The sequence below is a fragment of the Marmota flaviventris genome, chromosome 12 (genome assembly GCF_047511675.1).
Source record: "Marmota flaviventris isolate mMarFla1 chromosome 12, mMarFla1.hap1, whole genome shotgun sequence".
Classification (NCBI taxonomy): Eukaryota; Metazoa; Chordata; class Mammalia; order Rodentia; family Sciuridae; genus Marmota; species Marmota flaviventris.
In genome coordinates this window covers 42571525-42808304 of record NC_092509.1, presented here as the reverse complement: position 1 = coordinate 42808304, position 236780 = coordinate 42571525, and the positions used below count along the sequence as shown (strand labels likewise).

Genomic DNA, 236780 nt, shown 5'->3' with positions numbered 1-236780 from the left:
TGCATTTGGAATTACAAAAATATTGAAACTTCAATTATTGGGTATATATCATCACAAGAGTTATTCAATTTGTTTCATACCCTGCAAAGGATGGTGCAAATGCAAAAGCACCCATGTTTTATAGACCACGTACAGTGGACGCACACTAACCTTCCAGGGCCTCTAATATCAGGTAATGATAAGATTGATAAATTGGTTGATGATTGTCAACAATCAGCATGTATGACTGTGCACAAGCTTCACATTCTTTGCCTTATAAAAATGCATCTAGCTTACATAAAAAAATTAATATTACTAGAGAACAAGCTCAACAAATTGTACATCACTGCCCCCATTGTTATACACACTCCATCTTTACCATCTGGAGTAAATCCCCATGGATTAAAACCAAATCAATTATGGCAAATGGATATAACTCACATTTCTCAATTTGGCAAACAATGTTATGTACATATAATTGTAGATACTTATTCTAGATTTATCTTTGGTATAGCCTGTAGAAAAGAAAATACTCAACATGTTATTTCTCATTGTTTAGCTGCCTTTGCAGTATTAGGATGTCCTTTACAGATTAAAACTGATAATGCACCAGCTTATGTAAGCTCTTCTTTTCAACAACTTTGCCAAGAGTTTCATATTGACCATAAAACAGATATTTCTTATAATCCAAGGTCAAGCCATTGTAGAATGTATCTATTAAGCTCATGTATCTATTAAGCTACAATACAAAAACTAAAAGGGGGAGATAAGATTAGAACTCCCCCAAAAAAACCGCAATCATGCTCTGTTTATTTTAAATTTTTAAAATTGTGACTCAGAAGGTCACATTGCAGCCGAGCAACACATGTCTTCCACAGCAACAGGCTTTTTAGGCCAAGTTTTGTAAAAAGACTTATAGACTGGTCATTGGAAAGGACAAGATTCAGTGGTTATGTGGGGCAGAGGTCATGCTTGTATTTTCTCAGAAGGTGCTTTTCATCCTATTTGGGTACCTGAATGTGCCATCAAGCATGGAGGACAGAGAACCAGGATTCAAATGACTGAAGATCGACCCAGAAAAGCCTTTCCTCAAAAAGAAGAAATCTCGAAGGAAGAGAAGAAAAATGATGGCCCCAAGAAGCTGGATGAGGAAGCTACCTTCATGGAAGGACCTGAAGAAATTGACACTGAATCAAGACAGGCATAAATTATCCTCAGTTTCAGATTTTTATCAGAAATCTTATAGGACAGATGGCAATGTGTTGATATTTTCAAAGGGTTAGAAGAAAAAGAATGTCAACCAAAAAATCTTGTATCCAGTAAAGTGTCTTTCAAAAGTGAAGAGAAATTAATATATTTCCAAACAAAGAAAAGATGAGAGAATGTATTACCACTAGACATATCTGCAGGAAATGCTAAACTGAATCCTTCAAGCTGAAATTAAAGCCACTAAACTATATATTCAGAGCTGTATGAAGAAATAAAGATTTCAGTAAAAGTAAACACATGAAAAATTATAAAAGTGAGCATTATTGTAACCTTAGATTTTTGTTGTTTTGGGGAGGTACCATGGAGGCACTGGATTGCTGAGCCACATCCCCAGTCATATTGTGTATATTTTTCTTTTTATTTTAATTTATGTATTTGTTCTAATTAGTTACACATGAAAACAGAATGTTCTTTGACTCATTATACATAAATGGAGCACAATTTTTGACTTCTCAGGTTGCACCCAAAGAAGGGTCACACCATTCATGCAATCATACATGTACCTTGGACAATGATGCCTGTCTCATTTCACCATCTTGCCTACCCCCATGCACCTTTCCCCCTCCTTTTTGCCCCATCCAAAGTTTCTCCACTCATCCCATGGATTAGCATCCACTTATCAGAGAATACATTCGGCCTTTGGGTTTGGAGATTGGCTTATTTCACTTAGCATGATATTCTCCAGCTCCATCCATTTACCTGCAAATGCCATAATTTTATTCTCTTTCATTGCTGAGTAATATTCCATTGTGTATATATACCACATTTTCTTTATCCGTTCATCTATTGAAGATAGATTGGTTTCATATCTATCTAGGTTGGTTTCACAGTTGGGCTATTGTGAATTGTGCTGCTATGGACATTGATGTGGCTGCATCACTGTAGTATGCTGTTTTTAAGTCCTTTGGATATAGACCAAGGAGTGGGATAGCTGGTTCCAGTGGTGGTCCTATTCCAAGTTTTCTAAGGAATCTCCATAAACACTTTCTAGATTGGCTGCACCGATTTGCAGTCCCACCAACAATGTATGAGTGTCCGGGTTTTTAGCCCCCATCTCCTCCTGACCAGCGGGAGAAGCGGGAAAAGCACACCCCAACCAAGACAAGCCAAGAAAGGTAAAGGTCGACTGGCCGCCCACACCCAGCCCTCCCTCCCTGGAGGACAATCAGACATGCCAGGGAGAACAGTCAAAGAAGGATCTCGTTTAATAAGGAAGTACACACAGCTTATATACTGCACAGGAGCCAATCAGAATAAAGCAAGTTCACGTGTACACCCATCCCATAGTCTGTAAGGGAAGGCACAAGCTGTCCATGAGGGCGGAAGAGTCCTGGACCTATCCTGAGGTGGTCCGCCTCCTCTGTCACCTCCCACAGCACCGCCTCCTGGCTGATCGCCAGGAGCTGTCTCAGCCACATGTGCAGCCTCAAGACCAGGAAGCAGGCAGCCACGCCCTACATACGAGTGTGCCTTTCCCTGCCACATCCTCACCAACACTTACTGTTGTTGGTATTCTTGATAACTGCCATTCTAACTGGAGTGAGACGAAATCTTAGAGTAGTTTTGATTTGCGTTTCTCTAATTTCTAGAGATATTGAATATTTTTCATATATTTATTTAATTTCTGAGAAACATATTTTGTATTTTTATTTAGAGACAGAGTCTCACTAAGTTGCTTAGTGTCTCTCAGTTGCTGAGGCTGGCTTTCAACATGCCACCCTCCTGTCTCTACCTCTCAAGCCACTGGGATTACAGGGAAGCATCACCACACCAGGCCAGTTTTTTGTTTGTTTGTTTGTTTGTTGTTGTTTTTAGTATTTTTAAAATTTTATTTATTTATTCTAATTTGGTACACATGATAGCAGAATGTATTTCAATTCATAGTACATATATAGAGCACAATTCTTTATTTCTCTGGTTGTACACAAAGTGAAGTCACATCATTTGTGTCTTCATACATGTACTTAGAATAATAGTGTCCATCTTAGTCCACCATCTTTACTACCCCCACACACCCCCATCTCCCTCTCCTTTACCCTATCCAAAATACCTCCATTCCTCCCATGTTGTGCCCCCACCCTCATTATGGATCAGCATCCACATATCAGAGAAAATATTTGACTTTTGATTTTGGGGGATTGGCTTACTTTGCTTAGCATGATACTTTCCAACTTCATTCATTTACCTGCAAATGCCATGATTTTGTTCTCTTTTATTGCTGAGTAATATTCCATTGTGTATATATACCAGATTTTCTTTATCTGTTCATCTACTGAAAGGCATCTAGGTTGGTTCCACAATTCAGCTCTTGTGAATTGTGCTGCTATAAACATTGATGTGGCTGCATTACTGTAGTATGCTGTTTTTAAGTCCTTTGTGTATAAACCGAAGAGTGGGATAGCTGAGTAAAATGGTTGTACCATTCCAAGTTTTTCAAGGAATCTGTCTTGTTTCCATTTTTAGAGGGAATGCTTTCAACCTTTCTCCATTTAGAATGATGTTGGCTTGGGGCTTAGCAGATATAGCCTTTATGATGTTGAGATATGTTCCTGTTAACCCTAGTTTTTCTTTTTTTTTTATTGGTTGTTCAAAACATTACAAAGCTCATGACATATCATCTTTCATACATTTGATTCAAGTGGGTTATGAACTCCCATTTTTACCCCAAATACAAATTGCAGAATCACATCGTTTACACATTCACATTTTTACATAATGCCATATTAGTGACTGTTGTATTCTGCTACCTTTCCTATCCCCTACTATCCCCCCTCCGCTCCCCTCCCATCTTCCCTCTCTACCTCATCTGCTGTTGTTCAGTTCTTTCCCTTGTTCCCGCCCCTTTCCCCTCACATCCTCTTATATGTAATTTTGTGTAACATTGAGGATCTCCTTCCATTTCCATATAATTTCCCTTCTCTCTCCCTTTCCCTCCCACCACTCGTCTCCATTTAATGTTAATCTTTTCCTCATGCTCTTCCTCCCTGCTCTGTTCTTAGTTGCTCTCCTTATATCAAAGAAGACATTTGGCATTTCTTTTTTAAGGATTGGCTAGCTTCACTTAGCATAATCTGCTCTAATGCCATCCATTTCCATGCAAATTCCATGATTTTGTCATTTTTTAGTGCTGCGTAATACTCCATTGTGTATAAATGCCACATTTTTTTTATCCATTCATCTATTGAAGGGCATCTAGGTTGGTTCCACAGTCTAGCTATTGTGAATTGTACTGCTATGATCATTGATGTGGCAGTATCCCTATAAAACGCTCTTTTAAGGTCCTGAGGGAATAGTCCGAGAAGGGCGATAGCTGGGTCAAATGGTGGTTCCATTCCCAGCTTTCCCAGGAATCTCCATACTGCTTTCCATATTGGCTGCACCAATTTGCAGTCCCACCAGCAATGAACAAGTGTACCCTTTTCCCCACATCCTCACCAGCACTTATTGTTGTTTGTCTTCATAATGGCTGCCAATCTTACTGGAGTGAGATGGTATCTTAGGGTGGTTTTGATTTGCATTTCTCTGACTGCTAGAGATGTTGAGCATTTTTTCATGTACTTATTGATTGATTGTATGTCCTCCTCTAAGAAGTGTCTGTTCATGTCCTTGGCCCATTTGTTGATTGGGTTATTTGTTATCTTATTGTTTAATTTTTTGAGTTCTTTGTATATTCTGGATATTAGGGCTCTATCTGAAGTGTGAGGAGTAAAAATTTGTTCCCAGGATGTAGGTTCCCTATTTACCTCTCTTATTGTTTCTCTTGCTGAGAAAAAACTTTTTAGTTTAAGTAAGTCCCATTTGTTGATTCTTGTTATTAACTCTTGGGCTATGGGCGTCCTATTAAGGAATTTGGAGCCCGACCCCACAATATGTAGATCGGAGCCAACTTTTTCTTCTATCAGGTGCAGAGTCTCTGATTTGATATCAAGCTCTTTGATCCATTTTGAGTTAACTTTTTTGCATGGCGAGAAGTTTTGTTGCTGATATACAGGAATGCCTTTGATTTATGTGTGTTGATTTTATATCCTGCCACTTTGCTGAATTCATTTATTAGTTCTAGTAGTTTCTTTGTAGACCCTTTTGGATCTTCTAGGTATAGAATCATGTCTTCCGCAAATAGTGATAATTTAAGTTCTTCTTTTCCTATTTTTATGCCTTTAATTTCTTTTGTCTGTCTAATTGCTCTGGCTAGTATTTCAAGAACTAAATTGAATAGAAGTGGTGATAGAGGGCATCCCTGTCTTGTTACAGATTTTAGAGGGAATGCCTTCAGTTTTTCTCCATTTAGAATGATGCTAGCCTGAGGCTTAGCATATATAGCTTTTACAATGTTGAGGTAAGTTCCTGTTATCCCTAGTTTTTCTAGTGTTTTGAACATAAAGGGATGCTGTACTTTGTCGAATGCTTTTTTCTGCATCTATCGAGATGATCATATGGTTCTTATCTTTAAGTCTACTGATGTGGTGAATAACATTTTTTGATTTCCGTATATTGAACCAGCCTTGCATCCCAGGGACGAATCCTACTTGATCATGGTGCACAATTTTTTTGATATGCTTTTGTATTCGATTTGCCAGTATTTTATATAAGAATTTTGTGTCTAAGTTCATTAGAGATATTGGTCTGTAGTTTTCTTTCTTTGAAGTGTCTTTGTCTGGTTTCGGGATCAGGGTGATGTTGGCCTCATAGAATGAATTTGGAAAGCTCCTTCTTTTTCTATTTCTTGAAATAGCTTGAAAAGTATTGGTATTAATTCTTCTTTGAAGGTTTTGTAAAACTCCGCTGTATACCCATCCGGTCCAGGGCTTTTCTTGGTAGTCTTTTGATGGCTTCTTCTATTTCTTCCTTTGTTATTGGTCTGATTAAATTGTGTGTGTCTTCCTAACTCAATCTGGGCAGATCATATGACTTAAAAATTTATCGATATCTTCACTATCTTCTATTTTATTCAAATATAGAGTTTCAAAATACTTTCTAATTATCTTCTGTATTTCTGTAGTGTCTGTTGTGATATTGCCTTTTTCATCCCATATGTTAGTAATTTGAGTTCTCTCTCTTCTTCTCTTCGTTAGCATGGCTAAGGGTCTGTCGATCTTATTTATTTTTTCAAAGAACCAACTTTTAGTTTTATCAATTTTTTCAATGGTTTTTTTGTTTCAATTTCGTTGATTTCCGCTCTGATTTTAATTATTTCTTGTCTTCTACTACATTTGCTGTTGTTTTGCTCTTCCTTTTCTAGGGTTTTGAGATGTAGTGTGAGTTCATTTATTTGTTGATTTTTTCTTTTTTTGAAGAATGAACTCAAGGAAATGAATTTCCCTCTTAAAACTGCTTTCATTGTGTCCCATAGATTCCGGTATGTTGTGTCTGTATTATCATTTATCTCTAAGAATTTTTTGATTTCCTCCTTTGTGTCTTCTGTAACCCATTGATCATTCAGTAACATATTGTTCATTTTCCAGGTGATGCAGGATTTTTCCTTCCTTTTTTTATCATTGATTTCCAGTTTCATTCCATTATGATCAGATATGGTGCATGGTATTATCTCCACACCTTTATATTTACTAAGAGTTGCCCTATGGCATAATGTATGATCTATCTTTGAGTAAGATCCATGTGCTGCTGAGAAGAACGTGTATCCACTTGATGATGGTTGATATATTCTATATATGTCGGTTAAGTCTAGGTTATTGATTGTGTTATTGAGTTCTATAGTTTCTTTATTCAGCTTTTGTCTCGAGGATCTGTCTAATGGTGAGAGCGGTGTGTTGAAGTCACCCATAATTATTGTGTTGTGGTCTATTTGACTCTTGAACTTGAGGAGAGTTTGTTTTATGAACGTTGCAGCTCCATTGTTTGGTGCATACAAATTGATAATTGTTATGTCTTGTTGGTGGATGGTTCCTTTTAATAGTATATAGTGTCCTTCTTTATCCCTTTTGATTAACTTAGGTTTGAAGTTGATTTTATTTGATATGAGTATGGCCACTCCTGCTTGCTTCCGAGGGCCATGTGAGTGGTATGATTTTTCCCAACTTTTCACCTTCAGCCTGTGTATGTCTTTTCCTATCATATGAGTCTCCTGAAGGCAGCATATTGTTGGATTTGTTTTTTTTTTAATCCATGTTACTAGCCTATGTCTCTTGATTGGTGAATTTAAGCCATTAACATTTAAGGTTACAATTGAAATATGGTTTGTACTTCCAGTCATGTTTATTTATTTATTTATTTTAGTTTGGCTAGTTTTTCCTCTTTGGTTATTTTTCTCCCCCTTTACTGAGATACCTCCCACTGTTAGTTTTGGGTGCTATTTTTCAATTACTCTTCTTGTAGTATTTTGCTCAAAATTCCTTGCAGTGCTGGTTTTCTGGCCGGGAATTCTTTTAGCTTTTGTTTATCGTGAAATATTTTAATTTCATTGTCAAATCTGAAGCTTAATTTTGCTGGATACAGTATTCTTGGTTGGATTCCATTATTTTTCAGCGTTTGAAATACGTTGTTCCAGGATCTTCTCGCTTTCAAAGTCTATGATGAAAAATCATCCGTTAACCTAATTGGTTTACCCCTGAATGTAATCTGCCTCCTTTCTCTTGTAGCTTTTAATATTCTCTCCTTGTTCTGTATGTTGGATATCTTCATAATTATGTGTCTTGGAGTTGATCTATTACGATTTTGAATGTTTGGGGTCCTGTAAGCTTCCAGGATTTGGCAATCCATTCCATCTTTCATATCTGGGAAGTTTTCTAGGATTATTTCATTTAATAGGTTGTCCATTCCTTTGGTTTGGACCTCTATACCTTCTTCTATCCCAATGACTCTCAAGTTTGGTTTTTTTATGACATCCCATATCTCTTGGATAGATTGCTCGTGAGTTTTAAGCATCCTTTCTGTGTTAACTATATTCTTTTCAAGTTGATAAACTTTGTCTTCATTATCTGATGTTCTGACTTCTACTTGATATAGTCTATTTGTATTATTCTCGTTTGAGTTTTTAATTTGGTTTATGGTTTCCTGCATTTCTAGGATTACTGTTTGATTTTTTTAAAAAATCTCTATCTCCTGTTAGAACTCTTTCTTTGCCATTTGAATTTGTTTATTTATTTTGTTTTCAAAATATACTTTCAATGCTTGGACTTTCTGTCTCATGTCTTCTCTAATATTCCGTTCCATCTGAGTTAGGTATGCCTTGAGTTCTTTCTCTGTCCATTTTTCTGATGCCTCTAGGTCCTCCTGTAGATTTAAGTTGTCCTGCATTGTTTGTAATCCTTTTTTCCCTTGTTTTTTCATGTTGTTCACGTTACTTTCCAGCTCTGTTTGACTGCTGTGTTTTTGCTTCCTCCTATAAATTTGTTTTGGTTTTGTATATCTCTGTTGTCTCTCCTTTGTGGTGGGAGACTATGCCTAGAAATGTTGGGCTTTATTGTACTTTAAAGCTGATTCATTCAATTCATAAAAGGCTTCCTGATTCTGTATGCATATAGTGATTTGTTGTTTGTTCTTAGGACTTTATGTTTAGGTTAGGTGCTATGATGGTATAAGGGTTAGTATGTCTTGGCTACTTTAGAAGATTGCTCTACTGAAGGGGGATACTAACAGGCGATTGGCTCAGGGTGTTGGGAGTAGCTAGGTATTTAGGACCCCTATAGACAGCCTCGAAACATTCACCTATTTGCATTTAGACAATTATACGTAATGGAAGACGTAATGCTTGGGATGAAAGTTGGGGGGTAGGGGAAGGAAGGTGCTCTTAAAAAGAAAGAAGGAGAGAGAGATAGATAGAATAGAGGAGAATGGAAAGAACAATAAAACTTGAAAAGGGAAAGAAAGAAAGAAGGAAAAGGGGAGAGAAAAAAAATAAAATAAAAAATAAAATTAGGTCTTAGAGATCCATTTTCTTCTCTTCCAGTAGGCGGAGCTGTGCCCTCCGAGCCGAGCTTCTGCCCTCTATGTGTCAACAGCAATCCCTGTAAGGTGGCTCCTGGGAGTCTCTCAATCCTGTTAGTCCAGAGCCGTTTCACTTCTCCGGCCCCTCCCCCCCTTCCTCCTGCCAGCCAGCCAGGTCCTGCTCACCGGAGGCGGTTCCCCAAGGATCTGGTTACACTTTCAGCCCCACTGCGTGCCCTATTTCCCGAACGACTGAGCACTCTCTCTGTCATTCATCTAAGCCCCAGTGCTGTGGAGCTGTGATCTGGGAGCCAACAGTTTAATTTTTCCGGACCCCTTTGGTGGGCACGCCCTCGGAAACTGGCAGCTAAGAACTTGGGTGTCATCGCTGGTGGTAAGGGGAGTTGGGGATCGAGAATCCCCTCTGCTTCCCTCAGCCCCTACAGTCACGACCACTCCACTGGCGGTAGGAGGAGTTGGGGGTCAGGAGTGCCCTCTGTTTCCCTCCGCCCCTACCATCACGCCCTCTCCGTTGGCAGTTGGGGGAGTTGGGGGTGGGGAGTCTTCTCTGCTTCCCTCCACCCCTACAGTCACGCCCACGTCACTGGCGGTAGGGGGAGTTGGGGGTCGGGAGTCCCTTGGCCCTTACAGTCACGCCCACGGAGAGATTTTTGAAGTTTCCCGGTTGTTTGTATCTGGTGGGGGTGGGAGTCACACACCTGCTAAAGTGGATTCTGCTGGGAAGGAATCTCGTCGGCCGAACTCTGGTGACGTCACCTCTCTGCTATGGCGGGCCCCAGGCTCCTTGCAGAAGTGTCCGAAGGGAGGGGTGGGACTGGCTTGTCTCTGGTCTGACCCAATCTCTGGTTTTAGTTCCCGGTTCGCTATTTCATAAAGGCTTGGTTAGAGTCCCTTTGCGGTGCCTGCTGGGCCGCGCCTCAGAGGCCGTTAGCTGAGCCGTGCGGGCGGGGGCCGTTCGCTGAGCTATCCCTAGTTTTTCTAGTGTTTTGAACATGAAGGGGCACTGTATTTTGGTAAATGATTTTTCTATGTCTATTGAGATGATTATATGATTCTTATCTTTGAGTTTATTGATGTGATGAATTACATAAATTGATTTCTGTATGTTGAACTAAACGTGCATCCCTAGATGAATCCCACTTGATCATAGTACACTAATCTTTTTGATATGTTTTTGTATTTGATTTGCCAGAATTTTATTGAGAATTTTTGCATCTATGTTCATTAGAGATATTGGTCTTCTTTCTTTGATGTGTCTTTGCCTAGTTTTTGGAATCAGGGTCATATTGGCCTCATAGAATGAGTTTGGAAGTGCTCCCTCTTTTTCTCTTTCCTGAAATAAATTGAAGAGTTTAGATATTAGTTCTTCTTTAAAGGTCTTGTAGAACTCAGCTGTGTATCCATCTGGTCCTGGGCTTTTCTTGGTTGGTAGGCTTCTGGTGACGTGTTCTATTTCATTGCTTGAAATTGATCTGTTTATATTGTGTATATCATGTGGATTCAATTTGGGCAAATCATATGACTCTAGAAATTTGTTGATGCCTTCATATTCCCTATTTTATTGGAGTACTGTTGGGGTTTAAGTGAGCAGAGTTTAGCTCCCTCAGGCCTGACTTTTTACAAGAGCTGTGGCTGTGATTTAGGTCAGCTGAGGCAAACCTCAGCTAGGAGGAGGAAACGTTCTCTTCCCCTTATCGCAAGGCACAAGTTCTGCATGGTTTGGCCAAGAGGAAGAAGCTTCCTGCATACTTATCCTGGGAACAGTACATTCTAAAGAAACAAATGCATCCTCAGGGGACTAGATAATGTCTACAAAGAACTTTAGGCGGGTACTTATCAAACAAACAGGAACAATCTGAATCTAGCTCTGTGTATCCGCTGAGGCATGATATTTGGGCAATGTGGGTAAAGTGTTATTGAAGAATTGCTTGCTTTGTTAGAAGAAGTGTATAAAAGGAACTTGCAAATAAACTTCAGCATGCAGTTGCGATTGCTGCCTTGGCTCTGCATCCCCTGTGTCCTGGTTATTTCGCGACCCTTACCCAGGGACCCAAACGCTCTAGACGTTCACAGAGTACAAGTTTTCAAAATTATTTCTAATTTCTTCTATATTTCTGTAGTGTCTGTTGTGATATTTCCTTTTTCAGCATGTATATTAGTAATTTGAGCTTTCTCCTTCTCTTTGTTAGCATGGCTAAGAGTGTTAATTTTATTTATTTATTTGAAAAACCAACTTTGTGTTTTGTCAATTTTTTCAATTGTTTCTTTTGTTTCAGTTTCATTGATTTCAGCTCTGATATTAATTATTTCCTGTCTTCTATTGCTTTTGGTATTGATTTGTTCTTCTTTTCTAGGGCTTTAAGATGTAGTGTTAGGTCATTTATTTGTTGATTTTTTCTTCTTTTAAAGAACAAACCACATGCAATGAACTTTCCTCTTAGTGCTTCTTTCATAGTGTCCCAGATATTTTGATATGTTGTATCTGTGTTCTCATTCACCTCTAAGAATTTTTTTAATCTCCTCCTTGATGTCTTTTGCAACCCATTGTTCATTCAGTAGCATATTATTTAATCTCCAGGTGTTGGAGTAGATTCTATTTTTTTTAAGAGACAGGGAGAGAGAGAGAGAGAGAGAGAGAGAGAGAGAGAATTTTTAATATTTATTTTTTAGTTTTTGGTGGACACAACATCTTTATTTTTTTATTTTTATGTGGTGCTGAGGATTGAACCCAGTGCCCCGTGCACACCAGGCAAGCGCGCTACCGCTTGAGACACATCCCCAGCCCGTAGCTTCTATTTTTTGTTTTATCATTGATTTCTAATTTCATTCCATTATGATCTGATAGAATGTTAGGTAGTGTCTCTACTTTTTTGTATTTGCTAAGAGTTTCTTTGTGGCATAATATATGGTCTATTTTATAGAAGGATCCATGTGCTGCTGAGAAGAAAGTGTATTCACTTGTTGAAGGATAAAATATTCTATATATGTCAGTTAAATTTAAGTTATTTGTTGTGTTATTGTGTTCTGTAGGTTTTTATTGTTTAGTTTTTGTTTGTAAGATATAGCCAGTGGTAAAAGGGGTGTATTAAAGTCACCCAGTATTACTTTGTTGTGGTCTTTTTGACTCTTGAAATTGAGAAGAGTTTGATGAATGTAGATGCTCCATTGTTTGGAACATATGTATTTATAATTGTTATGTCTTGTTTACTGTTCCCTTAAGCAGTATGAAATGTCTTTCTTTGTCCCGTTTGATTAACTTTGGCTTGAAATCTATTTTATTTGCTTTGAGGTTGGCAACCCCTGGTTGCTTACAGAGTCCATGTGAGTGGTATGATATTTCTGAACTTTTCACCTTCAGTCTGTGGATGTCTTTTCCTATGAGTTGAGTCTCTTGAAGGCAGCATGTTGTTGGGTCTTTTTAAAAAATTTAATCTTCCAGTCTATGTCTTTTGATTGATGAGTTTAGGCCATTAATATGCAGGGTTTTTATTAAGACATGATTTGTGTTTCCAGTCATTTGTGTTTTTTGCAGTATTTAACTTGACTTGGTTTCTCCTTTGATTATTTTTTCTTTTAGTGTAACACCTCCCTCTGCTGATTTTCATTGTTGTTTTTTATTTCCTCCTTATTGAATATTTTACTGAGGGTATCTAGGTCCTGTGTGTGGGCAGCGACCAGGGGTCCTGCATGGGAACCACTGTCAGGGGTCCTCTAATAACTCACAGAGAAACAGCATTCCCAATGCTTGAATCCCAGGTCATAGAGTGACACAGATTGCTGCCTCCCTCTAGCTTGCCATCTTAGATCTCCCTGTTTCTAATTCTATTTTTTACTTTATACATGATTTAGGAGACTGATACATGAAAATGTGTTGTTTTATGTTTTTGAACACAAGATATAAAGCTGACACTGGTAACTGAAAAAGAATGAAGATGGAGATATATAGGAGCAGAATTTTATTATGTTATTGAAGGTAAGCTAGTATATATTCAAATTAAAATGTATAAAATTAGGATGTTAATAAAATTTCCATGGTAATGACAAAGAGCATAGCTATAGAGTAGAAACAAAAGGAAATGAGAAATATCAAATAAACATAAAAAATACAGTAAGTCAGGAAATAAAGGACATAAAACTGTAAGAAATATAGAGTAAACAAATAGCAAAATAGCAGAAATAAGTCTATGTAACAGTAATGACTTTAAACTATGTATATAATATAAATTTATAATATATAAATATGTAAAAATTGTATATACTCATTATCACATATATAATAAACACATAATATTTTATATAAGTATAATGTCATATTACATATAATAGATCTATACATACAATAGATCTATACATACATAAATATATGCAGATATATTTATTTGTTTTTATGTATGAAGTATAATTATATTTTATGTTTATATATAAATACCAAAACTTGTCATAATTCCACAGTAATCAACACAATGTGGTACCAGCATATAGACAGACATGGACCAATGGACTGGGGTGAAAAGCTGAAAAATAAACCCATAACATACACAGTCAAATGATTGTCAACAAGGGTTCCAAAACCACTCAAAGGGGGAAAGATAGTCTTTTCAACAAATTGTGCTCAGAAAATTAGATATCCACATGCAAAAGAATGAAACTTGACATTTCTCTTTCACTATATATAAAAATGAACTCAAAATGTACCAAAGATATAAACATGAGAGCTAAAACTCTGAAACTCCTATGGAAAATATTCATTTTATTGGGTTTGTTAATGACTTCCTAGATGTGACACTAAATGTGAAAAATAGGTAAATTGGCTTCAACAAAATTTAAAACTTTTGTGTGTCAAATAAAACTATCAACAGAGTGACTATAAACATCCCACAGAAGGAGAAAATATTTGCAAATCTCAAATCTGCCTTGGGCATGAATATTCAGAATTTATAAAGATATTCTAAAACTTAACAACAAAAGCAAACAACCTGATTAAAAGGTGGATAAAGGATTTGAATAGACATTTCTCCAAAGAAAATATACGAACATCTAATAAGCATGTGAAATGATGCTCAGCACATATCATTAAGGAAGTTCATATAAAAACTACATTGATACGCATTTTATGCAAAACTACAACAATATGAATCTCACACCTAGTAGGATGATTATGATGAATTTTTTTAAAAAAGAAAATAATAAATGTTGACTAGGAAGCGGGGAAACTGAAACCCTTGTGCATTGCTACTGGGAATGTGCAATAGTATAGTCACTGTGTATGTTAGTCACATCTGACAAGAACAAATTAGAAAAGAAAGAATGATTTATTGTGGCTCATGTTTCAGATAATTCAGTCCATGGTTGGCTGGTTCCACTGTTTTAAGCCTAAGGTGAGGAAGTACATCATAGTGGAAGAGTATGGTGGAGAAATTTGTTCAACTCATGGCACTGGGAAGCAGAGAGAAAGTGAAGAAGGGAATGGAGAGAAGATAAACCATTCCAAGGCATACCCCCAGTAAGTTACTTCATACAACTTGTTCCCACCTCTCAGTATTCCATTCAGCTCTCAATGAATTAATCCATTGATGAGGTTAAAAACCCTCATGATCCAATCATTGCCCAATAGTCCTGCCTCTGTACACATGAAACTTTGGAGGACATTCCATGTCAAAATCACCCAAAAGACTCATGTCCATATTGTAATACTAAAAGCATAATCCATCTCCAAAATTCCCCATAATCTTAACAGTTTGGGCATTTCTTAAAAGTCAGACTCCAGTCTCCTTTGAGACACCAGGCAAACTGAGCTGTTGGTCCATAATAATCAAAAAGCAAACTACATAATTCCAAAATATAATGGCACAAAGTAAGCATTCCCAATCCAAAAAGGAAGAACAGGGGAATAGAAAGAAGGGATGAGACCAGTGCTAGACCAAGACCCAGCAGAGCAGACATTAAGTCTTGTAGCTCCATGTCTAGCATCTGGTATACAAGGTGGTAAAAGCGTGAGCTCCAAGGGGTTGGGGCAGCCCTGCCCCTATGTCCATGATGGTTGCAGCCCACATGGTCTCTATCAGGCTGGCTCTGCTCATTGCCTGAAGTTTGCCTTAACACGTATTCCACATTCTTGGCATATCTACATCCTGGGGACTCCATTGCATCTCACAGCTTCATACATTACCCTTGGGAAGCTTTCCACAGAGATTCTTATACTGGCACACAAACACACATTGCTTGGACTCCAAGGTCATCTTTTGAAATCCATTTTTTTTTTTTTTTGGTACCGGAGATTGAATGAACTCAGGGCACTCAACCACTGAACCACATCCCCAGCACCCCCTTTTTTTAAAAAAAAAATGTTTTTTAGTTGTAGATGGACAAAATACCTTTATTATTTTTATGTAGTGCTGAGGATGGAAACCAGTGTCTCACATGTGCTAGGCAAACACTCTACCACTGAGCTACAGCCTCAGCCCCTCCCCATCTCTCTTTTATATTTTATTTAGAGACAGGTTCTCACTGAGTTGCTTAGTGCCTTGCTGTGGCTGAGGCTGGCTTTGAACTCACCATCCTCCTGCCTCAGGCTCCAGAGCTTCTGGGATTACAGGCATGTGCCACTGTGACTAGCATCTTTTGGAATCTTGGTGGAAGCCTTCATGACACCATGACTCTAGCATTTTCATTCCTGCAAAACCAACACCATGTGAACAATGCCAAGGCTATAACACTGTGGTACATGTTATTCCTCAAAAAAGTCAAATCTAGAATTAACACCAATCCAGCATTCTACTTCCAGATATATGTTGAAAAAAAATTGAAAAGAGGACCTGGAACACTTTTCTAACAACAGTATTTACAGTAGCAAAAAGGTGAAAGCAACCCAAGTGTCCATTGACAGGTAAATGAATCAATAAAATTTGGTACAGACATATAACCGCAAATTATTAAATCTTAAAAAGGAAGAAAATTCTGACATGCTGTAATGTGGATGAATCTTGAAGACATGTCAAATGAAATAAAGTCACAAAGGGACAAATACTCTGACTCCACTTATTCAAAGAACCTGAAGTAGTCAAACTGATACATAATAGAAAGTAAAATGTCAAGTAGTCAGGGTCTAAGTGAAGAAGGCAATGATGAATTATTTTTTAGTGCGTAGAATTTCAGTCTCAGAACATGAAAAAAGTTCTGAAGATAGTCATGATACAAAATATTGTGAATGTATTCAGTGCCACTGAACTGTATACTTAAAATGCTTAAAGTAAATTTTATGTACATTTTAGCATAATAAAAAAACTCAGCTCTTTCATTATTTTCAATTATATTTTGGTATTTCATTTGTTGAGAGACATGAAAAAATCAAATAAGGATAAGCTTTTAAACATTTTGAGAAGCAAAGATCTTAAGTTTGGAGAGTTTATAAATTTACTTAAGACTGTTGTTTTCCTCAGTCTTTCTGGTGCTGTTACCAAAACACCTAACAAGAACAATTAGAGGAGAAAAAGTTTATTTGGGGGCTCATGGTTTCAGAGGTCTCAGTCCATAGAGGCCAACTCCATTTCTTGGGGCCTGAGGTGAGGTAGAATAGCATGGCAGAAGAGTGTGGTGAAGGAGAGTGGCTCAGGACATTGAACCAGGAAGCAGAGAGAGAGAGAGAGAGAGAGCGCTCTCCTCACCAGGAATGAAATATATACCTGAAAGTCAGGCCCCCAGTGTCCTGTCTCCTCCAACCACACCCTACCTGCCTATAGTCACCACTCAGTTAATCCCTATCAGGAGATTAATGCACCGAGTAGGTTAAGGCTACCATAACCCAATCATTTCACTTCTAGAGTTTTGCAGTCTCACACATAAGCTTTTGGGGGATACCGCATATCTAAACCACAACAGATATAGAGAGCAATGTCACATTCATGGTAGGAGTATAACAAAAATTCACATTTGAGTTGCTTAATTTAGCAATTTATTATCTTGAATTTTAATTATGTATATTAGCATCAATAAACTGCTAATGTAAATTCTAATGCATCACTAAATTTTCTACTTATACTTTTATTTTAATATCAAGATATCACAAGGAATTGTAAATTGGAGTGACCATTATTTTTATATAGTCAAATAGATGAAACTAAATAACGAATGACTTTTACTCAAACAAATTATGAACATGTAAATGGTAGATCTTGTTTTTTGTTTTTTGTTTTTTTTTTTAACTGCAGGGACATTTAATTGAGTTAATTTTACTACTAATATTAAGGCATATTATCATCACCATTTTATTCAAGACCCCTGTTTTATTTTAGTTTTGTGTTATATTCATCAGTATGCTTCTAATTATATTGAATGTGCCCTTCTATAGGTATGATTTTTGAAATTTGTTTTATTTTATTTTTTTGTGATTCTTGTACATTTGTATCAATAATTTGGTTCTATACAGATTTTTTTTAAATTTTTCAACAACTGTATGATTTTAAATCCCTATTCTATAGTTGTAAGAGCTTCTAAGCCATTGCTTCTCATGATGTATGATAAATATTCTGATGCAGTAATGATCCAATTCAGTGCTGGTAGAAAAATTCATATATATATATATATATATATATATATATATATATATATATATATTGATTTTTCTCCATATCATCAGTATATATATATACTGTATATACACTTTTCCTGAGATTCTCTCAGATTCTTCTCTAAAACAGTTAATTTTCTCCTTTTATTATTAATTTTAATTGATAGAACATAATTTCATTTATTTACAGAATACAATGTGATGTCTTTGTGTATATATACAAAGTGGAATGATTCAACTAATCAATATATGCATCACTGCACAAACTTATCAGTTTCTGTGGTGGGACATTTGAAATTTACTCACTTAGCTATTTACAAATATACATTATTAACTATAGTCTTTGTTTCCAATAGATCTCAAACTTATTTCTCATGCCCAACTGAAATTTTGTACCCTTTGATTGTCCTTATTTACTCTCCCTACTCTCCCCATTATCCCCCAACCTCTGGTAACCATTATTCAACTCTCTAATTCTATGATTTCAACTATCTTAGAATCCACATGTGAGATCATAAGATATTTTTGTTTATGTGCCTGATTTACTTCATTTAGCATAATAACTTCCCCCAGTTCATCCAGGTTGTTTCAAATGACAATTTTTTTCTTTTTTTAATGCTGAATTGTATCATTATATGCAATAGTATTCCAATGTGTGTATATACCACACTTTTTTTTTTCCATTCATCTACTGATGCACACTTGGTTCCTTTGCTATTGTGAAGAATGCTATAATGAAAATAGAAGTAAGGATATGTTTTTGATATAAAGATTTTAATTCCTATAGATATTGTGTTAGCTTTTTGTCACTGTAACAAAAGTACATGATGAGAATGACTTAGAGGAGGTAAGAATGATTTGGGCACAGTTTAAGGATTTAATTCATCTGGCTCCATATTGCAGAGGGGAAACGAGATAAAGTAGAACATCATGGCAGAATAATATGGTGGAAGAAATCTGCTCAGCTCACACCATCTGGGAAGCAGAGCAGGTGGGCAGCAGAGAGAAGATAAGCTTTCCAGGGTATACCTCCAGTGATCTCCTTTTTTCACTAGGTCCCACCTCCCAGTAATTCATTCAACTATCAGAGAATTAATCTACCCATGAAGTCAGAGACTTCATGATCTAATTTCTTCCCCTAAACACCACTTCTAAGCCCATGAGACATTGGGGTATATTCCAGATCCAAACCATAACATGTATACCCAGAAGTGAGATTGTTGGATCATGGTAGTTCTTGCCGGAGTACGGCTGCAGCAAAATAACTGGGGGGTGACGAACGACTTGTGTAGATTGATACAGCAGGAGTAGGAGCCGTTTATTGCAGGACAGGAGCAGTATTTATACATTCCACACAGCTTATCTAATTAGCATAAACTAGATACATCAGTCAACCAATAAGAAATCTCCACACTTAATGGCTCGCTGGTGTTACTTCACAAACCACTCCCTCTGGCATTTTGCCAGGCGCCATCCAGACTTGTTTACAGACTCTAACAAGTTCTAATTTTATTTATTTATTTTTTGTGTGTGTGGTTTGGGTTTTGCAGTGCTGAGGATATCAAACCCAAGGCCTCATGCATGTTAGTCAAGTGTTTTACCACTGAGCTACACCCTCAGTCCTAATTTTAGTTTTTTGAGGATATTTTATACCATTTTCCACAATAACTTCACTAATGTACATCCCAACCAACAGTGTATGAATGCATGTTGATCATTTGAAATGTGTGGTTCTATACAAATTTTCCTTTTCCCTTCCTTGTCAACACTTGTTATCTTTCTATTGTACATAAAAAGATAAAACTCAATACTAAATGACTTATTCTCAAATGGATCCTGAATGCATACACTCTTGATCTTGTTTCTATTTAATTGCAGAAACCCTTAATTGAATTAATCATACTATTACTATATGGCATATTATTATTAGTTTATTTGAGACTTCTCTCTTGTTTGATTTAATTTTTTCATTATCATATTCATCAACATCATTCTTCCATTTTTCTTTTTTTATTAGTCTACTAATGATCCCACTTACCTTTATTAGTTTTAACTTGTATGGCAGTGCATGAATACCCTTGTCATTGACACTTAATATTATCTGGCTTTCTAATATTTCCTAATTGGATGTAAATAAAGTATAACTTATTATTTTAAATTTTATTTTTCTAATTGTGATTATTGTATTAAGAAAGAATTTATCTTCACATATTCTTATTCATTTTTAGCTACTTAGGCGTTTCCTTCTACTAAGAAAGGGTTTAGCTTGCTTTCTTTTTTGTATTAATTTTCATGGGTTCATTTTATATTCTAGATACTTGTTCCTGGTTGGCTTTGTAGGTTATATATATTTTCTCCTACTTGCTAATCGTGTCTGTCTTGTCTATTAAAAAAATCTTTATTTTGATATAGTGGAACACATCATTTTTTCTATTTATGATTTGGAATTTTGGGGTCCTCAAAAAGTCCCAAATATATCATTTACATTATTTACTATTAACTTTATACTTTGTCCTTTACATTGATATCTTTAATCCATAGGGATATTTTATGTGATATGCTATAGGGATCCAATTGATTTTTCTCCATATCATCAGCCATTTCTTTTCCAGCTCCATCTACTAAAGGAACCATTCTTTTCCACATTCACACAGCCACATCTATTATATGCTAAGTTCTCACAGAGTTGAGGCTGATTTGAAAGTGTCTGATTTGCTCCTTAAGTCTGTTCTTATACTATCATGTTATTATTTTTTTGTGTGTGGTTGTTTTGGGAAAGGTGGTCTTTCCAACCACCCCCACCCACCCACCAAATCTACACATAATATTGGGCTCTGAGCCTTAAAATGTTTCCTTTTTAAAGAGATAAAGAGCTCATAAAGCCTCAACAAGATGTACCACTGTGTGCAAAAATATCTTTCACCCTTTAAGACTCAATGAATACTACTTTGTTTGGCTTAAGCATATATATGTCAAGAGCCCTCAAGCATAGCCCCAGCTTTCAGAATTTCAGACTCCACAAAGAGTCTGAAGCACAAGTGTGGTGCAGTTAGGCAAATTGCTCTGCATTGGTTGCTGGGAGAGATCTGCTAGACCTGAGGGATGTTTTACACTATTAAAGCCAATCCCATTCTGTCCCTTTTCTATGTGAATAAAGGATTGTTTCATCTAAACTACTTTGTGTTCTCCTTGGCAACTGCAATATAATACCAAGATGCAACAAACAGAAATGTCCTATCCTGGAATTGGTAACTCATGCATAGTGTTCTGCTCAACATTTTAAAGTACGATTTGTATTATGCCTCATATCTAGTAAGCTCTTGCCACTTTGCTTCTTTTTGTAAAATTTTGCTGAATTTAGCTATTTATTATTCTTCTACATAAAATTCTTATAGGAATTGCATTAAATTCCTAGATTGATTTGGAGAGAGTGACATCTTTGCCATATTAGTCATTGCATCTATGAATGTTAAGATCTATTTTCATCCATTTGATTCTTCTTTTCAGTCTGAAAATGGAAAAAATACCTCTGTGAAGGTCTTCTGTATTCCTTGTTAGGTTCAAATCTAGTACTTAGTTTTTGTTGCTATTGATAATGGTCTGTTGGAGATCAGGAACTGGTCCTTATTCCACAGTGTGGAAGATTAAACACACAAGAAATTCTGAGGAAAATGTAGAAAGCGAGTTTTATTTAGGAAAGAGACAGACTTCTCTGAAGAGAAGGGGCCCCAAAGCTGGATGTCCATGGGAAGGAGTAGTTTTGTCTCTCTGATAGATTCCAGAATTCCCCATTTAATTATTGTCTTCTCTGTCTTCTCTATGTACGTTTCTGAGGGGAGGAAGGGGCAGGAGCACAGAGGTTAACCTCTAGCAACCCATTGTTCTTTATCTGATAACCAGTCCTCATCTTCTCAGTCCTGATCATTCATTACCTATACTGACCATCTGATCTTTACCCCCACTCCTTCACTTCCCTTTCTGATTAAGGGAACCCTTACTGCTGTAAGCGGAAGTGGGTGATGACCGCCCTGGCTGCTTCAGGCTGAGATGGGGCAACATAGGGCAAGAAGTTCAGCTTTCCCTTTAGGAATGTTTTAGGTTAGTCAAGGGGTTCATGGTAAAAGGCTAGTTTAGTAAAAACAGGTTGCAAAATCATCTAGGAGTTGAGTGCCCCATGAGAAAAGAAAGAAGACATGAGATTAATACAATTAATACAGTTCCACAAGATCCACATATACCAATGAATATTATGATCATGATAGAGACCAGCAATTTTTCCCACAAGGAGGTGCCAGAGAACCAAGAGCTAAAAATCTGTTCTCATGACAAGACTAGTGAGGACACAGCATTTATTTTGGAATGTAAACCTTTAAGGATTTTACTCACATTGTCAGAGTTGTCAAGTATATAAACACAACATTCAGTTCAGATAATGGCACAAGCACCACCTTGGGCTGCACTAATAACACCCAAGGCCATTGGGTTTTGTAAAAACAACCTTTCTCATGAGTGCTCTGTGTAAAGGAGAGAAATACATTCCTCAACCTCATGGAGAGCATTTAGAGTATAATTGATTAGGGACTCCATGTGTCATATTACATCTTGTAGGCCCATTTGTGGGAAAAACAATAAAACTAAATGATCATACTAATGAAAAACATCATTCACATCTATGTTTGAGATTGGGGAGATTTGATGGTTGTCCTATATTTTATGTCAACATCCCTTTCATCCAGGGTTCCCAATAGTACAACTTCCCATCCAGCCTAGGGGAAACTGTATTAGTTCCACATACTCATTGGTTCCCATTGACTGCTGGCCATCTAATTTCAGGTCCAAAAAACCTTTGGTCCCAAACCAGTCATTGGCCTGTAAAATCATGATGTGTTGGCATAGTGACTCTGGAATCCATCCTCATTCCCAAGAGGCATTAGGCCATCTGTCATACATGTGGTTACATTGTTCCTAAAAGACTGGGTATTTTTTTTATTTAGATGCCCCATGGTGGGTATAAGCCATATATTTGTTCCAAATCTTATCCTCTTATCTTTGACATTAACAATGGAAAGAGAGGAGTATCTGGGCTTAAATGTAGTTTAACAGCTGAAACATTTTGAAGATTGGCTTACTGTAGAGTGAAATTCTTTCCATGACCTGGCTGTGAGAAAATATCATTTATAGGCCATAATTTAACATCTGCATAAATAGCAGTTTTAAAGAGTGTATCTCTTTCTTCTGTTCTAACATTAAAGATTATCACTTTATTCAGTCATTCCCTTGTAAGGGAGATAACCGCCGAGGCAGCCCAGAAGTGCTGGAAAGGGGCAATGTTCTGCACATCCAGCAATTATCTCCCTGTAATCTAGTGGCATACTGCTGAGCCCAGTCTAGAAAAGAGTTGACTTCAGTGGACTTGTCTAAAATAATAAAGAAATAAAGAAAAGTTTACATATCACCATTGTCTCTGCAGAAGACATATTTTAGGTCTCCTAATGGGCTGCAGAGATTTAGGAAGAGAAATTTCTCTGGGAGTCAATCCGGGATGCCAAAGTTTTACCTGAGGGTGGTGGATCCAGTTCTCTTTTCCAAGCACTTTTACTGTAGAGGGTGTAGATAAAATCCCAGGGCGTAGATAAAACCACAGTGAATGTCCCTTCCAGATGGGGTCTAAATTTGGAGAATTTGAAGTATGGTCTTGACCATAATTAGATCCCCAGGCTCATACAAAGGTGGAGAAGTGAATATCTCAGAGATGGGATATCTACAGATTTCAGCATGAAATTTAGCCAGATTTGTGATATGAGTCACCACATCTGTGGTTTCCTGATCTTTGGATTAAGCCTTAGTGTTCCCAAGGTGTTTTTAATTCTGAGTACGGCTAAAGGGAACACTTTGGGTCACAGGTAGTGGGTTTCTTGAGTGAGTTTTCTCAGATGTGTCTTTAAGATATCATTAGCTTCTCTACCCTTCCCAAGGATTGGGGTCTCCATGCACACTGGAGATGATATGCCAAGGGCCATGGATACTCCCCAAGTAACAGCTGCCTTGAAAGCTACCCTGTTGTCACTCTGGAGGCTGTGAGGCAGTCCAAATTGGGGAACTATTTCCTGCAACAGCCTTTACTACCTCTCCTGCATGTTCAGTTTGGGAGGGGTAAGCCTCAGTCCATCCAGTAAAGATACCTACCATAATCCACAGGTATTGGAACCCACTGCTTTTATGCGTGGGGGTAAAATCAAGTTGCCAGTTCTCCTCAGGGAATTGTATTGACCTTTGTAGTCCTGGAAGCCTTTTGGTGAAGTTAAGTGGGTTATTTCTCTGGAATTCTCACAGGCTTTGATTATTCGATGGATCATTTGGGGCATTTTTTTTTCTCTCCAGTCTCTAGAGTTAATTAGAGAGTATTTTCCTTTCCAAAATGGAAAGATTGATATAAGGTATGTAAAATCTCTCATTAAGAGTTAGCAGGTAAGTAAAGTTTATTATTTTCCATCTGAATCCACCCAGAAGGTAACAGAATGCCTACCCTTTTCTAACCTGTTGTTACTTTTTAGTGTATTAAGGTTTTATCTCTGGGGGAGGTCCTGTCCATAGCAGAGGGGCTAAGGTCATTTTTGGCAGAACATTCCCATAGCCTCTCTGGCCTGCTGTTCTGCTCATTTTTGCCTTCTGTTATCTATTCCTTTTTGATATCCTGGGCAGTGGATTACTCCTACCTCTTTAGGTAAATGAACAGCTTCTAACAGGGTTTAGGATCTGTTGGTAGTTCTTTATAGAAATTCCCCCATCTGTTTGCAATCCTCTCTCTCTTCAAGTTGCTGCATGTGCACGCAGAATTAGGTAGACCTATTTAGAGTCAGTGTAAATATTGACTCCCTGCTGTTTTACCAGCTTGAGTGCTTTTGTTGAGCTATCAATGCTTCAAGCTGTGCAGTTGCACCTGGAGGCAAGGATTGTGCCTCTAAGGTGTCATGTAAAGTCACCATGGCTTATCCAGCTTTGCACTCTCCCTGCTCCATGAACAAGACTCCATCCATGTACAAGGTGAGGTCTGAATTAGACAGGGGAGGCTTTGAAGGTCCTCTCAGGCTGAGTAGTCTATAGCTAAGACTTGTTGTCAGTCAATTCAGGATTTCCCTCTAATGATTCTGAAAGGAGAATGGCTGGGTTTAAGTTAGAGCAAGTCCTTATTTGAGCAACTGGTCCTTCTAGAAGTAAAGCCTAGTATTTTAGAAAGCAAGTATCTGAAAGCCATAATCTCCCTTTAGTATTTAAAATCCCTGAGAGATCATGAGAGGTACAGACAATGAGATCCCTTCCTAGGGTGATTTTGATTGCCTCAGGGGCCAGTAAAACAACTGCAGGCATCATTTGAAAGTAATGGGGCTATCCCTGAAACACCTTGTCAAGCTCCTTGCTGAGATAGCTGCTGGCTCTTGAACTGGTTCATTCTTTTCTGTGACACTCTCATGACTATTCCTCTTCTTTCAGTGACAACAGGTTAAATTCTTGCTCTGTAGGCAAGATGAGAGGAAGGTCTTGAAGTAAGGCCCCTTTTAATGCTTTAAAGGTTTTAACACTCTCTGGTTCCCATATTAGGGTAATTGTTCATTATGTAGAGTTTCCTTAAGGAAGCTTTAAAGAGGCTTAACTAATTCCCCATACCCAAGGACCCCAAACCTGCCATATCCAGTTATTCCTAGGAAGCCTCTGAGTTGTCTTATGGTTTGGAATAGAGGGTATCACCTTATGTGGGTTGTCCTCTCTTCTCCTAGCTTGATTACCTGAGACAGCTGGAATCCTAAACATTAAACCTGTTGTTGACATAATTGAGCTTTCCTTTTTGAAACCTTATATCTGCTATGAGCTAAGAAATTTAGGAGTTATGTAATGACCTCCTGGTACTCTTCCTGGGTTGTGGCACACAGGAGGATGTCATCTACATATTGATGAAAAACCAAAGATGACCTTTCTTTGAATCTGTTAAGTCCTTGGCTAGGGCTTGTCCAAACAGATGGGGAAAATCTCTAAGTCCTTGAGGCAACACTTCCCAGGTTAATTGAGATCCACTATCAAATTCCTTGAAAGCAAATAGTATTGTGATTGAGAGTCTATGGGTATACAGAAAAAGGCATCCTTTCAATCTAATACAATAAGCCAACCTGCAGAAGTTGGGATCTCAGATAATAGAGTATATGGATTAGGAACCACAGGATGGAGGGGAATGACTGCTTCATTAATTATTCTAGAGGTCTTGAACTAGATGCCATTCCCTTTTTGGCTTTTGAACTCCTAAAATGGGTGTATTACATGAGCTGTTGCAGGGCACTAGAAGTCCCTGCCTTTTGAGGTTTTGAGTGATATCCAATAAGCCCATTTTTGCTTCTGGGTGCAGGGGTTATTGTCTCTGATGTGGAAAAACAAAGGGATCCTTTAAGACTATTTTTACGATGACTGTACTTTTTGCTCACCCAATCTTGCTGTCAGTGACCCAAACATCAAGGTTTATATCACATTCTGATAGAGGTAGACATAGTGGTCCCAGGGGTCCTAGATTCATCATGATGGAAGCCTGAGGCTTTGAAAGGAAATCTTTCCCCATAGGTAGAGCACTTGGACTATAAGAAATGCATGAGAAAACATCATTCTATCCCACTCACAACTCAGTAGGGGGAGTGAAGTTCCTGAATAGATCATCCAGACACACCCCTTGCACCATCATAGTATTAGAGGAAAGGGTTCCAGGTAAAAGATGAGTACTGAAAAGCTAGCACCAGTGTCCAGGAAGTAACTGACCTCTTGGGATTCATGTGTGGTGACAGGAGTTACAGGAGCCATTAGAGTCAACCCCTGGCCCTGTCAGTCCTGTGTGGGGAAATCTAGCCGCCCTGAAAGCCTACACACCTAAGGACATTCATTCCTCAAGTGATTGCCACAGCATATAGGACAGGGCCCTGGAAATAACCATTTGGCCTATGGGCATTCCTCTTGGTATTGTTTCTCATTCCCATAATGGAAGCAAGTCCTTTTGTGACTTAAGGTCCACTCCATTTCTCCCCTTTCTTACCTGGGAAACTTACTCTTTGCAGGGCCATAATCAATGTTTCAGCCTTCTTTTTGTCTCTATGTTCATTTTCCTTCTTTCCTCCTGATCTTTGTTATAAAAGATGAAAGTTTCAAGTCAGAAGATGTCATCTAAGGACTGATCAGGGCCATATGCCAAGTTTTGTAACTTCCTTCCAATGTCTGGGACCAACTGAGTGATAAATTTATCTTTTAAAATTAAGTGGCCCTCTGTGGGCTCAGGATCCATGGTGATGTGTTTTCTCAATGCCTCTCTGACTTTCTCCAGAAAGACAATCGGATTTTCCTGAAGGCCTTATTATGTCTCAGACAGCTTGGAATAATTAATAAGTTTTTGTCTGGATCATCTGAGGCACTCAAGGATTAATGTCTGGAAATGTCTAATTTTTCAGTTTTCCTGTTCATCATTTGGATCCTTTTCAGCATCAGGTCTAGGAACCAGTTGTGCTCCAGATGGATAATTAGGTTTGCTTCTAGTTTGTGCTGCTGGGGCCTTACTGAGATGTAGGTCACCCCCCAAATGTTCAGCCTCATTGGTGGTTAAAGTCTGGTTAAGCAACAGCATAATATCTTGCCAGGTGAGATCAAATACCTGACATAAGTTACGAAACACTATGATATGTATTTAAATCCTCTGAAAACCTCCTTAAATCTCTTTATCTGTCTTAAGTCTTGGAGGGAGAAAAGGGTATGTACTTTAATTGGTCTGAATTCTCCTCCTGGCAGAGGGGCTTTTGGTGGGTGAAAGAAGAAGGTGGAAATTCCTGGGGTCTTTTTAGTTTTTCTCCCTCAGTAAATGATTCTTTAAGGCCTTCTCCTGTTGTGGTAGTGACCACAGAGTCTAATCAGCATTGTTGGCATAATTTGGTGTTTTCCCTACAAGCAAAGAAAGCATGAACATAGGGAACTTCAGACCATTTCCCTTCCCTTTTCTGAAACACACTAGGCTGTAAAATAGTATTAAAGTTCATACTTCCCCGTGGCATTCAAGATTCCCCATCAGAGAGTTTGTACTGAGGCCAGGCCTGGCATCAGAAGAAAGTGAGATGCTTTTTCTCAAGAAAAATTTAGGGATGAAATTTATCCCAACTTTTCAGTATGGTTTGGCATAGAGGGTATCACTTTATGGGCAGGCCAGTGGTGAACCTGGCATAACTGTTACTCCCACCTATGTAAGAGAAAACAGAATTCTGGTGCTCACACCAGAGAAACCACCCGCTCTGCTAGGGACATCTCCCTTATGAGTTTTTGATGGCCAGCAAACCCATTTATCACTTTTATGTCCTGCTGTATTTATTGCAGCATTAGCAGTAAGGATGTGAGCGTCTTTGCTGGCCACGTGTCAAAGACTCAGTGGCCCTTACTGGTTTCCCCCCGCCACTATGAAAACTTCCAGATGTGATGACCCATGATAAAGAAATGACCTATGATAGGATGCATTCCTCTGCTCAGTGCATCTATATGATTATGGAGTCTGGTCTGTAAAAAAGTTGCCACTCACGTAGACTGGAGAGCCAGAGTCGCCAAGGGTGAAAGTTGGAATAAAGATATTATGCTTAAAATCACTGTAGGTCAAAGGAATCTCCCGAGAGCAAGGAGGACATCTAGTGGTTGTTGAATGCTTAGTGTCCTGTTTCTGGAGTCATCTAAGGAAAAAGTGAATTGAAAGGGTATTGGCCCTGTGATCTTGGGAGTGTCGAGAGGAGATTGTAATTGGGAGGCTTCATCATCTAGAGGGTGATGGGTTAAAATATGTCTTCCAAGATCTCTGAAAAATAGGAAAGTATAGGTATAAATCTCCCATCTGCAGCCAAAGAAGCTAATGAGACACACAAAGCACAAAAACAACAATGGGGACAATCTCTATAGGCTTGTGATGGCTCAATGTAAGAACCCAGGACTTTCTTATGAACCATTCCATGTAAAATGTCCCTCTCTCAATTTCTGGAGTCTCACTGGTGAGGGAAGGAGAGTGCTCATGAGAAGCAAGTGTGGAAGAGTGTGGTCAGCTCATACAGAAGTGTATGTTTTACTGGGGTGTTTACTCAGCACCACTTAATTGCTTGGTCACTACAGGATACCCAGAGGGCTGTTGGGAGATGGAATCAGACAGAGATCTGAGATCCCCTGAGGAGTAGCTTTAGACAGGACCTCACAACTGTTCCCTAATTTTGCCCAAATCCTCACATCCAAAGGCAGGCCAGGATCAGGGGCCACTGTCTACTAGTGCCAGACATGCTCCAAGCCAGAATAGGAAAGTAGGAAATAACCTTTGCAGAGCCCAATATGTCTGCCATGCAGGGCAGGTGATTAGGAACCCAAAAAATTTTGAAATTTTTCACCCGAGATTTAAGATTGACAGCCTTCACTGAGCATGTTTAAATGACAGGTGCCCTAAACTGTCATCCAGAAAGAGAAAGAGACAGAAAAACACACAGAAAGATGTAAGGTATTGTGAAAGAGCTTATCTCCATGACCATCCTGGGTGAGCCTCCAGCTGATATAGGTCCATTGGACTACCACTCAGTAGTCCATTCAAATCATTAATCTATTAAGTGGATTAATTCTCTTCTCTTCTTTCAGTCTAGCTTTCAGTCCATTGGAGATCAGGAACTGGTCCTTGTTCACCAGTGTTGAAGATGAAACACCCAAGAAATATTGAGCAAGCATACAAATAAACTTTTATTTAAGAAAGGAACAGAGACAGAACTCTCTGAAGAGAAGGGGCCCCAAAGTTGGATGTCCATGGGCAGGAATGGTCTTGTCTCTCCTATAAATCCCAGACCCTCCTTTTAATTATTGTCTTCTCTTTCTTCTCCATGTATGTGTTAGGGCAGGAAGGAGCAGGAGAACAGAGGTTAGTCATTAGCAATGCATTGTTCTTTCTTTGACAACCAGGCAGGCCTCATCCTCTCATTCATTACCTACACTGAGTACTTGATCTTCTCCCTCTATCTCACTGACTGGTATTTTTTCCTAGTGAGTTATTGCTGGCTATGAAATTTTTTTGATATTATTAGTAGAGATTTATCTGGCAATCTTCTGAACTATCTTCCTGATCTTAGTAGTTTTTCTGTGTAGATATCAACATGTCATTTCTTTTACAAATCTTTTATCTATGTTGCCTCATTGGTTCTCCATTTTATAAAAGTACTAGTAATTAAAGAGGTCATCTTTGTCTTGCTCCCAAAAGTAAATCAAACCAGTCTAATTTTTTTCTATTGAATAGATATTATCTTTATATCTATGAAAGATGGGCTTTTAAAGTAAAGGATATCATGATATAGTCTTATTTTTCTTTTATGAGATATCATTGACAAATTAAGATTATATTTAAGGTGTACAATATGATGTTTTAATTTGCATATATACAAAACACACTGTGTGGTATCTTTGGTTGCTGGATGAAATTCTTAATAGATGTCTGTCATGTGGTCTAGGGTACAATTTAATTCTGCTATTCTTTGTTGATTTTCTGTCTGGATCACTAATCCATTAATTGAAAATGTTGTGTTAAAGTCATCTACTGTTTTTATATTGGTTTCTATCTCCCCCTTTTGTATCATTAATATTTGGGTGCATGTATGTTTGTAACTGTTATTTCCTTTTGTTGAAATGATCCCTGTATCATTATATAATTACGTTCCTCGTTGATTTTTACTGCTTTTAATTTAAAGTCTAATTTATCTAATAAAACATGGCTACTCATGTTTTATTTTGGATTCCATTTGCATGGAATATATTAATTATTCAATCTCTTCACTTTAGTCCATATGTGTCCTTACAGTTTAAATGTTAAGGAAGTTTACATATATATTCAAAACGTACTGGGCTGTAGTTTTCTTTTCTGTGTTGTTGTTTATAGAGTTGGGTTTTGTTGTTGTTGGTGGTGGTGGTGGTTTGTTTGGTTTTGGTTTTGGTTTTGGTACTGGGGATTGAGCGCAGGGGTGCTTAACCTCTGAGCCGCATCCCCAACCCTTTATACATATTTGCTTGAAGACAGGATCTCACTGAGTTGCTTAGGGCCTCCATAAGTTACTGAAGCCGGCTTCTAACTCACCATCCTCCTACTCCAACCTCCCACAGATGTGCACCACCTTGTGCCTGGCTTTTATAGAGTTTTTGCATCCAGATAATGCTGGCCTCTAAGAATTAGTTACAAAGTGCTCCTCCCATTTCTATTTTTTTTTTCTTGGAGCAGTTTGAGAAGTATTAAGATTACTTCTAAAAATATTTAAAAATATTCATCAAATGAAGCCATTCTGGTCCTGCACTTTTCTTTCTTTGAGAGGTTTTAATTACTGATTTAATCTCAACGTTATAGGTGAAAGAATGAACAAGGCTCGGCGTCGGAGAAAATGCCCGTTTATTGAGGAACAGCTCTGCATATTTATAAAGCCGGAGGTAGTTTGACAGTTATGACAGTTTAACAGTTTAAAGGTTTGAGGTTGGCATGGGGTGCTTTCTGATTGGTGGGTAAGGATCATGTGAGCCAGCAGGGCTAGTCTGATTGGTGGGTAAGGATCATGTGAGCCAGCAGGGCTAGTCTGATTGGTGGGTAAGGATCATGTGAGCCAGCAGGGCTCACCATTGGATGGCTCTTCTCTGCGGATGGGGAAGTTAGTCTTTGGAGCTGGGGTGACTCCCAACAATAGGTGTGTTCAGATTTAACATTTATTTCTGAATCATTTGATGTAATAGGTGTGTTCCTAAGAATTTTTCCATTTCATCTAAGTTTTCTAATTTTTTATCATAGAAATATTCATATTATCCTTTAAAAAATCTTTTTAGTAACTTTAGGTATAACATCCCATCATGTTTTTTTCTCCTCTTCTTTCAGTCTAGCTAATGGTTTTGTTAACCTTTACAAAGTATAAACTTTGGTTTTTTTGAATCTCTATTGTTTTTCAATTCTCAATCTTTGCTCCAATTTTTATTATTCCTCTCCTTCTGCTAGATTAGGGTTTATTTTATTTTTTCTTTTTTCATTTCTCAAAGTATAGTTAAGTGATTGGCCTGAGGTAGTTCCTATCTGATACAGGGGTGGATACCTATAAACTTCTCTCTGAGCACTGCCTTTGCTAAATCACATACATTTTAGAATGTTATTTTTTAAATTTTCATTAGTCTTCAAGTACTTTCTAATTTCATTTGTGATTTCTTCTTTGGCCCATTGGTTGTTTAGAAGTATGCTCTTCAATCTCCAGATATTTGTAAATTTTACAGATTTCCTTCTGCTATTGATTTCTAGCATTATTCTATTGTGGTTGGAAAACATACTTTGCCTCATTTCATTATGGAATTTTGCTTTGTGATCTCACATGTTTTCTTGATAATGTTCCATGTGTACTTGAAAAGAATGTGTATCCATCAGCTTTTCATCACTGTGACCAAAATACCTGACAGAACAACTTAGAGGACAAAAAGTTTATTTGGACCTCACAGTTTCAGAGATTCAGTCCATGATCAGTCAACCAGTTTCACTGCTCTAAGTGCAAGATGAGGTGGGGTATCATGGCATAAGGCATACGACAGAGGAAAGCTGCTCAAGTTATGGCAGCCAGCAAGCAAAAGAGAGAGACAGATAGGGTGAGGAGCCAGAGACAAAATATAAACCCCAAGGGCACAACCCCAGTGATCTACTTACTTCAGCCACGCCAACCTGCCTATAGTTCCACCCAGTAGTCCATTCAAATCATTAATCCATCAAATGGATTAATCCTCTGATTATAGCTCTCAGTCATTTCAGCTCTGAGCATTCCTGTATTAACACATGAGCTTTTGGGGGGACACACTGTATCAAAACCATAACAATCTATAGAGGAGTCTTCTCCATATTACCTCTGTTTTGTATAGGGTATTGCTTACCTTCTCCATTTCATCATTGATCTTCTGTTTAAATGTTCTAGTCAGTATTGAAAGTAGGGTAATGCATTCCCCCACCATTAACATAGAACTTTCTTTTCTTCTTTCAATCCTGTCAGTGGTCGTTTCACATATTCTGGGGCTTTATTTTTGGGTGTATATATATATTTATAATTATTATATCTTCTGATGCTTCACTGAATACATGATGGCATTCTTTGTCTCTTGTAACAGTGTTTTACTTAAAGTCTAATTTGTCCCGTGTTAATATTGTCATCCTGCTCTCTTTTGGTTGCTATTGGTATGGCATATTTTTCTGTCCTTTAACTCTCACCTATTTACATCTTTAGATCTAAAGTGATTCTCTTGTAGACGAGCACAGTTTGTTATAAATTATGCTTTTGTTTTGTTTTTATTCATTCTGGAAATCTTTGCCTTTGGATTGGGAAGTTTAATCCACTGACATTTTAAGCATTACTGATAAGCAAAATAGAAGAGAAATCAGTGGAGTCGAGGGAGATGTTTCAGAAGAAGGATAGGAAAAGGGAAGAACAAAGGAGCAAATGTGACCTCACTTTCCAATGTACATACATGAATATACCACAGTGAGTCTCATATTTATGTACTCCACAGGTGCTAATTTTAAAAACACTATATGTAAATAGCAAAAAATGTCAGTGACGTAAAGGGAAGGATGAGGAGGGATGAGAGGAGGGAAAGGGGAAGACCTAGGGACTGAATTAAATTATATTCCATGCTTTTATCATTATGTCAAAATGAACCCTAATAGTAAATTAAAAAGAGTAAAAAATAAAATTCTAAAAGTATTACTAATAAGGACTCCTGTCATTCCCTTCATTACTGCCTTCGTTTGTGTTTAGTTGACTTTTTAATGAAACATTTTGGTTCCCCTTTCATTTCTCTTTGGGCATTGTGTGTGTGTGTGTGTGTGTGTGTCTATGTGTGTGTTTTGTGTGTGTGTTTATAACATATATAATGGGCATTACATTTAACATTAAATTATTAACAATCTAAATTGATGTTATTAACAATATAAATGATAATGTAACTTAAATAGTATACAAAATCTCTACTCCAATGCTTCTGTCCCTCCCCCACATTTGTTACTATCACAGATTATACTGTTATACCTGCATGCCCAATAATAAAGGTGTATAATTTTTTTATGCAATAGCCTTCTAAATAATGTGGGTAATAAAAGTGGAGTTACAACCTCAAAACAAAATAATATTGGTGTTTATAGCCCATATATTTACCCTTATCAGATGGCAACCGAGAATCCCTTGTACATGATGAGTTACTTCTCTCCTGCTGCTTTTCAGAAGCTTTCTTTGTCTTGTGGTTGGTTATAAAGGGTCTGTATTTGGATATCTTTTGAGTTTATCCTATTTGGAGTTTGTTGACTTTTTTGATATTTTGATATCCATAGATTTGAGAGGCAGTGAGGTGTAGGTTCTTTGTCACAGATCAGAAGAACGAAACCCAACAGCAATGGAGGCTAAGGTTAGAGTAACTGGTTTTTGTTTGTTTATTTTTTGGTTTGTTTTGTATAAGAGAGAGTAAATGGATTTCCCACAAGGGAGAGGATCCTAAGTGGATTGTTGCTGAGTTGCTGTGTCTAGGAGTTTATATGGTATTGAGGGGGGTGACCTTTATTGACTATTGACTCATGACTTTTAGGGAGGGGAGTTTCTACATCCACAATGAGACACGGGTAACCATGTGCCCCTGTCCAATCAGGATGTTGCTCATGTGCTGTTCAGGTGGTTGATCAGGTGCTGCTCTCTGGTCCCTCAGATACTTTGCACATGGAATTGTTGCAATCCAGCCAGACCCTCCCTGTCAGTCATATTTCTAACTCTTGCTTTCATATGCATGTCCTTCATCAAATTTGGTTTGTCTTTTTAACCATTATTTCTTCAAATATAATTTCCCTTCTATGAATCCTATAATGTGTATGTTTATCTGCCTGATAGTGATCCTCAGATCTCTTTGATTCTATTTCTCTTCAATCTTTTCTTCTTTCTGCTTCATAGACTCAATAATTTCAATTGCGGTAGCTTCAGGTTCAGTGATCCTTTCTTCTGCCTGCTCAGATGTGCTACTAGGTCCTTCTACTGAATTTTTAATTTTTTCTAGAATTTTTTCTATAATCCCTGTTCATTTGACATAATCTTTAGTTAATAGATCATTTTCCTTTAGCCATTTGAGTATATTTAAGACAGTTATGAGGTTTTTTTCTTTTTGTTTGTTTTGGTGGGATACTGGGTATTGAACCCAGGGGTGTTCTACTATTACTGTAGAAATCAGAATCCGGTCCATGGTCCATGGACTCGAAGAATGAACAATGGATACGGCAAAGATAAGCAAGAAAGAGAGCTTTAATAGAGGAGATTAAGGTTCAAATGAGTAAGAAAGCTCTCAACGGAGAATATGAGAGGGGCAAGAGTGCCACCAGGGTCTCTTGACATCCCTTCTTTTAAAGGCACCTGAGGGGAAGTTGACTGACCCTCTTATAACCAACCAGTCCTTGAGAGTTCGTCAGGTGTGAGCTACGTAGCCATTCTTTTTGTTAAGAATAGAATCTTTTGACCCATTTGGGAAATAGATGCTGTTGTTTGACATGCTGGGATACATCCAATGGTGAAGCATACCTCCAACAGGGGTCCTGACATCTGTCCTCTTATGGACCCTCACCATTTCCCCTCCTCTGCCTGTTTCTCCTACCTCACCACCACTGAGCTACATTCCCCAAGCCCCTCACACCCACCTTTCTTTGAGGCAGGGTCTTGCTAAATTTCCAAGGTTGGCCCTGAACTTGTGGTTTTCCTGCCCCAGCCTCCGGAATTGCTAGGATTACAGCATGTGTTACCACAACTGGTAAGATGATTGTTTTAAAGCCTTCAAAGTTTTACCTTCCTTAGGAAGATTTCTGTCAATTTGTTATTCCTCTAAGTGAACCATACTTTCTATTTCCTTCTGTGCCCTATGATTTGTTGTTGTTGTTGGAAACAACTTGAAAAGATGACGTAACACTAAAAGTCCTATTCTTCCTTTCCCCAAAATTTCCCAGGATTGTTTTTCCTTTTTAATTGTTGAACTCTAATTCCATTTGCTTAGTTACTTTCCCAGATAGTTTCTGTAAATATTGCACTCCTTATTGTGTATGATTACTGAAGTGTGTATGATGCTTTTGGAGACATTTTCTTGATTGTCAAAAGAGTTTTAAAACATCAGCTTTAGTTTTTGCTGATTCTCTCTGCTAGTGTACTCCTTGAACACTTACCCAGGCTTGCACTGAGTCTAGGCATCAACCTGAGATAAAAGCTTAGGGTCTTTTCAGGTCTTTACTGAGCATGCATCTTGCCTTGGGCATAAATGTAGTTTTCTACAGTCCCTTATTTACATGGGCACCTCTGAGTGTCCCAATTCCCTAAAGAAAACTCCACTGATTTTGCTTCTGGACTTCAGGCAGTCCTGCGTATGTCATTGTTTACCAAGCTTGTCATTAGTTCATCTGTAAGATCTTTCCTTTTCCTTTCTTTCCCACCCCACCCCTACCCTTTCTTCTTTTCCTCTTCTTAGTCAAGAGTTCTGAATCAGGTGAAATGGAGATGAGTATCTCCTCAGAGGCAGCCCTTGGAGCATTAGAACACATATACACAGTACTTTGCAAATTTGTCCTTGCTCCCTATGAACCAGGGACCAGGATCCCCACTAAGAATGGGCTGTTCTCTTCAAGAATGTCAGAGTTGGGGAGGAAGTGAAGCACAAGTGAGGAAAAATGTCATGAGGCTTTCCTGCCATTTTTAAATCGCCTGTTCTTGATCCAGTATCTGCATGGCTGCTGTGCTTCCTGGGTTTCTGATAAAAGCTGGTTCTGACACTTCCTGCTTGTTTTTTGTTGGTTCTATGGGGACAAAACCTCAGAGCTATGTATTCCATTATTTTGCTTGAATTTTATGTTGATCATTTGCTTGCCTTTCTTTATAGCTTCACCATTTAAAATACATGTATTTAAACAATATATCACTTGTTTTGCCTGATTCTAAAGATTATGAAATATCATTCTTCTATGACTGGATTCTTGTGTTCAATTTTGTTTCTGAAATTGACCTACTATACCTCAATTACAATTCTACTGTGGGTAGCCATTTAACTGGTTTGGGTATTTTGCTCTTTTTAATGCTACAATGAATCCTTCTGTACATGTAGATTTTTGGTGCACATTTATAACTATATATCACTACCCAAGAATAGATCTGTTAGGATATTCACGTTTATACATAATGAGGAAGTGTCAAAATATTTTCTCAAAGTGACTTTTCACCTATGTTTAAAATACTTACTTCCATATGAACCTGTGTTTGTAATCTTATTCCATTGGTAGGATTTGTCTGTTTCTCCTATGCCATTATCATATTATCATTTTTAGTTACTGTTCTTGTATTATAAAACAATTTTTGATACAAAAATTGCTCCTATCTCTTAGTTTGCCTTCAGAAATATCATGGATATTCTTAGTCATTTTTTCAACTGTTTAACTCAAGCATCAGAAATTTAATTTCAAATGTCCATTGGTAATTACTTTTTCTTTACCTTTTTTTTTTTAAATTTTGTTTGGTTTTGGGTATTGGGAATTGAACCTAAGGGCATTTAACCACTGATTCACCCATCCCCAGCCTTTTTTATTTTAAGACAGGATCTCACTAGGTTGCTTAGGGTCTCGCTAAGTTGCTGAGGCTGACTTTGAACTTGCAATCCTCCTGCCTCAGCCTCCCAAGCTGCTGGGATTACAGGTGTGCGCCACTGTATGCCTCAGGTTGTTAATTTCTAAAGTTCTATTTTGTTCTTTCCCCAAACTATTTAGTTGCTTTTTATCACATATTTTCTTCCTCCTATTTTAAAACTTAGCAAGTGGTAAGATTATGGCAATACTTATTTTTATAATATTGTTTAGAATGATTATTCATTGAATATGAACTCTAATAAGGTCTTTTTCTCCTCCTTTTTAGGAAAATATAGATAAGGAATAAACAAAAGGTAAGTCATCCACAGTTTTGTCTCCCTGAAGAAATCATGTAATCATTTCTTTTTAATTCATTCAGAATCCTGAATTGTTTATTCTGTTTGTCATCTTTTATTTGTATAACTAATTTTTATAATGTGATATTCTTTAGCTAAATTCCTAAATTTTACAGAACTTGAAGGGACAGAGTATAGTTATATACATAAAGTTAAAGTAATTATTACTTTTCTGGATAAAATCTAGACCTTGACATAGTTTACCAATTTATGTAAACACTGTTTGTTATAATATTCTAACACATGTAGCTTCTGTAACAAATATAGATTCTCAGGTTTATAAACAAACAGTCCTTAGAACATGTATATCAAATCTTCCAATTAAACTGAGACACAAAATTGATTTTGCCATACAAAATAAGATTTAACCTAATCACCATGGTAAATGTTGTGTAAAGATTTAGTAGTAGTTTCCTGATCTATCTAGCTAGAAGATGTAATGACTAGCTAAATATTTTCTTCTCCAAGCAAGTGCTTGGGTAAATTACCTCCTTTTTTTTTTTTTTTAATGTTTCTTATTCTTGCCTGCTCTGTTACAATTTCACACCAGGGCTAAGTGAAACAACCTGGGGTTTATAATTTTGTTTCTATACTACATATATTTTTAATAGGGTCATCCTACCCTTACAAAAACAGGTTCATGCAATATTTATTAATTTGTAACTTTTTTTCCTAACCAAGTATTTTAAACATCTTTCCAGTTACAATACAGACTTCATAAAATTGGTCACACAGTATTCCATTTAACACCTAACTTCCTGTTGCCATATTACCACCGACTTAATGGCTTACAACACAAGTTTATTAACTTCCAGTGTCACAGGTCAGACATCAGCCAGTTGAGCTGAATCTCACCTGCCAAACTGTTGGGACAAAGACGTTCCTTTCTGAAGGCTTCAGGAGACAATCTATTTCTGTTCTCTTTCAGGTTGCTAGCAAATTTTTTCTTGTGTTTAGAGAGCTGTTCTCATCTTTTAGAGGTTACCTGTATTCACTGGCTTATGTGTTACTTTCTCCATCTCTACAGTCAACAACTGGGTGGGGAGAGGGATTGTCAGTTTCCTCTCATGCTTTGATGCACTGACTGACTCCAGTGCCTTCTTTTTCTGCTCTTAAGAACCAATCCAATTTCATCAGGCCTACTTAGGTAATCCCTACCTAAGGTCAGCCAATTCGCAATCTTAATTCTCTCAGGCAACATAATACAGCATATTCACAAGTGCGACACTCGATCATGGATAATGAAACCTTGCTGACTCTAATATATTGCTCTGTTGTTTCATGAATTAATGATGATTAAATATTTGTTGTTTCTAATCATTTGGTATTACAAAGACTTGTAATACAGTTAGATGCATCTCACATCTATTTTTAAATGGTTACCACTACATTCACTTTTTCCCCTGCTTTATCAAGGTATTATTGTTAAATAAAAATTATTGATATTCAAGGTGTACAATGACTTGACACCCACATGTATAATGGTTACCACAACAAAGTAATTAACATATTCTCTCCACAGTTCCCACTGGGCGTGTGTGTATGCTGCGTGCTATGTACATGTGATAAGGACGCTTAAGATCTGATTTTAGTAAACATAGTCACCATGCTATACATTAGATCCCCAGAACTTATTGATCATTAACTAACATTTCATCATTTCTTCCACCCATGATCTTTGGCCCCCACCCTCTATGCTTTCACAGTAATTCCTTTGAGTTCAACTTTTTTTGGATTCCAAATAGAAGTGAGATCATACAGTGATGTCGTTCTGTATCTGGTTCATTTCACTTAATATAATGTCCTCCAAGTTCATCTGTTTTCCTTTTAATGGCTACATAATATTGCATTACACATACGCATTCTTTAATTTTTTTCTAATTATTTATATATGACAGTAGAATGCAAAACATCATACATAAATGGAATATAACTTATCATTCTTCTGGTTGTACATGATATAGAATCACACTGGTCGTGTAGTCACATATGCACATAGGCTAATAATACCCAATTCATTCAACTACCCTTCCTACCCCCACACCCCCTCCCCTCTTTTCATTCCCTTCTGCCTAATCCAAAGTACCTCTATTCTTCCCTTGCCCCCTCTCTATTATTGTGAATTAGCATCCGCATGTCAGAGAAAACATCTGGCCTTTGTTTTTGGGGGATTGGCTTATATCATTTAGCATGATATTATCCAGCTCCATCCATTTACCAGCAAATGCCATAATTTCATTCTTCTTTAAGGCTGACTAATATTTCATTGTGTATGTATACCACATTTTCTTTATCCATTCATATGTTGGAGGGCATCTAGGTTGGTTCCATAGTTTGGCTATTGTGAATTGAGCTGCTATAAACATTGATCTCACTGTGTGACTCTAGTATGTTAATTTTAAATCCTTTGAGTATAAACTTAGGAGTGAGATGACTGGGTCAAATGGTGGTTCTATTTCAAGTTTTCTGAGGAATCTCCATACTACTTTCTATAATGGTGACACCAATTTGCAGTCCCATCAGCAATGTATGAGTGTGCCTTTTCCCCCCACATCCTCACCATTTGTTGCTTGTATTCTTGATGATTGCCATTCTGACTGGAGTGAGATGGAATTTCAGTATAGTTTTGATTTGCATTTCTTTGATTGCAAATATTTTTCAAATATTTGTTGATTGTATTTCTTCTTCTGTGAAGTGTCTGTTCAGGTCCTCAGCCATTTAATTTTTTTTTTTTTTTGGTGTTGAATTTTTTGAGTTCTTTATGTATCCTAGAGATTAATACTCTGAAGTTCATGTGGTAAAGATTTTCTCCGATTCTGTAGGCTCCCTCTTCATGATATTGATTATTTTCTTGGCTGAGAAGGAGGTTTTTAGTTTGAATTCATCCCATTTATTCATTCTTGATTTTACTTCTTGTGCATTGGGAGTCTTGTTAAGGAAACCAACGTGGTGAAGATTTGGGCCTACTTTTTCTTCTATTAGGCACAGGGTCTCTGTTCTAGTGCCTAAGCCTTTGATCCACTTTGAATTGAGTTTCTTGCAGAGTAAGAGATGGGAGTTTAACTTTATTTCGCTACATATGAATTTCCAGTTTTCCCAGAACCATTTGTTGAACAGGCTATCTTTTCTCCAATAAATGTTTTTGGCGCCTTTAGAATGAGATTACTGTATTTTTGTGGGTCTGTCTCTGTGTCTTCTATTCTGTACCACACTGGTCTACATGTCTATTTTAGTGCCAGTACCATGGTGTTTTTGTTACTATGGCTCTGTAGTATAGTTTAAGGTCTGTTATAGTTATGTTTCCTGCTTCACTCTTCTTGCTAAGGATTGCTTTGGCTATTCTGGGTCACTTATTTTTCCAAATGAATTTCATGATTTCTTTTTTCTGGTTCTATGAACAATGTCATTGGGATTTTAGTAGGAATTGCAGTAAATCTGTTTACAGCTTTTGGTAGTATGGCCGTTTTGACAATGTAAATTCTGCCTATCCATGAGCATGGGAGATCTTTCCATCTTCTAAGGTCTGCTTTAATTTCTTTCTTTAGTGTTGTGTAGTTTTCATTGTAGAGGTCTTTCATTTCTTTTGTTAAATTGATTCCCAAGTATTTTATCTTTTTCGAGGCTACTGTGATTGAGATAGTTTTCCTTATTTTTCTTTCACTGGATTCATCACTGATGAATGTGTTTGATTTATGAGTGTTGATTTTATATCATGCTACTATGCAGAATTCATTTATTAGTTCTATAAGTTTTCTGGTGGAATTTTTTGTATCTTCTAAATATAGAATTATGTCATCAGCAGATAGTGACAGTTCTTCTATTTGTATCCTATTTGTATCCCTTTTATTTCTTTCTAATTGTTCTGGCTAGAATTTCAAGGATGATGTTGAATAGAAGTGAAAGAGAACATCCTTGTTCCAGTTTTTAGAGGGAATGCTTTCAAGTTTTCTCCATTTAGAATGAGGTTGACCTTGGATTTAGCATATATAGCTTTCACAGTGTTGAATTATGTTCCTATTATCCCTAGTTTTTCTAATGTTTTGTACATGACGGGGTGCTGTATTTTGTGAAATGCTTTTTCTGCACCTATTGAGATGATTATATGATTCTTGTCTTTAAGTGAATTGGTGCAATGAAGTATGTTTATTGGTTTCCATATGTTGAACCAATCTTGTATCCCTGGGATGAATCCCAATTGACTGTGGTACACTATCTTTTCAATATGCTTTTGTATGTGATTTGACAAGAATTTTATTGAGAATTTTAGCATCTATGTTCATCAGGGATATTCATCTGCAGTTTTCTTTCCTTGATGTGTCTTTGTCTGACTTAGGTATCAGGGTGATACTAACCTCATAAAATAAGTTTGGAAGGGTTCCCTCCTTTTCTATTTCATGGAATAATTTGAGGAGTATTGGTCTTAATTCTTCCTTGAAAGTCTTATAGAACTCAGTCAAGAATCTGTCTGGTCCTGGGCTTTTCTTGATTGGTAGGCTTTTGATGGCTTCTCCAGTTTCACTGCTTGAAATTGATCTGTTTAAATTTTCTTTATCTAGTCATTTACTGATGAACACTTAGGCTGCTTCCATTCTTTGGCTATGATGAGTATTAATACTAATTTCATTCCCTTGGATATATATCCAGAAGCAGACTGTTATATCATACAATAATTATATTTTTAATGTTAGGTACAGAATGAATATAAGAATAAGATATACAATCAATACCTACAGAATTGCCTGGGGTCCAACAGCCTCTTGCCTTGTGTAGGTGGCATCTTAATTTTTTTACTTTTAAATATATTTGGAGAACTTGAATAAAAGAAACTGCATATGATTAAAGCATACACTTTTATAGCACTATGTATATTCACTTAAAGTGACATTTTTTTTTAATATCTGTTTTTTCAAGTGAAGTTGGACACAATACCTTTATTTTATTTATTTATTTTTATGTGGTATTGAGGATAGAACCTAGGGCTTCGCACATGCTAGGCAAGTGCTCAACCACTAAGCCACAACCCCAGCCCCTAAAGTGACATATTTTACCTACTCATTTTTCATAGACCTACATGGAAACATAGAACTATGCAATCAGCATGTTTAAATTGTTAAAGACTTATGTGTCACATTAGCTTTTCCATTACTGTGACTAAAAGGCACAGATACATATTTTGGGCAAATATTTCTCTCATTCTGCAGGTTTACAAGTCTTTTGACATGTCTTTGATACACAAAAGCTTATATCATTACTCCTGTTTTTGTTGTCATGTCTACAAACCTTCTGCCAAATCCACAGCATGAAGATATATTTTCTTCAAAAAATCTTATTGTTTTAGCTCTTATATTTAGGTCTTTGCTCCATTTTTAATTAGTTGTTATATTACAGTGAGAGCTAGGGATTCAACTTCATTTTTTAATTGTTTTTAATGGGTGAATTCCAGTTATCCAGCACTGCATACATAATCAAGTGGCCAGAGATGTATGGGTTAGATTACTCTTGAGTTGTATAAGAGAAAGGGAAAACAGAAATGGTAACTATAGCATGTTTGTTTCTGACAGGGATGATCCAGAAGAGGGGGAAATTGATGACACAAGAGAGAACTGAACTGCCTCCCTGAGCAGGTAAGAGGGGAGGGCACCTAGAATCCAAGTGCAGGACAGAGTTCCATCTACAGGAACTGGCAGCAAGGCAGAGTATATCACTGATAGGTAAATATGGTGGGAAAAAGCAGATCCATCTATTCAACAAGCACTCTGTGCTAGACATTGTTCTTAGGACATAATGGTGAATGAAAACACACAGGTTCCTATCCCAATAGAGCTATCAAATCTAAGGATAAAACAAAGTTCAAATACAAAGAATGTGTGCAAGTCTTAAGGATCTGAAAGTCAGACTCGAATGGGGGTGTTTAAAAATTTGATCAAGTTTACATTTAAAATGCTGCCTAGGGGCCAGTCAGCTGGCAATTGGAGGAGACCTGAATACCGATCTCTGTCTCATGAATAGTTTTAGTCATTAAGCAACACTAATATTATCAATGTGTGAAAACATGTTGCCTTTTACCCATAAAACTGAATACAACTGTTTTCTATAAACTTACAATAAAGTTGTAAAGAAGTAATGCATTAAATTATGAAATTGAAATCTTTTGAATAGCAATTTTATACAAATAAATTAACTTAGTTTTTGTTATGTCACTACGTTTTAGAATTAGGCCTAATAAGACCATAAACCCAGAATATGTAGAAAGTCAAATAAAATTAAATGAATGAAGAGTGACTTTTTGTTAACTTTATGTCCTTAAAATTTTCATAGAATTTTAAGTCTGGGGATTTAACTGAGTTATATTTGCTGCATGCCTTTTCCTGGCATTTTTGCACCCCATCAGTTCAGATGAGATACTACCCTCACAGTGGTAGAGCCTTATTTCATCCAGTTTGGATATGTATTCCCACTTTTCACTCAAAAGCTACTTTTAACAATCCTTGAATTTTTAGAAGAATTCTGAGGCATGAGATATGTTTGATGAACAGGATAATTTTTTTTCATGGATCTTAGGAATTTGTAAAAATGTATGATTTTCCTCACCTCAAAGATACTTTAGTCAAAACTAGAAAACACATCTAAATGAAATATTTTTTTTAAAATCAATTAATAATGATGCATGGGTAGAAACCTATAACACAATCTTTCCCCCCTAAATCATTCTGACATCTGTTGTATGCTCAAGAAAGAAATACATATTTCTTTTAATAAACACAAGTTTTTAGTTTAGTTTGTTTGTACTAGGGATTGAACCCAGGAACATTTTATCACTGAGCTACATTCCCTGTCCTTTTATTTTTTTATTTTGAAACAAAGCCTCAGCAAGATGCTGAAGCTGGCCTCAAACTTGCAATCCTTATGCCTCAGCCTCCTGAGTCTCTGGGATTAGGCATCAGCCACTGTGCCTGGCTTTCACACAAGTATTTTTTATGAATATATACTTTTACATAAAAATAAACCAAGACCAAAATAATAAATAAAAATTTCCCTTGTTTATCTTATGATTATGATCCCATCTCTAAAATTAAAATTAGAGAATTTCCAGTTTCTAGTAACAGCTCTAAGATGATGTTCATAAAGATCTCCCAATACAGGGAGACAAGGATCTAAGTCTATATTTCACCCCACTCCCCCAAAAAAGAACTGCTTTCGTTTCTCAAGTGGAATACCAACAAACCAGGAATGCTTTTCCTCAACTTCTTTAATTGAGAAAAATTTTGTGCACACAAACTAATAAGGTAGATCAATATAGCACCAAAACATACAATTTAAGTATTTTAGGCATTTTTATTTAATAAATAACTTCAGTAAATAGCATTGTAAAAAGTGAACTGTTAAAATTAAAAGGCACTTAAAACAAGAATGTGACTAGTATGAAACAAAGAGGAGCAATGCAAGCAGTGAGAAGTAAATACACAGTGGTCTGTTAGGACACCAACCGAAAGTAAGACTTGTTCAAAGTGACTGCTGTCGCGAAAACCACAGTACAACATCACACAATCATGAAAAAGGCAAATTTACAGCTAAAACTTTAAAGAAAACGTATTGATTAAAAAAAAAAAAAAAAAAGTTTTACCCCCAAATTGCAAACAAATACACTAAAAGATTAGAAGAGGTGATAAAAAGCACCAGGAATTAAACAAAATAAAAATAACAAAATAAAATAAACTCAATCCAAAAGGTCCCCATTCAGCATATACTATGTAAATCATGGCCTTTAAGTAAATAGTGCTAAATCAAGGCCTCTTCAGCAGAAAATTTCCCAGCACTTTTATAGAAGGCTTGAATTTATAAAGGCATAAAAGTTACCAAGATTAAGTAACTCTTAAAATGGCACACAGGTTTTAAAGCTATTTGTTTTTCCTTCCTAACTCTGAATTTTCCCCATGGCCTTTGGAGATCAACTGTTCAAAACTGTTTCACACCAGAAACTCTCAACATACTTGTCTTTCAGATATGTCATCAGTCATGTCTAACAGGCAAACAGCAAAATAAGATTTAAAAACAATCCTAAACTAGCTAGCAGGACATTTCCTTTGGATTCTGTATAACTGAAAACTGACATATCTATAAAGCTAAATATCAGTTTTAATACGTGATTAACAAAAATTCTAATCATGCTCCTTACTTTATGCCCTTTCAATCACCCCAGGAATACCGCTTAATCCAATGAGAGCTTGATTTCAATAGTCCAGGAAGAAAAGGTCAAAAAAGGCACAATGTGACCTTAGCTGACAAGGATACTGATCCTGTCTCAAGTCTTTTGTCAGTCCCTGGCATGGATTATAACATTATTTTAAAAATAATAAAAAAATTAAAATTATACATATTGTACATTTTCAAAACCTGCACATGAATAAAACCATGGCAATAGTGCCCTAAAGCTACCTTACTGTGACTATGAAAATTGCTACTTTGTATTCAGTGTTGTGAAATTTGCACAGGTAATACTCATTTTCCCTCGTATTTTGGATTGACCACAGTTGTCACGGCACTCTTATAAATAGGATTTTCACCCTAAAAAGAAGAGAAGAAAAAAGTGAGTAAAATTATCACTTTGCTAAAACTAGATAGTATTATTTTATAAAACAAGATTAAGAGTTAAAGTCATCTTAAAAAGTAATTTCTGTTTTATTTGTTCAGCTATCACAATTTTTTAGAAGGCATTATTAATAATTGCTTCTAAAGATGAAAAATGAAACTGCTGTGCAAGTCTAATGATATCTCTGTTATCTGGCATAATTCCTTTCCTGAGTCCTTCCTCTGTTGGAGGGTTGAGTTAACAATGTCCTCCATACCAGAAACTATACTGCTATCATGGTGGATTCTCTCCTTTGAACAAGTTTTTAATGCCCACGTCATAGAAGAATTAACTCTGACTCTTATACCCTTATTATACACAGAAAGTGCTTATCAAAATGGTATTCCTTGGCTTCTTCACTGTTTGATGAGTTCCTTCTACAAAAGTTAATGACTGAGGGCTTGTGACTCAGTGGTAGAGTGTCTCCTAAGCAGGAAGCCCTGGGTTCAACCCCCAGCACTACCAAAAAAACAACAAAACAAAACAAAACGAAAAAAAAGCAAGTTATTGATTTAGAGGTCTGAATAAGGATGTTGGTGTCACTGAGGGTACTCCTCCAAGTCACATTGCCAATTTGCTTAAAATGTTAATTATCATTCTTCATGAAATTTTTATTTTGGTGACGTTTTACTACAGTACTATACATTAGTAAAAAATACTGCAAGTCCAGCAAGAGACTCCAAGCTATAAATATAAGAGATCTTTCAAGATCCAAAAATATACTGACAATGATGTTTTAAGCAAAAAAATAGCATACAACCAAGTTTCTGCCCTCCAGGGGTTATAGTTTTGTGAATGACAGTTAAGAAAAATATCACACTCTGATACAGTACAAAATAGAATTATGTATGTAATATGGGAATAGTATTAGAAAAGAGTTAACTTTATCTGTGATTAGGACTCCTTTCATAGTGAAATCAACTACAAATAAATTACTGAAAAATAAACAAATACATGCAAAGTCAAGGTACAGGGAAACAATGGCAAATATACACAGAAACACATATATAATTCAAAAGTTTTAAGTATGAGTGTGGGGTGGCATAGAACAGGAGACAAGACAAAAGGAGAGCATTCAGAGGCTGGGTTCTGTGACTTCAAATAAACTACTGTGATTTCAGCTCAGCAAGTAGCATAAATGCCAATTAGAACAAGACCTTACACCTTAGCCCTCACCTAATACTCCTTAAAATGCAACTTAATTAGTTATTTCCCAATCAAGATCCCTCAGGAAAATATGACCTGTAGTCTAGAATCATACAAAATCTCAAATTCTACTATCTAATCCAATCCCAACTGGAGATTATACATTATTATACTGACATCAAAGGAGATATTTCGAATAGGGGTCAGGGAACAGGATTCTAGCAACTATCTTCTTAGGAAGTTTTAGAGTACAAACAAGTTAGACTTATTATTTCCATCCGTCCATCTGCATGTGAGGCTAGTACTGCCTTTTTTTTTTTTTAAGTCGTGATGATAAATTACCATTCACTTAGGTTTTTATAAAAACAATAAATTAGACATAACTAATATTTTTATTTTAGAATTATAAGAACAAAAAAAATTTTAAAAAACCTATTATTAATTAATCCAAAGCATAATTTATATGGAGGAACTTACCTTTGGAGAAAAGTTTGCTTTGCTGTATGTACAAACATTTTTATTATACTATTTCAAAGCCCATCCAAACAAAAATTTAACATGCAAGGTTAGAGGTAAAATTAAATTCACTATCTGTATTAGGCATCAATTTAAATGGAGGTGAACTAAAGTAATTCAGATTAGTGTCCATCATTCAGAATGCAACCCCGCCTTGCAAAAAATCAAAGCTTATTTTATAACTAGAGAACAGGGCTATATTCTGAAATAAGGTCATCTGTACTCAGTTAAAAACTCTTCCTTGTTCTCTGGAATGGCAGTGGGGCTGCAAAATCCTTTCCATAATACATTAGGCATGCAGTGCATAACTATGTGAGATACGGAATCCACATTTAAATCTGCAAAACAGCAGAGGAAGCTAAACTAATTTTTTAACCCACTTTAATGGTTATAAGTTGATAACTTAATGGTTTTTTCCTAATGCTCCAACATGGTAGTCATGCTAAAATAATTACAGTGCCTGCTAATAATGTAAATTAGTTGACCTGTAAACCTCTGTCCCATACCAGAAAAGTGTGTTACAATCTATGATTTGTTTTAATTTCTCAATGCTTATTTAATAATTTCTATTATGAATTTCTACTTTAATTTTTTTTATAGAAAACACCTCAGGATATTCTCTAGCTATAAATTTGCCTGGAATTCACCAGTACATACAGAAATTTTTATCAAACATTCACTTCTTACATTATGTGAAATGCTAATTTTGGTTAAAACGTTGAACATTACAGCTAAGAAATTAAGTAAACAATAAAACATTAGGTATAAATAAAAATTATATGTTGCTAATTTATTTTGAGGTAAAATTAAACATTTATAGTAAGGGTGAAAATTTCATCTTACTAATACAAGTAGAAATTGTTTCTCAATGTGATTAAAAAAACACATGAAATGGTCAATATATGACTTTTTTGAACTATAAATTAAAAAAAAAAAAGTATCATGTCTCAGACTAACACAAAAATGTACCAATTTTCCCACATATGAATTTGACTATAATTTTCTGCAAACAAAATTAAATTTAAATATAATTTGCTTAGGAAAAAATCCCCAAAATCCAACAAGTCATGATCCCTAGTATTATTGAAGTTCCAACATGCCAGAAAAATAGTTAAACATTGGTAATGTGACCTAGGGTTCAATTCCCAGTACCAAAAAATATATATATATATATATATATTCTCAACAGAGCAAATAAGCTATAGTGAATGGATTCCATGTAACTAAATAATTTTCCTATTACTTTTGCCATAGCACAGAGTTACCCTGATTTACAATCATCACAAAGCTATAATTCTTTATAGTGATCTACCTCTTCCTAATCAGATAACATAGTTTTCCGTAGATAAGTGGCTGCTAACCAGTACCACATAGAGGACTAGAACTAGGACCTGGAGTCCAGCTACCCGGGTTTGGATCTCAGTTCTCCCATTAACTTGTGAACTTGGTCAAGTTACCTAACCCTTCTATGCCCCAGTTTCCTCATGTGTGAAACAGACATAAAAATAGTTCCTACTGTTTTCACTAGTAAATAAATATAGAGTAAGTATTGAAAAGTGTGTCTGAGACATAAGGATTATCATGTATTTTCTATTATTACTAAAATTATTACCAACACCATCATTACCTATACAACAAAGTAGGAAGTGAGAAAAACTAAATTCTTCCAGGCTGTATTACATTCAACTGGTGAAAAAAGCATTCTGAATTATCAGGAGAATTTGGTTCTAAACTCAATTAACTTTTTTATTAGAGAGTTTTAGGGCTTACACAATTATATTAAATAAGGCTGGAAGCATTTCATAAAAATCCATATATGAACAGTCTGTATAAAGAAGAATTCTACCCACTGCTGATATAAGAGAAAATGATAAAAAAACAGAACAAACCAAAAAACCATGTCATCTATAAAACATAAACTCACCAAAACAAGTCCCCCAGGTATGGAGAACAGGATAAGTCTTATTACAACTGTAAATTTTTCAATAGTTTTTATTTAAAAACGTAAAAAGATTTTTCTAAAATATTTGTTATAAAAATATTCAATCTTAGTATTGAATGTTAGAAATTTTGACTTATTTAATAACTAAAGAGAAATACACATACATAATCTTATGACTCTTATTGGAATTTCAAGTTATGATCAAAACCCAAAGAATCTCAAAATATTTCTGGACTCAATAATGGTACTGTAGATGTAAACCACATAAAAAAATTATTCCATTTTATCTTGATCTTCCTATTTTATAATTTGGACTTTACATTCAATTTTCACTACTCAACCCTAAAAGTTACACACAGTAATTTGTTATTTCAAGATAAAACCACCAAAGGCATACGACTATAATGAAGATCATTTGCCAAGAACCACCACCCCAATTAATAGATATTACCCATCCCTTACTACAAATATGAGAAATTGAATCTCTGTGTGGTGAAGTGACTCAGTGCTCTTCTACTTACTAAGTGGAAGAGCTGGGATTGAACCTAGGTCCATCTGATTGGAAAGAACATTTTCTTTTCACTATGACATAGTCATTGCTTCTGTACCATACAGTTTATTTTAAAATCCTTCTAAATGATGTTAACACACAAAATGAAAAGCCAGAAGATAGCCATATAAAAAAGCCAGAATTAAAAAGAATAGCAATGGTGAAAAAGGACACACGGTGCAGTAAAAAAAATAAATAAATAAAAATTAAAAAAATAAATAAAAAATAAATGTTCACATGCAAAGACAGAAAGTGAAAGGAAATACGAACGGCAACTTAGAGACCAGCTTTACGTCCATAGTTTGGATTCTTGAAATTATTAATAGGACTCTTGTAAATCGGATTTTCTTGCTAAAGTAAAAGAAATAGTTTCTAATGACTTCACCAGAAAATGACACTACAAAAGAGAATTTTTACTATTTCTACCCCTCTGAAATTCATATTTTTTAAAAAAAGCAAATTGTAGTAAAATGCAAATGACTAAAATTCATTTATAATTTAAAAATACTTAAGATTGTCATTACCTTCTTGTGTAAAAAGAGGAATATATGAGGGCTGATCATTTAGCCACCCCACCCTCTGATTCTTTATCCAAAAGCACTAAATGTTAAGCAAAAATTTTCAGTCATCTGTAGTTTTTAAATTTTCTCATGAAGCAAGGTCTATCGAGATTTACTTTATATAAATTATACTTTTTTCAGGCAGAGTTCCATGAGTTTTCAAATGCATAAACACCTATAATCAAGATCATCCCAAAATGATCTGGTCAACCTTTCCCTCAACTCTAACCGCCAGCAATTACTATTATGATCTCTGCCCCTATAAATGTGTCTTTTCCAGAATGTCATATAAACAGAATCGATATTGATAGTCTTTTGAATCTGGCTGCTCTCTGCTTCATGTTCTTTGTTTAAAAAAGAGGGTGGTGGTAGACAGGCACAGTGGCACACACCTATAATCCCAGTAACTTGGGAGGCTGAGGCAGAAAGACTGCAAATTTGAGGCCAGCAACAGCAACTTAGGGATGGCCTATCTCAAAATGAAAAACAAAAAGGGCAGGGGATATAGTTCAATGATACAGTGCCCCTGGGTTCAATTCCCAGTACCACAAAAAGAGACAGTGTATGAATGGTTCCACTGAATAGCTTACTGCACAGACAGCATTATTGAGGATTCTGTTTTTCATTAGACAAAGCAAAAGAGCAAACTTAGGATCAAAACTATTAAAGAACTAAAAATACTGGCCTCTGTAATTAAAACATATTATTATAATGTTTTGTTTCAAAGGGACATATTTACAATACCTTCTGTTTTTCACTAAATGTAAATCCTCTCTGAATAATGAACTTTTGGGAAAATGAAATATTTAAAGAAGACTTTAATAATCAGTCTTTCAGTTAATAAAATAGTGTTACATTTATTTTACTTTTTAGATGTTTTACAACTTACCGTGTCCCACTTGGCATTCATTTTCTCCTTTTCGAATTTAGCAAATTCCCTTCTGTCATGAATTATCATTAAAAGCTTCCAAATCAGCAGTAATGCAAGGCCAATGAGAACAATTCCAGCAACCACACCAGCTACAATTGGAATGATGTCTGGACCAGTGGGACAGTCTGGAAAATCAGAAGGTTAATAATGAGCATACAGGGACTAAAATGTTCAAATTCCAATCATGACCACAAAGAGCTGGGCAGTATCTTATAAAGTAAATAGGACTAAAAACCCAAGATGCCGAGCACAGTGGCTTACACTTATAATTGCAGCAGCTTGGGAGGCTGAGGCAGAAGGATCGCGAGTTCAAAGCCAGCCTCAGCAAAAGTGAGGCTCTACACAACTCAGTGAGACTGTATCTAAATAAAATACAAACCAGGGCTGGGGATGTGGCTCAGTGATCAAGTGTCCCTGAGTTCAATCTTCTGTACCCAGTCCCCAGCAAAAAAGCCAAGGTAAGTGAATGGATGCTATCCCCCAAAAGCTTAAAAAAAAAAAAAAAAAAGACAAAACAGGTAGTTTATAAGGTACGACATGATTAATAATCAAAGGTCATGTATTTTTCAACACATATGTTCATTTCTATAAGAAATTGAAATTTTTTTAAAAATCACTTATAATAACATCAAAAATCATCAAAAACTTACATATAACTCTAATAAAATATGTGCAAGATTTGTACATTAAAATTACTAAATAATGATAAAAGAATCAGAGAAGACCTGACTACATTAAGAGATATTCCATGTTCATGAATTAGAAGATCTAATACTGCCAAGATGTTAATTCTCCCCCATTTGATCTATAAACTCAGTGCAATTTCATCAAAATTCTGGCAAGATTTTTATAGGTATCACTCAGCAAGCTAATTCTAAAAGTTACATGGAAGGCAGAAAAATAGATTTGGCTTAAAAATAGACAGACCAATGGAACAGGATAGAGGGCCTAAAAGTAAACCCACACATCTATGCCAAGTCATTTTTGACAAAGATGTTAAAAACATACACTGCAGAAAGGAAAGTCTTTTCAAAAAATTGTTCTGGAAAAAACTGAATGAATATCCACATGCAGAAGAATGAAGCTAGACCCCTATATTTGACCAGTGACAAAAATCACCTTAAAATGGGTTAAAGACTTAAATGTAAGATCTCAAAGTGAAACTTCTTGAAGAAAACAGAAGGGAAATGCTTCTGGACATTAGAATGGGCAAAGATTTTTATTCCAAAAGCACAGGAAACAGAAGCAAAAACTGACAAATAAGACTATATCAAACTTCTGCACAGGAAAGGAGACAATCTTTAACATTCAGAGACAATCTAGAGAATGGAAAAAGAATGTTTGCAAATTATACACCTGACAAGGAATCAATATCCAGAACATAAAAGCAACTGAAAAAATAAATAGCAAAAAAGACACACACCAATTTAAAAATGAGCAATAGATCTAAACAGACATTTCTCAATAGAAGACATAAAAATGGCACAACAAGTATATGAAAAAATGTTTAATATCACCAGTCATCACAGTAATACAAATCAAACCACAACAGGATTATCATTCCAATCCAGTAAGGACAGCTACTATTAAAAGATACAAAGTGCTGGCAAGGATATGGAAAAATGACAACCCTTGAACCTGTTGGTAGGAATTTAAATTAGTACAATAATTATGGAAAACAATATGGAGGTTTCTCAAAAATTAAAGACAGAACTACTAACAACCATTCCAACAACATTCCAACAACCCCATTCTTCAGTAAATACTCAAAGGAAATAAAATCAGTAAGGTAAAGATATCTGCACTCTCATTTTTATTGCAGCACTATTCACAACAGTCAAGAAATGGAAACAACCTAAATATCTATCAATAGATGAGTGCATAAAGAAAGTGTGATACATATGCACAAACAGAATACTATTCAGCCATGAAGAAGAATGAAATTTTGTCATTTGCAACAATATAAATGGAAGTTAAGTTTATTATGTTAAATCAAATAAGCCATGTACAGAAATACACGTATCACACTGTTACAGGGTTTGGGCCTTCCAGGAAATTGAGATAGCACGAACACACCCCCAACCCCGCCACTAAACCCCGAATTCTTGCCATCAAGTCAGAAAGGTTTCAGACATGTCACTCAGACTAACAGCCATGAGTTTAGTTTTTTAAAGGGACAGGAAAAGGAAAAGGAAAAGGAAACACTCTTAAGGAAGAGAGTGCTTCCTCTCAGAGAGGAAAGGGAGAGTTGCCTCTCCTGCACGCCAGTTTTATTGGGAATCCCAGAGAAGGTCCCATAGTCCCACCCAGGTCTACCTCTAGACTTTTGACTAATAGCAGGACGACTTCAGACCTTCAATTCCCCACTGCCAAGACAACTCTAGGTCACTTTGGACCATGCTGATGGGTTCTAATTGTATTCTTTTTTTTTTTTTTTAACATCATTCCTTTTTTCTTTTCCTTCTTTTTCTAATAATATTCTTAACCATAAATTCTTACAGATTTTTTGGTAAAGAGGAATTATCCTTATCCCTGAGTTTCAGGATTTGGTCTGTGAAAAAGGGCCACAAAAGTCTCCCCCTTCAGAGTTACTTGGGTTTCTTTTATTGACATTTCAGGCCTGCATTTCTCCTGAAGGAAATAGAGGAATGTGACATATCCTGTCCACTTAAGTCAGTCATGGATGCAGGTAAATTGATTCTTAAAAAAGAAAGCATGTAGGGGTCAGCACAGTGGGCCCATTTAATAGAAATTCCCTTAACCTGTGTTCCCATCATTTGCATCTGTCTGTGCCCTATTAACATGATCTCACACATATGTAAAAATCTAAAAAAGTTGAGATCATCAAAGTGGAGAGTAGAATGTGTATTAACTTACAGTGTAGTAAGAACAAGAAGTTTTGGTATACTATCGCACAGCTACAGACAACAATGACCTGTGTTTTTCAAAAAGCTACAAGAACATATATTCAAAGTTTACACTATAAAGAAATGATAAATATTTGAGTAGATATGTTGAACTGAATTTAAACATTACAAAATGAATATATGTACCCCAAACATTCCATGTTTACCCCACTTAAAGACATTTTTATATTTTATGTATCAGTTAAGAAATGAATTTAAATGGAAAAAAAGAGACTAATCATAAAGCTATGAGACAGTCTAGTACAGCTAAAGGACCGACACATAGATTAATGGAAGAGAATAGAGAAGAGAGTCAGAAACCCACCTACACACATTAAGTTCACCAAATTTTCAACATAACTGGAGAAAGGACAATCTTCAACAAAAGATGCAGGACCTAGACAATCATTCAAAAAGCTGTCTCTTACTCTATATACTAAAATTAACTGAAAATGGGTTATAGGCCTTCATGTAAAACCATAAGTTATCAAATATCTAGAAGAAATCACAGGAGAAAACCCTTTAAAATCTTGGGTTATGCAAAAGAATTCTTAGATACAATAGTAAAATCAAGGTCAATAAAAGAAAACATGGGGGCCAGAGTTGTGACTCAGTGGTAGAGTGCTTGCCTGGCATGTGCAAGATGCTGGGTTCAATCCCCAGCACCACATAAAAATAAACAAATGAAATAAAGGTATTGTGTCCATCTACAACCAAAAAAAAAAAATTTTTTTTTTAAAAATTAAAAACTTGGTAAACTGTATTTTGTCAAAACTTCCAGGGCTAAGAGTAGTAGAGTAGCTTGCCTAGTGAGTTTGAGTTCTATCCTCCAAAATACACAAAATAAATAAAACTTCTGATATCCAAAAGACAATGCTAAGAAAATGAGAAGACAAGAAGGTAGACTAGGAAACAAAATCTGCCAAACACCCCACCTGATAATATAAAATAGCACTGAAACTAAAGAGTTTGGCAGTTTCCTATAAAGTTAAACATGTTTATCGTATCTTCCAAAATATGTTCACACAAAAACCTGTATACTGCTGTAGAATATTCCAAAGAATCTACCAAAAAGGCTACAAGAAAAACAAAGATTAAAAAAAAAAAAAAAAAAAAAAGCTTCATCTTCTGAGAAGGTGAGCAAGTTCAACACTTAATAATATATTTTAACAAATTATATTTCACACTATCCAAGGTTCAGTCAAGCTCAAATTTAAATATCACCTGTGACAACATTCTTACTGAGTACCTCCTGTCAGGCATGGTTCCACATTCTGATTATTGCCATTTCATCTTTAAACACTCCCCTCAGAAAACTTAAAACTTGACTTCTCTTCTCCTTATTTCTTAGTTAAATTTTAAAATTTGCGAAAAGGAAAATTTCCCAATTGAACCTGAAATAATAGAGCTGCTGAAGGCTGTTTCTGGGTCTTAGGAAACCTTACAACAGGCCTGAAAAGTAAGGGATAAAAGAAAATGAAAAGAATTTTTGACATTAAGAGATTTTTTACCTGGAGTCTCCACAACATGAACAATGGCTTCGTTGTTACCATTCACTGAATATGTGAAGTAGAACCAGCAGTCATCAACATCCTTCTCCTTACAGTGGGACAGGGGATCAACCTGTACTGGCTGGGGTAATTTGTCCCGACTTTCTACCTTGGTCAGGTTGAAATGTGAACATTCTTGTGCACATCTGTCTTTCTTTTCTCCTTTGTTGAATGCTCTGCACTGAACACATTCTCTGTTTAAAATATAAATTGTTAAATTTAAAATGTAGTATTAAGATAAATTTTCCTTAAAGATTATTTTCTGTGTCCAAATTCAACCAAAAATAATGAAGAAGGATTTGAATGGTAAATTAATAAAAGAAATGCTAGTTTCAAGCAGCTATGACCCCACTGCTGTCAGTGGCTAACCCTAGCACCACCTCTGGCTCTCCAAGTCCCAGTTGAAGGAGAACAGAGTAGGAAAGAAACGTGTATTACGTGGCTTATAAAAAGCCAATTGCTAGCAAACCTATCAGCAAACCAAGTAGTGGCTAAGCACCCAGGAAGCAACTGGTTATAAAAGTTGCTTGCAGGATTGTACCCATTACTGTAGGAGTGAAGAAAACTCACTGTTAGAGGCCAGGCACTATCAGAAGCCCACTGTACTGATTCAAAAACTTCCCACTTCCTGTGACTGGTGAGAGAAATTGTTCAGGACTTCAAAACAGATCTGGGGCTTTGCAGGAGGCAAGTGAGGCCTATCTGGTTAGCCTTTTTACAACGATATCAAGTTGTGTGCTATTCATGTCAAATATGTAACAATTATGCCAAAAGACATCCATCTAGCACGTGGCATACATGGAAAACGTGCTTAAAAATACACTTAAGATGAGAAGCATTTCATTATCAAAATGACCAAATATTTTCTCTTCTCCCTGTTGTTGGTAGTAATGAATGTAAGACTTTTCACCCCATGGGGTCAAAAAGTAACCAAGTATATGCCTGTGAGTGGAAAACTAAGGGACAGAAATCAAGTAATTACAAGTTTTCTCATTGTCATTCATGTATGGATTTTTAATATAAATGCAGGGATGTAAAGCATTAATGCAGTTCAAAATGTTTCAATGAACAAATGTTAGCAGTTCAATTTTATAACAATTATAAATAACCCAAACAGACTTTGCTGAACAATGCCAGCATCTGGTATTTTAAAACAAGTAATTTCTTACTGATGGTCAAAAACAGATGTTAGTTAAAAACAAAACAAAAAAAAAGTTTTGTCAAATTCTATACTTTAAATATGTCAAGTTTTTGTATGTCAGTTATATCTCATTAAAGCTATTTTTTATAAAACTCATCAAATTAAAAAAATGCTAGCTTTCCAAATCAATTATAATTTCATAAGAGTTTAAGTTGAAATACAGGTAATAAAGTTAACCCTATCACATAATGTGTGTGTGTGTGTGTGTGTGTATACACACACACCTTAATTTAAACAATTTACTACTATTATTATAAGAATCCTGCAAAAGAAAAAAACTTTAATTTTACAGAGTTAACAAACAGTAATTGGACTCAGGAGTATAGCTTAGAGGTAGAGCACGTGCCTAGCACACACAAGGCTATAGTTTCACTCCCAGAAACAGAACAACAAAAAGATAGTAATGCTAATTTAACAAAGGTAACCACACAAATTCAATTATAGAATAAATTCAGATCAAAGTAATAATGCAGCTCTCATGTGACATACACTTCAATATCATGCAATACACACTGCCTATTAAGAAAGAATCTTTAAGAAAAAAGTTGGTTTCTTTGCAGTCAACATTTCATTTATAACATATTGGCACCTGTTATAGTTCTATGGATAATGACAATACATATTTATATCAGCAGAAAGTAAATGTTAACTATATCAAGAATTAGAAAATACTTACTTATGCTCAGCACAGACGCCAAGGCAGGTCTGACATGTCTCACAAGTTTGCCCTTGAAACTTTGGATCTGTACATTTACAGACACCACACTCACAGATGCCCCGGCCATTGCAGATCTGTCCATTTACGGCCATACATGGCGCAGTATCCAAAGAACAGTCACACGCACTGCCAGTGTAGTTGGGGTAGCATTCACACACACGACACCTGCAAACACCATTGCCTGCAATTAAAAATATCATTTCTCAAAATAGTGGTAAAAATACAAAACCACAGCATTTATTTAAAAATAAGCAGAGAACAAAGTGTATCTAAGTGATGGACTGACCCTGAATGCCACCCTTTTCTAATTACTGAACATGTAAAGTCCTAAGATGTTTTACCATGTTGGAGGGGTCATATTTTATAACTATTTTAGGTGCTTTTCTCACCTCCACAAATTAAGCCATTGGATCTATCACAGTTGAAATTATCACACTCGCAGAATTTGCCAGAATAAATTTCATTTGTATTATCCCTCTTCCTACAAACACACTGTCCACAGACGCACTCTCCATTGTTACTACAGATTTCTGAACTGTTTTCTTTCCTGCAGTATGCATCCATGTCCTCACTGTTAACTTCATCTGTACTACATTCACAATGTCTACCAACACGTCCCTCGTTGCACCTGAAGAAGAGTTCAAAATTGCAATCAGAATAAAAATAACTTGAAATAACAATTCACGAGAGAGAAAACAAAACTATGAACAAGCCTTTCAAACTACCAATATATCAGGTGAGAATACATTATGCAAAGAATTTTCAAGGTAAACTTTTTGGTTAAATGAGATTTTATTAAAAATAGATCTTCATGACTCAAGCAGGAAATGTACAACATGAAAATAAAACTATAACATTCACATTGTTATTTAGAACAGGCAATTAATTGATGGTAAGCCATGCACAGTGGTGCACATCTATAATCCCAGCAACTTAGAGGGCTTAGGTAGGAGGATCACAAATTTGAGGCCAGTTTGGGCAACTTAGCAAGACCCTATCTTAAAATTAAAAATAAAAAAGGGTGGGATCTATTTTAATAGTAGAGCATCTCTGGGTTCAATCTCCAGTACTGAAGGAAAAAAAGAAAATTGATGGTGAATTATAGCCATGTATTTTCCTCATGACCAATAACTCTTCTAAGCATAGTCATCTAAGGCTGACATTTAAATCAAAATATCTTATTCTCCTGTTCTTTTAAGGAGAAAGGTATCCTCAGTACATTCAGCTTTATATTTAAATTTAAAAAGGTAACCACATTATGAAAATGTTTATATAATTTAAGTTGGTAGATTCTGTATTCTAAAAATATCATTTTCTGGGTAAACATCCTTCAATGCCCCCTAATCTTCCTTCTTAGATAAAAAATCACCATTATCAGTTTGGTATGTTTTTCTAAAAGATATTTTACGTAGGCTTTTTTTGCTCTAGAAAAGTGCAAATGCTATCATAAGAGAAAAATCCAAATACTACCTTAACAGTGTATTGGGTAACTTCTTGCAGAGCTATGAAAGCATTCATTTTAGCACTTCGATTTAGTAGTAACTTATGAGTACTCTTCAAAAACCAGCACAAAAGGCCATCAAAATGATCCTTTAGTTATGAACAGTGGTTGGAACAAATAATTCATTTTTGTTCCAAACAGAGATTTTCTATGGTATCCCAAAATACAGCCTGCCTATAACTTTCTAAATCCATATAACTATCACTCGACAACTCCCAGCTTACCTACAAGCTCCACACTCAAATGTTCCATTTCCTTCATGACACTTTGGACTTTCAGGGATGCCTTCACTTTGGCATTCACATTTACAGATGAACTCAAGAATAATCTCCACTTCCTCAGTGAAGCCCAGAGGCTTAATTTTAATGGTCTCAGATTTCTTATTTGGACATTTATTTGCAGTTATGCTAATTTCAAATTGAACCTTGAGGGAAGAAAAACTAGATTAAGTTAGCAAATTAGCAATGAATATCACAAGTATTTAAAAAAATCACTGATTTGATTCCTCTCAAATTAGAAAGTAAATTTGCTTTTCTATAAACAAGTAATTTTTTTCTTTTATATAGAAAACATTTTTAGAAAATACCTCATCTCCAATGGAAATATTAGAACATTTTCGCCCATTTTCCCCAGTTCCATTCACTCCGTTCTTGCAATAGGATTTGTAATTTATTGTTACTCCTTCTGGCAACTTGCTGTTTTCCAAAATGACTTCTGAGGAAAGGGACTAAAAGAAAGATGAAGTATAAATAGGGAAGTCAAATAAAATGCTAGTTGAATGCATATAAGATGAATTGTTAAAAAGAAAAAAAAAAATCTTTTTTTTTTTTTTTTTGGTATTGGGGATTGAACCCAGGAACACTTAACCACTGAGCCACATTCCCTAGCCTCTTGCATTTTATTTAGAGACAGGGTCTCACTGAGTTGCTTTAGGGCCTCACTAAGTACTGAGGCTGACTTTGGACTGACAATCCTCCTCCCTCAACCTCCTGATTACAGATGCACGCCACCATGCCCAGCTAAAAATGTCATTTCAGTAAAGTATTTTGAAACCAAATCCAAATGACTAGAAAACATAGAACCTAGAGAAACAGGTTCTAATTAATAAAGGGTCCAATCTTCAAACTAATATACACAATTGAAAAGGGCATTTGTTTTAATTTTTCAGTTAAAATATTAATGATCATACAGCACAGTGGCAGAGTGCTTGCCTAGCATGTGTGAGATCCTGAGGTCCTGAGGTGAATTCAAGTCAATCTTTATTTAAAATATCAGCTCTAAGAGCAAATGAAGGAGGTTGCAGTGGCAAGCTACCTCCTGCTCATATCACTACTAAACTAGGAACTAGGAAAATGTTCTGTTTAGACAGAGAGAGACCAACTATGGGGAAGACACAGAATGACTAGAATCTTGAAAATCTGCAAAAACTTTCTCAGATAGTTCTTTCCAAAACATTTGGGAATACCCATTGCACAATGTAAAAAATATCTAAAATTCAACCTACCAGAGGGTTATGGAGGAATATGTGGAATTAAATGCAATGCACAATATTACAAAGTATTATAAAAGCCTTCAGATTATTTTAAATGATTACTAACAAATGCTCAGTAGTGAACTAAGATCTAAAAGGGAAAAACAATTTGTCTTTAGTATCAACTCCCAAGTGAGGCAAGAACAATCCTATAAATCTTTTTAAGCAAGTCACATATATATTTACATTTTTATGTATTTTATGTCATGTGTGCATATATATAGCTGTATATATAAATGTGTGAGTGTGTGTACCTATTGAAAATAGAAAAATATATCCTCTGAATATATGAGACAAGAGGAGAAATGGTAATAAAATTTTCCAGCACAGTTCATCAAAATAGATGAATCTATAAAGGATACTTTGGGGAAGAAAAAGATTAGGGACAACCTGTAAATTTAAATGTGAGTTACACTTGCTCACCAACACATACATCTACTGCTTAATGACATACAAACATATACTCAAAAATTTCCCCACATGCCTTTATCATATTTTTTCTTGACTTAGGCCATGTTCTGATACGATAATATAAAAATTTTCTTTCAGATATAGAATATAAATTTTTTTGTTGACTTACTGGCTTGCTAAATTGTTCATAAAGGAAGTTTTACTTTCTTTGAGCCAAGTATTCTCAGTAGGATTTTGTTCAAATTTAATCTACTTAATGTACTCACATTGTAAGCATCAATGATCAACTGTATCACATTGCTAGAATTTGCAGACAATGTCCCAACTGCTGACTTAGGGATCAAATTTTTCAGTTCCTGAAATTAAGAAATAAAACAGGTAAAATACAAATATTATTCATTTAAACAATTAGAGTCCATTGAGCAAGTAACAGTTATCTTTAAATATCAGTTCCCTACAAGAATGGAATCCTAATTAGAATGTTATATTTCACCTATGTAAAATATGTCAGAATACACTCTACTGTCATGTGTATCTAAAAAAATTAAATGAAGAAATATTAGTTCCCTACAAATGTCGTAAACAATTTTAGGAATCAAACTTGAGGAAAACTTGTTTCATAATATGTAATTAAAAATTAATATAAATCTCTGTAAAATTAGTCCACCTATCAGTGGACTAGTCCACACATTTCAATTCAAATATAATTTTGCCTCTAATGATTAAACAAATGAAAGAGAAAAAAGTCTAGAACTTTTTTCTATCTCACACATATTTACCTTGTAAACGGGCTGAAATTCTTCAGTCACTGCAAAAATCGTCTGAATATTATTTTCACTGAGTTTCTGGACAAGGTGAGCAATAGAGGGATAATCCTAAGAAATTAATAACAAAATTTAATATTCCAATATGTTCCATTTTTTAATACTTTTTGAAAATAATAATTATTTGCATATATAACTGCTTACACAAAAGTACTTTCAAATAAGAGTATCAAATGCATATAATTGCTGAGGTGGGTTATATGTAAATGTGGGTTTCTAATCTTCATTCTACTTTTTGTTTATATAAGAATTTTCATATTAGGGCTGGGGTTGTGGCTCAGTGGTAGAGCACTCGCCTAGTGTATGGAGGCACTAGGTTCAATCTTCAGCACCACATAAAAAAATTAACAAAATAAAGATATTGTGTTAATCTACAACTAAATTTTTTTTTAATTTTCATATTAAAATGTCTTAAATAGTAAGATAATCTATGTTCATTAACTATAAGGACAATTAAATAAAAGATTCTATCATCTATCACTTAAGATCAAGAGTCACCAACATTTAAATTTCTTTTGAATCTTGAGTAATTTACCCATCTTTATTTTCAATAAAGACAATTTGCCTGTTTTTAAAAATCATATAAAGGAAGAAAATGAAAGTAAAGCTAGCTGGGCTAGTGATACACGCCTATAATCCCAGCTACTCGGGAAGCTGAGGCAGGAGGATCAATTGAAGTTTAATGTCAGGCTAGGCAACTTAGCAAGATCCTGTTGTCTCAACATAAAATATAAAAAGGAGGGCTGGGGATGTGGCTCAAGTGGTAGCGCGCTCGCCTGGCATGCGTGCAGCCCGGGTTCGATCCTCAGCACCACATACAAACAAAGATGTTGTGTCTGCCGAAAACTAAATAAATAAATAAATATTTTAAAAAAAAAAAAAAAAGGAATGGGAATGTAGCTCAGTGATAAATTATTTTGGAACAATATTAATTTTGCTACCATAAGTTGTTGGCAAATGAGAGGAGATGGGTATGGATTCAGACAAGAGTCCAAGTAGTCTCTTATGTCTCCTTTTACCCAATGAGGTCCTTGCCTACATGCAAGGAAGTAAACACAGCACTACATCTTCACCAACAGCAACACTAGTTTGCCTGGACACCAGGGTAGGACCCATACTTACCTAAAAAACACTATTCCAAAGGCTGAAAAACCCACAAGCCAGTCACCCACAATACTGAACACTATAAACACTAAAACTCAACATAAATTCATTCACCTTGTAAAAACTTGAGCACTTACATAATAATGGCTCATTGTGTACACATTATTTTCTAGGTGACATTGTCCATCATTTGGTAAAACAATGCCACCAAGTTTCCCATCTCCAGCAAAGTGAAATCCAGCATCCGTGGAAAATACCAGTAGCCGTGTAACATTCCTCCAGCCAATTGATGACTTAAATAAATGAAAATAAAAGGATTTCAATTTTAAAACGCTACTCACAATAATTTGACATAAATCTTTATTTGACACAGACTACCACTGTACTTTTAACCTCATTCTGTATCTTTCTCTTTCAACAATGATAATTATCTTGCTGATAAACACAGAGAGACCACTGAATGATGGTTATCCACTCCACAGCTATTTCTTGCTAGATGTCCACATACCTCAGCTCATTTTAAAAAGTATTTAAAATGAGCTGAGGTATGTGGACATGTAGCAGGGATTACTGTACAGCAGCATGCACAGTGCGCCTGCCTTGTAATAGGAGCTTGGTGAATATTTATGAGTGATAAGTGTTCCAGCCTATACCTTCTTTTATGCTACCGCTGTGTCTTGTTCCCATCCATCCTCCATCCACTCTTGCCCCATCTTGAGTACCATATACTTCTTAATCAGCCCTCCACATGAGGCCTTCCTTTTTTATTAGAGAAAAATTTATCCAATTGCTGTTTAATTCTACTCATCTTAACTCACAGATCAATACTATTTATTTGTTCATTTATTTTATTCTGTACCTAGTCAACAAAGAATTTAAAGTAGCAGTAAAGTAACATTCGATTTCATAATTGTGTCTAAATTTAAATTAACTCAATATAACTGTTTATACCCTTCAAGTCTAAACTCCTTGTCTAAAGGAATTAAGTTTATTAATGTTAACAATCTTTTAAAAAGTAGAATGTTGTCTTTTTCACCTCTAGAGAAGTAGAGCATGACAAACACAGAAAGATAGCCATCATGACAATGAATGCTGATTGGTTTTATCCCTCTGGTTAAGAGGTGGATAAAGGCAGCCCAAAGAATACTGTTCCTATAACAATTGAAAATAAATAGCCAGAATGAAAAGAGGTAGCAGGCCAGATACTATCTGGAAACTACTTTCTTCAGCTTTAAAAACTTGAGACCAATCTTAATTTATAAACACTCTAGTGAGAAGTCAAAATTACCAAGACAGTAGTTAATATTTGCTGAGTGCATACTGGTACATTAAATGGATTACTGCACTAGAATTTCATAGCCCCACGAGTATACTATTATTATCCTTTCAAAAGAAAACAGCTATGTGCAGTGGTATGTTGCTGTAATCCCAGAGATTCGGGAGGCTGAGGCGGGAGGATTGCAAGTTTGAAGATAGCCTGGGCTACCTTAGCAAGACCCTGTCTCAAAATAAAAATGTAAAAAAGAGCTGGGGATATAGCTCAGTTCTACAGTGCCTACCTACCATGTACAAGTTCAATCCCCAGTCCTGAAAAGAGAAAGGGGGGAAAGGGAGAAAGAAAGAAGGAAACAATCCTAGAGAGGCTAAGTAAATTGCCTAGGATGGAGAGGATAGGAAAATTCCTAACTATTGCACTAATTACCATGTTGTTTCACTTATTATCTTGAATATCCATTAGCACCTTAGCAAGGGAGAAAAAATGAGACAATAGTAGGTCCTCCAGACAAACTTGTATTTACAAAGTTTTCTACTTTCAGCCTCGACTCTATCATTAAAAGTTTACTGCAGGGGCTGGGGTTGTGGTTCAGCTAAGCACAACATAAAAATAAATAAATAAAACAAAGGTATCGTGCCCAACTACAATGAAAAAATACATATTAAAAAAAAGGTTTATTGCAAAATACTAGGCTGGTACATGGGTCACAAAATGCTAATCACTGGCCAATTAGAGATGAAGTTGCTACTACTTATAACCCTGCCACTAAAACCATAAATGTAGCTTATAATCTAAAGCTTTAAAAGTTCTTTCCTTTTGAATTACCAAGACACAGAAGAAATAATTGTCTTTCAAAGACAATGAGTGGAAGACAATTGACCAGAGAAAATGATATGAAATGCTATTCCCTCTGAGCATGTTCAGGATTTTTGGTGAAGCCTCAGATAACATTAATTCCATCTCCAGTAGAAAGTCTGAAAGTCGAGACAACTGAGCCTCTTCCAAAAATGCTGGTGGGACTGCAAATTGGTGCGGCCAATTTGGAAAGCAGTATGGAGATTCCTGGGAAAGCTGGGAATGGAACCACCATTTGACCCAGCTATTCCCCTTCTTGGACTATTCCCTAAAGACCTTAAAAGAGCGTACTATAGGGATACTGCTGCTGTTCATAGCAGCACAATTCACAATAGCTAGACTGTGGAACCAACCTAGATGCCCTTCAATAGATGAATGGATAAAAAACAATGTGGCATTTATACACAATGGAGTATTACTCTGCACTAAAAAATGACAAAATCATGGAATTTGCAGGGAAATGGATGGCATTAGAGCAGATTATGCTAAGTGAAGCTAGCCAATCCCTAAAAAACAAATGCCAAATGTCTTCTTTGATATAAGGAGAGAGAACTAAGAACAGAGCAGGGAGGAAGAGAATGAGAAGATTTACATTAAACAGGGACAAGAGGTGGGAGGGAAAGGGAGAGAGAAGGGAAACTGCATTGAAATGGAAGGAGACCCTCATTGTTATACAAAATTACATATAAGAGGAAGTGAGGGGAAAGGGAAAAAAAAAAGGGGGAGAAATGAATTACAGGAGATGGGGTAGAGAGAGAAGATGGGAGGGGAGGGGAGGGGAGGGGGGATAGTAGAGGATAGGAAAGGCAACAGAACACAACAGACACTAGTATGGCAATATGTAAAAAAGTGGATGTGTAACCAATGTGATTCTGCAATCTGTATATGGGGTAAAAATGGAAGTTCATAATCCACTTGAATCAAATGTATGAAATATGATATGTCAAGAACTATGTAATAATGTTTTGAACAACTAATAATAAAAATTTTTAAAAAATGCAGAACTTCAATTAATGGTCAGAATTCTAGCTTTTAAAACTCTGTATGCCTGTTTTTAAACAGAGACATAATGATTAAACATGATTTCCCTCCTCCTGCAGTTGGAGGTAATTTAAGAGATTACTGCCTGTACTTCTCTGGAGTAATTTAATGACATGGTAATTAAGGTAATTTTTGATGTTACACTAAAATGCACACAAGTAATACAAATGATATCCCCTTGTAGAAAATAAATGCACTTACTCCACAAACTGCAACTTGCATGATTGCATCAAAACCACCTTCTGGAGAATCCAAATTTCCAGATATACGCTGTTTACCCACAAGTTCGTTAAATATTTCCCCTTTATCAGTAAGACTGAGTACATTTTTGTAGCTAAATGGACTGGTACAGTTCTGTTCACTTGTGCAAGGGTTCCTGAGCTTCGCTGGTGTTGTACTAATGTAAGGCATCACAGTTTTCTCCACAAATGAGCCAAATCCTGGGAGAAAAAAAATGCACATGTACATAGATCGATGCAGAGATACAGATAAGCTTGTATTTTTTCCAAAAGTCAACTATGTTATCACATATAGGTTTCTATGAAATGAATATATGTGAGCCCCACCCCCAAAATTCACATGTTGAAAACCTAATCCCCAATGTAATTAATGTTAGAAACTAAAGCCTTTGGGAGGTGATTAAATTATGAAGGTGGGGCCTGCATGACTGGGATTAGTAGTCTCATAAAAAGTGACCCCAGAGGGGCTGGGGTTGTGGCTCAGCAGTAGAGCACTCGCACATGCAACACCCTGGGTTTGATCCTCAGCACCACATAAAAATAAATAAATAAAATTAAGGTATTGTGTTCAACCATAACTAAAAAATAAATATTAAAAAAAAAAGAGTCCCCAGAGAGAAGATACAGCTAGAAGGACCATCTGTGAACCAAATGGTGGATCCTCGCCAGACACAGAATCTGATTTGATGTTGAATTCTCACTCTGTAACTGTGAGAAAAAAAGTTCTGTTGTTTATAAGCTACTCGGTTTACAGCATTTTGTTACAGCAGCCCAAGAGACTAAGATATAAGTGTACCCACTTTGAAAATAACTCAGATTCATTTTCTTAGTGTACCAGCTCTCAATAACAGCATGATAGAAGGAATATTCTAGATTTTGGACCACCTCACAAAAGACTAACTTGGTAAAAGCTTCCAATCTCCATGGTCAATTATTTTTACTGAATGAAAGTATATTTTAACCAAGCGCTATTTTTTTTAATGTGTCCACACAGAGTTAATTTTTGAGAGGCATTTTTAGCCTCAAGAAGATAGTCAAGTCTTTCCAATCTTCTGTTTCTAAACTTCTGCTGGACGAGTGGTGAAATGTGGCAGGAAGAAAGAGGTTCACTTGGGGATACACTGAGATCACTATAATATGAAATCCAGGTATAAAATGAAATTAGGACATGACATACAAGCAAGTGTGCTTACACTAGTTGGTAATGAAATAGAACCTGGGGTACTCAACACGTCTATAAAATGAATCAACAGATGAATGGATAAATTCCTGTGAAAACAAGCATAGATTTCACTACCTATAAGGAATAATCTGTGTCAAATTACATAGTATCATAAAATAACAGAGGAATGAGAAAGCAGAAAGAGCATTAGATGTACGTCAAGAATATCAGTTTCCTCTCAGAAAGAAAAAGCTACAAACTGGCAAATTTATCTCACAAGAATGTTATAAAGAATAAAGGAGGAAAACTGGCTGGGGTGGTGGCGCGCACCTGTTATCCCAGTGGCTCAGGAAGCTGAGGCAGGAAGATGGAAAGTTCAAAGCCAGCGTCACCAAAAAGCCAGGCACTAAGCAACTCAGAGAGACCCTGTCTCTAAATAAACAGAGTTGGGGATGTGGCTCATCGGTCAAGTGCCCCTGAGTTCAATCCCCAGTACCATCACCACTACCCCTGCCCCCCAAAAAAACAAAAGAATAAAAGAGGAAAACAAAAGGACTTTGACAAGTGTCAAGACTTATACATATGAAAATTATTAATTTTCCCAATAGTCCTACCAATTCGGAAGTCTGAAGTAATCCTCCTCATTTCATTCATCAGATCTGTTCCAAGACTTTTTACATTCTCCAAATCATCTTTCATTGAGTAAGAGAGGTCCATGAGGTAATAAAGATCAATGGGATAGTCTTCAGCTCTCTTGAATTTTAATGTAAACATCTGTGGCTCTCCTGATTAAAAAGAGATTAGAAAATGAAATTAGCTCACCAATAATCCAAAGCAAATAAGCTGGGTGCAATGGTACACACTTGTAATCCCAATGGCTGGGAGACTGAGGTAGGAGGATCACAAGTTCAAAGCCAGCCTCAGAAATTTAGCAACACCCTGAGAAACTTAGCATGACCCTGTCTCAAAATAAAAATAAAAAAAGGGCTGGGAATGTGACTCAGTGGTTAAGAGCCCCTGGATCCCTGGGTTAAATCCCCGGTACCAAAAAAGCAAATGGAAAAAAAAAAAAAAACCAAATAAATCTGACTTACATGGTAAACATAATAAAATGAAATATATTAAGTATATACTTTTCACAAAACCTGAGAATTCTATAAGTAACTCAATGTGTACTGTACTAAATTTTGTTCAACAAATACTTAAAACACCTGATCTTAGAGAAACAAAAATGAAAAAGACAACATTCCCAAAAATTGACTGTCAGCAACACAATCAATCTTTCTGGATCTGGAATGTCCCCCAATGGTTCATGTGTTAGGTCTCTGGGGGGCGTGCCCTTTAAGGGGGTCAGTGGGATCCTGTTCCGCCTTGCCACAGGCCCAGAGTAACAGGACCACTCAACCATGGACTGAAATCTCCAAATCTAAGAACCCAAATAAACCCTTTTTCCTTATAAGCTAATTATCCCCAGTAGTTGTTATAGTAATAAAAAGCCAACTAACACAAGTTTTTAATTATGAGAGAAAAAACAAACAAAATAACATCTATTAGACTGAGGAGGACAAAGCAGGGTACAACTAACATTTGGAGACTGAAGCTGTAAGTGACAAATCTCTGTATAATAGGATGTCACTATATGTTGAGTAAATAATATGATTTTTACTTCAGAAAACGTGGCAAAAAAAGAGTTTTAAAAAGAAATTATACAAAGATTCCAGGTAAGAAACTATAGAAAAATTCAAGAGAAATGAAGCTCTGAACAATGAGGAAGGAGAAGAGGAGAGAAACACACAACATGATAAATGTATTCACTCAGAAAATATAGGGGCTGGAGACGTAGCTCAGAGATAACACACTTGTCTAGCACTTGCCATACCCTGGGTTTGATCCTTAGCACCTAAAATACACGCACACACACACACTCTCAGACACTACAGGAGAAAAATAAAGGTTTGGATGAAAACTTACTGGTTTTTATTATGTTGATTTTTCTGTATGAAATGGTACAGAGCTGTTGTTTCAGCATATGAATGGTTTTAAAGCCATGGAGGAAAAACAAATTTTAAGAGAACTTCAGAGAGAGAAAAAAATAAGACACAAAAAGGGACTAGAAAGCAATGATGAGATGAGAACAACAAGAAGTTACATCACAAAAGCTAAGGGCTAAGCATCCCAAGAGGTTCAAAGCATCACTTAGTGCAGAAAGGCTTAAAAGTAACAATAATAAATAAATTAGATAAATATATAAATGAATGACTCTGACAAGGATCCCTGAAGGTTCAAGGTGATAATGGCACTTTACAGACCAGGTGTGGAAGTTGAGGCCTGACTGTACAGGTTGGAGAGCCGAAAGAAAAGGGTCATGGGACAGGAATGTGTACCATTCTTTCTAAAAGGATAGAAATGAGAAAGGATATGAAGAATGCTTGCTGTTTCTTTGTTTTTAATTGTGGGATTGCAATGCTAAATAAATACAAAGGAAATTGTTAAAATCTGATTTTATATTATGAAATTATAGTGGAGGATGGACATAATTATTTTTAAAATTCATTTAGTCTATGTAATACCTTCTGAATATTTAACAAAACTTGCTACTAACATTAGACATTTAATAATATTAAGTATACACACACACACACACACAATGCACATATATTTTTTAACATTGCAAAAAAAAAAAAAAAAAAATCCTAAACTTAAGCCTATTCCACATCTTGGAGTGCCAGTTCACATGTAAAAAGGAGCCTTCCACAGAACTAATTAAGAGGCTTGTATAAAGATGGTGTCAAAAACTCGAGTAGAAGGTTGAAGGTGTATCTCAGTGGTCTTGGGTTCCATTCTCAGCACCATAAAAACAAACAAAATACCCAAGTAAAAAGGAAGGTATTCATAGAGTTAGATTCTATACCTGATCGCAATTGCAAAACCAACTGCTGTGGCTGGATCTGAGTAATATCTTCTGGCTGGAGCTTCTCTGCTGTTCCTTTGCTCCGGTTCGTTACATTTTTATTTTTCTTTATAGTTTTGGAGCCTCTGGGATTTTCTATGTCATCTGGATGGCAACCCTTCTTTTTTAAGGCTTCTAAATCATCACATCGTGCAGAAGTAGGCATTCCTTCTTGTAAAAATGTCTAAATGATACATAAAATACTAGTATAAATAAGCAAACTTTTTTACATAATATAATTGCAAACACACAAATTACAAAAAATAAATGATACCCAACACATTTCATTTTGGGCTTTTACAACAAAAAGCTCCCTTTGTCTAAACCACAAGTCCTCTTGTTTAAAAATAGTAAAATCAATTCTAAGAAAGTAATAAATTTCCCAGTACTTATTTCAGTGTATTATTTTAAATAGTAAACTTCAAATTCAAATCAAATCAAACCACATTTCTTTCAGTGAAATCACTTATTCAGTATGGTTGACAACTACTAATCATGTATAAATCCAAATATCAAACAGTAGTTATGTCCAGAGCTCAAAGGCTAAATTATCTAAGGAATAGTTTGGCTAGAATAATCCTCAACTACATATAAACTATGGCCTTTATGAAATGGATGTTGATGATAATAGCAGCTACTATTTATTTAGAACCATCAAAGAAACACTACTACAGGTCATCAATTCTAATTGAAGCTACAGATAAAGGGGGCAATATCCTCATTTTCCAGAGAAGAAAGCAAAGAGGTGCAGTTAAGTAAGCCTTGCCTAAGATAAACTCACAGCACTCTTTATTCCACTGTTTCCAAGTTAATACCAGCTTACCATTTTAAAAACGGTAACAGAAAAGAACCATAAGAAATAGTTTGATATAAAACAAAAACCTCTCTTTGATATGGTCAAATCATCTGACATGCTTGACATTTGACCAGTTAAGCCTACAGTTAGGCACTTGCAATTTGAGTCCAAATGCCTAGGTAAAGACATAATCAATAATCCTTTGACTTTATTATTATTTATTCATTATTTGAATAAATTATATAACCTCAAAATAACCTCTCCTTACTTCCTATTCTTACATATTCATTTATTTACTCAATGAAATTTGTAGGCTTTCTAGAAGGCATCATGTTAGGTAAGGTATAGAGATTTTTCTTTTTTTTTATTTTTCAGTTTTCGGTGGACACAACATTTTTATTTTATTTTTATGTGGTGCTAAGGATCGAACCCAGCGCCCCACGCATGCCAGGTGAGCGCGCTACCACTTGAGCCACATCCCCAGCCCGGTATAGAGATTTCTAAGATTAATCTATACCTCCCCACTGAAACAAGGGAAAAAAATCTACAATAGTCAAACTAAATAGGTAGATATTTTTCTGGAAAGTTATCCAATAGAAACAAAGAAATGAGAAATTAATTTTAACACTTATTACATGTTTATATAAAATAATTATTTCAACACTGATTTTTTTATACTGTCTTCAAATCTGTACTTGAGACTTAGAGCAACTAATCTGTGCCACCCACATCACAAGTGCTCAAGTGGCTACTGTACTTAACAGCACAGTTCTAGACCATCACACACTGTTCAATAAACACTGACTTAAGTGAAAATTCATATCTAGTACTTCACTAGGACACAGCATTGGGCAGTACTCAATAATCAGAGAGTAAATGGAAAGGACATGTGCAACTTTACTTACTGAATTTGTGCACCACCCACAATTTGGCCCAGCTTGTATACATTCTCCACATGATTTGGCATTTGCTTTCAGACATCTATTTTTATCTGTCCAGAAAAGGAAAGAAAGCCAATTTATATGAAGTTTCAGAGAAAAAAAAAAAAATGAAAAATCAGATTATAATGACAAATGATACAATTTATACGTATGTTAAATATGAAAACTCTAAACTAGTTACCAAACTAAAAGAGAACTACCCACAAAAAACTATGCATGTTGGCAATGGAAGCCATATAAGAACACAGCTATGAGCAAGGAGTGCTGGCCTATGCCTGTAACCCCAGCGGCTCCGGAAGGTGAAGCAGAAGGATTACAAATTCAAAGCTGGCTTTAGCAATTTAGTGAGGCTCTCAGCGATTTAGCGAGACTCTGTCTCAAAATAAAAAGGGCTGAGTATATGGCTCAGTGGTTGGTTAAGTATCACTGATCTCAATCCCTGGTACCAAAAAAAAAAAAAAAAAAGCCCAAAACAGAGAACACAGTTATCTTTCTTGTATTTTATACCAAAAACTAAGTACTATTAATCCAACTATACATTTATCATTTTTTTCAGAGGTATAATTTCAGAATCTATTCATTTGGATGGTATTAAACAAAATGAGTTTTCTTACAAATGGGTAAAGTATTATTACTTCTTTTCATGTGATTCAGGATATCACACCTATACTCCCACAAATGTCTTAGTAATTTGCATTTTTAGTATGTTAAATAAGTGAAAAATCCACACTTATCCAATCCAAAATCCCATGAATTTTTAGGCTCTGTATTCAAAATAAGTCTTAAATATTTCTTATTCCACCTAAGAACTCACATGCCTTTCATGTGGCAAACACAAATAAGAACTGCATTCACTGTAACTTTTCTTATTATAAACCTAATACTCTATATAGAAAATTGGAAAACACATGAAAGCATAACAAAAATAATCATTCACAATGTGCTCACTGAGCGATAAAGCACATTTTTTTGTATATTTCTTTGTAGTCTTTTTTTTCTGTACAGACATATAAAGAAATAGCAAACAAGCACATACAGACATTATTTTAAAGCAATTGACAATACATTTCATAATACAGTTTTATATACTGCTTTTTAAACATTATTCTCAGTGTTTTATTCATGTTGTTAGAAATACTTCAAAAATGTGGCTTTCAATGACTATATAATATTTTATTATATGAATATAATCTAGGTAGTGTTGGGCAAAAGGAGACAATTTCCAAGCACGTGTGTGCACAGCTCACAATAGCTTGCTCACACACACAAACACTCCAAATGCACACACACATGCCCATGTACACTGTTGAGGGCCACAGCCGAGTAAGGATGGAGCATGGCATTTTGCCAGAAGGAATGGTTAAGATGTGATGCCATCAAGCCATTGAGATGATGATGATTAAGTTAAGCTGTGTATTCAGTTGTATATAGACCTTTGCTGTCCAGCAATAGGGCAGCTCCTGCAGCCTTGGGCGCCCGCTACTTTGGAGTTCCAGTTGAGTTCTCGAGGAGTTCCGAGAGAGTGGGCGCAGAGCCCGGTGGAGGATGAGAGTGTTCCTGGGAGGTGCAGGTGGAGTGCTGGTGGAGTTTGGGCAATAAAGAGTTCCTGTTTGAACTTACAAGTGCCTCGTGGCGGCTCGGTTATTTTGTGCTCAGCCAGACTGCGGCAGTACACATGCACTTTGATGACCATTCTTACATATAAACCTCAGTACAGACCTAATAACTTTCTTATAACAAATGTCCAAAAAAAGGGCTAGCAAGTTGAAGAGTAAATTAACATCTCTGAGATCCGCAATACACACTAATTTTTGCACAGAAGTAATACACTAATTTCTATTCCACCATGCAACACATACATATTATTTTGCCACACTCCAATTACACTAAGTACTTAAATATCAAAAACTTTTATTCATTTAAGAAGTATACATTAGAATATTAATTCAATTGTCAGTTATTTAATGGATCACATTTGTTGTTTGTATTTACTGATCATTTCTTTTTGTGAATTTTCTGTTAGGTCTTTTTGCAAGTTTTTCTATTATCATGTTCATGATCTTTAGTGGCTTTCCATAAATATTAAAGAAGCTAAGCCTTTGTTTAGTTTTTCATTTATGGTGTTCTAACATACAGATATTGGAATAATGATTTTTAATAATTCAAATTTATCAAGTTTTTTTTTAAAGGAGTTTTCCTTCACTTTTACATATAGTAAGTCTTTCCGATCCTGAGAGCAAATAATTCTAATTGTTCTATTCAATGTACTTTTTTGAGATGTGGAGAATAGATTTGGTATCTACTATTCCAGATGTGGACACACCATGCTTCACAGGATTAAATGTATCTTAGCTTTAGTTTCACTGCTCTTCTAGATGATGCCAACATTTTGGAAAACTTTTTCATCCAAGGGTAAGAACATTATTTAGAAAGTTAACATTTTTTTAGGTAATAATGGGCAGTTCTTAAGCCACCATTCTATAGATTTACTTTATTTCTTTCTGAATATATTACATGATTTTGCCTTCTCTCTGCTCAAACACTTTATACTTTCAAAAGATTTTTGTGTCATCTATCCTGCTCCTCTATCATTTCAGCATTTCACTAGTCAACCTGCCTATCAGGCAGCAGGTTAGAGGCAAGCCTGACCATGAAGGAACTGCAGGCCCTTGGAAGGACACGGCTCTTCACTCATGATGAGATGTGACCACTGCAGGGCTTTTAAAAGGAGCAGCGTGATCTGACTCAGGTTTTCCAAGGATCCAATTAATCAAAGAGTGGCATAAGATAAAAAGATAATTAGAAAACCTTTTTTTTTTTTACCTGTTTGACCAAACACGCAGCAAATTGAACTGATCAGTCCAATCCAGAAAACCAGTTGTAAATTCATCTGAAATATAAAAAATGTGTAATGTTATATTAAGAAAATGATAAAAAATATATTAAACATAACAGGTGCCACGCTCCTTATCTTTGGTTGATTTTATAAACAAAATACCTGTCAAATCATTCCTCTAATCCTCTCCACATCCCCATCATTTTTCTCCACTAACTAGCTATCTCACTTTTTACTTATACTACTCAAATAACTTGCACAGCAGATCCCCATAATTCATTCTTCTCTAAATAAATGTTTTTTTAAATATTTATTTTTTAGTCATAGGTGGACACAATATCTTTATTTTATTTTTATGTGGTGCTGAGGATCGAACCCAGTGCCTCACGCATGGTAGGGAAGTGCTCTACCTCTGAGCCACAATCCCAGCCCTAAATAAATGTTTTTTTGGTTTTTTTTTTTAATATTTATTTTTTAGTTTTCGGCGGACACAACGTCTTTGTTTTGTATGTGGTGCTGAGGATCGAACCCGGGCCGCACACATGCCAGGCGAGCGCGCTACCGCTTGAGCCACATCCCCAGCCCATAAATAAATGTTTTAACATTGAACTAACAGTGCTCTAAAAAAGAAGAATAACAACATCAAGTACTCCCCAACGCCAGAAAACTATGAAAATTCTTTCTTTGTCCCATATAATTTCCATCTCCACGGTCTCCTGTGTCTCTCAGGAGCAAAAACATGCACATCCAGATGCCTCAGTTACCTGACTACTATACATCAGTTTCAATGAGCTTTTCAAAACCTGTTCTAGTCATCCCTCTTCATCAACTCTTCAATAGTCCTCATTTCTCCTCAGGTAAAAACCAATATCGTGTAAAGGCCCTAACTCAATTTTCACTTTGTTTCCTCTTACTTTTTCTCTTTGTTAAGAAAAAAAAAATGCATGGAATTAGTAAAATATTCAGTTTAATTCCCTACACTTTCTAGATCTACAAACTAGACTTTAAAAAAAAAGAGAGAGAGAGAGAGAGTAAAAAGACCCAGGAAGAAAGAGTCTTGAGTGTCTTTTAAAATTCCTACAGAAAAAAATCAGGTAACATTCGGTATATTAAATAGACTACCTCACCATCCAATCATTAGCTATATAACTATTTTCTCTGAATCAAAGTTTTCAGAGTTTCACAATCTATACCTTACCAGATGCTCAAAGATGGCTACAGTTGAAGGTTCCTAAACCTTTCTACCCTTTAAATACTTACTAGACCAGCACCCAGTCTAATAGTTATACATAAGTATCTGCCCCGCCACAAGAATATCAAAAAAAGCAAATGTATACCCGCCAAAAAAGTTTAGCTTTACTAGTTATCAACATTCTCTCTCTCTCTCTCACTCTCACACACACACACACACACACACACACACACACACTATAAGGAGAACTAGTGAGGGGGGAAAAAAGTTTTTTTTTTTTTGTCCCCCCAAAACCTACTGCAGATAGCTGTAAGAAAGTGGTAGCTCTGTAAATTGCTGTACTTTTGAGGAAAAAATGCAAAATGTGTAAAAAATGTGTCATAAAATGTGTAAAAATAAAAAAGCATAAAAAATATTTCTCCCAACTTAGTAAATCAGCTACTGGGGAGTTCATCCTATGGTGAATAAATAATTTAAAATATGAAGAGAAATCACCAGAGAGATAAAAGATGATACACGTGCAGATGTGTTCAGTATAGTACTCTAGTACATTTATACTAGGCAAAATGGAAACATTGGTGAACTCTAATTGCATCAAATTTTTTGAACTATTAGACAATCATAAAAATAATAACATGCTGCAATATTAGAAGGTTTACAGGATGCTGTGTGCGAAGTATGTACCAATATCAAAGGAATGCAAAATACCAGTACCTAAACATATAAGAGAAACCAAAGAGATCTGGAATGACAAAGAATTATATGCATAATATAAAGGTAATGGGGATTTTGTTTTTCTAAACTCTTACAGTTTTTTCTTCTCTTCTTTTTGCTCTCTTATTAAAAACACAGATAAACTGTGTGAAATTTTTTTATTAGCAAATTTCCTTGGATAAGAAAAAGTTCATTGAATTCCACATTAACACTGAAGAGAAATTTTAAAGAACCCTCACCTTCAAGGGCCTACATTTCATGATGTTAGTCTGATAGTTCAGACAGGGCTCTAAGCTCTAGTCAGAGCACCTCTAGGATACTTGCACTCAATGTTGGCATCACAGAAACTGCAGATAAGAACAACTTGTGTAGTCACGTACTTCACAAGTGGGCTCAGATCAGAAAGTTCTGTTATATCTTAAGTTGGCAGTTATGCTTACATGCAACTACATCCAAGTGACTGACAAAACCTAAGCATCACAATTCATCTTTTAGAACCTGCCTAAAAGCTTAATGTGTAGTAAATCCATAGTCTATAATGCTAAACAATTCAAATAATGTAATCAATTCCAAAGCCAAAATGAAAATAATGTGGAACATGAAGATTTCTGAGGAAATGCATCACTGTGGTAAAGAGTATGTGGGCAGTTTCTATAAAAAGTTGGAACAAATATTTGTCCCATATAAAGATTATATATATATATATATATATATATTTATTCAGACTACTTTAAGGACCACTGGAGAGTTTTGAGAAATCTTTCAAAATATTATATAATTCAGAGAATAATACTGAGATAAAACTATTAGGTAACATAAAATGTTTCTTAATATTCTGAGGCTACATCCCTTTAGAATATTGCTTTATCTGTCATAGTTCCTTTCCTTCTAAGAACCTTGACAAGTCAAACAACAACTCACCACAACCCTGACACTGCTGAAAGAGCTCCAAGCCCAAAAGCAGGCAAAAATGTGGCTCAAGGCCCCAGTGGTTAAAAAAAAAAAAAAGCTGAGAGAAAAAGGATGATGGCTGCAAACAGTTTGAGGACAAATGTCAACTCTCCTGACTATTCAGCACACTGGCAGAAACAGAGAGGAGCTGACACTGGCTGTTGGTGTCTGTAAAAGGCAAGGTCAGGCTTTCAGGGAAATGAAGAAGCAAAAGAAGATGACAGCAATTAAGAATAAAGATCTATGAGGACAAAGAAGAGGATAGTGAATAAGAAAATGGCCAGGCTGTAGTGAGCCACACCTGTAATCTCAGTGACTCAGGAGGTTGAAGAAGGAGGATCACCAAATTCGAGGTCGATCTCAGCAACTTAGCAAGGCCTAAGAAACTCAGTAAGATACTGTCTCAAAATAAAAAATTAAAAGGGCTGTGGCTATAGCTCAGTAGTAAAGTGTTCTTGGTTCAATCCCCAGTACCCAACCCCTACATACACACAAAAAGAATATGTGCTATGAGGACAATTAGAAGAACTTATAATTAGGAGAGGCCACGGGGGAAGCAAGCAGTAGAGCATTTTATGTAAAGAGCCACAGCCTCCCCTTACAAATCCTAACAGTCTTCAGAAGGTACTGGGAAATCCTCTTGTATGTGTGTGGAGAAATGGAAAGAAGACACACCAAGCATCTTATATTTCAAAACCTGTTAACGGAGCACTTCCCATAGTAGCTTGGGAACAACCCCATGAGACTCACCTGGATACCCTCCCCAAGCCAAAAACCATAACCTTTGTGGAGCAGGACCTGTTCACCAGGTGATTCTTATGTTCAGAAAAGGTACTAAAATATTTCCTACCGATGGCTTTCCACACAAGACAGCCTGTTAGGAGACAACAGGAAAAAATGCCATTGAGACATTGTCCTCATTCTATTTGGGTCTCTTTTTCATAGTCAAAGGTCTAAACTTCTTGTCTACATTGGTCCCCATTTCCTAATCATTTCCCCTCTCCTCAACCTACTACAACTGATGTATACTCCCTCCCATGCGTATGAAACTCACCATATAAAAGAACTCTTTCTTGGCCTCATCTACCTGAATCCCTTCATTCATAAATTCTTGACTGGCTATAACATGTAAGGTACCCTTAATCTATTTTCTTGGTTTCTACTTGTTATTCCACTCTGCGTCACTAGAGGTCACTTCTCAGGTTTTGTGCTATATCTGGAAATAAAAATATTGCTGCCTCAAGGAACTTTGAGTTGAGTTCAAAGACAAAAATACAAATAATTACAGTATGATGTGATGATTTCTGTAATGAAGATAGGACACAGCACATTGAGGATACTGAAATCCCAACAGGTGTGAAGGCTTCACAAAGAGGCAGGATTTCAGACAGAATTAAAGGCACTTACGAGGCAAGAAGGAAGAGAGATGATATTCCAAGCCAAAATCTGTGCATGCACAGAGTGGGTCCTAAAGAGATTATAGCAACTCCTTTCTAATCTGATTGCCAAAAGTACATGTTTGGGTGTCCCATCCCCAAGTTAGAATTTTTTTCTCTCTTCTTTTTCTGGAAAAAAAGACAAGGAAAAAAATTATGTGTTTCGTAGTTATCATTTTTTTGCCATAAGCACAAATTATATTATTTTAAAACACTAAAAAGGACAAAAAGAATCTTGAAGTGCTTAAATCACTCCAAGACTTAAAACACAAGTTAGAAACAGCAGAAATGGAGAGCAGGCAGGCAGATGGAGCTATATGACTGAGAGCTTTAAATGCTCTCTATGCTGAAAGAGTTTAGATTCTATTGTACAAATAGTAGGGAAACTAAAAAAAAACCGGGGCAGGATAGCAACATAACTGCATATACATGGTAGGAAATTAGCATGAAAAAGGATGGGTGGAAGATAGACGCTAGAAGATAGGCCTAGCAGTTACTGCAAAGGTTTTGCATAGGAGGTGAATTCAGACAACAGTAGTAAATGAAATGACAAGGGAGTGACCAGAGGTAGCTAGCTACGTGGCTCTAATAATTTGCTTGAATAAAGAAGGGGGCAAAAGAAAGAAATCTAGAATAAACAATAGTCTAATTTATGGTGTTCTGTTTTTCTCTGTCATAGTTAAAAACTTGCATTTTTAGGGTTGGGGATATAGCTCAGCTGGTAGAGTGCTTGCCTCACATGCACAAGGCCCTGGGTTCAATCCTCAGCACCAAAAAAAACCAAAAAACAAAAAACAAAAAAACCTTGCATTTTAAATAAAGAACACAGGAAAAGGGAATGGAGATAGGGAAGAAAATGACGCGTTTTTTTCTTGAGAAATGTGGAATGTGAAATGTCTGCTTGTAGTCTAGGGAAAATACCCCCAAGGAGGTGAAGACACCTCCTGAGAGGAAAAGATACATGGCTCAGGATCTCTGGAGATAGGTCAAAGTTAGAAATACAGACATTGGAAGTGTCATTACTGAGGTGGTAACTGAAATTAGGAAAATGAGAGAAATTTTGTGAAGAATGCTCAGGAAGAAAGGAGAGCTGGTGGCAGACTTGAAGGGTGAAAACACGGGAATGAGGGAAGAAAAGGAGCCAGACATCCAGACCCAAGGAAGTATAATACCCTGAATACAGGAGCAGTACATTTTTTCCAAGGTGGAGAAGAGTTCACTCAGGACAACTGCTGGGAGAAAAGGATGTGGGGCTGAAAAAGAACCAGGTGAAGAAAATTAGAAAGACACAATAGACCTAGAGAGCAATGCTGAGGGCCTCGCAGGTATTGCACATCCTAACTTACAAAAGTACATTTATAAAACTCATCTCACTTGTACCTATCTTTAATATTTGTCTTCCCTGATGAAGTCACAGCTCCAAGAGAACATGGCCTCAGTGTGTCTTATTCACAGCTCTAGCACTTAGAATTACTTGGCACAAAGTCAATGCTCAAATTTTTTTACTGAACTATATAAAATTATATATTTGTTTTCTAATATCACTCAGGAAGTAAGGAAAGAATAATTCTTCTGAATTAGTTAATGTGCCAGCCCTTTCTAAATAAAAAGAGTTACTGTAGATACGCTAGTGATAATAATTTTCAAATTTTTAAGCCATCTTAAAGCTAGCTGTAAAAGTGTCTCATGCTTATGGTTCTTAGACATTATGAAGCCAAAACTGATTAACAAATAAAAACAACACTAAAACAATAATTAGTTCTAAGGTAGCCAACCAGATAATACAGAGGTTTATTATTATTATCTACCAAAACAAAAACATGAATTTTTGAATATTCTCTAGAAATGTTCAAATCTCTGAGAATACCTCCATGGGTCCTAAAACACTGAATCTGAAATCAGTGAATTATCTCACCAGTTTGCAGGGCAAGCACAGGAGGAAGAAAAGGGGACAAAGAAATAGTGGTGCTATCAAAAGTCACATCTTCTCTCTGTTATCTGGGTGCTAACACACAAGAGGAGAAGAGGGGAAGAATAGAAGTTCAGTGGATTAGACAAAGGGGATTGAAGGGAAGGGGGGATGGGAATACGAAAGTCAAATGAATTGGACATAATTTTCCTACATACTTATATGAATACACCATCACTGTAACTCCACATCATGTACAACCACAGAATGGGATCCTAATTAGAATAAGTTATACTCCATGTATGTCAAAATACGCTCTCATGAATATCTAAAAACGTTCCACTCTCATGAATATCTAAAAACAACAAATAAAAAAGAAATAGTGGTGCTGACAACAAAGAGGAAAAAGTTAAAGGACTAGAAATGACAATGGGAAGGTAACACTGAGGGAATCACTAAAAAACAAGTGGAAAGTGAGCCAGCTAGAGTTTAAGTCCCAAGTGTTCAAGTCTGCAAACATAATAACCATTCAGGTAGTATTTTGAAGTTATCCTAAGTGGCATATCTTATGCTCATTTTTTTATAGGTGCTCCACATCTGGAATAACTGGACATTTCAGAGAAAGGAAGTCTTAGGTGAAAAGTCTTAACTTAAAGTACATATATCAGCGATTGTTTCGAAAACAGGGCCTGAAACAAGGACTGCGTACAGGCAGTTTAATCTGGAAGGTGACTCCAGGGAAAGAGGTACTTTGAAGAGAAGAACTAAGACAAAGAAAAGGTCAATATAAAGATGCTTAATTTATCACAGTGGATACCTGGGAACTTGATCATGCATAAAGACCCGGGGAGGGTCAACAGGAAGAAGTAAATTCATCACCTCCAGTCCCCACAGGTGAAAAAGCTGTCCATACTCCCCACATTTCCCAGAACTGCAGCTCATGTGCCCAGAGGATTGCCATCCACTTCTCACAGGGACAGACAAGAGGCCCGGGGGAGAAAAGCAAGACTGGGGCAAGATGAAGTCAGCCAGAAATGAGTCATAGGACTATTCCCAGTAGCAGAGGCTGGAACCAGAGGGGAGGTAAGAAGATGTGAGAAGAGCAGGACAGGTTCCTAATATAGTGAATGAAGGCCAATGGAGTTGAAAGAATTAAAAATAAAATAAAATAATTGTTAGAATAGTGAGAAGTTTTATCAGCACGAATTCTTGAGGATCCTAATGATGGCAAGAATTGGGAAGGAAAGAATGAATAAGGCGATGATTCAAATGTAGCCATACATACATATATTAAAACAAATATAAAGATGTATGGAACTCGCACTCATCTTCTGTGAATGTGTACCATTGACTTGCCTGAAGAACTGTCATCACCTAAAAGTCGTTTTATGCCCTCTGTAGCACAATGTTTTAATAGTTAACAAGAGAAGAAACAAAATAAAGACAAAGATTTCCTGAGGTACCAAAAAACATAACAAAACAGGAAATTTCAGAAGACCAGGCAATGTGTTGTACCAACCATTGCATAATGATGGACAGCACAGAAATGAGTGTATGGATCTGAAACCAGGATGCACAGCCTCAAAGGTGGTGCTGGTACTAGCACATGATCTAATCTGTATCTCAGTTTCCTCATCTCTAAAATAGGGACAGTAGTATTTACTTTATAGGGGTTCCTAAGTCTAAATAAGTTGATACATATAAAACAATATCTGGCATATCATAAGTACTAGGTGTTACTTGTTACAATTATTAAGAAACATTACAGCAAGAGCTCCAAAACAACTAGGTTAAATGAAGTAACTATGTTTGAACATTTTGCTTTTTTCAACTGAAATTATACAAAACTTTGGATGGATCCACTTTTGGGAAGACATAATACAGAAAGACAGTGAAAGGGTTAGAAATAAAGCCACTACAAAAAGATAAACTGATGTCAATTATAACCATTCAGTTACTCATTTTGAACCTGATGACTTCAGTATCAAAAACTAAGTATTATGCTATTCTTAGGTACCACATTCTTCAGTGGGATTATTCTATTTAATATGCTTTCTCACTTAACAATTTGTATGTAAAACAATAAAAGCAACAAAGTCTAAGTAAGTGTTTAATATTAAACAAAACAGTTATTTCTGAAAGCTAATATCACAGACCATCTTTTAAAAAAGATCAAATACAGAAATAAGGAAGAATAACTAAAGATTGATAGATCATGGGAGAGCAAACTTAGCAGAGTCTAAAAGAAAGAAGGAAATCACCCTTGAAAAGACATTTTACTAGTAGAAGCCTGAATCAGAATTCTGTGGCATATTACTCAGACAAATCTATTAGCCTGCCTGGGCTGAGAGCAGTGGAGCATGCCTGTAATCCCAGTGACTCAGAGGCTGAGGCAGGAGGATCACAAGTTTGATGCCAGACTCTGCAACTCAGTGAGACCCTGTCTCAAAATCAAAAATTTAAAAAGGTCAGTGAATACAGCCCAGTAGGAGAGACTTACTTCCTGGGTTCAACTCCCAGCAAGTAAAAAAAATTACTGGCCTGATTTCATTCAGGGACTACTCCCCATTGTGGACTACAGAAAAAAGGAAGATTTATTTGGCACTGAGAGGGTCACATTAGGCATTAAATGATTTAAGGTGATTTATAACAAAAGATATTTCATTTACTTTAAAAAAATAGATTTATATTTCAACACAATGACTAGAACAATAATGATAAAAATAATAGCATATAACTATCTCCTCCAAAGAACTGTATGAGATAGAGAACGATATCATCTTTGTTTTACATTTTACAGATGAGGAAATCAATGCAGAAAAGTAAAAAAAAAAAAAAAAAATTCACAGAATTTTTTCAGAATCAAAAGTTTCAAGAATTGAAACTTGACACCTGAAATCAGAAATTGTAACTCAAAGCCGACTTTGTGCTTCACTAAAGTGTTATTTTTTTGAAGGCCTACTTCATCACTATTTTAAAAGAAAAAACACTGAGTGTTAGAACTGACTCAGAGCATAGAAATGGAACAGGCTTATAATGTTCTATGAGTTTGTTCGCTGGGCATTCAAACTGAGAAGGCCAACAAAAGTTATTTTAATTGCCACATTTCGCAAGTATAGACACAGGACTTGTGTCTTGCTCATACAAAAAAAGCATTTCATGCTAGGATCATTTTTTATCACATTTAGTTTTATCTAAGGAGTCATAATTCATTCCTTGAGCAGTAAATGTTCTTAAGAATATTCTACAAATAAGCTCATTTTCATGGTACAATTGTTCATATACAACTTATACACATAGCCTCACAGTAATTTTATGCAATATTTTTAGTGTGTCTGAAAATGACTGTCATCTGTGACATGAGTTCAGTTGTAGAATTTTCCATTTGTGCCATGCTGGTGCTCAAAAAATTTAGAATTTTGGAGCATTTCAGAATTTTAGATTAGAGATGCTCAATCTACACTATCTTTGAAGGAACATTACACTTCAGAGAAAAATTAATTTTTTACAAAAAGTAGTAAGTTGTGTTTATTTCAGTTTTAAAATAAGCCAACTCTCATAAAAGCAAACTCATATAAAAAAAAGAAGTATATACCAGATTTCTTCCTATCTTTGTACAAGGGCACATTTGTATTCACTACAATTACATCCAAGCCAACAAACATTTATTACATACCTACTATGTGCCAGACATGTAAGTGACAGAACTATGATATGAACCCAGGCCTTATTTTGAAAGCCCAAGCTTTCGATGTAATTAGGTATCTAATGCAAAAAGCTAAATGTTCTCATCATTCAAATATTCCCCTTTTGTCATCATACCATTTTAAAATCTTTTCACCTTAATGGTGGTGAAGATCTGATACCTCTATCAAGGTATACTTTAAATCTCTTCTGTCTGGCAGGAAGAGGTGTGGTGGTGACTATAAAGGTGTTTATGGACCAAATAATATTCAAGAATTAATGATTAATACAATTTAGTAAAAGAATGGAGAAGAAAAGTAAATAGAAGGGGTTAGAAAAGAGAAGAGGATAAATAATCTAAGACAAAAATGTAAGTAACATTTAATTTGAAGTGTTTTCTCCAATCCCCTATGGATAAAAACAAAAATAGTCTGAACTAGAAAACATCCTAAATTTCACTACTCAGCAGAAAAATGGCATTTTAAGGCACCTGAAGCCCTTTTTTTTCCCTAATGATAATGAGGCTACTAACTTCCAATAACAACGTTTGATTGTTCCAAAGAGACAAGTTCAGAAAACAATTGAAAACAGCTTACAACATGGTCAGACATACTTTAAGACAAGAATAAAGATAAACTTCATCACTAACAACTACTCTACTCACCATCTCCAGGAATATGAGGATACAGATCAATCATCATCACTACACAGAATAAAAGGGCAAAGGAACTATGCAGAATGGACATACTTCAGGTTAGGGGGAATTAAAAAAATTGTAAAAGATAAATGTCTTGGGGAAGGGAGGAGGTAAAGGCTGGGATGATAGCACCTAAGAAAAACTTCTACAGACAAAAAGTGAAAGTAAGTGAAGAATCTTCTATGAAAATATAATAAAATATAGATGAACTCATTATACTCATCAAGGAATTCAGAAAATCCCAAGTAAATCTTACAATGATTAAAAATAGTAAGGCTTGGGGCTGGGGATATAGCTCAGTTGGTAGAGTGCTTGCCTTGCATGCACAAGGCTCTGGGTTCAATCCCCAGCACCACCATCACCACCACTCCCTAAAAAGTAAGACTTTCTGGGGAATATAGCTCAGTGCTGAAGCTCCTGGTTAGCATGCTGGAGGTCCTGGGTTCAAGACCCAGTATCATAAAACAATAAGACTTCAAAACTAGAAGAAAAGTATAGAGAGATAAAGAAGGATTAATTTAGATTGGACTCCTTCAGAACTGACAAATGTTGAGAAACAGAATTAACATAACAAGAAAAATCATACAGAACTCAAATTAATAATTCAAGCCGATCAGATAACAGAGGTGGATGGACTTGGAAGGCTGAGAGAGAAGGATCACAATTTCAAAGCCAGCTTTAGCAATTGAGTAAGGCCCTAAGCAACTAACCAAGATCCTGTCTCTAAATAAAATGTAAAAACAAGCTAGGGATGTGGCTCAGTGGTTAAGCGCCCCAGGGTTCAATCCCCAGTAACCCCACCCCACCCCCCCAAAAAAAATCCAAAAGGAGGTGGGGTACAAAATAAATCCAAAGACTGCAGATGGATAGACTTAAAAGGTCCAAAGTGTGTGTGTGTGTGTGTGTGGGGGGGGGGGGGGGACACTGTAAGCAAACTGTTAAACCATAATAGGAAGGGCTAATCCAAACTGATTACCATGAAAAATTGTCTGAACTTAATTCTTCTGAGTTAGCAACTTAGGGGTAAGAAAACTTGCTTTGGGGAAATTTACAAAGGTAACTATGAATAGAGGAAGGAAAAGCTAACCATTCTGATTAATCAAAAGTATTTTTGCACTACATAATTTTAGTTAAGGAGAATCTTAAAACTATGTTCCCCAAATGCATAACTTTATCCACTTTTTAAATAGATTATTCTAAAATTCTTCCTTGGTCACATTAATTTTGACTACATATTTTGTCTTATCTCCCAGCATGGAACAAGCAGAGCACTGGGCATATTTTAAATATATAAATGTTTTAAAACCAAACTAAAACAGGGAAAAATCAATTTTTCATTTTACTAGCTGGGAATAACATCTACTTCAGAATTGTTGGCAAAATAAAATATAATCATAAATATAAAAACTCTTGCCAAAAATTATCTTTATAGTTATAATTTACTAGATTACTGATTTTCTTTTTGTTGCCTGCAGTCATTCACTGTGGTCGTGAGCTTCTAAAATAAGATTCTGAGTGACTATTTAATAACTGTCAATTTCTTTGGGGGGTCGGGGAGGCGCTGTGGACTGAATCCAGGGCCTTGTACATGGTAACCTTTACAGTCTACCAGATTAGAACCTATCCCATGCAACCCATGCTTCTTTAATTAAAAAAAAAAAAAAAATCACTATTGTATTTTTGTTACATTTTCCTGACATAACATTATAATATAACATAAAATATACTAAATGTGCTTTCTCAAACTAAAGTCTTCTTCCCCAATAACCAAACAAGACCATACCACTTCCTTGTTAAGAGAAGCAATGAAATAATGTGATATGAATCACACATGAATCATAAAATACTGGATGTAGAGGGAAAGCTAATAAATCATTAATAAAGAACATGAAAGCTTATTTATATATTCATTCAATAAACAATTATTATACACTGAAATGTGACTTCTATACTTCAAGTGGTACATATCTGGTTATGCATGTAAATATTTTCCTGATCCCATTTTAAGTAGACTACAAATATATTCCCTAAGCAAACGGAATATTAATTAGTCTTCTACATTTCTTATTTTGGTTGGTCTTCATTAGGTCTCTGAGTCTTCAACAACCACAATAAACAGAATTAATACTCCTTCTGCTGTGGTCTTAAAACATATTCCTAATGCTGCCTAGCACAGTGAATGACAAACTTTCAATGATGCTCAATAATTGCAGTGTTATTTTACTGTGACATAGTGTTATTTTTATTCAAAATTACAACTAAATGCATTCATGCCTGTGTCCCTTGCCAGTCTAGAATAAAAATTCAAGCCTTCATTTTATATTTCATATGTAATTATGTATATATGGGTACACATTTTTTCCATGGGTAACAAAGTGGCCAAGTAATATTTGCTAAATTAGTCAGGATTCTGCCTTTAACTGTACTGTCCTTTGAGTATGCCACACATCAGTCATCCATATCTTATCTCAGCCAGGCACACAGTTCAATCCCTAGTACCAAAAAATATATATATCTTTGCTCTCACCATTCCAAACTCAGGCCTCTTCTTCTCCTCTAATAAGTCTTTCAAAACCACTTAAGCCAATATGATGTTTTTTTCTCAAAAACTATTAATATTATCTGTTTCAGTACATTGTGTAAAATATTCTTCAGTATGTGTTCTATTTTCCTGAGCTGAAAACTACTTGTCCCAGCTAGATAATTCACTCAATATCAAAGACGAGACCAACTTCTTGATCTATGCTCACTCAGTACACCATTTTTGTCTCTAGACAATGATAATATACTGATAGACTAAAATGTAATGTACAACTGAGCTACACCCCAACAAAGAGCTAATAGCAACAATTTCATCCGTCAGCACTGGCAAATATTAGAGTGGTAATTTGGCACAGCACCTATGCTCTCTGGTGATACAAAAAAATGGTTGCTCATGGAAAGAAAAAGAAGTGCACTCTACAGTACTCAGATCAGACAGTAACTATTCAACTCACAGAATGACAGAATGAGAAATGTAGCAGATACTTTATAGTGTGGTGTGAAAAAAAAAATCCAGAAGGTGGAGTATTTTGACAAACGTCACAAAAAATTCAGTGGCAGAGCATGCCCAGGTTTCCTACCCTCTGTTCTGTTAGTCTTTAAATAAATTACCAAAGAGGGACATAAAGTTTCTCCAACTTTACATTAAACATGCTAATGACTGGGAAAACTCCACAAATCCCAGCCACTAAAATGTCACTCAAAGGAACCACAAATTCAGACAAGAAAGAGGGAAGGGAAATGCTTTTCTAGATCCCTCATTCTCCACTTACCCATCCACTGGTAAATACTGCCCAGGTTCAGGCCCTTTTCACTCCTTTGGTATTTTCACCCTCAGCGTACAGCTTCAATTAGCCCTTGCAGGCTAAGAATTCCCAAATCTAAATCTCTCAACCAGACATCTTTTTTATTTTCTGATCTCTAATTTCAGCTACACTCTAGACATCTCTGCCTATGCCCTGTGGTCACCTTAAAAACAAAACAAAAAACACCTCAACATTATAAATTCATCATCATTTCCCCTCCTCCAGCCAACCAGGACTACCCCTTGTGGTCACAAATCCTACCTTGGTGAATGGCACCACATAGCCAGAACCCTGTGTCACACCAGGCTGCTTCATTTCTCTAACCTCAGACACCAAAACTTATCAGTTCTGCCTCCTAAACACTGTAGTTCTTATGTTCCCACCCAGACCACCCGCTATACCCAGGATTGCCAAATCTTTTGATTACTCACCTTTATCACTAAAAAAATTTGGAATATGCATGTAAAATACACATAGCTTTATGGCAACGGTATAAGATATTGTAAACCATAATAAATTTTTGAATTTTAAAATGATTAAAATTTTAAAACATACATAATAGTAAGCCTAAAATTTTCTTCCTAATACTCTTGTGAGTCATTTTACATATCCCTAAGGATCAGAAAACTGCACTTTGGAGACTCACATAATGAGACTGGTCATGTAAGAAATGTCTATGTGTGGGGCTGGGATTGTGGCTCAGTGGTAGAGCGCTTGCCTAGCACATGCAGGGTGCTGGGTTCAATCCTCAGCACCACATAAAAATAAAATAAAGATATTGTCTCCAACTACAACTAAAAACCAAAATATTTAAAAAAAGAAATGTGTATGTGAGTGTGTGTTTATACATGAATGCACATATATTTGAAGCAGCTTTTTTTTTCCTTTCTCACACATTATTTTATTAGCAAAACATCAGTCCTTAAAAATCTTACAAATAAGCATTTTTAAAACAATGAGAAATTAACAAAGTATAAGAAGTATAGCTTGGCTCCTTTTGCATATAGTTCCTGAAAAGGGTCCGTTTTTGACCTCTACTGAAATATCTTAAGACTACCAATATTATGAGTTTTATGACTTGCACCTTCTTTAACCTCAATACATTTCAGCATGCTACAGCTGCAGATCCTGCTATTATTTCAGAATCCAGAAGACTAAGGCATTCTTTCTTTCCTACTCTTATCCTCCCTTACCCTGGATTCCCACCTCTGCAGCAACAATATAAAAGGACAAATGAAAATCTCAGGAGAACATATAATCAGGAACAGAATAAACACTAATATTATAATACAAATTTCTGCATATTTACACAATGTAATTCTCTAGGATTCTACCTACAACTTGACAGAGCCTAACCCCCACAAACAGTGGGGAAATCTAAAATTAACAAGTCCATCCAAATTCACTCAGATAAATTCAGCTTGTTACACATCCAGAATTCTAAATATAAAATCTCAGAACTCAAAAGTTCTCTGAAACTTTAGCCAGTTACAAGCTGTTTATCGTATCAGTATGGCAGAACAGTTAAGAACAAGTGTGTTTCAGAATATAATGAAAAGAACATTTTCTTCAGAGAGAATACTACACTCCCCCCATCCCAACAGTCACAATTTATTTATCAAGAAGCCAAATAGATATTACATTAATTAGTAAGCATTGTCAAGAAAAATAGCAACTGGTCAAAAATGTTTAATTTTCATTAAGATAAAGTGAAGAGAGGTCCCCAGTGTCCCTCCTGGAGTTAAGAATTTAGAAATATCAAGTTAAACTACATTTTCATTCAGTGACGATAACTGGGGGCAAATTTAAGTTATACTAACCAGAAAACTAAAGAAAGCTGCCTGAAGGTTGAAATTACTAAATGCAATGATTTTTTTAAATTGTTGATTCCATCCTATCATGCATAGAAAATTGAGAGGATTAAAAACTCTTAATGTAGAATTTCAGTCTTTAAAAAAGAAAACCAATATACCAAATACTTAAAATTGTTGGTCTGGGAAGTCAACACACATGAGTTAAATTGGAATTTATGTGTTTTCTAGTTACATAGTCTTTCTAGTAACATCATCTACTCTGCAAATGTCTATAAACAACAAAAAAAATACTGATCTGCTTCATTTCTTTTCTATTTCTCACTTCATCATCTTCAGTTGCTTATTTAATATTGATCAATATTCCAAAATTACTTAAAAACATGAACATCACCATGAATCTCTTTAAGTCCCTCTTGGGTACTTAAGTCTTTGATGTCCACAAATGTAGAATAGATAACTTTCAACTAATATTTCTTAATAGTTTATTAACATGTTCTAATATATAACCTACTGTAAAGGGTATGTGTCATATAAGAAAAAAGTCTAATAAAAATCCATTTAGTATTTACTTTTGTATCATCAAAACAACAATAAAAAATAACTTCCTAGTAATTCTACTCACCTAAACACATGGAATACAGACCCCAAAAAACCTTACTAATGGTGTTATCAATTACATTGAGACATTTTTACAACCAAGGAGAATTGAAGAGGAGTCAATATTTATTGAGCATCTACTCTCAGGTAAGTGTTTTTTTTACATTTTACATTTGATTTTCACAACCATCCTGCAGTTAAGGTGGTTACACATGGTTCAAACATAGGCTCTGGAGCTAGATCCCATGGGTTCTCCAGGGTCTCCTGAAGATCATAGGCAATTTACTTATGTTTCCCATACCTCTGTTTCTTCATTTGTAAAACAGGTATAAGAACAATACCTAAGCCTCAGCAGAGCCATTCTAGAAATTCAATGAGATAATATGTGCAAAATGCCTAGAGCTAAGCATGGTCCTCACTGTCATTATAATAATTATTATTCTTGTTCCTATTTTACAGATGAGGAAACAGAAGCAATGTAATTGGTGTTAGTTTTCCCATTTAAAGTACAAAGTTGTTGAAATAAAAAGTCTTCAGGTTTTAAATATGAGAATTCTCAGAATCCAACTTGTTCTGAAGCATAAGAAAGGGCACGCAGTGAAACGATACGAGAAGAGGTAGGGTTTTAAGTCTTGCGGACAAGTGGACACCTGCCAGGAGGGTCGGCCTTGGCCCCGTGTCCTGGTTTGGTCCTGGTCCTGGTCCCGGTCCCGGGGCCGCCCCGCGGTGGGCCGTGTCCTTTGTACTTCTAAACACTGAAGACAAGAACACACGCCGGCTCTGCGCCTCCCTTCCCCAGCGGCTGCGGGTGCCAACTTCGGCCCGGGCCTAGCCCGCACCCTCCCACGCCGCGGGCGCTCCGGGCTGCCGCACCGCTTCAGAAAGTTGGAGGCGGGAGCAGTTCTGATCCCGGGAGCAAGAGACCAGGCGTGTCCACGTAGCTCACAGAAAAAGCGGCCAGTGACAGAAACAGAGAGAAAGGGCTAGAAGGCGTCCACAACCATTCAAAGCCTCCTCGGAGGCTTCTCGCTCCCACGGACCACAGCCGGCGGTCCCAATTCCCGCACCTTAACCGCGGAGCTCAGGCCCGCAAGACCGCCGCAAGGGTCGCTAGATGGGGCAGGTGTGAGAGTGGCCAATGGGGGCCACCACCGCCCCCCGACGTGACAGCGCCCAGGCCCGCGACCCTCCCACTCGGACCCGGGCTAGGGCCGGCTCTACTTCCAGAGTCCGCCTGAGCAGGGGAAGGGGCGGCGGGACAGAGCCAGGAAAGGCAGGAAGGGCCGGGAGCCGGGCGGGGGGCGGGCGGCGAGCTTCCACTTCCTCTGGTGCCTGAAGGCTGGAATCCAGCCCTACCCCCTCCGCCCCGCGGCCCTGCCCGGCCCTGCCCGGCCCCGCAAAGAGGTCCAAGCCCGGCTCGGCCGGCCCGGCAGCCCGGGGGCCGCGCGCCCTCCCGCAGGCCTCAGGCCCTACCTTCTCCGGGCGGCGTCGGGTCCCGGCACGGTCGGCTCGGGCCTGCTGCTCCGCCGCTCGCGCTCGGCCTCTCCCGCGGGCTCTAGCGGCCTCCCGGTCTCGGGCGCGGCGGGCGGCGGCGGCTCCTCCTTCTCAGGGGCGGGAGGAGGAGACTCCGCCACCCGAGCCGCCTCCCGGCAGGAAGCGACCTCTGCGGCACCGCCTCCTCCGCGCGGCGGCTCCCGCTCCTAAGGCAGTCGCCGCCGCCCTCTCCCTCCGGAAACGCATTCCTCCCGGGCCGCGTCAGCCGAGCCTGAGGCGAGGAGGAGAAGGAGCCTGTGAGGCCCGGGCCTAGACAAAGGAGCGGGCCTGGACACGAGTGGGCCTGGGGAGGCGGCGGAGGCCGGGGGAGGGCCCGGTCGAAGCCTTGGCTGTGCCTCAGTGTCCTTCTCTGTCTAGGCAGGGAGGTGTGGGGAGGGACCCAGCGCTCCGCAGGCCCTGGGTGAGCTGTAAGCCTCCCCGAGCCTGGACTCACTTTCCTGTTAGGCCCTTCTTAGTTCTGCTTCCTCAAAGTCGCACCTCCGCGTTTTGATCCCTGAAAGTCCCCGGATCCCCCCGGGCAAATGGAGAGGGCTAGTCCTCCACCCTGCGGGGCCTCTTGGGGACCAAAACGACACTGTCCTCTCAAAAGGGAATTAGCTAGCAGCAATGTTTTTCGTGAAATAGTGGGCCTGACTTGTCTGTAAGAAACTTGAAGATTTAGAAAAGAGCTGAGTGGCAAGAAAGGGGAGGTGGGGGGGCGGGGGGATGAGGAACTTTTAGAGAAAAACTGATGAATTGAGAAGATGCTTTTGGTAGATTTATCTGGAAGTCCATGTGTGGGGAAATAAGGATGAGAAGGAAAATTCTCATCTTTAAGAGTACACATTCTCGTTTCTCCTCGTTTTTCCCCCCTTTAGGTGGAGTTGGGGGCCGGAAAAAGAACATTTAGAAGAAAAGGGAAACACTCATTATGAGATTGACTGGGCACATTTTGATTATAGAGGATTGAAATCTGTACCAATCAACATCATACTGAAACCTGGTAATGCAGAATATGTGGCTGGCAAGCTGCCATGAAGTTAGCAGAAAATGTGGGTTGCCACCTGGGGAACTATAGCACCCTGTTGGGAACAGAGCTCAAATTACCAGATTTATGAACCTGTGAAGTAGTGTTTCTGTTGTTAGAGATCAGAGACTGGGATGTTCATTTGGCCGTCAATATTAAATAGAAGATGAAGTGACCCCATCTATGGAAAATCTGCACGTTGTTCACCAGCAAAATCAAATCTATTGTTTAGCCAGTCTCTGAAGACCTCTAAGAAATGAGCATTATTTCTCCTGCCTAACGTTTGGCAAGCTTAAGAGGCTAAATGATGTTTCTATATTAACAACCTGTTAGAACTCAACGTTCTTGAATTTAAAGGTATTGGCTTCACCACTGTTCAAAATTGGTCCAGTCTTAGCACAGGAAATTGTATAGTTTGAGATAAAGCACAATTTATCCATATTTGACTTGCAAGGATCTATATTTCCCAGAATTTCTTCCCTATGTGTGATTTGGTGAGTTACTAACAATTTTTGCCACAAAAACCTTAGTAATGTTCACATTTACATAACTCTAAATTAGTCCCTCAAAGTATCAAGCAATGTTCCAAGACACATAATCAGGTTTCAGCTAATATTTGATAAATGAACGAATAGATTTCTTGTTCCCAACAGGGTGTTACAGTTCCCCAGGTGGCAACCCACATTTTCAATCTAGAGCATTTGCCTAAACTGAATTGTGAGTAGCAATTTACATGCAGAATTCAGGAGCTATGAGGAAAAATGAAATTAAAGAAACATATTCTCTAAGAAAAGTAGTAGTTGGTCAGGAGCATGACTACTTGTGATCTCATTCAAATATTGACAAGTGCATAGTTAACTAAAATTTATGAATACTCCAAAGGAAAGTTGGTCTGCCTTATACTTAAGGGGAAATCCTATTAAGTAGATACAGTGCTGGTTACATTGCTAGATCACACCATGATAGTCCATTAAATTCAAGATAAATCCATACCTTACCCACGAAATTTCCCAATTGTCATAAATTGTTTTCTACTCTTTCATGTGTCATCATTATGTTAAATAACTAGAGTTGTCCTTTTCTTTAGTTTTGGCATCATATTACTTGCTCTTCAAAATATACAAGGTTCTTCAAACCTACTATTTTCTAAAATTAAGTTTCAAAGTTGTTCACTGAAAATGTTGTGATGCCCAGGTTTGTTTCAATTAGCCTTTTATTCCTATTTCTAAATAAAATTATAAAGACTTCCACAAATAAAAGAAACCTTTACCATTAAGATGCAAAGGAGGCTAGAGGCTTCTCTGAAAACCTTATTTTCTCCTTGCAACAGTGGGACCACAGTCGATTACTGAGCTTCAATTTAGTAAATTGAATTTAATCATGATTATGCAGTACTGGATTTGAAGTATAAGTGAGTCAATGTTGTCTTCAGGAACGGACAGCTATCTCTCTCTGGTGGATTGAGCCCTCTTGGGATTTAGGCTCTCAAATATTAGTCCCTTCAGTGAGCCACAAATCATCCCATGGTAACTTGAAGGCTTTTCAATCTTTGAGAGTAGAAACCTCCTTAAACAGTATAAATTTTTATGGGCCAATAGTTGAGTGCACATCCATTTATAAATCATTTTGCAAGCACAATAACATTCAGAAGGTAAGACCACCTCCCCACCCCAGGGTTAGAACAAAGAATGAATACCTGCATTGTGAGAATAGATGCATACCCAAGAACAATTTTTCCATTGATTGGCATAACACAATTCCATTTTTAAATAAGCAGAGTAACCTTGTGTTCTGATATCCCAAGATAGTACCAGTTTGTTACTGAAGCATAACTATTAATTTGTTCCCCTTTTCATTCTCAAAGTTATATTCTGGTATGAATGAAAAATGATATGGTCACCCTATGAATAAGAATATTCAAACTATGAAGAGTAAGGAGTAAGTAGAAATTGAAGGTAATTCAAAGGGACACATTACAAATCAGGTTCTAGGTTTATAGATAAAAACCAATTTTAACAATGATAATAGTAAAAGTAAAAAGTGATTGGGGGTGAGTGTGCAGAATTAGGCAGTTCCTGTAGATGAAGAGACCCTACCGGTGGATTTAATTAGGGGGAAAAAATCTTGAAAGTAGCCTGGATAAACAACAGAACTTGGATTTTAAATACCATTATAAATGAATATGATTGTGGTTAGAGCAAATTGACTAGGTGACTAGGTGAGTCTTTGACTACTTTTCCAAGAACCATGTCTACAGAGTGACCTAGATACATTTTTCTCATTGGTCACATCCAGCTACTTAGAATATGATTTTTTAAACAATAAAAAAGGAGGAGGAGGAGGAGAATGGAGAGAAGAAAGGAGAGGGGGAAGAAGAGGAGATAAAGGAACAAGGATAGATGGTTCTCATAACGTCCTATAATACTAATGTAGAAGTACTTCAGAATCATATCTCCATTCCATTTCCTAAGATACTAAAACTCTGCTTTTAAAACATAAATGTGTATTCCTTGTAAAAAGCAGCCCTGGGAATTATTGACCTTTTAAAATACCAAGAAAGGGTGACAGTCCTTGAAGTTCCTCCTTTTTCTGTCTCCAAATGTATAATGTTCAAATAGTCATATAATGCAGAGAAACTGGAAGTTTGTTTATTTTGCAACTTTTTGTTTTGGGTTTCAGGGCTTCCCTTTAGTGCCACCCCTCAATACTCTTCCTAAAAAAAGACATGAAAAGTTAATTTTGCCACAAGGCAGCCACCAACTGAGTATGTATAGTACTTCAGTGCACTTGACCAGCCTGAAATGGACAAGGCTTAACTAGTGCTTCATTTCTCAACTTATTTAAAAGTAAAGTGCAAAATGGCAGAACATTCTGACCAGATTTGTAATGTGTCCTTTATAGTTTAGGCTAGCCATTAAGTCTTTTCCTTTTCTAGATAGTTAACAGTGGCTGGATTATGGCTTTGAATGTGGGTCACTAATGAGTAAGGCTGCCTCCACTGGCTCAGCTTCCTGTTTTCCATATATAGTATCCCATTTTTTCTCTTGTTCAATCCACACAACGCAGCCTCCACTGGGTGTGAGCATTCCTTGCCAACATTCAGATGCTGAACATTTTTAAGGGCCTGGAGGGAAGAGTGTTTTGGGGCAGTGCTTTTCAAACAGAGTTTCTTCAGCTGTAGAAGGGAATGTGCCTTCCCAAATAAGAATAAAGAATACGCCAAATATAAGCAGTTGAATAGCACTGCAGTTATTTTTGGGAACAAGGGTCATTTAGTACAGGAAATGAGCATCAACCGGTTATAGCTAGTGACTATGAAACAGCATTTCTTTCCTAATTTAAGTACTTGAGTATCTAGAGAAAAATCAGCAGTGGCATTTTGAATTAGGAGCAGCTTGATTTAGGCCAGTTTCGTCAAAGAGTAGGAATCATAGGTAAGCAAGACCATCTCCCTGCACTCACCCCCCCATTCAATTTAATCCTCATAGTATATTATCTAAGGCAGAGTTCTTGTCCCACCCAGATCTTGTTTCATGCTTATAAATGGGATATTACAAAACCCCTAAAATTGTAAACAAAATTTCATTTATAGATAGATAGATACATAGTTTTAATGGGCTCTTAACCCCAAAACATTAGAAACCACTATTTTAAACACATGATCAGTCCTTTTTTAGACTAAATGCCTAAACAAATGTCTTTGTTATTATCCTGAAATTTTAAGTCCTATGTGGATTAGTCTTACTTGAAACAAGTTTCAAAACATCAGTTTGTACTTCCAAGTATTTATAATAAGATTTTCACAGCATGTTGTAGAACCTGCAGGTGGTAGAACAGGAAAAGTAATCAAACCATGCAATTACAAATTGCTGTTTTATTTATTTTTTGAAGTAAAGTAATTTTCAAAGAGAAACTAGAATTTTTTTTTTTTTTTTCCAAATTCCAACTTAGGGGCTGGGGATTTAGTTCAGTGGTAAAATGCATGCCTAGCATGTGTAAGGCCCAGGTTCAATCCCCCAAAAGCAAATCAACACAATTAATTTCCAATTAATACACTGAGACTCAAATACCTTCATATTATATCTAAAAATCAATTCAAAGCTGTTGTAAATTTTTAATGAATTGAGAATTCTAAATAAACTTCAATTATATTTTCTAACAATATTCTCAGAGCATTTGGAAGAACAAGCCTTGTGACACTCTGCTTTAAGATTTCTGCATGGTTGTTGGCTGATGTCATAAGTTTTTCCCTCTAGGATCACCAGAATTCCCTATTTAGAACTGCTTATGGCTGCCAGCTGGGTAATGTTTTAAACTGAAAGAATTTTGCATGTTGTGTTATTCTATTGTAATTAGAATGAAATAATCTTAGTCTGAAAGGTTTGATGTTTTAGCTCTTCAATATCTTTGTATGCCTGACTCTCCTTCATTTATCTAAGTTTACACCAGATTCCTAAAATACCAATTTCTCTTTTATTATAAAATAAATTCTCCCAAAACTTCCATATGCCTAAAATGTCAATTATACTGTTTTTTTCTGACATCAGAATATTGACCTTGGAAATGAAATACTTCAATCAAAATTTTATCAGTAGCAGGGTATGGTGGAGCTCGCCAATGATCCTAGATAGTTGGGAGGATGACGTAGGAAGATGGAAAGTCAAGCACAATCTGGGCAATTTAAAGAGACCCTATCTCAGAATAAAAGAAGGCTGGGGGATGTAGTTTAGTGGTAGAGTGCTTGCTTAGCATATGCAAGGCCCTGTGTTCAATCCCCAGCACTGGGAAAGTATATATGTAAATATATAAATATATATGTATATTTTTTTTACCCATAAATGCATAAATGTTGCTGATTTGCAATGCCTTGTACATGGAATATGAGAAACTGAATTCTTACATATAAGAAATTTGTCTGTAATTGATTAAATAAATTTGAATATATCCATGGACTAAAATAATTAAAAGATTTAAATAAAAATAAACTATACAAGATGTAGAACATGTTGGGCTATAATCCTTGATGTGAAGTATTATAGTATTATCCACATTTTATAGCCAAGGAAACTGAGACAGGAGCGACTACACTGCATAACTATATGCAATAGTAAGTACATGCTGCATTAAGTTACAGAACACAGATTGAAACTGAGGCTGCAAGAATTGAGGGCAGCCCTGGCAAAGACAATGACTGCTCTGATTGAGCTCCACTATGGCAGACCAATCTGATTCTGGTGTTCAAGAAAAAGAAGTAATCTGTAAGCCATGCTTTCCATATCAGCATTTATGAAAGTAATTAAGTGACATTTTCATCTATAAGTTACTCCTTGTCTATCTTCTTAGTCGACACAGAACTGGATGGGCATGAGATTGCTATTAGGTGCTCTTTATTCTAAACAATCATATACATCTATATACATACAAAGGATGGCATCAGATTATAATTGTTATATACCAGGTGTGTGGGCATAAAGTTGTTCAACCAAATCATTCAAAGTTTGTCAGTTACATATTTTTTATCAGACACCTTAAAGATTTTTCTTAAGGCAGTGTCCATATCTTAAGTGTTTGTATGACTAACACAATATTTTATATATATAACACTAACACTATATATATATATATATATATATATATATATATATATATATATATTATTAGGATGACTGCTTTTAAAACAAAATTCCTAAAATATGAGTATTGACAAGGATGCAGAGAAATTGGAACACTTATGCATTTCATAGGGGTGTAAAATAGCACAATGGCTATGGAAAACAGTGTGGAGATTCCTCAAATAACTGAAAATAGAAAATAGAACTAGCATATGATCCAGCATTTCCACTTTGAGTACATGCCTGAAAAAATTTGGAGCAAGGTCTCCAAGAGATATTTTTCACCCGTGTTCATAGCAGCATTATATGCAGCACTACATAGTGAAAGCAACTCAAGTATCCACCAGTGGATGAATGGATAAATAAAATAGTATTGGAATAGTATTCAGTTTTACAAGAGAATAAAATTATGATGTATGCTACAACATGGATGAACCTGAGGATATATGAAATAGTCCCCCCAAAGACAAATACTATACAATTCCCTTTGTGAATTACTTTAAATAGAAAATTCATAGAAACAGAAAATAACAAGTATTTTATGGTTGTCATGGGCTGAGGGCCTCACGGAATAAGGAATTGTTATTTTCTGGGATACAAAGCTTCAGTTTTGCAAGATGAAAAGCATTTTGGAGATTGGTTAGGATGATAAATGTTATGTTATGTATATTTAATCACATTTTTTAAAGTTACACATTTCCTGGGTTTGGAATACTGAAAAGAATTAGAAATAGTGATAACCCCAAAGCAATGAGCACAGGCAGTATTGAAATTATGGTCCATTGGAAATATCAACCTTTATCAATCAGATGCTTGAAAAATGATTAATTGCAACCTGAAATAGGACTGATAGATTGGTGTGTGTGTGTGTGTGTGTGTGTGTGTGTGTGTGTGAAAACACATCAAGTGTTTTCTCTCTGGAACTCTGACAAATGTTAAATATGCTCTGGTGCACCCAGGGACCCACACCCTACTGACCAAAATTGGCATGGGAGAGGCAAGACTTTAAAAGAAATTATACTTCAACAAACCAAGAGGCTTAAAATAGGAGAAAGGAGAGAAAAAGAAGAGTACATTAAATTAAGGTGCTAAGAGAGTAATCTCTGCTGTTTGGAGCCAGCCTAAGTTGTGAGGGGAATTTGATTTCAGAAGACCTCAAAGCCACGGGCTGGCATTCACCGATGAACATGTACAATTCTCAACATAAAGCAACTGGAGTGGACACCAAGTACTTGTACCCTCAGCCAAGGCATGATTGGGATTCCTACAGTGTTCAGGACTGAGTTACAATCAGCAATCACAGATCAGAAGGGCCTGAATGTTCTTTTTTTTTTTTTTTGAGAACAGTCACTGGAATAAAAGAAAAAAAAAAAGAAACAAAATAAAACGGTATTTCCATGTGAAAAATCTCCTAGGAAATTTTGCCTATAATGAGAATGAAGAGATTTCAAAGATGATGGCTCTGAGACATAAAATGAAAGTTCTCCATATATTAAATATCAGAATGTAAAACTGTGAAGAGTGTGTAAGAGGGGAGGGAGTTCTGCAGGGAAGCAAGGCAGGTGAGTGCTCAGGCCAAAGCTACAGCTGAAGGAATGGTTGAACAAGATTTTGTACACAGAAAGCACCTGAGACTCTAGAAGAATTAAATGCTTTAGCAGCACTGCAGCATTCAGATCAACTCAGGAGGTTCACTCTGAGAATGTCAAGTCTACCCCAGTGATGACAAAGGTGGGGTGTGGCTCTTCTGCTTAGCAGTGAAGGAAATTAGAATAAACTTATCCGTTGGATTCAGGTTAAAAAAAAATAATTGGTAAGTGGGAATTAGTCACTGAAGTTACAGAACACTCATCTTTGATGATCTTTGTAAACAGTCTATATTTTTATTTGCCCCTATTCAAACTTTAAGGTGGAGGAACATGGTAAGTGATTTCTCATCCTTTCTTAGACTTTTTGATTTGCAGAATTAGGAATGCGCTATTCCTTGGGTTATTAAAGAGTAATATTTTTGACTGGCCCCAGGACAGAAAAGCAGAAGTCAGCTTGTGTCAGATATTACAAAAAAAAATACTTAATGAAATTATTGGCATAAAATACCACCTACATTTTTTTTTTTTGTACAGAATGACTAATCCAAAACAGGCCTGCCATGTAAATTAGCATTACCATCTCAAGCATATCAAAAGTCTTGCAGCTGGTCAATCAGGATGTTATGCAAAAATAGATGGAAAGGAAATAGATTTTACAGCTATTCCATTTTGATTAGATTTCGATATGAGCAGCGTTTGATTGAATTTCTGCTCTTATATTTTGATATTTTTGTAATACATTGAAAATAAATTTACATCTCTTTTCTATAAATCTATATCTTAATGTTACTTACAAAACAGAACAATATTGGCACTATTTCAAGTAGATCTGTAGTTTGGTTTTGAGCTTGCTACATTACAGTGTAGAATTAAAAGAAAAAGAATTATTTTTTTGCAGTGCTGGAGATGGAATTCCAGAACTATGAGTATACTGACAGCTCTTATATTAAGAGAACTCCAAATTTCAGTATAAAATCTTTTATTGTGGGGTAGTGTTTTCCTAGTAAACATTCATATGCAATTTAAACTGTTTCAGCTTATTATCAGCTTAGATCATTTTTAGTTAAGAAAATTTGTTTTTTTAATTTTAATCTTAATTTTGTATGGCTTTTATTGTGTGTTCACTTGAAAAATGCAATTTTAAGTATTATTCTAGTCATTATTTTTTTCCTCAAGAGGTTTTCTGACAGTATTTTCTTTCACAGACTAGAAATATGTACTGATCACTCTTCTTTTGCCAAACTGTGGACCCTAAAAGGACAGAGAAGTTGTCCTAAAATGAGGCTGAGAGGTGGAAACAGTATGTGAGTGATTCAAAAAAAGGAAATGAAGCCATAGGCAGAAAAGACACAGAGGATGGCTCAAAAGATAAGCTAGAATGTAAAGAAGGGTGATTCCACATGAAAGAACCCAGGAAAGAGCAATGAGCTTTTATAAATATGTAGTCATGACTGCAGAATTATCTCAAATAGTTCAGTCATGATAAAGGAACAGAAGGAAGAAGCTGAACTAGGTTCAGATTAGAAGCAAATATCACATACTAACACACACACACATACACACACACACACCACACTACATACACAAAACAAACAAGACATGTTTCGCATATTTCTTTTTCCTTTTTTTGGGAGGGGGGTAACAGGGATTGAACCCAGGAGTACTTAACCACTGAGCCACATCGCCAGTCCTTTTTTTATATTTTATTTAAAGACAGTGTCTCACTAAGTTGTTTAGGGCCTCGCTAAATAGCGGAGGCTGGTGTTGAACTGGAGATTCTCTTGCCTAATCCCCAGATTTGCTGGGATTATAGGTGTGTGCCACTGCACCTGTCTATTTTGCACATTTATAATATGCTATTGATGATTTTTTCTGTCCCCAAAAAGGAACATTAGAAATAAAAGTGTTGAAATAAAAACATAGGTTTGTTCTAAAGATCAGAAGAGGCCTGTCTCCCAAGTTTAAAAATCAGAAATGAATTTTTAGGATCCTGGTTTTTAACTTCTTTGCATTTTACATACATTGAAGAACAAATTTATCAGTTTAAGAATAGATATCATAGTCTGTCTTTCTACTTGAAATAGAAAATATGCTTTACTGGTTATCTATGTTATTTTGAAGTGAATACTTTTAAAATCTTAGTAGAACTTCTCAGAGTACATAAACTTCTTCAGTAAGAGCCAAATTTTCTAATGACATCAAAGGTCTTCATCCTTCAAGTGAAAAAAGTGTAGAGGTTTTGAAATTGTAAGTCCTGTAAATTTCAGATCATGACATCATATTTGTTCTGACAGAATATAAAGATAAGGTATTATCTAACTTCTTGGGGAAAAAAAGTAAATATGAATAAATTGAATTTTTATTTCCTAGTAATAAATGAAAATATTTGGACAAAATCAATTGCCTTGTTTTCAAATGCTTTTTATATAGTTTACCATATTAAGATATAAAACATTTAAATTAAAGAGAAGAATACAATAAAATATCATGGACTCATCACCAGACTTCCTAGTTATCAGGATTTTGCCATCTTTGCTTTATCAGGTCCTTGAGGGTTTTTTTCCCCATTTTTGAAGTATTTGGAAGAAAAACCCAGACTGTGAGAGTATACTTCACACTTTTCAGCACAAATTTTGAAAAGATGAGCTTTTTTTATATAGCCATAATATCATCACAACCAAAAACCTAACATTTCCCCCCTTAATATATAATATCAAATCAATAATCATATTTTACTGATTATCTAAAAAAAATTTTTGCAGTTAGTTTGTTCAAATCAGAATCCAAAATAAATAAATACCCCCAAATCCAAACCAGAACCAGAAAGCAGCCCTATTACCATCTATGGTTGTTAGGTCCTTTATGTCTGTAATATCCATAACAGTAACTCAACATTTCTTTTTTCCCTCAAGCTACCAGGTTGCTGAAAAGCTAGGTCAGTTTATCCTGTAGAAATGTTTATTTTAAGTATGTAGTTCAAAGGCTTAAATAATACATTAGCTCAGAAAGTACTTGGAATCTTACCAAATATATAATTAAAGACCTACAGAGATTTTTTATTACTTCAGATGAAATTAACCCTTAGAGTATTTATTTCATCCCAATTTATAAATGAAATAATACAAAATAGGCCCCTTGTGAATTTGCCAAATTAACCTGCACTTTCCCCTTATATAATAAGATTTGCCCTTTAAGAGAGCAATCCAGATGTAGAAATGTACTTCATTATTATCATTAGGTTTTAGAAAATGTGCAGACTCTAGTGGACTGGCACATTGAAACTCTCCCTGAATTACCATTCTTGCTTTCTTATTGCTCATACTAACAGTTCTCATTTCTTTAACCTGGAGTGTATGTTGTGTAGTTAAGAACTTGCTAGATATTTTTTGTATATTATCTCATTAAATGTTCAAGATGCACATTGTCTGTCCTGTTTTATAGAAACATTTCAAGCCAGACTCATGTGACAGAAAGCCTATAGACTTTTTGTCTTTGCTTTGTTTCCGGGTATTTTGTCTGTTTGATTTGGTGCTGAAGATGGAACACAGGGCCCTGTACATGCTGGTTAGGTGCTCCACCACTGAGCAAGAGCGCCAGCCCCCTGAAACCTCATCACTTACTTGCTTCCCTGCTTGCTGTTTTACTGTTCTTGTCCTGTCTTCCATATTGTCCCTTTAATGTTCCTTTCCCCTCTCCCAGTTGTTTTAGAAGCTAGCACTTTCCTTCTCCCCCCTCAAGGCTCTGCACCTTACCTCTGTGCACTCTGTGACAATGAAACTGACAGTGAGATGCTTAGACAACGCTAGTCCAACTAGTGGAAAATGGTAAATTCCAGGGCACTTCTCATTGGTTTAGAGATGCCCATGCACCCATCTTTTTCTTCTCACTGAATCAACCAGTTTGGGTTTTTATATGACTTTCACCTACCCGGGTTTATTTTCCATCTAAGATTTCCCCTCATTTCAGGGGCTATACTTCATATTTATAATGGAGATATTATGTTTTGGATGCTTTTCTAGTACTTTGGCTTTACATGTCACAGTTGAAAGGTTAAAAATATTTACATCAGGACTTGTTGTTATCTGATCTAATAGTGAAATAAAGAAATGATACCCAGGGTTGGGGCTGTAGCTCAGTGGCAGAGTGCTTGACAAACATGTGTGAGGCACTGGGTTCCGTCCCAGCACCACATAAAAATAAACAAATAAAGGTATTCTGTCCATTTACAATTACAAAACAAATAAAAGAAATGATACCCCAAAGCACAGTCATTGTTATTATCTAAATTAAAATAATCCCTAATACTTATCATTGGATATGGCTTGATATAAATTTAAAATTGATATAAATCTGGATTCTGACAGCTTTTATTCTCAGATTTTAGGCAGGCCTCAGGTGATGGTTTCATGGGGCCACTTTTTTTTTTCATCATTCTGAGGATATTAGGGCTATAGCCATCAGAAAAATCTTGGTGGTATCTCATCTTTCTGTTTTGTTTTATTGGTGCTTCCGTTGTAGCCTGTCCCAGAGTCAGTGAAATCTCTTGAGCAGAGGAACCTCTCTGTGTTTCATGTTACCACCATGATTTGAACACTTAGATGCTCTCAGAACCTTTGGGTGTTGCCTGAAGGGTGCTGACAGCAATCACTGTGATTCAGCTGCACATCCTGACAGCCCCGTCACTGAGTATTATATGAATCATACTGCTGGGTATTATTGGAGTGCATCATCACCCCCTTCTCCAGCCCCTTTGGGAACCTCGATTCATCCTACCTCTGAAGACAAATGGATGACACCACCAATGGATTAATAACACAGTAATTAAATAGGTTACTTAAACTGTGTTTTGTCAGTTTAATTTGACCAGGTATTACAAGGAGAGTTACAATTCTGAGCCACAATGAAATCCTGATCATAATGTACTCACTTCTTTTAGTAGGGCATATTAATGTCTATACTGCTTATTTTTAGTGGTGTTCTAGGGTCATGCTCTTGCAGAGCAAAATAGAACAGCAGGCTGAGATCCCAGAATGTACATGCTTTTGTCGTGACTCACAGCTTGGCCCAGGCTAGTCCCTTAGTCCTTTTAAAATATTATTGAAAAAAAAAATTAACCCACATGAAAACCATTTATGAATACTTGAGGTATCTACTACTTATTGTATTGTCTATGTCTGTTCCTGTATCTGGCATAGGCCTGCTTCTATTCTTTGGTGTTCATAACACACCAGGCACATGATATGCTAAGCACTCTATTATTTCATTTTAATTTCCATGACAACCACATGATGAAAATATTAGGGTCCCAATTTTATAGTTAACATTAATTGAGAGTTAAGAGCTGACAATTGTCCTATGAGTTTTACACAGATTATTTTATAATCCCGAGTACAACTCAGTGAGGTGAGTGCTGTTTGACTATATAGCAGTAGGATCAGTATGCAAATTAAGAATGCTTGACACCAAAGCCCATGCATTTAACCACTATGTGATACTTTTCCCACCAATAATCTATGACAGATCCATAGGGATGTTTGGGGAGGCACTAGAACTTACTAGTTAATAACAGAGACTTGAGGGGCAAATTGGATTTGAATTTGGATGCAGAACTGTGTGATCTTGAACAAGTTACTTAACCTCTCTGTGCTGGACCAAGTCTACAAAATGGAGATAACAAGACCTGCCTCAAAGGCTTATGATGAGGATTAATTTTTTTTAATGCATATTAACATGATACTTGGCACACAATGTTCAATAGATTATAGTTATTGGGATATTATTAAAATCATAAACCAATAGTTTTTAGGTTAACATGGGAGTAAAAAAAGTTGCATATGATAATTTATAGATTTTGATTCTTAATCATTAACTTTTCTAAATTTTGCTTTTCATGATAATGTGTGTTTTTGAGGAGTTTTATTACACTATGCAAGAGTGAAAGTAACCCAATTAGTTTTTCTTATTGGCTAGGATGCCACAATCTTTATTTTAGTTACTTTCATTTGGTTAAATTGCCACTCTTTTAAATGTTAAAATATGAAGACCTCAATAAATATGAAGAAGCTATTATGTCAGGAAAAGGAAACCATCATTCATGCATATATTTCATTAATTACCTAGATATTTAGATTTTCATTCTAAGAATGTAAGTTACAGAAAGCAAGAATGTTTGCTGGTTTTGTTTCTCAATGACAAGGACTCAAAAAATATCTGTTGAATAAATGCATCTTATTGGGTAATTCAGTCCCAGCAATTTGGCCTCCTTTCACTTGAATTCAAGGTCACCTGTTAAAAATAAGCCACTTAGGGCTGAGAAAGTAGCTCAGTTGGTAAAGCTCTTGCCTAGCATGAGTGAGGCTCAGGGTTTTTTTGTTTGTTTGTTTTGTTGTTGTTGTTTTTACCCAATACTACAAAGAAAGAAAGAAAAAAAAAGTTTATTTCTTTGTTTTATTTTTTTATTTATTTATAATTATCTTTGTCGTCTTTCCACCAACAAAACCATCTGTAGGCACTGAAGGTGGGCCGAGGGAAGGTTTGGGGACATTCTGTATTTATCTGCATTAAGTAGAAAAGAGCAGCCCTGGGCTACTGGCTGAGCTTCATCTGTAGGTGCCTCTTCCTGGCGGTGCCCGCACCTTTTCCTGGCCTTCAGGGAAGAATGGGGCCAGCAGCTCAGCGCAGAGCAGGGCTCTGCCAATACCACGTCATCGAAAATTTAACAGTGAGTCAGCTGCTCTTTGTCCTGGGCTGGTTTGTGAGATCCGGTGCCGCAGATCCCAGCGCTGCCCGGGTTCTCCAGTGCCCTCCTACTTGTGCAGCATGCCCTGCAGCAGAGCAGCAATCTGAGGCCAGGACGGGCAAGGCCTTGCTCCTGGAGCTGGACCCTGGGAAAGGAAAGGTGGCTGCACAGATAACTCAGGGCTCTCTGCTGAGGCTCCCTTGCCAGGAGCAATGGGCCTCTCTTCCCTCAGTCCCCGCCTCCTTTTATTGACTGACCTCTGTTTATCTCCTTAGGAGGATTCTGAAGACTAGCAGTGCCTCCAATGGCTTCACTGACCTGTTTTTGGTAACTAAGAAAGAAGTTGATGTTTGAAGACATAAAGTGCATTACGCCCGATGGAGAGCCTGGGTGAATTCTTTGGCTTAGATTTTAGTCACTTGTGTAATGAGAAGTTTGGACCAGTAGTTCCCACAGGCCTTGAAGATCTAATTCTTTTGGTCCAGGTGAAGCCAGGGAACTTTCTTTTTCTTTTTCTTTTCTTTCTTTTTTTTTTTTTTTTTCAGCCACATCACCAGGTATCCCTTGGATGGGCAGGCAGTTCCATAAGGATAAATTTCTATCTTGAAAAATTCCAAAAGGAACAACATTCCTAACGCAGAATCCAGTACACTCTGTGGCTTGTCACACTCTGGTAGACCCAGGGTCCCCTGGGAGAGAATGCAGGGGCTGGGTCAGCAATACTGGAGAGCTCCCATGTTATTCATAGGCACAGGCAGCAAAGTTCATTGTGAGCAGCACTTCCTGCCTTGTTAGTGAGCCACAGACTCCATCAGGAAAGAAAGTTTGTAAAAGTATATTCTTTGGCCAGGTCTAGGACTTGGTGAAATAGCTACATTATCTATGACATCAGTGACAAGGCCAAAGGTGAGAAAATTAACATTAAATATTCTCTCCAAAATATTCAGAAAAAGGCAGGGAGACCAGATGTTTCCTTTCTAAGTAGCAAAGGGCTGGGGAACAAAAGATGGGAAGAACCACTTGAAACCATGCACTGGACTTCTTTCTCAGTACCTAATATTACCAAGTTCCACAAAGGCATTTCACCTCTGTTTTCCAGAACAGATAGTCAATAGACATTAAACAAATGTGTGGATCAAACAGTTCTGGTAGTCCAAGCTCTTTATCTGCTGTGATTTATTCAGGAAAAACTCTACTTTATAAGCTCTTAAAGGCAGAGATTGGGTCTTTATAGGGCCTGTCAAAATTATCTGGAAATATTTATCGAGATGAATTGGTCAAGAGCTCTCCTGGTGTTGGGGGATGGTGAAGGATGTGAGGTTGAAAAAGTATATATGTATATTACAAATCCAGGATTTTCTTGAAAAATCATTTATTGATTCATTAATGACATAAGGTCACCACTAACTGTAAATGGTAATGCTTATTTCAGTAAAAGAAACAGCATTATTCAAGACATGAATTTATGGACACTAATTTGACAGTTTTAGGACAAAACATTGAGTGATTTATGACACAGACAAATTGACTCACCCTAACTGTCTAACAGGGAACCTGTTATAAAATAAAAATGTTTTCATACAAATATGTTTTCAGTTAAAATCATGTTCTCAAAAACACTTACTGACATAGGGAATTTTATATATGATAAGTCAAAAAAAATAAGAAGGCAGAAACTTGATTTCTGTCTACACCCATTTCCTATTTCCTACAGGCTTCCTACTCATACTATTTCCCTCTTTCTTCCTAAACAACACAGTTTTGATGAGGTTTTCCTCCTCTTCTTTCATAGCTGTGTGCCTCATGCCAGGGGAAAGCAGAAAAATGAAGGGGTCCCAGATGCTGGTCTGTGATCTGCTGGTCAGTCAATGTTGAAGTGAATGGCTGGAGGTTGGTGGCCAAAAGCCAATTCACTAAAAACTCACACAATGCAAGTCAATTTCCTATAAGCTGATTTACTAGATGTGAAGTACTTAGAAATAGTTTACTGTTCTCATTTGTTCTTATAAAATCATTTAAGGGATATTAAAAAAATTGTCTCTGACCCAGTTCCTTGTTGCTATAATTGGAGAATGATTTTGATGAACTGTCCTCAAGAAGTTACCTTATTTCTTATTATGAGAGCTAATAATTATTTCCTATTGTTGAAACCAATTGAATATTAAATCCACGTTGCTTCTTAGTGGCAACTGAAACTGTACCAATAAAGTACATATAGAATGGGAGAGAGAGGAAAAAGAAAATTATTTGGAGATTGTGGAAGTGAGAATGCAGTTGATTTGTACTTTTATTATATTCTTTGGGTTTTTCTGTATTTTCAAAATTTTTCATAATAAACATATATTGTTATTATGGGTAAAGTAGGTATTAATACCTAGGTTACATGATACAATAGGTATAAGTACCAACCCCAGAGAGTTGTTAGATCATTGAGAATTTTCATCTGGTTCCGCTTAGTGAAGTGGTAGGTGTGCAGGTGGGCTTCCCAAAGGCAAGGGAGTGGATTAATCCTAGAAGAATGAGCATGCAGAGGTTGAGTAGGAAGAGGTGAGGGTCAGGACCATTGTTTTTTTGTTTCTGATTTGATCGAGGAGGACCAAAGGACCTCCTTCATAAAATTTATTGTTTCTTTCATGTTTTATGCTCTGCAAATATGTAATCTTCTTTCATCATCACATGATTCTTGAAAGCAGGTATTATTATCTCCATTTTGAAGAGATACTGAGGTAGAGATTTAGGATTAAGAGAGAGAAATACCAAATCTTAAAGGAAGCACTCACAAGCCATCAAGATGAAGAAGGCACAGTTGTAAATTTTGAGCAACGTGCTCTTGGCCTGTGCCCTTAGCCCATGCCCTTGCAAAATGAGGGAAATAAGCAAGGGCAAGGAAAACCTGTGTGAAATTGTGTAGCTCCACCTGGATCCACCTCCAGTCCAGCTCCTGATATAGTCCTTCTATAAATATTGGACTCCCATCCCAAGTCAGGGCTGCTTCTCACTCTGGAGACAGTCTGCCTTCTCTCTTCAATGTATCTGCCTTCCTCAAAGTCATGCCTTTGTCTGGCTCAGGCTGAAATTCTTTTCTGTTTCATATGTAAAGAACACCACTGGACTTGATTTGAGTACCCCTTTCCTCTGGGAACTTCTAAGACCCTTCTCTGAAGATATCTCCATGTGACAGTGGAAACTTAAAGTCAAAATTACACATAGTTGACAGATACTGAAACTGTGATTTTAATGCAAGTCTGACATTAAACATTATGTGCAGTTACCCTCATAGATGAGTGAAAAATCATATATCAGGTAGAGCTGAAGAGAATCTATTTTTTTCAGACAAAAAACTGTTGTGGTGTAAGTGACAAAAATCAACTCAAAGCACTTAAATAAAAAATGGAAATTTATTGTCTTATGTAGCTAGGAAAGAATATAGTGAATTCGTGTCTTGGCTGGGTTTCAGGATAAAGACTATGTCCTGTACAGGAGACTTTGAAAGATTTTTTTTCCCCTACCAAAGAACACAAGATCCCCAGACTGCAAACAGAAGAGCATGGAATGTGCTTCTATGATGCCACTGCTCACCTGTTGTCCCCTGCCTCAAAGCCTGAAGTCCCAAAGCAGCAACTGTTCCAATAAAAGTCAGGTTGGTCCATAAACCCAAGCAAAAAATTTTTGGAAGGATCTGTATCATTTTGATATTTATTGTTTATTATATCGTTGTTTGCTTACTATTGTTTGTCCTTAAAAAAATCACATTGCCTATGGAGCTGGAGCTCTACTGTGGCTCAGCAATAGAGTGTTTGTCTAACATGTGTGAGGCACTACATAAAAATAAATAAATAAATGTCCATCTGCAACTAAAAAAATTGTCTAATATATCTGGACATAGCGAATTGCTCTTTATTCCCACAGTCAGAGGAACTTAACTCACACTTCCTGTCCTCTAGGGGCAAAGAACTGACCACAGTGTGACCTTTAAATGTAGGCTTTAATTAACATGAGGCTTATGCTTGTTTTTCAATGTTTCTATTTTAGAATCTTCTGATTGTACCATTACTGTAAGAAGGGGGAGTTTTGTTTTCTTTTTCCTTTATTTTGTTCCTAGATCAGGAGACACATTTTTTTTTCTCTTTTTTTTTTTCTCAAAAGGCCCAATAGTAAATATTTTTGGCTTTGCAATCCATCTGACTTTAATTGCCAATTAAAGTACTATTTGGGGAGCTACGAGTATAACTCAGTGGTGGAGTGCTTGCCAGGCATACTCTAGGCCCTGGGTTTCATCCGCAGCACCTGGGGAAGGATACCCTTCCAGGTAAGAAGAACTTCAGTTCTATATGTGTCTCTATTTTAGTTGTTTAAATGGTTTCTTAAAAAAAAATCTAAAATAGGGATTATTGATATGTGTTTTGTATTTCTGTTAACTCCAGAAGAGGAATAATCTTAATAAGGCATGCATATTAACAAACAGACAAAAAGCTTAAAATTATACAAAGTGTTCCAACAGAAAATTTAACATTTTAAAATCTCACATTTAACAGGTAAATTTGATTAAGAAAGAGATCACAACAAACTGAACTGTGAGTAAATGGAAGGATCATAAATTGAAGAGGCCAATAAATTCTATTTTCCTTACTGTGGAGGAGAAATTGGTGAAATAATAGAAAGTGGCTATTTTAAGTCTCTAGTAATTCCTGCCCAAGGATGAATGTGTAATTCAGAACCTGTTTACAGGTTGTGCCTGACTAGGTTTTCTTTTGTTTTTTGATCAATAACAATTATTTCTATATATTTAAAAAATCAGGACTTAATATCATTTTGACATTTATTAATTATAGCATTAAATACATGTTCCATTTTATTTAAACTTAAGAAACCATCATTTCTGGTGATGGTTTTTACCATCCTTTTCTACTATCGCTGAAACATCAAAAATACAAGTGTGGCAAAGGAAACAACAGAATGAAGAAAGCTTATAGAGAGGAAAAATCTGTGCCCAGCTACTCTTCCAACATAAGATTAGTATCCAGAACATATAAGAACTCAAAAAATTTAACATTGAAAAACCAAGCAAGCCAATCAATAAATGAGCAAATGAACTGAACAGATGTTTCTCAAAGGAAGTACAATCAACCATTATATGAAAAATTATTCAACATCTTTAGCCATCAGGGAAATGCAAATCAAAATTGCAATGAGATTCCATCTCACCCTAGTCAGATGACTGTTGTCAAGAATACAAAAGAAAAAAAAGCAAACAATCAAAATAAGTAAATAAATAAATGCTGGAGAAGATGTATGGTGGGAAAATAGAAACTTTATACATGATTAGTAGGAATGTAAATTAGTACAGTAGGGAAGTTCCTCAAAAAACTAAAAATAGAACTACCATATGATCTAGGTATACTGCTCCTGGGCATATATGCAAAGGAATTAAAGTCAGCATACTATAGGAAACCTGTGTACCCATGTTCATCATAGCACAATTCACAATAGCCAATTTATGGTGCCAGCCTAGGTACCTATAAACAGACGAATGCATAAGGAAAATGTGGTAAAAATACACAATGGAATATTGTTCAGCTTTTCTTCTTCCCAAACTGGAACTCCATATTCATGAAATGACAATTCTCCATTCTCCCCTCCCCAACCCCTGGCCACCACCATTCTATTTTCTGTCTCCATGAATTTGGCCACTCTATGAACCTCAATAATGAAATTTTAGATTGCAAAAGATAGCTTTCATAAATTTGGCAGTTTTAATATTTTATTATATTAGGAACCCTTGAATTTTATTTGGAAAAAATATATTATTTTGCTGAGCAGTTTAACTAAGCTAGATTGGTTTTCTTCCAGCTTTTGTGTTTTGTGATGCTTTGATTTGAGAATCAAATCTTTATCTGAATGTGAGAAATCTATAATGAGATTGTTTTAATTAAAAAATTGATATTTTTCTTATACTGATAATTTCAATCAAATCCTTTCTCTATTTGACTCATGATCAATAATCTCCAAGCTATTCCATAGTTTTAGAGTATCTTAAAATATAGTACATGCTTAATAAAGATTAGTTAAATGAATAAATGAACAAATGAATGACTATAAATGAATGACAAAACAGACTTAAAGGTCCTGAAAGGGATGATGCAAAGGACCCAAGGCTGAGTACCTCATATAAGAGGAGTGATACAACATCGGTCCATTTGTATCCGGCTTATTTTTCAGCATGTCTTCGGATTTCATTTACATTGTCACATGTGTCAGTTTCCTTCCATTTAAAGGCTGAGTAATATTTTACTGTCAGCTAGTGAATGCATATGACCACATTTTGTCTATCCATTCATCCATTATTGGACATTTGGTCTATTTTTGCTTTTGGCTCTTGTGAGTAATGCTACTATGAACACAGATGTATAAATACTTGTTTGAGTCCTACTTTAAATTCCTTTGGGTGAAATTGCTGAGTCTGTGGTAATTCTGTTTAACTTTCTGAGGAACTGTCATAGTGTTTTGTTTTTTTTTAAATGGTTGCACAATTTTACATTTCCACCAGTAATGCCCCAGGGTGCTGATTTTCCCTGATCCTCACCAATGCTTGTTGTTTTCTGTTTTTGTTTCTTTTGTAATGGGTATGACCTGATTTGTTTTTAACTGGGTGAGAAGAGGAAAAAAGAGGGTAAAGGAGCCTGAGAATCCTGTAACTTTAGAACAGAATTAACTCAACTCCAAGCTCTCACAGAGCAGCCATTGGATATCATATTGTCTTATCCTGTTACAGACAATCCCAAAGCAGTGGGATCACAATGCACTAAGAAGAAAATGGAAGCGAAGGGCAGATGTACTACGTGACAAATATGTTAGGACTTGCTCCAATCTGTTTTTCTCTAGAGTCATAAATAGGCCCTTTGGGCAAAATATTCTTACATAAAGTTCTTCAGATACAATGTTAACCAAACCATTTTTTGTATAGAGTTTAAGATGGAGGGATAATTTCCCAAATCCCTCTCTTTACAAAGTGTGCTCTTGAGTTCTGAATATATACAGCAATTTAAGAATATAAAATAAAACCATAGAATTCAGGAAGACAATAGAAATAACAAGCATTCCTATATCAGGAATATCACAAAAGTGAGTTGATGTTACTTTGTACTATTTTTCCAAAATAAAATAAAATAAACAAGGAAACCTCTTAACTCCAAGATTAACAAGCCGTCCAACTGCTAACTGTTCCTCTAGTGCTCCTTCCATTTCCCTCCCTGACTCACCTACAGCATTCCTCTGGGCTTCCAGATTCCTCAAATCACCTGCCTTGTACCTATACTCAAGAGAAGACAGCAATTATAGCTGAACAGCACCTTTGCTATAGATTCTCATCATGAGATGGAATTGTGTTACATATTTGTTATTGTCTGGCAGCAGAGGTGCCTAGCCTACTGCAGGGCCATACTGCTGTGTCCTGATCCCTTCACTGTAATCCTAGAGAGAACAAGCTTAGCAGTATGTGCTACATTCTATTTACCTCTTCAGTTAACATGGCCATGCACAGTGGTTACACCCAGGACACCATGCCAGGCATAATGATTGAGTTTGGAGGATCTTTTTGACATCAGCTGTATTCTGTGTCCAACCAGCTCTGTTCCACAAATCCTGGGAACCTTGGCTTTGGTCTTGGTTGCTAGCTTGGATAGCATTTCCCTCAAGATAATATTTTAAGAAAAAAAATTTAAAGCAGCTCAAGATAATATTTTAAGAAAAAAATTTAAAGCAGCTCAAGATAATATTTTAAGAAAAAAAAATTAAAGCAGCTCAGGTTCACAAAACTGAGCAGAAAATCCCCATATAAGTAGTATCTATAGAATAGTTTCACTACCCACCCCTCATCCTTCTGTGTGCTGTTTAGTCATCACTCCCTCCCCCCTGACTTCTGGCAATCACTGATCTTTTATGTCTCTGTAGTTTTGCCTTTCCTACAATGTCATACAGTTGAAATCATGCTTGTATGCAGCCTTTTTTTGACTAGTTGCCATCACTTAACAATATGCATTTAGAGTTTGGGATATAGCTCAGTGGGAGATCACTTGCCTGGTGTGCACAAAGTCTTGGGTTCAATCACCAGCACAGAAAAAATAAATTAAGCCATAAGGATATATATGCATTTATGTTTCCTCCATGTCTTTTCATGGCTTAATAGCTTGTGTGTGTGGGTGGGGGGGCATTCCTAAATTTTCAACTTATTTGTGTAAATGCCAAGCAGTGAAATTGCAGGATTGTGTCAGAAGAGTATGATTAGTATTGTGCTGTCAACTGCTTTCCAAAGTGGCTAAACCACTTTGTGTTTCCACCAGCAGTGAATGAGAGTTCTTACTGCCTCACATCATTTCCAACATTTGGTGTTTTCTGTGTTCTGGGTTTTGGCTCTTCTAGTAGGTGTGTAGTAGCATCCATCTTGTTTTAATTTATAATTTCTAGACATAACTTGATGAACATTTTTTAATATGCTTATTTACCCTCTGTATATCTTTGGTGAGGCGTCTGTTCAGGTCTTTTGCCCATTTTTAAGATTAAGTTGTTTGTTTTCTTATTTTGTGTGTTTCAAGAGTATATACATTTGGATTGTGGTTTTTTTATCAGATGTGTCTTTTGAAAATATGTTCTCCCAGTCTGTATCTCATCTTCTTATTCTTTTCACAGTGTCCTTAGCAGAGCATCCCAAGACATTTTTATTTTTGGAAACTCATTTTTCTTCTGTGCCACTGGGCTTTGGTCCAAACTATGCTTTATCATCAAAACTATTCTGTCTTAAAATTCCCTCCCCAGAGACACTGTTCTACTTAAGCAGATTGAACCAGATTCTCCCTAATACCAATGTTGAATATCAGGGATCTCAGGTCAACTTCTATTCAGCCACAAAAGGCTCTGTTACACCACGATCTCATGACACAGTTGCCTAGACACTCACATTTGTCTGAGGGCGTTACACAGTTGATCTATGACAGGATAAATGTATGATTTTTTAAAAAAGCTTTCTTTATTAAACATATAGTTCTGAAATTATTCTGTATGATATGCATTTGCTAAACTCATAGAATACATAAAACAAATAATGGGCCCTAATGCAAATTACAAACTTAAGTAATAATGTTTAAATACTAGATCATTGATTAAAACAAATGTGCCACACTAATTCAAGATGTTGGTAATGGTGGCAGGGGGAACTGTGCATATACGGGGAGATATGGAGACACATGGGAATTCTCTTCATGCTCAAATTTTCTGTAAACCTGAACTGCTCTAAAAATAAAGTTTGTTAATTAAAATAAATACACTGCCTCAAATTTGTAACATAAAATTTTATTTAAAAAACTATAGTAATCAACAACTGGTATAAAAGCAGACACATAGACTAATGGAGCAGAATAGAGTCCAGATATAATCCAAACATATACAGTCACTAATTTTCAACAAGGGCTTGAAAAAGACACAATGTAGAAAGGATATTCTCTTCAAAACTGATGCTGAGAAAACTGAATTTCCACATGCAAAAAAAAAAAAAAAAAAGAAATTGGAGCCTTATCTTAAACCATACACAAAAACCAACTCAAAATGAATAAAATACTTAAACTTAAGATACAAAACCATAAAACTCCTAGAAGAGCACATAGGGAAAAAACTCAACATTGGCCTTGGCACTGGTCTTTGGATATCATATCCAATGCTCAAGCTACAAAAGCAAAAATTACATAAACAAGACTACATCAAACTGTAGGAACAATCAAGAAAATGAACATATGGGCAGGGAAAAAATATTTGCAAACACATATTTGATAAAGGGTTAATATTCAAAATTTATAAAGAACTCTTACAACTCAATAGCAATAAATAAATAACTATAATAAATAACTGATTGAAAAATGGGCATGGAACTTGAACAGACATTTCTCCAAAGGATATATAAAATGGCCAAGAAGTATATGAAAAGGTTCTCAATATCCTGAATAATCATGGAAATACAAATTAAAGTCATAATGAGCTATATCACCTCATACCTGTAAAAATGGCTGTTATCAAAAACGCAAAGATAACAAGTGCTGGCAAAGATGTAGAGAAGAGGAAACCATAATACACCCTCAGTAGGAATGCATATCCATACAGCCATTATGGAAAACAGTGTAGAGGCTCCTAAAGAAATAAAAAATAGCGCTGTAGCATGATCCAGAAATTCCTCATCTGGGTAGATTCCTAAGGGAGGGAAATCATCACCTCATCAAGATCTGCACTCCCATGTTCATGGCTGTATTTATCAAAAAAGCTAAGATGGGGAAACAGCCTAACTTTCCATTGACAGATTAATGGATAAAGAAAGTAATATGTGTGTGTATGCACACACACACACACACACAAACAAACATGCACAGAGAGAGAGAGAGAGAGAGAGAGAGGAGAATGTTATTCAATTTTTAAAAGGGAGGAATTTACCACAACCTGCCATTGGCCATAGGGTGGACCTAGAGGACTTTATGCTAAGTGAAATAAGCCAGACACAGAACAAAAATATCACACGGTCTTCCTTATATGTGAAATTCAAAAAAAAAAAAAAAAAAAAAAGGATTCAAATCTGCAAATCTACAGAAATGAAGAATGAAACAGTAGATATGACAGACAGGTGGGAGAAATTAGAAGAGGTTGAAGTTGATTAAAGGATGCAAAACAGCTGATATGTAGAATGAACAAGTTTAGAGACCTTATATCCAACATGAGGGCTAAAGTTAATAACATTGTATTGTATTAGGGATAATTGCTGTTACTGTTTGGATATGAGATGTCCCCTCCCAAAAGCTCATGTGTTAAGAAATGCAGGAATGCCAGGGGTAAAATTATTAGGCTATGAAAGATGTAACCTCATCCATGTATGTGTTCATTAATAATTTTAATGGACTCTTGGGTTGTAACTCTAGGCAGGTGGGGCATGCCTGAAGGAAACAGGTCACTGGGGGTATGACCATGGGGATTATATCTTGTCCCTGGCTCTTAGCACTGTCCCCCTCCTGTTTCCTGGCTGCCATGAACTGAGTAGCTTTCTTTAGCCATGCCCTTCTGACACAATGCCCTACCTTATCCCAGGCCCAAAGCAATGTAGTTGATAGACCTAAAACCATTGATCCCCAAATAAATTTCTCCTCCTCTAAGTTGTTCTTGTTGTATATTTTGATCACAGTGATGAAAAGCTGACTAGCACAGTTGCCAAATAGTTTTCAGCTGCTCCTATCACATAAAATAAGGAACTATGTGAGATGATAGATGTGTTTCATTTTAGTAAGTGTTTTACCATCTATATATTTCCTATAACATCATTTTGTAATCCTCAGATATACATACCTGGAAGGGAATTGCCTCTACCTGCTTTGTTCCCTCACAAGCAGCCTATCTGAGAAAAGGTTCGACACTCCTAATTGTCAACTGTCAGACCAATTGTTCTGGGGAAATCCCATAGCCAGAGCTTTGTAAGAACTAAACAGACTCACTCCAGCAAATAACACCAAATAAGCTAGACAATAATAACAAATCATTAGCTACACAGGTAGAACTATCAGTTCAAAAAGGAGGACTGCCGTGATGGTGCACTACTGTGATTCCAGTGGGTCGGGAGGCTGAGGCAGGAGGATTGAGGGTTCAAAGCCAGCCTCAGCAAAACAGGTGCTAAGCAACTCAGTGAGACCCTGTCTCTAAATAAAAATACAAAATAGGGCTGGGGATGTGTCTCGGTGGTCAAGAGCCCCTGAGTTCAATCCCCAGTACCACAAAAGACAAAAAATAAAAAAACAAAAAGGAGGACCCAAAGCTGACCATTCAGAACAAATGTGCCTCTTTGAAGCAAAAGCCAGGGGCAAACCTAATTCATATTCACAGTGAAATTTAAGAGGACATTGTATCAAGGAAAAGAAAAAAAAACCCTCAGGAAACATGAAATATTTTTTTTTTTGAAAATAACATTTAAACTATAATTGCCAAAATTAAAATCTAAATAAAAGTGAATATTATAATAGAGAATTCCAAACACTAGATGATATTGACACAGCATGTACATGAGAGAGACAGAGAGATGATGTGAAAAAAAAGTATTTTGCAGAATAGATTTGGAAGTGTAGTTGAAAAATGACCATGGTTTCCACTGCAAGAAAAGGATGCAATGGAGAATAAACAATCAACAAAATATTAGAAGACAATACCTCAGAGCTGAAGAAAATATTATGTCTTCAGGCTGGAAAAGTTCACCAGTTTTATGATGGCATTATTTTTCAAAGGCCCATTTCTAATGTCAAGAAATGTAAAGTGTCTAATATTTTTCTCTAGAAATAAGTTAACAAGGAAAATAACAGAGTCATAGCTCTTCAGGGATTATAAATGCATGCCAACCTTGTACACATTCTGGATAATTATGAAAATACTCTAGTTCAATAAAAGGAATCAGAGTAAAGATCACAAGAAAAGAAAAAAAAAACTTCTTAATATATAAGAAAGAGTATCAAGAAAAGAAAAGAAAAACCACTTAGTATATAAGAAAGAGTAATAAGTAGTAAAAATTCTATAAACTTTAGTCAAATCTAAATAAATTAAAAAAATGAAATGCAATTTAATTTTAATTGTGATGCAATTTAAAATAATCTTGAAGAAGAAGAGGCATGTTGTAAGGAAACAATTATTAGAGCATCTGGAAAATTTGACAGATTGTTCACTAAAAGCTGAGCAAAGAAAAGAGGGAGGAATAGAAATTGCAAATGGTTCCTGTTGGAATGGGGTGGTGGGAGTGGAGAGAATAGAATTTGATATTAGGTTCTGTTAGGTAAATGCAGGCTCACATGTTAAGATACAACAAAAACCATTAGTAGAATTAAAATAATATGAACAGCTGCCCCATCAATGAAAATAAAAAATGTGCAAAAACTGGTCTAATGAAAGATGAATCAAGGGAGGAATGAAACAATGGGAAGAGAGGAGAAATTTTTCACTTTCCTCTTAAGCCAGCCTACCTCTGACCAAGGCCTTCCATCTAGAGAAGCAGCATATGCCCACTGAAGCAGTGGAGGATAAAAGGGATGAACTCATGATTGAGTCCCTCTCCTTCATCTTTTCTTTTTCCTCCATTTTGTAGGCAAACTGACTTAGCATTTGCCTTAGTCTATTTGTGCTGCTATAACAAAATACTACAGATTGAATAGCTTATAAGGAACAAACATTTATTTTTTCAGAGTTCTGGAGACTAGGAAATCTAAGATCAAGATGGTGCCCTGTTCAGTTGTCTGGTGAGGGCTGCTTTTTCTTCCAACATGGTCCCTTGTTGATGCCCCCTCAAGAGGAGGAGAATGCCGTGTTCTCACACAGTAGGTGAAGAGCAAGGGAGCAAAATGGTACATGAAGCCCCTGTTACCACATCCTTAATCCCACTCAAAAGGATGGAGTTTTTATGTCCTATTCACCTTTAAAGACCTTCCCTCTTACTATCACTTCATTAATGTTAAAGTGGACAACTTGCTGGTTGTGGAAACTCAATGGGACAGAGAACAGATTGGCTGGATCAGATGACACATTTGTGGAGGAGTCTCTGACCATGCAGCACAATGGTCAAAACATCACCAGATAGGGGTCTGAGGAAGGAAGGGAGAAGGGGACCTCAACAAAGCATTGGCAAGTTCTTGATTTCCGTCACAGAAAATAATTTCAGGAAGCGTGGCCAACAAAAATAATGAAAAAAAAAGTCAACATCTTTAGAATCAGGGAAATGCAAATCAGAATTACACTAAGATTTCATCTCACTCTAGCAGAATGGCAATTATCAAGAATACAATAATAATAAATGCCAGCAAGGATATGAGGGAAAAGGTACACTCATACTTTGTTGGTGGAACTGCAAGTTGGTACAACCATTCTGGAAAGCAGTATGGAGATTTCCCAAAAAACTAGGAATGAAACCACCATGTGACCTGGCTATCTCACTCCTTGGTATTTATCCAAAAGAATTAAAATCAGCATGCTATAGCAACATAGCTACATCAATGTTTATACCAGCACAATTCACAATAGGTAAATTATGGAACCAGCCCAGATGCCGTCAATAGATGAACTGAGAAAATCTATATACATAATGGAATTTTACTCAGCCATAAAGAAGAATGAAATTGTGGCGCATTTGCTATTAAGTGGATTGAACTGGAAAACACCATCCTAAGTGAAGTAAGCCAGACTCAGAAAATCAAGGGTTGAATGTTTTCTCTCATATGTGGAAGCTAGAGCAGGGGGAAAAAAAGGACAGGAATTTGACATTATAAAGATAGAGGGAAGATTAGTGGAGTACAAGAAGGAGATAAAGAGGGAGGGAGGAGAAAGAGGAAAAGGGAAGAAATGTGAAATGAACAAAATTATACTATGTGTATGTATAAATGTATGGTGTATTTTACCTATGTGTATAAATGTATGCATGGTGAATTCTACCTATGTGCATATCTATAAAACATCAATCAAAAATAAATAGATAAACAAGCAAAAGAAAGCATGGTAGGGTAGAGGAATGAGAACTAGTGGAGGGAGGAGGGAGAGGAAAGGGTAGGGGAGCGTCAGGGAATAAGTGGGTAAATCAAATTCCATAGTTGTACGATTTTGTCAAAGTGATACCAACTATTGTGTATAATTAAAATGAAGTAATAAAAGAAAAAACAGGCTCAAGCAGGATTTATTTAGGAAAGCAGGGAGATTTATTGAGGAAAGCAAACAATAGACAGGACACACAGTCAAATGAAGGAGTGTGAGCACTTGGGTATGAGACTCACTTTTGAGGTCTTGGGCTCTTCTCCTTCAGGGGAGCCTAACCACTGAGTCACATCCTTAGCCTTTTTATTTTTTCTATTTTGAGACAGAGTCTTGCTAAGTTGTTTAGGTCCTTACCAAGTGGCTGAACCTGGCTTTGAACTTGTGATCCTCCTGCCTCAGCTTCCCAAGCTGCTGAGATTATAGGCATGTATCACACAGGTTGGGCACTTCTTTTTTTTCCCAAAAAAGTTTGGGTATTTTATTTTATTTTTATTTGTTATCTACAACAGCAGAATGCATTATAATTCATATTACACATATAGAGCACAATTTTTTATATCTCTGGTTGTACACCAAGTAGAGTCACACCATTTGTGTCTTCATACATGTACTTAGAATAATGGTGTCCATCTCATTCCACCGTCTTTCCTACCCCCATGTTGGGATCTTCTTTTAAAGGGAACTTTGTAAATAGTGGTCAGGAATGTACTTTGGGGTAACATCAGCCTGGTGATCTCAATTCTCTTCATCATAGAACACTGGGTGCGTCATGGTGGTCTGATTCTTTCAGGATCTCTAGATTGATGTCATCTAGCTAAAAGTTAATATTTGGAAGATGACCACATCATAAGTCCTAACAGTATTTTTCCTTGGCTTTATTTAATCTGAAGGAAAATATGTTGTGTAAACCAGCATTGCATGTAGGCATTAATTACCTAGACTTACAGGACTCATAGGCTTTTTAAGAATTCATGTCTGGAGGAAAACTGGTTTGGGGGGCAAAGGTGAGGGTGTTCAAGGCGCTTCTTAGATTTAAAGTTACAGTCTCCTTTTCTTTCCCTGTTAGCCTCCTTTTTAACTCGAAACTATTAAAACTTGAAACATCTTAACAAGAATAGCTTCAGCATCACAAACAAAAAACAAGAGGAAATGGACACTCATAAACCCTGGTGTCAGCTTTGACCCAGACATTCCTCTGATCTAATTTACCATGGGAGGAGTACTTGCTCATGTATATTTAAAGTCTTAGTAATGTCCACTGCAGTGCTTTTTTTAAAAGAAGGAAACACCACTGGGGGAAATCTCAAGATTTAATTAAGATAAGATGGGTTAAATAAATTGTGGTATATTCAGTCAGTGGTTGCAGCCAATACAAGAATGAAATCTGTGAATATTAATCTGTATGGTTAAGTAAAATCCATTAAGTACATTGCAGGATATTATCTACATTGCAATGAAACAGGTCATGCAAGATATTATCTTTCTGGTCTTTGGAGAGTACAGAAATATGAGGAGGTATTCACATATTTCTTTTCTGCATTCTTGTTTTGTTTGAATTTTCCACAATGAAAGTCTTAACTTTTGTTAAAAAAAAGATAAGTCTATTTAGTGGTAAAAATACTTTATTTTTTATGTATACAGAAAGGCTCACTATATAATTCTTTGGCTTTTAAAAAATACTTATTTTTTAGTTGTAGTTGGACATAATACCTTTATTTTATTTATTTTTATGTGATGCTGAGGATTGAACCCAGGTCATCGCACATGCTAGATGAGTGCTCTACCACTGAGTCACAACCCCAGCCCTCAATTCTTTGGTTTACTTTTTTTTTCCTTTTTGGAAGCACTAGGGTGGAACCCAGGGCCTTATGCATGCTAGGCAAATGCTCTACCATTGAGAGACAACTGAAATTCCTCTTACATCATTTTCTGATTTAGTGTTAGCAAAGTCATAGAAGTATTTTCTTAGCTAATTTGTATAGGATAGATACTCCTTTTCCCCATTTTTATAGACTCTAAGTAAACCCCTGGCCTCATTCTGGTTATTTTGTAATGTTTAAATTCCCCATGTTGCAGACTTATTTTTAATTATCATCTGATAGTAATTTATTAAATATAGAATTATATAGTCATCATCAAATGATAATAGACCATGATAGAAATATTTTTAAAATAAGAATATATTTCTTCCAGGAGGCTTTAAAAGTTTTAAGGGCATAATTGGAGAAAATGTTAATAAAGCACTAAAAACAATGTAGACAGATGCTATGAGCATTTTATGAGTGAAAAGGTGAGGTAGTGTGAGCTATGCCCAAGCTAGCAAAATGGAAGGATCAGGAATAGATGGGAATGCTTTCAACTCTTTTCCAAACATTCATTCAAAAATCCTTTCCCTCCTCTTAAAATCAGAATGGTCAATATTGGTAGTAGTTCTATTTTGGGGGTCTGCCAGTAACTATGATGTCACAAATATCAAAGCAATTACCCTACACTTACATAACAATCATTTTGAGTTGTCAGCAAATTTGTTTTATGTCTTTGACCTGTATTTGCATTATTTTTTAACCTTCACAATGTTTCAAGGTCACAGATTTTCATCTTAGATCATAAACTGGATTTTTATTTAAATTTTTTTTCTTAAAAAAATAAGCAAATCTAGAAAAAAAGTAAAATTTATTTTTTTATTTTTAAAGTCGAGAAAAGTCTTTCATCTGTTCTCCAGAATTTGAATAACTGTTTAACAACCTCTCCTGGCAGTTAAATTTCCATGAGTGTGCTAGCATTTGCAACATTTCCCTTTTCTGATCTGTCTTTTGAATCACCTCAGACTGAGCAGTTAGTAATAATGTCTGCCAAGTGCAGATTTCCTCCTGACTCTGACTTCTGACTCTGGCTATAGTCACTCCTACCTAAAGCAACTGACTCAGGCTTCTATTGTTTTTTTTTTTTTTTTTAAACCGGGCAGTTTTCTCTCTATATATGGTAATAATGCTCACACAGGCATAAGATGCTTGCTTCCCCAGGAAAACTGGAAAGTGAAATCACAATAACTACAGCTTTGTTAAGACGGTTGGCCACAGCAGTTTCTCTGCTAGTAATAGCAAAAGTTAGTTACTGAAGTAGATACATATTCATAGAGCAATTTAAATCATCACCCTTTGGCATGAAGCGCAGAGTGGCTCCGAGCCCTCCCAGCACTATCTATGCTCTGCTAGCTGCTCATGGCTCTTTCAGGCCAGCCCCATTCCTGTGGTCCTGGCTGGTGACAGGATGCAGGAGCTCAGGAGAAGAGCAGACCACACCTCTAGGAAGCCAGCCTGGTGTCTGCCTCCGGTAGTGTTCTTGCTAGCACCCATAATGTTCTCCTGTGGTATAGTGCTGTCCCTTCATTGGAGCCCTGTTAATTGTTTCCTGAGATACCCAGCAGACTTCTATAAGTGCCTAAGGCAGCCATCTCACTGTTCCACCGAGGGGGAAAGTGAGGCTTACATTAAGGACTTCAGGGTTACACCTAAGTCACCCATTAGGCAGCACACCAGCATGGATGCAAACATAGCACTAGGGGCAAAGTGTTATTGCTCTAGGCTGCATTTTAGCGTTTCTTTATTAGGGCTAGATACCTTCTGCTTTCACATAATAGTAAAGAGGAAGTTCAAGGGAGGGGAAGAGCAAATACAGGAGTCCTGATGTGTGATAAGTGATACTTTTTTCCTAGTGAGGTTGATCATTAAAATGTCCCAATTATTCAGAACTACCAGAGACTCAAGAAATTATGTAGAAATAAGAACTCTTGAGTATAATCTTATTAAAAAACTGTGTGTGTGTATTTTTTTTTTTGATGGGGAAAAAAAGCCCCAATTTCTTCAAAGTAGTCATCTACAGATAATAGAGATTTTACCGAGGGAAGTATAGAGCTCTCACCCCAAATTCATACTTGAATAAATATTTTGCTTTCTAGATACAGTTATATAACAGGTAGGAGGGAATTGAATATTGGTAGAATTTTTTGAAATCTGCAGAAGTCTCACAAGCTTCCAGAGGGCTTAAGTTCCTCTAGGGTAGGCGTGACAGTCATTTTGTTAATACAAGGGTGCTCACTGTGGAGTGTGTTCAACAAAATAGACACTGAAAGGATGTGATTAAAACAAACATGATTCCACTTTTCAAAGCAATTAAATATTAAAATCAGGTTTGAAGTCTAAGGTCCGCTTCTTTCTACTCAGTTGATTTAAGTACAGTTCCATCCAGAAGCAGAATAAACTAGAGGCCGCCTGAAAGCTGTGGTTAGTAATGTTTCTCAGCACCACCTGGGTGCCAGGGCATTTCTGAAAGGCTGGCAGAGGCTGATTTTGGGAACAGTTTTATTGCCATTGATTCTGATCATAACTTCCACCTGTATATTCCCATTTCTCTGACCTTCCCACCCAAACTCACCTTAACTCTGACCTGCAAAAATAAATAAATTAGTTAATTAATAGAGTCTCATTTCATAGCAACATCACAACCACTTTCATTTTCTGTCACCATTTTTTATTTAGGCAACTCATCAAACATAAAGTCAAACAAAAAACGAAACAAAACAAACGCCACCAAATCAAAAGGAAATACCACTCACAATTACTTTTCTTCCTCTACTTTTCTCATTGGGATTCACATGTTTGGTATGAAAGTTTGTATTTCTTTTCATGAGATAAGAGAAAACAAATGTATGAGCCACATTGCTTAATTTTTCCGTACAGTGGCTTTATTATGCTGAATGGAATGAAGAGAAAGTAGTTGTTTTCTGCCATCTAGTGTAATAATCTAGAATTACATCTTGCCACGGACTTGGGCAGCTAAAATTCAGAAAAATAATGTACTATTCAAATAAGGACAGACGAATTCTACAAATTATTCTACTCTTTTGGATTTAGGGATACACAGATAAAAATAATAAGACATAATGCTAAACATTTTATTGCAAAGCTAGAGTGCAGAAATTGACGTTAAATCAAGACGGGAAGAATCAAGAAAGCACACTAACAAACACTTGCAATGAATACCTGTGTCATCGTTAAGATATGTATCATGATTAACATATATCAGTTAGCTGAGAATACTCTGTGGAGAGAGAGCTTAAAACGAACCCCCAGTAAATCAAAGAAACAAAAAATCATCAATGCATTCTTTTTTCAAACAGAGCAGATGTTCTTGTAGTCACCCAGACTCGTATTTGAATGAACATTTAACATATCTTTGTCCTCCATATGCAGTTGATTGTCTAGTCTTTTCACTTTATTTTTGGTTATTCACTCATTTTGCAGTATCAGGGGTCTAGGGCACCTTGCATATGCCGACTCTACTGCTGAGCTAAAGCCCGACCCCAGTTTTTTCCTTTAGACTCTGTCTGCTGTCTCTGCTTTTCTCTATTACCTCTACTAAGAATGGATCATAGCTGCTTTTCCACACATATTTCAGTCTTCTCAGCTCTGGCCAGATTATGTACCATTATCAGGCCGATCTTCCTTAAATGCTAAGTCACTGTTGTTTGGAAAAAAAACTCTGGAACCTTATTTCTTTTCCTTTCCAGATACCTTGTCCATCTGGTTTCACTGTTATTTTAATCCAGGCTCATCTTATCTATACAATTTACTTCCCTGCTTTTCTCGAACTTTTTGCCAGTCATTCCTTTGCAATTAAAAAGCCCTGCAAATTGCTGCCTTCCAGTCTTTATTGACAAACTCCTGTCCTTCCCTTCTTTTGCAGCCAAGCCCTCTTCATCTTTCAGGATCTGGTTCCTCCATATCATCCTTTCATGCCTGTGAAATTTTACAGAAATGTTATGTTATATTCTATTTGTGAGTGCTTGTGTAAATACCGTCAGATAGTTGACTTACTACACAGGCTTTGGTCTCATTTCACCCAAAATCTATGGTAAAATATTTCAGTCAAATACTATATCTCATCCCTTCTCAAGTCCCCCTCACTTCTGGGAACACTGGGAGTCCAATAACGTACTTGTTGATAAGTTTTCTTCATCTTCAGTTCATCACTTTGCAAGGAAAATGGAGCTGGTTTTGTGATTCCTATTTTACAAAGATTCCAAGTCCCAGAGCTCTCAAAAAACTTGCTCTTGTTAATGACAGTGCTAGGACAGGAGCTGTAATGTTTCCTCCTTGCCATTGCTCTTCCAGTTGCCCTGCTGCCATCCAAGAGGCCCTGATAAAGTGATGCATTAAATCCTTCTTTATTTTTAGATGGGCTTGTAGATGCAGGCTCATATTTGTAGGGAGCAGCCTGGCAACAGATTATAATCAGGGCGTGTGGTTATGTGCCTGCTGGGCAATTTCAGTTCTTTCTGGGCGATTATGCCACATGTTCAGCCCACACCCACTTGTCCTTTCCAAAAACCACAAACTGGTGCTTTGGCAGATATGACATTCTTTCACACAGCCTGCTGATTAAATGACTGCACTGCCTGTTTCCTCCTTCAAACAGCTCTCGTTCTGCCTCTTGCCCTCCTAGCCTTCTAAAGGTGTTCTGGAGATGCTGGGGCTCATGGAGTGTGAGGAACAGTTAAAAAACATCTACCACTGGTTGTTTTAACCATAGTATTTAGGGAGTGACAGGAGCCTGGAGTATTTCTAGGTAGTTCCTCCTTCGGCCACAGGATGGATTCCTTTACCATCCGGTGTCTTTTGTGTCATTCATTTGCACAGAATGTTAGCATCAAATCCCTCTACCAGAGGGACTGGGGTGTTGTTCAGTGGTACTGTGTGTGCTTAGCTAACATAGCCAGCCTCTGGGTTCAATTCCCAGTTACCCCTGCGGCCCCCACCCCCCCAAAAAAAAAAAAAAAGAAAAATAAATTTTTCCACCCATGCAATGCATTTATTCTCTGGTGTCTGGCTGGGGCCCTGAGGCATAAGGTTGCTTGACAGGAGGACTGGGCAGCAAAATGAAAATAGAGTATACTATGGTGCACAAAAATGAACTGCATGCAGTTACACAGTTCACAGGGATGGCATTGATTAATTTAGTCTCATTAAGCAACAAGAAAATAGAAGCTAACAAATTGTTGAGTAGAGCTACTAATTTAGAATAATTGTGTGCATTAATTGAACAAAAAAGCAGCAGAGAGAGGCTTACATGGATTGTGTGTGTCAGTTAATTTTTCATTGCTTGTGACCAAAATACCTGACCAGAATAACTTAGAAGAGGAAAAATTTGTTTGGGGCTCATGGTTTCAGAGGTTCAGCTCATGGTCCGCTGACTCCTTGGCTCTGAGCCTGAGAAGAGGCAGAACATCATGGCAGAAGGGCATGGCAGAGAAAGTTGCTCAGTTCCTGGCCAAGAAGCAGAGAAAAAGAGAGGTAAAGGGACTGTAGGGGAGATGAAGCCTTCCAGGCCACGCCTTACCTGCTGACAGTTACCACCCAGTTAGTCTATTAATGGGTTGATTGGATGGACTGATTAGGTTACACTTCTCACAATCTAATCATTTTTGCCTCTTGCATTAACATAGAGGATTTTGGGGGATACCCTGTATCCAAACCCAAACAGATAGTTTAAAGAAAATCTGAGCATGCAGTTCTAACAAGTGACTTTGCTTATTGCAGATCAAATGAAATGATCAAAACTAATCTAAAAGTGTCATGAAAAGCAATATTATTGCTTTTTTTTTTTAAAAAAATTATGACATTATTAACATATAAAGATTGGTCTCCAGCCAAACTATAAAATGATTCATGACAATGAAACTTTAAAAATAAGAATTAGAATCAACTAGGAACTTGTCATATAATGTATGAGATGCAGAATACACATGAGAAGCCCAGAATTAATACTACCAAGAACTGTTCAAATGGCAATGAGATGCAAAGCAGAACCACATACCTCATTCATTCTGTCCTCCAAGCAAGGCCATGGGAAGGCAGATCTGCTGTTCAGACCCCTGTTTTGTAGGCTTAGAAAGTCTCATTGCTTTCAACCCTCATATGTCTCATAGCTTGGTTGTGGTGGGGATCTCAACAGGGGGTTGCTGTCCTGAAGCCAGGCATGGTGACTTCACTGTCTATTGACTATCCATAACCAGTGTGTTAGGTACAAACTCCACCATGTTGTAATAATATAAACTATTCAGTTGCTGGAATTTGTGTGCTTAAAATATTATTTTTCTAGTTTTGTGGACATCCGAATGTTCTTTGAACAAATTTCCAACATAGTACCTTGAAAGAAAATCCATTAAAAGAAAAATTTCTATTGCAAATTCATTGCATGTGAGTTTAGATTTTGTGTGTGTGTGTGTGTGTGTGTGTGTAGTGTTGGGGCTGGAACACAGGGCCTTTTGCATGCTAAGCAAGTGCTCTACCATTAAGCTACATGTCCATCTTCTAGTTAGGTTTTAATAAATCTTCCTATAATTTCACACAAAACTTACCTAATGAAGAAGAAAAAGTCTAGGGGATGGAGATGTACTGCACTTTTCTAGAAAGTTCAATGTCCTGGGTTCCACTCCAATCCTGCAAAAGAAGAAGGAGGAGGAGGAGGAGAGAGAAGAAGGAAGACCAGAAGGAAGAGGAGGAGGAGGTCAAAAGTCAAGAACATGTCTGTGGTTTCTTACCCACTTATTGTCTAGCAACATCTGTAAAGCCATTTGCTATTCTAAGTAATGAGCATAACAACCCCTGTGACCTGGAATTTCTTTTTTTTTTTTTTTTTTTGGTAAACCTTAAACACAGACATCACAACACAATATAACCAAAGATGAGAGTTTGGGAGGCTATTGCTTATCTTTGCTTCATCTCAAATTTATCTTAAGTTCCAGATGCAGATTACATCTTTTCCATTTAACATGACAGTCTTGAACATAGAGATGGTGTTGCCAACCCCATGGTCTAATGGAACATCGGATTGCTTGCTGACAAAAAATTGTGAGTAGGTTTGTAAGAACCGCTCAACAGGGTAGCAAATACCATATTGACTTTTTGTGTACAAGGCTCCAGTTTCTGATTTCTTGAGTGCCCAGGGAAGGTTATTGCCATTGGAAATGAAAGTTTGATTGATTAGAACAGAGATGTGCCTTTTAAAAGATTGAATTGCTGGCCTTAAAGGACCAAATTCAACTCTCAAGAGGGAGGCTGCCCTTCTAATTTTATTTTCTCCCTAGGCAGTTGTGACTCTTTTCTCATGGCTTGAAATAACATATTGTGGAAGATCACAGTGTGTGAATAGAATTGTGTGAACTCTCCCTCAGGCCTAGGTCTAACAATTATCATCTATTAGCAGAAAGGGATAAACTAAGAAGTTCCACAAACTACAAGCAAAGTAAAAAATGTTTTCTCTCCTCAAATGACATCCGCAGGGGTGTACATTTATGGGGGAAAGGTTTAAAATTGAAGAGTGCTTAGTAAAAGATTTCCAGGCTGGGCGGGTGGCCCCCTGAATGCACTAGTACAGTTTGGATGTGAAGTGTCCCATAAAAGCTCTTGTGTTAATAAAAGAGTATTCAGAGGCAAAATGATTGCTAGAATCATTACAGCTACCCCCAGCTGTAACCTAATCAGTCCTTCTTAGTCTGTATGGACTGGGTGGTAATGTTAGGCAGGTGGGGTAGGGCTAGAGGAAGTGGGTCTCTAAACATGTGTCCTGGAAGAGTGCATCTTCTCTGTAGTCCCTTTCCCTACTCCTCTCTATGCTTTTAAGCCCCACCATGAGATGAACAGCTTGCCTCCCCTGGACCCTTCTCCTATGATGTTCTGCTTCCCCTTGGGCCTAGAGCAATGGAGTTGGCCATCTATGGACTGAAACTTCTGATACTGGAAACCAGAATAAACCCTTTCTCCTCTGAGTTTCTCTGATTGGGTATTTTTGTCACAGCTACGCAAAGCTGACGATGCCACACACCAAACCACTAACCAGAAATGTCACTTCAGTGTCCTGTCTGATTGGCATGTACCACAAATGTTGGATATTCTCTTGAAGCAGGCTTTAGGCTGCTAAACTGAAGCACTTCTTTTTCGTGTGTCTATTCTCTGTGTCCCTGTCCCTTCTAAGTCAAAATCTAAGTGGCTTAAAACCAAATGGGAACCTCATCTCACTCAAAAGAAAACTGGATACTCTGAGATGTTCTAGCCAGTAATTATTTTGACTCAAATTTCTTTCTCAATCAATTATAAACTAGGACTTGCCTAACAAGATGAACCACTTGGTAAGACTGCTTTTGTTTAAAAAAATTATTTAATGTATATGGTTTTGACTAGATAAAATATGCACATGAACAGAATTCAGGAAGTGTAGAAAGTCTATAGTGAAAAGTTTCTCTCCTGCATCCCCCAAGGATCCAGCCTCCCTCTTAGAGGACATCTGCTTTTACCTATTTCTTTGTCTCTGCAGACAGTCTATGCCTATGCCCCCACCATGTGACACAGACACATATGTTATAGGTCCACCTGACTGTCATTAAATTCTTGTAAATCATACAAATAATTCTATACCTTATTTTTTAATCTAACAGTATTATCTTGAAGCTGCCTCAAGATTATACTGGGTATTGAACTCAGAAATGTTTTCTTTTCTTTTTTTTTTTAACCACTGAGCTACACCCCCAACCCTTTTTATTTTTCATTTTAAGGCAGAGTCTTGCTAATTTGCCTAGGGACTCACTAAATTGCCAAGGTTGGCCTCAAACTTATGATCCTCCTGCTTCAAGCCTTCCAAGTTTCTGGGATTACAGGTGAGTACCACTGCTTCTGGCTTGCTTCATTCTTTTTAACTACTATGTATTATTCTGTTTTATGGATGTGCCCTAATTGATGCAGTCAGTCTCTTACTGATGGACTTTCAAATTGTTCACAGTATTTTGATAATGCAAACAACTCTGCATCTTTTAATAATTTCACATGTCTGTGAATATATTTATAGTTTAACTTTCTATAAGTGGATATGACATCTTGTTTTTAATTTTAATTAATGATATGCTATCTGAATTTATTGATGCTTTTATTTATTTCACTATGTGGTCTGTATTTTCTTTTTCTTTTTTTCTGTTGATGTGAAAAATCTTATGACGATGAACATCACTGGAGATTCATTTTTACATGTAATATAATTTATGTAATACCTCTATTTCTTTGGTCATCATTCTTTGACTCCTTATTATAATCAATGTGAAAATTAGTAATTTCTCTTTATGCCCCCCAGCCTTCCTTCAACTACCTGATCTTATTTGATTTTCAGTATTTTCTTAGTGTTTATATTTAAATAAATTAATTGATTTATCGTTACTAATGCATGGCTATAAAAGATAAAGAAGTATCTAACAGTGCCTTCCTCTTAAAAACTTCCTTTCCTCTGAATTTTGTTATTTATGTAATGTTTCTGTTAGGAAATCTTTCTTTCACTTTCATGCCCAGTAGTTATGTCTTGGGGTTGCTATTTGGCAGAATGCTCTTCCTAGAATAAGATGTGCCACTTAAAATTTAAATTCAAGTCTTCAATTGATTTTGGATCTCAACAATACACCACGTCTATTTATCATTTTTCTCTAATCCTTTGCAACTCTTGTTTTCACTTTCTCACTCTGTGGTCCTGTCCATAGATATGTGTCCCACAGAGTCTGTTTTCCTTTGGGCTGCTTCCTAAGTCACCTTCAGATTTCTCCCATCATTTCACTCACTCTTCCCTTATAACCTCGCTTTCAACTCTTGTGTTATAAGTCAGCAGCTTCATCTCCTTTGTGAGTTCATGGTGACATACATGGTCCCAGTTTTTATCTGGTCTGTGGCATCACTTTTGGATGATACTTTTTATCATCTTATTCCCCTTTTCGCCCCATATTTCTTTCGCCTTGTCTTTTGTAGTGTCTTTGTTTAACTCCATGGTCATTGCATCTGGCTATCACTCATCTTCGTTTGGGTGGGCTTCCTGGTCCAGTATTGCAGGTAATGAATGTGAGGCAGGAGTCAAAGCCATCTAATTCATTGTGAATTTCCTCTTAACAGAATCCCACATATGAATGAGCGCCTTTTCTCTTTTCCTCATTGCCTAGAAGAGATTGGCAGCTGCATTGCTATTGGCCATGCAGAGTCCCTGGCCTTTACTCTCCCTCAAGTATGGATGGGATAAAGGTGATTCAGCTTTGCCTGTCACGTTTCTGGAGGAAATAGGAAATGGGACAATTATATCTTTATTCTGTCATTTAAATATTGAAAGTCAAAAGGTTTGATCACATGAATAAAAGACCAATGGTCCTGAGGCAAAATGAACCACCCCTGTCACTGACTAGCTATGCAACTTTGGGCGAGTCTTTTAACCTTTCAGACTATACTTTGTTATCTGAGAGAATAATAAAGGCAGTGTAGCCTGACTTGGGAGATTATTCATGGTATTATTGTGGGGAATAATGGCAAAATATTGTGAAAGTACATTAACACATGTATTAACTTGTGTTGTTGTAATAAACAACTTCAAAATCTCCCACATAAATGTGAGAAAATTAAAATTATTATTAATACTAATTTTTAAAAATTCATCAACTTAATTTTTTTTTTATACTGGGATTTAACCCAGAGGTGTTTTCTCACTGAGCTACATCCCTAGCCCTTGTTATTTTTTATTTTGAGTCAGGGTCCTCCCTAAGTTGCTTAGGGCCTTGCTAAGTTGCTGAGGCTGGCCTTGAACTTGTGCTCCTTCTGACTTAGCCTCCCCAGCTGTTGGGACTACAGGCATGCATCACTATGCCTATCTCCAAAATCCATCAATTTGTAATGCCTATTAGTGTTGGTTTAAAACTTTATAACTCTCAGCATGAAGAAGTTTATGACAGAATTTTACTTTTTCCTTCCTTCCTTCCTTCCTTCCTTCCTTCCTTCCTTCCTTCCTCCCTCCCTCCCTCCCTCCCTCCCTCCCTCCCTTTCTTATACTGGGGATTGAAACTAGGGTCCTCATGCATGTATGCTAAGCAAGCACTTCATCACTTAGCTATATCCGCAGCCCTCCAATAGGACATTTCAAATCTTAAAAAGTTGGGGCTGGGGATGTGGCTCAAGCAGTAGCACGCTTGCCTGGCATGTGCGGGGCGCTGGGTTCAATCCTCAGCACCACATAAAAATAAAATAAAGATGTTGTGTCCACCCAAAACTAAAAAATAAATATTAAAAAATTCTCTCTCTCTCTTAAAAAAAAATCTTAAAAAGCATCTGCCCTTCCAAGAAGTTATATTCAGTTTTACAGAGGCCTAAAAAACCTACCCCTCACAGTTTTTATTATTCATTTTTATCACCCTTTCTTCCTTATTTCTTCAGCTCTAAAATATACTCTCCATTATTTGAAGGAACCTTTTAAATTTAAAAAATAACTTATCTTAGAATTTATCAGCAATATCTCAAACTCAGCCTGAGGGAACATGCTAAAAAGGCCTCCATGTGCTTGCTCTAATTTGGAGTTCTCAAAGAATACCTTCATTAGGACTTAAACTTGATTCAGTTTTACTTTGTATCTGCGGCCAAAAACACTAATGAAGAATTTCCTAGCACCCTCTCACTCTAGAAAATGAGTTTTTTCTAATTTTTAAAGAGCAAGAATATTGGGCAAAAAATATTATTTTTTTGAGAGAGAGAGAGAATTTTTAATATTTATTTTTCAGTTTTCGGTGGACACAACATCTTTATTTTATTTTTATGTGGTGCTGAGGATTGAACCCAGCGCCCCACACATGCCAGGTGAGTGCGTTACCGCTTGACCCACATCCCCAGCCCCCAGTTGTTTTTAAACTATCCTTTAGTCCATGCTTCCTTGATCTGGGTATTTCAAATATCAAAAAAAAAAATATGTCCCTAAAAATGTACAAGATGTCTCACTGGGATTTATGAGGATTGGAGAAAAGTAATGGGGACAATAGTGATGAAGTCAATATCAGAATTTAACATTTCTTTGAATTAGGATGTGCCAGGCATTGTATTAAGCATGAATTACTGCATGCAATCCTCCTCCCATGTATTAACTTGTGTTGTTGTAATAAACAACTTCAAAATCTCTGTGGAGTAAAACCACAAATAATAATTTGAGACTTTATTAGGGCTGAGGGTCAGCTGTAGCTCTGCTGTGCTGGAATAGGCTTTGGAAACCAGGTTAAAGCTACACTCTGGGGCAATGAAAGGGCTGGTAGAAACTTGTAATGCCTCTGAAATCTTCTGATTTCATAATAGACATCCTATCCATTTTTGTACCATTAGCCAAAGAAAGTCCAAAGCCAAGTCCAAAGCCAATGGGGTGAAGAAGTACACTCCTCTACCATGAAGATTGGCAGAGGCAGAGAGAGGACAAATACTTGTGAATAAAGAAGGCAATCTGCCCCCATTTCCTCTTATTGGGGAGAGATATTTTCACCTCTCCCCTCAAGATGATCAAACTACCAGGCACTGAGCTTTGAAATAATGCCTGATTGCTGTTCTTATTGATTCAGAGATGTTTCCCCCAAACACCTGACATAGTCCAATGGTGGAGTGGGGACACCTTATTGAAAAACAGGAAGAATGGGAGGCACCTGCCAGTCATTGGCTTATAGCAATTCTTATATTCCATAGAGCAAATCACATAAGCTCTCACCCTGATGGATTCATCCCAGTTACATTTTCTGGGACTAACTTCTCTATTCAATAGCTCCTCCATTCATTATCCTTTTTTCTGAAGCTGGGTTTGGCAAATTTTCTATTTGTGGCTATCTTGGATTGCTTCACAACTGTAGAAGATTGGGGACTGTAGAAGATTTTATGACTTTAATAATTATAGTCTCTTCTAATCCAGGTTGGTGGTGCTTTTAGCTGTACATGTCCCTATATAACTGTTTTTGTTTTTAATCAATTTGAGTCCAGTCATCTCCATATAAGTCAATATCCACACCATAGCTTTTTGAGAAATACCTCCATTTGTAGATTTTATTGTAAGTACTTTGATCTTATTGTACTTCAGACAGAATATTCTCTTAGTCTCTTCTGCTTGAGCCCTTTTGTCTAACTGGAATAATTTTCTGAGGGTCATACTAGTATAATCAGAAGGCTTAACAATGGGTCTATTTGGATCTGAGACCAATCTCATGATTCCTAGCTGCTAGAGATGAGAAATAGTTTTTATTTTCAACTCTAAAATGCCTTGAATTTCTGGGACATTAATGTAGCTCTACTGGACTTATCTTGGCTCTGAGATCACGAGGGCTGATGGAAGTGTGCAGAGCCTCTACAAACCTTTGCTCAGATGAGGCAGATAGCTCCTCCACTCACACCCCATCTTGACAAGTCACATGGCCAAGCTCAAATCAGTGAATTTATTAGGGAAAGCTGGAAAAGAGGGGAAGGAAATGAATAGTTATGAACAAATAATATATAAGTTCCATACCTCTTGAGCTAGATACGTTATAACTCTCTGAATCTAGAAGGAAACTGAGGCAGAGAGAGGTGGAGTACCTTGTCCACAGTCCTACAGCTCCTTCGTATGCAGCTAGGATTTTATTCTAAGGAGTCTGACTCCATGATGATGAATTATTTCTCAGATTCCTTCCCTAGAGTTCTTATTTTTATGAAATTGTCCATGACCTTTTGTCTAAAGTATCAATAGCCATTAATGAAAACAATTTTAGGAGAGGACTCAAATATGGCAACATTAAAGCTTTGTAAAATGATGTTATGTCTTCAAGAAAGAATTCACTAAATCAATGCCAGTTGTAACCTGCGAGATCATAAAGCTCAATGCAGGAACATTGGAAGCATGAAGGTGATTGAGTCACGGTGGGTTCAGTAATTGGTTCCCTTCACAGGACTTCTCAACTTCCTCTGAATTACTATGCTGTAATTTACCCAGAACCTGAGAATATAAAAGCCTAAGTTGTCATATTGTGAAAGGCGTTCAAATTCCTGAATCTTACACCCAAATAAGGAAATCTTTCAGGATTTGTCTTGAAAGTTTTCTCATTATCAGCCTAAGACTCTGGATTCACAAGGAGCCCAGCTCATTAAATACCATAGTCAGGACAACAGCTATTAAAGCCACATGTTCACACCTCCATCACAGGAAAGTGATGAAATTCCAGATGAGGTCTCCTCCTCCTCCTTGACATTTTATTCTTTTCCTACACTATGTCTTCAGAAGTAGGTCTGATTTGCCAGGAAGAAGAATTTCCTGAAAATTGCTGGTCTCCAGAAAGACACAGAACTTAGACTTAGAACTTAATTGCAGCTCTCAGATTAAATGAAGCTAAAGTAAGTCAAGAATAGCATTGAGAAAAGAACCTTATAAACGCAGCTGACACTCTGAATGACTTATACAGAAAAGAAGTGACAGAATCATTGCATAAGACTCTGATCTTCTGATGGCCCTTCCCTCTAGGACTAATCCAGACTCCAACACAATAGTGTGTTCAATCCAACATCAGTCTTGATTATAAGTATACTAAATGTGCTTACTTTCTAGATGTTCTTGCCTTAGGATACTGAAAATTTGGAGGAAATTCCTAAAGACATCTATGGGGATACCATCAATTATGGTTTAGCTGTTAAGTGTCCCCCAAAAGCTCATGTGTGAGACAATGCAAGAAGATTGAGAGGTGAAATGATTGGGTTATGAGAGCCTTAACTTAATCAGTGAATTAATACCCTGACAGGGATTAACTGAAGGGTAACTGTAAACTGGTAACTGTAACTGAATGGTAACTGTGGATGGAGGAGATGAGTCATTGGGGCATACCTTTGGGTTATATATTTAGTAAGCTGAGTTTATTCTTTCTCCGCTTCCTAAGTGCAATGCCCTGAGCCACTTTCTTCCACCACACTCTTCTGCCATGATGCTCTGCCACACCTCAAGTCCCAAGGAATAGAGCCTGCTATCTATAGACTGAGAATTCTGAAACCAAATAAATTTTTCCTCCTCTAAAATTGTTTTTTAGTCACAGCAGCAAAAAAAAAAAAAAAAAAAAAAAAAAAAAAAAAAAAAGACCATCTGCTTTTGGTGGGAGTAGGAACTGAGAATTCTATGACCCTCAGGACCTCTGTCTAGACATCTGGTTTCAGGGAGCTGGTTCTGTACTCCCTAAATCAGGGCTGGAAGAATGAGAGATCCACAGAATATCTACTGCCAATGAGTGAGGGAGAGTCTGGTGGCATGGCTCATGCACTGGGAATTTTTCCAGAGAAAAGTGAGGAGGTCCCAGTGATATTTGACCATAAATTGGTGTACGCTTTCTGTGTAAGCAGCAACCTTTCCTAAGAATTTCCTCACCCTAACGAGTTGATAGGCTAACTACCACACTGGACAATTTCCAGTTCTTAGCTTAAGATATAGAAAGTTTACTTCTCATTCAGGTCATAATCTGATTGGATATTTCGTAGATGGCCTCCCATGCAGTGATTCTGAGACCCACGATCTTTCCATCTAGGGGCTCTGCCAGCTTTTGGAACTTCAGGGTTCTTCACTGGAGGATTCTGAAAGTGGTGTCCCTTGGATTACTCACATTTAATTGTCAATCACAAAACTCCATTTATAACTGTGTTATGGTGTGGATCTTTAATATCCCCTGAAAAGTTCAGATGTTAGGCAATGTAGAGATGTCAGAGTTGAAATGATTAGATTATAAGAGCTATAACCTCATCAGCTGATTAATCTATTGATGGATTAATAATTTAAATGGAATTCTGGGTGGAAACTATAGGCAGGTGGTATGTGACTGGAGGAAATAGGTCACTGGGGATGTGCCCTTGAGGATTATATCTTATCCATGGTTCCTTGCTTTCTGTCTTTGCTTCCTGAATGCCATAACTTGAGCAGTTTACCTCTGATATGCCTTTCTGCCATGAGAATCTGCCTCTCCTCTGGCCCAGACCAATGGAGTGGGCCAACCATGGACTGAGACCTCTGAAACTGTGAGCCCCCAAATATACTTTTTCTCCTCTCAGCTGTTCTTATCTGGTATTTTGGTCACAGTGAAGAAAACATGACTAATACAAACTAGAAGTTATGCAATATAGTCTTCCCGAGTCTTCAAAGGGAAAATGAATGGGCTTAAAGAACACACTAGGAAGACCTTAAGACCTCTGGGTGCAAAAACCCCTCTAGGTGAGAAGCTAGGGATGTGCTGATACTGAGAACACAGCTGTTAAGTCAAGTGGTTTCTCTGCTTTTAGCAAAAGAAATTTGAAGTCCTTGGTATCTGGTACAGAACTCTTCACAATCCAGCCCCAATCTCCCTTCCCAGTTCCCCCTCTTGCTGCTCATTACTCAGCTTGCCTTCCCTGCCCCATGCACTTCACACTCTGGTCAACTTGAACTGCTGGCTATTCTTGGAATGTGTCACATATGTTCACACCTTTGGGCCTTTGTAAATGTTGTTTCCTGTCTGAAACACCCACGCTTTCCATCCACCACAGGAGCCAGCTCAGAAAGCTGTTTTCTAAAAGTAAAGCTTTGCCTGGACTTCCTCCCCCAGGCAGAACTCATTACTGCCTCCTTCACGATCCCACGACATTCTCCATGCAATGCTATCATAACTTTCTGTGTTGAATCTTTTTTATTTGCTTTCCTAGATGTTTCTCCCCCATGCTGTAAAATGTTGGAGGAAACAATTAAGAACCAAGTCAAGAATCAGCCATATTCTTGAAAATATAGTAAAAAACCTGAGTTTTCTTTATGACAAGTTGAAAGCTACTTCGAAATATGTTCTAGATGCAACATTCATCCCTGGAGAAATATAAAACCTAAAACTAAAACAACTTTCGTGAGGTCAAGAGAGTTGTGATACTGTGTGCTCTGCCACCTCCCTCCACAGTCCTAGTTCAGATATACGGGAAAAGGTAAAATTGATTTCAGTAGGATCTGTGATGAAATACAGTCCCCACACATTTACATGGAGAAAGCCCTAAGCTTTGGAGAGATGCAGGGAAGAAATAAACTTCCATTAACATTTCATTACCTGGCCTAGACCAAGAGCCACCTTCCATAGAGAATGCTCAAAGCTCTGAGCTGAAGCTTACTTTGAATTCTTCTTTCCCAATAAATGAGCCTGAATTTCCACCTTTCCAAAGTCAACCCAGACAGCTACAGTTCAAAAGAAAATTTTTCCATTACCATAATGGATTGCAATAAAAAACATCAGCTCAGCCTCTTCCTCATCATCTCGGCATTTATGGCTCTAAGCTTCGTAACTCTCAGAGTGAAATGAATTCACCTTTTATTCAGAGTTTTTAATTTTCTGCACTTCTCATTTCACATGTTTGTGCTTATGCAAGCTCACAATCTCTCTGGTTCCCTCTCTCCTGGCTCTGATTTCCCCAATGCCTCAGGCCAGACCTTCTAAGACAAACTTTCCTAGCAGTCAATGCCATGGTGATTGCTCCCAGGACTGTTAAAAATAGACCCTGTTCCGCTGCTCTAACCCTTAAAGAATAAGAGATGAGATCATTTTCTGCTTGGAGAGTGGATCCAGACAGTGAGTGATTGGCATCAGTGCATTGACTGCAACAGGAACAGGTGTTAAAGTGACTTCTCCCATCCTATTAAATATCCTTTTCATACATTGATTCACAGACTTGTTTCCATTCTCATGACTGAATGGGCAACCCTGTAATTTGTCGGCTACATCCATTTTTTTCCACCTCCTGGCAACAGTTTCGCTTCAGTTTCTGCCAAGATTCCCTATTGTCTCCATAAGTTTCTGCCCAAGGTGAGTGATAGAAGGATGCTCTTATGAAATTAAACAGCAAAAAGCACCAGGCATGTAATTTAACAGGACTAGCAGGCAGTGACACCAATCTGTACTTTTACTTGAATTTTGGTAATGGGGATTTTTCCCAATGCTTTTCAAGTGCTTTCTGACAATAGCTTAAAGTTACTACAACTTAAAGTTTCAGAAATGACCCTAGGACAAAATCCAGGGTGGGTCTGGGAGATGCATCAGAAGAGATCCTAAAACGAGGGTACTGCATGCTAGAAATAAGCAAAGAATTAATTAATTTCCTTTCACATCTTTTTGCTATTGTGTTATATATTTAGAATAAAAGGTGTGGTGACCACAAAAGTCATTCACACCTGGGTAAGTTCTCTGCTTGCAAACATCCTGCTAGGAACATCAGGATAAGAAGACTCTTTAGCTTTAAGCCCCCACACTGGGCAAAAGAGGACAGCACTGAGATTGAAAAAATTGTTTATTTTAGAGAGACCTGGATCCGAATTTCAGGTTTAACAGTGAACATCTCTCTGACTTTGAACAAATTATTTAACTTATTGAGTTCTTATTTTTTTCATCAGCAGAGTGAGGAAATTGAATTAGATAATCTTCAAGGTCACAGCTAGTTCTCGTCTTCTGTGCTTGTCTTTTTCTAGTCCGTATGTCACATCATCTGGAAAATCAATTCTGCGGCGTTACTCTCCCCAACTATGACACTGGAAAATGGCAACAACCATGAAACGGATCCCTCCTTGGTTTGTCTTAATATTTTCAATTTTGAAATCCGTGCGAATATGTGTGTGCCTTTGTGTGGGATATGTGTTTGTGCAAGGTGTTAAATTTGATTAAAATAAACCTTAAAATCGGATGTAGGTGTAGCTCTGTGGCTGAGTGCTTGCCCAGTAAGTGGGACATCCTGCATTTGATCCCCAGGATGCATGCACATGTACACACACACACACACACACACACACAACCCCAAACCACTATACAAAGTATCAAAGTCAAGCTATTGTGTTTGGAAGAACAAACATCCAGGATCCATCTGAAAACAACATAGCACTTTTCTTTCTCTCCTTTTTTTCCCCTCTGCCCCTCCCCTTCTCATATCTCACTTTCAGAATCTATTCTTGTATTTTGTTTTCAGACCCCTCCAGACTAGGGCACCTGGGTCTTCTCAGGGAAGGTTAGGGAGAGGGGCAAGTTTGCCTGGCTGGAAGCAATGCTCACCTGAAGCAAGGGCAGCTAGTGATGACACTCAAATGGACAAAGCAGTTTTAAGTTTGAGGCTGCCAGACTTAGAAGTTATTCTGAGGAAGATTCTTCAGTGCTGCCTCCTCCTTCCAGGTTTTGGAAGCATTTTGGTGTTTGCAGTATAAATTTCAGCATGTAAAATTGTTTTATTTCTAAACAATACTTTTGCAAATTTTAGTCTTTTTCTTTTTAAATACTAGAGATTGAACCCAGGGACTCATGCCTTCAGCCCTTTTTATTTTATTTTATTTTGAGACAATGTCTCACTATGTTGCCCAGACTGGCCTCAATCCTCCTGCCTCAGCCTCCTGAGTAGCTAGGATTACAGGCCCGTGCAATCACATCCAATAACTGGTTTGTACTTAGATTGCTAGAAATTCCTTATATTCAAATTTCAAGTAATAGACATTGTTTTTATTTAGTTCTATTTTATAACAAAGTGACAACAGAAAAACCATTTTTAGAATAGGAATCTAAAAAATTTCATGATACAGTTTCAATCTAATGTTCTGTATTACCTTGATTTATACTACTGGCCCACAGTGGTTAGTCTACTAGGTCTTCTAACTGATTTTTTTTTTTTTTTTGTATGTGTGTGTGTCTAGCAGAGTGCTAGGTGTCGTGGTGCATGAAGGGATATGAGGTAGAGATCCAGCTTGCAGCTAAACTGAGCTTGCACTGGAAATGAGGTGTGGCTGGGAATGAAGGTGTCTACTGGCTGGAGGTCCTGAGGACTCCAGGAAGCAAACACAGTCCAAACAAAGATGCAACCTGATCTGCAGAGCTGACCCAGAGATACATCCTCACTTACAAGTCAGATGGGGAGATTTTGAATCTGTCATTCTTGATTTTTTTTTTTTTGGTTGCCATCCAATGAAGTCATATCCTGCAAAAAATGTTTTCCTAAGAGAACACATAAAATATTGAAGGCACAAGGAACAGAACTCAGGGGCCTAATCCAGTGAGAATGACCGGTAGGAATGACAAGCATCAGGGTAAGAAGCAAGTGTGCTCAGCAGATGTGATGGAGGTGACAGGGCTGGCTGGCCTTATTGGTAGCTGTGCTTGGGGAAATGCTTAGTGGAGGCAGCCTGGGGACATGTAGTGGAGGCCATCTTTGCCAGGGATTATGGTGTTAGCAGTGGCTGAGTACTACAAAAAATATTAATGTATGCTGGAGACACAACCTGAAGACCCCCAGAAATATTTAGGGCTGGGGTTACTGAATGTAAGGTGCAGGTGAAGACAAGAAGCACCCAAAAGATATGATTTTAGTTTGTTCTCCTGGAGTTTGTAATTTAGTTGGAAAAGCAAGACCTTCATTCATACCCGAAAAGCTAGGACTGATAAAATAGAGAATGTGAGGGCTGGGGTTGTGGCTTGGTGGTAGAGTGCTCGCCTAGCATGTGCGAGGACTTGGGTTTGATCCTCAGGACCACATAAAAATAAATAAATAAAATAAAAGCATTGTGGCCAACTGCAACTAAAAAATTAATATTAAAAAATACAGGATGTGAGTAAGTGCTAGACTGTTCTTGAGATTATATTCAGTCCAATCACACCTTCTTTGAGAAGGTGGTAGAATTTGCTATGACCTTAAAGTGAGTGGGATTTGGGTGGGTAGTAATCCTTCCAATAGTGGTAAGAACTGAAGGCCAGCAATAAAACTTTTTTTTTTACAAGCACATGAGTTTTTGCTGTATGCCATAGACTATCTTAGGAATTTTCTGTCATGTGTGGATAATCCTCAGAACAACTTGTAAGAAGCTTTTATTTTTACCATTGGACAGAGGTGGAAGTTGGAGATTCAGATTAGGGGATCTGCCTGAGCTCATATAGTGAGTGAAGGGGGAGCTGACTGAAGGGTAGATGGCAGATAGTTCTCCTTCTTGACAAGAGCAAGAAAAACGAAAAACAGGGATAAGGATATGACACAACATGTAGAAAACCTTCAAAGCCATGCCAAGAGGTTTGTATGCAGTTTTGTAGGTGAGGGGAAGTGACTAAAGATGTTTTCAGAAGACTAGTATTTATTGTGGTTGGGCAAATTCATCAGGAAGTAAGACAGGAAGAACACGAAAATAAAGGCAATCTAGCCAGAGGGTAAAATGAGTAATCCAGGCCTATGGAATAAAGAGGAATGACTTGAACATTTGAAAGAAAGAAAGAATGGGTCTCAGTGATGTGGCTTTCTATGTGGGGGACCAGATTCTGGCAAAGGTGGGCTGAGCTCTAATCCAAGCCATCAACAGCAGCTAGAGATTCCCAAGTCCACCAAACTGGAAATGAAAGTCAAGCTCAAAAATGGCAAGCGGACACTGGGCAGGATCAGATGGGCTGGTGCTAAAGCTCTCTGTGTGATCCCAGAGTCTTCTTTAAGTCCAGTCAGGGTGTCAGAAGAACAGGACACTCTTGTAAACTGGAACCAGAGCCCTAAGATGTCTAGGGATGACAGAACAGAAACTAGGTCAGGGATTTCATTTGTCCCTTCTCTAGACAAGGAGACCAAGGGAAGCAATCAGCAGCTAAACCACTTAGAATTATAGTTTTAACTATAATTTAGTGGAGTCTCAGTCTTTAAATGTGGTTAGGTCTCATTTCACGTATGTGGCACCCCTGAGTTGTAACAGTAAATGAACTACAGTATCCCAATTCTCATCATCCTGGAGAGTGCACGTGTTTAAAATTGTCTAATGTTAAAATGCGTCATTAATTTATTTTCCAGTGTCTAGGTTGGAATATAACTATGTGATATATATCAAATGAATTTCATGGCTACAGTCCAAATGTAACAAATGAATCATTTAAGACTATCCGCATATTGGTGATGCCAAATTTTTCATTTTCTTCCATTTTATAAATGCATCATATCTCGGCTCAAAATCAATCTATTAACCTTGAAAACATTTGGAGCTGGAATGAAGGTTCACAGTGAACTTTGCGACCTTCCACGTGATATTAGTCATATTTAGCAATTATTATTGGCTTTGAGTAATGAGGAACCATTTGAGACAGGAACAGCCACGCGGCACTTACCAATCAAGGAAACTTCAGAGACCACAGGGAAAATGAAGAGCATGCAAAATCAGGATTTTTAAACCTTGAGCCAGTCTGCCACAAAGCTCTTGTCTTTTTAAAATAGATTCAAACATCTTGGCAGCTATGCTGATAAATTGCACATAAAATACTCTAGTAAAATCTTTGTGTTATGAGATAAGGAATTCTGTTTAGTGGATTTGAAGGGCAAATCTGTGTGTGCCCTCTAAACCTCCAGTGGGGTGAGCCTGATGGATTTCCCAGGTGCCAGACAGTTCACTGCCCCACAAGATGGGAGGAACGACGAGGGTAGAAGCTTAGCAACATTATATTTTAAATTAAAGTTCAAGTAAATGTCTCAACTAAAATTGCCTTAGGAATTACATACATATATTATCCTCTGGGTGAATTTTATATTATATCAATTTTAACACAATATAAAACATAATGTAGATGCTTTTGGATTCATGACATGAAAGAATGGTTAATGGTTTGTCCATATGGGTTGTATGAAAATACTTCTCTTAAATTTTTCAGTCATGTTTTATGTATATTTTTCTTCTAAACCCACTAACAGTATGAAACTTGCTACCATAAGTGGAATATTTGTTCTCAATTATTTGTTGTGACCTTCCACATGATGATAGTCATATTTAGCCAGCCTTACTGTAAAAGAGCCTAATGTGATGGAATTTCAAAGTATTTCCAGTTATATTATTTTTTTATTTTTAAAATATTTCATACATGCAAGATCTATTTCATCTGCTGTCTTTCCCCCACCCTCTCTCTCTAATTTTATATTATCCACAGAAGAAACACTAGATCTATCTCTAATGTCAAATGAAAAATATCTTATATTTCCAGATTTAACTGAATGTTTTAAAAAGTTAATTTCCTAGACTTAGCTTAGGCTAACTTAAATAAGTACATTAACTTACATGTTCATTGTATTTAAACCCAGGGATGCTTTACCATTGAGCTACATCCCCATTTATTTTAATTTTATTTATTTTTTATCTTGAGATAGGGATTTACTAAATTGCTAAGGTTGGCCTCCTGCTTCAGTCTCTTTAGTTGTTAGGATTACAGGCCTGTACTACCATGCCCAGAAATTTTACATTAATTTAAAAATTATGGTTGAGGATGAAGCTCAGTGGTAGAGCACTTGCTTAGCATGCACAAGTTCCTGAAAAAGGGAAGTTAATTTAAAGATGATCAAACCACAATGGCAACTTGTGAAGTCTAGAAACTTAGGTCTAAAGATGAGCTATCTCTGTCAGAACAACGAAGGGATTACTTCAGTAATATATTCCATGATATATCCAGAGAAAGAAAGAAGTTAATAATGGCCTTCTGTCCCTGGAAATTCTTCCAAGTAATCTAGAATCCCAAAACATCATTCCTTTGAGTTGGGAGAGATTCTTGGAACCAGAAAATTTTCAACCAATTGTTTGAGAGAATTTAACCAAGTTCTTCACTTTCTCAGGCCTTAGTTTCCCTATCACAAGGATCACCTTTTTCTGAGTAGTTGTGGCAAAAGGAGTGGGCAGGCCCATCTGATATACTTTCTATGTGTCCCACAGAACATTTAATAAACCATTAGGTTCACTGTAAGTGCTCAATCTCTCTCAAATTAAAAATCCCAATTCCAACGAGACTCATTAGAAAATGTAAGGGGCCTCTACTTCTAGAAAGGAGACAAATAAAGATCTTTGAAGGTGATTACAAGAATGAACAATGGATCTAATCTATTGAGGTCACAAGATACATTGATTTCTGTCTCAGAAAAGGATATGGAAACCACAGTAGCTATAAGAATTTGCAAGTAGCTTTGAATCGTAAAGGATTAATCCTGGGTATACTAGTGGAAGTCCTGGGATAACATGAATTTGATTTTTCACAGTTCTCAGAGAAAACAATAGAGGATTAAATTATAAATTTGTCTGAAGTTTAGTGTTTTACTGGAAATATGTTTATTTAAAAAATAACAATTTACTTTTAGTTCTTTGTAATCAGTAATAAGTTTAGTGACAAGAAATGTAGTGTGTGTTTTGTTTAACCTCTTTAGCTGTTTTGAAATGTTTTGGTTTAACTAGCAAGTACTTTATTAATAGTAGTTTATCTCATGGATCTTTTAATGACTTGGCCTAAGAACAAAATTAAACTTCCTGAATTTGATTTTTCTAAAGCATATCTTCCAAACGCAATTGCCCTTTATGTCAAATAAGCCCTCACTGGCTTATAAGTCTGAAGTGATTTTTTTCCCCTATCTCATTATAGTTGTTCCAAGACTCTTGACATTCTCTAAATCATCTTTCACTGAGTACAAGAGGTCCATGAGGAAGTCAAGATCGATGATAGACTTCATCTCTCTTGAATTTTAATGCAAATGTCTGTTCCCCTAATCAAACAAAGGTTAAAAAAGGAAATCAAATTAGCTTATTACAAAAGCCAGCATAACTGAACTGACAAGAAAAATGCTTTCTGCATAAAAAGTCTTTAATCAATATCTTCAATAAGAATGTCACTGCAAAGAGGAGTTCATATGTGGTCAGTTTTAATCTGCAAATCAATATGTTCTTTTAAATAAATATTTGACCACAGCAACTCAATAAGGCATTGCCCATAAGAATTTCTTTCTTTAAACCAAAATGAAACAAAATTACAGCATGAAAGTAATGTCTGGAGCTTAACCTAAACTTGTGAGAGAATTCAAGGTTAGGGCCATTTAACCCCTAAATCATTGGATATTAAATATTCTCTTTAGTACCTTGTCTCAGGCATCAGTCCTCTCTGTAATTTAGCTGTTCAAATGTAAAATCATGTTTGAATTCTGATTACTTACCAGAGATAGATCTCAATGCAATTTCCTATTCTAGGTTTAGTTCAGTTATCTGAAATTACTTAATAAAATGATTTACATGCAATAGAGTCGAAACTTTGGCAGATTTTTAAACCAAGTCTACAAAAAAATGCAGTCATGTGGCAGATGAATTCTTATAAGTACCTTTTTATAGTGTTCTGTCAAATCCATATTCAATATCTATAATATCTGACTAGCACCTTTTACCTGCACTGTAGGCAGGTCGTTTGCATTGCTACCAATGTGACCTGAGATCTTCTACTTATTGGATGTGTGACCTTGGGTAAACCACTTAATTTTCCATACTAGAAAGTGTAAATATGAATGGTGTCCCCTTCAAAGGTATTTCAACATGTATGTAAAGTTGTTAACATAGTTCCTGACCCATTGCAAGTGATAATAGGTAACTTATTATTAATTATTTTTAATCAAACTGTGTTGGTTGAAATATAAAGAAATATAATTTGACACACAAATGCTAATTTCAGTCCAATACTAATGAAAAGAATGAACTAAAATATGTCTTGGAATAGCCTATAGACCACTGGAGAAGCTTAACCATAATCCATTCTGTTACCATCTCATTGATTTGCTTCCCCCCGCCCCCCGGCTTTTACCATAAATGAGATATTAAAAAATGCTTTTTAAAAATTCTCATTACCCCAAAACAATTTTAGAATATCACAATATCTTATTAAAGAAGTCCAAATAACCAAAATAAAGGCAATAACATTATTCCTGTTTCTGCATATAAAGTTATCTTAAACACTGAATGCATGACTTTTCTCCCTTGATTGCCCTTTATTTAATAGATAATTCCTTTTTATTCTTTCATAGGAATTTCTTTCTTAAAGAAGTTTTACCAGTTTCCTTAAAACACCTTGAGTTGCTTTATTTTGTTAGACAAGATCAATGAAGATGTAAAATGTATTTCCTTAAAAAACTATATACCGTTCTTATCTTTCTGAGATAATTTCAAAGTTTTTTTTGCATAAAGTAGGTAGTCAGTGAAACAAATAAGGAAAGTGCAAGGTAAATTTAGACATCAAAGTCTTCCTCTCTGCAACATTAAGAAGCCACTTGCTGCTGGGTTACTGCTCATTATTCTTAGGTGACCATATTAAGATTTCTAGAAGGGGGTTGGGTATGTAGCTAAGTGATAGGGCATTTATCTAGCATGCTTGAGCTCTGGGTTCAATTCCCAGTATTGAAAAAAAAATTTTAAGATAGTATCTTTGGAAAAAGTGCTTTGAGTGTTTGAACCACATTAGTCAATGTAAAACTAGTGCCCTTGAGCTCTTGAGTATTACAGACACTTCTCCAATGAATTATAAAATATTTTAATTAAAATATAATGTTTTTTAATGAGACTCTTCTGATCTACGAGGATACCTAATTTAGGGCCATACATACATTGGCATTATGACTTTTTAGATGAAGAAAAGTAATGATGATGACCAACACATGTGCAATAATTTCAAGTTTTTTGAAGTGCTCTATTCAATCATTTCTCCATCTAATAGCTGACTTAACTGTCATAGGCATCTTTTTGAGATAGGAATTTGGTAATAAATGGAGAGATACTAGATTTCAGAGGAAGGATCCATTAAACCATTGAAATAAACAATTACACCCCTGACCTATACCCCTATAACATGAGAGCAATGCACAAGTGTGGGGAAAACTGGTTTGAAATTGTTTGGGTTCATTCTGGTTCCATCTCTAGTCCAACCCCTAGCAACCATCCCTCCATAAGTAGTAACATCCCACATCAAAGAGTTGCTGATTCTCCTTCTGAAGATAGCCTTCATTCTTCCTTGAATGCCTTTTCCTTGCTTTGCTCCAAAGGCATCTCTTTTAGTATCGCCCCCACTGTCTCTCGAATATGTAGCAACTTTCCTAATAAGTCTCTGTGTATGCCTTTGACTGGAGCATGTTGAAATTTTTTTCCATCACATAAGTCAAGAACACCACTGGTCCTGAGTCGAGTTCCCCCTTCTCTCTGGAAACTACTTGGACCCTTCTTCAGAGACATCTCTTCTTCCATGACACCATGAGACAAATATTATTATTCACATTTTACAGAGGAGGAAAACAAGTCAATGAGAGATCAGCTTGTGTCATAAGATCTGATCCCATAGGTTCAAAAAACTGTCAGAGTAAGATTTTAACCCATGTCCTTTAATTTTAAAGTTTAATTCCTTTCCGTTGTATAATATTGATGAAAATTTCTAATCTTTTCTTCTTTTGTATTTGAGAAAGTAGAGTATAACAGGGGCCAAAAAGAAAAGCTGATGCAATTGTGTTGTAGCATTTATAATTTTTCTTTTTTTTAGAAAATTTAAATTTTTAAACATATATTAATTATGTATATTAATGAGGTTCAGTGTGATATTTCAACACATGCATAGAGCAAGCATTGATCAAATCGAGGTAATTAGCATTTTTTCTCCTTCTCTTTATCTTGTCCATCCTTCCTTTCTTCCTTCCTTCCTTCTTTCCTTCCTTCCTTCCTTCCTTTCTTTTTTCTGGTGTGCTGGGAATCAAATATGTTAGGCATGTGCTAGGCAAACACATATGCTAGGCAAACACTTCACCACCGAGCTTCATTAGTAGACTTCATTATTTTTTTAGTGTTGAAGCTATTGTAACTTTTCAGGTAATTATATCTTTAATTTTCATGTGTTTGATTTTGAGGTTATATCTGTGGTCCTATTGAGGCCTTCATAGTTACAAATATTTTATTTCTACTTTGAAACTATAGGAATCAGATCTGAAAACAAGAAATTTCAAGTTACTCAGGAGTAAATTTCCAGTGATAAAGTAAATTGTGAGTAATCATGATGTTCAGAGCCTCAGCATTTCCAATTGTCTTGTAAATTTAAGATGATCCCAAGTAGTGAAGGGTGATCTATTGAGGTTGGCAGATAAGGTATCCAGTAATTAGATTTGTTCAAGGTCTTATCTAGTACTGAGCAACAATAGGCAGCTAAGTCCCTTCTGGGATGAGTCCTGGAGTTCTGTTTGTTTTCTGACCACTAATTTGGATGTCAAGGTCATTACATTCAGCCTGGGTTCTTAAAAACATGTATGCCTTCCAGAAGGGCAACATTTTCTTTCTCACAGAGCACAACAAACTAATTATCACTGTTTTTGGTTGTCATTATGAGATGCCAGAGAAAGGGCATGTAACCTATTTATAGATTTGATATAAAAATGAAGTTGTTTTGATGTTAAGGATAAACTCACACAGTGCTTCAAATATTTTGGTGCAGGGCACAAAGCTGAGAGTGCAGATAGAAAATAAAAGAACTGACTTCCATCTGGCCTAGGGGCTTCCAAACCAAGTGACTTGTGAAATTAGTTGAAGGCTTCAATTAATCAATAAATAATAAATAATTGTTGATTTCCTTATATGTGCATAACATGTCCAAGACTATGGAAGTTCAACATGATAATGAGGGGAAAAAAAAACCTCCTACACTCAAGGAATCTATAATCTAATTGAGAACATTTCAAAGTATATTAGTGAGTCAATAATATGTGCCAAATCACTGGCATTCAAATCCTTGCTTTAGGAAATCAAGGGGGAGAAAGAGCAATCCCAGTTGGGGAGACTCCAGCAATTGTTTATGGATATCTGTGAGCTAGCTGAGTGGCATGTGAGTAAGAGATAGAAATAAAGGATTTTCCCAAGGAGGAATCTCCAGTAGAAGGGAAGTTAAATAAGTCTATTTTGAAAGACCAGAGAGAAGGTTCTTACACAGAATTAAAATATGGAATATTAAGTTGAAACCCATTTGCAGAGGGCCTGAAATAATGGTTAGAAAATCTGTAGTTTATGACCAAGTGCCACCAGCAATTTCTGAGGGGCAAAGGTGATTTATCAGAGTGACTAAGCTGGTGGTGCCTGGCATGAAAAGGCAGGAGAGTGGGTCTTGAGCCTGGAGGCAAAGACACCTACTAGGAGGCATGGAAGCAGTTCCAGACTATTTTTGCATCTTTCCATTAATGAAACAGGAGACTTAATAAGATTTCTTAGCACAAATTATGCTATGGTCCAATCTCTACTTCAAGGCTAGTGTGGAGAATTGGCCCAGATTGCTGACTCCTTCCTCTGAATCTAATCCTGGAAATGCCATGGGAAAGAAAGGAAATTGAATGAAGTAAGTGGCCATGGCTATCAGACCCTGCAAGTCAGAAAATGACCACACCCCCCAGAACCTTGGAAGAACAAATGGTAGTGTGGGAAGAACAGCAATTGGGTGAATGGTTATCTGGAGTAGGAGAGGACCATAGGCTAAGAGAGGCAGAGGGGCTGAGAAGAACCTCCTAGTTGCTCTCTCTTCTGTCAATCTTCTTCTTGTCAATTGCATGGCTACCATATAGCAAGAAAATCATCTGAAGTTACAAGGCTAGGTTATCCCAGGATGCTCAGGAACCCAGCTGGGATGGGAAGTCAATAGATGAGGACAGCAGGTTGGCAGGCCTTCCTGTTACTCCACACAGAAAAGAAGATGGCACACTTCACATCAGTGCTGCATAGAACAGGCCCTTGATTGACAAGGAGGTTCTTTGGGAAGGGGAATGGTTGCCTGGGGAGAAGAGGGAAGGCTGGAGACCAGATCACAATTCTAGGAGCTCCTGGACCTATTCCTTTTGAGATGAAAGTGGATCCTAGGTTTTCATGCTCTCTAGGCAGATGTTACCAACTAATGTAATTGTTAGTTCCAAGAAGATAGAAGGTAAATACGTGAGGGAAGTTCCAGGTATCAGAACAGTGAAAGTATAATGAAAGGGAGGGAGGAAATGGGCAGAACTATACTAGAGGAAGCAGAATTAAAAGTCAAACCGATCAAGATTATAGGATAAGTACTGTTAACATAATAGAGAAATGAGAGACTATTGCAAAAATTCCATAAGAACAAGCAGTCATAAAAAGATGCAAAATAATGATTTTGAAAACATAATTGTTGAGAGAAGGTGCTGAGTGAATGACTGAATATCACAGTTGATAAAGACAAAGAATAAGTAAGATGAAGAATTGGGCCAAGAAATTCTAAAAGCATCAGGAAGGGAAAGAAAGAAAAGTTGAGACACAAACAAAACTATAAAGAAGTATGAACAGAAATATCAACATCTATGTAAAAAGAGACACTAAAATAACAACAACCCCCCTCCCCCAACAAATGTAAGAGATAAAATATGGAAGGCATTTTGACAAATATTTTCTAAAATTAAAATGTTGGAGTTGGGATTAGAACCAAGGAATTCTAGCTGCAGTATTGGGGCTCTTAGGTACTCACTTTCTGTTTGATAATCAGCAGGCAAACTTTGAACTAGAAGAGAATTCAGCAAAGTTCTAGTAGATGTGTAGTGTTGTACTATTCCACCAATAACCAACTCTAGCACAAGGTATGAAATGAGATATTATTATATGACAGCAACACAAATTGTTTCAGAATTTTCTATATCAGGAAAAAAGAAAAACTAATAGCTACTTCTTAAAGAGTTGCCTTGCAAGGGATATACATCTTGAAAGAGGTTGGAAAATATTTGCAAAAATACTGTGAAAAATTCAGCTGGTGGTAATTATCTAAAGTTAAACATTCAGTTATTTCTAAATGTCTTTCTGAATTATGTTTCTGGTTTATTGATTCTATTGTCTCTTCATCTGAAAAAATGTGATACATGCAGACTTCTTTTTGGGTGTTTAAAGGATGGAAACTGGAACTAACAGGTACACATTGGACCCCTTGTGTAGGGTCGCTGAAGTCCCTGAAAGGCAACTTACCCTCCAAGGCAGTCATTGGTGAGGTCCTAGTGTATCAATTTATTGGGTGAAATATGTAGTGAATATATGTAGTTACATATTTTGCACTTGTAGTTGGTAGTACTTTCCATCACATTTTAAAATGGAAAGTACTACCAACTACAAGTGCAAAATATGTAACTACATATATTCCAAATTGTGTGCAGACTGACCTGAAACTTATAAAAATATGGTCACATTCAAATAAAATTGACTAGGGTTTTCTAAATATAGAACCGCTGGCAGGATGCTTAAATGAGAAATGATCACTCTTGCTTCTTCTTTCTGTTGTATTGTGGACAATCCTCCATGGAAATGCCTAGCACTTGGTTAGTGATTAATAAACATATGTATATCTGTTGCCTCTTTTACCTTCTTAGCAGTCTTTGAAATGATTTCTTTCACATTTAAACTTAGAGGTTTCTATAGTTTGGATATTAAATAACTCCCAAAGCCCCATGTATTAATGTCTGGTCCTCAGCCTGTGGGGTTATTGCGAGGTAGTGGAACATTGAAGAGCTGGAGCTTGGTGGGAGGAAGTTGGGTTCCTAGGGGTATGGCCTTAAAAGGGATTATGGGGACCCACCCTCTTTCTCTCTCTTTCACTTCCCAGTGGCCATGAATTGAGCAGCTTTTCTTGTCATGTGCTCCTACTATGATGTATTGCCTTGCCACACACCCCAAAGCAATAGGGCAACCAACCATGAACCAGACCCTCCAAAGCTGTGAGCCAAAATAATACTTTCCTCTTATTAAGTTGATTTATTTTGGACATTCGTCACAATGATGGAAGGCTGACTAACACAGAGGGGTACACTTTTTAGAGCTGGAAGGAACCTCAGAGATCCTAGAGCAGTCTCTTCATTTTGCAGGTGAGAAAAGAGGCTCAGAAAAGATAAATCACTTATTTTTTTTTTTTTTACAAGGGAAGATGGTAGTTGAAATCAAACTTAGATCTTCATAATTTAAACCAACATTTCAGTAGTATTTTCTACAAAGTATACCTTTTGTATTCTCAGGGACATTTTTGGAAACAAATGTGGAAAGGGGAGTGCTGGTAGAAAGGAGGTATTGGGCGGAAGGAAAATTACTGGCCAGTTCAGTGTCTAATCAGTGTAGTTCAGTGAAAACAGTAGGTGCATATTTCACACAGCATATTGTGACAGGCCTTAGAATAATATCCCTGTCCTTGATGGGCTCCATTTCTCTGCTACCTCTTCCTGGTTTGGTGTTCTTTTATTTGACCATACTGATGGATGGTCCTAAATAATGTTATTCTTACCATTTATATTGTCCTCTTTCTTAGGTTCACCCAGCATTGGGGAAATTGCTCAGCAGTGTTACACACCCAGTGTCAAGTACAGCAAAGAAGCCCAGGCAAGGGGACTGATTGTCAGTGGTTTCTTGGTGATTCAGAGCACACTTTCCCCAAAGCCAATTTCTGGCTGGTGGGAGTCCTTACTTTTCCTCAAGCTGGGGATTGTTTACCACTGCAAGGATCATGAACTCTCTCCTTAAGTGATGAGAAAACTTAGTGGTATGGTTTGGATAAGTGTCCCCCAAAGGCTCATATGTTAAGGGTTTTGTCACTAGTCTACGGCATTATTGGAATGAGGTGGTACCCTTAAGAAGTGATGCTTTGTTGCAGGAAGTTAGATCACTGGGGGCATGCTCTTGTAGGGGATATATGAACCCTGATCCCTTCTCCTCTTTCTTTGCTTCCTGACCCCTTGAGATGAATAGGCCTCCCCCCCGCTTTTTTTTTGGTACCAGGGATTGATCCCAGGGGCACTTATCCACTGAGTCAAGTCCAGCCATTTTTATGTTTTATTTTGAGGTAAGTTCTTGCTAAGTTGCTCAGGTTCTTACTAAGTTGCTGAAGCTGGCTTTGAACTCAAGATCCTCCTGCCTTAGCCTCCCCAGTTGCTGGGATTACAGGCATGTGCCAAAATGCCCAGTTAGTAGGCCTTCTTTGCCACATGCTCATGCCACAATGTACTCTACCAAAATAACTCCAAAGCAACACCGCCGAGTGACCATGGACTGAAACCTCTGAAAGGGTGAATCCCAATAAGTATTTTCCCTTTAAATTGATTATCTCAGGTATTTTGATACAGTGATGCAAGGAGCACATACTTAGCTATTGCCTAATGGTGCAGAGCTCCAATGCACCTTCCAAAGCAGTGGGAAGAAAATGAAGGTGTTTTTCTGTGAAACTACATAGATTCCTGTTCCAAGTGGACCTACCTTAAGGCAAGGAATCCCTGCCTGGTGCTTCAAATGGATCCAGAGACAGCCAGTGGTTCAGCCTTCCATTTTCTGAGTGTTGGGGAGGGGTTCAAGGCCACACAGGACCTTAGAAAGTCTCTAGACCCAGCTCTCTAGAAACAAGATTTAAGGGCAATTTGAGCATCTCTGTTTTATGGAGGGTTTCAAGGATCCCTGCTAAGGGTTAAAACTGAAGGCTCTGATACTCATCACCCTGGTCGTCCCTCCTTAATGCTGGGATGAGACCTTAGGACATGGTTTCTGGGAGTCCCGATTTCCTTCCCTCAGGCTGGTCCCTCTACTCTTGTGCCCAAGCAAGCAAGAATCCTCTTTGCACCATGTTTTATGTAGTGTTATGCATAACAGCGAGGACATTTTTATGGCACTGGAAATAATATAAATGGTGGTTGTGCCACTTCATTCAGTGGAGAAAAATAAATATGTTTAGTTCTTTTTTTTTTTCCCCAGCAAACTATTCCCATGATCTATCTTTCTGACTGCAGAACATCACACATTGTTAAGGAATTATAAATAGCATGTGAATCAATCTATGGAATTGCTTTCTTACACAGGCTCTTTAAATCCTAGTGATGATTTAATACACAGACATACCCAGTGCACCTGCCTCGATAAGAAGCAGTGATTTCCCCTGTTGAGTGGTGTGGGATTCCTTTTCTGTCTTCTGTCTTTTGTGCTTTTTCCTCGCTTCCCCTCCTTGTTACTGATCCTACCCTTCTTTCCAGTAACTCATGTTTATCCTGTGCATTAGACATGGCTCTAAGTGATTTTATCCTCTGCTTATTTTGCTGGGCTGGTGTCTGGAAATGTGATCAGGCCAAGGCGGAACAGCCTCATAGAATTGCATCTGAGCCGAGGTTGGGAGACCTTATGGACTTCCTCTGTGAATAAAACACAGAGTCAGTCTTGCTACTGAGGCATAATTCAGAATGGAATTTATGAAGAAATAATTTGTATGGCAGGGCTGGCTCCACACATTTTTTTCCCCTTTCTTCTTCTTTTGTGTTCAAAGGCAGAATGTAGGGGGAGAATGTTTTAAGCAAGCACAAAAGCTCCAGGTTGGCCCATGGGCTGGGCTGATGTGGGATGCCAGGCTTTGGTGATTGGGGACAGAGGGTTTCCATTCTGTTCAGGTTCTGCTCTTTAGAATTGTTAGTTTGGAAACTGGTTTAACTAGGTCAACTGAGATGAGCATGGTCAGAGGAATGATTCGCTTGTAAGCAAAATATTTAGGCCCACATAGTCTGAGACGGTACAACGTTTGCATACACCTTGATGTACAAAGCTAATGTGATCTTGTGCCTTGACCGATCAAAATTTAACTAATTCACTAAATTTAACTAATTTAACTAATGTTCTGAGTTGTTTGTTAGATTTCCTTTATTACTCACCAGTGGCCTGAGCCTCCCCTTACCCAGGCGGAATCTTCACTCCAGCTGAGACTGATCCCTCGTGCTGCCTGACGTGTGCTCTTCAGTGAGTCCTTTGTCCTACAGCAGTGCCATCCCTCTGAGTCTGTGCCACTACCCTGTCGCTACTGGCCATCACTCTGGGCAGTGCTTCTTCACCCCCTCCACACATGCCTTCGAAGAAATCCTCTTCCATAAATTACCCATAGGACAGTGGATACTAGGCTACCATGAGGCACACGGAGAGAAGAGACATTTTGCCTCATCTTTGGTTCTTCCCTCAGAATTTTCCTCTGCTTTCAGTATCTAACAAGAGTGCCCACTCCCTCAGAGGTCCCCATTTCCATGTACATTCTGGGTCATTGTTCACGGCTGTGGATACTCCTGCCCAAGGAGGTCTGTGGCAAGCTCAAGTCCATACTTCCCATGGTCTCTGTACTTGTGTGAAGAGTTTTCTGATAAGAAACACAGGCCCTGCCTATCTTCTGCTAATTCTCCAACCTAGATTTTACAAAATTTCCAAAGCACAAGTAGCAGTGTACCCAAAGCTCAAGTCACACAGAGGTAAAAAATATTCCATATTCTTCCCTCAGAAAATCACCACCTCCCCTGCAAAAGGCTATTTTTTTTTTTTTTTTAGTTAGCAAAGGCTTTTTTCTTAAATCTGACTTTTATTTATTATGAAAATAACAATGAGTTAGTATTGTTGATAAATAGTGGTACCTATTTATTTAATCAGAGAGAATCAGATATACCTAGAACAGCGATGTGTGGAAATATATTGTACCCTACAAATATATACAATTATTGTGTGTTGATTAAAAATAAAAAAAAATAATTTTTTAACTAGCTTTGGCTCAATTAAGTCTAGCAATGTTCCAATTCTTCAAACAATTCTCAGCATGAAACATTGCATTCAGGTCAATGGTCACCTTAAAATACCAGAAATAATAATGGAGGTCTTTTTTTCAGATTCATACAATTAAAGGGTTTTCCCAAAACAAAGGTGAAAAAGTGAATGCAAATTTTCAGACTGCATACTAGATAGAAATGCTTTGCAGCTTAGAATGATTTCTTTTTCTGGACTCTAACCATCCAGTTCAAAAAACAAATAATATGCATTTTGATAAATCACCGGGTAATGTACTTATGAATGAGGAAAAAAATGTTCTGAGTTGTTTGTTAAGCATTTATTTTTACAACTTGAGTTACTTGGGAAATCTGAATTAAAATAAAAGAGAGCCAAGGTTAGTAAGTGGACACGACTTCAGAGGGAAACCTCAGTATTTACTGAACACCTGCTCATTCAGTTATGTGCTCGGCTATTTACATATGATGGTTTATTCTGCCTTTCAACCATCATGTGGGTTGGCCATTATTATAACCACTTGACAAATGAGCATAAAACCCGAGATTTAGGAATATTAAGTGCATTGTGCAAGATATATAGCTAGTTTGCAAGTGTGGGGCTTGGATTCAATCAAGTCTATAAGATTTCAAGTCTCTTCTTCTTCCCATAATGACTTTTAGGCTTAGGAGGTATTTTCATCAACAGTGAATGCTTAGTGGAATCTCCTTTCCTAACTTGAACGTTTGCATACACCTTGATGTACAAAGCTAATGTGATCTTGTGCCTTGACCGATCAAAATTTAACTAATTCATTTGAGTCCACGTGGGAATTGCAGGCACAGAAACCAATGCCAGTGGGGGAGGTCATTTTAGCACTTGTAACAATCACTTTTGATATTGGCTGTTAATCCTACCCACTCACCTGTTCTCCTAAACTCAGGGTGGTAGACTTGAATCACTGGGTCATTAAGAGAATTTGTGCAATCAGAAGATTCACTACCATGGTTCCTTGCTATTTCCTATGTTCTCATCATCTTTTCATATCTCTGTGTAATTGACTAGATTTTTAAATGTAGGGGGGGTAAATTTTTAATCAGAAGAAAATACTCATAGATAAAAGTAGGTAATGGAAAAGATTTATGGCCCTTTCAGGAAACTTACAGGAAAATCCCCTAAAAAGTCTTAGTATTGACTTGTTAAATGTGAGCCTCATTACCTTTGTTTTATCTGGCATATTTATGGATATGTTTATTTATTAATGAATTTTCCCGAAACAAATGTAACAGATACATAAGGGCATTCTGATAATCATTCAGCCATATGACTGTGTATATTTATTACTGGCCTTTAGAGACTGTCCAGAAACAGAAAGTTCCAGGAAGAAAACAAAAATGTATTCAATTCCTTAAAGTATATTGCATTCCAAGAATCATTTATTCAAAGGATGAAGAAATATATTTCAGAGTCTGCCTGTGATAAAAATAATCCTCCTATGCATCTTCCCAGAATTGTTCAGAACAATTTTCTATTCTTCAATTAGACAGATGAGACCATGGTACAAATAATTGGTGAGCTTTTCAAAAAGATTGCTATGGAAGCTGCTCTTGATAAATCTGATTGGTCAAGTGGGAATGCTGAAGAAGTGGATTCTATGATCTCCTTGCTTAGATCTTTGTACCCCCTACAGCTTCCACTGTTGGTAGACACTGGTGGGCATCACTGGAGTCTGTGACACGTGAAGAAGCAGGCAGCATCACCCAGCGAGGCTGAGTCATAGTATCAGAGACTACCATGTCAGGGAGGACTTGTAAGCCATTTTGTAATCACCTTCCTTATTCTACAGATGTGGAAGCTGAAGCCCAGAATGCCTGACTGACTCACAGACCTCATAGTCACCTGAGAATTGACAACCTGGAACTTTTGGATGAGATCATAGGAATTACCTAATCTGAAGTGCCATCTCCTTAAGCCTATATCTGAAAGAGCAGCCACTGCATACTGAACCTGCAAATCTAAGAGGACACCAGGGATCTAGAAGTTTGGGTTGGTAATACTATGTCGTCATGAATTCCAGGAAGTAAACTACATGTATTTGAATAAAACATATAAACAATCAACAAGTAGTGCCCATCAATTATGAAAATGACAAGTTCTAAACTGTTTCTTATCTTACAATGGCAGGTTAAAGATATAAATGGGGTTCAGGAATCCAGGGTCCCTGGACACTCTTTAATTTATCAATAAGACCTCATGCCTCATAAAGAGGGGGCCATGTTTATGGTTGCTGGGGTCTGACTGCAGACCTGCCTGCTCCAAGTTACCATCATTTTCTCTCATGTTTTAATTTTTTTTTTAAGAGCCTAACATGGGTACTCTTATTAGGTTTTGTCTTTTTGTGTATTTGTGTGGGTGCCCTGAACCCATACTTCTCTCCCTTCCTTTTTTTATTTCTGATAAGATAGTAGTTCAAGGCTATTTCAGTATCAGCCTTCTACATCCTCGAAAACTAAAAATGACTGAAGAAAAGATCTAGCGAAATGGGGGACGTGAACTGAATTTGGCTGGCAGACATTTCAGTTGTCCTGAATGGTGTTTAAAATGATTTGAGAAAAAATGTAAAAATTGGGCTGGGATTGTGGCTCAGTGGTAAAGTGCTTGCCTTGCACTGGCACCGGGTTTGATCCTCAGCACCACATAAAAAATACATTGTGTTGTGTCCATCTACACCTAAAAAATAAATATAAAAAAATAAAAAAAGAATAAGGTAAAAAAATGTAAAAATTGGCAGTCTAATATGGAAATTTGGATTTGGGGAATCTCATTAGATTAAAAAAAATCAGAAAATCTGGCCATATTTGCCAAAATCCCCTGTGGAAATCATTATAAGATTAATCATCTTCTGTGTCTTGTGGACCAATCATGCATTCTCTCACTGAGAATCCGAGTTATGTGTCTTGTGGACCAATCATGCATTCTCTCACTGAGAATCCGAGTTAGTAAATTTTATTGAAAAGGAAATAATGAAAGACATTAAACCACATTTCTAGCAGAATTCATTAATTCTTTTATTCACTCACTTGACGAATATTTATTGAACATTCACTCTATGCTGTGGTCAATTCTAAGGTGAATTTGTTGGTGAAATTGAAACACTCATTCATTAATTCATCAATCATTTTTCATGATAACCTTATTTTAGGTCTTAAAGTTTCAGGGCATGCAAAGCAAAGAAAACCTCTGCTTTCACATATAGCGTGAAACTCTTCAGCTGAACTTTTCAGTTCTACCATCTTGTCTCCCCTGCCTATTTTCCTGCTACTTCCTCCAAGGTTTCAATGCTTCAGTAAAATTGTCAATTCATAAGCGGTTCCATCCAAGTCTACAGAGCTTGTGATTGGCAGAGTTAGACCCAGAATAAGCCACTGATTCTTGTGCACATGCTCTGAGCTCTTATGGTTGCACTGGCCAGAAATTAACAAAATGCCTGAATATATGTCAGTTGAGGTTGAAGACAACTACTTTCAGGTCTTGTTTACAACATTAACTGTTTTGATAGCATGGTAGACAGAATAACATTCCTCCAAAGATGTCTGTGCTTTAATCCCCAGAACCTGCAAATATGTAATCTTATGTGGCCAAAGGTACTCTGTGGATGTGACAATTGAGGTTCTTGAGATGGGGAGATTATTCCAGGAAGTCAGGGGAGAAAGATGGTGCTATCCCATGGGCTTTCCAGAAGAAACCAAGCCTTGCGGACCCACTATAGATGTCTGAAACTACACAACTAATATTACTATGTTGTTTAAAGTCACAAAGTTTGTGGTGATTGGATGATGCAGACAGTATAGCAGAAAACTTTCTTTATCTGTGGGATGTGATTTTTGGGCTAATTTATTTTCAAGGACCATTTTGGTCTGTGGTCTAACCCACTGGGTTGGGGTCCTCAGTAGTGGACAGATAGGATCCATCAAGGTCCAAAGTACTGAGTGGGCATGTTTGGAATTTTTGAAGTTCCCAGTACCTAGGACCATAGGCGTTAACCTGGTCAACAAATATTTTCAGTGTTTGGGTTAAAATGCAAGCAGCATTTTACTGGCAGCCTCTTAAAAGCACATGACTCATTCAGAAATACACCATTTGGTCGATGAATATGTCAGACTTTCAGGTAAATTTAATCAATGGACAACCACTCTTTTATTTTCCTCCAAACCAGAATTTCATATTACATTTCATTCCATTAGCTTTGATATAAAGTGGCAATTGATAGCAAGCCATATTGGCAGGCCCTCCTGGGCATAATCTAGCAGTTACTTTAAATCACTTATTCACTGCATGATTCACGGCACACAGAGGAGCTGTAGTCACTGAGTATTTAAATAAAAAGCACAGAACACTCAAAATATTTTATTCCAGTTATATAGTCTAGTTTTATTAATTAGAAGGCATCTGACTGCCTCTCATCCTCTTGAATCATAATCCATGTAGTATTTGTTCTTACTATGTTAAAAAGTAAGAGACAGGGGTGAAGGTGAATGGGGTGATTGTGGCTGATTTTGGAAGACCAGCCCCTGCATGCTTCATGGGTGAGAATTCACTCCCACTTGGTATAGCTGTCTTTCTTTGAAGCAAAGGATGACACAAACCATTTTGGATCCAAAAAACATGTCTTAATCAACTTTTAAAAGAAGGACAAACTAGAAGTCTCCTAATAACTATCTGCATGCTTTTTTGCATGTGATTTGCATATCAGCCACTTTCCTAGTGAGGTAGCATAGTATCATAGTATCATGGATAGAGTCCAGAATATTTTTTATTCCGTCCTAAAATTACATTTGGTGGTTCTTTGAATATTTTTGTAATCATGTTCAAAGGGTTCATAAGAAGTAATTAGAAATAAATTCAAATAGCAAATCCCAGCTTTGCTGTTTTTTACCTTAGGCAAGGAATTGTATTTCTATGTCTCTCAGTTTCTCATTTCTAAAATAGTTGGAATAATACTTGTCTCAACATTTTTGGGTAGAGGTTAAATGAAAAAAATATATAAGGTGCCTAACTTAGTCTAAAAATTATAATCTTTTAGGATAATGGTTAAGTGGCTGTAACAAAGACTGTTAAAGCTGTAGTGTCTAAAGATGTTCATTTTTCTCTCATATTAACAGTCCTTAGTAAAGGCTCAAGTTGGTGGGGTATCTTACTCCATGAAGTTCATGAGGCCCAGGATCTTTTTATCTTGTTTCTCTCTCATCCGCTAGGGTAGGGTTATATAAAAAATGGCCCTCAAATGTGGAGAGAGAACTTATAGAGTAGGAGAAAATCTTTGCTAGCTTCCCTTCTGACCGAGGATTATTACCTAGAATAGAGAACTAAAAATGTTTAACACCAATCCCCACCCCAAATAACCCAATTAATAAATGAGCAAATGAACTAAACAGACACTTTTCAAAAGAAGAAATACAAAGGGCCAACAATATTTGAAAAACTGTTCAACATCATTAGCAATTAGGGAAATGAAAATCAAAACTACACTGAGATTTTATCTTTCACCAGTTAGAATGGCAGCCATCAAGAATTCAAACAACTATAAATGCTGGAGAGGATGTGGAGAAAAAAGGAAGCCTTTTATTCTATTGGTGGGATAGTAAATGAATACAACCATTTTGGAAATCAGTATGGAGGTTCCTCACACTAAGCATGGAACCACCATACGATTCCACTATACCACTCCTCAGTATTTATCTTAAAGAATTATGTGAGAAGGTATCCACGACCCATGCATGGACTGAGTGATGTTTGAGCCATTAGGCAGGGAAGCCTCCTATCAGGAACTCCCAACAGGAATCCACTGGTTCGAGAACTCCTGATTCTTGTGGTGCCCTACCTAGCTCACCACACAAGTTCTAGCGTAGGCCAGGAGATGGGAGTGAACCTGGAGCCAGGTAGCCTTCTGGAGATGGGTGTGGCTTGCAGAATGCCAATTGAGCTTTTAATGTAAGATCCCTGCCACGCAGAGAAGCAAGCACTGGAATGAGACTCCTCCCTCTGGAACCTTATCCCTGCCTTTCATGTTGTCCCCCTTAAATAAAGAATTGGGGCCTTTTTTTTCAATTGTTCAGTTCTAATTCCCATCAGGACTGGAAGACCCATCAGGCACTCTATTTTATAAATCTAACTTTTGGCTCTGTCTTTATTTCTTACTGATTTTTTTTAAGACTTTTTATTTTCCCAGGCAGCTCACACTTCCTGGGGAGGTTCCTACCTGCTCTGTTGGGGTGCTGGCCACCCTGCTATAGAATTAAACTCAGCAGACTATAGTGATACATTCATACCCTTGTTTCTGGCAGCACAATTCACAATAGTCAAACTATGGAATCAGCTTAGGTGTCCATCCATGAATGAATGGATAAAGAAAAGGTAATATATATACACAATGGAGTTTTATTCACCCATTAAAAAGTGAAATTTTGTCATTTGCAGGAAAATGAATGGAACTAGAGACTATTGTGTTAAGTGAAATAAATCAAACTCAGAAGGTCAAGAGTCATATATTTTCTCTCATATGTGGAAGCTAGAGAGGAAAAAGGAAAAGAAAGGTGCATGTGTGTAGGGTGTGGGGATCTCAAAAAAATCAAAGGGAGATCAATAGAGGAAAGGGACTAGGGGGATGGGAAGAGCGGAGGGAGAGGGGAAGTGCTGAGGAGTGTTAGTGGCCAAAATATATTGTTATATTGTGTGCATGTACAAATATGTAACAACAAATCCCATTATTATGTACAACTATATTGCACCAATAAAAATGTGGAAAGAAAAAAATAAGAATAAATAAAAATTTAAAAATTGACCCTCAGATTGTTTTTATAAATAAGGTTTTATTGGAACACAGTCATGCCCATTTGTTAACACATTATCTACACTACCTACATTTAGTGGGCAGAAAAGAGTAGTTGCAGTAAAAGCCAAATTGACCACTAAGCCTACAATATTTGTATTCCAGATCTTTAAAAAAGGATTTGCTGACTTCTGCTCTAGGACATTGTCCTTGTCTGTGGCTGAGGCTGGGTTATGGGCATGTGCATGTTCCAGCTCACCAAGAGGAAGGAAAATGAATATGAGAATACAGTTTCCTTTTAAGATGGAAGTTATACATGTCACTTCAGCTCACATGCCAATGGTAAGAAGTGGGTCGGGAAAGCATATCTAGATGCAAAGGTAACTGGGATGTTTTGAGGCAGTTGGGTAATCATACACCCCACTTAAACCATATCACTTTGGAATAAAGGATGAATTAATCTGGTTCAAAAATAACAGTGTCTGTAACATTGGTATTCAGTATAAGTTTTCTTTCTCTTATTTCAATTGTCATACCCCCCAAGCCCTTCAGTTTTTCTCTCTTTTCTTCTTCCCTCCCCTGTACCTTCTGTGCTGGGGATGGAACATAGGGCCTGGTGCATGATAAACAAATACTCTACCACTGACCTACAAACCCTGTTCTTGTGTTTTCCCTACAATTATCTCTAGTTTCTGCTTCTGGATTCACAGTTTATCTACTACATTTCTTATCCCTAATGTCACCATTTTTCATTTAATCTTAGAAAAATCTGGGTGACCTTTTTGATAACTGTCTTGTGATTTATAGCTGGGTTTCTCAACCTTGGCACTTGATATTTCAGAACAGGTACTTCCTTGTTTTGGGGACTGTTCTGGGCCCTGCAGAATGTTAAGCAGTGTCCTTTTCCTCTGCCTAGTGAGTGCCAGCAGCATCCTCCAGTGTGGCCACCCAAAATGCCTTCAGACATTGCCAAGTGTTTCTTAGGATGATGAAATTGCCTCCAGTTGAAACCATTGATTTACGGGATGATGGGATATCTACCCTTTGCCCCTTTGTGGATTTAATATGTTTTGCTTCAGGAAGATGACCCTCTCTTGGTTTTACAAAGCTATTGTAAATAGCAATTCTATTTATTAAAATAGCAATGCTATTCAATGTAATTTAACTTTTTAGGTATTGAGTCTCTATCTGTGAGGAGCTCTAGGTAATTATTTCGCCCATGTAATCCCATAAATACTCAGATCTATGCTAGAATGTCTGAAATATCAGGTCTGAGTCTGGATTAGGGGAGAACTTTGAGGAGGAGACAAGAGAAATCATTTAACTTAGTAGGCAAACATGGAGTTGGGAGGAAGAGAAACCCATGGGAGAATGGTCAAAGAAGGCTTACTGCAGTTCTTGTGCTCATGGCAAGAAAATACCAATATTACTTAGCTTTCCATCATTGTGACAAAATACCTGAGATAAACAGCTTATAAGTAAGGAAGGTTTATTTTGGCTCATGATTACAGAGGTTTCAGTCCATGGTCAGTTGGCCTCATTGCTTTTGGGATCCAGTGAGGCAGCTCATTATGGGAGGGAGTGTGTGGTGAATGAGGCTATTCATCTCATGGTAGAAAGGTAGCAAAGACCCAGACAAGAGGGAGCCTGGTCCCAATATTCTCTCCAGAGTCATGCTCCCAATGACCTAACTTCCTCCAATTAGGCCCCATCTATTGAGGGTTTCACTACTTCCCAGTAACAACATAGGATGGACACTAAGTCTTCAATACACGGCCCTTTGAGGGACATTCAAGATCCAACCTGAAATGATAACTATTTGTAATGTGCTAAACATACTATTTTATTTTTTTAATATTTATTTTTTAGTTATAGGTGGACACAATAACTTTATTTTAAGTGGTGCTGAGGATCGAACCCAGTGCCTCATGCATGCCAGGTGAGCATTCTGCTTCTGAGCCCCAGCCCCAGCCCTAAACATATTGTTTTAGACCTCAAACTTCAGGACTCATTAAAAAAAAAAAAAACATGGGAGCTTATTTAAAATTCAGTTTTGATAGGTGGGGAATATATCTCAGTGGTAGAGTACTTGCCTTGCATGGGCAACGCCCTGTGTTTGATTCTCAGCACTGAAAAAAAATAAGAACCTACTTTATTTAACTTATTTCCAGAGATCCTAGTTCAATTAATATGGTAGGGTGAGAGCAGAAATGTACATTTTTAATAATTACCCCAGGAGATTTTTATCTATGGAGTGCTACTTAAAAAAAACAACAACAAAAAAATCCACTGTTTTATATAATCCCAGTGACTTAAGAGGCTAAGGCAGGAGGACCACAATTTTGAGGCCAGTCTTATCTAGTTCTCAAGGCCCTAAGCAACTTATGAGAGCCTATCTCAAAATAAAACAAACAAACAAACAAACAAAAAGGGCTGGAATATAGCTCAGTGGTAAAGTGACCCTGGATTTAATCCCTGGGACTCCTGCAAAACAAAACAAAACAAACAAAACAACTATCTTTAATTTTTCAGAAACCATAAACATTTTCTATTTTCACTTAAATGGTAGCTGTTAAAAGTGAGTGAGGATCACACTTAGTGTTTAGTTTATCTCATCACTCAGCCCAGGTTCTAATGAATGGCATCGGTGGCATACACGCCAAGTGAAAAATGTAGTGTTGTTATTTGTGTATGAAGACCTTTATCCCAGCACTGACCTCTGTAGAAGCTGCTCCAGACCCTGTGTTAGCTGGAGTCAAAGTTTGGCCTTCATTTACTGCTCCCCGAATTTCTGCCTATTTATCTCTGGCTCTTCTCTCCAAAATAAACAAGAGCGAGGAACTGAGACTGCAATTTGAAGCAAAGATACTTACAAACGCTAGTGACCTAGCCAAGAAGCAAGACAGGGAGACACCAATGCATGTTGTAAAGCTAAAATTTGGAACTGAAGGCAAGTTTCAAGCAATTAATGAGGAACCATAACACGATGAGAAAAAGATTTCTTTGCAAGTAAAATAAGTGACTCTAATGGATTAACTTTAACATGTGCTGCCTAATTTCATTGTTGCATAGTGGCTGTGATCAGTGCTGACGAGTTCAGGCCCCTTAGCTCATGGCCAGGTCAGTAGTTTGGGCTGGCAGGACTCCCCTTGACTCGGGAGTGGAGATGTCAGACCTCCTTCCCTGAGGTTAAAACCAATCCTGTTCCTCTGATCCTATCAACTGCTGCAATCTGGAAAGCCCAAGTAAAGATAAAAGCCATGCTTTGCCAGGGAACCCATCTTTAACTCAGCAACCTGGACCCTTGAATATCAAGCTCTCAAAAGGAGACCCCTCTCCTCCTCGGGATCAAGTCACAGGGTAGGGACAGAGTCTAAGATGTGGACAGGAGTTTGCTCCTCTGTAGACCAAGTCTGGCATAAGATGCTGGGGATCGTACATTTTCCCTCTCCCCTCCCTTTTCATTTCCTCTCTCCTTTCCTTCCTGCTTTTTTCTTTTAAATATCAAACACAATAACCCCAACACTGAAAAAAAATACATCAAATGAAAATTCTTCATAAAAATGAATTTTAAGATGAGGTTAAGGAAGTTGTATTGTTCACATCTCTGCTTTTCCTTGTATTCTGATATCCCCCAGCCTGGCCACCATTCACTTTTAACCCCTAATTTCAAGACACTCTTTTTTTTTTTTTTTGTTGTTGTTGTTAATAAAAGCAACTGGTACCCAGCTGAGCACCTAACAGGTGCTGGGCTTAAAGTCAAATGCACACATGCTCTCCTAGGAAGAAGCAGTTGTCCTGAGACAGTTGTTCAGTGTTATTTTCCCATCCTTGCCTGTACTCCCCTGTGACCACCTGCTGTGACCACTCACCTGTCCTAAGGTGCTCTTCCCCTCTGACCTACTTAGCTGTGGCATTTTTATGGGGTTGCTGTGTCCTGATAGTGATCATGGGCTTGAGTCTCACTCTGCCTCACTTCCATCCAAGGTAGCTGGCTTTTACTTCTGGTCCCTATCACCTTAGTCTTTGGATTTGCCTTGATGTAGAGATGGTCCCAGACTTAGGATTTTTCAGCTTTACAATGGTACAAAAGTAATGCACATTCAGTGAAAGCTGCACCTCCAAGTTTGAATTTTGATCCTTTCTCAGGCTAGCAGTATGTGATATGATATTCTTTTTACAATCCTGAGCAGTGTCAGTGAGCTGCAGCTCCCAATGAGCCCCAGGATCACACGGAAATCAACTGATTCTCCACAGTGTACTGTGTTGCCGAGCAGAGATGTTCAGTAAGATAAGTGTGTTCAGTGCCTTTTTGACCTAGAATATGTTCAACCTGTGATGAGCTTATCTGCATGTGAATCAACATTAATGGAATTTCATCTCTGGGCTGAGAGCTGATCTGATCTTCTCTGGCTACACTTATGACTGATAATGAGAGACAGTCCCTCTGTACCTAAGACCAAGGATGGTGTATTAGTTTGCTAGGGCTGCCATAACAAGGTAGCACAAATTAGGTGACTCAAACAATAGAAATTTACCATTTCCCAATCATGATGTCTCCAAGTCCAAGAACAAGGTATAGCATGACTGGTTTCTTCTGAGGGCTGTGAAGGAGAATCTGTTTGATGCCTCTCTTCTAGCTTCTAGAAGAAGTCATTGTGGTAGATGTACAACCCTGATCTCTGCCTTCAGATTCTCATGGTCCTCCCCGTTCATGTGTCTGTGCTCCACTGTCCTTCTTATAAGGACACTAGTCATATATGATTGGGGCCCACTTGACTTCAGTATAACCTCATCTTAACTACTTACATTTGTAAGAACTTTATTTACAATTAAGGTCACCCTGTGGGGGTGATACTGGATATCAGAACCTCAATATCTTTCAGGGGGCTGCTGTAGTTTGGATTTTGAATGTCCTCCAAAGGCCCATGTTAAACACTTGGTCATGGCCTGTGGTACTATGGGAGGTGGTAGAACTTCTAAGAGGTAGGGCCTACTAGAAGGAAGTTTAGTCATTGGGTGGCGTGCTCTTGAAGGGGTTGTTGGGATCCCAGACCTGCCTGCATTCTCTTTGCTTCCTGGCTTCCATAAGGTGAACAGGTCTCCTCAATTTCAAACTTCTGCCATCATGTACTATTGCTTCCATAGGCCCGAAGCATCAAGGCCAAGTGACCATGGAAAAAAACCTCTGAAACTATGAGCCCAAATAAACCTTTCCTCTTTTTAAGTTTATTTGTTTCAAAAATATTTGTTACAGTAACAGAAAGCTGATGAATACAGGGGGCACAATTCAATACACGAAATAGTCACTTATATCTACTTTATGTCACTTATATCTACTAGGCTCCCTAATATGCTAAGACTAGAGTGCTACAAAGAATTCACAGAGCACTAAATTTGGGGAGGGGATCACAAAATAACTGAGCAGTCAAGATAAATTACAATTTAGATATTTTTAAAAATTAAAATTGGTTGAAAAGAACACACAATGAACATTTTTAAGTGAAGGCAGGATCTGATACCACATCAACCTCCCATCTCATCTCATCTCTGCCTTGCCCTGACATTTGCTCAACAGAACTGACCCAGCCAACAGCCACACAGGCCCCTGCAGCTGGATCCCTTGCTTCTCTTTACCCTTGAACATGGTTTCACTAAATTAGAACACAACTGAAGACATTTTGTTGGTTTTTGGCATTCAGGAGACTGGCTTAACATTAGGTTTGAACCTTATTAATTTCCTACTTCACTGATTCTCTGCCAAGTACTTTACACTTCTCTCAAACTATGTGTTTAATTAGAATACCTTGATTCCTCAGACTCACTTAAACACCTCCTGGAGGGGGGTCTCTCTGCTTGGTTTGATGTCACATGGCCCAGGCAACACTCCTCAGTCTTTGGTGTTTTGTTTTGATTACTTTCAATACCAGATGGAGGTGCACTTGATCAAGCAGGGCACACTCAGGAACTCTTTTTTGTGGCAGTTCTTCCCTCTTCTGTGGGTGCATGGGATGTTCATTTCTCTTTACCTCTATGGTCAGGGAAAAACTGGGCAGGATAAGGAGGTAGCAGTTTCCTTGAGACTTGTCGAACTCACTCAAACCTAGAGAGTCCAGAATGTTTCTTAATTCCTAAAGTAAACAAACCAACAAACCAACAAACATTAAGCTTTATTTCAGGGTTATGCTGGGTTGAGATATTTTGCCAAAGTATCAGAGGAAAAAAAAATCTATAATAGCTGACTGCTAGACTTAAACTGCTTCCTATGTGTTGGTATGTGCACTGTGGCTAGCCTTCTCTGTGGCCAGCTGGGCAGATGAGGAGACTCCACACGTGGACCATTTGTTATCACTGTGCCTCATTTCTACCTGCTTTCCCATCCATCACCTGATTGACCCTCAACTTCATTCTGACTTAGATTTTCATTTAACACACATGGAGCACACAATATGTGAAATATATAGGTATATTACACACCAATACCAAATTCCCTTGCCAGTCATCTAATTCAGCAACTGAGAATTCACCAAGTCCTTTATTTTATATTTGTGAATTAAAATGTTGACCAGCCTATTCTCCATGGTTACACTGAGGAGAAATATGTTATCTGCAATAGATTTCTTTTTTTTTTAATATTTATTTATTTATTTTAGTTTTTGGCGGACACAACATCTTTGTTTGTATATGGTGCTGAGGATCGAACCCGGGCCACACGCATGCCAGGCGAGCATGCTACCGCTTGAGCCACATCCCCAGCCCTGCAATAGATTTCTTGTTGTCAGTGTTCTACCCCTTTCTAAATTTAATAATGCCCTCCATTTTAACCAGCAATAACTGTGTTCATGTGCATAAGACAGCACATTGTTTGGCACCAATTTAGAGCTTAACAGAAAATTATATATCCAATGAAGACAATCTAGAAATTATTTTGCCTGGAGTTTTGAAGGGTCAATATTTGGGCAAATGTGCTGTAATTTATTATAAAGATAACCAACATCTGCAAGGCAGCATATAGCCAAGACAAGAGCATTAGACTGGGATTAGGATTCCCAAGAGCTAATTGCAGCTTTGTTACTGGGTAACTAGTTAACTGGGCAACTGGTTAACTTCTCTAGGCCTTGGTTTCTTCACATATAAAATGAAAGAATTGGCACAAATGCTATCTGAGAACCCTTGCAGCTCTAAGACTGTGACGCTTTGATTGTTCATGTTCCTTGATGTAGGGATACAACGGGGAGAAATTGCTTCCTCTGTAAGTCAGCAAATTGGAATTAAAGTGCCTGTGATTCTCTCTGTAAAGGTTGGTGCTGCCGATGATCACAATTCTCGCGAACTCAATAAACTGCAATATTCTAGAAACAGCTGCCTCTCAGGAGCAGTGTTTAAGTCATTCAGTTGGGAAAACATAGGACAAGAAATAATCACAAAATGGTTTCAGTGAGACATAAAACTGACAGAAATAGAAGCCGTACCCTTTCTGGAACCTAAAGCTGTTGTACAACTATTTGTGCCTGAAATGAATATCATCCCATTTTAGGCGTTGCTTCCCCCCTACCCCCCTTAAAGATCCAGGGAAATAAGAAATAAACAGATTTCTTCAGAAGTCAGAGAAAGGTGCTATGTTGGAAGAAGAGGAAAAGACAAAGGAAAGGAAATCCCATAGAGATGGCAAGGTGCCTGCGTGTTTTCCAGCAGCCAGTGCACAGGGACGGAATCTGCAAGCTGTCCCAGGTTTGCTGGGAAGACCATGGTATGGTTTCTTCCCATTAGGTTCCCTGGAAGCAGGACACAGGGGAAGCACTAGGCTCAGTGTCTAGCAGTAGTTAGATCACATAGCAGCTGTGGGAGATAAAGGAGCAGAGAGACAGATGGTCTGGGAGAGGGTAAAGTGAGCAACTCTGAGACAACAGGAACAGACATTAAGTTGGGTTTTTCCTCCGGAGATGGAGACCCTGGTGCCTACATCAGAATCCAAGTTGCAGGTAAACTTTTTACTTTACCCTCCTGCCTTCTTTTAATTATTTTCTTTAGCAATTTTTTGGAGCTCACAGCATTGTCTTATGTTTCATTGCTTCCTCTGCAGCATTGGGCCATCCGCTTCTTAGTGGCACCACTGAAAACATGCACAATCACACCTTCACTCTTGTGGGTCTCTTACACCCACTTATGTGCACACCCCACACTCACTCTCTACACATACTAACATTCCTGACACACATATATGCACTCATATTCACCTGAAAACACACACTCATGCATACACACTTGCACAGACTCACACACTTCTAAGGCTCTGGTGTCTGGGCGCTGGTGACAAGGTTTCTTGAGTATTTTCTCACTCTTTGAGGTAACTGGAACCAAGTAGATCTACTCCCCAAAGCTCAGACCTCTCTGTTAAGAGTTCAGAGTGTCTGTACTGAACTGAAACTCATTTATTAAACAGTATGAATTTGGTGGGCAACATGCATGAAATAGACTTATTTTTTCTCCAATGGGACCTCTCTGTATGCTCTGTTGCATTTCCATTTCCTTTCTCTTAATGATAGACCCCATAGTGTCTCAGTTATTATAAAAAATATTATTCAAAAACTGTGGGAGGGTCCAGATTAAAATTTAATATATTGGGCTGGGGATGTGGCTCAGGGGTAGAGTTCCTGCCTAGCATGCCTGAGGGCTTGGGTTCAATCTCCAGCAACTATAAAAATATTTAATACATTACCACATTTAGGGCTCCTATCACTCTTTTCCCCCAAGAACAGTCTAGGCCCTGGGTCTTGTAGAGAGGAGTGGGTAGATGTTGGCTTTTCCGTTTCTTTCATCTCTTGCTTGTAGCTCCTGCATGGTTGAGATCAAAGGGCAGGTGTGATTAGGGAAAAGGGGCCAAGGCTTTCATTTATTTGTTGCTCTTGTCTCTTCTGGATGTTGATGGCTCCCACGTGGAGGCATCAGAAGGCTGGTGAGAATGTGATTGGGGTGGGTGCCTTGGAGTGTGATGGGCTTGCAGTTTCCTGATGTGGGGAACTTACCTGGCTTGATGTTGTGACTGTACCCCTCAGCTCCCTCCCCTTCTGGCACAACCACAGCGGGCCCCCACCTCTCGGGTCTTGTCCTGGGAAGCCTGATCAAGAGTGACTGCATTCTGCAATGTTCAGAGCAGCTTACACATCCCAACCATTCTACAGGGTGGAATGCAAACCTCACTTTTGCTGTGTGCTCCTCTGTGTCTCCCTGAAGGGCTTTGTGTGCAGAGCAGCAAGGCTGCTGCTGTAGAGGCTGTGCAGCTGAGGAACCCGTGCCTGTGACTCTTCCTGCATCCACTCTCACTCCTCACAAATCATCATCTTAAAGCACCCCTGAGCTTGGATGTTTGGAGGAAAGATCTGTGTCAGGCAAAATTATAAGAAAGCTCCAAGATCCCTGGCCCTGGTGTGAACACCCTGCAAGCTTGCAAATATAGTAGATTTTATTTCCAGGAATAGGTTACGTCACCTGGGACACTTAACTTTAAGAAAGGAAGATTATCTGGGCTGGGTCTGACCTAATTAAGATAGTGCTTAAAAGGATTCTTCCTGGAAAGAAATTTGAAGGCTGCAAGGGATTCAATGAAGGATCTCTGTTGCTGGTGTTGAAGATGGAGCGGGGCATGTGATGAGGAATGTGGGTAGCCCCAAAGAGTCACCCCAGCTGACAGGTGGCAAGGATGTAGGGACCTCAGTCCTACAGCTGCAGGAAACTGAGTTCTGCCACTGACCACATGAACTTGGACGGAGAGTACCAGGTGACACCCTGATTCTGGCCTTGTGGCATCTTGAACAGAGAAACCAGCTACAGTGTGCCTGAGTGTCTAACCCATAGAACTGTGAGCTAGTGAATTTCTGTCTAACTTTGGGGGCATTTGCTGTAAAGAAGCAGAAAAGGAATATACTGACCTTTCTTTCACTTGCTAGAAAGGAAGAGAATGAAAAGACTTTAGCACCCTTTCTGTAAGTCAATAATGCCCAATTTCAACTAATTTTTATAGATATAGATTGAAAACAATGGTGGGTTGATGGTAACAGGATCAAATAAACTTAGATAAGTGTCTGGCTTGCACTGGAGTCTGCTCTCTTTAGAATTTGGGGACATCTCATATGACTATTTTCAACTTCCAAATTTGGCTATAATTCCCAGACAACAAAAACCATTTTATTTGATGTCCTTGCTACCTAAAGGAAAAACAGTGGTCTCAATGTCTTTGTCCTTTTATAGCCATTCCATTGAACAAGTGGGACTCCAGGGTGTAATTATTAAGCAATTTTATTTTTGTCTCCCATTGCTCCTTTATTCCATGGAGCTAATTAGTCTCTTCCTCATGGATGACCATGACTTTTATGGTCACCTTCAGGTAATGAAAGGTCTTCTAATCAGTAATTAGTATGTCTAATTCAGAGTCAGAGTCAAAGCTTTCAACTTTTCTCAAGGTTATAGCTACACCTCTTTCCCAGCTGCTCTAGGTAGAGGGAAGCAGGCAGGTAGCTGACTTATTTTTTCTCCAACTTGCGATTTGAATCACCTGCTCCCTCCCCTGTACTCTGTGAGGTTCAAGGAAAGAAGAGAGGGAAGGGAAAGGATTGTTTTCAGGCTTGTCTTTACTGCAAATGAAAGTTCCTCATATAAAGGATGTCTCTATAATGGGAGAGACCTCAGGAGTCACCTGTAAATCCTGTCAGGCCTAAGAGTGTCAAGTAAGCCCAGACAGAAGCAGTCAACTTGGAACTCTTTCTTCTTTTCTGGTCCATCTTTTATTTATTTTACCTGCCATCTCTAGCATCTCCTTGATCCTATTCTCCTGTTGCTCAACTTGTCCTTTTTTTTTTTTTTTAATACTCTGGTTTTGTTTTTCCCAAGGCTTTAATTCTTATTCCTAGTCGGTTGATTTTTCCTAGTCTGCATTTCCAGAACTTTTTCTCCTCTGGGCTCCAGTTCTGATTCCAATTATCTGTTGGGAATGTTTGTTCAAAAGGCACCACAGTCTCAAAAGTGAATCCACCCCTCCCCTGTGCCTCTTCCTTGTTTTTCTTACCTGCACAGCTGTCCTCTACCCATCAGGTGACCTGTCATCTTTGGTTGATCCTTCCTCCTTCTTCTGTACATCAAATCTGCTGCTGAGTCTTTGCATTCTGCCTTCATAGTAGCTTTGAACAGAACCCTCTTCTCCACCACAGCCGCATCTCCCTCAGTCCTAGTGCATGGGGATAATGGTTAACATTTTGTTGTATGTTCTTCCAGTCTCTTTTCTCTCTCAATATATGAAATAAATGTTATACATACATTTTTTCTAGAGTAGGATCATACTGTTCACATTGTTCTAGAAACTTATTTTTCCCACTTATCAATATATTGTGGAAAATCTTTTACATCATTTCGTATTCATCCACTATATTTTTCAAATATTATGATGCCTAAGGACTTTGGTTTTGGGCTTCTGTTGTTCAGACAGGGTCCTCATGGCCTTTCCTCCTTCTTTTTTAGTTAATGATGATCTAAATTCCCATGAAAGAAACAGTAAAAGAAAATTATGCTTAAGAAATAGCATCTCCTATCCCAGGTGAACCAAATCCCATTAAGAACAAGTTGCAGAGTGAGGTGGACCTGGACATCGCCTGACCCTCAGTGGGTGTTAAATAAGTGTGTAGAAGAGGAGAAGCTGATGGAGGAGGAAAGATTTACACACAGAACCTAGTTGGGTTGACAAGAACTATCACCAGGAAATTAGACTATGACAGGGAATTAGAAATTGCTTTTGCTAAAAGCACTCTTGCTTCACTTGGTCCTATAGTTGCCCAACGGGTAAAGCATGATTAAAAGCTTGACATCTGAACCTTCATTTTGTATCTGTCTCTTTTGTTATCTTAGACTTTTGATTAGTTTCCTGATCAGTTCTGCACTTAGACATGTTAATACAAGGTTTATTAGACCTACGTTTACCTAACCTAACTCATCCCCCTTGAAGTTATTTTAAAAAGATTTTCAGGGACATTCAACTGCCAGCTTTTACCATGTCCTCCAGATGTCTGTAGCCATTGCCCTATACCTTCCAGGTACAGTGGAGTCTTACAGGCAGATAATCCCTCAATGAGACTGTACCCACAAGAAGGAATGATTTTCTAATGGGGGCTAGCTTGCCTCCCCTTCCAGTACACAGGTCTGATAGACAAACATCCAGCAAAGCAGATAGAGATTCTTCCCTCAAGTGAAAAGGACTTCTTAGTAGCCACCCATTAGAACCAGAACTGAGATAATGGTCAACCAGATCATAACTTGACTAAGACTGTTTATGCATGCCACTCATCCCCAGACCCAATTTTCCCCCTGTTATACCTAAAGCTCATGTCAGTACCCGGAAAGATAAGGCTGAGATGCTTGAGCCCACCGGTCTTCCCAGGGGGGCCATATTGATTTAAGTTCTTTTCCTGTTTCTCACTATTTTTCCATTTGATTTTTTTGGGGAGTGGCCACAACTGATTTTTTTGATCTTCAGAGTTGGGCCTCTGGCCTCGGACTCTGATAATAAGACATGGACAGCTCAGGGATGAGTCATTCCTCAAGGACTTGTGGAGTTTTGATGAAGATACTGTACTAGACTTGTTTGCTTGACTGTGGAAAGACTTTTGGTGACTGGGTAAAATCAGTCTTGGTCTGAGGTTTTTTTTTAGGTATAGACTTTCAGTGCCAAAATGATTTTCAGTGTGAAAATGGGACACTCCTGGGCAAATCAGGACTGTTGGTTGCCCTACTCAGTGAGTTTTTACCTGTGTTCAAATTCTCCTCCCAGAGGATATAGACTGATTCCAGAAACTTGGAAACCATTCTCTCACCCTTATTCCTGAAAGAGGATTTAACTCTTCAGCCAGAATGCTTTAGGTGTAAGAGAAATAAGTGTCTAACATTTTTATACTTCTGTTATTTTTGGATTCTCTCTCACTTGCAGACAAATCCAATTCTTCCTGATAAAACAGTAGAAATGTGATACCTATTAAATTTATTTGCCTAAACTTAGTACTTTTATTCTTAATCACTATAATATATAATAAGGAAGTATGTATCCTCTAGTTCTACTCTAAGTTTTATTTGATTACAGTGCTAAACTTAGTCTATAGAGATGCTTGGTTCTTTACAATAGTTTTTTACTATATAATATGATCACCCTCTGACTACTTCTTCCTTCTTGCATGGGAATGGTGGTTCAGGGCACTAGGCCCCATTACCTAATTTGAATAAATAGTGGAACAGCTTTTGAACAGAGTGTGAGAGACAGCATTAACATACACCTCATGGTCAAAGTGCATTCACTTGGCTTTTACTGCATGTGGTTGCTTTTAGAGACACGATGTGAATTTTGGTGCATCTGCATCTGTGAAATAATAAGCCATTCTTTAAATCAAGATTTTGCAGCATTACAGATACTTGGAGAAGGTTTTAAAAATTATTATTCTAGTGCTGGTCTACTTCCCTTCTTTCTCTTAAATAATCTGCTTTAGACATTCAAAGGGTCTACTCATCCCAGGACATGACTATAGCTAATTTGCTGAGAGCCTCTGAACATACCCCAAGCCTGCTTAGGCCATCTGGAGGGAAGTTAAATCATTTTAAGTGGAGGAATTATCTAATGTTTTTTGCTAGAGGAAAAAAACAAACTGTGAATCTTGGTATTATGCACCAGATTTTTAATGGTAGAAACGAATTATGCTACAGATATACAAAAGAAAAATAAATCCATCTTATTTTACTAGGAGCTTGACACTTTTATTTAGAGAATTTATATTTCTGAATGCTTCCTTCATACATTACAAATGCATTTCAAATGTGACTCCATTAAGTTAGTAATCTTTTCCTTAAAAGCTGATCGGGGAGAAAGTGAGGATTGGGGGCCACTTAGAAGTAAGAAAGAAGAGAGAGGATCTACCTAATGATGAGATGAATTGAAGAGCATAAAAAAACTTTCCCTTGCAAAAGCAGAGAAATTCTGATATGTCTGAGAAAATCTGAATAGAGAAATACATTCTTTCAAATTACTTTCCCATCACTGCCCATCTACCCAAGACTTTTTGTGGAAAATCTAAGTGGGAATTCTGTGTAATGGACCATTGTTCACTATGTATCAGTTAGCGATACACACACACACACACGTGTGTGTGTGTGTGTGTGTGTGTATGCTTCTGAATTTGCATCTTCGACATTGAATTCTATTTGCTATTACATAGGTGAGGTGAGGTTGTTTGTTGGAGATTGCCAATGAGATTAGATGTAATTGGGGTAGATTCCTATCTCTCTCTTTTTATAGGGTGCTGAGTTTTGAGCCCAGGGCCTGGTGTGTGCCAGGCAAGCCCTTTAACACTGAGGCCTACCCTAGCCCATCTGTGGACTAGATTCAGAGTGGCTTTTAAATAAGTGCTACAGAATGGTTTATGAAGCTGAGAAAGGTGTCATTTCAAAGGAAATAGGCAGAACTATCCATCTTCATTTACTCCTGGTCTTTCACGAAAGCCAAGTTATCTATTATTCACTTTACTTCTATTTTCATGGACCAACTCTATGAAATCTATTTTCTTGGTGCTGGAGCACCCTAGGCAGAGTCTACCTCTGGCTGCAGACATTGCTGTGAGGAGTTAAAGCAACAAATGAATATGTGAATAAAAATGAAACCCTCCTTACTCATTTAGTTGTTCTTGTTCTTCTATTTAATTAGCCTTGTTTAAAATCTCAGTTTCCTGTCCTAGGATACTGTAAGCTGAGATATAAAGTAAGATATAGATGGTTCTGGACTTATGATGATTGGATTTATGATTTTAGACTTTATCATGGTACAAAGATGAAATGCATTCAGTAGAAACTGTACTTCAAATTTTGATTTTTGCCAGACTAGTGATATGTGACATGAAATAGCAGCAGTGACTTGTAGCTCCCAGGGAGCCATTTGATCACAGGGGGGGGGGGGGACCAGTACTCTACGGCTTAACTGTGTGGCTACATGCTCATGTTTGATGAGTTAGGTGTATTTAATGCATTTTTGATTCATAGCATTTTCAATTTACGATGGCTTTCTTAGGTTACAACCCCATTAGAAGTCAAGTAGCATCTGTACTCTGAAAGTGTGTGTTCTTGAAGCTGCATGTTCTTTCTTTTCTTGAAGGCATCTGGCAATTGACTTCTTCATGTTAACCCAATCACTGTCGGAAGGGGTGAATGAGGACTCAGCCTGTTGCTCCTGGCTTTTTAGCCTATAAGGTTGGATTATCCTCCCAAAAGCAGTATGGCTAGGATACCAGCCCATGAATCAGACTTCAGTCCTGCTGTGTCAGATTCTGGGAATGCTTAGGGTCTCTGTTAATTCATCTATAAAATAATGATTCAGAAACACTGAACTGCTAGCTGAGTCCCTTGTCATGGTGAATGAGCATCATGTTCTTCTTCCATGCCAGGTGGCATTATTATTATTATACTTCACATCCATTCAGCTAGAGAAGGATGGAGGTTTCAATCTTGCTCACATGGAGAGTACCCCAGTGTGACAATGAGCTTGTTCTCCCATGGGTGGCCTACCTTACCATTTGTTTCCTGATTGTGATTCATGGTCTTGAATACCAGCGACCCTGTGCTACTCCTTGTGACTGATTTATCTACTAAGCTAATTTGGAATGCAGAATTTCATCTTGAGAGAAAATCCAACATTTGTTGTCCTTTACTTACTCTCCCAAGGGTGACTGCAGTGGGACCAGCAAGCCAACTTCAATGACAATAGAAGTAATGACAGCTTGTTTGCACAGCTACTATATTTATCCTAAGAAGAATATAAAATGCGCAACATGCCCCATACCCACTCTCTCTCACAAAAGATCTATCAGAAAAAGTAAAGTTCATATTACCCTTAGAAAGATCTTAAATTGTTTTGTTTGTGGTTTCTCATTTCCTGAGACTTTGAGGAAGTTTTACCCAGCTTTTTAAAAAGTTTTTATTTTTAATATATTTTATTGGAAAGAGAAGGTGGTTTTCTTGTCACTAAGCAACGCGAATAGAGAAGAGAGCCCAGGGTGGCTTGGTATATAAACAATCCAATAATGAAGATAAGAACTGAAATCCTGACCTTTTCAATTCCTTCATGAACCAGCCTAAGATGCCAGCACAGTGTCTGAACATGTTAACACAATGGGAGAGACACCATTCAGGCCCTGAACCTTGACCTTCACAGATAGGAGAGAAAGCAAGTGTACTAGCTGTCTGATGAGAATGGCCCACATAATTTGTATCAATAAGTTAGAAGCACAATATGCATGTGATCTCTATTTCAGATATTTATTCCAGGATTTTGTTCTCTGGCTCAGTATCAAAAAGCTACTTGACCAACTATTTTGTGCTAATAATTTAAAGTTTTGTCTGTCTTTGGGAGGCACTTAAAGACACAGAGGTACATGGCTCTGTTTTCTTATTTAACAGATAAAAAAGAGAGAGGTTAATTGGTTTGCCCAATGTCATTCCATTGAACAAGCTCCAGGGCTGTCTTTAGAAATTACTTGTATTAATATGCAAAACTTAGAGAGCTTAAATAATGAGTTTCCCACAGAGAAGTTCCTTCTCTGGAAAGATAGTAAACCTGGACATAAGAAGAAAAATAAAGGCCTTAATTCAATATTCATTCCATAAATATTTATGGAGTGGTCATCATTATACTATCTGGAAACTAGTAGAAATAAGGTCTTCTGAGGTTTTAGTATGGCCTTTGGGGACAAGACCTCTCTGCTTTGACTCAGTCATTTTTCTTCACTATTCATTAAGCCATTCATTCATCCAACCAACAGATATTTATTAAGCACATATTATTTGCTAGGTGTGAATTGGGAAATGAGAATACATGGATTCTGAATAGGTTAGTATCTACTTTGGGGAGCTCAAAACCAAATAAAAGAGAGAAGGGCATTTCAACTTCATATGCAACATTGGAACAATGTGAAAGATGTCATGGAAGCACAAAAATGTGTTCCTAGTGAAGTTCAAGGATGAACTGACCATTCAGGAAAGCCTTCTGGAAGAGGTGACACGAATTGTGCCTAATCAAAAGGTGTTATCTCTGAGGCAATAGAAGAGAGGGAAGAGGAGAAGGCATCCAGGTTTAGTGAAAAGTCTGTCAAGTAGGAACTGGTGTGCTGTGTGGCCATGAGCCTGGTATTGATGAGCGAGAGAGGGGCAGAATTAGGTAGACATTGTGGGTGTGCTCTACATGGACCCAGCAGAGATGTGGCCTAAGGAAATCTCCAGCTCTGTGTTTTGGTGACTCCCAAGGGAGGAAAAGGGATCTGGGAGGATCATATACTACCTCTCTAGTCTTCTAATTGGGAGTGACTTTTTAATCTCCACATTTCTTCAGTCAAAGAAAGTCACATCACTACACTCAAATTCCACTGGGACAGAGAAGCACAGTCCTTCCATTTTCCCAGGAGGAAGAGAAATGGAATAGCTGGGATTAGCCACTGAACTACTAGCTAGACATTATTGGAAAAACTAAAAAATTTAAGCTGTTATATTTGATAGTTGTTACTTATTTTTAAAAATCTGATTCATTAATAACTGCTTTGAAAAAAGTATCTTCAAGTTGTTTCTTGTATCATATTTCCCAGTTGTGTTGGAGGTTACCTGAGGGAAGACTCCTGCTCAGAATGAAACATTCTGTTGGTGTGATTGGTTTGCCTAAAGGGGTCATCTGGTTTCACCTATCTAAAAAATTCCCTGTGGTCATGATATTTTACTAGTACATTGATACCATGGTCTTCCATTTTTTGTGCATATACAAAAAGCAGTCAGTGAAATTCCTAGCTCATCTGTAATGGAAGATGACTGAACAACAACACTCTTGCCATTTGCCAGGAATGTTTTAAAAATTATAATTATTAACCCATTTTTAATTGTACAGATTAATGAGATTCACTGTGATATTTCCATACATGCATACATAGTGCCTTGGTCAAGTCCATTCACCCTTCCTCTATGTTCTCCCTCCCTCTCCTCTCCTCCACTTCTCCTTGACCCTTTCCCAGTCTCTAATAGTCTCTCTTCTACTGTAACTTCAGGTCAATTTTTTAAAAAGTCTCCACAAATGCCTTTTTAGTATTTGGCTTATTTTGCTTAACATAATGTCCTTCAGTTCCATCATATTCCTGCAAATTATAGAATTCCATTCTTCTTTATGACTGATTAATTCTCTCTGTTTCTTTATCCATTTATCTCTTGATTCTGTATCTTAGCTCTCATGAATAGTGTCTTAATAAACGTGGTATGCAGCTGTCTCTTTTGAATGCTTACTTCGTTTCTTTCAGATATATGCTCAGGAGTGGGATGGCTGGATCATGTGGTAGACCTGATTTTAGTTTTTTGAGGAACCTCCACACTGTTTTCCATAGAGGCTGTATTAATTTCCTTATATATGTATAATCACATATGTATGCACATATATGTAAATATAGGGACTTATTATCCAATATTTATTTGGAGTATTGATCAATATTGATAAACTCAGTTGGCTACAGTTTGACAAGCCTATTATTTTCCTCAGACATTCTAGAATTCACACCCTGAGTAGAACAGCAGTAGTTGGAACCTGAAGATTTTCATTACACTGCAATGGCCCCCTAAAGAATTGTTTCTTCTGAAGGGTATTTTGGCATAATGGAGAGTCCTAAAAGAAGCAGGCTGTTATAAGACACAACCCTATATAACTTGTTATGAATCTGCGGTGAGAACGTTGTCCTACTTAGAAGGAACACACCTATTTCCTGGGGACAAAGTCGTACTCCTCCTCAGCAATGGTTTGTTTTTAATGTCATGGGCACTGAGAATCATGCTTTTATCATTAACTACTTACTGAAAAGCATAGAATCTCCCTTATTACCCTTATTACCCAACAGTTGTAAGTGAAGAATTCATTACAGAATGTTCATTGTCAGAATTCTTAGCTCCATTTAACTTTCTTTTATTCTTTCCTCTTTTAGTTTACCTTACCCTGTTTTGTATTTTGGAATTTCTTCCTGAAATAAGGTGAATCATAAATATGTAATAGAAGAGAAAAAATTTACATTTCTTATAGTTGACTGCTTCTGCTCTAGAACCCCCATGCTTGTGAGTATGAAAAAAAGCAAGCATCTCATTTAAAGATAGTTCAGCCTCCTTTAGAAAAAAATATTATCTATGACAGATATTTGGTGTTTCAAAGTACCAAATTACTCAGAGCTATTTCTCTCACTTGAAGTGTTCTCTTTCTCTCTCTCATCTTTCCTCAAATGTGGTCTAGAGTCAGGGAGAAGGACCTGAGGGACTTTTGTTTTAGTATGTGTGTGTGTGTGTGGGGGGGGTGCATGGCACTGAAAAAATGAGTTCAAATTGTGGTATATTGAGTTGGAACTGCTTGTAAATGAACCCAGAGGTAGTTAATTGGATGTCTAAATGCTGAGAGCCACAGCACAGTCGGAATGGCCCCTGGCATTTTGCCAACAGTATTGGTTGAGAGGCAAGCCTTTACTGTCCGCCTCGGCCTGTTACTTTGGAGTTCTCGCGCTACTTTGGAGTTCTCGCGCTACTTTGGAGTTCTCGTGGGGATTCCCGGAGAGTTCCCATTGGTTGGGGAAGTGCGGGAGGAGGGATTTCCGGAAGGGGGATTTCCGGTTGTTGGTTCTTGGAGGAGCCGCATGGCGTTTGGGAGGGTTCCTGGGGAGCATGTGTGGAGTGTGCTGGTGGAGTTCAGAAATAAAGTTTGTTCCTGCTTCAGTGGCTCGTGATTTGTGCCCAGCCAGACTGCGGCATCTAAACTTGAAATTCAACAAATTATGATGAGACATTATTACTTTGACTAAGAGCTAATGGGTAGTTTCACCAGTGGGAGAAATACACAGCCATCTTTGTAGTGCCACAGTCCACCCCGAGGAGTCCCAGAGTCATTCTGGCTTCCAAATGGACCTTTATTTCCCTATCTGTTTAGTCCTCATTTTCAAGTCACTCATATATCAAAGTTTAAGAACAAATATGTCTATTAAAGATGTTTTAAAAATAAAGACACATAGAACCCAACAAGCTAAAAATTCCCTGAGAAAATTGACCTCAGTGAATGGCACTTACTGTAGGCTCCTGTGTTTGTAAGTGTCAGAGTGGGCTGGATGAGGGAGGGCTTGGTTGGTGAGGTCCCTCCACAGCCAGACATCAGCACTATTCATTTGAGAAAGGCATTTTGAGAAAACGATGAAAGATGTAAAAGGGAAAGGCAAGAGATGCCAATTTTGCTGAGAATGGTGACTGATCTTGGGGCTTGCCTTTTGGATGAAATAGGAAGGCTTTTTGGCCAGAAGGTATATATTCCAGGAGAAAAAGAGGGACTGCTGCACCTGAGAGATACGTGACTGTATGAATGCAAACTCTTGGATGCATCCAAGCTCTAGTTTCCTGAAGGAATGATATCAGCTTTCACTGTCAGCTGCAGCCTCAGCAGGCCTTAGGAGTGGAATTGATGTGAGATGCTCCGCAGAAGCAGGACTGAAGGCTTCTGCTCTCTTGGCAAGTTGTTTTCATCAAGTCATAGCAAGTATCATGTCTGGAGCCATCATACAAGACATTCTGTAAGGGGCTTGTTCATTATTTACTGAGCATGTCAGAATGTTGGCTGCCTTCAGGGCTCTCAGGGGAACACAGATTTGCCAGAATACCTCAATAATAAACACAAGCAAAATCCAAATTTGCTTCTCATTTTCAGGACTTTCAGTGAGAACACATATTTTGTTTGCTTCCTCTCTTGCTAAGGCTTCTGTGTACAGAGAAAATATCACTCAAAAAAAAATCATGGTATCTTAGCCAGGGTCACTGTGCACTGCAGCTAAAAGTCCTAAAAAGGGGGGGGAAGGAAGATGGCGGCGAGGGGAGTGCATTGCCCCCGTGTGCTGCTTCACTGTGTGGGAGTATGACAAGTCAGGACGGCTAAAGGATATCTTGTTAGGAATTTCCAGCAATAGTGGGGTGCTCCGGAACCTGGAGGAAGGATTTCCATCGCACGAGGATCTGCTACGGGGACTCAAACGCAAGAGGTTTGTCGCACGGAGGGTAACACTGCTTATTCAGCAAATCGCCCCGCGGCTAGAGTCTGCAGCACGCGCTGGGAAACGAGGAGATAGCGACGCAGGGATACAGCGCTGCAGTTTCTGCCAGCCGCGCAAGCACCGTACTCAGGGCTGAATTCTGGGTTCGAGACGGGGGAAGGAAGCGGTCCATCTCGGTTCTCCACACCGGTCAGACCACAGAGGAGGCCAGCAGCCACCATGTTGGAAAGCTGACGTCACCATCCCTGTTTTCGACTGACCGCAGCTCATTCAGCCATAGAACAGGTAATTTCAGGCTGCAATTCGCCTGCGGCTTGCAGACAGATTGCTAGGGTTCAGTGCCTGGTGCTTCTTAGAACCTGATCTTATTGGAGCGAACACGGAGCGCGGGGCGGCCGAGTTCCGGCTCCCGGAACCGTCCCGGAACCGCCCTGGCCCAGGGCTGCGGAGCCTGCGGAGGCTACTTCTTGGACCCTGCTCCTATCAGAGCATACACCAAGCACTAAGCGGCCGAATTCTGGCTCCTGGAACTGAGCCCGCGGGGACTGCTTCTTGGAGCCTACACTTATAGGAGCTTACACCGAGCACGGAGCGGCCGAGTTCCGGCTCCCGGAACTTCCCTGGCCCGGGGCTAGGAGCCCGCGGAAACTGCTTCTCGGTCCTGGTCCTGCTGAGGGCCGGTCAGGACTCACCCGTTGCTTTGGTTGCCCGGCAAGGGGAACGAAATGCTGCCATTCGCATAGGATACCAACATGGCAGAGATCTGATGTCAGCAGAAAGCGGCGGAGGAGAGAACTTCATCAATACCAGCGGCGACATAAACAGTTGGTCTCCTGGTAGGGGGGGTGAGGCACAGACACCCGAGTCTCCTCAATTTGTCGTCGAGCCAGAGGGGAGGAGCCGGGCCGCCGCCAGCGCCCGGAGCAGGCCCAGCGGCTCGCCAGCGTGGTGACCGCGTGACCCCAATTGGAGAGGGGGCGGAGCGGAGCCGCCACCCGCACCCGCAAGGTGGGCAGACCCGCGACCCAGTGGTACATGGGCGTGGTAGGAGGGGCAGGGCAGAGCCGCCGTTCGCGCTTGCAAGGTAAACAGACCTGTGACAGCCTGGCGGGTCAGGCCCAGTGGCCTGCCAGTGTGGTACACACGTCACCCCAACTGGAGTAGGGGCAGAGCAGATCCTTCTACCACGCCCGGATCAGGCCCTGCCGGTGTGGTGGTCACGTGACCCCAATTGGAGTGGGGGCGGAGCGGAACCGCCACCCATGCCCGCAGGGTGAGCAGACCTGTGACCAACCTGCAGATCAGGCCCAGGGGTCCGCAGGCGTGGTAGGAGGGGCAGGGCAGATCCGCTGCCCGCGCCTCCAAGGTAGGCAGACCTGCAACAGACTGGCGGATCAGGCCCAGGAGCCTGCCGGCGTGGTACACACACCACCCTAATTGGAGTAGGGGCAGAGCAGAGTCGCCGCCCGTGCCAGGAACAGGCCCAGCGTCCTGCAGGCGGGGTAGTCATGACACCCTAATTGGAGTAGGGGCAGAGCAGAGCCTCCACCCGTGCCCGAAAGGTGGGCAGATCTGCGACCGACCAGCGGGACAGGCCCAGTGGCCTGCCGGTACGACAGACACGTCACCCCATTTGGAGTAGGGGCAGAGTAGAGCTGCCGCCCGCGCCTGCAGGGTAGGCAAACCTGCAACTGACCGGCGGATCAGGCCCGGTGGCCTGCCGGCGTGGTACACTCGTCACCCCAATTGGAGTAGGGGCAGAACAGAGCCGCCGCCAGCGCCCAGAACAGGCCCAGTGACCTGCCGGCGTGGTAGCCACGACACCCCAATTGGAATAAGGAGAGAGCAGAGCCGCCACCCGCGCCTGCAGGAAAGATACGCAAGCAGTATGAAAAGACAAGGAAAGAAAGGACCACAAGCAATGCAGGTCAACACAACTTTAGAAGAGGTAACAGCTGCAGCAGATGGAATGTCAGATAAAGAATTCAGGATATACATGCTTCAGATGATCTGGAGTATCAAGGAAGACATTAAACAGCAAAATCAGACAATGAAAGATCACTTCGACAATGAATTACGCAAACAAATCCAGGAAGCAAAGGATCAACTATACAGGGAGATAGAGGTTATAAAAAACAAACAAACAGAAATCCTAGAAATGCAGGAAGCAATAAACCAACTTAAAAACTCAATGGAGAATACTACCAGCAGAGTAGAACACTTAGAAGATAGAACATCAGACAATGAAGACAAAGTATTTCAACTGGAAAAGAACATAGACAGCTCAGCAAGACTGTTAAGAAACCGTGAGCAGAACATCCAAGAAATATGGGATAACATTAAGAGACCAAACTTAAGAGTCATTGGGATACAGGAAGGTACAGAGCTCCAAACCAAAGGAATGAGCAGTCTATTCAATGAAATAATACGAGAAAACTTCCCAGACTTGAAGAATGAGACAGAATCCCAAATCCTAGAAGCCTACAGGACGCCGAATGTGCAAAATCATAAGAGATCCACACCTAGACACATTATAATGAAGATGCCCAACATACAGAATAAGGAGAGAATTTTAAAAGCTACAAGAGAAAGGAAGCAGATTACATTTAGGGGTAAGCCAATCAGGATAACAGCTGATCTTTCAACACAGACTCTGAAAGCTAGAAGATCCTGGAATAACATATTTCAAACACTGAAAGAAAATGGGTTCCAACCAAGAATTGTGTATCCAGTGAAATTAAGCTTCAGGATGGAAGATGAAATTAAAAGCTTCCACGATAAACAAAAGTTTAAAGAATTCGCAGCTAGAAAACCATCTCTTCAAAACATCCTCGCCAAAGCATTACAGGAAGAGGAAATGGAAAATAACAATGAAAACCAACAGTGGGAGGTAGGACAGTAAAGGGGGGGAAAATAATCAAAGAGGAAAACAAACCATGTCTAGTAACAGAAATAAACAAATATGGCTGGAAGAACAACCCATATCTCAATAATAACCCTAAATGTTAATGGCTTAAACTCACCAATTAAGAGACACAAGCTAGTAGAATGGATCACAAAACAAGACCCAACAATATTCTGCCTACAGGAGACGCATTTGATAGGAAAAGACATACATAGGCTGAAGGTGAAAGGTTGGGAAAAATCATATCACTCATATGGACTTCGGAAACAAGCAGGAGTGTCCATACTCATATCAAATAAAATAGATTTCAAGCCAAAGTTAATCAAAAGGGATAAAGAGGGACACTACATACTGCTTAAGGGAACCATACACCAACAAGACATAACAATCATAAATATTTATGCCCCAAACAATGGTGCAGCTATGTTCGTCAAACAAACTCTTCTCAAGTTCAAGAGTCTAATAGACCACCATACCATAATCATGGGAGACTTCAACACACCTCTCTCACCACTGGACAGATCTTCCAAACAAAAGTTGAATAAGGAAACTATAGAACTCAATAACACTATTAATAACCTAGACCTAATTGACATATATAGAGTATACCACCCAACATCAAGCAGTTACACTTTTTTTCTCAGCAGCACATGGATCCTTCTCAAAAATAGATCATATATTATGCCACAGGGCAACTCTTAGACAATATAAAGGAGTAGAGATAATACCATGCATCTTATCTGATCATAATGGAATGAAACTGAAAATCAACGATAAAAGAAGGAAGGAAAAAGCATACATCACTTGGAGAATGAACAATAGGTTACTGAATGATCAATGGGTTATAGAAGACATCAAGGAGGAAATTAAAAAATTCTTAGAGATAAATGAAAACACAGACACAACATATCGGAATCTATGGGACACATTGAAAGCAGTTCTAAGAGGAAAATTCATTGCTTGGAGTTCATTCCTTAAAAAAAGAAAAAAACAACAAATAAATGATCTCATACTTCATCTCAAAATCCTAGAAAAAGAAGAGCAAAACAACAGCAAAAGAAGTAGAAGGCAAGAAATAATTAAAATCAGAGCTGAAATTAATGAAATCGAAACAAAAGAAACAATTGAAAAAATTGACAAAACTAAAAGTTGGTTCTTTGAAAAAATAAACAAAATGGACAGACCCTTAGCCATGCTAGCAAAGAGAAGAAGAGAGAGAACTCAAATTACTAGCATATGGGATGAAAAAAGGCAATATCACAACAGACACTTCAGAAATACAGAAGATAATCAAAAACTATTTTGAATCCTTATACTCCAATAAATTAGAAGATAGTGAAGGCATAGATAAATTTCTTAAGTCATATGATCTGCCCAGATTGAGTCAGGAGGATATAGAAAACCTAAACAGACCAATATCAATTGAGGAAATAGAAGAAACCATAAAAAGACTACCAACTAAGAAAAGCCCAGGACCGGATGGGTATACAGCAGAATTTTACAAAAACTTTAAAGAAGAACTAATACCAATACTTTTCAAGCTACTTCAGGAAATAGAAAAGGAGGGAGAACTTCCAAATTCATTCTATGAGGCCAACATCACCCTGATACCTAAACCAGACAAAGACACTTCAAGAAAGAAAACTACAGACCAATATCTCTAATGAACCTAGATGCAAAAATCCTCAATAAAATTCTGGCGAATCGGATACAAAAACATATCAAAAAAATTGTACACCATGATCAAGTAGGATTCATCCCTGGGATGCAAGGCTGGTTCAATATACGGAAATCAATATATGTTATTCACCACATCAATAGACTTAAAAATAAGAACCATATGATCATCTCGATAGATGCGGAAAAAGCATTCGACAAAGTACAGCATCCCTTTATGTTCAAAACTCTAGAAAAACTAGGGATAACAGGAACATACCTCAATATTGTAAAAGCAATCTATGCTAAGCCTCAGGCTAGCATCATTCTGAATGGAGAAAAACTGAAGGCATTCCCTCTAAAATCTGGAACAAGACAGGGATGCCCTCTCTCTCCACTTCTGTTCAACATAGTTCTCGAAACACTGGCCAGAGCAATTAGACAGACGAAAGAAATTAAAGGCATAAAAATAGGAAAAGAAGAACTTAAATTATCACTATTTGCAGATGATATGATTCTATACCTAGCAGACCCAAAAGGGTCTACAAAGAAACTATTAGAGCTAATAAATGAATTCAGCAAAGTGGCAGGATATAAAATCAACACGCATAAATCAAAGGCATTCCTGTATATCAGCGACAAATCCTCTGAAATGGAAATGAGGACAACCACTCCATTCAAAATATCTTCAAAAAAAATAAAATACTTGGGAATCAACCTAACAAAAGAGGTAAAAGACTTATACAATGAAAACTACAGAACCCTAAAGAGAGAAATAGAAGAAGATCTTAGAAGATGGAAAAATATACCCTGTTCATGGATAGGCAGAACTAACATCATCAAAATGGCGATATTACCAAAAGTTCTCTATAGGTTTAATGCAATGCCAATCAAAATCCCAACGGCATTTCTTGTAGAAATAGAGAAAGCAATCATGAAATTCATATGGAAAAATAAAAGACCCAGAATAGCAAAAACAATGCTAAGCAGGAAGTGTGAATCAGGCGGTATAGCGATACCAGACTTCAAACTATACTACAGAGCAATAGTAACAAAAACAGCATGGTACTGGTACCAAAACAGGCGGGTGGACCAATGGTACAGAATAGAGGACACTGAAACCAATCCACAAAACTACAACTATCTTATATTTGATAAAGGGGCTAAAAGCATGCAATGGAGGAAGGATAGCATCTTCAACAAATGGTGCTGGGAAAACTGGAAATCCATATGCAACAAAATGAAACTGAATCCCTTTCTCTCGCCATGCACAAAAGTTAATTCAAAATGGATCAAGGAGCTTGATATCAAATCAGAGATGCGCCGTCTGATAGAAGAAAAAGTTGGCTACGATCTACATACTGTGGGGTCGGGCTCCAAATTCCTCAATAGGACACCCATAGCACAAAAGTTAATAACTAGAATCAACAAATGGGACTTACTCAAACTAAAAAGTTTTTTCTCAGCAAAAGAAACAATAAGAGAGGTAAATAGGGAGCCTACACCCTGGGAACAAATCTTTACTCCTCACACTTCAGATAGAGCCCTAATATCCAGAGTATACAAAGAACTCAAAAAATTAGACAATAAGAGAACAAACAACCCAATCAACAAATGGGCCAAGGACCTGAACAGACACTTCTCAGAGGAGGACATACAGTCAATCAACAAGTACATGAAAAAATGCTCACCATCTCTAGCTGTCAGAGAAATGCAAATCAAAACCACCCTAAGATACCATCTCACTCCAGTAAGATTGGCAGCCATTATGAAGTCAAACAACAACAAGTGCTGGCGAGGATGTGGGGAAAAGGGTACACTTGTACATTGCTGGTGGGACTGCAGATTGGTGCAGCCAATTTGGAAAGCAGTATGGAGATTTCTTGGAAAGCTGGGAATGGAGCCACCATTTGACCCAGCTATTCCCCTTCTTGGTCTATTCCCTAAAGACCTAAAAAGAGCATGCTACAGGGACACTGCTACATCGATGTTCATAGCAGCACAGTTCACAATAGCAAGACTGTGGAACCAACCTAGATGCCCTTCAATAGACGAATGGATAAAAAAAATGTGGCATTTATACACAATGGAGTATTACTCTGCATTAAAAAATGACAAAATCATAGAATTTACAGGGAAATGGATGGCATGAGAGCAGATTATGCTAAGTGAAGCTAGCCAATCCCTAAAAAACAAATGCCAAATGTCTTCTTTGATATAAGGAGAGTAACTAAGATCAGAGTAGGGATGAAGAGCAGGAGAAGAAGATTAACATTTAACAGGGATGAGAGGTGGGAGGGAAAGGGAGAGAGAAGGGAAATTGCATGGTAATGGAAGGAGACCCTCAGGGTTATACAGTGGAGGGGGTAGAGAGAGAGGAGGGGAGGGGAGGGGAGAGGTGGGGAGGGGGGAGGATGGGAAAGGCAGCGGAGCACAACAGACACTAGTATGGCAATATGTAAATCAATGGATGTGTAACTGATGTGATTCTGCAATCTGTGTATGGGGTGAAGGTGGGAGTTCATAACCCACTTGAATCAAAGTGTGGAATATGATATGTCAAGAAATTTGTAATGTTTTGAACAACCCACAATAAAAAATTAAAAAAAAAAAAGTCCTAAAAAGGATTGCCTCTCTTTTGTGTTTTCAATTTAGGACTTAATTACTCACATTTTATAATAATAGGAAGACCAGTATCTTCCTCTTGAGCTTTACCCCCATGAGGTGGAATTGTGCAAAATCTCTGAGGGTTTTGGAGAGACTGCCTTTGAATCTCATTGCCACAGAAGGCTTGGGCTCTGCAGGCTGACAGGTGAGTCTGGTCTATTTTGCAATGACGTTCTGGTGGCCCAGATCCCTATAGATATTTCTCTAAACCTCCCAGACCTTCTAGAAATGTGATTCCATTCTTCTCAAAGCTAGAGTAGGCCTTTCCTGTACTTGGGCTCTCTAATTATCAATTATTTGTTTGGCTCATTTAGGAGCTAACTCCCAGAAATCCAGCTGCTGCAGGAACACAGATGGGATTGAATTGAGCATCTCTCCTTTGCATTCCTGGACCCATGATCCTCTTTACCTGTACCAAGTTGTCACCCTCAAGGCCTTCATTAGGCAAAAGAAAAATAGTTCAAGGCTCTGAGGAAGCAACAGTTCCAGAGAAGACATGATCACTTCTTCTTGGGGCAACTTAGCGAATAGATGGGATTACAGAGGTAGAGAGAGAGGAGAAATGGGTGTAGGGTGGAGTAAGCTGAGGGTCAATATGAAAGGGATGGACAGGGGAAGATGGACCTTCAAATAATATTAAAATGGAGTAGAGGAGAAAGTCAAAGGAAGTAGAAGGTCAAAAGAAGTAGGACAAAAATTTAGAAAATATGGTTTAACTAAAGAGAATATATGTTTTAAAAAGTTAGACTGGTCAACATTGATAAACCCTACAGAATGATTAAGATAAATAAGCACCCAACATATTTAATAGTAAGAGGTCTCCGATGGAAACTGGTGAGATTGGTCTTCCAGGAGCAGTGTAAGTGGAGTCAGTGGGAAGAGTGGAAGTAGAAACAATGTGATGATATTCCTCAGGTTTTCTGCAAAAGAGGGAATAAAAATGGGATGATAGATGAAAAAGGTCACCATGTTAAGGAGAGTTTTTGCTTATTGTTGGTCTTTTTTAAAATGGGAGCATCTTTGATATTTTCAGGGCTGATGGAAGAAAATCAGTTCCGTATGAGCAGTGTAGATGCAGGAGAGAGAAGAATCAAGCATGGGTCCTTCTCTGAAAAAGGCATTTGGGGCTGGGAATGGGCTGTGAGTTGGGGAGGAGGTTTATGGAGAGTGTTTCTGAAGCAGGAGGGAAGCGGGGAAAGTGGATTCTGTGCAGCTGAATTTGTGCATTGGGTGTGGAAGCTGAGGTAGTTTCAACACATCAGAAGAAGGACAAAAGTGAGTGCTGAGAATAGGGGGTCAGATGAAGGTGGGGTAAAGGACTGGGCTCCATTTATTCCACTAAGAAGGCTACTTCAGACCCAAACAGAGGCCTGCTGTGGATCTTTCTCCATCCAGTCCAAGTCTCCTCAGAAGGTGAGAGGTTTATTCTGGGACTTATCTCTACATCCACGAGAAAATTCCAAATTGCATGTTTATTCTCTGAGTCTCCCCTGTCACCCACATATTTGGATTTTTTTTAAGTTAGTGAATTCAATTCTAAAACTGTTTATTAGACATATGTGATAAGCCAGGATTTGGGGCTACAAAAAGGAGTAAATAATATTCCTACTTTTAGGGATCTTCTCATCTTGTGACTTTATAGAGTGGGTTTCAAAGGGATGCTGGTGTTTTAGAATTGACTTTTAGATTATCTGCTTTGAATAACTAGTCCATGATTTCTTTCACAAACACAAAAGACAATTTCAGTTTGGAAATACTGTGCTTTACTAAGGTGGTAAAATTTGGTCTGAATTACTTGAAAGATTTTATGTAATCATAATGGAACTTCCTGACTTTACGTAGTAGTAGTTTAGTTTCCAAAATGCTTTGTTTATGTTACAATAAACAGAACATTTATAATAAACAACATTTCAGGCCTACTATTTTAATATGTTAACTTATACATCATTTAAAAATCATGGCAATAATTCTTAAGATCAATGCTTAGTACCTCACACTGGGAAAGACCTAACATTTGTTTTGTACATCAAATGTGCCACATGACATATGATTTCATTTTATATAATCATCACAAAAATCCTATGATGCTGGCATTATCCCCATTCCTCAGACAAAAAAGTAGAGGCTTGGGTCTTAACTAAAGCTATTTAGCCAAGGAATATCTAGAGTTCAAACTTAAATTGCTGACGCTAAAGCTTTTATACAAATAGCCTCTTGAATCTTTGCAGCTACCCTGTGAAGTCGGTAAGAACACCAACGTTTGAAAGTTTCATTCCAGGTAGAGGCCAAGGCAGGAATAACTCAACTCTACGATTCTGGTCTCTAGTCTGCTCGCTCCCCCATTGTGACTCCATATTGAAAGTCACCATCTTCCCACTAACATTTACTTAATAGTGACCAATAGAAGAGTCTGGAGTACTCTCTGCAAAGGTTGCATGGGCCTGGCTTCAGGGAGCAAGTTAGTCCCTGGGAGAATTTGGCTCACTGGCTTGTTATGTTTATAGCATCTGGATTCTTGCTGCATTTCTGTGCTTTCAGGCATTAATATTCAAGCTTCCCTCATTCCTTATAAAACAGACAGGTGAGTCAAGGGAAAAAACAAATGAGAGATGTTTGTTAAGGGCTGGAGAAATATTGACAGCTTGTGGCAAGTTCCGGAGTCGCAGAAGTGATGAATGATCTGGAAGGACAGATTCACGAAGGGAAATTGTAAAGCAACAACACCAGCAATAAACATAGGCCAACAAGACAAGCCTCAACTATGATTTCTTGGCCAACACTGGGAGTAAGTGTGGTCCTTTCTGAGGCCAAATGCCAGCATATTTGAATCCCAATATAGAAGACTAAGCAGTAAAACAAATTAATAATGAAATGATATTTAGGCTGAGCATAAGAAGAAGCTTACCTGAAAAACCTGAGGGAATAGACCAGTCTTCTTTTGAACTGGTATTAACATGCAAAATAGGTTATATCCCCTCATAGGAGGCTTTCCATATTCAGCAAATTATTAACTGGTGTTCCACTACTTCAAAATGGGTCAGAATTCTGACAACTAAACTGAAAAACAGTGAAGTTCCTAGGGTTAGATTTTTGCTCTCGCCTGCTGTTCTTTTTTTCCTCCTAGTTTCCTCATCTCTTCTTATATGTCCAGAGCCTTCACCCTGTCCTCGCAGGGTCCCCAGGCTGAGACTATGTCTTGAATTACCCAAACATGATTCTCTCATGTTGTTACCCGTAACTTTCTCTTATAATGAATAGCAACCTCATTCCCTGCTATTTTAGTAATTTATCAATTATCTACTGTATCAGTCTGCTTTCCATTACTGTGACACAATATCTAAGAAAAGAAACTTATAAGGAAGAAAGGTTTGTTTGGCTCAAGTTTTCAGAGGTTTCAGTTCATAGTCACTGACTTTGTTGCTTTGGGTCTCTGGTGGTACAGAACATCATAGTCAGGGAGCACATGGTAGAGGAATTTGTTCATCTCATGGTGACCAGGAAGCAAAAAGAAATAGAAGAAGGGTCTTAATGTATCTTTCAAGGGCATGCTCCCAATGACCTAACTTCTTCTTACTAGGTCCCACCTCTTGAAGGTTCCACAACTCCCCAGTAGTACCACAGACTGGTGACCAAGGCTTTAACACATAGGCTCTGGGGGACATTAAAGATCCAAATGATAGTATCTGAGAATATTTTCACTCTAAACAAGAATTCTTCTATTCTGTCCCCACTTGCCAATTCCTTAGGAAAAGAATCAAAGCCTTAAGCCAGAAAAACAGTTTGAAAAGGAAAAAATATCTTGATTTCTCTCACACTGATTTCCTGAAGGCAAATCCCAACCTCTGAAGTTCTGTTTACTCAATTAGTATCACAAACAAAATAGGCTGCAGGATATTTATAATTCCCCAAGATACCAAACTTTCAATATACTCTTAAAACTGTAGGAGCGAATCTTTGTTAACAAGTAATTTATTTGCTAAACAGCTCATTTTTAATGTATTTTTCACATAATTTTCCTCCAGGAACCAGACTAAGCTCATTCCAATCACTTCATGCATTTAAAAAGAATAATACTGCATTTAGAAAAAGATGCATAATTCAGTATTTTTATTAGTTCAGATATTACCCCCACATCACCATCTGTTTGAATTATGATTTGCTGTACATAGAAGAAATATTACTATGGAAACAAATGTTGCATTGGGACAAAATGTAAATTTGAGGAAAAGATCTCTATGGTGTACTTACAGGCCTTTTGTTTTTTGCTATTTTTGTTTGTTGTTGTTGGTTTTTTGTTTGTTTGTTTGATGTTGCCCATAAACATACACCCATATGTTGGTCATTATGTTTCTCAGGCTGGTCTCAAACTCATGAGCTCAAATGATCCTCCTACTCTAGCCTCTGGAGTAGCTAGGACTATAGATTTATACCACCACACCTGGCTGGCCTTTTGGTTTTAAATAAGAGAAACCAATTCTGACTTCAGACAGAGTGGAATTGATGGGATGATATTGAGGATGGTATTGAGGAGTTCTCCTAATCCATGAAAAGATGCAGGAAGCAAATAGTCGGAATCAAGAGAAGCTGAGTAGCTGGAATCACAGCCAATGCTATGCTTAGTACATGCTAGGTAGGCTGCTGCTGGGTGCTGTGCCTGACCCCACACTGCTGTCCCCTGGAACCATGCCAGGGACTCTGTACCTGCCAGTCAGTGCTTCCTTGGTCCAGGCTGATCACTGGTTTCCAGTGATCCAACTCTCTGAGCCCAGGACACAAAGCTTATACCTTTAGCGAGGAGGTAGAGAAGGGGGAAATCTGCCTCTTCCAGCTTCACTAGAGGGAGTGGAGCCCATCTCCCACCAAGTCCTACCTGGGGAATTCCTCAAACACCAAAAGGGATCCTCTAAATGCTTGATATCTATTTTACTTAGCTGTCACTGTGACAATCAGCTCTAAGGAGAAAAGACTTATTTTAGCTCACAGTTTTGGAGGTTTCAGTCCATGTGGGCTCATTGGTTTTGGGCCTGTGGTAAGGCAGCATATTATGGTGGGGAGCACATGGTAGAGCAAACTGCTCACCACATAGCAAATAAGGAGCAAAGAGAAAGGAAGAGGCTAGTATCTCATAATCCCCTTCAAAGGCCTGCTCCCAATGACTTAGGAGCTCCCACTAGGTCCCACCTCTTAAAAGTGCCTTCACTTCCCAACAGTGATAGAGGCTGGCAACCAAGCCTTTAGCATATGGGCTTTTGGGGGTTGCTTCCAAAAGCAAGGCTGTAAGCAAGGCTCTAAGCAACTCAGTGAGACCTGTCTCTAAATAAAATACAAAATAGGGCTGGGGATGTGGCTCAGTGGTTGAGTGCCCCTGAGTTCAATCTCTAGTACCCAGACCCCCGCCCCCAATTTTTTTTCTCTGTAAAATTATACAAAATGTCAAATAATAATATATAGAGTGAAGTAATGACTTGGTTTGAAATGTATTATTGCACAATTATATATATTATAATTATATATTATACACAAATGTATGATCATCTGTAATATACATATTACATATAGCACAGTAGAGCATATAGTTTCATTTCTCCTTTTGGAGTGTCTTTTGTCACCATGTTCCATGTTTCTCTCAGCATAGTGGGGACATTGAAAGTTGGCTGGATATCATGTGGATGTCATTCATTTTCAGTTCCCTATTTTATTTTTGTAAGACCATTTCAATGGCTAGCTCAAGACATTATATGCAGATAATTAAGTCACAATGAGTAGTTGGTGTAAGAACAATAGGAAAGAAAAGAGGAAGGTTGAAAAATTTTGTAAAAGAGCAGAAATATTTAGAAGAATGTGTAGGAAAACAGAGTGAATGAAACAGTAGCCTCCACAAAGTATCTGATAAATAAAAGCCAGGTGTTGAGAAAGAAAATCTTGCTTTCCAGCTCAGCTGTGCTCCACAGGAGACCCCTTTTTCATTTGGACATAACCTCTTTGCAAAGGTAAAATGGCTGCTAAGGATTTAGAAATAAACATTACCTGTTACTTCATTGTGAGAAGGGCACCTTTCTCTCCTGTTAGGGGAGCTGGTCTCTACTTATAAATATGCATAAGGAGCAGGTTTGAAGTCCACTTTATAATAGATCTGCTCTATAGTGAAGTATGTCATATTGAGTTCTATCCAACATCACATTCTACAGACCTTGAGAAGCCAACACAATGGAGAATCTGGCCTCCCTAGGTGTGGACGCATCTGCTTATGCATTTGATTTCCTTCACATATATGTTGTGGGAGGTGCTGTTATGTAATGCTCACCACTATGGGTTGTGAAGTCTGAGCAACCCAGGTTTCAGAAAGCCACAGCCCTGCCCTGTCCTAGATATGCATCCAGGAGAGAATTACCTACGCTCTTATTACCCCTGGGTGCTTATCCACTGTGCATGGAGAGACCATGATACTTACCTCGTAAAGCTGTTAGAAAGATTATCTGAGCAAAAACCTTTTAAGATGCTGCCTGGCATGCAGCAATTATTATATCAGAATATAATTGTTAACTCTTACATGCTTTATAGCTTTAGAAAAATTTTCATAAGTATTTTCTCATTTGATAGATATTTTTAGTATTACTATTATTTAGTGTTTACCAGTATGCCATCACAGGATATTCAGTATTAATAGTATTATCCATTTTATAAAAAAATTCTTTAGGCTCAGTTGTTAAAGTCCCTCAGTAATGGATGGGACTGAACTGGCATTTGCTTGGGTCACATGTGTCAATCAATTTTTAATTTTTGTCTCTTGACACTTCTGAAAATCTCTTTCATCTAACTCATTTAAATACAAATGGACTAAGATCCGTCATATTTATCTGGTATGGTAGATTAGTTTCACTGCTTTATGATATCTCAATTATGATTTCACATTTCATGTGAGTTTACACTGAAACTTTTGAATTAAAGCAGAGGTTTAGATCTTGTGATGTAATAATGGAGAATCTGAAGATATGGTCACTTTATGTTTCAAACAATGCTGTATTTATGTAAAATCAAAATGCAATACATTGTGCAAATGGGAAATATAAAACTTGGAAGAATTTTGACTGAAGTACATGCTCATGAGACTGTCAATACAGCCAGGACAAGGAACACTTCATCACCTCCAAAAGTTTCTCCTTGTCCCTTTCCCTCCTCTCATCCCACTCCAATATGCAGGCAATGACTTATTAACTTCATATCACCATAGGTACATTTGTGTTTTGGGAGTTTTATACATTAATGAATCATATATGACACACGCTTTTATGCCTGTTTTTTTCTGCTCAGCATAATTATTTTCAGAACCATCCCTATTGCCACGTGTACATTCCTTTTTATTGTTTACTGACTTATTGATGGACACTGGATTCTTTCTAGTTTCAGCTATTTTGCAAATAAAGCTACTATGAATGTTTGTCTACAAATCATCTGGGTTAGGTGGGTGTATCAACACAAGAAACTATTGAGCTGATTTTCAAAGTCACCATTTTACATTTCTCCACATTTCTGATCACTTTGTAGGTCAGATATTTAATTTTAGCCATTTCAGTGATGGTAGTGACATCTCATTGTGATTTTTATTTGCATTTCTTGATGACTAGTCAGAGTCTTTTCATGTACCTAAATGCTACCTGTATATCTTCTTTGGTGAGGTGTGTGTTGAAATCATTTTAAAAATTGGATAATTATAAATACTCTTTATATATTTTAGATTATTTTTCTTATTCTTATTTTAATTGCTACATAATAATTGTACATATTCACAGGGTACAGCATGATATTTCAATACATAGAACACTTTAAGGATCCAGTCAGAATAATTAGCATTTCCATCTTCTCAAGTATTATCATTTCAATGTTTTGGGAAAATTCAAACATTTATTTAGTTATTTTTGGAGGACCTGTTTCTCTATTTCAAAAAGACACTCATCAATATTCAGTGTTAAAACAGTTGCACTATTGGTTTCCCTTTCTCTCAATTGTCCCCAAAGAGTCCCCAACAACAAAGAATACATTTTAAGCTAATAAGCTGAAGGTTGTACACCTAACAGACACTGCACAAACCTCACCTAAAAGTGGGGATTGGATGGGGAAAGAAATATTGATAGATCAGCACACTGCCAGCCCAGACTATAGAGAATTCTCACAGCCAGGTGGGGTGGCCAGGTACCCCAGCCTCAAAGAAGAAACGTTTCAAAATAGTCTATAATGTAAACAAAATTTGTACATGAGCTTTTCCAGATTTCTCCATCACTGACTGATGCACAATGAGGTGATACTCTTAAAGACAGCTGCTTCAGACCCAGCAATGGTGAGGAGATGAGTTTTATACAGCTCCAGCCAAAACATAATTTTCTTTCTTTCAAGAAGGCAGGAGAGCAATTAAGTCATCACCTCAAGATTAAGGGGTCCACTACCATTCTGTGAACAGCTGGGAAGCAGGTAAGAGACAGGACAAAAATTTGGACTTAAGGCTGAGGATATGGTCTAGAGCCCTGGGTTCAATTCCCAGCCCCATGATGAACAAAGAAACAAACAAAAATCTCAGAGGTCTCAGCATCTTAATTTGGGTATAACTGATGAAAAAAGTAAAAAATAAAATAAAGGTGTCCAAAGATACCTTAGAACTAGAAGAAAAAATAAACCAACCCTGAAATGCACAGATTTTGTTTTTGGCTTTCTCTTCTTGGAATCACCTTTCTGGTTTGGCAGGTATTTTGTACAGAGCAATGAGGATTCCCACCGTGGAGCCTTTCCCTGGGCTCTGGCTGTCAGCAAAGCAGGCCCACACCTCTTTTTCTTCCTCTACTGGAGAAGGCAATATGGATTAGGCTGAAAAGTTACCTTCCAAAAGTGAAAAAGGAATGAGATTCAGAGGTGTGGAATCATTCAGAATGTTTTACTAATGGTTGCTATAGCAACAGAAAGTAATTACAAAATGTGTACATCACAACCTGCTTTTAAAGACACTTCACATTTTGCTCACATTCCCTTAAATGTTGTTCCCAAAGCTGCCCAGGCTCTAGAGGCAGAGACAATTTGGTGGAAAAGACAAGAGAGAAGCAATAGGTCACCTTGAGGCCAGGGCTGGCTGGCCTCAGGTGGAGTCAGGATCAGAGGAAGGAACAACAGTAGGGCAGGACTGGGGAGCTCTGGTCCTTGGGTTACAGAGATGCTCCCCTCTGGTGCATTTCAGCTTATCTTTCAAATCATCAATTGTCTTTTCCAGTTTGGCTGCTGATCTCTCAGCAAACCCAGCATGGGTCTTGGCCTCCTTGAGTTTATCAGTAAGAATCTCTGTTTCATCCTCATATTTGTCTTCTTTTTGAGAATACTTTTCTTCTGTAGCGCTCAGACACTTCGGGTTCTGGTCCATCAGTTGATGCTCAGCCACTTCTGGCAACAGGACTGCCAGCTTAGCTTGTTCCTCTGAGCCATCCAAGTCTTCTTCAGTAATCACTAACTTACCAGCCTCCTCTTCACACTTCTGGTCTGTTTCTTCTGGGAAGTGCGTAGCTTCTTTGAATTAGATTTCCTGGAGTTCCATCTTTCCTTCATCTTCCAGGACCTGGTTCGCAGTGATCTTCACACCTCTCTTACTGTCATCCCACCGCCACCAGCTTTTGCAGGGCAGCAGCTAGAAGCTCCTGAGCATGGTCCAGCTCCTCTTCAATCAGTTGGATCCTACAATTCAAGGAGGCCACCACAGTCTCAGCCTGTTCCCAGGCCCGCCTTGTGCCCTCTGTTTCCTGCTGGAAGTGTTCTGCTCTCCCCTCTGCCGTCACTGGCCTGTGGCTGCAGAACCTGGACCTTGCACTTCTCTGCCTTGGTGGTGGTGATCCCAGCCATGACACCCACCCAGCGGGTTCTGGGACTCTGGTTTCTGCCTCTCTAGTTATTTCTTAAATGTGTGATTAATGCAGTATACTATAGTTACCCCTTCTCTTCCTAGAATCTAGTCATCTCTCTTCAACTTTCTACTTCTGTGTGATTATCATTTTTTGCTTCCATAAATGAGTGAGAACATGGTACTTATCTTTCCATATCTGCCTTATTTCACTTAAAATAGTGTCCTCCACTTTTATCCATGTGGCTACAAGTGATATGATTTCATTCTTTTTAATGGACAAACCATATTCCTTTATTGTATACATACCACATTTTAAAAAATCCATTCATCTATTGATGAATACCTAGATTGATTCCATTTCTCAGTTATTTTGAATAGTGATGCAATAAACATGGACATACAGCTATCTTTTTGACACATACTGAGTTCATTTCCTTTGGACATATATCTCATAGTGGGATGTTAGATTATATGGTAGTTTTATAGGTTCCTCAACAAACTAAAAAATAGTTTGTTAAACCTGTAAATTGGTTTCCATAGTGGCTGTACTTACATTCCCACAAAGTGTGTGTAAGTTCCCCTTTCTCCCTGTTCCTGCCAGTATTGTTGTTTTTATGCCTTTTGATAATAGCCATTCTACCTGTGATGAGATGTTATCTCATTGTGGTTTTGATTTGCATTTCCCTGATGTTTGTGATTTTGAACATTCTTTTTGGTTATTTATGTGCTTTCAGATACAAACATGTTTTCAGATACAAACATATTTTGCAAATATATTTTTCCAGTCTGTGGCTTGTCCTTTCATTGTGTGACAACAATGCATAGGGATTTTCATTCAAACTTTTTTACCCTTGGCACCTCTTTCTTTGTTATGAATCTCATTGCCAACTGCTTGCCTGGAATATTACATATTGCTAAACATTTATTTATTTATTTTTGTGCCAGAGATTGAACTCAGGGACACTTGACCACTGAACCACATCCCAAGACCATTTTTGGATTTTATTTAGAGACAGAGTCTCACTGAGTTGCTTAGGATCTTGCTAACTTGCTGAGGCTGGCTTTGAACTAGCCATCTTCCTGCCTCAGCCTCCTGAGCTGCTGGAATAATAAGTGTGTGCTACTGTGCCCAGCACATTGCAGAGTTTTGTACCCTACTTCTGCTTCCTAAATGGGATCTTCTTTCCGTCCTTGTTCTGTGGTCTCCTGCTTCTTTGTAACCGCATCTCTTGATACTCCCTGTCCATCTGTAAGAACCCAGGTGATTTGTGGCTGAGTGCCAAGATTAGTGATGCATTTTTGGAGTTTTGCATACACTTCAGTATAATAACTGTATTCCTAGGAACCCTAAGCACACTCTATCAAAATATCATCTAGGGACAAAATGAGATACTGCTTGGTTTGTGATATTGATGAAGAATCCAGTCATTTTCACTTATTTATCAAACAACCACACACAAGAGTAAGGATTTCTCTATAATTTTAAGAATTTTATTTAAAAATTTTTATTTTTTGATAGACGCATCACGTTTGTACATATTTACAAGGTACAGTATGATTTTTTGAATCATGTATATGTGGTATATGTTGGGCAATGATCAACTCAGGATAATTAGCATATCCATTACTTAAACTTTAATCATTGTGATGAGTGCATTCCAAATCCTTGTTCTAATTCTTATTTGATATGTAAAAATACATTGCATTGTTTTTATTATATTTACCCTGCTGCATTTTAGAGCACATGACCTTATTCTTCCTATCTGTAGCATTGTATCTGTTGACCAAACTCTAGGATTTTAATGTTCAAGAAAGAATCTAATCAGCTGACAACAGATTTCAGAAGGCCAACAATGCCTGCTGATTCCATGACATAAATGGAGGCCAGGTTAGTGTGGCCATAAAAGGTCTGAATGATACGGTTAGATACAAAGCCCTACTGTATTTAGTTCAGAAAACTTTCAGAAGGGGTTGACATCATCATTCAATAGTTCATGCTATTTCCCTCTAATGTAGGGTTCTTCATTCCTCCATTTAGAGTACATATGAATTTACTTCTATGACTTACGCACCTTTCAAGCACTCTCTTTTCCTTCTGAGTTCACACAATTCTTAAAGGGAAATTGTTTACAGTGGTTAACCAGTACAGCTGGTTGTTCTGTGAAATGTATTAGAAGTCACTTCACAGGCCTGCCCTCCCGCCCCTGCCCTTAGGAATGGTTCATTCCAAATGCAGCAGTTGCCTCTTCAGGATAGATTCTTGGCCATCCCTATACTCCTCCTTTTTCCCCCCAGCAATACAAAAATTCCTACAGAATAACTGAGAAGGATCAACTTCTTCTTTGTTGCCCCTGAAGCCTGTCCTGGTCATCACTACTCCTGGAAGGCACTTAGCCAGCCGGGCAGGGACAAGTTCCTCGTTGTTTCTGAGATGGTTTCTCTTTGTGACAGTCATCTGTGCTTTCCTTGAGTTATGGGCCGACGTGCTGGTACTTGCCTTTATTTTTCTACTGAGTTCAGTAGTCAATTGTTCTTGCCATCTGGATACTGCTCACTAAGAAATCATGGGACAAACAAAATTTCTATTTTTAATTTCTTAGATTTTTAAAAAAGGGCTGGGGGGTGTATATAGCTCAGTGATAGAGTGTGTGTTTAGCATATGTGTTAGACTCTGGGATCAATCTCTAGCACTGGAAAATGAGAGAGAGAGAGAGAGAGAGAGAGAGAGAGAGAGAGAGAGAGAAGAAGAAAGAAAGAAAACGGGGGGGGGGGCACATAGGGCACTTTTAAAAATCAGGTCTACGTTTATTTTTTAAAGCAGAAATTGTTCCTGTTACTTTCAACCCTCCTTCCTAGGTATCTATTACATGGTAGAATCAAGGGGAATTCTATCTTATCTCATTCTATAGAAATTAGCTGGTTTTTATCACAACTTAGGCTCTGCTTTTTGTGGTGAATGTTAGTTTCTAAAACAGATTTTTCTAAGAAATGAGTAACTGAATAGAGAAACCTAAATAAAAAGCTAGTGTTTGGCTTCCTGAAGGGAGAAAGATTTAACATGAGAGGGTGTGAATCATAGGGAAGGCTGATAATAAAACTAGGAGTGTGCAGGCAAAGAGTCCTGGAAGATTTTGAAGGTAAATTCCAATTAGAGGATAAAAGAAAAAGAAACCTATTGCTAAAACAAGGTTGTGTGATGATATTTGCAGCTGGGCACATGATTAGAATGTAGAGGTGATAATAAAACACAAGTGGGGAAGGGAGACTTTAAAGAACCAAATGAATAAAGAGGTAAGGTAAAATATTTTAAATCATCTTTAATGAGCCTGAGATGGAACAAGCCAAGAAGCCAAACTGAAATGCACTGAGAAAAAAATTAAAAAGAGCTTGAATACACTTCCTCCCTCTAATGAAGTGGGGGATGGAAAGAGATGAGAGGATCCTACTCAACAAAGGGCTGCAGTCAGGGGAAGTCAAGGCATAGCATCCTGTAGCTGGCAGATGGAAGGGAATGGAGTTCTTCCCCTCCTGCCTCACTCCCCCCCCCCATTTTGTTGTAGCTGATTATGCACATATAAGTGCCTCAGGTCATTTTCAGTACCAGTCACCTGACATTCTGACTCATGTCACTGTGCACTGTGCTATAGCTGGCAGAGCGGAGTGTAGATTAACATCACGACCTGCTGCTGATCGATCACCCACTCATTTAGTACTTAATCACACTTGGCAGCATATGCTACTTCATTTTCAAGGTTAACATTTTTTTTTTTTTCACCAGCAAGGTTGTAAGCACTGTGAGGATCAGGACTACAGTCCATTCCTCTTTGATTTTCTCACAGCGCCCAACCTATTGCCAAAAAAAAAAAAAAAAAAAATAGAACACAGAAATAAATATAAGAAGGGTGGAGAACCCTGTCGCATAGCTGTGAAGGGCTTGGAAAAGTCTTTTAAAAATGCCATTTGGGGGCCATCTCCAGGACTTCTTCAGTCCTCAGGCTAATCCTAATTGTCTTATGTGTCCAGGGGCTGAACTGGGGAGAAGCTAAGGCACTTATGAGCACCCATGATTGCATATGGTAGTTGTACCTAACCAGCATTTGAGTTGTCACTGTTTTTCTAAGTGATAGACTGAGAGGCTGTTTGGTCACTTCCCCATAGTTGTGTGCAGTCAATTGTGCTTCAGTGTTGATGGACTCAATGTTGCAGAGGAAATGGCAGGGGAAGGGCATGAGTCACAGCTTGTTGGGGGTTCCCTGGCACTGGTTATGCAATTCACACCTCTATGCCTGGACCCTTCATAGATGAGTTTTTATCATATTCAGTGTTTTGGATTCGAAAGAGACTTTTCCCTTAGCAATTTAGATTGTGCTGCAAGGAACCCAGGTTTTATCTTATTAGAGGGTATAGAAACATGTGGCTGATTACATATGTGACATTCAGATACACGTTCTTTTGTAGCTAGCAGCTCTTCTCCATTATGACTGGGGTTCATTCTCTCTCATAGATCCGGCATTTCAAGTCAGGTTTGGTCCTTGATCTTTGCCCTGAATATTTTATTCTTTGATTTTTGTTTTCCTAATTCTTGAGCCTCACTCAGACTTTACTGTTTTTGTTTTATTTTCCATTTATTTTAAACATTTTAATATGAATGCCTCTCATGCCTTTTTTAAGCTCAGTGCCTCTTCAAAGATGGCCTTGGACATGCTACTGTTGTTCCATGAGCCAGAGTTGATTTTTTTTGTCTTCCTTCTCTTGAGTCGTACTCTTTCAGTTTTCTAAATTCTGGAGACTTTCAGTCATAGCACAACCTTGAGTGATCACTGGGCCATCAGAAAGGAAGGTTGGTAGGAAGGAAGTTTGTGTTAATTTGGGCCAAACTCAGGTAAGTGGAAAGGAAGAGGATACAAAGGCACCTTTTTAAGGGTTGTTGTGAACTCAAGAAACTGTGTGGTGAGAAGACTGGAAAACTGACCTGCTTCTGGGCCATGGAGAAGCTGGATGCCTGGCCTAGGGTGGCCATGCCCCTGTTGTTATTTCTAATGAGGTGACAGGTGTGAGCTGGGTGAGGTTGTGCTTTGTATAGGGAGAGCATGAAAATGAACTGGTATGGAATTGTTTCTTTACATCTAACACCACACAGATAAAATGTGACAAAATAGTCAATGTACAGGAGATTTTTTTTTCTGACTCAAATTGTGATCTGATTTGAAAAATTGGACATGACAAGTTTTGCTGTATTTTCATTCAAAGTGTGAAACAACGTGCATTTGTAGACTCCAACTTTACATTTCCTCTAAGATACTAAAAAGAATATTGCCCTGTCATTAACATTTCAATTATATATACATGTGTGTGTCATAAGACCCTCCATAGTTCCTACTGTCTGACCGTAGGTGTTTGTGGGTTTCTCTCCACTTGAGTGTGAACTAGTCTCACAACTTTTACCAAACAGAATATGTCAGTCCAAAAGACTGTGTTTTCCATTTGGGGTGTCCCAGCTCACATTCTCACATTCTCTCTTGAATCCTCACTGTGCAGAAAACAACTTACTACATTCAAAGCAAACATATGGAAAGGACCATATGAACAAAATTGATATCTCCAAACAAAAGTGAGTGAGGACTTCAAGCCTACCAGTAACCACGAGTGAGCCAGGAAGCAGGTGTTGCTGCTTGAACCTTGAAATGATGATGGTCTCTGCCAAAACCTGGGCAGCCTTGGGAAGCATCTGGAGCCAAAGGCCCAACTAAGCTATGACCCCACAGAAGCTATGCAATAATCAATGCTTACTGTTCTAAGCAGCTAAGTTTTGGGGTAATTTATTTTACATTAATAGATAACTAACACATCTATTAATAATGCTTGTGGTATAAGATTATGGCATGTTTATGTGATAGAATATGGGCCAGTCAGAATAATGAAACAGAACATTTAATAACATGGAAAAAATTCACAATATACTGTTATTTGATAATAGCAGATTATTATTAAATAATTATGTTATATGGTCTAATACATATGTATGTGTACACATTTTAGTATTATATTCACCAATATCTATTAAATATGGAATACAGCATTTATAGCTTGGTTATTTATTATTTTACAACTTTTCTACAATGAATATATATGACCTTTAAAACCAGAGAAAGTGGGCTGATACTATAGCTCAGTGGTGGTGGGCTGCCTGCTGAGCATGCAAAAGGTTCTGGGTTCAATCTACAGCACTGCAAAACACACACACACACACACACACACACACACACACACACACACACACACAAGACTCCAAAAAAGATTATAAGAGGAATAAAACAACTCATTCAATCTGTACACACAGGACAGACCTTAAGCTTGCTCCTGGTACAGTTGTAGTTGGAGATGCCTAAACATTTAGGGGTAGGTTTTTTTTTAAATACCTTTATCTATTTTTTTAATGTGGTGCTGAAGATTAAATCCAGTGCCTCTCATGTGCTAGGCAAGTGCTTTACCACTGAGCTACAACCCCAGCCCTTAGGGGTGGGTTTTTAACCAGCTAAAGGCAAGCTGATGGCTAGCACCATATTAAATTCAAAATTCAACACTGCAGATATCAACTTATTTACAATAAATATTTATTATTTATTGGAATCAAGGACTGCTTTCTTCTATAGGTAGCACTCAGAATGTCAGAATTATCAATGAAGATTTATTTGCATCGGTTACTGTCCCAAGGATCAGACACTAGACTGGCCTAGAGAACTGGTGTGACTCACAAGGATAGTACTCAGATCCTAGCTGCTCAACCAACAAGACCCAGAGAATGTCTGGAAAGATTCTAAAATTGCTTTTCAAACTTGACAGAATCTAAACATTTTCCATCCAATTCCCATACTAGTTTTCTCAAAGTAGTACATCACTGGAACCCACTGTTCTAGATGGAGCTGAAATCTGTGTGACAGTTGAATAGCTATCACAGCAAAGAAAAATTAGAAAAATGCTTCTAATTATTATTAGACATCACTATAGGAGTTCTTCAAATTTGGGGAAGAGGGCTTCTGGAAACAGACATTATGGTAATTTGGCTCAAAGAGAAAAGAAAAATCATTGAAAAATTTAGAATTTTTTTCAATTTTGCATTTGTTAAAATTAAATGTAGGTGTACTTTAGAAGTGAAGTGACCTTATCCTTATCCTTAACTCAACCAAAACCATGTTCTTCATGTTTTAGTGTTTCTAAAAACACTAAAGCAGAGTCCCCTACAAACAGTAACTGCCTGGCAGGATAACAGAGTACTCAGATAGCCTGAATTTGTTCCTCAATTTACCAATCAGTAAGTCTGTGACCTTCAAGTCCTCAGTTTCCCTTGTTTGTATGAAAAGCACTGCTTTATATAATGTTGGAAGGATTGATTCAGTTCATGCTCTTAGAACCATGTTGGCTAAGAAGTGAGAGAAACGGAGACCTATGAAACCCTCAGGGAAAAAGCGACCTCAGGAATCTGTCCTGTCACAATCTCCCTTATCTGTCAAAATCCCCTTGCCCACAGAAAGTAAGCCCACCAAAAGTAACTGATCAACTCCTCCCAGGACCTGGCCCTGCTAAACCCCATAAATCTCAGACCCTTGTTGTTGCTTGTTACCATTTTCCCCTCTTGAAAATGTGCCCCTCTGCTGCTGAACAAAGCATCACTGATCCATTGGGGTCTCTGTTTCTTTTTCTTTTGGTATTTTCTTTCATTTGCTTTCAAGAAGTGTGTCTTCAATAAATACTATTTTGGAAACTTTGCAATTCTTCCCAAGAAGGACCTAGTTTTAATGAGCAGTTTTATCAAGGAGAGGTGTTTTGTAGAAATAGAGGATTTAATAAATTCCTAGATTGCAGAATAGTATATGATACATTGACAGAGTTGAAAGCCAAGTGCAATGCAGCCTTACTGGGTATAAAGCCCAAAGTCTTTTGGAAATGGGAAGGAGGGCCCTTAAAGCTCATTATCATGGATCTGGGTGATTTTTATAATTCCCAGGAAGATTCGGAGGATGGGATGGCTATTAATGTACCTGACCTCAGGCGACCCTGGCCCAGGAAGTTCACAGCAGCCTTACAGTTGGATCAGGTCAGAAGGTCACTTTTTTTCTTTAGAGAACAGGGAAGGCGCTAATGTGGGAACTGGTTAGGAGAGCATCTGGTCATTGCTATTCTTAATTCTTCTGGAAGGGAAGAGCAGAACAATTGAATTACTTTAATGACGGTTGCAAGTTTCAGAAGTAAAACCAACTTCTGCATCTGGGAACCCACGCAGAATACCCAGGAGGTGGAGAAAGAAGTCTGGAAGACAGATGGAAGAGGACTAACTTCTTGGCTTTATGTCCAGTCTCTTTGGTCCTCTTTCAAATCTTCTTTTCAGTTTCCTTCTGGGTCTTCATGTAAATTTGGGGTGGGAATATAGCTTTACCAGTGGGCCAAAGGATAACAATTGCACCAAATATATACTCTATACCACATGTCTCCTATTTATCATCTCAGTTAATCTTCACAATAACCGTGTGAGGAAGATACTTGAACCCACATTTAAGAGATAACAAACCTGAGGCTCAGAGAGGGTAAGCTATTAGTTAAGAGTCACATAGTTCAGACACTCATGGTTGAAGTTTAAATACAAGTATGCTAGGGTTCAATGTTTAGCCACGTTCCTCTACTTATTCCAGGGCCTCAGAGGACCAAACGGAAAAAGTTTATGTAAGAGGAACTTGTTTGTACAGGATGTGACTAAGATTTTGTTTTATTGCTCTTATTTCTAAAGCTGGGTCAGTTCACAGAGTATTCCAATCACAGATAACTGGGTGCTATCTTTCTTAATGGAGAACCAATAGAGTAGCTTTAAAACGACCTGAAATGAAAGGGACTTTAGGGATGGAACCAGTAAGCACAATAAATAAGCCATTAGAAGGGAGAAGCGAGAATATCCAAAATATAACTTTTGAGAGCTAGGAAGGTCAATGAAGGCATTATACCTAGTTCTATTGGGATGTAATCAATTTTTTTTTATGAAGGCAGATCAACTACCTTTTTAAAAACTGTTATTGAACTTTTTATACCTTTATTTTATTCATTTATTTTGGTGGTGCTGAGGATTGAACCCAGTGCCTCATACATACTAGGCAAGTGCTCTACCACTGAGGTACAACCACAGCCCTATCAATCTGTTCTTAACTACAACACAGTTGTATTGAACTTACAACTAAAGTTTTAAAGTTTTCTTTTGTACTTTTTTTGTTAATTTGTTTGGTTTTGTTTTGATGCTAGGGATGGAACCCAGGGTATTGGGCGTGCTAAGCACGTGCTCTTTCACTGAGCCACATCCCCAATTCTGTATATGTACCATTCTGAACAAGTTAAATTGGCTCAACTACAGCCAGGTGCTCCAATCTACAGATGGGCCAATTTCTGTGTGGGAACGAAACAGTTATGTAGAAATTGCTGTAATTTAGCTCATTCACTACACAGACAGAGGCTGCCTATATTAAGTTAGGGGTTCAATTTTCTTCTCTATTTTATTTTTATATCTACTTTATCTCTTCCAACAATGTGTAGCCAAAAGATTAGAAAGGGCAAATAAAAGGAAGGAAGGTAGAAAGGAAGAAAAGAAGAAGGGAGGAAAATAAAACAGAAAAGGAAAATATTTTCCCTCCTCTATGTAGTGTGTTTTATCAACACAGCCTCAGTTTGAGATCTCTTGGAAAATGCATTTCAAGCCAGGCAGAATGATGTCCTTCCTTCCATAACATAATTTTCCTGCTGCCAGGGGAAAACTCTATATTGTACCCCAAACAACAACCAACAGAGAACAGATAATAAGCACTCCCTAAAGGCACTTGCTTCAGCTTCCTTAAGAAAGCGCTGTTGAAACGATTTTGAAGTCACTATTAACTCTGTATTTTAAAAGAGACAAAATGGATTCCTGTACTGACTTACTGGAATGGCTGGACCACTTTCTGCAGGAAGGGTCTCCTTTTCTATATGGCATCAATGCTCTGAAAGCATGGGAACTGGCTGAGCGGGGACAGATCACATATGGGCTAAGATTAACCTTCGTGGAAAAAGAAGTCTGCAGAGAGATTCAAATTTCTTTCTTGGTTCTCCTCCCAAGATGTTCTTGTCAAGTGGAAAAATCCTGTGATCTCCTCAGCAACATGTGTGAAAACCACGTGTTTTGCTACAAAACAGCTATACTCAATTCTTATCCGGAAGCTTATAAGAAACTCATGCAATTTTCTTAGAAGTATGTTGATTGAATACAAGGGTAGCCTTTCCCGATACTCAGAACATGTGGATCAGCAGTGACCAAATCCCTCAAGTGGCTTCTAGACAAAAACTCAAGTTTCCCTTTTTCCTACTTCTTTTTAAAAACTACATAGACCAACATCCCATGGTTTTTGCATGCCATGTCCCTGAGTGGTTTTGCCTTCTCATGCCCCTCTTAATGAAAACCTTCTTGGAGAACTCATTCTGACTCATTTTGAACTGTGGCAGACATTGCCAAAACTTCTTGTCAACTCTGCCAGGGGCTTCTGGAAAAACACACACACACACACACCAAAAAAAAAAAAAAAAAAAAAAAACCAGAAGTGGTTGGCACTATTTTTATTAAAGGCAAATAGAAAATAATAATTTCTTCAGGATACACATCTTCTAAGAAAAGAAAAAAGAAAATTATACTTTTGATAGAAAAAGGAAATGTCAGTTGAGATCCTTCTTCATTTTTACATTAGTTCCTTTCCTCCAACCACAGGGTTGTAGAGACACTTATACTTGAAAGGGGTCTCTCAAGGATGGCCAGTTTTCTCCCCATAGCTTTAATTCCAGTAGATAAGAATCTATCTAATTTCTAAACCTGCCAAGAATGGAGATTGCCCATGCTCCCTGGGAGCCTCATTCCTGGGTTTAACAGCATTCACTGTCAGGAAATGTTTCCTGGTGCCTAACATAAGCCCCCAGTGGTGTTGGCAATTTGCATCTGTTTTCTCTTGACACGTCCTTAGGGAGGCAGAGTCCATCTCTTCAAAGTCGCCCGTGTGTCAAGGTCCTCACAAACTTGAAGACTCAGAGTCAATCACTTCTCATGCTTCCCATTTCCAGAGCAAAACCAGAAATTTTCTTTCTTTAACTTCTTTTTTGCATCCTAGGTCTAACATGATTTGGGCTTGTCTCTGAGCACTTCCACATTCTGGAGTTCTGCCCCTTTACTTCTGAAGAGAGCAGGTCTTAATGGGAAAGTCTCCTTGGGGTCCCCTAGGCTGCAATTTTCAGATTTATAGTTCAGGTCCAGAAATAGCTCAGTTAACTCAGGGTCACAGAAAAATGTTTGGACTTACTCCTAAAAATAGTACTGAGAAATATTTTTCAGTGTTGTGCACCTCTGGGAAATTAGCTAAAAATTCCCCTGCAGAATGTATTAAAAACAACTAGAGGCCTGAATCATCTATTTTCTGGTCTATATTGTGATTAGATTTTTAAAGATGAAAAATAGTTATGTTACAATTAGTATCAAATTAAAAAATCATCAGTAGCTTCATATCTTGTTCTGCTAATGTTAATATGAGAGACATAATTTATTACCCTGAAATATTAAAATTCCACATGAAAGGGTCCCCCATGTGAATTGATGAGTTGGTTCAAACTGAAGGAAAGAAACCACATAGTTGCTAAAGCGTCTTGTAAAGTGCAGTGGGGCCTTCCATGGTCTATTCCAATGAGCTTTTCGTTGATGACCAGTGAAAGCCCAGTGGTCACCCACCATGCACATAGCTAGATTCTGGAGATGTGCTGGGACCTTTACCCAATTTTTGAAATATGTCTGGGTATTGCTACCTCAACATTTTATATTCTATGACATTTTGCTCTGCATATACAGAACAACTGTTTGGCATTTACTTTTCATATGTGAAGTATAAATTACTGCCATGCTGAGGAGACCCTCTAGGTACAATATCAGTTTTGGCTCTTGGTTGGACACCCCCACTTTAGAAATAAACCAGTGAGACCATTCCAGATTTTTCAAGCATTTTAAATAAAGGAAATTCCAGCTGGCCATGTGAAATCCTTTGGCGAAGAAAAGGAAATGGTTCAAGCTGGTGACTTATTCTTATACACAGCTTGTAAATTCAGAAGAGAAAAAAATGAGAAGGATCATGGTTGCAAAGAAAAGTGGTAATTAAGCAATGAGTCACAGTGTACTCAAAATATTCTTTTTTTGTGGGGAAATTAATTTATATGACAGTACCAGAGGTTGTTAGGTCCCTGTTGCTGTTTTAAAAGTAAATATTAGTAGCATTTTTTAGAAAATTTACTTCCATGGAATAGAAACCTTAAGATGTTCTTTAATTAATTTTTATAAATGAGATCTTATGGGGCAGGGGGTTTATTGGAAAGCTTATTGCTACTTATGAATTCATAAAAATGAAAGGGATTTAAGAGAGTTCTCTAAGGTCACAGATGACTCAGTGATAGGATGATTAATTCACACCCACATGGGAGTCAGGGCACTAACCTCCTATACCTCTTCTAAAACATATGATCCGAGCCCTCTGTGGACCACAGGCTCATGAGACTTTTCTGATGTCTTTTGTTCTCCACTGCTATGTGGGATGTTTTTCATCCAAGGAGATAAAATCGTAGAGTATAAGGACTGAAAGAATCTGGAAGAAGAGTTGATTCCAGCCTTTTTCTTTCTGTAGAGAAGGCATATGGAGGCCTCTGCGAGGTTATCCAAAATCAGGCACACTTGCTTAAGAGCCACACAGTGACCACAACACAAGTCCACTGGCTCTTCCACTGCACCACCCAAAAGTAATAGAGAACACACTTTCGTTCACAGTGTTGTAAAAGTTAAACTTGAAGTGCACTGAGGCCAAGATGACTCTTCTGATGCTTGACACTTCTGGTTCCTATTTTGGGACTTACTTTAAAATATTTTAAAAATATAAAACCCAGTCTTTGCAGGTATTTGATAAATTCTCTACCACTGAACTAAATTCCTAGCCTGGGTCTTACTGTTAAAAGTATTCATGCTTTATGTAGGTACCATGTGTTTCTTCTGGTAAACCCAAAGTAATTTTTGTGGTATATTTGAGGAAGATTTCATCTACCAGCATAAAACTTATAATAAACTTCCAGTTCCACCCTTTCCCCCTGCCCCCAACAAAGGCATTCCATTCGGCACGTCGTGGGCAACTGACTGCAGAGCATGAGCACCATGTGAAAAAGTAATTACTGCCTTGCCTAAGGAATGAAACCGATTCTATCAGCATGTCTAGGCTTTTGCAGATAACAAGTGAGCAAAGCCACGGCTTAGTAAGAACATTGTCTTTTTTTAACCTTTTGAAAATTCATTCTTTTCTAATGATTAGGTATGGAAAAAAGTGAGTTAAGTACTGCTTGACAGTTTGCTCAATAGAAGCTCAGTAGTATCACATCTCTTAGTCTTCTTTGATATAGAACCAGCCATCTGTATCAATGACTTCTCTCTCTCTTTAATAAGTTGTAAATTGAGCAACATAATTCTTCCCATGTCCAAGTCTAGTCAGCCAAAAGACCATGTTCAGAAATTGGCTGGCTGTATGTTATAACTCATCTGTCGTCACTTTCTTCTGTTACTATCCTGTGGTTTGTTTTTGTAGACTTTAAGGACCTATTTGCTAGTGATTCACTTAATTTGGATATATGCTACATGGTATTCTGTGCTTGTGTTTGACCAAAATGTCACATTCCACCACTGTTATGGAGATGATCACCAAGCATGTAAAAGGCTCTACTTGGGGGCTGGCCAAGGCTCCTTATGTAAGACTTCTCTTTTCACAATTGACAAGGCTGATCAGATCTCTCAGTTTCTGTCTGTGGTACCATCATTTCATAGCAATGGCCTAATTTTGAATGGCAGGCTCAGTCTTCTTTTACTTGTGAACATATCTGAAATTAACACTCCCTAAGACACAAAGTCCAGTGAAACAATGGCCTTTCCTTTTGATTCTTCTTTTAGAGCCCTTTGAGTTGGGATTGACAACCTTTTAAAGAGAGGGAACTTTTTGATAGTGAAAATATTAGAAAAAGAATGGATTTCTGTATTAGTTGGAAGATTGGAACAGATGCTTTCTAAAATTCCTCTGAAGCTAAGATTTGTTGAACCTGTTCTCAAATGCTTCTCTCAATGAAAGGGAGCCACAGGAAGCTTAATAAATATAAACAGAAAAGATTTTGTTTTGTAATTATCATTATTAGCTTTACTGGAAAAGAAAACAAATATTCTTTATGGGTTTTTATTGAAAGACTCATAAAGGATAAATGTTTTATTTTGAAAAAGAAAAAGAAGAGTAGTCTAGTTTGTTTGGTATGTGGGGAATCGTATTAAAGTGGGCAGATACTGCAGATTCCTGAGTAGCAGCAGCCTGAGACTGGTTTTATCATTTCAGTTAGGAAGCAGGTGCCACTGTATTACTAGTAAATTTAAGACAAAGGTAGAATGTGTCAGCTACACAGATCATCTCCCCATATCTTTATGAGAAAACTTTTTTTTTTTCTGAAGTCTGCAAACAACAGTTAATCATTGCATCTCCTAGTTATGGTGGTAAACAACTCAGTTGTTGATCGGTAGAGCGCATCTGTGGGCTTATAATTCAAGTCAACCGTGCAGGGAGGAGGGAAAGAGAGGAAACACAGTTTCATTTCCCATGAACTCTCCTGACCTTAGTTAAGGTAGGAACTGAGGAAAACACCTGTAAAAATAACAGCCACAAACTACAGAAGGACCAGCAGTTTGAGGTCTAAACACTTTCTGGTTATTGTACATATAAGGTCAAAATCCTCAGCAGTGAATCACAAAACTAGAATTTTAGATAGCCTTTGCATATGATCATAGAAAAAGAACAACGTCCGCTCTATCTCACACCAATTTGATAAAGCAGCATGACATCTACCTGCCAGAATACCAGAGACATGGGCAACTTGATGGGAAGGAAAAATTCAAATATTCTTTCTCACAGAATCATTATTTTATTGACTAGATTAGAATCAGATATCTTCAGCATAATTGCAGGACAACTTTGAATATATCAAAAATTCAAAATGTCATCTCTAAAATGTATTGTGAGCCATCATAAATACAGAAAGTAATAAACCAATTTTGAGGAACTATAATCTTAAATTCTGTGATCCACATGAAAGTGAATTGTTAACATCAAATAACTAAAATGATTTATATATTTACCTCTAAGTCATATAGAAAAGGGTGGGACACACTTAAATGTTCTAGAAAAAACTTACGATTTCACGGCTTTCCTGTATTTATGTGATGATACGGTGTAACTATGAGTCAGTTCCTTGCTGTTCCAAGCCTTAGTTTTCTGATCTCCAAGACGGTGGCACCAAGGTCTGTCCTGCCTTAATTTAGAGGCTCAAAAGGCCCATAGGCCAAAAGGAAAACCATGTTTGGGACAGTGTTTTTCAGTTATCTGCATTCTTGCATGTGGCTTGTAAGAAATTCAGATAATGTGAGGGAATGAATGTTAAAGAGAATCACCAAGAATACTGGTGCTTGGAAAGCTTTTGTGTGGGTAGAGCTGCCACTTTGTTCTGTGTGTCCCAATGCTCCCTGACCTCAGAGACCTGCAGAATGCCCCATGTCCATTGAGCCATGGCCAGCCCTACAGTGAGCAATCCTATCAAATACAAACATCCAGAGGGTTCCAACTCTCAAGTGTCTTACAGAAAATAGAGCCAGGAGCTCCATCTGGCACTCCATTTGCTAAATGTCCCATTGATGTCAAATACTAGAAAATGTGGCTGTTTAAAATCCCAGGGAATAAGATTTCCACTCAGCAGCTTTCTAATGGACACGTACCACATTCTGTGAAGCAAAAGCCCTCTGCTGAGTGGTCCGGTCACAGGCCCTTGCTCACAAGCTCTCTGGGTCTCCGGTGTGATGTGCAAAGACATGCAGATGAGGAAAATGAGTCTAGCCTCTGTGGCTTATTAATATGTTGAGTGCCGATAGAGGGCAGTATTGCATATCTGCAAAAGCTCACACCACAACCTAAGACCACCAAAGCACCTCTTCCACTCTCAGACATCAGTTTAATAATGAACAGGAGCAATTAAAGCAGCTCCCCCATGGAACACATGGCTTCTGGTCAAAGCTCATTATTGCTTCATCACCACTTTGATATTTGCAAAGGGTTTCATAGTCATTTTTAGTCATTATTCCTCCCCAGTACTTTTCTGCTGTATGCCAGATCCATTAGCCTCATTTTTTAGAAGACTGAGATACAGCGAGGTTAACTGAATGGCTTTAGGTCATTCAGCCTAGAGCCAGAGTTAGAAAGAAAACGCAGAGTTCCCACATTCTGTGCTGGAACCCTGAATAAAAATCATCAGCCTTTGTTTGCTGTTGATTCATTAGGGATGATCAGCTTGAGGGTTAACTGGGACTTCACAAACAGCATTCCTATCCCTACCACTGCCTAACTGCTGTTTATCCAGTGAAAGTTGATAAGTGATAATCAAACCAGCTAATTAGGTCTGTTCTGCAGCTCAAGGAAGGAGTGGAAACAGACACAGAAAATCTGGCCAAATGGTGAATATGATCAAGTGCTTTGGGATATTGGTGTTTCATCCTTCAGTGTTCCCTCTCGACTATTCAATAACTGAGAACAGATTGCCAAGAGCCTGGGAGCTGTCAGATCCCTCTCTTTCACTCTTCTGCCATTGACCCCTGACTCCCACAGAATCTCATTTTGCATCCCACATTCTGAAGGCATTGAATCATTTTTTTTTGTCTAAGCACATATTGGCTTCAGTGTCACCTACCTACTGAGGCTGGCTGCCTCATTTGAGACCTGGTGACATGTTCTATTATGTAATATGCTGGCAGATGAGGAACACTCAAATCCTTCCTGTTATGTATGGAGAGTCATCTCTAAAGTGGAGGCTATTTCTTACTAAATGACACTGATAAATTGATAGATGGAACCAACTGACAATAGCTCCATAACAATGTGGTATTTCTCATTGCCAATTTATTTCTAAAATACCATTAAGCAAAAGAAGCCTTTGTGGCTAAGGAAGGGTACCTTTGCATTTTGGAAGCACTTTAAAAAAAAATTGGTACTGGGGATTGAACTCAGAGGAGTTTTAAGCTATTTCCCTAGTACTTTTTTTTTTTTTTTGAAACAGTCTTGTTAAGTTGCTAAGACTGGCCTTGAATTTGCAATCCTCCTGCCTCATCCACCCTAGTGGATGAGACTATAGGTGTATACCACCATGCCTGACTCTTCATGTATTTTGGAATGACAGATTAAGATTACAAGGATTTATGATCAGGCCTTGATGGTAAATGTGCCCTTGTCACTTGTTGCAGTGTGGTCTGGCAGAGCATAAGGGTAAGGGTCAGATGCATAGCACATTGGGCAACTGAAGTATCTGGTTTGGGGTTGTAAAATTTATCTCTGGTGGCATCTCTCTGTCTGGCACCTCACTTACCCCTCTAGAAAAAACTGTTGGTCCCTAGATAGGCAAGTGTTACTTTCGGTCTTAGTAAACCCTGTGCCAGTCTTGGGGCAGTCGGAAAGGGTGGAGGAAAGCATGGTGTTTTGATGGCGCTGGCCTGGTCTCAAGTGACACACCCAAGTCTGAATGGTTTGTGCCCACATCCTTTCCACTGCAGCAGGGTAGCTGGTGGCAGTCGCCTTCACAAGAATTGGTATGTGTTGTTGTTTTTGCCAATTAGAATACCGCTTGATTTTGATATAAATGGGCTATATACTTATTGCCCCAGACACATTGTAAATCAATCTGAGAGATTCAGAGACCAGTATAAAACCATCGGGTCTAAAGTTTGTACAAGTTTCTGTGATTCAATATGGCACCCTGGTATCTAGCTCTCCTCTTTTTTGGTGGGGCGCTATATTGGGGATTTAACCTGCAGGCACTTTATCACTGAGGTACATCCCCAGCTCTTTTTACTTTATTTTGAGACAGTGTCTCCCTAAATTGCTGGCCTAGAACTTGTGATCCTGATCATCCTGCCTCATGCTGGGATTATAGGCATGTGCCACCTTGCCTATATTTTGTAACTTTTTGAGTTGTTGAGTAGTCAGTGTGAATGAACACACATATTTTAGTGTGCCTCAGAATTACTGGGGATACTGATTAAACGTGTGAGTTCTGGACTTCTCTACTGCACAGGAGATTCAAAGGTGGGTTTCCATGGGTCATTCTTTATGGAATGCTGTGTAAACAAATGGGAATCTCTGCTCTTTCTTAGTGGCATGGACTTTAGTCGTCCTTTCTACTCTTTGCCTTCTAGTCTCATTTTGGCCATTGACAGTTATGCTCCTGAGAATGTAGCTTCATTTTACTTTAAGTAGAAATAACTGCCAATCTTATTCACTTTATACTCCATCCTATCACTTGTTTCTTAGGCTCATCAAAAAACTCTGTCCTCCCTTGCTTCCTTTTAGGACATAGAAATATACATTGTGTCTAGCTGTTTGCTTTTGTTATACCCACCAGGTCTGACATGGAGAATAAATGTGAATTCATACCTACTTCATAGGTCATTATACCTTAACTTGCTATTATTGCCATAGGATTGAACAAAGGTGAAACTTGTCTTCAGGTGGCCTGTTGATGAAGATGTTACATAGTATCCATAAAATTCTAATGCATCTTTAGGACCTAATTACATGATTCATGCATAGAATGCCTTAAATTGGTGTTTAAGTACAAATGCATGCACATGTTTAAGGCCAACACAGTGCTATTCAAATATATTTTTATTTCTATACCACAACAGATTTTCTACCATTTTCTAGAACTCGAAAAATTAAAGTCAATGACAGCGGTGAGAAGAAAATTTGCTGTGCAGTTTTCTGTTGTGCCTACAATCTGAGTTATTTATGTTTAAAATTACATATTTCAAAATATTTCAACACTGCCCAAATGCTTTATAAAGACCCAGTATTTCTTTTCTTTAAGAAGTTCTGATTTTGTTTATTGAAGAAGCAAAATTATAATCAAGGAACATTGAAGAGAAAATAATTCACCATTCAAACACATCAGCTGATCTTATTTATTTCAATTTTCTTTCTGTCTTTGTCCATATACTTGCAATTCTAAGAGGTTTGTTTTCTAATGTTAGCTCAGCCATTAGCAAGTATGATCCTGAGAAAGCATCTTAACTTTAATAAGTATGAATAAGTATGTTACTCATTCATGTCATTGGGTAGTTATGGGGATCCAAAGATAATACAGGTGAAAATGCTTTGCATACCATAAAGTGCCTTTAATGCAGAAAGGATTGTCATTTTGATCTAAAGCTCTTATTATGTGACCATGTCTTTTGTCTCTCCAAAAGCTGTTGGCATCTGTTTTTAGAGAGTGACAAATACAAAATTCTCTTTTAGAGATTAAAGAATCTGTAAAGATTTCAGAGTACTTGACCCAAAGAAGAAAAGGCTGAAAAGCTAGTTACTTAATATCTTCAACTATGCAAAGTCTCTGATAAAGGGAGAGTGGGAACCAGCTGCTATCCTTGTCTCCAGATGTAAATAAAAAAGTTATGGGTTTCAATTGAAGAGGAAATTTAAGTTATTTTAAGATCAATTTCCTGAGCATAGGGATTGTTATTAATGAGACTGGGATAGGTAGTATAGGTTCTATTGCTTTCAAAGTTGAAGAATGTTACATTTGTCTTTTGTCATATACAGGTATAAAATAAGCTGGTGGATTCTGTGGCTCAGCAGTTCAGACAGAGCATGGAGGGAATGGCTTATCACTGCTTCACAGTGACTGGTGCTTCAGTTGGGAAGACCAAAAGGCTGAGGATCACTTACATAAAGGGGTCGGAGTCACCTGTAGGTTTCTTCACTGATGTGTCAAATGCCTAGGGTCATATTGGGCCTCTCTCTCCCTGTGTGTCATACCTTATTGCTCAAGTTTTCTCCAAGATGGCCATCTCAGGGTGGCCGATGACATCTTCCATTATTGCTCAGAGCCCCAAGAGTAACTATGAAAGTTGTATGGATTTTTAAACACTTATTTATAAAAATCATAAGACTACTTTTTTGTCTGATTTTCTAACAAAGTTATTGAGGTATAATGGTTATACAAAAAAAAACTACACATATTTAATGTGTGTAATCTGATGAGTTTGAGCACACATGGATATCTGTGATACCTTTGTTACAGTTAAGGCAATAAATGTACTTAGTGCCTCCCTCGGTTTCCTTGTGCCTCCCCCTCCCTTTTATAATAATGTTTAACATGAGATCTACCCTCTTCACAAATTTTTAAAATGTACAATATCGTACTGTTCACTATAAGTACCATGTTATGCAACGGATCTCAAAACTTATTCATCTAGAATAACTGAAACTTTATACCCATTTCCCCCATCTCCAGTTCCTGGAAACTGCTATCATATTCTCTGCTTCTATGGGTTTGACTCTATTAGATACTTCAGATAAGTGGAACCATAAAGTATTTGTCCTTCCTTGACTGGCTGACTTCAATTAGCATAACATCCTCTAGGTTCAACTGAATTGTCATAAATGGAAAAATTTCTTTCTTCTCAAAGACTGAATCATATTCCATTGTGTGTGTGTGTGTGTGTGTGTGTGTGTGTGTGTGTGTGTGTGTCCCATATTTTCTTTATCCATTCTGTAGAGGGACCCTGGGTTGTTTCCACATCTTAGTTATTGTGAATAATGCTAAAATGAATATTGGGAGTGCAGATATCTCTTTGAGATCCTGATTACAATTATTTCGTATATACATCAAGAAGTGGGATTGATGGATCATATGTCAGTTTTATTTAAAAAAATTTTATGAAGAAACTCTATATCATTCTCCATAGTGGATATACAATTTTATGTTCCCATTACCAGGGCGCAAGTAATTTCTCCACGTACATACAAATGGCTAACAGGTATATGACAAAATGCTCATTGTCATTCATTATTCAGGAAATGTAAGTCTAAAGTATCATGAGACTTAGGATGGCTATTATTAAAAAAATAAAAGAAGATAACAAGTGTTTACCAAATGGGCTGGCTTTTATAGTTTAGCTTTGGAATAATATAGTGTCACTTCTACTAAAATAGGATGTTGGAAGCAATCACAAATCCATCTACTTTTAAGAGTTGTAGACCTTATCTCTCAATGCAAGTTAAAGAACTTGGAAACATATTTGGAAACCACTACAAAATCAAACTGTAACTCATTTATTTATTTAACGGATTTCCATTTATTAAGCTAGAAAACTAAGAAAAAAGGCAGCATGTCTTTACCTGTCTTGAAGAGTTTGCAGTAGTGGTGGTGAAGTTAGCCCAGATTTAAGGTGAGATCTTTGGGGAGGGACTTTGTGAAGGCCATTCAGGTTTCCTGCCACTAAAGTCCTTCTTTGGAGGACTAAGAAAAAATTCCTAGTTCTTCTGAATCCAACTAAATCAGCTAGCAACAAGTAGTTTTCAACCCCTTGGCCTGTGTTTTCTGAATTGTGGGCACTGGGACTCCTAATCTTTGGCAGTGAGTCCCATTCTAAATGTAAACAGATGGGGAAAGTGCCAGCATGACGGAGTGTAACACATTCTATTGCAATAACATGCTGATGTTGGTTGGGCAAATGTAGCTGCATTAAACAACTGTATTTGCTGAACCCTGTCCATAAGGACTCAGAAGTTTCACATGGGAGAGATGCACAGCTAATGCCTTTCTCAGGTCCACCCAGGAGAGCCTGGGCAGCACCATTTCGGTTCAGCAGACCATTAGTGCAGCAGCCTGTTTGATTATGAGCTTTCAGGGGAATGTACCAGGTTGGCCATAGTGACTTGTAATCATTTATTTCATGTTCTGCAGCTTATGAATTTGTTTTTTCAGGGCAGACAATATAATTAAGCAACCTCAAAACCAACCTCCTTTGCTACCACCTAAAATAACTTCATGACTGAAATAGGTCCCATTGCCAGCTTGACCACATTTGACTCAGAATCAGTCTGCTGTTCCCTCTGCCCCTCCCCAGCCTTCCTCCCTTGGCACAGAAAAAGGCTGAATAAGCTCAGTCTACCTTCCAGCCCAGTAGAGGGTTTTCTTTCCTTTGCTTTTCTTGGTCAGGCTAGAGGAGGTAGCAATCCATTGCTGACACCAGAGGGGTGCCCACAGAATCACTTGTTCAAACATACTTCTCCTTCCATCCTGAACAAAACCATCAGTTGCTATTTTGATAGCTTGTAGCATTGACTCTAGAAAGTTCAGTAAAACTTAAATGTTTTCTGGTTCAGTGCATTGACTCAAAAATACTAATGACCATAATAATCAATATGTTTTTTTTTTTGCAATCAGCGTGTGCCACCCACTTTGCTGATATTTTTTTCTTGTAACATCTTATGAAGTCTCTACTTAACAAGGGACAATGAGTCAGTCACTGTTATTATCCCCATATCATTAATAAGGAAACTGAGGCCTCTAGAACTTAAATAGGTTGCCCACAGCAAGGAAGAATCAGAGCCAACTTTTGAACTTAAGTCTGTCTTACTTCAGAACTCTTGTTTTTAAACACTGTGTGGTTATACCATTGGTAAAATGATAGATCCTGGGAATTTGAGACTTCTATACATTTTTAATTATTACATTTACAATACATTTTAGTGGTGGAATCTGGAGTAGGGGCATAAAAATATCTCCTTCTTAGAAAGAACCCTCAGGACACTGAGAAAATGCAAATATAAGATATAGGGAGATACTAAGCATAAGTCTATACATTAAGGATTTATTGCCTACCAACTATGCATGGAGAATTATACTAGGGGATAGGAGTGTGGGGTCAGCCTAGTCAACCTGCAGCTCAACATCTTTCATATGCTCTTTCTACTGACTTTGGGTTATAAGGGCAAGATGTATAGAAGGGATTTCAAGTTGAGGCCGTGTTGCTCTATACTAAGTTCACCTTGTTCCTTGGCTTTCTGTCCACTACATTTCCCTGCCATTTCCTAGAGCCATTGTCTCATCCTTGGTACCTAGAACTGATATTGCTTTATCAAAAAAACAAACAAAAAAACCCCAATCAAAACAAAAATCAAATGATAATCGCACCAACAATAATAAGCACTCACCAAATGCCAGGCACTGTTTTAAGGTCTTTATATGATCTAAACTTCTTAATAACCTTGGAAGGGTTTAGAGATATAGAGCTCTGTATCTTCCCTTTAGTCAGTTGAGACTGCTATCTCACAACATTTCTAGCACTATTTTCTGCCCCTAAAACAGAAAGGCAAGTTTGAGAGAATTTCTGACACTTAGGTCAGAGTTCTGAATAGGACCAGCAAGGAGTGAGCAGGACAAGATAACAACCTCTAGGCAGCTTTAGGAAGAGCAATGTGGGTGCCTTCCACTCTGGAAAATTGAACCATTCATGTGGGTCAATCACACTGTGTAGAAATGACAGCACTCTGGGAATTTACACTGAACCTCCCAGACCAGCCTCACTCTCAATCATCCTGATTTAGCCCCTAAAGTCCCAGAAGACCCAAAGCTGTCATTTGTGTTTGATTGTAGCATGAACACCCTGTGGAAGAAAATACAATGGAAAAGCAAGACCTCAGGGTCCAAGGCAGCAAACATCTTCAGCAGAGCAGCTGCGGGGACTTAGAAACCCACAAGAACCCCCTGTATGAGCAGTGGTAGCTTGGCTGGTGACCCAGTGGACGTAGAGCAGCTGGACTCCCTGGATGTTGTCATCCTGGGCTTGTCCCTGATGGACGGGAAGTACTTTCCTCAGAGTGAGCACTTAGTGCTGACTGAGAGAATCGATGGGAGAGAGGGGGCTTGAAGGTTCCAGAGGAATCATAAATATTTTATACTGTCGAATCAAATGGAAAAGGCAAAGCTATTTCTTTTTCAAATGGAAGTGGTGGAGACTTCAAGATTCCATTCAAGATTAATAGGCACACTGGCCTGTATTCAGAGCTTGGAGACAAAACAAAAAGGACCAGTTGAAGTTGTGAAGCACAGAAATAGAAAGAATTCCAGGGCTGGAAAGGGCAGCCTTTAGTCATGAACCCCATAGGCCATGAGGTTGGCTGATCTGCAAACATGTCTCCTTTTAAACATTCCTGGAAACAGTGTAAACTAGAACATTGTTTTCAATACATTCTTATGAGTTTGGCTTGAACAATAACATCAGAGGTTACATGTGAAATCATGGGGATGGATGAAATATTGGGAGTGGCCTTGTTCCTCCTCTGCCCTCTGCCAGGGCCCATCACGCCTTGAATCATTCCAGAGTGCTGAGCATTTAGGCTGTTTGTAGACACCGACAAGGACAGATATCTCACCTCTTGCTTTGGGAATTTCTTTCAAGTTTAATGGACCCTGAAGGCAAATGGAAGGTGATTTTCGAAGCCATTTCCTTTGATTGACCTATTTCCAAAAAAGGATGCCTCTACCTCTGTTTTCTGCTCATTTCTGTGGAAAGATTATGCAGTGATGCTTCTTTACAGAGCCTACAGCCTATTTCTCTCTTTGTGATCTGAGACAATCTTAGGAAGTCAGCTCAGAATTTATCGTCAGGGCAAGGTGGATCAGCTAGTTCTTTTGGAGGGGGAGGAGAATAGGGTATAGCTGACCATTTGGGGATTTTCCTGGCCCAGGAGAGGCTTCCAGGAAGCAGTGCCACTCTGTTCAGGCTTTCTAAGGCACAGATCTATGTTGGTCACATCCTGTGTGGGTCCTGCCCCAGGTCGCATGAGGAATAAAAGATAAGCTCACATTTCCTGCCTGCCAGGGACATGCAGTCTTTCAATTTTGGTTTCTTGCTGTCATGGCTCTCAGCTACACCCAGGTCTCTGCTGAGCTCACACTAACCCTGAAGGGAGTCAGGCAACCTGGGCTAATCTATCTATGCAGCTCCAGAAAGCGGGAGCATTAATCGGATGACTCTTGACCTCAGGAAACACATAGTTTGGGAGTTAGGAGGAAAAGCAGTTAGCAAAGCAGAGCAAGACAGAATGTTTCTGATCAGGGTCCCTTATAACCACAGCCTGCCTCTGTGAGAGGCTGCTGGCACATGCACCCCTTGGTAGCCGCCCTTAGCCAGGGCATGAGGACTTTCTCTTTGCCATTCATCCTTGTTTCTAACCACATGTCCCACTGGCCTGTCTGCAAGAGAAATGGGAGATACCATTCTGATGCCTTAGAAGGTGCTGCGTTCTGGGGCTTCCTGTCCCCTGCACCTCTCCCCACTGCACCTGTGGGGCTCAGGGTTACTCTGTTGCCCACAGTACCTCCATTAGTGCTGGCAGCCCAATCTGGCACAAGGCTTTAAGACAGCGGTGCTCTTTCCTTCAAGGTCAATCCAGAAAGTTCTTATCATGCATCACTCCCTTGAAAACAAAACAAAACAATGCCCCTCCCCCACAAACCTCAAATCCACACTCCACCCCAACAGCAACAAAAATAAACCTTGAGGGTTAGGAAAATTAGAGAAGCAGTGTTACCTCATTCTTGGGGCGCTGCCTTCACTTTTGATTTTAAAGTAAATGGAAGATTCAGGGGGAGGACCACACAAACACACACAAAAAATCACTAGTTCCCCAAGATGCATATTTCCTTTGCTTTTGTCCCCTTCTGCCTTTTCCTTGCCCTGCCAGCACCTCTGTGCTAGGAATCCAATGCCCAACACCTCGATGTGTGGCATTTAATTTATGAGTTTCCATTCCTATCAGAGTGCTGGCTGAGTTTGAGGCTTCTCTTGCATATCTCCCCAGGTGAGGTCAGCCAGACTACACACAGGTAGCCCAGGGTGGTCAGCAAACCACAGACCATTGTCAGGGACATGAAAGCATCCTGCCCTTGTGATGATTTATTTCCTCCTTCTGCCCTTTTTATGCCATCTTCCCCCTTTTTCTCCTGCTTGTTCAGTTTTTCCTCCCTAGTTTTTTTTTTTGGAACTAGAAGATATGTTTTTCTGTCACTCCTTGTTGTAACCTTAGAAGAGGCATGGTACCCCTTGGGACTCATTTTCTTCATGCATAGAAACAGGGGGTGAGACTACAGTTTAGGGAGAAGTCAAGGGGGCTGATCTAGTTGAAATGACAACCCAGGGCCTGCAGTCTTCTCCAGATGCTTTTGCTGGCCCACCCAGGGCAGCTTTTAATGGGGCTCCCAAGGGCTTGCTGGGCTCTACAATGTCAAACATTCATGGAAGTCAGCTCTGCTAGTCAGCAGACTCCCTTATTAGCACAAGAACCCCTGCTGGATGCTCAAAATAACAGATAATACCAAACTCACTCTCTCTCTCTCTCTCTCTCTCTCTCTCTCTCTATATATATATATATATATATATATATATGTATATATATATATAAAATCTATATGTGTATATATATATATGTTGGTTATATATATTATATTTATATATATTTTTATATATTTTTTCCTATACATACATGCATACCTATAATGAAGTTTAATTTGTAAATGAGCAACAGTAGGAGCACATTTATTTCCAACCATAAATACTAATAAAATAGAACAATTATAACAATATATGGTAATAAAAATTATGTGAACCTGTGTTGTCTTTCAAAATATCCTACTATAGCTTTTCACTGATAACATGCTCTTTATAGCTTCTCTTTGGCATTTCCAAATTGCCAGCATCATTACTCCTGTGCTCTTTACTCTTACTTTTAAGTAAAATCAGGGTTACTGGAACATAAGCAGTGCAATACTGTGACAGTTCAACGGATAAGAGAAATCTACTGAGTGACTAACAGGAGGGTATGCCCACTGTGTAAGGAGGCTGGACGACAAGATGACTCACATTCCAGGCAGAACCAAGCAAGACAGCACAAGATTTCATAGTGCTACTCAGAATAGCACTCAATTTTAAACCTAATAATTTTTTTCTGAAATCTTTCTTTTAACATTTTTCAGACTGTGGTTAACGGCAAGTAAATGAAACTGCAGTGAAATTGTGAATAAGGCCTGGTGGAGGGGACTATAGCATTTTTTTTCCCCTCTCCTGCCCACATTTGGCACTGTGGCTACAGAAGGAAAGCGATTGCTAGCTCCACGCCAAGCTGCTAAGGCAGTGTTTCCTCTCAGTTGTCACTGAGTGCATGTCGTCCTCTGAGAGACACATCTCTGCCAACATAGGGTGTGACCTTGGCCGCCTCTGCCAGTATACTAGCATCTGAACCAAGCCAAACGGGAGCTATAAAAGGGACTGCAGGGGCCAATGAAGTCATGTCTGAAAACATTTGTAAGATCTTTGGGTTTCCACAGCATTTTTCTTTCTAGAACGAGGCTCTCTCTTAAAAACAATGAAATAAAATGCCATTTGTGGGGTGAATTTTAATACACGGCGTACAATAATCCCATCATCCTGCTGTGGTTGAGTCCCCAATCCTGAGGCAGGGCCAAAATGTAGCAATTTAAATTATTTATCAACATATTTTTCCCCTCATCCCCACATGGATGTTGAAATGGTTCTCTAATACATTTTTTAAAATATGCTGTAGGTTCACGACCTCAGCTTCAGGGAATCATTACATCTCATCAGCTGACAGCACCAGTAATCAGCTCCAAAGAGCATGTGTGCTTCAAAAAGACTGACTCAGAACAGCCTCAGAGGATTGTTCTGTGGGGTGCAGGTCGGGGTTCAAGCTGAGTTTTTCAACACTGGGCAAGGTTCGGGGCTTGTTTCAGGGCTGGGATTATGATGTGGTTCTTGCAATTAATCTCTTTCACAAAAGATACAAGAAGTTAATGTGGATTCCCTAGAAGCTGCTGAGGTTTAAGATTCTTAATTTTAGTGAGAATTTAAAATGGAAGGCCCACCAGTAGCATTTGCCCTCAGAAATGTGACCTAATCATATTTATTTTCTTTTAATGTCCTCAAGACTGGCAACCCCGGAAACAAGGTGGATTATGCACAAGGATTTTCCAAATTATCATAAGGCTTCAAACCGTGTAAATCCCAGCCAAGAATGAGCCCTTAGAATATTGCTCCAGCAGGAGGCGACATAAAGATAAGGTGAGCCTCTTTAGAGGCTGTAGGATTTATAGCACATAGTAGGAATTCTTTAAACTGAGCCCTCAGATCAAAAAGGGCTACTAAATGGAATTCTATGAAACTGCCAGTATCCAACTATTTCTTCTCTATAAAAATGACTGTCTTATGTAGTTTGACTTAATGTGCACCCTTCAGATGTGATTGTGACCTTTTTATTTCAGAATAGAAGGAAGACCCCATGTAGAGTTTGGAATACACACTTATGTGTCCTCCCAGGCCTTGTCTGATTCAGAGAGCATCCTATATCTCTGTGAAGCCCCTCCTGATTTCCACTACCCCAATCAGAGTTAGTCTCTTTCATTCTGGGGTTTTACTGATAGCTTCCTAACAGTATTTATGAAATGCAGACATTTAATTACAGCAATTTGTGTTTGTGAAGACCCCTAAAATTCCAAAATTTTTGAGGTCATCATATATAATATTTCAACTTCTAGCTACCTTTTCTCATAGTAAGTGCTGTTCATTTCATTTTGCTGTTCATCACTCCCTAAGTCTAGCAAAATTGACTACAACTAGTTGGCTGTTCCAGAATTTATAATGAAGTTATAATTTTTGATCCATGGGGTTTTTAAAAAATGGTTATAATCTTTTATACTGGGATTTGAAAAGCATGTTGTCTTTGTAATCTTACGAACTCCATAGCGTTTCTGTGTTGTGTACAACCGCGTGGCCCTTGCATTGATGTGATTTCAAAGAATACATCAGATCAAAGATGACCAGTTTTCATATCACTTTCTGGTGTTCATATATGAATACACTACCGGTGACACTCTCCATCATGTATAACCACAAGAACAGGATCCTAATTAGAATAAGTTTTATTTCATGTATGTATAATATGTCAAAATATACTCTGCTGTCATGTATAGCTAAAAAAGAGCAAATTAAAAAAAACAAAGTCGACCGGTTTTCTCAGTCTCAAACTAACCTGCAGTTCATCTTGCTGAGTTCCCCACTGAGGGTAGTGGTGAGGGGGGTTACATGGGGCACTGAGGGTGTTCAGGGCCTGAACATGTTCAGCTAAACCACATGCGTGCATGCTGCATAGGGTGGGGAATTGAGGAGCCCTGAAGCATCAAGTTCAACATGTGTCAAATTTTGGAACAGAGCATCATCTCTTCATCCTCCTTTTTGTCTTCCTTCTGCCAACCTGTTCCCATTCCCATGTGGGTATCCACAGTGAGGAATTCTAATGTTGCCCAGATATCCAAGCCAGAAGCCCTGGAGACCGAGTCCACCTCCCACCCCTCACCTCCCCAACCTCAGATGGATTATCTCACTGTTCCTCTGCTCTGTGTCCTTCATCATTACCACCACTGCCTGGAGAAATTCAAGGGATCCACATTTCTCTTCCTGGCTAGCCTACTGGCTTTTCTACTTCCTCTCGTCTTCTTTGCTTTCTCCATCAAAGTAAGCTTTAGAAACTTCACTTCTGATCATGTTGCCCCTTTCTGAAATTCCTCCTTACAAGTTACTATAAGGCTTCCTGCCTTATGCTCTAGAACCTTGGCTCTCCATTCCCCACCCATGCAGTCAGTTATAATGAAATATCCCCCAATTCCTCTTCCTCTGTTTTTGTTTTTGCTGCTTTCTTTGAATGGTAAGCTCACACCTTCACATCACTTGGTCAACTTTAGATCAGCTCAAGGATCACCTCCACCATTACCTCCCTGGTTCCCATAGTGCCCTCAGCTTACCTCTAGCAGGGCGATGGGAGATTTCAGTCCATCAGCAGCTCATCTTAGCTGACAATTGAATGTATTTCCTGTGCCACTGCCTTTGCTTTGTTTATGGGATGCTACATGATTCATAGATTCTTGTTCTGAGTCTATTCAATAATTTGCTCTCCTTGGATAGGACAGTGATTAGTTATGAAGATCAAGCTCCAGTTCTGGATGTGGTAATCCTGTACCTTGAATATTTCATAGCCTGCTACCATGGGCATTAATTCATGAATGACAGAGATCAGGCACCGTGCATTTTAGCTAGTTAAAATTTAAAAATCTACCACCTCTGGTCCTTTCCCCTTGGAAGTAAATTACAAAAGGAGGTCATTGAGGGCAAATCCTCTTTCTTTCAGAGTGGAAATCTAGTGACCAAAAAAGGGCTATGGCTGTGGCTCAGTGGTAGAGCACCTGCCTCACATGCGTGAGGCACTGGGTTTGATCCTCAGCACCACATAAAAATAAATAAAGATATTGTGTCCAACTACAACTAAAAAAATTTAAAAAAAGAAGAACAATAGACTTGTTCAACCTGTCTCAGAAATATGAACAAGAGACAAAACCTCACATCCCCTAAGGGAGAATTGTCATCCATCTTATGCTGCACTCAACTTGGTCACTTCCTTCCTAATCAGAGGGGCCAGGAAGTCCTATCTGAGCCTTATGCAAGACAATAAAATCCCTGAGCTGGGGCATATACCTGAAAGTTGGCAGGAGCTGTGACTCACCCTTACTCTTGCAAGCCTAGTCATTTCAAGGCACAGTCATGCCAATGCGACACCCAGTAATAGTTTCCAGTCGACAAGCATCAATAAACAAGAGATAACCAGTCATCTCTAGATTCTGCATGGAGCCTCTGCTCTGAGGCTCAGCCAGCTCAAGGGAACTCTAGGTGACAAAGCAGCCACCTTTATTTCCAATGCACATATTCCCTGTGGTTCAACTACTGCTGATGCTGTTTCTTGGCACTGAGCTAAACTTGGGGGCTTTTATAGAGTATGAATTTCAGAGTTTAAAGACTATTACATAATTGAAACAATATTGTTTTTAAAACCATGTAACTTGGCTCTATTGGGTGCAGCTAAAATTAGAGGACACTATTCAAGTGAGATACAAGTTATGGAAAACCTCAGAGGAATAGCATACAGCAGAGACAGCTAGTCTCACCCCAGACTGGCCAGTACTCTCAAAAGTTGTATCCAGAGGTGACAGGAGCCAGGCAGGCCTTTGAAAGCCCTGGCTTAGAACTTGGCACGGCCACTGTAGAGATCGTTCATGCTGCAAATTCAGTCATTGATGCAAGGGCAGAGCAGAAAGGCAGGAGGAGTGGGTGTCTTACTGCTAATTGATTTAGTCTAAGCTCAAGTCTAGCCTTCCTTGGCAGACACAACCGTTACTATTAAGAGAGACT

The 236780-nt window shown here is 37.9% G+C and overlaps 1 protein-coding gene, 3 long non-coding RNA genes, 1 other non-coding gene and 1 pseudogene across 11 annotated transcripts; 3 read left to right on the top strand and 3 right to left on the bottom strand.

Annotated features, from left to right (window-relative positions):
• Positions 1-45089: 45089 nt before the first annotated feature.
• Positions 45090-93835, bottom strand: Itgb1 (integrin subunit beta 1). 3 transcript variants are annotated; one of them, XM_071599899.1, is made up of 18 exons: positions 93705-93835; positions 80155-80312; positions 79498-79621; positions 75878-75944; positions 73019-73104; positions 71279-71501; positions 68982-69152; positions 67168-67406; positions 63932-64087; positions 62646-62741; positions 62133-62222; positions 60511-60651; positions 60149-60348; positions 58813-59051; positions 58382-58604; positions 56466-56698; positions 52007-52173; positions 45090-46339 (listed from the first exon to the last, which is right to left on the bottom strand). In XM_071599899.1, the coding sequence occupies exons 4-18, from the start codon at positions 75942-75944 to the stop codon at positions 46274-46276; spliced, it is 2397 nt and encodes a 798-aa protein (XP_071456000.1). In that variant the 5' UTR covers positions 79498-79621; positions 80155-80312; positions 93705-93835; the 3' UTR covers positions 45090-46273. The 3 variants fall into 3 exon arrangements, with proteins under 3 accessions (XP_071456000.1, XP_071456001.1, XP_027784344.1); XM_071599900.1 differs by lacking the exon at positions 79498-79621; XM_027928543.2 differs by lacking the exons at positions 79498-79621; positions 80155-80312.
• On the top strand, positions 86759-86831 carry Trnaa-ugc (transfer RNA alanine (anticodon UGC)). The gene has a single exon. It is a non-coding gene; the product is annotated as a tRNA-Ala (tRNA).
• A 38282-nt stretch (positions 93836-132117) lies between the features above and the next one.
• LOC114087154 (uncharacterized) lies at positions 132118-167780 on the top strand. 4 transcript variants are annotated; one of them, XR_011709250.1, is made up of 5 exons: positions 132118-132220; positions 133921-134022; positions 142857-142992; positions 143652-143750; positions 162349-162625. It is a non-coding gene; the product is annotated as an uncharacterized lncRNA (long non-coding RNA). The 4 variants fall into 4 exon arrangements; XR_011709249.1 differs by lacking the exon at positions 132118-132220 and adding an exon at positions 133281-133497; XR_003581752.2 differs by lacking the exon at positions 132118-132220 and adding an exon at positions 167497-167780 and having other exon boundaries at positions 133733-134022; positions 162349-162548.
• A 4813-nt stretch (positions 167781-172593) lies between these two features.
• On the bottom strand, positions 172594-235401 carry LOC139701394 (uncharacterized). The gene is made up of 4 exons (XR_011703951.1): positions 235343-235401; positions 178394-178552; positions 176051-176166; positions 172594-173434 (listed from the first exon to the last, which is right to left on the bottom strand). It is a non-coding gene; the product is annotated as an uncharacterized lncRNA (long non-coding RNA).
• Positions 204753-205539, bottom strand: LOC114087022 (tropomyosin alpha-3 chain pseudogene; annotated as a pseudogene).
• Positions 223136-226069, top strand: LOC114087023 (uncharacterized). Of its 2 annotated transcripts, none has more exons than XR_003581743.2 (2): positions 223136-223271; positions 225280-226069. It is a non-coding gene; the product is annotated as an uncharacterized lncRNA (long non-coding RNA). The 2 variants fall into 2 exon arrangements; XR_003581744.2 differs by lacking the exon at positions 223136-223271 and adding an exon at positions 223377-223767.
• Positions 235402-236780: the final 1379 nt, after the last annotated feature.

Coding starts and splice junctions, on each gene's coding strand:
- Itgb1 (XM_071599899.1), bottom strand. CDS start 75,944: ATGAATTTACAACTGGTTTTCTGGATTGGACTGATCAGTTCAATTTGC. Junction 59,052..60,148: donor TTTGAGTGTGGAGCTTGTAG/GTAAGCTGGGAG, acceptor ACTCTTCTTCAG/GTGCAACGAGGGACGTGTTG. Junction 58,605..58,812: donor CAATGGCTTAATTTGTGGAG/GTGAGAAAAGCA, acceptor TTTTAATTGCAG/GCAATGGTGTTTGCAGGTGT.